Source organism: Hemicordylus capensis, chromosome 1 (assembly GCF_027244095.1).
Source record: "Hemicordylus capensis ecotype Gifberg chromosome 1, rHemCap1.1.pri, whole genome shotgun sequence".
Lineage (NCBI taxonomy): Eukaryota > Metazoa > Chordata > Lepidosauria > Squamata > Cordylidae > Hemicordylus > Hemicordylus capensis.
Window position 1 is genome coordinate 456,303,008 of NC_069657.1, and position 269,082 is coordinate 456,572,089.

General features: G+C 50.0%; 3 protein-coding genes and 2 long non-coding RNA genes across 8 annotated transcripts; 2 read left to right on the top strand and 3 right to left on the bottom strand.

Annotated features, from left to right (window-relative positions):
* The first annotated feature begins 1,310 nt into the window (after positions 1 to 1,310).
* Positions 1,311 to 25,964, top strand: FAM166C (family with sequence similarity 166 member C). Of its 3 annotated transcripts, none has more exons than XM_053249995.1 (4): positions 1,311 to 1,563; positions 11,318 to 11,591; positions 14,120 to 14,232; positions 25,709 to 25,964. In XM_053249995.1, exons 1-4 carry the CDS (start codon positions 1,556 to 1,558, stop codon positions 25,851 to 25,853), a joined length of 540 nt encoding a protein of 179 aa, XP_053105970.1. In that variant the 5' UTR covers positions 1,311 to 1,555; the 3' UTR covers positions 25,854 to 25,964. The 3 variants fall into 3 exon arrangements, with proteins under 3 accessions (XP_053105970.1, XP_053105961.1, XP_053105979.1); XM_053249986.1 differs by lacking the exon at positions 1,311 to 1,563 and adding an exon at positions 9,517 to 9,763; XM_053250004.1 differs by lacking the exons at positions 1,311 to 1,563; positions 25,709 to 25,964 and adding exons at positions 9,517 to 9,763; positions 14,932 to 20,576.
* Positions 7,611 to 9,822, bottom strand: LOC128324881 (uncharacterized). The gene is made up of 2 exons (XR_008307145.1): positions 8,265 to 9,822; positions 7,611 to 7,758 (listed from the first exon to the last, which is right to left on the bottom strand). It is a non-coding gene; the product is annotated as an uncharacterized LOC128324881 (long non-coding RNA).
* A 5,783-nt stretch (positions 25,965 to 31,747) lies between the features above and the next one.
* CIB4 (calcium and integrin binding family member 4) lies at positions 31,748 to 75,261 on the bottom strand. The gene is made up of 7 exons (XM_053250035.1): positions 75,182 to 75,261; positions 74,123 to 74,157; positions 66,617 to 66,713; positions 40,086 to 40,227; positions 34,108 to 34,217; positions 33,063 to 33,151; positions 31,748 to 31,943 (listed from the first exon to the last, which is right to left on the bottom strand). Exons 1-7 carry the CDS (start codon positions 75,233 to 75,235, stop codon positions 31,922 to 31,924), a joined length of 549 nt encoding a protein of 182 aa, XP_053106010.1. The 5' UTR covers positions 75,236 to 75,261; the 3' UTR covers positions 31,748 to 31,921.
* On the top strand, positions 75,182 to 91,385 carry LOC128324896 (uncharacterized). Of its 2 annotated transcripts, none has more exons than XR_008307156.1 (4): positions 75,182 to 75,563; positions 87,200 to 87,354; positions 88,491 to 89,776; positions 91,107 to 91,385. It is a non-coding gene; the product is annotated as an uncharacterized LOC128324896 (long non-coding RNA). The 2 variants fall into 2 exon arrangements; XR_008307157.1 differs by having other exon boundaries at positions 75,184 to 75,563; positions 89,430 to 89,776.
* A 6,809-nt stretch (positions 91,386 to 98,194) lies between these two features.
* Positions 98,195 to 195,286, bottom strand: KCNK3 (potassium two pore domain channel subfamily K member 3). Its single transcript, XM_053250020.1, has 2 exons — positions 195,004 to 195,286; positions 98,195 to 99,581 (listed from the first exon to the last, which is right to left on the bottom strand). The coding sequence occupies exons 1-2, from the start codon at positions 195,284 to 195,286 to the stop codon at positions 98,674 to 98,676; spliced, it is 1,191 nt and encodes a 396-aa protein (XP_053105995.1). The 3' UTR covers positions 98,195 to 98,673.
* Between the last annotated feature and the right edge of the window lie 73,796 nt (positions 195,287 to 269,082).

Genomic DNA, 269,082 nt, shown 5'->3' on the forward strand with positions numbered 1-269,082 from the left:
TTGTACTTTAGTAACATCTGGAGTACCACCGGTTGGGGACCCTGGCTGTAGCAGATTCCTGAACTGAGCAGGGGTGAGACTATTTGATCTCTAAGCTCCTTTCCAGCTCTGGAATTCTTGGACCATACTAGAATGCTGATGCCATTGCCATCCATCCATTCTGTTTATTATTTTATTCATTCCTTCATTCAATTCCACAATCCAGGGGCGACAACTGAGAAGGCCCAATCTCAGATTCCGGGCCTCACCCCCATGGTGGCCATTTTAGAGGCTACTGCTCATGCCCAATGGTCCTCTGCGTGGACCGGGTGCCACACAGAGGCCAATTGGGCATGCGGGGTGGCCTCCAAAATGGCCACCGCCACGGGGATGAGACCCGGGTGAAAGACCTCCCAAACAGGGCAATTTACAACATAATGGAGGCTGGCATGGAGAGAGGGGGCCTCCAGAGACATCCCCCCAAGGCCTTGGAGAAACCCCCCAGAGGGGATAAGCACAAAACAAACAACAAATTAAAAAATCATGGAAACCACCACCCCGCAGACCGTACTGAATCAGGGTGGTTCAGGGGGCAGGGTACCAAACCGAACTGGCCCAGTCCAATTAGGGTCCAGTTCAGACCTGAACCGAACTGAGCCAGCCAGATTTGTGCACAGCTTTTGACCCCAGCAGTGGGCACAATGGTCAAAGCAGCAGCCCCAGTGCAAAACCATGGAGGCCTTCTCTTCCTTGTGCTGCACCAGGGCTGCTTTGACAGGCTGAATGCCGCCCTCCTACCTCACCGACTGCCAATAAGTCCTTCACAGCCTGGGAACATCTCTCCCCAAATCTGTGTTCTGCTGCTGCCTGCCATTTGTAGCTTGGAATGGTGGGCAGGATGGGAAACTGCGGTTTCTCCCTCCCTCTCCTTCTCAGTGGTCAGCTTTCTTTTCCTATCAAAAAGGAAAGTGGGGAACGCCATGCTGTCCCCTGCCTGGGCTTTGGAATATCCTTGCAAGACCTGCAGCACCCTTGAGGATGCTGTGAGCCTTGCTAGGAATGCTTGCAAAATTCCAGTTGCTGAGGGCTGAGTAAAAGGTCGCTTGTGCCAGGTGCCCCATATCTGGGACTTGTGCAGCTCCCCACAGCAGAGAAGCAGGAGCCCCCATGTCACAAACCATGCAGGAAGCACAAAATGAGGAAGACGGCACATCCATCGCAATGATGTCACAACTGGAGCACAAGACTATGATGGAATTTTCAGATTAGCCAACGAAGAAGCAGCTCAGAATGAGAGAATTCTGGAAGGAGACAGCATTTGGAGGGAGCGCGAGAGGGGGGGGAATGGTGAGGAGATGGACAGGGCTTGAAGACAGATGCCAGGGATTTATGAGCGGAGAGCCAAGAAGACAGCAGGAAGAACCACTCATCCACAAGTGTGGCTTGATGGCGAATTTGAGCACCAGCCTTTCCATCATGTCATGTGTGAAGACAAACTGCCCTTGTGGAAGCAGTACAGAGAGAGCAATGCCAGGGTTGATACAGGCAGTGGACAAGTGGGAACCCACCCACCCCCATGTCAAAGTAAGGAGAGCAATACTTTTCCCCATTTTTCAATACCCTGCCCTTTCCCCAAAGAGCTCAGTCAGAGCAACTGTGAAGGGATGGCTCCCAGGAGTGTCGGCTCAGGCAGCGTATAAGGTTGGGCCCATCCATGAGAAGAACTGTGTCTTGCACCTGCAGAGAATTATCTGGGCCAATGGTCACCTGCAAGTATACATGCAGATGTAATTTGTAGAGCATATCTGAGAGAAAGTAATGGTCTCTGAGTGTTTTTTCAGTTACTGATCTAGTTAGTCATAGATTGTTGTTGCTATTACTACCCGGACATTCTTCCGAGATTGGCTTACAAAATGGCTCACACAACTGGAAACTCACAAAACGACAACATATATGGGGGAAGTGACAGGAGTCTGTCTGTCTGTCTCTCTCTCTCTCTCCTGTTCCCTTCAGTTGTTAATATAGTCCAAATGGAGTTTGGACTCTCCAAAGGGAGTGGGGAAAGGGGCTTCCAATGAAGTCAAGGGATGCTTCCAGTCCAGACCCCTTTTGTGTTGCCAAGGCATTGAGGTTGCTGATGGCAAAAAAAGATGCCAGCCAATGAGCCTGCTCCCCATCACGGGATGTTGATGCTCTTGGGGCAGGACTGGGATGCAGAAGAACACAACTGTTATTTCTCTTTCTACACCCGTGCAACATATAGCAGAGGTTCTCAACCCTGGTTCCCCATATGTTGCTGAACTCCAACTTCCATCATCCCAGGCCTTTGGCCATTGTGTTTGGGAGTGAATGGGAATTGTAGTCCAACAGCACCTGGGGACCCAAGGTTAGGAATCCCTCTTCTAGCTATTGCATACAGATTTTTTAAAAGGAGGCCTGCAGCTTTAAAATCTAATAGAAAAGAGGAAAAACAGGTCACAGGTAAGTCCTATTAGAAATTACAGAGATTTCCTGGCCTTTCTGTTTCATGGGATGACCCAAAGTTCTAATGTTGTAAGAGAAGGAGAAAAATCTCTCTCTATCCACTTTCTTCACACCACGCATAATTTTATAGACTTCTATAATGTCTCCCCACAGTCGTCCTTTTTCTAAAGTAAAAAGCCCCAGATGCTATAGCCTTGTCTCCTAAGGTAGGTGCTCCAGGCCCCTGATCATCATGGTTGCCCTCTTCTGCATCTTTTCTAGTTCTACAATGTCCTTCTTAAGATACAGTGACCAGAACTGCACACAGTACCCCAAAGGTGGCCGCACCATAGTTTTGTATATTAGCATTTTTATTTTCCATCCCTTTCCTAATGATCCCTAGCATGGAATTTGTCTTCTTCACAGCTGGCGCACACCTAGTCAACACTTTCAATGAGTTGTCCATCATGACCCCAAGATCTTTCTCCTTGGTCAGTCACTGAGAGCTCAGACTGCTTCAATGTATACGTTAAGTTGGGGTTTTATGCCCCAATATACATAAATATTACATTGAACCACATATGCCATTTTGCTGCCCAGTTTGGAGAGATCCTTTTGGAGCTCCTCACAATCTGTTTTGAATTTCACTACTCTAAATAGTTTAGTGTTGTTTGCAAATCTGGCCACTTCATTGCTTACCCCAACTTCTAGATTGTTTATGAACCAGCTAAAGAGCATCAGTACCGATCGCTTAATAATCCCTTCCATCAGGCAAGGCAAGTCACATTGGAAATGTAAACTGCAGGGGGAGCAGTCTTGTGGAAACCGCCCCAAACAGCAACTTCCTTACACCAGAAACATGACATCCTAGCTCTATATTGCAGTGATTAAATTTGAAACAAGGCACTGGAAATGTGACTGGCCCCCTGCTGTCAGCGTAGAGCCTGCAGTGTCACGCCGCAGGAAGTGTGGAAGCACACTTCCAAGATCCGACGTGACCCCATTGCAGGGTCTAATCTGGAAAGTGCCCTGATGTCTTTAAAGGAATTTTTGTTATTCCGCTTGACACTTCTAGCTATATATTCCTCAAACTCTCTTTTGGCATCACTTATTGGGGCTATTCTGACGATCAGCAAAAATCAGGCTAGCCTCCGCTAGCCTGATTTTTGCTGATTGTCAGAGAACCACCGGGCTCAACCATCTCTAACCCACTCAAGTAGCCCACCCCTTAGCCCGGGTTTGCGGAGCAAGCGCTCCGCAAACCCGGGCTATCTGGTTTTGAGTAGTCGTGCTGTGGCTACTTGTGAGTAGACCCCCGGAGGGGAGGCGAAAAGCCAGCTCCCAGCTCCAGGGGTGTCCCCAGTATGCCCTGCGTGCTCGTGCAGGGCATACTGGGGCTTCCGGGGGCCGCGCGGCCCCCGCTCCTCCCAGCCCCCACCGGCTCCATCACGGAGCTGGTGATTGTGTGGGCGGCCGATCCGGCCGTCCAGGGCTCCATCCCGATCGTGAGTGGGGAGAGTGGGCTTAGCCCACTCTCCCCGCTCACTGCCCCAAACCAGGTCTCATGGATCGTGAGACCCGGCTCAGAGTCTCCTTGCATTTCTTTTGCATAAATTTATGTTCCTTCCTGTTCGCTTCATTTGGGCAGGACTTCCATTTTCTGAAGGAAGGCTTCTTCCTTTTTCTAGCTCCCCTGACTCTACTTGTTAGCCATACTAGCCTCCTCCTGAACTTGGCGGTACCTTTCCTCCTTCTTGGTATACATCCAACTGAGCTTCTGTTAATGTGGTTTTAAGTAAGTTTCATGCTTTCTGGAGCGTTTTGACCTCCTGACTTTCCCTTTCATCTTCCTTTTAACCAGTCCCCTCATTTTCAAGAAGATTCCTCTTCTGAAATCCAATACATGCAACTCGCCATGCAATACAGTGGGAAGCACAGGAAAGCACAGAGTAAGCCCGGCTCCATCGCCCACCCCTCCCCTGCTGTCATTCTCCCTTCCTAACTGGTTGAGTCAGCCTCTGCCCTCCCTGCCTGCCTTGCCTCTCTGGCTGATCTGACCCAGTGAGTGTCACGGTGAGCCTGTATTAACAGGGGCATCCTGGCATCTGTGGCTGGCACCTGGGGCTGCCATGAGCTCAGCCTTTCTTGGCCTGTGGGGCCAGGTACAGTAGCTGAGTGTGTAGGGGGAGAGAGCCATATGAGACTTCACTCAGAGTATGAATTCCAAGGTCCCCTGGCAGTAGGGTTGCCATAGCCAAGCTCCCTAAAGCTGGGTGGCCTATTTTGCATATCATGCAAATTATGTGGCAGCTAATTTGGATTTTATTTATTTGACAGATCTGTATACTTTCCCCTCCTTCTCTGCCCTCCCATGTGATCGGATCTAGAGTAAAATCCAAGCAATCCGGGCAGCCGGGTGGAGGAGCCAAAGTCTCGGAAGCTACCCTAAATTCTGGGGGACATGGCAACCCTATCTGGCAATCCTATGCTCAGTTAATCCCCCTCCTCTGTGGCCATAGCCTATGGGTTTGGGGCAATGCTCAAATTATGAAGAAAGCTGGCCCACAGTTGCACCCCTTGAATCACTCAGTTCCAGCCAAAATCATGCCCCCAGTAGACTTCTGAAAACTAGCTAAGGGAGGCAGGGAATTGCGAAAGCTTGCAACTGCAGAGGGATTCAGTGAGAGATCTGAATCAAAAGGCCCCTCTTGCTGCTCCAGCTTAGGGACCCCAAAAGGCAGACACACACACCCCATTGCTTCCCAGAGTAGCAAGAACAACCTTACTCCACTGCTGTCCCTGCCATTGCAGTGAGGAGCATCCCGCAGACTCCTGATCAAAAGCATCCCTGTGGTGATATGTCACTTTGTCTCCATGCCTTGCCTTGCCTTCCACCGAATGCTGCCTCCTGCTTCCCCGAAGCGAGCGCGGAAAGACTTGAGTCTGCCTGACAAAGAAATCAGGTGCTGATATGTGTAGCACTCTTGCAAAAGGGCTCAGAGCGATTTCGTCAATGGCCTGGGAAGCTCTGACAAGGTGATTTGCTAGAAATCCCTAGAAAATTGCTCGGGCTAGGTAATAGGATATTTTTTAGGGATGCTGGGATTTTTATTATTTTAAAAAAGTAATAATGACACACAGAAGAGAGACAATACATTGTGAGGCTCCTGAAAACTTATGACATTTATTTATTTATTTGATTGATTGATTGATTGATTATGCTTATTCTGGCGTGAATTTGGTAAGGCAGAGTTTCCCAATCTTGGGCCCCCTGAAGTTGTTGGGGATGATGGGAGTTGTAGTCAAACAACATATGGAGAACTGCCACATACTGCAGACCTCTTCGAACACCTCAAGCATTTATGGTTTACAACTCACTGGGAAAGTCGAATCCATAAAACTTAGACTGGGGGTAAAAGCAACCAAAAACCCCTCCACAAAGCATCACTTCTCTTCAGGTGGTCTCTAGTTTTACTTTCAAGTCTATCTGTGTCTCAGACTGTTCAGGCCCTTAGGGAGATCATACCGGCAAAACCACTTACACAGTTTCTGCAGCAAAACTGAAAATGCCCCCCCCGTTCTCTCACATGGCCCTTCTCATCCTGAAGCCTCCTGGGCTTAGAATAGTATCCAGCATTGTTCTGCATCCTTGTTGTCCTCATGGTCTTGGTCAGCCCTCAAAAAATGTGGGTTACCTTACCTGTTCCCCATAAGGCAACACTCAGTGCGTCTGTCATCCTTCATTCTTCAAGCGCCAGGCAGAACAGTGTGCACGATTGAGTGCCCAGTGGTTCAAGACTCACATACTTTCCCCAAGCAGCAAGTTTCCCTAGGGGCCAACTCACACAACCATGGAGTATGGCAGAGATGAGGGTTTTGAGTGCACCTGGTGCCACCCTAGCCCATATGATTGCTTTATTGAGTTCAGATTTGGATTGCAGTTCAGCCCACTTCTCCCATGCCACCCCACTTCCAATTTTGGAAACTTTGTAGCAATGCAAGAAATATATGTTGAGTTGTAAGTCAGGTGTGCAGTGACGGGATCACGCAAGAAGTTCATCCTCCCAGCTTGGAGAAAGAGAATTGGGCATCTCAAGAAGACTTCTGTTGTGGTACAGTGAATTGTTTACATCAGGATTTCTCAACCTCGGATCCCCAGATGTTGTTGAACTGCAACTCCCATTGTTCTCCATCAAAAAGCTGAAGGCCATTTTGGCTGGGGATGATGGGAGTTGTAGTTCAACAACATCTGGAGACCCGAGGCTGAGAACCCTGTATCTACATGTTTCAACAATCAAGACTGGGTCAAAAAAACCCAACAAAAACAGGCTCTCAAAAATGTTTCCACAGCAAAAGAAATGAGAAGGCGGTTCCCTTTTCCCCAAGGCCTCCCAGTCTCAAAGGAAACACAAGCGAGGAGGTCCCAGCAACAGCCACTGAAGGGGAAGAGGAACCCTTGCTCTCCCCCTGCAAAATAGGAGAGGAGAGGTGCCACTTGAAAGGGTGCCTCTGTCCAACTAGCAGGGGTTGCCAAGCGGTAATTAATCTCTGGGCACAGTGATGCTGTTAAACTAATAAAGCGAAGCAATTAAAAGAGAAGAAATGCATAGAAAATAGAAGTTGCTCAGTTAGTTGAAAAGGGTTACAGAGTCACGGAGTCACGTCCCTGCACCTGTCTTCCAGAGATAATCCTTGTCAGCCAGGCGAAGGGGGCCCTCTGGAGGCATGAGAGACTCTTGTGGCAAAACTAATGAAGAGCTGGGTGGCACTCTTGCCATGTCTTCCAAGGATGATGGAACAGGAGTGGAACCCAGTGCCCTGAAAGCAAAAGGTCCCAGGTCCAATGGGCAAAGCCTGTCTGAAACCCGGGAGAGCATACAATTAGTAAAGACCTGGGATTCCTTGGAGTCCCCAGATATCATTGGACCACAACTCCCATAATCCCCAGCCACCATGGGGTGATGGGCATTGTAGTCCAACATCAGAGAATTTAATGTGGGGAACCTGTGATGTAGAAGGTTGCTTCATTTGTTCAAATACAAGAAACTACAAAGTACATCTGACTTTCCTGGGACAACTTGGCCATTATTTCACTGGTCCCAAGCTGCTAGGCATAGCTTTTTTGCAGGTAATATTCAGTCTCTGAGAAGATGGGTTTTTCCCCAAAAGATTTTTATTTTATTTTATTCATTTGATTTATAATGAATTTATTCCAAACATTGGGCCTCAAGTCAGTGATCCTTCCATGAAGTGGTTGGTTCAGGCTTTCCGGCAAGCAGTCTGAGGGTGGATTTAGGCTCCAGTGGCCAAACCAAACTGTGGTGAAAAGAAAAGGGGGTTACCACACTCTCCGGGGGTTGTGCAAATACACCCCCTGGCACAAATCTATATCACCTTTATTCCCACCATTTGTTCACGGCCCTTTTCTTACTTTTTTATTTTAAAAATAAAATAAAATACCATGCCACATTTCCAAACTGAAGGCATCTTGCAAATGGATATAATTACATCATTAAGCTGCCAACCCCTGCATTAATCAAAACACATTAAACCATTATTTTACCACTGATACGGTTAACATAGCCACCTAATGGTGCGACGAGGAAGGAACTTGCCTAGGGAGAAAGAGGTTGCCGGTTCGAATCCCCGCTGGTATGTTTCCCAGACTATATCGGGCAGCAGCGATCTAAGAGGATGCTGAAAGGCATCATCTCATGCTGCATGGGAGGAGACAATGGGAAACCCCTCCTGTATTCCACCAAAGAAAACTACAGGGCTCTGTGGGCACCAGGAGTTGACACCGACTCGACGGCACACTTTACCTTTATGGGTAACCTATGAAGCTGCCTGTCAAAACCATGGATCCTTCCTCCTTGTTGTGTCCATTGACTGGCAACAGCTGTCTGGCATTTTTGATGGGTGGTTCTTTCTCAGCCCTTCTTGGAGATGCCGCTGCCAGAGACAGGGCCTGAGATCTTCTGCAGGCCCAGCAGGGACTCTCTCACTTATCTGCAGAATATCTTCACTTGATGAAAGTTGCATTATCCATTAAAGCGGCTGTCTGTGTTTCTGTTTGACCACACAGTGTTGTATTTCACTTTTATACATTTATATATTGCACATGAATATTTCACAGTATGCATTGGTGAGTAATGTTGTTTATTTGTCCGTTTGAATTATAAGTTCAGCTTTTAGCGAGAATGCCAAAGTAGCTTACGAGTCCTCTATAAATTAAAACCCTCTAAAAGGCAGGGCTGCCACTTCCTCCTAAGTTTACTAGCCTGGACAGGTGTTTGTTGGGGGCTAGTTGCCAGAGAGGAGAACCAGAAGCAACACCTGTTTGGGCACGAAGGCACCATCATATGGAGTAAGGTGGCTCCGTTCATACTTGGTTGCACATGGAGGAATGGATGTCTTGTGAAGGCTCTGCATTAGGACTGCCAGCACAGGTGCAAAATGAAGCAGGGGTGGAGAGTCCTCCTTAGCTGCTTAAACAAACATATTGGGGCAGGAGCTTGTGGAGCACACAGCCCATTTAATACATATTTTGTGCACCCCAGGGGGCTCTTCCCAGACCTTTGCAAGAATGTGTAGAGCCCAGGCATGCACAACTCAATTCCCTCTCTTTCCTGTGTTCATCTGAACGTCCAAGAGTTTGCTTCCCACCCTCCATCTCTAGGAGACTCTTGAATGCAAGCCTGGAGATGTTCACTGGGGCGGGGGGGCGGGGCGGGATACTGCACAGAAAAATCTCCAGAGAGCATTCCCAGTTAGCAGGGGTGTTCACCACACACAGGCCCCCAGATGTTGCCGTGGGGACCCAAATTTGACAGGCGTAAGACTCTGAAACCCTAGTGCTGCCACCTTAGGCTTGGGATAACAACTCAGCGAGACTGGGGTCCCCAGCTGTTTGTTGGACTACAGCTCCCACGCCGATCATAAATAATAATTGATGCTAGCTGGCGGGCGGGCGGGCGCAACGATGCTGGGAGTTGTAGTCCGACATCAGCTGGGCAGCCTCGCTTTGCTGGGTACCCCCCCCCCCGCCCGCCACCGCGCCTGCGCAACAGAGAGAGCGCGCGCGAGAGAGACGGGGCATCCTCCCCTCGCTGCCTCCCGTCCCGGCCTCGTTGTCATGGCGACGGGTTTGTGACCGTCGCGGCCTACTCAGACTCCGGCCATCTTCAGGCCTCGGCCTCGCGTGCCCAGCAGCTTCGCCCTCTCTCGCCTTCCTGCTCGTCGGAGCCATGGCCTCGCGCAGTGCCGGGACTCTCCTGACCCAGAACAACGCGGTCTATGTGCCGCCGGGACTCATGCCTGGGTGGGTGGTGGAGGCATCGTCGCGGGAGGAGGAGGCGGCGGCTGCTGCTGCTGGGAACGAAGCCGGGAGCGAGCGGGGGGGGGAGGGGCGCACGTGGCCCCGAGGCGTGTGTGTGTGTTTGTGTGCACACGTTGGTGTCAGAATTATTTTTATAATTATAATAATATATATTTAACACACACAAACACTAGTAATAATATTACATCATGATATATTATTATTATTATTATTTATTTGTATTGCTAATGTGTGTGTGAAAAATGTTTATTCTATTTATAAATAGAAGATTCTGTTCCACTTAAAAAACAACAACTCAGATTAAGCGTTTGTTTTGACAACTTGCATCATGTATTTATTTTTACACTTCTATCCCGCTCTTCCTCCTAGAGCTCAGAGTGGTGTACACGCTTACTTTTATCCTCACAACAACCCTGTGAGGTAGGTTAGGCTGAGAAATACATGACTGCCCCAGAGTCACCCAGTGAGTTTCATGGCTGAATGGGGATTCGAACTCGGGTCTTCCCTGACCTAGTCCACTTTAACCACTATGCTATGCTGATTGCACTTACTGTGTTTTGTGGGTTTTACATCTGTTTTTACTTCTTTTTATTGTTTTAAATTTTGTGCACCGCCTAGAGCTGGACTTATCAGGCAGTATAAAAATATGATAAATAAATAAATTACTAACAATAATTAACAATGCTTTACTAGGGACTGGCATGCAAAATCTAGATAGCCTCTTTGCCACAAGCAGAGGAAGAAAGCACACCCCTTGCACAGCACATTAAAGGACATCTGGAGGCCGGGCTGCATTCCCCTGGCCTCCAGATGGCAGCTCTGAGCGGCACATATGTGTGTGTGAGCCACATGTAAAGTGTGTCGTCAAGTCAGTGTCGACTCCTGGCACCCACAGAGCCCTGTTGTTGTCTTTGGTAGAATGCAGGAGGGGTTGACCACTGCCTCCTCCCACGCAGTATGTGATGATGCCTTTCAGCATCTTCCTATATCGCTGCTGCCCGATATAGGTGTTTCCCATGGTCTGGGAAACATACCAGTGGGGATTCAAACCAGCAACCTGAAGCTTGTTAGTCAAGCATTTCCTTACTTAAGGTGGCTACAGTGAGCCGCATGAGGACAACCTTACTGTTTTTCATAGGGATTACACAGGTGCGCAAAATGGGAATAAAAATCATATAATATATTGGCAATGATTCAATTAATGTCAATTTATATCATGCTGCCTTGTCCAGAGGCTTTTTGTCTCCCCAGTGCTGTTCCTGGGGAGACTGGTGCTTGCCCCAACAGTGGGAATGTCTAGTTACAGCACTGATTAAAAGTAAGATCACAGACACAGGCAGCCCTTAGTTTCAATTCTGTATCCAGAATATTGGAATAACAATCATTTAGCTCATGCGAGTGTTGTGGAGATAAATAAGAGAACGACTGCAAAGCACTGAGCACATTAGGAGTGCTATAGAGGCAATTAAGAGATAATGAAACTCATTAGGCCTCCTCCTTTCAGATTTCATGGGTCTTTCTCTTTCCTTCCTCTAGGTACCGTGGGCATGTCCCCAACGTGACGTTTACTTTTGGCGATACCTATGGAAATACTACCATGAAATCTTTCCAAGATTTCCGCAGTCGTGCCATGGAAACCAGCTGTAGTCCATACAGCAAAGGGGGACAGTTCCCCACCCTCTTCTCCCCTGACCCAGGCTTGGTGCTTGGGGCGAGGGCAAGGGGCTGGGACAGGTGGCTGCACACCCCAAACTACTCTCGCTTCAATTTGGATTTCAACCGCTCAGAAGAACTGAAAGAGTTCTACAAGGTTAGGCAGCCTTTCTTGGCACTACAGCTGACCAGATTATACAGTTGGCAGGATAAGGTGGGAAAGCTTTTCCTGGATGATACCACACCTCATTCAGATTGATTGATTGATTGCATTTGTATACCCCCACTCAGTGAATCTCATGGTGGTTTACAACAAAACAATGCAAACAGTTCAAATAATTAAAAACTTCAACTAAGAACTTGCAAATATCAATCAATCTCTTTATTCTGGTCAGCGACCAGCATGGTTAAAACAAATGTAAAAGAGAAGACAATCAAACTTCTGTTGCAAATAACACCAAATTGCAAATATATATACACACAACACACATATATATATATAATATATATACACAACACACACACCCTGTTTCCCTGAAAGTAAGACCTACCCCGAAAGTAAGACCTAGCAGTAATTTCTGATGTACTGCTAATTGCCCTAGTGCATTTTTGGGGGCTAAAATTAATATAAGACACTGTCTTATTTTCGGGGAAACACGGTATGTTTTCAAGGCCTTCTTGAAGGCCATCAATGATGTTGAACTTTGTATCTTGCAAGTAGATGTGAAAGTTGCATGTTTGAATGCCCCCACATATAAAAATCTCCCCATCAATGTAATTGCCTTACATTTATATTCTGCCTTTTGTCCACAACAACAGCCTTGTGAGGTAGGCTAGGCTAAAGCTTGTCCAGGTTGGTTCACCCTGCTAGTTTCATGGCTGAGTCAGGATTGAACTTGATTATCTCTGGTCCTCGTCCAACACTATTTAATACATCACTCTGGGCATCCTCAAACTTACTTGTTAGAGAGAAGGCAAGGCGAACACTTCTCCCTGACAAGCAAGTTTTCTACATGCAGGGACAGGTTTGCTTGTTTTTTAAATGAAGGGGTATTCAGACATGTATACACAGACACCCTTTGTAGCATGAAATGGTAAAACCCAGGGAAAGCTTTACATTGGATCCTGCAGATTGTATGAAGTGGTCCTAATGCCAAGAAGTGAAAAGGGTTTGATAAAGGTGCCTCAGGCAGGCTGATAACAGCAGGAATGGGCAAAAGGGAGTCCAGTGGTTCTGAGGGCAAGGGTTGGCTTGGCAGATGGAGTTGGGGAGGAGGCTGCTCAAAACTTCCAGCCAGCTTATAGAGCCGTGGACCTTCCAAATCCAATCCATTATGTTGGTGCTTGGGAATAATCAGAAACAGCCACAGAAGGGATGCATCTTGAGCAGAGCTGTGAACACAGGGTGCGTGGGTTGCTGCACAAATGGCCATGTCTGATGGTGGGTCAGGCTGTCTTCCAGAATCCACAAACAGGCTCTTGGCCAAATCCTGCTGTGCTGAGCTCAGTCATGAGTGTGTGTGTGTGTTTGATCATTCTCCTTTTCCAACATGCAATGAGTCTGCAGCAGTTAAACGAGCTATAAATAATTAAGAGTGGGTTGCCAAAGTAATGAGTTGAGAACAGGCGCTGTTTATTCAGGTCTTTCTTTTATTTGTCAGGGCTGATGAAGCTGGGGAAGTGGCCACCAAACCAATTCTGAAAGCAATTTTAAAGCACCCCAACCCACCCAAGGGTGCTTATAGCAGAGCCTGATGATGGGAGTTGACGCCACCAACATCTGGGGGCCCAAGTCTGAGAACTCCCGGCTAGTAGATAATCATATACAGCAAGCTGTTGTGAATGGCATTCCTTACCACAGTTTACAAGTTAGATGCCAGACTGAGGCTTGGCAGTTGTAAGACATACACATTACAGGCACATGAGTGCAATGAGCCCCTAATTCTTCTTTTTTTAAAAAGTCTCTTCCAGCCCTACCTGAAGTTGGGTTGCCACCACCTGCTCTTGGACCTTGCCAAGAACTTGTAAGTTTGAGACAGGAAATGATGGCTTAACTCAATGTTTTCAGGAGGAACGAATCTCTGCCTCCTTCAATAGTGATGGAAACATCCCCTCTCTGAGGAAGGTGCTTGGCTTGCCCCGTTTGATACTCAAATGGCCAGCCCAGCCCTGGCCAATTTATTTGTCCAAAATGAGCAGAGATGGCATGAACAAGGGGTGGCCAATTTATTTGTCCAAAATGAGCAGAGATGGCATGAACAAGGGGTGGACTCTGACCTTCCACATAGCCTGTCCACATCTGCAGGCAACACAAGCTGAAATGAATCCATGCACACTGAGCAGACAGAACACTAAGTGCATCCATCTCTGACTGTTACCTAGTGGCAGCACCACCAGACATGGCAATAGGAAAATGCACCAGCATCCATACATCTCCGGGGTTGACCATTTCAGCAGGTCCTCGCCAGCAGTCCAGACAGGATCAAGTGGGGATGTGTCCATGAAAAGGCAGTGATCTCAGGCTCCCCTAGCCATTGATTCCCTTCTTTGCCACACAAGAGGAGCAAAGCCGCCTTTCCAAATGTGAAGGATTATAGTGCGTGCAACCCAAGGTTCCAAAAACATCGCAGAGCTCACTCCCATGTTAGCATGCTGACCCCTGACCAGTTTGTGTTTAACCCGTAGCTTTCCCAGATGCATCGCGAGCATTACAGGGACAAGACCGGGAGGGTGCAGCAGGTTCCCTATTTCGTGCTGCCTGTGAAGGAGAAGGACAAGTACCCTCACCCTCTTGATCTGTGAGTCTAGTGGGCAAATTCAGGATGGGGTGGGGGGGAGATCTCAGTTGGCTTTCTGACTATGTTACAGGAACTTTTCTGACACTCGGTGATAGGGATGTGCAGAACTGTCTGCGATGGAACTGGTCCGCCGTGAACCAGGCTGGTTTGAGCAGTTTGATTGTGAACCACTCCAAACTGGTTCAAGCTGGTTTGTCAGTTCAACCAGCCCAGCTGGTGGGTTCAACCAAACTGGTTCATGGAGCGGCAGTTCAGTCTGAATTTGGTTTGAATTCAAACCGAACCACCCCTACCAGTCCGTGCACACCCCTACTCATTGAAAAGGGGGTGTGGGCTCAGGATAACAGACCCCTCTTCCATGGCTACAACCCAGGGGTGTGTCCCAGGTCTTGTAAACAGACCTTCCTTAAGACACTTGGGGCCAGCCAGAAGCCAAAAGTCTTGAGACACACAAACAGACTGATCAGCCAGCAGGCTTATAGAAAGTAGGCAGGCACTTCTGACACCCTGGATCTGTTATCCTCCCCATTTATCATGGGAGAAAACATCTCACAGAGGAGCTTTCAAATATGGAGAGGACCTGGCTGGTGTACCTAAAGAAGTGGCTACTTTTAATCTGGAAGAGGGCTGTGGGAGGATTTTGTTTGTTTTGATGTTGTCCTTGTTTGGAATTTAATGTTGTTCTTTATTTTACCATAGGTCTGACAGCATTTAGCTCTTTCTTTAAAAACAAATTCCCAACACAGCAAACACATTGGCCTGAAAATGCCACCCTGTTCTTCAGGAAGAACCTTCTCTTTCCTCCTGTAGTGCCCTTCAGATGCTCCTGGATGGCAGGAGATGTTTACAGCTTAATTGTGATCTGTATCCCTTCAGAGGAGGAATGGGGCTTATTGGCAGTGATGAATGAAGGATCTGGGGCTTGGGGAGAGCTTTCTGTTTGGAAAATGTGGCAGGGCAATTTTGGTTGTGTGTGTGTGTGTGAGAGAAAGAGAGAGAGAGAGACAGACAGACTGCTTATAGGAGTTGACAGAATGGCATTAATATGCTCACAGAAGGCAGGGAGGATGGCAATGCATCTAAGTTGAACATATTAGGAAGCTGTCTTCTTCCATGGACACTGGTCCATCTAGCCCAGTATAGTCTACTCTGACCGGCAGCAGCTCTCCGAAGTTCCAGGCTGAGGGAAGCCTTCTCCAGCTCTGCTACTTACCTAGCAGGGAGACACCATGATCACAAAGGTGGTTTTCTCAGGGTGAAGCTCATCCATTGCATCCCTGCGATTTCCCCAAATGCAGGAAACTCGACTGCATTCGACTGTGGTAGTTTCAAAGAGTTTCTTGGAACTGGAGATTGAACCTGGGGCCTTCTGCATGCAAAACAGTAGGGCCTCCCCGCCCTGAACTGTGGCTCTTTCCTTTGGTATCTTGACAGCACATACCCAAACATGCATTCTTGACATTTGGGCAAACAGTTCCTGGAATGCCTTGACTGCCCACTCCAGCTTCTGTTCTCATGATCACTGAAGCAGAAGAGAATTCCCATTTCACAACAATAATGAACTGAAAAGAGTGGGGGAGAAATCCTGCCTTTTTCCAGATGGTTAAATAGTATTAAAGGATAAGAACTTCTTTGCTGCTGCCTCCGAGGACATCTCTGTGTGGGTTATCCTCTCCACGTGGCTCATAGGCAGGACTATGCAAATTAGTGTTTGAAGACGCCTTAAGACCCTGGGGAGAATAGCCCCACCCAGTTCTTTTATTCCTGCATTGGCTTCAGGCAGATTTCAGTCCCTCTGAGAATATTCCCTCCTACTCTTCATTCGGTCCTCCATTATTATTTTTCTGCCTTTCCATTCTATTTCACCTACTAAAAAAGATGAAGAAAGCCATTTTTTCCTTCCCGCTTCCCCCTGCCCCCCTCCCCACCTTTCGATCCATTTGTGCCTGTCTCCCTATCTGGTCTGCCATGGAGCACAGGCAGCGGATTTGCAACATTCTTCTCCCAAAGGGGAAAATCCAGGAAGGGCTTCCCAAGCCCATTCAGGCCACCGGAACACCCCAGGACATGCTGCCCCCAGCCGGGCCTTTGCCGTGAGAAGAAAGTACCCTGAAAAACGCTGAGCTCTGTCTCTTGCTTTCGGGTCATGAGACCAGGAGCAGAGCAGCACAGTGAGGAGGAACGTGCTCGGGCGGCATGGGCCAGGCTATGGACTTAATCCCTCCCCCGAACAACACCATAGTTCCCTCAGTGCTTTCAGAAGATGCTGAAGTGCCTCCATCCACCCTGCTGGGCCGCACTGAGCCTGCGATTCCACAAAACAATCAAAATCCCCCTCCACCAGTCATCCCAGGCCTGAGTGGAGTGGCGAGGAATGGAAATAACACGTGCCGGACTGCTACAGCAACACAGTTTTTGGTGGGGCCGCAACCTAGGCAGCTTCTCTACCACCATTGTGCTTTCCATGGGGCAGACTCGAGCAGCGACAACCAGCTATTCAGACCCCAAGAGCACAAGCAGTGAGCTCTGCACGTATCAGTTCTTCTTCTTTTTCCTTGGGGTTACCCCATACCCAAAACAACCTCCCATCAGGCAAACTTAAGGGATTTTCCAGGGAAAATGCTGGCACTTCTGGTTCCAGGAGATACTGGCATGCTTCTTTGAGCATTATGATCAAGTAAAAACAAAAAAGCAAAAAGGTCCAGAAGGGAGCCATCCTCCTCTTCCACCCCGCTCTGGATTCCTCTGAATCCAAGAGCCCCTCTCCTAAAAAAGCTAAGAAAAAACCAAAAGCATACCAAAAAGTCCAAAAATGGGAAGTCTAAGTCTCCCCCCCGCCCAAGGTCCAAAATAGGCAGAAGTATGCATTCACTCTTCAGAGCTCTCTAGCCCCAACTCACCTGATCCAAAATGTCCACAGCTAAGGGTTCCTAATGATCCTCCCAGTTGGGCATCCCCTGCAGGCCCCAGCAACCCTCCCACCTATACAGCGCCCCACCAACCCTGGAGAGGTTGGAGTGGAAATAATTCCCGTTGGGGATGGAGTTCCAGTGCATCGATCTTTTGCACCAACTATCCTAATGACCACTAGATTCATTGGGAGGAGAGGTAGCTAGTGAGGGTCTCCTTACCTGTCCCTGCTTTCCTCTGCCCTATAACCCCTGCTTTGGCTCCTCCAGGGTTTCCTGTAGTGAGTCAGTCCTCTTCCTTTCCTCCTAGAGAGAAGATTGAAACATCTTCCCCCCCCCCCGCCTATTCATTATGTAGCTGATAGATAGGATAGATCTTTCCTGTCCCAAATGTATTTCACTAATAAACCCATTTCGTTTACAGTGATCTCCATGAATGTTACTTAAATAGCTGCAACAACTAAACTACACTCTGTAACTGGAGTGGTAGCTTCCTTGATGCTTTGCTTAATAATCACAAACCCCAACAGAAGACCCTATGGGACAACCAATCTTGCCATGCACTATGGGACAACCAGACGCAAATCCGGCAGGAGATCCCGGGGCAAAACCACCCGATAAAGAAGGGAAGTGGTCTGATGGACAAGAACCAGAGAGTATGGAGGCTCCTCAGAGACTTTTCCAATCTTCAGACTTTGGGCCCCTCATGAACAAGACCTTTCATACCGTGCATCTCAATCCATCCCCTCCCTTGGAGGTTCATCCACTCTCTAAGAGTACAAAACACACACCCTGCAAAGAAATAGAAATTCTAACGCAGTCTGACTAAACAAACTTCCCTAGACTAAACTTCCCTTTTTCTTAAACTCACCAAACTCCAGATGAGAATTCAAGCTTCTTGCCCTCCTATCTTTCAAGGATACACAGAGTTATTTTTCCTGCAGCCATCCTCCATGGCCACATGTCTTTCTCTCTTCTAACAAAGACCTCTCCTTCTTGTTCCCAGAATTCCCTGCAACTGCTCTCTAGGTCCCACCCACCTGGTGTACTAACATAAGAACAGCGCTGCTGGATCAGGCCCAAGGCCCATCCAGTCCAGCATCCTGTTTCACACAATGGCCCGCCAGATGCCACTGAAAACCTACAGGCCGGAGTTGAGGGCATGCCCCCTCTCCTGCTGTTACTCCCCTGCAACTGGTACTCAGAGGCATCCTGTCTTTGAGGCTGGAGGTGGCCCTCCGACTAGTAGCTGTACTGATTGGCTGCCCTGGAGTTCACCAGCGTGTCAGTCAAGACAAGGGTTCACTCCCTATTATCTCTTTAGGGGCAGGGGTGGCTGATCACTACAGCCTACATAAAATGCACAGAACATATCAGAACCATGGAGTCACTATTCGTAATCTTGCCATGCACTATGGGACAACCAGTTACTCCATCCTCTATTGGCAGGTAGATAAAGGCCTGCATATCACTTGCTTACCAATCCCCAAATCTTTGGGCGTCTATGCACATCTTCGCTCACTCCACCAGAGCTACAGCGGCATCAGTGGCGTATTCCACAAATGCCCCAGTACACGGGATTTGTAGGGCAGCTACATGGAAAGCACCCTCTACATTTACCAGACATTATAATTATAAATTGGAGTATTTCACCTCTGCCCATGCAGAGTATTTCGCCTCTGCCCAGGAAAACAAACAAATGGATCGTAGAAGAAATCAATCCAGAATTTTCACTCAAGGCACAAATGACCAGCCTCAAATTATCATACTTCAGACACATTATGCGAAGACCCAGCTCCCTTGAGAAGTCCATATTGCTGCGGAAAGTTGAAGGAAAGAGAAGAAGAGGACAACCAGCAGCAAAGTGGATGGACTTGGTGACAACAGCAAGGAATGCACCACTGAGAGACCTTAAAGGCCAAGTTGACGACAGATCATCCTGGAGAGAATCTATCTATGTGGTTGCTAAGAGTCGGCACCGACTTGACGGCACTTAACCAACCAACCAGCCAACCAGTAAATGGACTGTCTATGGCAAATGGAACTCCTTCTCTGGGTTTTTGACCTTAAAGGCCAAGTTGGACAGATCATCCTGGAGAGAATCTATCTATGTGGTCGCTAAGAGTCGATACCGACTTGATGGCATTTAATCAAGCAAGCAAGCAAGCAAGCAAGCAAGCAGCTTTTGGTAGGTGTGTACTTGAGCAGATGCTTCTTCCTGAGTAGGCAGGATGCCCCTTCCTAAGGTGTTGCAGGGCTGCAGTATGTTCCACACAGAGATGTCCTTGGGAGCTGCAGCAGAGAACAGAGCATTGGTTCACTTACTGTGAAGGCTTCTTCTTGCTGCTGCATCTGACGACATCTCGCCCCGCCCATGAGGCACCCATGCACCTATAGCCTATACCTACCAGGTTATCATTGATTTGTCTCATCTTTGTTTCAAGCGAGGTTCTAATTGTGTTAGTTGGATCGAGGTGCTGTTCTGCCTCTTGGCCTAAAAGAACTGGGTGGGGCTATGCTCCCCAGGCTCTTAAGGTGTCTTCAAAAACTAATTTGTATAGTCCTGCCTATGAGCCATTTGGAGAGGATAACCCACCCAGAGATGTCCTCAGATGCAGCAGCAAGAAAATGCCTTCACGGTAAGTAAACCAATGCTCCGATTTGGGTTGGATCACCTTAGGTATCTAGCACAAAAGTCTGACATAGCAGACACTTTGGCCTCTGAAAAGTCCTCCGCATTCTTCAAGAAGGAATTTTCTTTCTCATATCTCCCTGCTCCTGTGAAATCTTTTCTGTTGAGGAAGAGATTTTTTATTTTTCTTGAGGCACTCCTGTCTGTGGCTATCTATCCCCCACTGCCGGGTGGGATAGAGGACCTGTTGGGATGGGATATCAGGGAGGTGGAGGAAGAGATAAGCAGCCTCTCCATGCTTGCTTCCTTTCTGCCGAGATGCACCTATCAAGCAACTTGGGAATTCTGTTTGGCTTCATGGATTATGAGTACAGAACTGGGAGGGGAAAGTTATTCCTGGCCTCTTCGCTTATATTTCCAGAATGTGCTTGCTTCTTAGCTTCTTGGTCTAGGTTATGGGGATGGCTGTTCCCTGTAAACCAACATGCTCTCTTCTAGCTGTTCCAAACCATTGCATCCTTTTGCTGGCTGCCTTTTAGCAGGGGTTGATGATGGAGAGGAGCTACGAGTTAATTTGGAAACTGTGTAGTAGCAAACTCCCCTGGCTGAAGGAACCCACATGTGTGAGTGGGGCATTCCCTCCAAGCTCATGTCTGTAATGTTGTCTTATGTAACCTGAAAGCTGGTGCATGTCATTCTAAAAGACTAGGGAAGCGTCTGTGGAATGCTTTTTGTTCATGACCCATTCTCTTTTTCTCTTTGGATGGATTGCTTTGAATAAATCCTACTAGTTGTACCTTTAACACTTGCAGTCCCTGCGTGTCTTTTCATCAGGAGGGCAGCCTGAGAACCCTGGACCCTGAAAATGTGTCACATTTAAGACCACCCTGAGTGATGTGTGCACACACACCCTGCCCCCACCCCTGAATGTGTGAATGGTTGAAGCCCTCAGTAGTGGAACCCTTTGAACTTGGTGCTCACCATCCCACCTTGTTTCTCATTCAGTTAACTAGTCGGTGGCCTGGCCTTTCCATGCACCTTATGCTGCCATGGTCCTCCTGGCATGGTGTGTCTCTCGGTGTGTTGATAGGAGTGGCTGAAGCCTGCATTCCCAGAGCAGATAGTGGGTGATGCAGAATGCCATGTGGATATTTGTATTCTTGGTGTGGCGTCAACTCTGAGGCAATCTCATCTCCTCCTGCTCATCTGGCCCCGATGGTCTGTGAGGGCCTGACCCGGCCCCGAAAGGGCCACGTTTCCTGACCCCTTCCTCAGGGGAACCAGGCAGCAGGCCACAGCCTGGAGGGGAGAGAGATGCCCTGAAAGAGAACTAGCAGCTTGGCTGTGTTCCGCTAGGCGGCAGGGGTGGATGAATGTGTGCTGAGAAGAGGAGTAGACACATCTGGAGCTTTGTTTGTGCATCCAGAGCCTTTTGCGAATGCGCCAGAGGGTGAGCCACCCTTTCCCGACACACAGCCCTGGGGAGCAGGGAGCCCCTCTCTTGCCACGGGGCCCACGCTGAGTGGCTCTTCTCCTCTAGGGGCATTTTCAGTCCCCAGCAAGGAGCAGCTGCATCCTTTTGCCTAATCCATTTATGAAAAGCGCAGCAGGATGCCGTCGGGTTGTCGGCTTGATGAGTCTTGAGTATTTGTTCCGTTGCCAGTCAGACACGGGGCTGTTCACATAACCACTGCCCCGAGGCTAGGAGAAGCCTCTGGCCCTGGTTCAGGAGCTGAGCGCATGGGTGTGAGTGAAAAACAAGCTCAGAGGCACCTGTGTGTATCAGGTGTGCCAAATAGCTGCTGGGACAACCGGAGGGCTTTTCCTCCTCCCCATCAGTTCCATGAGGTGGGAGGGAAAGCCGCCTGACCCGGCTGCTGCTGCAGAGCACACACTCAACTGCTGGTGCCTCCGGCCTTGATTCAAACTCACACATGGGCAGGAAACGGGAGCGTGCCCAGCTCCCGGACTTGGGGAGAGGCTGTGCCTCGGCTGTGCTTCTCCTCTCGGCCAGTCCTGCCGTGGTTTCGCACATCAGCTGGTGGCTGGTGGAGCCCTGTATGGGGGTGTCCTCCTCTTTGTTCAAGCTGAGGTGCCTTTGCGGGACCCGGATCCCAAAGGGGTGGCTTGGCCCTTCTGTGAGTTGCCACAACTGGGATTGGGTGTGCAGAGCCGAGGGCCAGGAGGACTCCTGGGGCGGTCTGGTCTGGCAGGGGGCTGCTGATCCAGCCGAGGACTGCCAAGGTGGTGGTTTCTTTTCTGTGCTGGAGCAGGAGGAAATGGAGCCCGAGGCGCTGCCCCCCGCCCCGCCCGACCCCCTGGCCCTCTGCATGCTCTGCCCCTCACTTGTCCAAGGGACAGTCGCCCCGCCAGATGAAGCCGTGCAGGTGATGACCCCAAGCCAGAGAGTTCTGCCAGGACAGCCAGCTGGCTCTGGGGGGGCCATTTCTGCTTGTCCAAAGCCCACGTCTCCGGGCAGTTCAGTCATGCATGGCGGAGCGTTCTTGCCACTCCGCCGCCGGCCATGCCAGCGCTGCTTTTCCCGGTGGCGTCTCCAGGGCCCGCTGGCATTGATCACGGATGATCGGCTGCTCTCGGAAGCGTTTTCTAGGTCACGCTGCTCTGCCACAGACATGGGCTGGCAGCAAGCGAGCGCCGTGCTCTCTGTGCGCCTCGGGGCTGGGCCAAGGGCAGGGTCCTCCTCGCTGCCGCTGGGCTGTCCCTCCCTCCTCCTCCTTGTGCTGCTGCAGACTGGAGGGGCAGCCAGAGCCAGCAGCTTGGAGCCGAGGCTGCAGGATGCCTCCAAATGCCAGCTGCAGGGGAGCAACAGCAAGGGGTGGGGGGGTGGGGGGCAGGCCCTCACCTCTTGCCTGTGGACGTCTCAGAGGCATCTGGGGGGCCCCTGGGGGACACAGGAGTCTGGCCTCGCTGGGCCTTGGCCCTCGTCCTGCAGTAGGGCTCTTCTGATGTTCTTCGGTCCCTTCTGAGAGGCAACAGCCCTGATCGCACACAAGTGGATTTACTTCCACCTGGGGACAGTCCTGATCTGTCCAGCCACTTGCAGCTAGCCCTAGATCGGGTCTATACATGCAGCAGGATGAGGAGGTCGATGGTTGAGTCCCCAGAAGGGACTATACCGCTTCAGGCTACGGGGGGGGGGGCGGCAGCAGGAGCAGCTTGTCCTAACGAACTGGGGGCGGGGGGTGCCAAAGCAGGCATGGGAGCTGCCTCTCCTTCCCAGAGCTGCCTTTGCTCCTCCCTCGCCCGCCTCGTGCTCCCTGCAGCCTGGCCATTCACCAGGCAAAGCTGCAGGAAGGGGAGGCAGCTGTTCCTCCTTTACTGCCCACCCGGACCCGTTAAGACGGGCCACTCCTGGGCAGTAGTATCTATCTAGGTGGAAATAGAAAAGCCGCCCCCGAGGAAGAAAGGCTTCTGCCGGTTTCCCCCCTCTGCTGGTTTTGGATTTGCAGGCCGTTGTTTGCACAGGCAGACTCGGAGAGCTGTGATCAGCCCCTGCCCTGTGCTCCGAAGTGGTGCTGTGTTTTTGAGCAGGGCGGGATGTTGCCGCCTCCTCCTCCTCCTCCTGCTGCTGCATGTCCAGAGCAGGCCAGTGTTGCTGCTGAGAAAGGATCCAGCCATCAGCAGTTTGCATGGCGGCCCTTTGCCTAGTAGCCCCAATTACAGGAATCCTTCCTGCGTATCTGAGATCAAAACCATCGCGTGAGTCACGGCTGTCCTCTGGTGGTATGAAGTGGCAGTTCCCCACAGCTCTACCCCCACTTATTGGGGGAAACTGGAACCCCTTGGAAGAAGGCGCAGGGCAAGTGAGGAGCATTGATCCACGCACACTTCTCCATGTCTAGGTCCATGCACCAGCCTCGGTAGGTGCAGCACCAGAACAGCAGTGGGGCTTTGCTTCAGGCGATAGTGTGTTGCCGTAACTTGGAGGCACTGGCCCATGGGTCAAGAACCTTTTAACTACAGGGGTCCCAACCTGAGGCCCTCCAGATGTTGCCAGACTACACCTCCCATCATTCCCAGCCACAATAAATTGTAGCTGGGGGTGATGGGAGCTGTAGTCCACCAACATCTGGAGGGCCCAGGGTTGGGAACCCCTGTTTTGACACAGTGCTGGGGCACCAAGAATCCTGCATGGATAAAACTATCTGGACACTCAGACTTCCCTCTAAATGGGCTCATCACTTTTTAATTTGGGGCTTGCGTTCCTGGGCTCCCTCTTAACTTTTATGGGTCATCGCCCCCACCCCCGTCCTTCTGGAGCAGTGGGATGTTCCATTGTGGGGCAAAGGAGCCCACAGGCAGGCAGGGATGCAGACGGTTCAGTCCGCAGTCCCGGGGCGGATTAGGAGAGCAAGATGAGGCAAAGAGGATGGGCCCAGACTCCGGAGGGCAAGAGCAATGGCAGGCACAGCACACACACACACACACACACACACACACCCGGGCAGAATGCAGTCTGAGAACGAGCCGGGAGAGCCAGCACAGCTGGAGAAGCTGGTGTGGACTTCCCAGACCCTCAAAGGAAGTGGCCTGACTCCAGCCTCCATGGCCACCTCAGGACAGAGAGAGAGCCACTAGACAGGCCTTTCCTGGTGGTGGCCCCTTCTCTTTGGAACTCAGCCTCTTTGGGGCTGGGAACAATCAGATGAGTGTGTGTGTGTGTGTGTGTGTGTGTGTGTGTGTGTGTGCGTGCGCGTGTGTGTTTTGCGGGGGGATTGCAATATCTTTAGGTTGGATTACAATTCAAAAATCATTTTCAGTGCTTGTTCTCTGTTCAGCATTTTAAGATTGTTTACACAACTCGTCTGTGTGTCTCTGTGTGTGTGTGTATACATTCCAAAACAATTTATTAGTTTGCTTAGCTGCCTCGAAGGCCCAATATGGGGTGAGAAGTTTGACTATTTTGGCTAGATATCCAAATATTTAGTTTGTTGTAATGTTTTAACTTTTGGCTGTCATTTATTTTAACCAATGTTTTAATGTCTTTGTTGTCCTTTATCTGTTTTAACTAATGTTTTAACTTTTCTGTTTTTGCTGTAAACTGCCCAGAGATGTAAGATTTGGGTGGTATACAAATATGTTAAATAAATTGAATAAATAAATAAATAAGCATTTCAAAGCAATAAATGCAATGTTTGAAAACAAAACCAGGCTCTGAAGAGGCCCCCAATGCAGCCATCTTGGTGGAGCTAAGCAGGCGTAGGCTGCCTGGGCAGGCTTACTCAGAAGCAAGCCCTTATGGACAGAAAGGCTTGGCTGGTGTGCTCTGAGCAGACAGGCAGCTGTCAAACTGGTGGCTCCCTTATATTTCACAGAGGGAGAGCGACCAGCCCTCTTCATCCCCAGAACAGCATCCCTCTCAGGGCCATCTTCTCCCTTTTGCTATGTAAGACACTTTCAGAACTTTGGGTGTTGCAACACTGTGTATAAATAATTGTCGTCATCGCTTTTGCATTTTAACTCCCTTTCATTTGCCACCTTAGGCTTTTTTCGGTGGATAAGTGGGTTGTAAATAATTGAATATGTGAATATGGATGACCAGTCCTGACCCTTGGAGACCAAGTGAGCTGGAAACTGGGATCGTGACCACAGGAAACTGCCTTATATGGGGCCAGACTATCGGTCAGTCTAGCCCAGGGTCGTCTACTGGACAGGCAGAGCCACTCCAGGGTCTCAGCTGGAGACAGAGGCCCTTCCTAGCTCTGCTCCCTGAGATGCCGAGACTGAAGCCTGCGAGACTTCTCAGCATGCAGATCTGCTGCTGAGTCGTGGGCCCTCCCACAGGAGCTCCTTGCCTTCGGGTACTCCAAGGACATTGGTCTCCATCTCCTCCGCATTGCTGCATGAGTGTCTCCAGAATCAGCCAGCAACCATGTAACCTGCTTCTCCGTTCTTTCTTTGCTTCTCCCTTTAGTCCACCTCTCAGCGCCAAAACCAGGTGGCACCTCTATCGGGTGTCTCCGGAGAACTTACGGACATACCAGACGTTCCCCTCGGGGAAGAGAGTGACCTCACAAGAGAGAGAAGTCCGGGACAGCTATTTCGAGTTCAGAGCCTGAGCAAAGGCCTCCATGACCCCCCAACCCACCCCGGGGCCCTCTGCTGTGAAAGCCGGAGCTGGGGAAGAAGGAAGATTGGGGAGTGGAGTGTCATAAAAGTCCTTTCCTCTTTGCGGTGCCATGGCCATCTCTTGCTGCCCGGGAAGAGCTTGGCAAAGCTGCCGTGCAGTTCACAGCCATGAAAGCCCTGGGGTTAGGACTGGATCCTCCCCCTGCCTGCTCTCTCTGAGCTCCTCCTGGCTGGCTTCCATTTTGCACCCTGTCTCCATTCCACTGCATCAACCAGGGAAGTCCTCAACAAACCTCGGCCCTCCGGAGAGGGCCCTGCCAAGCTCAGGTGGGCTCCTGGCAGCCACCAGGGCCGGCTTAGCTGAAGATTTACCTGGTGGGGCTTGTGGGGAGCATTGCCTCATCTGGCTCCCTGGTGAGCCAAGCTAGTGAATGGGTCAACTGTGCATGTGCTGAAGCTTAAGAACATCAGGACAGCCCTGCTGGATCAGGCCCAAGGGGGCCCCTCTAGTCCAGCATCCTGTTTCGCACAGTGGTCCACCAGATGCCGCTGGAAGCCACAGGCAGGAGTTGAAAGGGGCATGCCCTCTCTCCTGCTATTACTCCCCTGCAACTGGTACCCAGAGGCACCCCGCCCCCGAGGCTGGAGGTGGCTTACAGCCCTCCGACTAGTAGCCGTCAATAGACCTCTCCTCCATGAAATTATCCAAACCCCTCTTAAAGCCATCCAGGTTGTTGGCTGTCACCACGTCTGGTGGCAGAGAATTCCACAAGTTGATTATGCGTTGTGTGAAAAAGGACTTCTGTTTGCTGGTCCTAGATTTCCTGGCAATCAATTTCATGGGATGACCCCTGGTTCTAGTGTTATAGGAGAGGGAGAAGAATTTCCCTCTATCTACTTTCTCCACTCCATCCATGATTTTATAGACCTCTATCATGATAGAGCTTCCATGATAGCGAGCTCAGGGGTTCCCAGCCTTGGGTCCCCAGATGTTGTTGGACTACAACTCCCATCACCCTGACCCCAACCACAATGGCCCACCACAGCAAGGTTGGGAACCCCTGAGCTAGATCACCAGTAGGCAGGTGAAGTCTTGGCCAGGAAAGTTTGTCTTAAGGTTGCTGGTAAGAACCAGCGGGATTCTGTGGGTGGGAAGAGGAGTGAGAGGCACCATCGGCAGAACAGATTTCAACATGACCAGGCGCTTGCGCAGACGTGCGCTAGCTAGCTCTGCCACATCGGCAGCTTGCATTCCAGACTAGTATTGCACTAGTGCAAACATCCCAGCAGTTGTGCAACAAGGTGGGCATCCTGTGGTGTGCCCCCACTGCTGGGAAGAAAGTGGGGGGACCACTTCCTCTGTCTTACGTTGCAGGCATAGTTGGCACAGCCATGCAACTTCGGATTGTATGCAGTGATGCAGTTGTCCTGCGGGTGTGTACAATGAACTTTGTTCATTGTGTGATGAGTGCTTCATTAGTCTGGATGTGTCGGGAATTGTGGGTGACATGGCTGATATGGGGACCAGCCAAGGGATGCTGAGGAGGAGCAGCCAGTTGTGGCAGTGGGGGGCAGCCGTGTGTGCTCTGTGTGATATGGAGTTGTACCTCCCCGTTTCCAGGCTAACGTTCTGAAGCACTCCGTGGCTGGGATGGGCTCGTGTTGACGGGGCTGCCAGATTCCCCTCCCCTTGCCAGGCAGATTATCGTCCAAGCCTGACCTGAAGGGCTTGTGGGGGCAGGGCATCCCCACGGCTTTTGATCGTCACTCCCTGCTTTTTGTATTTAAAATAACTCCAAGAGAAAAATAGCCACGGCACAGCACCCTTCGTTCCGTATCCTGGAAGGCACCGGTCTTCATATGCCGACTGGTGGGAGTCCAGGTAGCATCGAGGCTAAGGGCCAAACGTTTCCACTAGTGTGCATCAGGCCTAGTAAGGGATGGACTCCAGGCAGGTGGGTCCCAGGACCCAGGGTGGCGGGGAGAGAGAACTGACCAGCAGGCCAAGCGTGCCAGAGGCAGGTGGAGTGTCCAACAGGTAGAAGTTGGCCCCTGGCAGTCTCGTGCCTGAAGGAGGACCCCAGATGACTAGGGGTGTGCAATTCGGGATTTCGGGTGATTCGGCTCGGACCCGAACCGAATCACCCCTATTCTGTTTTGTGCCCGAATATGGGTCACCCGAATCACCCTTGATTCGGTTCGGATTCGGATTTAATCCGAATCCAAATCCGAATCGATTCGGGGGGTAAAAGGGGGCCCAGGGGCAAAATTTTGGGGTGGGTGGTAGTGCCCAATGGGTAGAGTCAACCACCCCAATTTCAGGGGGATTGGGCAAAATCCTGATTTTTGGTGAATTTTTAAAGTTTTAGTGACTTTGGGGCAGTTTGGGGGCATAGCATGGGATCTGGGCAAAAGGAGTGGGGTGGGGTGGTAGTGCCTAATGGGTGCAGGCTACCACCCCAATTTCAGGGGGATTGGGCAAAGGGCTGATTTTTGGTAAATTTCTGAAAATTTCATGTCTTTGGGGCAGATTGGGGCATATTGGGGCAGAAAGTGGGGCCTGGGGCAGAATAGTGGGGTGGGGTGGTAGTGCCTAATGGGTGGAGGCTACCACCCCAATTTCAGGGGGTTTGGACAAAGGGCTGATTTTTTGAGAATTTTTTAAGTTTTAGTGACTTTGGGGCAGTTTGGGGGCAGAAAGTGGATCTGCCCCAAAATAGTGGGGTGGCGTGGTAGTGCCTAATGGGTGGAGGCTACCACACCAATTTCAGGGGGATTGGGCAGAGGGCTGATTTTTTGAGAATTTTTGAAGTTTGGGTGTCTTTGGGGCAGATTGGGGGCAGAAAGTGGATCTGCCCCAAAGGAGTGGGGTGGGCTGGTAGATAGTGCCTAATGGGTGGAGGCTACCACCCACCCCCAATTTAAGAGTGATTGGGCAGAGGGGTGAATTATGGTGAATTTATTTGTATGAGGTTTGTCTTCATAAGGTGAAGTGTGCTAAATTGATTACTTCCTCATAGTAAAGGAAAGTGTGAAAAAGTGAAAGTGGGGTCATGAGAGTTGTTTAATTGAAAAAAATCTCATTTGCTATGATAGAATGAGAATTCACACCTCAGAAAAAACTTCTGAGGTGTGAATTCTCATTCTATCATAGCAAATGAGATTTTTTTCAATTAAACAACTCTGACCCCACTTTCACTTTTTCACACTTTCCTTTACTATGAATAATATGAGGAAGTAATCAATTTGGCACACTTCACCTTATGAAGACAAACCTCATACAAATAAATTCACCATAATTCACCCCTCTGCCCAATCACTCTTAAATTGGGGATGGGTGGTAGCCTCCACCCATTAGGCACTATCTACCAGCCCACCCCACTCCTTTGGGGCAGATCCACTTTCTGCCCCCAATCTGCCCCAAAGACACCCAAACTTCAAAAATTCTCAAAAAATCAGCCCTCTGCCCAATCCCCCTGAAATTGGTGTGGTAGCCTCCACCCATTAGGCACTACCACGCCACCCCACTATTTTGGGGCAGATCCACTTTCTGCCCCCAAACTGCCCCAAAGTCACTAAAACTTAAAAAAATCTCAAAAAATCAGCCCTTTGTCCAAACCCCCTGAAATTGGGGTGGTAGCCTCCACCCATTAGGCACTACCACCCCACCCCACTATTCTGCCCCAGGCCCCACTTTCTGCCCCAATATGCCCCAATCTGCCCCAAAGACATGAAATTTTCAGAAATTTACCAAAAATCAGCCCTTTGCCCAATCCCCCTGAAATTGGGGTGGTAGCCTGCACCCATTAGGCACTACCACCCCACCCCACTCCTTTTGCCCAGATCCCATGCTATGCCCCCAAACTGCCCCAAAGTCACTAAAACTTTAAAAATTCACCAAAAATCAACCGTGAACCGAATCACCTGAATTTTTCGTGCCCGAAATTCGGGTGATTCGGCTCGTGCCCGAAAAATATCGGGGGACATCGGGGGTGATTCGGTTCGGCCCCGAATCACCCGAAAATGTTCATTTCGGGCACAGATCGTTCTGTGCCCAAAATTTTTTGCACATCCCTACAGATGACACCAACCACACCCCGCTCCTGGCTTTCCCTGCCACACCACCTCCATTCTCTGCTGCTGGCTGGGAGGTGAGTTAGAATGCTGCTGTACTCAGCAGAGTTGGAAGCTGGTGGAGAAGGGAGAGGGGGGTAGCAAGGAGAAGAGGAGGCTTTCTGCCCATAGAGCTGGGCTAGAGTGGTGCCGTCCATAGAGCTGAGCTGGCTAGAGGGCTTTTCAGCGTCAAACCACATGTTGCACCTATAGTTTGAAATCTTTCATGCTTGTGTGTTGTGTGCCTGTGCATAGGGCCCCTGCGAGAGAAGCGAGGCTTTCACTCTTCCCTGCCATGGTCCTTCTGATCTGCACTGGGCCCTCTGCATGTTCTGCTTACCCCGGGAAGAGACCTCCATTGATGCCAGTAAAAGCCTCCTCCTGGATAAGCCGCACACACCAGGGGCTAATCTGGATTGATATCGTGGCAGGGGAAAGAGTTCCCTTGCACTGTGGTCCTGATTTGATCAGGGTCCCCCAAAGATGTTATTTCCATTGGAAAACAACAACCCAGAGTGTGCCAAAGTAACACGTACTGTGACCTTAGGAGTCTAGACTGGGAGTCCAGAATTCCTGGTTGAACCTCTTGCACTGCTGCCACCTGGGCTGGAAGCAGAGGCTGGAGCCAAGCAGTGCCAGGCTCGGCCCGAGAGGGGCCTGTGACACACTCTGTCCTCCACCCGGGGGCTAGGATGACAAAGCACCTCCTGTTTTCTGCATGTGGCCTGCCCCCACCTCAAAGATCCAATTGCATCTGTCAGTCAAGTTTCCACAAGCAGGCCACAAGATGCTGAGCGCGCGCGACTCTGTTTTGGAAGGGAATGGCTCCACTGCCCAGGACTTTCCCCAAGGAGCCATACCTCATTGACCGGTCCAGCACGGAGGTTCCTGGCGTTTGCTAGGAGGAGAGAAGGGATCGATGCAGCGCATGCCCACTGCAGGCATTCTCTTGTCTCCCTCCAGGGAAGTTAGGAAGCCCTCCCACAGGGCCTTGCTGGTCTGCTTGCCACAGCAGCAGCCCTGTCCATCGCAGAGGCTTCTGGGGAGGGCTCTAGGGCCCAGACAGTCACCCCACATGTGTTGGAAGTTAAAGGACTTTGTGCTGTCTCTTTGTCTCAGACAGTGGAGGACAGACTAGTGAGTCAGAGGGCTAGAAAATCAAGACATTGGTCATCACTTCTCCACTGCTCTGATACTATCCCTTTGATATGTAGATTGCTACTCTTAGGGATCAACTTCCTTCCTCTCTCTCTCTCTTCCCTACCTGCCCTTCTACCTTGCAACATGGCAAGCCTCTATCCCTGCACCATGTGTGCAGAGAAGATGCAGAATCCATCTGCATCCAGCTAGATAGATAGATTAGAGATCCTAACTCCTCACTTTCCTATCTAGAAAGGAGTTCCTTAATAAATGCCTTTTATATTGATTTGAAACTATGAATTGGCTCCAAGTTACTTTACTCTCAGCATACACGCATGCCTAACTAAATTTCCGCTGTGTTGTGCCTCTGTGCACTCTGCTATAATGAGAAAGGGATTCTCTCACCACAGAGAATTTCCAACAACATGAGCTGAGCATGTGCCCCAAGCCATTTCCATGGCCCGCAGCAGCAAGGGACGGTGGCACAGATGGGCAGGTAGCCCCACACTGACCTTGGCTCGCCCTCCGGACCTTGCGCTTAAGGAATCGCTGTCGGCCTTGCAAGGGAGATGCCCAGCAGCTCTCCAAGACTACAGCAAGTGGGCACTTGGAGGGGGGACTGACTCGCTCGTGCTCTCCTTCCCCTTTCCTTTTTATTCCCACTTCTGCTGAAAAATACATAGGCTGTGTGGTTTCCCTCCCTCAACATCCATGCTGGAGGCTGCTGGAGGAGGGGGTCTCGGGAAGGACCTCTTTGCTCACAAGCTGCCCGCATCTTGTGTCCGGCTGTCGTCCTGCCCCTTCCTCAGAAGCAGATCCTAAAGGAGCTGAGAGACGAGGAGGTCCATTAGATTCCTGGGTAGGTCCCCCACTTGCCTTTCGGCCATGTGTCCCCCCCCCTCACCTTCTCTCCTTCTCCTAGGGTGTCGCTATGTCCACGTATCGCAAGGGCCCCCTTCAACCGCCCTGCCACTCTCTGCCCCCATCATTCTGAATTCTGCAGATGTGTCTGGGCCCCGGCGGCTGTTGGGCCACACCAAGCAGGAACTCCCACGCTGGGACTTCGGGCTGCACACCTGAAATTCTGCTCGTCTGAATTTCTTCCTGGATGTTGACGTTCCAAATCGCCTGCTTTTGATTCCAAGGTGGAGCCAGTTGCTGACGTCCTGACTTAAATTCCTTGACAGAATTCCCATAGGAATGAGTAGGGCCAGTTAGTCGTGACTAAATTCCCCTCTTCGTTTCAGAGGGATTTCTGCCAAGTCATTTAGTCAGGATGGAAGCCAGGCTGTGAAGGGTTCTCCATTCCTAAAGGCCGTGCAGGTCACCACGCGGGGGCCCCACTGTGGCTGCAGCTCCCTGTTGGTCCAGCCACCATGGCTGAAGAAGACCCAAGGCTTGGAACCCTTGGCTGCATGAAATGCATTGTTAACCACGCAGCTCTACCTGAGGAATGGCCAGCCTGCAGGCAGCGTGGCTCTCATGAACGCTGGAGCTGGATGGGAAAGTGAGGAGCAGAGGGAGCTCTGGGAAAGAGAGGCAGCGGTGCCCCCTTTGGCGCGCAGGCACACACACACACACACACACACAGCCCTACCTCATTAGGATGAGAGCTGCTGAGTCCTGCTTCATCCCCAGGCTGTGCAACCAGACTTCTCTGCTGCCCCATGGGCCCCCCAGAGCCAGTCTCAGACCCCACTCCACCCTGCCCTGCCTTCTCTTCCCCTCCTCCCAAGCACCTTCTGCCAGGGTGTTTGGCGCACCTGGGGTGTGTGTGTGTGTGTGTGTCCCTTTTCCAGAGCCAGAGCTGAGAACACACACCTATCGGCTCAGGCTCACAAAGGGAGCTGTGAGGAGCAAACAGAGTTCTGGGATGGAGAGGCGGCTGTGCCACACACACACACACACACACACACACACACACGGCCCTGAAGACGAGCTCTTACTGTAGGAAGTCCGGAGACTTGGCCATGGCGTGTTCAAACTCTGCCAGGGACAGCATCCCGTCGTTATCCAGGTCGGCCTCCTCCAGAATCTGCTTGGAGGGGCACAGAAGTGCGTGTTACAGAGGATGGCACCCATTCCCAACCAAGGACATCTGAAGTGGATTTCAGCTTCACATCTGAGAAGTTCTGAAAGAAGTGAGTTTCTCTAAGGCAAGTGAAAAGTCTCGGGCGGGGGGATCTGCAAATCCTTAATGGGGTGATATTCTCTCTCTCTCTCTCTCTCTGGGCAGAAGTGGGAGGCCTGTATACTGAATATAAGCAAAATGAAGACCATTCTGGATTCAAGAAGACCCCCTTAAGAAGCAGGGGTTAAATACAGGTTCTACCTGCATTTACTCTGAAGGAACAGAGCTCTGAATTTAAGATGACCTCCTGATTTCTAATATCAAAAGATTTGGAGGAAACCTCATCTTGGATTCAGATAAATACATTAGGAAGCCCATTTGGCCCTGGACCTGGCCTGTAACTTGTGGCCAGTGTACATTCCTGATCGGTGGCCATAGAAACCTAAACATCAAGGTAAGGGGAGGGCTCAAGAGTGCTCAGACCTCAAGAGGAGGAGAGAGGGGTCGCGTGGGAGCTGGGCCGGAGAGGCATGCCCGACCCACATTTTGTCCCCAGTATTTCATCAAGGATGGACGGATCCTTGACAGAAGGATACAAGAATAAAAGCTCCCGCCTCCCACACAATCATCCTGCCTTGATGTTTGAATTTCTGACCACCGATTGGGAGCCTACTCAGCTCTCCTATCCTGGCTGGCCAAGGATCCTCCCAATTGATGAGGGTCGTGTGAACAGCACTAGTATCTCATGCTAGTTCAACCAAGTATTACACGAGCCTTTTCTGCTGCAGCATGACATTGGGAGCTTGTGTTTAGCTGACCCCACTTTGTGCTTTTTGGCCTTCTCAGAACAAGCCACTGCAAGATGCCTCAAGGTCTCAGGAGGGACCATAAAAGAAAGGGGTTGCTCTAAGGATACGCACATGGCTGGCCAGGGACACAGTCTCTTCTTCGCTGAGACTTTTTCCGTTGAGCATTCTGCGGATAACACTTTGGAGGTCATCTTCATCGATAAAGCCATCGTCGTTGAAATCTGGTGAAGTGAAGGGAGGCAAAACATGAGCAACAGGTAGGGGGGTTAGGGAGGGTTGTGTGCAGAAGGCAACCGGGTCACTAGAAGTATACTGCTGCATCTTAAGTGGGGTGCAGATAGAGATGCTTCTGAAACTGGACTCTTCCAAACTGATCTTGGCATTTCATACTCCTAATGTACTCCTAATGTAGGAGAGCTGGTCTGGTGGTAGCAAGCATGACTTGTCCCCTTAGCTAAGCAGGGTCTGCCCTGAATGCATATGAATGGGAGACTTGATGTGTGAGCACTGGAAGATATTCCCCTCAGGGCATGGAGTCGCTCTGGGAAGAGCAGAAGGTTTCAAGTTCCCTCCCTGGCAGCATCTCCAAGATAGGGCTGAGAGAGATTCCTGCCTGCAACCTTGGAGAAGCCGCTGCCAGTCTGTGAAGACAATACTGAGCTAGGTGGACCAAGGGTCTGACTCAGTATATGGCAGCTTCTTATGTCCCTATGTCCTGCCTGGTTTTGTTCCTGAAGGATGCATTAGAAATTCCTGGCAGTTGTTTTGCATTTGGAGTTTGGTGCAAGGCATAGGCACAGCTTCATCTGTGTGGTTTTATATATATATATATAACAAATGAATGTGCAATGATAAAACATTGCAAAAGGGAACCCTCTTGTGTGAAGGTGCATCAAATGATTGCAGGGAGGTCTAGATGCCCATGGATCTGCATTCATAAAGCACCTTGTGGAAGCCTCAGCACCTGGGGCTGTCGATATTCTCTTCAAGAACAGAAGGGCACTCTGCCCAGGTGTGTGTGTGTATTCACACGGCGATACCTATAACAAGAATAATATTGATAACAAAATTCTGGCATCCCAGGTCCTTGGGAAGGACTTGATGTCTGGATAAAACAAACCAGTCAATAACACCTGTTTGTGCAGACAAGAAATAATAATGACAATAACAATGGGAAAACTCATCTCATCATGAAAGACCCAGCAAAAGGTGCAGTCCCAAGTAATTATAGACCGATAACCTGCCTGCCAACCATGTTCAAATTATTAACTGGAATAATAGCAGATGAAGTCATGCAACACTTATTAACTAACAAACAGCTTCCAGTTGAACAGAAAGGAAATTGCCCGAACACCAGAGGCACAAAAGACCAGCTGCTGATTGACAAAATGATTTTAGAAAATGGCAAGAGAAGAAAAACCAATCTAATTATTGCATGGATTGACTACAAGAAAGCCTTTGATTCATTGCCTCACACATGGATACTAAAATGTTTAGAAACAACTGGTGTCAGCAAAAACATTCAGATACTTATTAAAAAAGCAATGAGCATGTGGAGTACACAGTTAACAATCAAGGGCGTGACACTTGGACAGGTTAGCATTAGAAGAGGCATTTTCCAAGGGGACTCACTATCCCCTCTGTTGTTTGTAATCGCCATGACCCCACTTTCACAAATACTAAACAAAACAGGCTTCAGATACCAAACATCTAAAACATCAAGTAAAATCAGCCATCTGCTGTACATGGACGATCTGAAGTTGTATGGAAAGTCCCAGTCAGAAATCGAATCACTGCTAAACACCGTCCGTATATTCAGTAGCGATATAGCAATGGAGTTTGGACTAGACAAGTGTGCTGCATTAATAATGAACAGAGGGAAAATAACAAAAACAGAAGGAATAGAACTGCCCAATGGAAGCAAGATCAAGAACCTGGAAGACAAAGAACATTACAAATACTTGGGCATTCTCCAGGCTGATAACATCGCACACACTGAAGTTAAAAGAAAAATTGGAAGTGAATACATCAGGAGAGTTAGAAAAATCCTAAAGTCCAAACTCAATGGCGGGAACACCATACAAGCCATAAACTCCTGGGCGGGCGATACCTATTATCAGATACACTGCAGGAATAATAGACTGGACCCAGGCAGAGCTAGAGACGCTGGATCGCAAGACCAGGAAAATCATGACCACCCCTGCCGTGATGTCGATAGGCTATACCACCCTCGCAGCTCAGGTGGAAGAGGAATGCTGCAAGTCCATCAAACAGTAGAGGAGGAGAAAAGAGGCCTTGAAGAATATATCAAGGACAGTGAAGAAGATGCACTTCAAATGGTCAATAATGCGAAACTATTCAACACCAATGAAACAAAGCAGGCCTACAAGAAAGAACAAGTCAAGAACCGAGCAGAAAAATGGAAAAATAAGCCCCTGCATGGTCAATATTTGCACAATATAAGTGGAAAATCAGACATCACCAAGACCTGGCAATGGCTTAAGAATGGCAACTTGAAGAAAGAAACAGAGGGTTTAATACTGGCTGCGCAAGAACAGGCACTAAGAACAAATGCAATAAGAGCAAAAGTAGAAAAGTCAACAACAAACAGCAAGTGCCGCCTTTGTAAAGAAGCAGATGAAACTGTGGACCACCTAATCAGCTGTTGTAAGAAGATCGCACAGACTGACTACAAACAAAGGCATGACATAGTAGCAGGGATGATACACTGGAACTTCTGCAAAAAAATACAAGCTACCTGTAGCCAAAAACTGGTGGGACCATAAAATTGAAAAAGTGGTAGAAAATGAAGATGTAAAAATATTATGGGACTTCCGACTACAAACAGACAAACATCTGCCACACAATACACCAGATATCACTGTAGTCGAGAAGAAAGAAAAACAAGTCAAAATAATCAGCATAGCCATACCAGGGGATAGCAGAATAGAAGAAAAAGAAATAGAAAAAATCATCAAATACAAAGATCTACAAATTGAAATTGAAAGTCTGTGGCAGAAAAAGACCAAAATCATCCCAGTGGTAATTGGCGCCCTGGGTGCAGTTCCAAAAGACTTTGAAGAGCACCTCAACACCATCGGGGCCACAGAAATCACCATCAGCACAATCACCTTGAGAAGGACTCGATGTCTGGATAAAACAAACCAGTAAATAACACCTGTCGGACTGTGTAAATAAATAATAAATATAAATATAGAATAAAGAATTAATACAGTCAGAATTTAAAAGACCAGGCTAAAACCCCAGTTAAAATAGCCGGTTAAAAAAACTGAAATTAAAAGTTGTCAATGAAAAGCTCAACACTAAGAAATGTACTAGATAAAAGCAGAGGATACCATGTTTAAAAGCCTCTCGAAAAAGATGTGTCTTCCCTTGTTTCCTGGAAACCCTAGCCTAAAGATCTGCGTGCTCCCCCTAGACTAGAATCTCACGAAAAGGCCTCCCGGCCTCCCGGCCTCCCAAGAACACCCGTTCGCCCGATGGTCACACCCCTGCCTCCCCCCCCCGCCTCTGCCACCCATTGCTGCAGCCCCTTGTCCCCGAGCAGCTGCTGGAGCGTCTCCCCTCCCTTCTTCTCCTGCCTCTCTCTGCCTTGGCTCAGCCCTGCCTGCCCGCCTTGTGAAGCTGCCTGTGCTGCCAGGTGGATCCGAGTCTGAACACACTGCGGGAAAGCAAACTGGATGGGATGGCATGGATAGGCCTGTCAGGATTCTTGTGTGTGGCCTTTCCCCAGTGACGAAAGGGGCAGGAAGCCAAATGCACAGGGCCAGTCTCCCACTGCGGTTTCCTACTACCATGTTTTCCAGCAGTAGTGTGCTGACCCCCTCTTCAGCAGCCCCCAGTAAAGGCAGAACATCTCCAAAGCCAAGGGGCAGCAGAGTGTTTCCCTCAGGGCATAGGAACACAGGAAGCTGCCTTCTACTGAGTCAGACCCTTGGCCCAGCTAGCTGAGTCTTGTCTACACAGACTGGCAGAGGCTTATCCAAGGTTGCAGGCAGGAGTCTCTCCCAGCCCTATCCTGGAGATGCTGCCAGGGAAGGAACTGGGAACCTTCTGCACGCAAGCAGGCAGGTACTCTTTCCAGAGCAGAGACCCCATACCCTCAGGGGAATATGTGCTGCTTACACATGTAGTCTCCCATTCAAATGCATACCAGGGTGGGCCCTGCTTAGCAAGGGGGACCATTCCTGCTTGCAACCACAAGGCCAGCTCTCCTCCCCTCTTTGCTTCTTTGGCCCATATTAAAGGACAAGGAAAAGATTGTGGCTGACGGGCTGCACAACGTTTCATCTGCCTTGGAACAAAAGGTGTGCACAGCTGCACACAAAAGGCACAATGAGCAGGCATGGTTCCCAATGGCTGTCCATCGCACAACTGCATTTGCATCATCCTTGCATTTTGCACAAGCACGCCTGTGGGCAGCTGTGGTGTGTGGGCATGTTCTCTTCCGTGGCAGCTAGAACCCTGGGCAGGATGTCAGCCAGAGTGTCTTCTACGCCAGGGCTTCTCCAATTGGGTACTCAGGTGTTGTGGGACTACAACTCCCATCATCCCCAGTCTTTGGCCATTGTGACTTGGGATGATGAATGGAGCTGCGGTCCGGCAACAGCTGGGCGCCTATGGTTGAGAACCCCTGGACTAGCCTCAAAGGAAGGTGGGCACTCCCACATGCCCTTCCCACGATTCCTCTGGCTCAGACTAAAAGCTGAGCTGGAGAAGCATTCCGGGCTCATCTCCAGCCCCACCCAGCCCCGACCTTCCCACTCCCCTGCTGTATGGAAAGGAGGACAGGTCTCTGGTGCCTTTAAGAGCTGCACAGAAGAGGGCATCTCAGCAGGGGCAGCTTGGCGTGCAGCGGGGAGAAAAGCAACCCCTGGAAACTTTACAGACAGAGCTTCTACCCCAAAGCTACTTCAGAGGAGAGAGTATGTGTTCACACACCAGCCAAACCTACCCCCAAGTCCCTTCGAGATCCTTGCACCCACTTCACACAAGTTGGGCTTTGTCTTGCGAAATCTAGCTTATCTCGGTGTATTTCCTGGTTTTTAAAATGCTGGTTTTAAGCTACTTTTCTGAAAACGCTGGAGCAAATAGAGAGAGGCACTGAGGTAGAATCATTCGCATGATAAGAGGGAAGCTCTCTTCAGAAATGCAGATATAGCTCTTTAGAAAGCTCTCCCCCCCCCAAAAAAAAATTGGCTAGAAGGAAACCACGGAAGCATGCCATATGAACTTGTTTCAAAAGAAAACCAAGAGCAGAGGGGAGGGGCTGCTTCCCTCAATGCCGCGAGTGTCCTTCGAAGTGGCTTCGCTCAACATTTACCCCGCAGCACGAAGCCATGTGTGGATAACTCCCTGCTGAAACTCCTTCTTCAAGCCACAGGAGACTTGCCCTCATTCCAGATGGCATCCCTGCACTGACTGGGCCAGACCACAGCCTCAGTGGTCTGGTGCAGGAGCTGAGCTCTTGGGACGTGTAGTCTTTCCTAGGGCTACTGATATTTCCCAGGGCCCACCCAAGCAGAGGGCTTTCTGGGTTTTCTTCAAGAGAGTCCGGCTCCCTTCTGAGCCAAATGGCTGCAGGGGGTGGGGGAGCTGACCCATCTCTGTGCCCCAGTTCCTTTTGGGCTCTCTCTCTTACACCCAACTCCGCACTGAAGATTCAGACTCCCAGAGAGAAAGATGGTCCGAGCTCTGCTGACTGAGAGGTTTCAGTAGAGCTACCAAGAGATGAACCCGGGGCTTCTTGCTGCAAATACCCCTAAGCAATAGCCTCTCTCCCACCGGGCTGGACTTTTGACCCTAGAATCTGGTCCACTCCTGCCTACCTTCGCCCCTCCATGGAGACATTTTGGACGCAACCTTTGCTTGCACTTGGATGTGGGGATGGACTCCTCCCCCTTGGGGTGTGCCTCTGGGGCCCCGGTCCTTACAAAAATGAGGCCCCGGTCTTGTCAAGGTTGCTGGCCCATCCTCGGCTCCCCGGCTGGGCCTGAGGTGGTGGCTCTCCCCTGGTGCTTGGGAAGCCAACGGGCCTGCCATGGGCAGCACAGAGAGGCCCCTCATACCGTAGATCCGGAAAGCATACTCGATCTTCAGGCTGGGACAGGCCAGGTCGCTGAAGACAGACGCCATCCCCAGGATGTCCTCAAAGGTGAAGTAGCCATCCGTGGAGAACACCTTGCAGATCCTGTCCTTGAAGGGATTGACCTGTGCAGAAGGAGGCAAGGTGGTCGTCATCATCATCATCGTTAATAATAATCAATGAATACTTCTCTTCAACAAAAAAAAGGTCTCAAAGCCGTTTACATTGCAAAGGTTTTAAGAAAATGGTCCCCTTATTTATTTTATTTATTTGATTTCCCTTTCCTAGAAGGAATCTCTCTCTCTCTCTCTCTCTCTCTCTCACACACACACACACACACACACACACTGCAACAGTCACTGGAGCAGTAGCATCAGGTTCTAATGAGCTGGGGGGGAGGGCAAAAGAGGCAGCTTGGGTTGCTCCTTTCTGTCCCACTCATGCCGCCTGCAGGATGTCCATTTGTCAGATAAAGCTGTGCTGTTAACCGCACAGCTCTACCTGATGAACGGCCAGCCTGCAGGCTGCGTAACTCTTGGGTGGGGCAGGCGAGAGAGGAGCCACCTGAGCTGCTTCCAGGAAGCAGAGGCAGCTGCGCCTCCTTGGATGCCCCCCAGCAACTTAGGACCCGCCGCAGCGACTCCCCCTCCTCCCACTCTTCAACCCAAGTTCTCAAAGTGGTTTACAAAGAAAAATAAATAATGCACCCAGAAGATGGCTGTCCCCAAAGGGCTAACAATCTAAAGAGAAATAAGGCAGTTGCCAGCCACAGCCCCTGGAGGGATGCTGTGCTGGGGTTGGAGAGGGCCAGCTGCTCTCCCCCTGTGCTAAATATAAGAGAATCTCCACCACTTGAAAAGCTGCCGCTTGGCTCAGTTAGCAGGGGTCAGTGAGCGACTGCCCTGGAGAGACCCGAGGCTAGTTTGCAGCCGGTCAGTTGCTCTCCGCCTGCTCAATATGAGAACCCCCACTTGAACCAGGACAATGCCCAGTGAGTGGCAGGGTTGGGCGGGGTCAATCGCCGGCTGCCTCCAAATGCCAGGGGACCCTTTGGGCTTCCGTTAGGAAAAGAGGTCATGAGAGTCCCTAGATTCTCCCACAAGCAAGGGGGCACAACAGCTGCCTCACCCAAACTCCTCTCCCTTGAGATGATTACGGACAGTAGGCTGACTTGGCTCCGGAGCATCAACAAGAACCGGCAGTGAGTTTGATCATGGTGAATTTTCAGTTGAGATTCGTCCCCACCGCCAGTTCTCGTTGCCTGCAGCCACTCGCTGCTGCCCCTGGGTGGCAGTGCAGCACCAATTCTGCCTTCCTTGTCCATATTTTGCCCAATGCCTTTCAGGTTTCCACTCCTGGGTATTTTCCCGATTACACTCTGCCACAGTTTCGCAATGTGTCCGTTAAGTGCCCCTCCACATTTCTCATGCTGTGACATCGCAGTCACTGTGCTGTCACCAGGGTGCTGTCCATATTTCCAATGCCATGATTCGGATTTTATTGATGCGTTTTGTAAAACTGTTGAAGAAAAGTGCTGTGTTTTTTCTGTTGTATGGAGGCTTGCCTCGTGTTTGATGCATTGCAGTGCGATGTGGTCTGGACAGTTCACTTGGATTTGCCAATTTGTACAGCCGCTTTCCACCCATTCCTGAAATAATGTTGCTACTCATGTTAAAAAAAAATTTTTTTCAGTGTGAAAGGGTGCAACCCGAAATGGTGCAAGGGTGCAACTCATTTGTCATCTGCTTTCAGCTTTTGATTTTGATCACTTACGGTTTTTATCAAGATTTTTTAATATATACATTCATGCTTTGGATTTGCTGGCTCACTCGGCAGATCGAGCATCCGTTGATATGTAAAGCCACAAAATATATTTTTCTTAATATATTATTGTCACCTCTCAGTTTTTCATTTCTGCGTTTGGCCCTAGGTTTCGGTCATATTTATCTCTGGAATTTGATATGTGAAGCCAACTTCTTTCTTTTAAAAAGTATATCTAATGTATTTCCGTTTCATTTCCACTTTCGCCCTTGGCTTTTGATCCCATTGGTCTCACACCCCATGTGTTCAGTGCTTCTGCCTGCACAAAGGAGAAAGTTGTTGCACCTTTGTACAAAAGCACAGAGAAATGGTTTTGTTTTTTAAAAAAAGAGTTCATTGTGTCCGCGGTTCCCCCCTCCCCCCTCCACGACCCTATTGGCTGGAAATGGAGAGGGGGAGGGGGCAATGATTGAGATCCAGGTGGAATATGGACACTTCCTGCCTGGAAAATCCGTTGCAGTGGCAGGCAATACGGACGGCCAAAATCTTGTCATACTTCACAGAAAACTGCATCAAAGCACCTGCACTCGCGGTTTCAAACCGCTGCCTAATTCCACTGCACTTTGCAACACTTTAACCATTGCAAATCTCATAGTAAATGCCCTGGCAATTAGATTATCTTCAGTGCAGCAGCAGACTACCTCTCTCTGTCTGTAAAACACCCTTTTGAACACAGCATTTGATCAGTGCATTAAAAAAAAAAAAGAAAAGATAAATAATGGAGTCAGGATAAATGTTAATAAGCAATTGGAGAGTTGAGCAATAGGCCGGGTCAGCTCTGGACACTGCAGGCAGAACATTCAAATGCCACCCGCCTGGGCGCACACACACACTCCTTCCCATGGGGCTTGTGCAAGAGAACTTCCCACAGGGTTGCGCCCTGTGTTTCTGTTTCCCACTCAGCTGCCCTTTGGATGCCCAGAATCCACCCTCTGGGGGCCAGACGATGTGAGAGCTCCCTGCTCCCCAGTCCTACAGGAGCCGAGATCACACATACCACCTGCTTCCCATTGAGGAACTGGAACCCCCTTGGTCCTCCAGGGAGCTTTTGTTCTCCCCCACTGATCCTGGGGGTGGGGGCTGCATTCCCTGACTTCTCCCAGGGCAGTTTGCTTCCTTGGGTCCCCGGAGGCTGTTGGCTTGCCAGTTCAGGGCTGCGAAGGGCAAAGGGTGAGATGTCCCCAGATCCCACGGTTGCAAATCTTGGCTCCCCCGATGTGGGTGGATCCCAGCTCCCATCATCCTTGCCATAATGGCCACATGCCATGCCACAGTCCCAACCTGCTCTTCCCGGGAAAGGGAGGAGGAAAGCTGTGCAGGACCAAACAGCATCCCAGCAGGCCTTGTGCCCCAGCAGCTTCTGCAATATTATCCCCACTCTTGCCCCCTCCCCGCTTGTCTGTTGTAGACTGTAGGCTCCTTGGGAGCAGGGGCCCTGTCTGTGTTGCTGACACAGCTCTGCAAGGCACCCCTGTGGCCACCAATGCTGTAGCACAACTAAATCCACCCGCCGAGGCATCCGGTGAGCTTCTCCCGCTGCCTCACTGCAACTGTTCTGGGGAGCCCAATGCCGCAGGAAACCCCCCACTCTGGGCTCCAGCCACTGGCTGCAGGACTTGCAGGGGTCGGAGCAGGCATTCTGCTTCTCTTTCTAAAATAGACTCCACTGCTTGGCCAGGAACAATCAGAACTGTCCCATGAGAAGCAAGTCAGGCGGGGGTGCGGAGGGGGGGGGGCAGAAAAATCTCCATTTCTATTGTTCCTTCTGAAAAGAAAATAAGTGCTTTCTGCAGCAGTCCCGATAATGTGCATTACGAAGCGTCCTTTCCCTGAAAGCCATTATTGTGCCTTAAATAACAGAGATGCTTATTTATTCCACGGCTGAGGAGAAAAGAGTCATAGACTCCAAGGAGAATCAAAGGCCACCCAGAGCAACCCCCCAGCACAGCCATGTTTCTTGCCCCTCCTGAAAAGACTCCCTGCATCCCTCGGACAAATGAGCAGGCTGTCTGTACTTCCGGACATCCATAAGTTTTAAACTGCTTGTTTAATTGTTTTTATCCCGTTAAATTCTCTTAACTTTTTAATTCTGTGAAATTGTTTTAATTATCTTTACTCTGTTTTATATTGGTTGTGTTTTAAATTGTGCACACTGCCTAGAGGTACATGTAACAGGGAGTGTATAAATATGAGAGAGAGAGGGAGGGAGGGAGGGAGAGAAATTGCATCTCAGTGAAACAGATTTTCCAGGTGGAGCCTTGGTTGTGCCACCCCAACGCTGGACTTCTCTTTCAAGGGAAGCCAGCCAAAGCCTGTCTCAAGACTCTTTTAGGTGAGAGTCAGTGGAAATATTGGCCTTCAGGGTGGTGTTTATGGCATAATCCTAGGAAAGGGTTTTTACAAACTTGTTTTAATTCATTGAATTAGTCTTCAGTCCACATCAGCACAGGCACATAAATGGCTCAGGCTGGAATTGTTGACCTTCAGGTGATGTTTGGTCTTGTCTGTGTGTCCTTGTCTGAGTGTTTCCATGGGTTCAGTAGCAGCTAACAGGCTGGGGCAGGGGTGGACCAAAGGAGGCAGTATGGGTTCGCCTCTCTTTCCTGTGCTGCCTGCAGGCTGGCCATTTGTCAGGTAGAGCTGCACTCTTAACAACAACTACAACAACAACTACTACTACTACTACTACTACAAATATTTCTATACCGTTTTTCAACAACGTTTCCAAAGTGGTTTACATAGAGAAATAACAGACAGGTTAACGGAATGACCAGCCTGCAGGCAACACAATGGGAGAGAGAGGAGCAGCCTGAGTAGCCTCCTTGGGAACCACCCCACCACCACCACGCAGGCTTGTTAGGATGAGCCACAACCGCTTGTAGCTTGCCATGGGTCTCCTCTTGAGAAAGAGAGGGAGAAATAAAATCTCAGGAACTTGACCAAAGAAAGGGACTCCTTTCTCCTGCTACTCCTCTAGAACAAAATCCAGGCACACAGGTCTGGGCAGGTTTTTGGAAGATCATGAAATTCTGCACGGATTCCAGAGAGTCAGTAAAGAGTCACAGTTAGGCCAGGGCGAGGGAGCTCTGAGTTCAAATCACCCCTGAAGTTCATGGGATAACCTTGGACCAGCCACTCTCTCTCAGCCTAGCCTACCGCACAGGGCTCCTGTGAAGATAAAGCAAGGGGACGGGGCGGGCGGGCTCTCTGTGCCATCCAGAGCTCCTTGAGGAATGGTGGGGTACATGGGTCAGAAACAAATAATCAAGTTCTCTCTGGCATTACACACGACACATTTCACACACACACACACACACACACACACACACCCTGGCATAGCTGTAGCATGAGCTGCAGCCCTTTGGAAGACAGCTTGGCTGGCCCCTGCGTCCCTGCAAAGGGCAACCCTCCCTCAGGGAAAAGTCCTTCTCTGAGCAGCCGGCTCTCAAGCCCCAGCAGAGCCAGAGGCCAAGTGGTTAAAGAATCCAAGTCTGGCCGGAGAGGGCCCCCCCGCCCCCCCCCCCCATGCTGTGCTACTCACGGAGGGCTTTCTCCTCCCCCTGCTGATGTTATTTTCAAAAGGGGGGAGGAAGATAGCAAAGACAAGAGCACAGGACGTCCCTGCCAGCGTGAATGGAAAGAGCTTCGCTTTCCTGAGCCGTTGGTTGGTCTAGCTGATAGCGGACATTGGTGGCCGCTGTCCAGAGAACTGTGAGAGTGGGGTCCATGCTGTGCAGGGGGTCAGTTGCTCCCCCCCCCAACAACACTCCCCCGCATGTACACACACAGCACCAGCATCAGTTTAATGAGCAATTGGTGATGTGGGAAGGAGGGCAGAGGGGTGGTGCTTTGAAAACAAAGCAGAACAGAAGTTGCTGACCATGTAAGCAAATCTCTGCCTTCACACAGAACTGGAGAAGGTGCAGAAGAAGAAGGTGACTGAGATGACCAGGGGCCCGAAGCACCTTCCTTACAAGGCAAGACTACAGTACCTGGGGATCTTTAGTTTAGAAAAAATGAGAGAGGTCTATAAAATTAGGCATGGTGTGGAGAAAGTGGAGAGAGAGAAATTCTTCTCCCTCTCACACAACACTAGAACCATGGGTCACTCAGTGAAATTGATTGCTGGGAAATCGAGGACCAACAAACGGAAGTACTTTTTCACACAATGCACAATCCACTTGTGGAATTCTCTGCCACGAGATGTGATGACAGCCAACAACCTGGATGGCTTTAAGAGGGGTTTGGATGACTTCATGGAGGAGAGGTCTATCAAGGGCTACTAGTTGGAGGGCTATAGGCCACCTCCCGCCTCAGAGGCAAGAAGATGCCTCCAAATACCAGTTGCAGGGGAGCAACAGCAGGAGGGAGGGCATATCCTCACCTCTTGCCTGTGGGCTTCTCAGAGGTTTCTGGTGGGCCACTGGGTGAGACAGGAGGCTGGACTAGATGGGCCTTCTTGGGCCTGATCCAGCAGGGCTGTTCTTAGTTTTTTTGGTAAAAGCGCTTGCTGCATCATGGCTTTGGGAATGGCCTGTGCACTAAGCACACCCCTGACAGTTGCCTAGGGCACTGATCCTTGGGGGGCACCTAAACAGTGCCAGAATATAGCTCTGCCCATTATTCTTTCTCACCCTCCGGGACTGCACCCTTGAAGTACTGCACAGTGACGTAAGAATGCAATAGGTAACCCTGCACCCTGCACTTTCCACACTCCCAAAGACACAGTGCTCCTTGCCCCTCAGCCCCCCACCAGTCCATCGGCTGGTCTTCTCAGCTGCACCCCCTCTCCTGAATATGAGTTGCCGGCCTCGGCAGCCATTTCCAAGAAGACATGTTCTCCGACGGGACTTCCAAATCAACTGCAGCATCTTTCCATCTCTCCAGTGTTGGAGTTTGGCCCCCATAACAGACTGGCCACTCCCTCCCACCACTGTCGCTTCAGACCAGCGTGGGCTGGTCATTCTCTGCTCATCCCCACGGGCTGGTCGTCCGACCTCGAGAAAGAGAAGCTGCCATGGGCTCCAGCTGAAACCGGGGCTCCACACTCCTCGGCCGTGGGCACACCCAAACCAAACTGTGCCGAGGGTGCCAACAAGCCCAGGGCTGGCCCTTCCTGGCCACCATGTGGAACCACTCACTGCCCAAGCCACTGACCAAGGAGGGCCTGTCAGTCCAGCCAGGCCAGGAGGCGTTGGGTGGCTGTACAAGTGACCGAGCCACTCGCGCTGGCATCCAAGGCTGGGTACTCCTGCTTAAGTGGACCCCCTTGCTCACACAGGGTGCTAGGAAGCTGCCGTCTATGGAGACAGACCATTGGGCAATTGAGCTCAGTATTGTCTAACCGGACTGGTAGCAGTTCTGCCAGAGGTGGAGGGAGGCCAGTGGTGGCCTAGGTTCTGCTGCTGCCATGGCCCCCTAGCCTCGCCCCCTGCATCTGAAGTCACAGGGAGCATTTAGCCATCCCCCCCCCACGCGTGTCTGACATCAGGTGCAGGGGCGTGATTCATCTCCCAAACGGGGCCACGCAGCCCATTGGGTGTTAAAAGGCAGTTCATTTTTGAGCTAAATCACACACCCCGCATCTGATGTCAGAGGCGGGGTGTGTGTCTGAGGCGCCAGGCGTGGCCCTTGAGAAGCGGCGGCCTGGGTTCTTTGAACCCATCTGCTCAATGGTGGCTCGGCCTCTGCGTTCTATGGGGGTTCAGGCAGGGGGCTTTTCCCTGGGGGAAAGCTGCTGCCTTCTTTGTGCCCTCCTTCTGGGCTTCCTGAAAGCCCCTCTTGGAGGAAAGTAGGATGCTTTCCCACCTTGGAGCAAGGCTCTTCCGAGGTCCTTCATTAGGGTCCCACCTCCCTGTTTATGGGTGGAAACTCCTGCCTGCCACCACTGGTCAAAGCTGCCTCCAGTTTTGATCTGGCAACTGCTGCTGGATGAAGCAAAAATGGTGTGTGAGGGGGACGGTATATCCAAAGCTGGCCATCCCGGCCCCCCACCCTCTCCCCCTCCTGCTGCATTTTCCCCTTCTGCTATTTGTGGGGTGCTAAAGGGGTTGGCCTGAACTGCCCCCTCCCACATGATCTTGCCTGTGGGCTTGTCAGGGGCACCATCTGGTAGGCCACTGTGGGAAACAGGGTGCTAGGCTGGATGGGCCTCCTTGGGCCTGATCCTGCAGCAGGGCTCTTCTTCTGGTCTCATTTAGATGGTGCGTGTATGGGGGTGGTTTGGATGAATCATGCTATGAGGAGAAGGGGAAAGGCACACTGGGCGGGAGGGGGGATGCTCATGCACATCCCTGCCATGTGCTGGGCACAGCCAGCTTGGCTACAGCCCCCTGCTCCTCCCCAGAGGCCACCCAACTGCCTAGACTGGTGTGGAGCCATATAGACCAGGGCAGGGTGCCCGATGGTCGCAGCAGGGGGGAGGGATCGTTGCCCCTCTTTGAGGACAAGCAGAGCATCCGCTCTTCACCACCAGCACCTTTCCAGGAAAGCAAAGCTGATGGAGTGAAGTTTGCAGTGCAAACAACCAAATGGGGCTGCTCCCCAAATGCAGAGAGGAGCCTGCAGGCAGGGCTAGCAAAAGGATCTTCCCACCCAGGGGAAGGATTGGTTGCTCCCGGGCAGCTGAGGTGGGTTTGGCTCCAAGTGGGTTGCACAAGGAGGAGCACAGTGGGAGGTGCACCAAAGCTGTGTATATCTCACAGCTGTAGAGTCACATGGCAACATTGTGTTTGTGCAGTTGTGTGAGAGTGCAATTTGCACAATCGCAAACATTGTGCAATGATATGTTCATTATTTCCAGTCCTGGTTGCGTGCTTTCACAAATTTGCACTCTTGCGCAATGGCACAAATGCAGAGTTACAATGTGAATGCACAGTTGGGAGATATGTCAGCCAGGGATGGAGCTACTAAGAATATTTCACAATTTCTGGCACAGATATGCTGGTTGCCCAGTCTGCTTCTGGGCTTAATTCAAAGTGCTTAGCAATGAACCCCCAAATGGCTTTGAGATGTGGGTGTTGCAATGTAATGTGCATACTATTACACAAGTGTGCTCTTGCGCAAATGCAAAACACACAAATGGAGTTGTATGATAGTATGGTCATGGGAAATAATGCTCCTACTATTGCACAACTGCATTTGCACAATTTTTGCATTTGCACAAAGCAGACTTGCACAACTGTATGCACATTACATTGCAATGTGCAAGGAACTTTGCGCTGTCTGTCAGCCACTAAGTACTGAAGCTTCAGCAATGGTGCTACGATTTTTTCTCTTTGCTGTTCTGTTTTATTTGGGGACCATTTTGTGTTTGTTGTTTTAAGTTTCTATTGCACACCATTCTGGTAGATTGTTGGAAGGGTGGCTTAGAAGGAGATTTAAATAAACCCATTCACCCCAAGCCTTCTCAATCCATCCTCCGCACGACTGACGGGCAGGAAAAGGCCAGCAAGAGACAGCAGCAGTGGCTGGCATTCACTCTTGTTTTAATCTGCAGCTCCAGCCCGGCTTTGCTAAGTGATTTGTGATGGAGAAGGGCTCCTAACCATCCCTCCTAGAGCGATGGAGATTGTTCAGACACAACTCATGATGGGAGAAAGAGAAAAGCTATTTTTCCAGAGCACACGCTGCATTCCAAATGCCAGCACAGAAGCTCACAACCTATTTGATCAGCATAAAGTTTTGCATTTTGCATTCTGGGGAAATGTCTTTGCCTGCAGGGAAATTCTTCATTTAAGTACCAACAGAGAGACTGTATGAGAGAGTGTCAAAAAGGACCTTGGACTCACAGTGGTCTGTGCTTGGTGGTGGGAAGGGGAGGACAAAGGGGCACTCTTTAGGAATCACTGAAAAGCAGGCCTGGGTTGGAGAGGAGATGTCTGTGCACCTGGTTTGTGGGGGAAGAGGGGGAGGCTCCAATTTCAAGCAACCTTTTCCAAGTCATGCCTGCAGCGGGCTTAGGAGGAGCTGCTTACAATTCTATACACGTAAATATGTTAGTCGAGGGGCTTCTCAAACTTGGGTCCCCATCAATCCCTGCCAAAATGGCCAAAAGACATTGACACAATGCTGTGACACCGACACACTTTTCAGGACATTGGAAAGCTCCCAGTGAAGATAGATGTTGCTCCAACAGCCATCAGAACTCAACTGAGTGTCTGAGGAGAGGTGCCAGCCTGCAGAGCATTCAAGCCCCACCCTTCAGTGGGGAGCTGATGAGAGGAGTTTCCCAAGGGCTTGGAGCTCTGCATTCTGGCACCAGTTATGGGGGGGGGGCTGGGGGCCCCACCAGGTTCCCCTTCTCCTTTGGGAGCTTGCAGGGGAATAAGGTGACGCGACAGAGCTGCCGGCTCTCATTCTTCCTCCAAGGAGTCTCCTTGGTCTCCTCTGGTCTCAGGAGCAGAATCTGGGGTCAGCTGATCTCCCTCAGGGCAGCCCATGCAGCGCTCTGCTCCGCACTAGGCCTCAGCCAGCCATGGGGAATGTGATGTCCCTGGGGGTGTGGCTATAGCGCCATGGCAGAGCATGGAGAGACGTAGGTTTTGGGCAGTATACAAATATGTAAAATAAATAAAATATGTTAAATAAATAAAATAAATCTGCTTTGCATGTAGAAGGCCCCAGGTTCATGCCCTGGCAGCCTCTCCAGGTACAGCTGGGAGAGTCTCCTGCCTGAAACTGACTGCTGCCAGTCAGTGCAAACACGACTAAGCTAGATGGACTGATGGTCTGACTCAGTAGAAGGCAACTTCTTCCTTCCTCAACTGATTCCTGTTGATTGATCTATCTATCTATCTTCTATCTGTCTATCTATCTAAACCATCCCCTCTCTGCTTCAAATCCACTTTCTAAGAAGTCTGTGGACTAGGAGGTGGCCGGAGGTGCACCTAGGTAATTTTGGAGCCTCAACCCAAAGGCTTTTGGACACACACACACACACATGCTGGAGCCCCCCCGCACCCCCCCCCATGTTAAGCATCATCCCCCTGCGTGTGCACACATGCACACATCCCATGACACATGCAGTATTTTTAACTCATGGCTTCTTGAGGGTACAAACAGCAACTGAACTCACAAGAATGTAAGACTATAAAGCAGGTATATTTATGCAAATGTGCATTAGCAGAAACATTTCAACAGCAACTTAACATATTCTCATCCCACATAATTCTTTCCCCACTGCCCCCTGCTGTCTCTAAAGCACCGGGCGCAGGTCACAATCACACTCGGCCACCCGGCACTGTGTGGGTCTGTGACACGGCCTGGCGGCCACACCACCCAGGACAGACTCAAGAGGATTTGGAGGCCCCCAGGGGGTGTGGAGGCAGCCCTGGACTTCGGCCCTGAAGAGTGCCTCTGGACGTGGCGTGCAATGTTGACAAGGGCATGTGGCTGCTGGCCATGGGGTGTCCTGCCCGGCCCAGCCCTGAAACCTCCAGATTATTCAAGATGTAGTTTCACCAACGGGGCTGACCCCAAATGCTCTGCAATTTGGCCATCTAATGTGCAAGCCCTGGGGGAGAATGGGGGCGGGGGACATTTTGGCAGTTTGAGGGGGCCTGGGATGGAGACAGAGGAGCAGAAAGGGTGCCCCAGTGCGGGTGCTCCGCTCTCTGTTTCCGACAGAACCCCAGCAGGGTGAGCCGTCCTCAGGCTGGCATCACTCCCAGGGGGCTTACGGGGGCCACCCAGAGGAGCAGCGAATCCAGGTGGGCTGGGGGGCGGCTTCCGCTCCCTCGCTGCTCCCACCCGGATTGGGAGCCCCAAACATCTCCGCAGGCTAGCTGTGGGCTCAGCCGCTTTGGGAAAGGCCACCTGGATGCTCTCCGTTCTGACTCCGGCTCACCCAGAGCGGCGGCTCCCGAGGCGGCTGGCTTTCACATGCCTCATGTCGAGGCAGCGTTTTGCAGATGACTTTTTCATAAAAGCCCCAAGCGAGGCGTCTATTTGTGTTTGTTGACACGACCCGCGGATGTCGAGAGGCGAGGCCGAAAATAGCCGGCTTCTGCAACCCCGGCTAATTAGAGAGGGCGTCTGCGGAGCCAGAGCAGCACAGCCAGGCCTGGCCACGTTTTCGGCAAGCTAGAGGAGGGCCCCCCCCCACATGCACCTCCTGCCGGCACTCTTGAGGAGGCTGCTTTTTTGCAGCCGACTTCTGGCAGGGGGACAGGGTGGGGAGAGGAGCCTGCTTAGGAAGGGAGCTGGGGGGGGGGGGCGCCCGATGGGGGGGTGGCCATTTGGAATCCTTGGTCTAAATGTGGGCTGTCATCCAATGCGAGAGGTTTGGTGTTGCTTTTAAATCTAGTAACTGGCTTTTATTAGGCAATTAATTAATAAATAGATTAAATTTAGCATGGGAGGAAATGCCATGTTGAATATTTCATTTGCGTTACATTTGGGAAATGGCCCGTTCCCGGCCGTAGCAGTGCACCAGACAGAACATGGCAGGGGCGGGGGGGGTGCAGGAATGCGCACAGTCAGGGATCATCTCTTGGCTGCGTCCTCACAAGGATGATGAACTCAGGATTGCTGAGCCCCCCTGGAGCTGGTTGTGAGAATGCAGATTTCCCAGGCAGTTCTGGTCAAGCCACTGTGATGAATCTGCCTCTAACCAGGATCGATAATCAGGTTCCAGTTCTGATTATCTGTCCTAGCTAAACACTGCCATTTGAGCAGAATTTCTCAGGAAATCTGCATTCTCACAACTAGCTCTGTGGGACTCAGCAATCCTGGATAACATTTTAACCAGGATTGTCCTGATTGTGAGAATGCAGTCCTCATATTGCACAAGGCCCAGGTTCAAAAGGTGCTTTGATACTGATGCTGTGAGCCAGCATTGGTCTGACTCCTGCCTGTAACCTTGGAAAAGCTGCTGCCAGTCTGTGTAGACAACGCTGAGCGACATGGACCAATGGTCTGACTCAGTCTAAGGCCACCTCCTATGTATGGTGGGGTGGGGTGGAAAGGATGCTTGTTGGGTTGCCATTGCTTGTGCCAATCTTGGTCAGCTGGACCACGAGGTGATCTTTAGTAGAATCCAGCAGGATGCTCTTGTGCACAAAACCGGCTGGAATGAATGAGCTACGTATGAGCACCACACAGTCATTTCAGTGTCAATGGCCCCGTGGGCTGTGCCTCCTGTCTGTGCAGTGCCTGCCATTCATTTATTTATTTCACTGGCCAGATTCAGACCTCCTTAGCTGGAGCAAGGTGGCTGCATCATATACCTACAGACCATGCCTTGAGGAGGGAAAGGCTGCTCTCAAGGGCAATACCAGCACGAGTCTCAATGCTGCCAGGACCTTCTCACTTTTCTCAGCTTTGTCTCCCTCCCTGAGCCAAGAAATGCCTTCAGCATGTTTAAAAAAGAGCACCTTGACCTTTAATCAGCTTAATTGGTTGAGTAATTTACTAAAGCTGAGGCAGGCCTGTGAGCTGGAGCTGTCCAGCAGCAGAGAGCAGGTTCCCAGAAGTTGGACCTTCAGTACCTTGGAGAGCTCTCAAGACAAACAGGTGTTGTTTTACTTGATTAATGGAGGCAGGTTTTAAAAAAAACACCATGTTATATCCTGCTCTTCCTCTAAGGAGCCCAAAGTGGTGTACTACATACTTAAGTTCCTTTCACAACAACCCTGTGAAGTTGGTTAGGCTCAGAGAGAAGTGATTGGCCGAGAGTCAACCAGCAAGTATCATGGCTGAATGGAGATTGGAACTCGGGTCTCTCCGGTCCTAGTTCAGCACTCTAACCACTATACCACGCTGGGGTGAACATCAGTGGGGTGAACATTATGCTCCCCCTTGTATTTCTTTTGATACTATTTTGATTTGGGTATATTATTGTAATAGGGAACCCACCAACAAACTCCAAACCCTTAAGCTGTCCTTTTCTTCTAATAATGGAGAATAGCTTTAAAAAAATTTCAGTTGGAAGTTATCTTATGCTTCCCCCAGTATCACAGAAATGTGGGTCTATGGAGGACATCACAGGGATATCAGAAATTCAAAAAGCAGTTGAAGCACCCAGAAGAGACTGTTGGATGAAATAGCACCTTATTGAGAGTGGGGGTCAGAATAGCAGCTCAGCTTTCACAGGGAGAGAAGTGTCACCATGCATTGGTAAAAGCAATGGAGGGAACGCCTACCCTTTTCCACTCGATCTAGAATCCTTTAAGCTCACCCTTTCTTATCTCTGCACTTGCTGAGTGCCTAAATAAGGATCATTTGGATGTTTCTGGCCACTGCTAAGAGAGGATGCTGTCAAGGAGAGAAAATAATGTTGCACGAGGATGTCAAGCTTGGCCCGGATGATTAATTCCCCTCCACAGAGGCTGCCTTGCAAACAGCTTGGAGCAAGATCTGGGAGGGGATGCCCAACACGGGGCTATTTGGCACAGAACTCCCTTGTGAGCTCCCTGGATGGCCTTATCAGGAATGCCGCCTTGCGGGACAACGTGCACAGAATTCCAGGCGACAACGAGGAAATGGAAGCTTGTGCAGGATTTCACAAATGTGCCACTGCTGCCTGCTAGGCCAGACCACGGGCCCTTCTAGCTCCAGATCGTCTCTGCTGGAACTGGCACACCTGGGGGGGGGGGTCAGTGAAGGCAGGTAGTGGATCTGGGAACTTCTGCATGCAAAGCAGACACTCCATCACTGAGCTACTATGGCCCCAAATTTACCCACCCACCCCCAACAGCCAGCTTAAGCCTTAGTACTTATGGTGCTCTCCAGTTGCCTGGAGATGGGAAGGCATTTAATAAAACATATGCATGCTTAATATTGGAGAGCTGGTCTGGTGGTAGCAAGCATGACTTGTCCCCTTAGCTAAGCAGGGTCTGCCCTGGTTGCATTTCAATGGGAGACTAGAAGTGTGAGCACTGGAAAATATTCCCCTCAGGGGATGGAGCCGCTCTGGGAAGAGCATCTAGGTTCCAAGTTCCCTCTCTGGCAGCATCTCCAAGATAGGACAAGATTTTTTTTACAGGACAAGATTTTTTATTGAACCAACAAACTACCAAAGCACAGGGCTGAGAGAGATTCCTGCCTGCAACCTTGGAGAAGCCGCTGCCAGTCTGTGAAGACAATACTGAGCTAGATGGACCAATGGTCTGACTCGGTATAAGGCAGCTGCCTATATTCCTATCTAGAGCAATCTAGTCTTCCAAATGCTGCCCACTCCAGATAATTTCTATGACTACTATGAATATTTATATGCTGCTGTTCAACTCAGCATATAAACTCAGCTGCTGTTCAACTAATCTGAAGAGCCCCTTTACATCTTGCAGAAGAGAGGCACAATCCACCAAGATGGTTGTGTGCAGAAGCCCCACTGGAGTGAGGGAGCAGGGGATGATGGGAGAGACGTCTGAGAGGTGCTGCCATTCTGAGTAGGCAATTCTTGCTGGGCCAGATGGCCAGACTCAGCACAAGGCAGCCTCATTTGTTCAAGGGGAGAGGATTCGAATCCACCCCCTCCCCCATGCCTTTTACAGTGACTCAGCATGCAGGTTGTTTTTTTTTTAATTATGCCCCTTTTCGATATATGTACCCAAAGTGTATGCAAAGATATGATGAAAATGTACAGTCATAAAACAGCCAATAATCTACCTGCCCAAGGCTTTGTCACAACTTGGTGCCTGAATGTGCCCTCAAGGGGGCACCCCTTGGATCTGTTCGAAAGGAGGAACGTGGCAAGGGAAGCTTCTCTGTCCAAAAGGATGAAAGCAGCCAGGAAAGCGGCCCGTCTCTGTGTCTCTGGACCGCACTAGAGGAGAGGCGCGTCAGCCATGCTCTCACGGGCCCTTGCGCGACCAGTTGGTCAGGGCCCTTTCCAGACTAGCTGCTCAGCAGCAGCAAAATGCCTCCATACAGGCAAGTCACATTTGGGACGTAAACAGCAGGGGGAGGAGCCTCACAGCAACTCACAACGCGGAAAAACAGCAACTTTTCCACGCCGGATGTACGATGCGCTTGCTCTATATTGCAGCGATTAAATTCGCAACAAGGCACTGGCAATGTGAACGGCCCCCTGCTGTCCGCATAGGGACTGCGGTGTCACGACCCAGGCAGTGTGGAAGCACACTCCCGAGATCCACTGTGACCCCGTTGCAGGGTCTAGTCTGGAAAGCGCCCAGGAGGGGGTCAGGATCCGGACTGTGATGCAGAGGGGCTCTTTACAGCACTCTTCATTGCACTGCCAACCCCAGCCCCTCCCTCCACACAGCTCCTTGCCAGGGAAGGGGGGCTGCCATTGGCTGCCTTCGACACTACGGGCCTCTGGCCTCCCAAGAAGAAGAGCAGCTGGTGGGGTGGGGGGGGTGCATTACTTTGTTGGCTCCATGGTGCAGGGGTCAAAGATTTAAGCCCTCCCCCCCCCCACATTGTCCCACTCCCTCACCACGACTGCTCTTTACAATTCGAAAGCAAACATGGAAGAGGCAACGATCTGCTTCACTTTGCAGGCTGCAGCCACAAGCGGGGGTGGGGGGGAGCATCGGTCCTCAAAAAGAGGAGGAGGGGGAGGGCACGGGCTGGAAGGCATGGCCAGCAGAAGGCACGGCATGCATTCCAAGCCCTTCAGGTGCACTTCGAGGATCGGCAGCAGAACCTCAGCAACAGGCCAAGGGAAGTACTTCTTCACACAGCCATTTGTTAATGAACAACCCATGGACTCTCCCTCTCTCTCCCCCTCTCTCTTTCTCGAACTCCTAATTGGAAGGGAGAACAATCTCTTCATTTCTCTTCTATGTAAACCAGTTTCTGTTGAAAAGCGGCACACAATATTCAAATAAAAAGCCCTCCAGGTTCGAAGCAACAATGGGGAGCGGGGGGGGGCCTTCATGGCCCGCTTGCAGGCTTGCCGGCTTCCCAGAGGCGTCCATCTGGCCTCACCTGGAAAGAGGACCCTCCTGAGTGCCGCCCTTCTTGCTCCAACCCAGCAGCTCTTCTCCTGGCTTCCTCTATTTGCTTATAAGAATATCTATAGCCCACCTTGCCATGTGAATAAAATGGCCAAGGAAGCTGACAGTAGTTGCTGCTAAACATAATGAAAATGTTTTTCAAAGCAGCTAAGCCAGAGGTGCTCAAACCTGGGTCCCCAGGTGTCCTTGGACTCCCACTCCCACCATCCTCAGCCTGTCACTGAGGATGATGGGAGTTGTAGTCCAACATCACCTGGGGACCCAGGTTTGAGAGCCCTTGAACTCAGCACAATGATGCCTGGCATTTCCTGGTTGCAGAGTTGCCAAGTTGCCAGAGGGACACAGCAGGGGCTGGTGGGGTTGCAACTGGGCTTGGAATAAACTCAGCTATTGTTCAGGTTTAGTCACCTTAAGTGGCGCAGCGGGGAAATGCTTGACTAACAAACAGAAGGTTCCTGGTTCGAATCCCTGCTGGTGCTACATCAGGCAGCAGCAATATATAGGAAGATGCCGAAAGGCATCATCATGCTGCACGGGAGATGGCCATGGTCAACCCCTCCTGTATTCTACCAAAGAGAACCACAGGGCTCTGTGGGCACCAGGAGTCGGCACTGACTCGAACTGCCACTTGCAGGAATCATAATTCACAGTGTAAGAAACTATACTTCAAATAAGAAAAAGCTTATCTGAGATAGACCCTGCCAAGTGAGCAAAGAGGCACCTTTCTCAAGTGACGATTCCTTTACAGTTAGCAAAGGGAGATCAACTGGGCCTATCCCGCCCCAGCTCAGCATCCCTCTAGGAGCATTTTCAGACAGCAGGCTTTACTGTGTGTTTACTGCAAATTTGAATTTGCCCCCCCAAACTGATGCAAAAAGTGGGGTGATTTTTTAACCTCGGACATAAATTGGGCTACATTCCAATGCCGAATGAAAAACCTGAATCATGTGTGAAGTGTTCCCCAATAGCTCACAGGGACTTTGGGGTCAGTCTGGCAGAAATGAGAATGTACACCCTCCGTTCCGGAGGAGAAGCGAGTTGGATGCTCCATCTGGAAATGCTCCAAGGGCTGTTGCTGGTGTCTAGCTCATGTTTCTTTTTTAGAATGTGAGCCCTTGGGGGACAGGGAGACATTTCATTGATGTTTATTTTTCTGTGTAAACCACTTTGAAAACTGTGGTTGAAAAGTGGTATATAAATGTATGCAGTAGTAGTAGTAGTGGCAGTAGCAGTAGCAGCAGCAGCAGCAGTAGCAGTAGTAGTAGTAGTAGTTACATGTCTGTTTGAATGGAGAGAGGTGTCTGTATCTTGGTGCCTAGCTGACACAAAAGCAGGTATGCAGAGAATCCATTTACTTAGGAAATTCCCCTCATCCCTTCACCTCTAGAGGTGAGATTAACCCTTTCCTTTCTGGATGGGAATAATCCCGCCACCACTGCAACTTCCATCAAATTGTCTGGTTTGTTCAAGCCCAGTACTAGTCCTGATCAGGGGAACATAAAGACATAAGAATGTAAGAAGGAGCCAGCGTGGTGTAGTGATTAGAGTGCTGGACTAGGACCGGGGAGACCCGAGTTCAAATCCCCATTCAGCCTTGATACTTGCTGGGTGACTCTGGGCCAGTCACTTCTCTCTCTTAGCTAACCCACTTCACAGGGTTGTGGTGAGGAGAAACCTATGTAGTCTGTGCTCCTTGGAGGAAGAGTAGGATATAAAATGTGAATAATAATAATAATAATAATTATTATTATTATTATTATTATTAATTCAATTTCTATACTGCCCTTCAAAAAATGGCTCAGGGCGGTTAACACAGAGAAATAATAAATAAATAAGATGGATCCCTGTCCCCAAAGAGCTCACAATCTAAAAAGAAACATAAGATAGACACCAGCAACAGTCACTGGAGGTACTGTGCTGGATTGGATAGGGCGAATTACTCTCCCCCTACTAAATAAAGAGAATCACCACATGAAAAGGTGCTTCTTTGCCAAGTTAGCTTGGGGATTAATAATAATGTAAGAAGAGCCCTGCTGGATCAGGCTCAAGGCCCATCTAGTCCAGCATCCTGTTTCACACAGTGGCCCACCAGATGCCTCTGAGAAGCCGACAGGCAGGGGATGAGGGCTTGTCCACTCTCCTGCTGTTGCTCTGCAAATGGTATTTAGCAGAAGCATGCCACTGAGGTTGGTGGTGGCCTATAGCCACTAGACTAGTAGCCATTGATAGACCTGTCCTCCATCAATTTGTCTAAGCCTGTTTTAAAGCCAGCCAAGCAAGTGGTCACCACCACATCCGGTGACAGAGAATTCCATAAGTCAATTATGTGCTGTGTGAAGAAGTACTTCATTTTGTCTGTCCTAAATTCCCCAGCCTTCAGTTTCATGGGATGACCCCTGGTTCTAGTGTTGTGAGAGAGGAGGAAAAATTTCTCTCTGTCCATTCTCTCTGCTCCATGCATAATTTTATACACCTCTATCATGTCTCCCCATAATTGCCTCTTTTCCAAACTAGAAAGCCCCAGATGCTGTAGCCTTGTCTCCTAAGGAAGGTGTTCCAGGCCCCTGAGCATCTTGGTTCAGGTTGCCCTCTTCTGCACCTTTTCCAGTTCTACAATGTCCTTTTTAAGATATGATGACCAGAACTTAACACAGTACTCCAAATGTGGCCACACCATGGATTTGTATAAAAGTATCATAACATTAGCATTTTATTTTCAATCCCCTTCCTAATGATTCCTAGCATGGAATTGGCCTTTTTCACAGCTCCCACACACTGAGTTGACACTTTCAACGAGCTGTCCACCATGACTCCAAGATGTCTCTCCTGGTCAGTCACTGACAGCTCAGATCCCATCATTGTGTATATGAAGCTGGGATTTTTTGCCCCAATATGCATCTCTTTACACTTGCTTACATTGAACCACATCTGCCATTTTTTTGCCCACGCCCTCAGTTTGGAGAGATCCTTTTGGAGTGCTTCACAATCTGTCGTGGATTTCACTACCCTAAATAGTTGAATGTCATCTGCAAAGTTGGTCACTTCGCTGGTCACCCCAACTTCTAGATCATTTATGAACAAGTTAAAGAGCACTGGTCCCAGCACCGATCCCTGGGGGACCCCACTTCTTACTTACTTCCATTGTGAAAACTGTCCAATTATTCCTACTCTCTGTTTCCTGTCCTTTAACCAGTTACCAATCTGCACATGTCCCCTTATCCCATGACTGCTAAACTTACTCAAGAGCCTTTTGTGGGGAATGTCACCCAACTATACTATGCCAACCGGATCACCTTTATTCACATGCTTGTTGACACTCTCAAAGAACTCCAAAAGGTTTGTGAGGCAAGACCTGCCCTTGCAGAAGCCATGCTGCTTCTCCTTCAGCAAGGCCTGTTCTTCTATGTGTTTAACAATTTTGTCCTTAAGTATGATTTCCATCAATTTACTGGGCACCAAAGTTATGCTGACATGTGTGTAATTTCCTGGATCCACCCTGGATCTCTTCTTGAAAATCAGAGTTACAGTTCAGGTACAGAGCCTGAATGTAGGGATAGGTTACATATTTTTGCTAGGAGATTAGCAATTTCACATTTGAGTTTTTTTCTGAACTCTTGGGTTGATTCCATCTGGCCCTGGCAATTTGTCCTCTTTTCGTTTTTCAAGACTGTTTAGAACATCTTCCCTTGTCACCTCAAATTGGCCCAGTTCTTCAGTCTCCAAACCTGAAAAGCTAGTTCTGGAGAGGGTATTCTCCTCTGTGAAGACAGAGGCAAAGAACTCATTCAGCTTCTCTGCAGTCTCCTTATCCTCCTTAATAATCCCTTTCACACCCTCATCATCTAAAGGTCCAACCGCCTCCCAGGCAGGTATTCTACTTCTGATATGTTTAAATAAGTTTTTGTTATTCGCCTTGACACTTCTAGCTATAGGCTCCTCAAACTCTCTCTTTGTATCCCTTATTGTGTCCTTGCATTTCTTTTGCCAGAGTTTCCTCTTCTGAAATCCAATGCATTAGTGTTGGACTTCCTTGGCAATGCTACACTTGCATATAAGCTGAACTGGATCACACTATGGATCCAATTCAGTACTGTTGCCCAGTGGTTCTATAACTCTGACATCTCACACCAGGTCCTGGGCACCACTCAAGCTGAAGTCCAATGTTGCCTTCTCTCTGGCTGGTTCTGTGATCAACTGTTCATTTAGTATGTCTAGAAATTTGGCCTCTTTCATTACCTAACTGTGAATTTACCCAGTCTATGTGTGGGCGATAGAAGTCACCCATTATTATTGCCCTGTCTCTCTTCGATGCCTCTCTGGTTTGCTTCTCAAAACTCTTGTCACTCTCAGCATTTTGATCCAGAAGCCAATAGCACATCCCTAGTAACACATTTCCTTTCAGTCCCAGTATTGTCACCCATAATGATTTTGTGGGGGACTCCGATCAGCCAGTTTTCTAGTTTGTTTGCTCACTCACTGCTTATAGCCTCCAAGCTGATTTCAATGGTGTCAAAGTACTCCTGGTTATCAAGTTGTCCTCCCAAATCCTGATAGGTATGTGTGTGTGCGCTCATGCCTGTTGGAACAAGAATCTTTAAAATGTGCTTCCTCCCTCACCCCCTTTCTGGTGGATGTTTCTGATGGAGTAAATCATATTTGCTTGCTGCCACCATGAATGTAGCAGGCTGCTTTGATCTCCAAGGAATACTGTCCCATACACCCTCCTATGCAAATAGTATTAATTAAATGTGTTTTTAAAAATGTAAATACACGCACTGTAATCTAAATTGACAGTGCAGCTAAATGCATGTATTTTCTTGGATTTTAATTAAAGCCTCCAGTGCTGGAATCTTTAAACATGAGTTGCATGAGCTCATGCTGGCTTCTCACGGACATTTCTTGTGTAGTGGTTGGATCAATGTGTGTGATTAACACTCACTGCCTATGGGTCATGTGCTGTCTTCTGCGCTGCAGGAAATAACATTACCAGGCTCGCTACATAATTTGAGACATTACTGGAGGTGGTATCCTAACAGCAGCTGAAGTGCATTTTCTGATGGAAGAGGAATGTTCTTAAACTTGGGCTTGGTCTGGGCCAGCCCCGAACATTTGAAACCACAAGATGGGGTGGGACCCAGGAATGGGCACCACCCCCATATTTCCCCATGGACAGATCTACTCTGCAGTGACCTCCCTGTGAGCCTCGCCCAATCTTTGGGTAGGGCAGTCTATCATGTGTATGGGATGTAGAGCCTCTTCTATAAGCTAGAGCACGGGCTCCCAACCTTCACCCCCCAGATGTTGTTGGACTATAAATACCATCAAAGGCCATTGTGGCTGGCGGTGATGGAGTTGTTGTCCAGCAACATCTGGGGGCCCACGGCTGGAAACATCTGGGACAGAGGGAGTATATTGGGGTTGCCTAACAAGTACAAGAAAGCACAGAGAAGCTCAAATGGGCCCTGGACAAACCCTGGCGGTGGATAGAGCAGTGGAGAAGGGGTTTGTTGCATCAGAGAGGAACATCTGCTCCCCTCCACCCGCCCGGCTGCCCTCTGGGGCACTCTGTCTGTGAACCAAGGAGAAGGTAATTAAATGAGACTTGTTACAAAGAGAGCACAGGCTTTTTTCTTATGTTTGTACAGTTGCCCCAGGATGCCTGGATGCTTTGTGTTAATTAAAAGTGTGGAATTTCAGATGGATAATGTGTGTGTGTGTGTGTGTGTGTGTGTGTGTGTGTGTGCGCGCGCATTTATGTGGGCATGCATTTGCAGTGGGCGGGAGGGGGAGGCAGAAAGTGAAAGAGGACTTTGGGAGAAAATATGGATATTCCACAAGGTGGGTCTCTATTGAGACGAAAACCTGCATGTGCTTTTGTTCCTTCCTCTTCTCATCCTGTCCATTCATTTTATTCTCCAGGTGGGTTTTTTATGAGTCGAGAATGGGGAACAGCCCCACATCCCCCAGAACATGAGCCCTTCACTGCACATCCAGAGTTTTCCTAGTTAGAAGTTACCATCAACCTCAACTTTAAAAAAGCAAGGGTCAAAATGGCCTTGATGTACAAGGCATGTTTGCCTTTCCATCTTTTAAAAAATAATATTGCAGTTGCAGCAGACCCTGCATCAAGACCGCAACACAGTTGAAGGGGGGTTAACCCTTTCTCCCCACACCATTTTCCTGACAAAGAAAACCCTCCCTGAAGCTGCTTCTCCCCCAAGAAGGGAAGATATTAGTGGTCCTTTCCTCCCAGAGCAAGTAACAGAAGAGAATCCTTCCCCTGTGTTGAAGCAGAGGGCTGCCCACACAACCACCAGGGTGGTGGCTAATTTCCATTTTTTAGAAGATGGAAATGGAAGCATCCATTCCACATCACCTTTAGGCTGACCCTAAGGACGTGAGGACAAAAGCACATTTTTGGCTGTGACGGTGATGGAGGATCACCCTTGTACAGTTGGGAGGATAAAATAGGCCTGAACCATTTTCCTTCCTTGGGACTGCATCTGAAGAATTGTGCCAAATAAAGAATAAAGAAGAAATAAAGACACTGACAGGGACTGAATCTAGGACTTCCTGCATGCAAAGCAAATGCTCTTCCATGGAGCTAATGATCTTCCAGAGCTCACCTGTAGTCTCCCCTCCAATTTCAAACCAAGGCAGACCCTGTTTAGCAAAAAGGATGATTCATGCATGCGGCCACAAGACCAGCTCCCCTCCCCTCCCAACTGGCTCCAAATGAGCCAGTGTCGTTTGTGGTCCATGTGCTGAGCTTTGATCTGGGTTCAAACCCCAGTTCAGATGCAGAGCTCAGAGGGTGCTCTTGGACCAGGCACCCTCTCTCAGCCGGACCACCTCACAGGGTTGCTGTTAGCATAAAAAGGGGACCATCTATATGAGCTTGTCCTTTCTGGAGCAAGGGCAGCATAAAAATGGAGTAAATTAAAGGACACATCCCCCAAGGCCAAATGGTATTTGTTCGCACATCCTCAAGGGAGAAACATTCACCTTTTCTACAAAATGTTGGAACTCATAATTAAAACCCAGTTTCCTTGCTGGAGAAAGCTTGTCATTGTAACATCAATGGTGACATTTTGGGGGAAGTTCTCTGAAAGACCGTCCAAGGTAAATTGGTGGAAAGCATTATTTCAGCCAGTGGGGGAAGAGCTTTTCCGAGGAAGAATTGATCCTTGCTTCATGGTCGTCCTCTCAGAATTCTTTGAGGCTGCCCACAAGCATGTTTCCTGGGAGTGCGCATAAGCCACGTCTATGCCCTTGTGTTTCCAAGAAATGCCTTATGGCTATGGCTGCCCTCTCCAGTCATGACTGCCTCCAAGTACAGGGAGGGGAGGAGGTAGTTCTACCCCCCCCCCCGGCACTAGGGGCCCCCCATAGCCCCACCCCTGGGTGTCTGGGACTACAGCATTCATCTGTAGAGGCACATGCTGGAGCCAGGGAGAATTTCTCCCCAGGATTTGGGGCGAAAAACTCTTCCCAGGCCCACCAGGAATGATTATGGAATCTATATTTCCTCATTTCTTCCCTCCTCAGTTTAGGGTCCATTTGCAAAATCCATTCCGACATTCTGAAAGCCAGAAGCCTTTTCTGAATTGAACCTGAGCAGAGCCAGAGGGATGCCAGGGCAACCCAGAACAATTCAGGAATGGAACTGAGGAATGGGATCTGCTCACCCCTAATTCTATGAAAGTGTGGGAGACACTCAGACAAGATGCACCGACACCCCTTTCAGAGATTCATGCTCTTAAAAAACCTGCAAGGGAGCTGACCCCACCCCCCAAATAACCACACTAACCTTTCACTATGCAAGTGTTCTCCGCCTCGGGTCCCCAGATGTTGTTGGACTACAACTCGGTTCACTATTTGTTTGTGGATTGGGGTGATTACCAGTAGTTAAATCAGTAGGGCATATATGGAGAATCCTTCCTGGGTTGTAGACATGGCTTTGATCCTTTTCAGCATGAAAAGCTTACATTGTGGGTGAATCCCAATCTGAGGATTGCTGGTAAATCTTTTTATTGGGCTAACTGGGCCTCTTGCAATGCCATCACATTAGATCAATTGATATCTTCCGAAGCTGATTTTAAATCCTTTGACACTTGGAGAGCTGAATATGATATGCCATCAAATGCTAGCTGGCAGTTTATCCAGCTAAAACATTTATTGTCATGACTCTTTGGCCCTGATGTGATTGCAGCTTCTGAAATTCCATCTTTATTATTAGATTTGGAACATTTATTAAATCCACCTAAGCCTGTAACCTCGCTCTATCAGAAACTTAAAGACTGATAAGATCAATATTGATTATATCCAAGATTTTTGGAATAATTATCTTGAATACCCTATTTTATTAAATCAATGGCGAGTCGCATTGAAGGCAATGAAACATGCCTTTTTAGATCTTAAAATGCATCCAATACAGCAGAAACTTTTATTCCGTTTCTATTGGACACCTCAGAGAATGTTGGTTTCAGACTGCTTCTTGTTGGAGGTGTAATTTGTGTGATGGTACACTTACACACATGGTTTGGTCCAATTATTGCGCCATTTTGGTCTGAAATTCACAAGGTAGTCAATATGACATTGCAGTTATCACTGTCCATTAAGGACATTTATGTTTTGTTGGGGTACATCCCCAGCATATGGAATTTAGCACTACATCAAGAACTGTGGATTCTTCGTGCTTGGGTTGTTGCCAAAAGGATTATAATACGACACTGGAAGGACAAATTTACTCCTGAACTACAACTTTGGATTAGTGATAGGTGTTCCTTGTCTGAATCTGAACTCTTTTTTGTTGTTGTCAAGGTAAAGAAGAATTCTTAGCAATTTGGTTGAACTTCAATGAACTGTTTGAAACATAAGCCAAATATCCTGAAATAGGGTGGGTTTTTTTAAAAAAATATTTTCTCCTTCTCCTTCTCCTTCTCCTTCTCCTCCTTCTCTTCCTTCTCCATCTTCTCCTCCTGCATTGGTTGTATCCTATCTTTACCTGTATTATCATCATCCTTGATATGTTCATATATTGTAATTGTTCTTATTGCAACAAAGAACAAGAAATCCTTAGCCCCAGTGGCCTATTACAGTCCAACGACATCTGGGGACCCAAGGCTGAGCATCTCTGCTCTAACAGAAGGCACCCCCAAGAGGCAAAAACTGGAGGCTGACCAAGCTTGATCAGGGACAGGTAACTTGAACCCCAGGGAACCAAGGAGCATCTCTGGTAAGCAGGGGCAGCCACAGATGCTGAGATCATGATGTGGCCAAGAGAGAATGCTCTTGTGTGTGGTGTCAGGTGAGGAGATACTCAGCTCTCTCACCTGTTCTTTAGCTCATGGCCGGGTGGTGTTTCCTTCGTGGGCAGGTGGCACACTGCCTCAGGGAGGGTGAGAGCAAAGAAGAGAGCCAGCACATGGGAGGGGGACACTGAGAATGCTGGCAGGGCTGCTTTCCTGCAGCTTGTTTGGAAGCTGCCGCCTGGTCTTGGGTGTGTGTCGGGGGGGGGGCGGGCGGGGGCTTCAAAGAGGTGTCGTTTGCTTTGTGGAAGTGGTGGCTTCACACGCTCACCTGTCTGTCTGGGTGACTGACTCCTCCATGCTTTGCATGCATATTTGCCATTTTTAAAAAAATACCCGATGCAGCACAATAAACCTCCAGAGACCTTGCTTGCATGCAGAGGCCATGAAGCTCCCAGCTGCTGGGGAAACGGAGAGTGCCTCCTTAGTGCGGTCCTGTCTCTGGCGGCTGTGAGGCTTACCTTCAGCTGCGGCCAGGTGCACAACTGCTCCGTGGTGAGTTTCGCTTGTCTGTAATCCTTTCCTTGGGGACACGAGTTACAGAAAGCATCGTGGATACTGAAGGGGGAGAGAACAGCAGGCTGTCGGTGGGAATGCTAAGCACAGTATTCAGATATTATGCCCTATGTGCATAAAAGTATCTGTACACATGCACATATTTTTGTGTGAATGATTGTGTGGAGAATTCACTTTAGTTGGTTACTAGAATGGTCCCACCCCCACCCCCAAGTCTGTGTGAGGTATGGAAGCCTTAAGGGAGCTGGAAGTTAATAATGGGATTATTCTAGGGTGGGGTTTTTTTGTTTTGTTTTTTTGTTGTGGTGGGTTGGGATCAGTGGGCCTGATCTGCCACAGACTGAACATGCATCCCTTTAAAAAGAGAACCCAGGTACAGGCCCCATCAAATGCAGGGGGCAGGTAGATGACTGTTTCCCAGACCATGTGATTCAAAGGGGAGCTGCCGGGAGTGGGCCCCATCCTGAACTTTTCTTGTTACATAAGCACTAGCAGGAGTTCAGGACATTAGCGGAAGATGGCAGGACAGGAGTGCTCTTGTTTTTGCCCAAAGTGAAGCAACGAGGCCTTTACCTCTGCTTCGTGTTTTCCAGATTTTTGTAGATGTACTGGATCCCGATGTTCTGTGTTAAGGAGCTGTGCAGGGGCCAAAAGCTCACAGCCAGGGGTGGAGGACCCAGGCCACCAAGGAAAAAGGCTGTGGGGGGGGGCGTGGCTCGGGCTTTGGAGGAGCCCAGAGTGACTCCCCACTCTCACACCCGGGCTGCCGAGAAACCGGGGCGGAACTCTCTGTTTGTTATTTCAGGCAGCGCTGGCTGTCCGATAGGACGTTTCCCCCTTCCTCTTAGAACCAGCCAGCGCTGCCTGAAATAAGAAACAGGGAGTTCGCTCGGGCTCTCGGCAGCCCAGGCAGGAGAGGGGAGTTTGCTCTGGGCTCCTCTGGAGCCAGAGCCACGCCCCCGTGCACATGACATCATACGCATGGGACGTAACTGGAGGGGGCCGCCGAGTTGGGAAGAGAGTTGGTCTTGGGGTAGCAAGCCTGACTTGTCCCCTTAAGCTAAGCAGGATCTGCCCAGGTTGCATTTGATTGGGAGACTAGAAGTGTGAGCTATTTGTAAGATCTTCCCCGCAGGGGATGGAGCCGCTATGGGAGGAGCATCTAGGCTCCAAGTTCCTTCCCTGGCAGCATCTCCAAGGCAGGGCTGAGAGAGATTCCTGCCTGCCACCTTGGAGAAGCCGCTGCCAGTCTGTGAAGACAATACTAAGCGAGATGGACCAAGGCTCTGACTTGGTGTATGGCAGCTGCCTATGTTCCTTCCTATGACCCAGGCCACTGTTCGACAGGCTTCGCAGCTGGTCACAGCTCCTGTTCTGCACTTTGCTCTGGGAGTTTGGGAGGGGAAAGAGTTCTGCTGGTTAATTTCTGGAGGGAAGAAAGGGTTTGATTTGATTGGCTATATTTTTTTTAAATGGAGGGAACGTGTATTTATTTTGATTGGTTTGTTTAGGAAAATTGGAGGTGGGGAAGGGAAGGGAAGGGAATAAAAGGAGGCTTGCCTGCAGCAGAGAGTAGTTAGAGCTGGTGATAGAGCTGGAATTAGAGCTGCATAGGACTAAGAACCAGAGAGACAGAGCTGGAACACTGAAGAGGCAAGCAAGACTGCAGGAGAAAGCTGGCTGGGGCCGTTAATGGCAGATTGCTTGAAATCACTGAAGCAAAGCAGAGGCAGAGATTACTAGGTGGTGGTAGTGAAGGAGCCCACCCGACTGCAGGGGAAAGAGGGGTGCTTTGAGAGAAGCTATCCTTTGCCGTCCTTCTGAGACTCTTGCTGAGCCTAGTTTGTGTAGGCTGCTGGTCTTGGCTATTCTTTGCTTTTCTCGTGCTTTTGCTCCAGCTGACCCCACCCCACCCCTTTTTACTTAATGTTACGGAACTGTTTTGGAACTAAGATTTTGCACCAAGTAACCCTTTTCTTGCTTTTTTGAACTTCCAATTGTGTCTCTGTTGCTTATTTTCCCCACTCCACACCTACTTCCCTCAACAAGGGAGCCAGCGTGGTGTAGTGGTTAGAGTGCTGGAGTAGGACCGGGGAGACCCGAGTTCAAATCCCCATTCAGGCATGAAACTAGCTGGGTGACTCTGGGCCAGTCACTTCTCCCTCAGCCTCACCTACTTCACAGGGTTGTTGTGAGGAGAAACTTAAGTATGTAGTACACCACTCTGGGCTCCTTGGAGGAAGAGCGGGATATAAAATGAAAATAATAATAATAATAATAATAATAATAATAAATCCACAACAAACAGCAAATGCCGCCTTTGTAAAGAAGCAGATGAAACAGTGGACCACCTCATCAGCTGTTGTAAAAAGATCGCACAGACTGACTACAAACAAAGGCATGACAAGGTAGCAGGGATGATACACTGGGACATCTACAAAAAATACAAGCTACCTGTAGCCAAAAATTGGTGGGACCATAACATTGAAAAAGTTGAAGAAAATGAAGATGTGAAAATATTATGGGACTTCCAACTACAAACAGACAAACATCTGCCACACAATACACCAGATATAACTGTAGTCGAGAAGAAAGAAAAACAAGTCAAAATAATCGACATAGCCATACCAGGGGATAGCAAACTAGAAGAAAAAGAAATAGAAAAAAAATCACCAAATACAAAGATCTACAAATTGAAATTGAAAGGCTGTGGCAGAAAAAGACCCAAATCATCCCAGTGGTCATTGGCGCCCTGGGTGCAGTTCCAAAAGACCTTGAAGAGCACCTCAACACCATCGGGGCCACAGAAATCAGCATCAGCCAGTTACAAAAAGCAACTGTACTGGGAACAGCCTATATTCTGCGACAATATCTATAATAACCAACAGTATTGATGATAAAATTCAGCAGGCAGGAATCTCTCTCAACCCTATCTTGGAGATGCCAGGGATGAGAGAACTTGGAATCTTCTTGCTCTTCTCAGAGTGGCTCCATCCCCTGAGGGGAATCTCTTCCAGTGCTCACACTTCTAGTCTCCCATTCATATGCAACCAGGGCAGACCCTGCTTAGCTAAGGGGACAAGTTATGCTTGCTACCACAAGACCAGCTCTCCTCTCTAATGTGCACTGAACATAACATGAATACCTCTATGTGTGCATACGGATCTGTTGTGTGCCTATGCTGCACACAGCTTGTACATGCACAGAACATAACACGTGAAAAACATACTTCCAATGTGTCCCTATTTTCCCATTCACCTGAATGGGAAAATGGGGATATGTTGGCAGGTATGGAAACAGGCTATAGATTCAGGTGTTTCCTGGATGCTTTGCTGCAGCCATTTATAAGAACCTAAGAACAGCCCAGCTGGATCAGGCCCAAGGAGGCCCATCTAGTACAGCCTCCTGTTTCCCATAGTGGCCCACCAGATGCCTCTGGGGAGCCCACAGGTAAGAGGTGTGTGCATGCCCTCTCTCCTGCTGTGGCTCCCCTGCAACTAGTATCTGGCACACTGCATTTGTTAAAGCGCAAACAGAGACGTGGAAAGTTGACCTGGGTCCTGCTTTATGCTTTACATAAGAGGCTTGTTTCCCAGCCATTCCCCTGGCTTAGGGTGGCTCTAGACCAGGCCTGCTCAACTTTGGCCCCCCAGCTGTTTTTGGATTACAACTCCCATAATCTAAAAAGAAACACAAAACAGATACCAGCAAGAGTCACTGGAGGTACTGTCCACCCCCAGGACCGTACCTCCAGTGACTGTTGCTGGTGTCTATCTTATGTTTCTTTTTAGATTGTGAGTACTTTGGGGAGATCCATCTTATTTATTTGTTATTTCTCTGTGTAAATCACCCTGAGCCATTTTTTGAAGGGCGGTATAGAAATTGAAATAATAATAATAATAATCTGCAGACACAGTGGCCAATAGCCAGGGATTATGGGAGCTGTAGGCCAACATCTGCAGGAGGGCCGAAGTTGAGGAGGCCTGCTCTAGACCCAACATGAGAATGTCCTTTTAAAAAACATTAAAATAGCAGCCACCAGGGAGCAATTAGGATTGGGACAATTACAGACTCATTAGCAATTAATGGGAGGAGGGGGAGGCCCTGGAGAGCTGCAGGAAGAAGACGAGAGAACCGGTCAGAGTGCGGTACTGCTGGGCTTGGGGGAGTTTCCTGGGACAGCAGGAGTTGGGTCAACCAAGTCCCGTAACTTCCAGAGACTTGTCCCTTGAATGTGCTGCAAGTGATTTAAAATGGGACGCTGCTGCTCCCACTTTGCCTGGCCTCCACTGGTGCTGTGTGCCTTCACCACCAGGGGCTTTTATGATGGAGGGTGGCCGGAGGGGCTGTTGGTTTGATGCTGACTCCTCTCCTCAAAGGTCGTCACTACCACCCTCAGGGTTGACATTCCAGAGGCTTCCACCTCAGGGCGGCCCTTTCAGAAGGCAAAGGGAGGCAGTCACCTCAGATGGCAGACTACTGGGGTGCCAGCAGGGTGGTGGGATGCCCCCAAACATGGCCATCAGAGCAGCTCTTCGGAGCAATCTGACCTTGGCGACCCTTGCAAAATGTGCCTCTCCTCACACTTCTTGCAAAGCTTGCAAGAAACACAAGGAGACACGAGGACAAGTCTATGGTGCAGCCCCATCTGGAGTACTGCGTACAGCTCTGGTCACTGTATCTTAAGAAGGATATTGTGTAACTGGAAAAGGTGCTGAAGAGGGCAACCAAGATGATCAGGGGCCTGGGGCACCTTCCTTATGAGGCTAGGCTACAACACCTGGGGCTCTTTACCTTGGAAAAGAGGCAACTAAAGGGAGGCATGATCGAGGTGTATAAAATTATGCAGGGAATGGAGAGGGTGGACAGAGAGAAATTTTTCTCCCTCTCACACATTCTTTGCCATGGGATGTGGTGATGGTCACCAGCTTGGATGGCTTTAAAAGGAGCTTAGACAAATTCATGGTGGACAGGTCTATCAATGGCTACTAGTCCGATGACTGCAGGTCACCTCCAGCCTCAGAGGAACAATGCCTCTCAATACCAGCTGCAGGGAAGCTGCAGCAGGAGAGAGAACATGCACATACCTCTGCCTGTGGGCTCCCCAGAGGCATCTGGTGGGCCACTGTGTGAAACAGGATGCTGGACTAGATGGGCCTTGTGCCTGACCCAGCAGGGCTGTTCTTATGAATATGCTGGCAACCAACCTCCCCTCCTGCACCCCCCTCTCAAACCTTTCAAAGGCCATCTTGAAAAGGGGGCTGGCCTCCAACAGGGTTTGGGGGCAAGGCAGCATTTGATGCCTCACCTCAGGTGCCACAATTCCTTGAGCCACCCCTCCTCCTCCTCCTCGAGGAGTACACAAGTGCCCCAGGCAATTGCCTGAATTGCCTCTTTATCAATCCCTCACCCACTGCAGTCAGGAGGCAGTGAGCCTCCCAGAGCAGATGAGCCCTAGGGCCTTCAAACCTGCCACACATATGGGGAAGTCAGTTAGGGCCCCCTGTAGTGAATGTGAAGAGAATTGGTCAATCGACTGATGTTTGGTGTTTTAAAATTTTTAATGTAAAAATGGCTAAAAATGGTGAAATCTGGCTTGTTTCAAGCCAGAACATTACAAATACGTCTGAAACTGAAGACCTTCCTTGGAATATCACTCCACCAGCATGTGGAGGGATCTTCCATTTGCCTTCATGATAAGGGGTAACAGCATGCCCCTTTTGCCCTCCCCTTTATATCTCCTGAATGGATGGGCATACAGTTATGAATTCTGGCACAATGAAGTCCACATCGGCAGGACATTGGCATAACATTGGCAGTGTTATGTTTTTCAAGGCTATGGGTAACTCCTTTTATTGGGGGGGGGATTTGGGGGGGAACTAAAAATAGGGGGGGGAGGTTAAAACTGGCTTGTTTCAAGCCAGAATTGTATTATTATTTCTTGTTTACACAGTCAGACAGGTGTTATTGACTGGTTTGTTTTATCCAAACATCGAGTCCTTCCCAAGGACCTGGGATGGCTGAATTTTATTGTCAGTTATAGATATCATCGCAGAATATAGGCTGTTCCCAGTAAAGCTGCTTTTTGTAATTGGCTTCTTCTTCTTATTATTATTATTATTATTATTATTAAATATTTATACCTTGCCCCTCCAGTGCACTACTGCTCGGGGCGGCTCACAACAATAAGATAGACACAGATGCAATAAAAGTAATAAAATTAACTAAAAAAAAATTAAAGTCAGATTAAAAACCACGATTATTAGGTTCAAATTAAAACTGAAAATTATAAAAGGCTAAAGAACCTGCCAGAATTTTACAAAAAGTTCTGGATCTGCAGCCCTCCCTAGAACCATTATGCCATCCCCATATAGAGGAACAAAGACATTCCTTTGATTTTATTTGATTGCAGAAGTACACAGTCAATAAAAGTGAAAATACTTTGAATGTTTCTCTTTTTGTGGTTAGGAAGAATTTCTCACTTTCCCTTCTAGCCATTAAGGGATTAAAATGTGTGAAGTCCTTTTAACCCCCTTTAAAAAGTCTGATTGTTCCTGCAATGGAAAAGAAAAAAAGTTAATATAAATTCAAAGGAATGTCCTTTTCCCTGCACATGGTGGCGTGTGTGTGGAATGATGGTCCAAGGAGGGGCTTCAGAACCAGAACATTTGGTAAAGGCTTGAAACAAGCCAGATTTCACCATTTTAAGCTATTTTTAGATTTAAAAAATCAGGGCAATGACCCATAGCTTTGAAACAAATTACACACAGTCCTGCAAATGCAGACTTCATATGTGCCAGATTTCATAACTGTATGTTCATTCATTCCAGAAATATAAAAGCAGCTGAAAGGGACATGTTGTTGCCCCCTTTCATGAAATCAAAGGGCAGATTCCTCCACATTTGCATGGAATGGTGGTCCAAGGAGGATCTTCAGTTTAGAAGTTTTTGATTTCACCAATTTTTAGCCATTTTATTTATATATATATATATATATATATATATATATATATATATATATAACCAAACATCAAGAGGTTCACCAGTTTTTTTCAACTTCACTACAGGGGGCCCTGATCTCCTTCCTCACATGTGTGGGAAGTTTCAAGGCTCTAGGGCTAATCAGTGATTTTTGGTAATTTTTAAATTTTCCCCATTGACCACTATGGGGGAAAAAATCCAAATTTATGTCAGAATTTGCATTTGGATTCCAAATCCGATCCAATATCCAATATTGTCAGAGCCCATGGAATCCAAATCAGATATTGTCAAATTCAGATCGGGTCAAATCTGAATCTAAATCTGAATTTTCTGAACACAAATGGGCCTAGTGGAGACATAACACCAGGTAGAAGGAGTCACATTTGCATGGGGAGCTCATAAAAGGCCCGTCAGCACTGCCCTGAAGCACCAGGACCAGAGCCTGGGTGAAAGAAGGAGAGATGGACTTACCGTAGGATTTCTCCCTTGGTGAGAAACATCAGAACCTGCGGGGGATGACAGAGATATCATGCTGCAATGCAGTTCAGCACCTTGTCACGTATATCTTGGATACTTGTCTCTAGTTATGTGCTCACCTGTTTCCACATGTGTACATCAGATGCAAAAGGAGAATCAACATCTGCATGGTGTCAGCTAAGCAATTACAGGCTGATTGTGAAAGCCTGTGCTGGGAGAACTGGGAATCTGTGGCGTGGTCCGCCATTGCTGCACCAAGGTTGAACAGGAAGGGCCTGTTGGCCAGTTTTAATTGGTGCGACTGAGCGATATGGGCACCCTCATTCGTGTTTCAACATGACTGTGATTCTGCTGTAACAAGGAGGGTAAAAGGAAATCTTCCTGCTGACCCTTGGCCCCTTGCTGCCTTTCCAACGGCAACTTTGGGATAATGAGCAGCCTGTCCTCTCAAGCTTCCTTTAATGCCACCCAACTGCTGACATTTCCAAACATGCAATCGCTTAATCACTTAGTCCATTAAAACGCAGACAATGGATCAACTTGGAAGTGCTGAATCGGTGGAAACTGCCTCATTTTGCCCCCAAAGAAACTCCAGACACATTTGGAGACTTTTGCTCAGGCAGCCCATCTGCAAGATTCTCAAGGGACGTGAAAAGAATTTTGTTGTAAGATCTGTGAAGTTTCTCAGCTTTCGGGGAGCTCTCATTAAGAGGGGGAGAGAGGTCAGGTGACCTTCTATGAGGTGCCAGAAGAAAGCATCTGCAGTGTGGTTGCCATGGAGACGGCAAATGGGCTCTGTCTTTGGCAGGATCTCCAGGTGTCTGGAGAGAGCAGCCCGCCAGGATGGGCGGGGCCTTTGGCTCCAGCCTAGTCCAGTCACAGGTTATCTCCACGATATCAGTTCAAGGTGGGGCTAATGAGCCTACAAGGCTTCTGGCAGGCTTGTAGGTGCCATTACATGGGCTGCCTGGATGGATGCCAGGGACTACCTTGTTATGAGGACCACACCAGATGAGAGGCAATGGCCAGTGGGGACGGAATGACGCTCCTTACCTGATATTCTTCAAGCTCGTCTTTCTTCATAGAATGACTTGTACACTGGCCCATATTCTCCTGCCTGGAATGTCGATGGCCAGAAGAAGAATAGAACAAAGGTGCTGGTCACCCATGGCAACCAGATACACAGCATCTCTCTGGCCACCTCCCAGTATCATGGGTGCAGAATAGCCTCTTCCCATAAAACCTGCATGGACCCTTTCACCGGGGATCATATAGCTGTGTGGAAAAGCCAACATTGTTGAGTACTGGAAGGCCCTGGGTTCTTGCTCCTGTTTTGCTCCACATCTCTCACAGCCAGCCATGCGCCCAAGTCCATGCTTCTAGCAATTCCACTCCGTTCCTTTCTTACAGTCACAGACCAGTCCACAGGCAAGAGGTATGTGCATGCCCTCTCTCCAGCGGTTGCTCCTCTGCAACTGGTATTGAGAGGCTCCATCTTGCCTCTGAGGCTGGAGGTGACCTATAGCCGCCTGACTAGTAGCCATTGATAGACATGTCCTCCATGACTTTGTCCAAGCCCCTTTTCAAGCCACCCAAGCTCGTGGCCATCACCACATCCCATGGAAGAGAAGTCTATGCACACAAGCAGCCTTACCCAGGTTAGAACCCTACCAGGGTAGGGCTACTTGTGTGCAGTGCCAGGTTCGATCCCAATCCTGGTGCTGCCTCCCCTGCAAGCCTGGGTTTTGTACCCAGACTTTTACCTGGGATAAAGGGTGAGAGCGCACTCTTTATCCCAGCTATGGAGTCGTGTGTATGCTTGGGCTGCACACAGCCCGAGCATACACTGAGTCAGTTGCCAAGAGTGCCTGACATGCCACATAATACTCTCTCGCCGCTTCCGCATCAGCGCCCGCCTTGCTCTCCTGCCCGTTGCCCTTCCCATGGGTGGTTGTTCCGAGGGTGATGGCCAAGGGCCTCTCGGAGGGAGAGAGGAGGAGCAGGAGGAGGGGTGGGAGGGAGGGTTCTGGAGCCGGCGGTGAGCCACCCAGGAAGCTGCAGCCTTCTACCGAGTCAGAGCCTTGGCCCATCAAGCTCCGTCTTGTCTGCTCTGACTGGCAGTGGCTCTGCAGGGTTTCCGGGAGGAGTCTCTCCGAGCCTTGCCTGGAGATGCTGCTGCCGGGGATTGAACCGAGGAGGACCTTCTGCTTGCAGACCAGACGCTCTGCTGCTGAGCTCCGGCCCTGTCCTTCCCTGACGGTGGGCTCCCCAGGGTAGCCAGTGGGGGAAGCCAGAGCTGGGACTCAAGGGACCCTCCGTCTGCTGTTCCCTCCGCAGGGGTGCCCTTGTGGGCTCACACCAAGTCAGGTCATTGGCCCGTCTGGGCTGGTGGCGTCAACAGCTGCCCAAGGCCTCCAGGCTCAAGCTCAGGGCTGGGGTGTGTGTGTGTGGGGGGGGGGGTCCTTTCCAGGGATGCCCTCCCTGAGATCCTTCCAACAGGGGGTCTGGACTTGAGGCCATGGGGGGGGTTTAGAGGGGGTGATCATGCAAAGACGTTGGGGGCTTTAGCATCACCCCCTCAGACTTTCAAGTAGGGATCCACTCATGTGTAGACAACCCCCTGGGAGCCTAAATGAGGCACAGCCAGAGTAGGAGAAGGTTGCTGCTGACGGTACAGTCACCTGATTCCTGCAAAAATAGATTTGACCCTCCCCATCTCCCCAAACTCAAAGAAATTGGTGCTCCTGGAGAGTCTGCACATGCACCGTGTTGTCCTGCTGCCAGCGGGCCCGCGGAGCAGAGAGCAGCATCAGGCGCAAACCCCTCAGTCACTCAGTCGGGAGGTCAACAGGATGAAGGGCAGGAAAGCGGAAGGCTGGCCTCAGCTTCCCTTCCTTCTCCTTCAGCCCCAGGCAGGGCAAAGCAGCCCACTCTGGGCAGCAGATCTGGCAGAGGCGGCTTCCTTAACCAGATGTGTAACCACAGGCGTGTAGTATCCTGGCATGTAGTATCCTGGCTCAAGGTTGACTCAGCCTTCCACCCTTCCGAGGTCGGTAAAATGAGTGCCCAGAATTTTGGGGGCAATATGCTACATCATTGTAAACCGCTTAGAGAGCTCCGGCTATAGAGCGGTATATAAATGTAAGTGCTAGTAAGTGCTATGTGTCCATCGAGAGAACCAGATGGAAGTCCTTCATTTCCCATTTGCTGCTCTAAGCAGATACAGAGGAGAGGAGAGGAGAGGAGAGGAGAGGAGGAGAGAGGAGAGGAGAGGAGAGGGTAATATAACAGGAGAACCCAGGGTATGGGAGAGCTTTGCAAGGAGGCAGGAAGCGGCCTAGAATGGGTGTAGGGGCTGCATTATTTATTTATTTATTTAAAAATGCTTCTGTACTGCCCAAAACTTGCATCTCTGCTTTCTGGGTAGTTTATTATTTATTTATTCATTCATTCATTCATTCATTCATTCTGTTTTTATACCACCCTTCCAAAATGGCTCAGGGCGGTTTACAATGAAAACCAGAAACCATTAAAAACCAATAACAATTAAAATTGTTTAAAATTTTACAATTAAAATCATTTAAAACATCAAATCAATTAACAATTAAAATCATTTAAAACATTTTAAACCCATTATTATTATTTTTTTAAAAAAACAACTAAATGTAGTTAATGTATTAGCCTCACATACTCTGTGGCCAGAGTTGGAGGAACGAAAGAAAAGGTGACTAGGGATTTAGAAGAATGTCTAATGTATGAGAAAGAGAAAAGGAGCAGGTCTGTGCAAGCTACCTGTACAAAGCTCTCACTATACACATGGAGTTGTGTTACCTGGTTTTCCCAAATGGAGAATTTTGTGGCACTCAGAAGCTTGCAGACGGCTGCTTCACAGTAGGTAGGTTGGTCCCTTAAAAGGAATCCTTCCAACAGAGGTTACACACTGGCAGGTGAAAGCCATTTATGTATTATACTGCATGCAAGTTGCTCAGGGCAGTGAACCCAGCTCTCCCCCCCCCCTTTATCCTCTCAACAACCCTGAGGGGCAGGCTAGGCTGAGAAAGCATGACAGACCCAAGGTCACCGACACCCAGTGAGCATCATCGCTGAGCACAAATATGAACACAGATCTTCCTGGGCTTAGTCCATCGCTCTAGCCACTGCACTACCCCGGTTCTGCTCATGTGTCAAGGGATCCGTATACAGAAAATATAAGCCCTGCTAACTGAGCGAAGAGACACCTTTCAAAGTGGTGATTCTCTTATATGTAGCCGGGGGAGAGCAACCGGCCCTCTCCAGCCCCAGCACAGCATCCCTTCAGTGGTTGTGGCTGGTACCTGCCTTGTGTTTCCTGTTAGATTGTGAGCCCTTTGGGGACAGGCAGCCATCCTATTTATGTATTATTTATTTTTCTATGAAAACCGCTTTGAGAACTTTGGTTGAAGAGCGGTCTATAAATATTTGTTGTAGTAGCAGCAGGGGCGTAGCGAGACCCCCCTGGGCCTGGGGCCAAAATCTGGGCAGGCCCCCGCCCCATCACATGCACGCAGTGTGCCTGCAACCTAGCACCCTGGAGGGTGCTGGGACGTCGCATGCCCGTGATGTCATATGGATGTCGCATGCCCATGACGTCATGCGGACCTGCATATGGACATCACATGCCCTTGACGTCACAGGTATGCAACGTCCATAGTCAAACGGTTCAGCCGGAGAGGCCCGCCAGCCACAGTGCCTGCCGCTGCCACAGGGGGTGTCCTGCCCTGCTTGGCTCAACCCCACCCCCAGAGGCCAAGATAAGAGGCAGGGGAGGTGGGGCCGGGGCGGCATTGGGGGGGTGGGGCAGGGCGTCTGCAGAGCGGCCTGCTTGGGGGCCCCTTGGGGGCCACCTCGACCCTCTGGGCCTAGGGACCTGTGTCCCTGCTTGTCTAATGCATACTACGCCCATGATGAATAGTAGAAGTAGTAGTAGTAGAAAATGGGCTCCTGGTGGCTGCTTTGAGATTTCTGTGCAACAACTTTGGAACACCTTTGGAGCCGGATTAGGACAAGCTGCGCCCATCTTAAAAAGCCCCAGTTTATTACACAAAGGGGTCAGAAGCCCCGCTCTGGCCCATCGCCCATTCTGGCCCATCACACCCTCTCCATGCAGCGCCAGAGTGGGTCTGAAGTGGTGGGCGCTGCTTGGAGCCATGATGGCGAGTGTTGGCCTAAACTGTGCCCTGGTCTAATAACCTTAATCACCCCTGCACAGATGTATTAACTCAATATGATAGATGTGTGCGTAGCCCTCAAAGTATATTTTTGTCTTCTAATGTGGGACCCTAAGCGGTTGCTTGCTTAATGCTTAGCTTGGGCCTAAATCCAGCACTGACTGCTCGTTTCCCCCAAAGCCATCACAAGCTTTCCTCTTGGGGCCCTGGCAACTCAGGAGCACACAGGACCCAACTGCCTGGCAGCCTCAAAGGGGCTTGGCTTCCCACTTTCGCTCCCGCTCACAGTGATTTCTGTGAGAAGAAGATCTATTTAAGTCCTTTCTTAAGGAAGCAGATAGGGACGGTGTGGTCCTTAGAGTCGTGGCCTGGCACTGTCTTTCTAGCTGAGCAAGCATATGGCCTTCGTAGATAATTCAGAGTTTAACCACATTAGAGAGGCTAAAAATAGACCCTGCTGGCCTGGCCCTTTGGAAGGAGGAACATAGGAAGCTGCCTTCTGCCGGGTCAGACCAGTGGTCCATCTACTCAGCATTGTCTACAGAGACTGTTGGAGACTTATCCACGGTTGCAGACAGGAGTTTCTCTCCCAGCCCTACCTGGAGACACCCGGGGTCAAACCTGAGACCTTCTGCATGCCAAGCAGATGCTCTTCCACTTTGCTATAGCCCATCATATCTTACCTAGCACTCATATGTAGCCTCACACCCAAATGCAAACCAAGGCAGACTCTATTTAGCATAGGGGACAATTCATGCAGTGGGGAAATGGCTTGACTGCCGAGCTTCAGGTTGCCAGTTCGAATCCCCGCTGATCTGTTTCCCAGACTATGGGAAACTCCTATATTGGGCAGCAGCGATACAGGAAGATGCTGAAAGGCATCATCTCGTAGTACACAGGAGGAAGCCATGGTAAACCCCTCCTGTATTCTACCAAAAGAAAACCACAAGGTTCTTTGGTTGCCAGGAGTCGAAATCGACTTGACAGCACACTTTACCACAGGACCAGCTCTCCTCCCCATTGATCTTTGCTGTCTTGTTTGCTGCTTTGCAAAAGAAAGGATCATGAGCTGGTCTTGTGACAGCAAACATGAATTGTCCCCTTTGCTAAGCAGGGTCTGCCGTGGTTTGTATTTGAATCAGAGACATGTGTGAGCACTGGAAGATGTTCCCCTTTGGGGATGAGGCTGCTCTGGGACGAGCACCTGAATGCAAAAGGTTCCAAGTTCCCTTCCTGGCAGCATCTCCAAGATTGGGCTGAGAGAGAGACTCCTGCCTGCAACCTTGGAGAAGCCACTGCTAGTCTGTGTGGACAATACTGAGCTAGATGGACCAAAGGTCAGACTCAGTATATGTCATCTTCCTATGTTCCTAAGTTTGCGCTGACCCAGAAAACATTCTTATATTTTTCTCCCCCGCTCACATCACTAGAACCAGGAGGCATCCCATGAAACTGAAGGCCAGGAAATTTAGGAGTGACAGAAGGAGGTACTTTTTCACAGAGAGCATAATTAACCTATGGAATCACCTACCATGGGATGTGGCAATGGCCACTAGTATGGATGGCTTTAAAAGGAGCTTAAAGGAGGACAGGTCTGTATCAATGGCTGGATAGGCCTTGGGCCTGCTTCTGCAGCGCTGTTGTTACATCTTTATGCTGCTCTCAGCAGTATGGCCTGAGAATGCTGAACACCGACCAGTAGGTGGGTGCTCCCCATCTGCTGTTCCCTAGTGTCCCAGGTTGAGGCAGTGGCCAGAGGTGCCTTTTATTGGCTTTGGCTGATACACCAGCTGCGCCCATTTCTTGAGACAAATGACCTCAGAATAGTAGTACATCTGCTGGTCACCTCCAGACTTGACTGCTGCAATGTGCTCTATGTGGGGCTGCCTTTGTATGTAGTCCGTAAACTTCAGTTGGTCCAGAATGTGGCATCCAGGTTGGTCTCTGGGTCATCTTAGAGAGACGATATCATGCCTATTCTAAAAGTTCTACACTGGTTACCGATAAGTTTCTGTGCAAAATACAAGGTTTATTACCTGTCAAGCCCTAAACAGCTTGGGCCCTGGGTATTTAAGAGAACGTCTTCTTTGCTATGCACCACACCGCCAATTGAGATCATCTGGAGAGGTTAGTCTGCAGTTGCCACCGGCTCGTCTGGTGGCTACTCAGGGACGGGCCTTCTCTGCTGCCGCCCCAAAGCTTTGGAACGCTCTCCCTGATGAAATAAGAGCCTCTGACAACTTTTACAAAGGAGTCAAGACACATTTGTTCACCCAGGCTTTTAATTAGATACTGTTTTAACTGTGCTTTTAATAGTTTTAACATTTTACATTTTAAATTGTTGTAAAGTTTTAAACCGCTCAGAGCCTTGTGTTTTGAGCAGTATAAAAATGTGATAGATAGAAAGAAAGAAAGAAAGAAAGAAAGAAAGAAAGAAAGAAAGAAAGAAAGAAAGAAAGAAAGAAAGAGAGAGAGAGAGAGAGAGAGGGGCAGGCAGTCATCTTGTCCTTCAGGTAGAAAAATGGCTTGCAAAGCCTCAGCTCCAGAACATCTTCATCTTCAACATGGATAAAATGCAAAGGACATCACAGAGCTTACAGCAGCCCTTTAAGGTAGGCCAGTGCAATTATTCCCAGACTGCAAAGGTGGGGAGTGAGACTGAAAGCAAGCAGCCGGCCTCTTCTGTCCATGGCATTGGAGATGCTTGATGGGTCTCTTCGCCACGATGTTCCACCACCAGCTCTCTCAGAAGGCCAGCGGCGTCTGTGCCGCACCTGAGCAAGGCCAGGCCTGCCAATGCTCCATCCCTCTGCAGGCAGTGAGTGGTGTGCATGATATCGCTTGCCCTCTCCTGCCCCTTTCAGTCAGGCCGCTGCAAATGAGCAGCAATCTGGAGCCTGAAACCTCCCTGCATCGATAATTGAATTAAGCTCCTTAAGAAAGCGACTTGCTATTTCCCTAATGCCTCTCCAGACACTCTAATGCTATTACCCCCAAACAGAGCCTCATTTAAACAGCTTAGTTTTGATTGCTTTGCAAATGGAACCTGCAGTGATGCCTCTGCAGCAGCCCTGCAGGATGTGAGCGCCAGCCCGGCTGCACACAATGGGAAACCAGGAGGGGCTGGAGGAGAGGAGGAGGAAAGAGCCCCGCAAGCAACCGCCTTCTTCTTGGCTGGATGTGGTGAGTGCAGGGCGAAGGTGGGGTGGGAGAAGCGTTCCTGCAGATCATGTGTCCCTTGGTAATGTGCGAGAAGACCTTGGCAACTGGGTTAAGGAAGCTGGGCCAGGGAGGTGCCAATTCCATGTGTCAGATTTTGCAACCATCCGCACAATCAGAAACTGTGTTCTACCCCAGTTTGTCATCTGTGTGTGCTTCCAATTTTTGGTTGTGTGGAAGCAAGGTAGGAGGGAAACCTGGGTAGAAGTGACGGTGCAACCTTGGAGAAGCTGCTGCCAGTCTGTGTAGACAATCAGGGGCGTAGCAAGGTTGGAGTTGGCCCAGAGACAAGATTTTAAAATGGGCCCCCCGAAGCAAGTCATGCAATGGTACTAGAGAAAGATGTGCTGTTCTGGTAGCTCCTGGTCTTAACACTCACATCAATTTTGGAGGATGAATACAACTGAAGGCAGCCCAGGCGGGTGCGCGGCTGGGGGGGTCAGTCATGTGACTTGCCTCTGGGGGGGGCCCCAAGGCAGTGGGCCCCCAGACAACTGTCTCCCCTTGCCCTATTAGAGTTATGCCCCTCTCTGAGCTAGCTGGGCCAGTGGCCTGGCATGGGAGAAGGCAGCTTCCGATGTGCCTTTGTTCCTCAGCCTCCTGACTGGCGTCCCCACACAGTGTGATGCTCTCGTCCTCGTGGCTGCACAGCTTGGAAACACAGGCCCCTGCTCCTAGTGTGAGAGGGCATTCTGCTCCATGAGAGCACGGCACAGTCACATGGCATGATGTTTCTTCCTGTTGGAGTAATGGGAAGAAGTGTCACGTTGTGCGATTGCACGGAGCTCCAAAGGAGCCCAACGCCCCACCGTGCAGCCGCAAGGACTGGGGCTCCCACCAGCAGTGTCGCATGGTGCCCAATGCCCGTCTCCACCTTTCTGCTTCTGTTTGTCTTTGCTTGTGGCATGTGCTGTGGTCTGGATCACGTGGGCTGAGGGGAGGTGTGGGATCTCGTCCTTCCTTTAGGGCAGACAGAGGAAGTCCTGGGGGGACGTTGGGTTCTAAGCACTGGGCTTCCCAGTTCTGAGTCTTCTTAATAAGCTGGAAGGTCAACCCTCTCTCCAGACTGTGATCCCTTTTCCTTCTGATTAACATGTGCTTCTCCGGCTCTGGTGACTTTGTGATGCCATAGAAGCTCATCACAGCCCCTGCTCAGGGCTGGATTAACATAGTAGCCAATGTAGCATTTGCTACGGGCCCCGCGTTTTCTAGGGCCCCGCACGCCTGGCTTGAATGCCCCTTCTTTTGCTCTCTATTTGGTGCTCTCTGCTGACTCTCCTCATTGCCTGCTGCAGTCCATTCTCATCTCTGGCAACGCTCGCCTCCCTCGAGGGCGTTTAAGCAAGGTCTTCCTGGCACCATGGTGTTGATTGGGTTAGCTATTATGTTAAGCAGCACAGGAGGGAGTACTAAGAACAACAATAGGAACAGACAGCTTGCAAAGGGGTCTCAAAGATAACTTAATCGCCAGGGAGTTGGTCCTTATTTGTTTAAACTGTAAAAGTTTTTAAAAACATACACAAAGAGAGTAAAAGAAATAAAAGCAGTTTAGATTAAAAAACAAACAACTATTAATGCTGGGCGGAGAAAGGAAGCTAAAGAAGATGCTAGTTGAATGTTGCCAGCGTTTTCCGACTGACTGGGAGAGGGTAAAGATAAACAATGAGAATGTGTACCTTTAAGAAGAAAAAGAAAGCCGGAAGTAACTCAGATGCACAGCAAGAGGAGTCTCAAAGTTTAGTGGATCAATTGAGGGGAGCTTGGAGGGAGATTATATTATGGTCTTGTTGGGTAAGGTCACTTATATCCTCCTTTAGTATCTTGACAGATACTAAAGGAGGATATAACTGACCTTACCCAACAAGACCAGCAGCAACAGTATCTAGTGCTGTTGGGAGGGAATTTGTGATCATTGCTTTTCAAGGAACTGCCACATTTAAGGTGAGCTCCTTTCCTCTCCTCTACAACTGAAATAACTACTGCTGCGTTGCCAACTTCATTAGCTTTACATTGGGATGCCTGCTGAAATTGTCCAAAGATAAACGGAGGCTGCAAACCTAAACACACTTACTAGAGAGTAAGGCTCATTGAGTTCAGTGGGACTTACTTCTGAGTAAACATGCTTAGGGTTGCACTGAATGATTTGTGCCATTTCCTCCTTTTAATATTAAACATGTTAGTGTAATTTAGATTGAAAATGTGCCTCCTGCTAAAAGATTGTCTTTTGGATACTTCTGTTTTCATGGAAGTTGCTAATGCACCTCATCATAATCACATTCATTTGCAATGCATCAACTATTTTAAATATACATCTGCCTTCCTGTCAGGCTTGCACAAGAGGTTAAACATAGATTCTTAATATTGTCAAATGGCCCTTTTAATGTGATGGCTGCTGGGATCCAATATGTTCTGCACACATTGGAATCAAACATCCACTGTTGTGTGCCAAAATTGCTAATAGGTTCAGATTTCTCAAAGTACAGAATTCCTGAGAACCTTTTCATTTAAACATTCAGAGTTTTGTTCCCCACCCCCTTTCTCTTTGTGAAAATAACTCCAAAGGAGAACCCATGGTCAGGCGTCACAAAAGTGTGTGTTTGGGGTATGTGTGTGTGTTTTGCAAAGTTTGTTGACTGGCTGGCTCAGCTGAGTGGAGGCATGGGGTGGTTAGTGGGGGAGGGGAACTAGGCAAATGAAAAAATTTAATTACTTTCCTATGCAAGTAAATAACTTATGTTTCAATATTTATGTGCAATTTTTAGTTTGGGGCTCCTTCATAACATATGCTACAGGCCCCACACTAGCTTAATCCGGCCCTGCCCCTGCCCCGGCTTTCTCAGTCCCAAACATATGTAGTCACCTTGTTCGGCAAGACATCCAGCATGGACCATCTCTGAAGATTGCTCCAACCAGTGGATCACCTGGAGGATGGTGGGTTGATTGCACTATGCAGCTCTGGGACCTGTTGCTAACTGGACTTGAGGAAAAGACTTTTTTAAAAAACAAAACCCTTCTTAGCTCTCTTCCCGTCACCTTTTCCTGGGGAGGATGAGGATGGGAAGAGCCTTGATCCTGCCTCCCACCAGGAAATAGCTGGGCCAACTACTGAGGAATCCTAGTCTGGAGAGAAGTGCCTCACTCACGGGTGCTGCATATTCCTCTTTGCAAAGTACAGGCGCATATCAATGAAAGGGCAAGGCTGATCAAGGCTCCCATTCAGAATGTGGCGGATAAATCCAAGACTGGCCTTTGAGATCTGTTTCTGGTGCTAGGGCTCATGCATGGAACAAGAGAAACAAGAGTGCAGAGTGTCTCTGAGCTTGTGCAGAATAACCACACTGAGTTACACATTGATTGATTGATTGATTGATTGATTGAGTGTCGTCAAGTCGGTGTCGACTCTTAGTGACCACACACAGAGAGATTCTCTCCAGGGTGCTCTGTCTTCCGCTTGGCCTTGAAGGTGCATTCAGCACCACCATTCTGTGGTGCATTCCGTAGTTATACACTACTACTATGAATATTTCTATACTGCTCTTCAACCAAAGTCCTCAAAGCGGTTTACATAGGAAAAAAAATAATACATAATTAATTAAAATGGCCCCCTGTCCCCAAAGGGCTCACCATCTAAAAAAGAAACATAAGCTAGACACCAGCCACAGCCACTGGAGGGATGCTGTGCTGGGGCTGGATTGGGCCAGTTACTCTCCCCCTGCTCAATAAAGAGAATCACCACTTTAAAAAGGTGCCTCTTGGCTCAGTTGGCAGGGGTCAAGACTGAACGACTTCACACATCTAGCATTCTGGACGCCTGGGGTCTCAGGTGGGGGCAGGGAGCCATCTTCCTGACAGAAGTGGCTCCAGGTGCTCGTCGTCCTTAAATTTTATTTTTAGAAGCTATGCATTAGTTGACTCCAAGCACCATACAAACAATACCCACAAAACAAAACAATAAATGCATACACATCAGATTGGCTCAGAAATAAGTCAAGCTACTTCCCCCAAACTCAGGAAATAGCTCAGGATCCGGTGCAGAGCTACAACTGAGCAGGACTGGGGGTGGGGTGAGTGCCTGGGGCTCCCCCCACACCCCCTGCCTGCGCTGGGCACTCTGCTGGCCACTCCCCATGCCTCCAGGCAGTTCTAACGCAGAGCTCCCCCAAGCCCAGTGAGAACAGGGCAGCAGCCCCTTAAGGCAAGCCTGGTCTCACTGGCCTCTGGGCAGCTGGCCCCAGCAAGCCTGCAAGGCCTTGGCTGACATCACCAGGGTGCTTTCCAGAGTAGACCCTGCAACGGGATCATGATGAATCTCTGCAGTGTTTTTACAGTATGGATGTGTGTGATCCTGGAGTGGAGGTCCTTCTGGGAGGAGAAAGTGGTTTATATTTTACAAAGTTAGTTGGGGGGTGGTGGTGCTATCCCCACTCCAATAGGAAAGGCCCACCTGGGTGCTTTCCAGATTAGACCCTGCAGTGGGGTCATGGCGGATCTCTGAAGTGAGCTTCCACACTTCCTGCGTTGTGACACCGCATGGACAGCAGGGTGCCGTTCACATTTCCAGTGCCTTGTTTTGAATTTAATCGCTGCAATATAGAGCTAGGACGTCGTATATCTGGCATTAAAAAGTTACAACCTATTTTTTCAGGTTGTTAGTTTTAGCGAAACTGCTCCTCCTGCTGGGTGCTTTGCTGTTTATGTTTTGAATGCAATTTGCCTGAGCGGAAGCCTTTTGCTGCTGTTGAGCGGCGAATCTGGAAAGCGCCCTGGACAAGGACATCCAGGAGCTGCAACAGAAGACAGGTAAGCTCATCATGTTCTGACAAGGCATTCCAAGGAGAACTGAAATGATATTGCAATTTATTTTCCCAAATATTTCAATTTGAACACTGATTTCAAAATCTGAAAACAAAATTGGATGCTCGAAAAATGAAATGCTATTGTATGGGTTTTTGGGGTTTTTTAACATGCTCAAGGGGTTAATTACATATTTACCCTGGTGTAGGGCTGGGGAGACCAGATTCCTACCAGTGAGTCAACCTACCCTTTCTCGGCCTGGCCTGCCTCACAGGGTTGCTGTGGGGATACGCAGGGAGGGCAGAGCCAGTGGTATTGCCCAGAGCTCCTTGGAGTTCAAACAGGATAAAAGCATAAGCGGCAGCAGCAGCAGCAGCAGCAACAGCAACATATTAAAGGAATTATGAACAGTTTTAAAGCAGATGTTCCCCAAAGCCAGATTAAAATACAGATTAATAAGTAATGAAAGATGACGAAGCGGGGGTGGGGGTGGGAATTACCTCCCCCTGGAAGGAGTCTGTCTTCACCTGCTTGCAGAACAACAAGAGCGGAGAGGGAGACAAGTGAATGGGCTGATGCAGCCAAGGGCACGCTCCTCTTATCTGGAGAGCTACTCCTGGATTCTGCCAAAGAAAACCAACAGGGCTCTGTGGGTACCAGGAGTTGAAATTGACTCGACGGCACACTTTACTTACTTTACTCCTCTCATGGCTTGTGGCAACTGCCACTTTCTCCCCCAACAAGCGCTCTCAGGATGTCTTCACATGTTGCAATTCACAAGTCGAAGAATTGTGGTGGGGGCGGGGGGTGGAAATGGCAGGCATCAGCTCCCCAAAAGAATGTCAGCCCTGGGGGAAGCAGCAGCACTGCCATGAAACGGGAGCTGCGGGGGGTGGGGGTGAGCGAAGGTGTGCTGGGGGGCAGTCTGGCTCCCCTGCTCCTTCTCCCAAATAGGATCTGGATGCGTAATGCTTGTTGCACACAGGCACATTTAAAATAAGGATCATTGACAGACCATGGATGCACATCTGTAGCACCATCTCATTTCCATTCTCAGCCGGTATCGGCTCTAGGAAGGATTTTGCACCCTTCTTGTGCTTGTGCTCCAGAAGAATTAAATGCCTACTCACTTTGATTTGCAGCCAAACAAGCATGTTTGTTTCTTGCTGGGACAGCATACCCACACTCGCTTAGAAACTGAAAGGGACAAGAAAGAGAGATCCAGAGGTGGAGTCCCCCTCCAGTCCACAATAAAAGGTTGTAATTGCTCTTTAATGGTCATTATACAACAGAGGACATTTATAAGCAATTGCTTAGGTGTATTATACATCAATAAGACTCTAACATGTTTGGCACTGAATGTGACGGAGATGTTAAAAATAACACAAGTGCTTTAGGTGATATTTCGTGGGAATGTGTTTCCAGTGGTACTATTGGAAACATATATCAGAGACATTATTGGCTACAAGTTTTGATAGCTGTTTTGTTAGGCTATTTAAACTTGGAGGTCAAGAGTATTTTGGACAAATAAAGGATCTCGTTGGCAAAATCTTGGAAATAGCATTAATGGATATTTGGAAACGCAGAATCTGAAACTTTATGTTGATGAACAAACTTGTTGCTTACTTATTTCAAACATCTTTGGGAAGGGAAAATTGGAAAGGGGAAACTCAGTCAGATCAGAGATTCAGTATTTCCAGACACGGTCCTTGAACAGTCGCTTATTTTTCTCTGAATGGTACAAACTTATGTGAGTTGTTTCCTTTCCACGCTGTGCATGGAACATTTGCTCTTCAGTTGTTTAGAAATGTGAGATGTTTTTTCTTTTACATTTTAAATTCTATTTGTACAACATTAATATTTATGTTTTTAAAATGGACTGTTGCTGTGGATACAAATGGTCAAATGTTGATGGCTGCTGAACAATAATGAGATGTTGAATATTGATGCTGAATATCAAATATTTGCTGAATATCTGTACACTGAGAGACTGTTTGCCAGCAACATTTGCAGAGGAGGAGCAAACCCCTTTCCAGTCGAATTCCAAGGTTCCAGAGTCCTTTTCTCCTCCTGGTTTGCAGCACAACAGAATGCCCGTGACAGGAGGAGACCCAAGTTGACCTCATCACAGACCCCTGGAAAGGAAACGTGTTGGAAGAAAAGAGAAGCGGCCAAGCTGAGCTTGAAATCGGATTTATTTCATTTCTAAAATGAAAGTAGAAGAGCAGTACAAATATGCTTTGGCATGAGAAAGAGAGAATATTTGCCCAGGAGCCTTTGCTTCCATTCTTCCCCCACCCCGCTCGCTGCCCTCCAATTCTTCTGTGCATGGGAGGCTGAAACCACCCAAGGAGGCCGACTCAACCTACCAGTCAATCCAAATCCCGTCCCAGCAACCCTGCAATGCCCGACTTCCTAGCGATATGTGGTGAGTACATAGCATCACTGATCATAAATACCTCTTTTTCGAAAACCCCACCTCTAACATTATGTACATGTTGTCAAGTATTCGAAATTGGTGGGTTTCGCTTGGTAAAAAGTAGCAAAATCTGAGCATCATCGCTTTCTAAACCAAACACACAGTCCTTTTTGTTTTCTCTTCATTCACGCAGTGCCCCTCGCACTCACCCCAAACAAATGCTGTCTATAAAAGAAGCAGGGAGAGAAAATCGGCAGGGGGGAGGGGGCCCAACCTGTGCATAGGGCAGCCTGCCCTCCCCCCTCGAGGCTCTCCGCAAGTCCATAGCCTGCTGCTTTCATCATGGAGTTGCTACATCTTACAGTCAGATAGGAAGTCAAGGAGGTTTCTTTGAGAGCTGAGCTGAAGATTCTCCATGGAGAAATTCTGGCTCAAATGTTTGGGGAGGGGGCAACCCCGCTGGAAGTATTCAGGGGCAGAGGAGGAACCGTTGAGGGGCAAAATCCTTTGTGGGAGAAAGTCCTGTCGATGTCAGTTTCCCCCCAAGCCCACTGGAGTGATGCACCATGATGTTGTGGCCCTGCTCTGATGGGAGCTTCGGGGCTGGGGTGTGTGTGGATGGAGGCCACCACTGTCAGCTCACCCTGAAATCGACCCACTGCCCTCCAGACAGTCCCCAAACACCCCTCCGCTTGTGCGGTCTGCAAATGGGGCCACACTGTTGGGGACCGACTTGATTGGTTTCTTTATTTTCGCACTGGACCCCCTGCCTTTTGTGCACAGCACTGACCACCCAAAAAGGGGAAACAGGAAAATCTCTTTGGCCAAGGAGAGGCAGAGCAGGGGTTGTGGTGGCAGGCCCAAAACACGGGGCTGTGAGCGGATGCTGCTTTTTCATCATCGTCGTCATCATCAGGTATGCTGTGTCCTTTTCCAGTGGAGACTTGCTTGTTTACACTGACAACAATCCAATCTCTCGGGGGGGGGGCAGTTACCTTTATCAGTATTTCTAGGGCCACGTCCACTGGACTTGAGCATCTCTGCAGGGCGGTGGGCCTGGGAGGCTGACGCAACGTTGCTCCGACCCTCTGCCCCCCTTTGTGTGTGCTGGTTGTCCCAGGAGCTGCCCCACCCCTCATGTATTAATCCCACCCACCATCACCCAATGTGTCCACAGAGGGAGAAAGTAGCAACATTGCAGTGGTTAAACCTGGGAGTGGCAGAGGAACCCTTCACACAATTGCACCCAGGTTCCACGCCTCACTTCTAAAATGCCACTCTGTGTTTTTTCCATGCTCTCGCATTTCCTTCTTTCTGGTTGTGCCTTGATTCTCGGCAGCGATGGATGAATCCCTGAGCGACTTCCCTGCAGTCGAGGGCCCCAGTCCAAGGGCAGAACATTTGAAAGCAACCACTGCATTTCCTCCCGAGATGGCCTCCCTCTCGGCTCAGTCCTGACGACTTCTGCTGGCTGGGGGCAGGGTCTGGCCTCAGGCTGGTGCCCATGTTCTGTTATTCTAGAGCAACGCAGCCTGCCTCTGATTTGTTGACATGGTCAAGTGATTCATCCAAGGCCAAAATGAATTGAACTGAGTCGCTTCTTGAATTAAAAGAGCCACTGGAGAACTAGGGTGTCTTGAGTAGCTTTTGTTTCATCTTGTGGTATGTGACAAAAGTATGTCCATAATCTTGGATGCTCAAAAGCTGGTGGGTCAGAGGCTTTGCTGGAAACAAACGGGGCCTTGAGAGGGACCACAAGGAGCTGCAACAAAAACACCCCAAGAGTCTCTGTCCCAAAGTTGCCAATGGGGACTCCTGTCTGAGCATCCCTTAAGCCCTGCATTATGGCCCTGATTCAGACCATGATTGTTACACCAATGGAAGTGAATGGGTCTCCATTAGTTGTGACAATTTGGGCCCATGGGTTTCAACACAGCTTAGGTCAGGGATTCTCAATACTTGGGTCCCCAGATGTTGGACTACAACACCCATCATCCCCAGTCACAATCACCATTATGGCTGGGGATGATGGGAGTTGCAGTCCAACAACATCTGGAGGTCCCAAGCTTGAAAGCCCTTGGCTTAGGTGTAACTAACATCCTCTGGATCGGGGCCTACTGCTTTGCAGTAAAGATGATCAGAAGGGTCTTCCGCTACAGTTCATGATTTTGCGGTAGTGTTCCTATAATCCACTGGCAGGGTCATCAGTAGCAGCGCTCATGTGGGCCTACGAAGAGCCTGGCTGGGTCAGATCAAGGGGTCAGCAGATTTAACATCACTTCAGTCAGGCTCCTCCAGGACACCCCAAAGCATAACCCACCATTCATCTGCTAGTGAGGAGAGACGACGGGCTTTTGCAACCTGCAGAACTGGGTTGCGAAGGGATTGGGTCCGGTGTGGTGCGCGCTGAGTCGAAGCTTAGTACAGACGGGAATGCGAAGCTGCTACAAGCCATAAGAGAGCTCAGACTCCTGCAGGTCTGTGCGGGATGAAGGAGGGGGGACCTCCACAGCAAACAGGCGCATGGCCATCAAGACTGCCTTCTCATGGCAAAAAGGGGGTGTCCGGCGTGAGGGGGCCGCACCAACCAGCCTCTCCGGCTGGCATGGCATGAAACGTTGCATATTTGAAAAGCTGACCCAAAGCCAAGGCACAAAGTGAGGGGAGGCAGCCGCAGGTGGGAGAGCTGGGCCCGGAGGAGGGGGACAGGAAGGAGCCGCCCACCTTCTGGGCGTCCTGAGTGAGTGCCTGTGAGGGACCATTCCGCTGACAGCTGGCCAGGCCATGAGTGGACTCATAGCCAGAGCTCTGTGGCCCAAGCATCTACCACAGGGTCCCCAGATGCTGTTGGGCTACAACTCCCATCACCCCCCTGGATGATGGGAGTTGTAGCCCAGCAACATCTGGGGGCCCAAGGTGGAGAACCCCCCTCCTACCAACTGCAGGGAAGGGGGCAAGAAAAGGCGGGGAGCCAGCGTGGCCAGGTGGCCCACGTTCCCTTGGATCTACACAGGGCTTTTCGCCCAGGGGGAGGGTTTCCAGCCTGGGGCAAAGTGTAGGCACTTCGCCCTGACCTCCTGCCCTGCAGCAAATGTCCGCATGATGCCAACTAGGTTGTGTGAACTGGCCTCTCTGGAGAGGTTTCGGATGCTCCATATTTCAGGGAGATGGTTCCAAAGAACTAAACTAGCATGACCACAACCACAACGCTGTTGGATTGTGCCATGGAACGGTGGGGTATACACCTGGACAGCAAACACAGAGATTGATGTCCAGATTGGGAAGAAGGTTGTGAAATGATGAGGTGGGGTATGACGGCAAAGCCGCCGACTGCAGCAGGGGCATCTCCAGCTCTGTTCTGGAGGGACCACCAAGGTGCTTGCCAGACTAGACCCTGCAACGGGACCAGGACGTATCTTTTCAGGTTGCCAGTTTCTGCGAGACTGCTCCCCCTGCGGTTTCCATTTTCAATGAGACTTGCCCGGACGGAGGCGTTTTGCTGCTGACGAGCAGCTAGCCTGGGAAGCGCCCAGGAGAGAACCACAGGGTTCCTTCTGGCCTCATGCTGCTATGCCCAAGGCTACTGTGCTGTTTGTCTGGGCTCCCTTGCAGTGACTTCCATTGGCCAGATGTGGCTGGTGGTTCCCCAGACTGGGAAACAGGCGGAGCCTAACGCTGAGTCAAAGATGCTTTCGTCTTTTTCATCCCCAGAGATGTATATATCAATCCATTTCATTTCATTTCAGCACCAACAGGTACAGAAAGGGGGACTGCACCAGAAGTGGGTGGTGCTGTGAAGAGGAGCAGGAATGCTGAGAGAGCTCTCCCCGAGGTAGAAAAGCACAGGGCTGGCTCCCTCCCCTGCAATCACAGCAGCAAAAGCATCTGCCTACAGGATCTGTCCTTGGGTCCCGCAGACCAGCTCAACCCGGTGAGCCCACCAGCTACCTGTTGTATAAAAGGTAAAGTGTGCCGTCAAGTCAATTCCGACTCCTGGCGCCCACAGAGCCCTGTGGCTGTAAAAGAAAAGCTCTCCATGGATGTGACTATGCCCCTTTCAAAGCCATCTAGACCAGTGGCAATCACCACATCTTGTGGCAGGGAATTCCATAGACTAATTACAGCTTGTGTGAAGAAGCAGTTTCACCTTTCTGAACACATTTAAATACATTGGAAGGGAAGACCTGAACAAATGTAATGTGTGAAAAGGTCACGAAAATCAGCTTTGAGGTGGCCAGCAAACAAACCCTTCACCCATGAGGAGAGAGAAGAAAACCACGGTGGCCAGGCATGGGATAAACGTGGGCTTCTCAACCTTGGTTCCCCAGATGTTGATGGACTACAGCCACAACAGCACCTGAGGAACCAAGGTTGGGAAGCCCTTGGATGAACCATGCGGTGTTCAACACACGGGGCTGGCTTCTCACTCAGGAGGCATGAGGAGGAGGCCAAAAGGCCAAAGGCACAAGGCCAGTTCCTCACACCAGAGGTGCTTTAACTGCAGTAAGCACAGGCCTTTCTTTGAGGAAGGATTCCATGGGCCCAGGGTTGCTCAAGCTTGGTCCCCCAGAAATTGTTGGACTATAACTCCCATCATCCCCACTGTCGGCCTTTGGCCATTGTGGCTGAGGAGGATGGAACTGTAGTCCAACACCACCATCTGAGGAAGCATGGGTGAGAGCCGCTGGCTAGCCTCAGCCTTGAGCTCTCAAAGGATGCTTCTAGTGCTAGCCACCCAGGGAGCAAGGAAGAGCCATTTGGCACACTTCCTCTGGCTAGGAGGAAGAGGAGGAGGAGGAGGCGGCCCAGGCACGCGTGGGCCCTGGCTCTGAGCTGTCCTTGGAGGAATTAAGCCCTGGCTAAGCTGTACTAAGAGTCGACACGGACTTGACGGCACTTAAGCAAGCAAGCAAGCAAGCAAGCAAGCAAGCTGCAGAGATTACTCCCCCCGCTTACTTACAGGTAGCAAATATGCAGCAGCAGCAGCAGCGGCGGCAACACTCCTCCCCGCCCCCGCCCCCCACCACTCCGCAGTCCATGAGGATTGCTTGCTGACTGGGAGGGGGCTGATGGGCAGCAGAGAGAACCCAGCCGCGGCCCTCTGAAAGAGCAAGATGCTTGTTTCATGCTTCCTGGCACAATTGCGCTCCCAAAGAGACCTGGACACTCAGCTCTGCAAAGATGGATGGAGCAGGGCTGTGGCTTTCGCGCATGCCTTCCCCTGCCCCTTGCCTTGCCTGGCCAGGAGCTCTGGCCCAGTTTGCCTCCTCCTCCACCACCACCACCACCACCTCCTCCTCCTCCTCCTCTCTGCTGTGCCACTCCAGAAGCACCTCCGTGGCCCAGGGAGGGGCATGCTGGAGACCCTGCCTCCAGCCCAGCCAGCCTTGGGTGGCGTCTCCTTTGCCTACGTGACGCCAGGCGGGTTGCTTCTGCCGCCGCAGCTGGGGTCACGTGGGCAGGACTAGAAAAAGCTTTCGCCTAAGACCGTCTTAGCCTGATTTGCTTGCTGATGCGTGAGCTTGTTTCAGCCAGGAAGCGCGGCTGTCCTGTCAGCCTCTCTCTCTCTTGCTCCCGCTTTGCTGGCTTTCTGCTCCCAGCCCCTCAGCCATTCTCCTCTCTGTGCCGATGTGAGGCAGAGATGGGAGAGCAACGGACGGACGGCACGGAGAAGGTCGATGTGCTGAGCTCCAGAGCAAGAGGTCATCATCAGTGGGAGGGAGGGAGGGAGGAGGTCGTCCATGGAACTTGCCCAAGGAGCAGCAAGGGAGAACCACACACGGCCACCTTCCGTTGCCCACTGGAGTCGGACCTCACTTGTCTTTCCAACTGCTGCTCACTGGCCCACCCCTTGTGCATATGACTCAGGGTTGGTTTTCAGGGTTCCTTTCTGATAAAATGGCATGTGAGGAGGGGATTCTCTGCCTGGGCTGGGTGATAGTGTCCTGGGGTCAGCTTTCTCTCTCTTTCGCATCCCACTCCCTTCTAGGGATGCGCAAAACAGTTCAGAACCAAACCCGTTTGACATCGAACCGGTTCGGTTTGACGGTTCGATATCAAGCCGAACCCACCCAACCTGGTTCGAATCAATATCGAGGCAACCCCCCTGACCTGTTCTATGTTTTTTTTAAAGTTAAAAATTACCGGTCATGCAGTGGCCAATTGGGCATGCATGGTGGCCTCTAAAATGGCTGCTGCGACAGAGAACAGCCCCGGAACGGGCCAAAGGCCACTCGAACTGGATGATTTGGGGCTGTAATGGAGGCTGGGGCGGGAGGGGGAGTCTCTGGAGACACATACCCAGATGGCTGTGGCAGCACCCCCTGGAGGGGGTAAGTTAATTTAATTTTCTTTTTAAATTCATGAACTCCCCGAATTGAACCGAAATGCGGGGTTTGAGGAGATGCAAAACTGAACTGGCCTAGTCTGGTTTGGGTCCACTTTGGACTTGAACCAAACTGGGCCAACCGGTTTTTTGCACACTCCTACTACCTTCGACAGCAACCAAATCCACCCCAAGGCTAGTTTTGGTGGGTCCAAAGCTGGTACCTTCCAATCATATGGCGTGAAGTTGCCCCAAGAGCTTAGTTGTGTCTGCTGTCTGTTCTGTTCTCTTTGAGTGCCTTTAAACAGAAAAGTGGGTCCAAGTGTCTTAAAATAAACAGAAGACATTGTCATGAGGGAAGGTATCTTTCCCTTCTGGGTCTTTGACCCAGGTTGGAGAGGCCAGTTCACACAACCATCTCAGTCTGCAATGCATTGAGTCAGGCGCTGAATCTTTTGACGTCCCTCAAATCATGAGTCACCGTGGTCTTTTAGCCCATCTTTTAAAGTTCAGCTGGCATTTGTGGAGATGCTGATGCAATCACATAGGCTACAGCTTCCGTTGTGCCCAACCACAGAACCATTAGTCGGGCACTATGGCAGTTGTAGGCCAACTTCTTCAGGAGGGTTGAAGCTGAGAAGCCGAGAGTAGGCCAAGAGGTCTTGAACCTGGGTTCCCACCGAATGGGTTCCCATCCAACCCATGTGGAAACACTGCAGAGAGCATGAAAAAGGAGAGAGGGGCTGAGAAAGGAAAGAAATAGGGGACAACCTCGAGATCCATTCAGTGGAGTGTGTGGGCATTAGGAGGGTCATGGCCCCATGTGAAGATGTCAGGAATGGACTTGCATGCAGGAAGGCGGCCAGGCAGGACGTTTGTGCACTCTGTTGTTCTGCATACACCCACCCTAAGCAATCAGGGCTGCTTTGAGCACTTTTGTACTCTGGGCTGCTTTCCTGAGTGCGGACGAAGGAAAAGTTGTCCTTAGGGAAAGGAGCACGATGGAGAAGCGATGGCTTTTGCAGAGCAGTGGCCCACTCCGAGCAGCAAAATGCACCGGACCACATCCTGAGTAAATACGGCGATTTCCATGAGCAGCCCTATGGGGCCAGAGCTGCACATGGGAGGTGCCTGGATTGAGGCTGATTCCTGCACTGCCCCACGAGGTTTTCCCTCGAACTATTCCCTGGGGTGCAAGTGTGCTCTTCTACCCAGCGCACAGTCTGCAGGCAGCCCAAGGACACGCCGAGCAGGGGCAGGGCATTGCCGTTGAGGGAGACGGGATGGCTTCCTCCTCCAGCTCCCTGCTCTGCTCAGCCGTAAAACGAATCTCCATCAGGGAGGAGCCTCCCTCCCTGCCAGCCCCCTCCCCCTGCCAACGTTTTTGGCCATGTGGACGGCCTCAGTGTTTCCCTTGCACCACTCAGGGAGTCGTCTAAAGGACGACTGCCTTTCAACAGGCCTTCCTCTCATCCATTGAGTCGGGATGTTGCTACTCACGGGCACAACTCACAACTGACCCCCTTGGCCCACACTCTGCACGCAGAAGCCGACGCCTCGCCCTCTGCCACAGGGGCCCGTGAGAGGCCTCCACAGCTGGGATTTCCATTGGGCATCGCAGGAGTGGCTGGTCTGAACGAGATGGCAGGAGGGGGGAGGCAAAGGAGGGACCGCTGCTGCCTCTCCCTCCCGGAGTGCCATGGGCTCCGCTCTCCCCCTCATCCCACCCGGCCCCAGAAGCATTAAGGAGAGCCACACTGGTCGTTCCTCAGCCTGATGAGTGGGGCAGTCTGCGGACAGTGCAGCCTGGGAAAGGGAGGGGCCTGTGGAGGCTGGGAAGGAGAGGCAGCTGTGCCTCCTTTGACCCGCTCCTGGCACATGACACAAAAGGGGTGGTGAAGGGAGGAGGAGGAGGAGGAAGTGCTTCATACAGGCATGTGTGGGCCCCAAAGAGTGGGGCAGTGCTGCTGTGCTCAGCCCTCCCCCCGTAGGGCTGGAGGGGAAGAACTGCTGTCTCCTCCCCCCGTCCGCAGAAGAACAAATTCACACACGCACACACACAGAGCCCCCACCCACCCCCACTCACCCCGGTGATCCTGTAAGGGTGTAGAAAGTTATTTTCAAGTTTCACATTTTGTGGAGTTGCTGCAAAATGAACATTTAAACCCTTCACCAACCAAAGGAGCATCATCTGAGACTCCTTTCCTAGGGAGAACAGGCTGCACAATGTGTGCCCCACTGGAGGAGTGACCTCTATTTCCCTCCCTCCCTGACTTACAGGGGAGCCTGGCCAAAGCTATTCCTTGCTCCACCTGTACGGAATCGGGGGGTTCCGTTCCCCAGGACATTGGCCGAGACAGCCAGCCCAGCCCTGGATCCATCTGTCGATGGGCTTTGCTCTCATTGCACATGCCCAAGACACCCAGTGCTCTTCCTCTCGTGCATCTATAGATATGCTCTGTATAAACCCTAGGTGTGGTTGCTGTCCTGTTTCTCCCCCTGCTGGGTTTCTGTGCCTGTCTCCCTTAGTTCCCTCCCTGGCTCTGAAGCCAAGGATTGTTTCCAGAAGGGCTCCTGGAGTTCACACAGAGCTCCGGCGTTTCATGAGTCCTTGGAAGGCCGAGAGGCTGTGGAGTCCTGTGGAGACAGAGCTGATGGCCGAACGTTGGGCATTGCAGAAGCATCTGTTGGACGGAGTCTCGGGGTAGTGGCCAGGCGAGGAATGGCTCTGCTCCATGCACGTGTCCGAGGTGGAAAGGTCTCTGGGGATGATCATAGGGATAGAGTACTGTAGCTTCTCCCGGCTCTTGTACCAGAGGCAGGAGCACATGGACTGGAAGTGCAGGACCTCGGCGTAGACGTTCCGGAGCCCCCCCCTGCCAGTGCCGCTCCCCCCGCCCACCACACCCCCCAGCGCAGCCGCCGTTGAGGAAGTGGTGGTGTCGGTGGTGTGCACGCTGCTGGCCTGCCCGTTGCGGGTCAGCAGGGCCCGGTGCTCAGCATCCCGCTTCTCGTCCTCAGCATTCATGGTCATGAACCGCAGCACCACCAGGTTGAGGAAGGCCCCGATGACGGTCAGCCCGGTTAAGATGTAGATGAAACTGAAGGCCACATACTGGGGCTTGTTCTGGAGGGCCTGCTCCTTCTGAAGGGCCACGTAGTCCCCAAAGCCGATGGTGGTGAGGGTGATAAAGCAGTAGTAGTAGGCCTGGAAGAAGGTCCAGTTCTCGTAGTAGGAGAATGCTGCGGCCCCGATGCAAAGGGTGCTGATGCAAGAGAAGAACCCAATGGTGACCATGTTGGCCATGGAGACTTCTGGCCGTCTCATGCCAAGGCACTTCTTGATGCGGTGGAGGAGGTACCTCACAAAAGTGTTGATCCTCTCGCCCAGGCTCTGGAACATGACCAGGGTGAGGGGTATCCCCAGCAGGGCATAGAACATACAGAAGACTTTCCCGCCATCGGTGCTAGGGGCTGCATGGCCGTACCCTGTGGAACAAAGACACAAAGCACAGGCAAGCTGGTCAATACCACTTCGGAGACGGCAGGGACCATCTTTTGCATGGGAAGGAAGAGTTTCCCCTCCTTGTCCTGGCTTCATGGGTGGTGATGGGCGCCACTTCCTCCTCATCCAAAATGGTGGCCGGAAAGAAGAGAGAGGAGTCACAGCCGGATCGGGAGCCACTCTAGCTTGCAAACTCAGTGGTGTGGCAATGTGAGCCAAGGTCCTCCTCTTCCGGTCCACGTGCTCCTGCTTCTGGTACAAGAGCCAGGAGAAAGTACAATACTCGGTCACCATGATGCCACCCACACAACCCTAGCTGCACACCTTGGGCACATACAGAGCCACACCACCGAGTTTGCAGGCTAGAGCTGCCTCCGCCTCAAGCACGGTGAGGAGCCAAGGATGGATGGCCAAGGGGGAAAGGGCTGACCAGGGCGGTGGGGGGGGGGGGAGACAGCAGGGGAGCCATGGAATCACAGTAGGGTCAACCACATGGAGTGCTGGGGGTTGAACAGGATGCTGGAGGGTTAATAGGGGCAAGGCTAGGGGAGAAGAGGAGGAAAACCGGGGAAGACAAGGGGGAGAAAATCTGGGTCATTGTGTGTGTGGTGTGGCTGTGCTAAGCACCCCAGGTATGGATCCTCCTTTCCCCATATCCAGACCCAATCAACCTCCTTCCAACCGGCCTGGTCTTCTGATCAAAGCATTGTTGGTTTGGTAGCTGGGATGTTCATGAGAGACTTGGAGGCTGAGACCCTTGTTGAATTCTGGGTTCAGACGTCCCAGGGGCCTTTCCTGCCAGGCTATTGCTCTGGGGCAGAGCCTTCTTCTGGGTTGACACTGGAGGCATTCTTCCACTCAACAAGACACAGATGAGGGCTCCTGGTCTGCTCCATCAAATAACACACACACAAAAACACACCCCTGAGCAGCTGTCAGGTGACCCAGTTAATCCTGCCTCCCAGCACCCTGCCCTCCCTCTCGGCCAGTTGCTCAGGCCCCAGGGACAGGACTGTGCTTTCTGGGCAACAGTGATCCTTCTGGGATCCTCCCCCTTCTCCCAGATGTCAACTGCACCTTTGATTGCATGCGGGAATTCCACTAGGTCTCAGCTCCTTCCCTCAGGATCAAGTCATGGCTCCTATATTGGCAGGGGATCAGTGCCACATGGGCTTCCTCTGCTGTTGAACACCGAGTGAAGAATGCACTCAGCATCCAACAGGGCAGGTCATTCATGCATGTTTTAGCCCCACACATGGCACCCACATTGGGAATCTCTAGCATATGCTCACCCCTGACTATTTTATACCCACAGGTTGCTCACAGGTTTACTGAGCCCAAAGGTTTTCTGAGAAAACACCTGAAATCTCAAAGATTGAGGCCAAACCACACACTAGGCTAAGCACCTTCCGACTTGCTCTTATTTTTTCATCTAAATAAGTAGCAGCTGTGGAGAAGGGCTGTGGATTGTGGCAGTCCAGAGATGATCTGGAGCCCTGAGAAGCAGAGCAGAGTCTGACTGAGGAGGGGAGAGAAGTCAGTCCGGAGCAGTCAGCCCCAGGCCCCAGAACCAGAGCCCCTGCACGCTGAGACTCTAGAACTGACTCTCACTGAGCCAAGCCCAAGCCCAAGAGCCCCAATGAACTGGCCTCTTCCACATCAAATATCTCAAGTTCCCCCAAGCTTGCACACCAGCCACAGGCCAGGGAGGACGTACTGATGGAGCAGCAGAAGAGTGCTAGACTCCTGGTCAGACGATCACCCAGTTAAATATCTCAGCTCTCCAGGCAGGGAGGTGGAGCCTGGGAGAGGTAGTCTGAGCCTCAGTTTACCTCCGGCATTTGCTGGAGCCAGGTACAAGGCGGGAGCTCTCCAGGGTGCTGAAACCCCAGCAGCTTTGCCTTGACTTCTCTTGTCTTGTCTTCCCTCATTAGTTCCTGATTTCTAGATGGGCAGTCACTTTATTTGTATGTTGACCTTATGAAGATATTGTACTCCAGGCAGTTTACAACAAGCTAAACAACAGATTTCTATATCAGGCAATATAGAAATACAATAATAAACAAGCAAATAAAAGCAGCTACATTATATCAATGCAAAACATACATCTGCAGATCAGGGCTGTGGTTCGGATGGGAGTTTTACTCCTTTGCCCCAACACAGTCCCGATCTTAACCAGGCCCTAGTCCCTGTGGCTATCATTTGCCCTGGAAGGGAAACTCTAATTGGTGGCAACTGAACTGTTAAACTGGTTGCATGTATATTATAACTGATAAACCCAGTTCTTCCTAGCTGGCTGAAGTCTTTCCCAGAGTCGAGGAAACTCTCTGGAATCACTCAGAAGACCCTGAAGCTCATGGATGAGGGTGGAATCAATGGCAAAGGAAATCCTTCAAGGTAGTTGATTTCAAACCTCCCATGAAAGCTACTACTATATACCCTGTTTCCCCGAAAGTAAGACCTAGCAGTAATTTCTGATGTACCGCTAATTGCCCTAGTGCATTTTTTGTAGTAAGTAGCTGTGTATGTACCAAAAAAATTGGATAGGATCTGGATCTGATCTGATCTGATTTTGAAAATATTGGAATCCAAGTCTTGGGCCCCTGGAGATGTCAGATGCCCTATCTGAGTCAGATTTCCAGTCGGAAATCCAATTTAACACTGGATTGTTCCCCATAGAGGTCAATGGGGAAATGTAAAAAAAAAATAATAATAATCAGGAAAAATAAAGGGATGGGCCTAGGACATCAACATTCAGCACAGGTGAACCACAGGATGGAAGAACCCTGTGGTACTGAATTTAAAATGAATGGGACAGTCCTGAAATTTTAATATTTTTTGGTGAGGTGTTCTTGTGCAAGAATACCTGTTTAGTTCAGGAAAGTGCTGTTCTTGCACAAGAGCACCATTCTACCATTGCCAAAATGGGGCTCTTGCACAATAACACTTCATAAAACAATAGATAGATAGATAGATAGATAGATAGATAGATAGATAGATAGATAGATAGATAGATAGATAGATAGATAGATATTTTCCATTGTGCAGCTGGAGAACCATACCCATGGGGCCACAATCAGGACATCAAACCAGACACACTTTCAAATCCCAGTCAAATGCACCACCACAGGAGGACCGGAGTCCTTCTCAAGATGATCTTGTTTCACCTCCCTTCCAGTTGGTTTACTAACAAGAGGAACCATCAGGTCATCCCATTTCTGGGTCAGCTACCTGCTCTCTGCATAAATCTGTTTACACATTTGCAGGAGATCATAAAGAGAAATGATTAACTCAACATTCAAATGCTCATTAAACATCATCCTCTAATTAATTTGACAGGCAATGGACCTGAAACAGTAGATAAACAGGATTATTTGGGTTATTTAAATACATAAATAAAAATCCACTATTTTAACCTCTTGGGGACCAGGGCTACTCACATTTATGGGGGCGGGGGATGCTGTTAAGCTGCTCAGAGCTCATGGGATAAAAATTAAATAAATGAGACAATATTGTCTCCCCCGCTTTAGTCTCCCACTCTCATGAGAGAGTGGCCTGTGGGGTGAAAGGGCACTGTGCATGTGCAGCATACATCGAGAGTACCACCTTGTGCGACTAGAGTACCATCTGGTTGCATTAGTGCCCACAGTTGGTTCTTCTCATGAGCAAGACTTAGGGAGCAAATATCCCCACTCGGGGAAGGGGCTGTCAGCCCCCCCACCCGCTTTCTGTGTAGAAAAAAATAGATCTTGGCTGCTCCAGCTTCCCTGCTTGGGTCTGCCTTTTATACTCCCCCCCGCCAGCCACTGCCCCCCTCCTGGCCCCGTGATGGGGTGCCCTGCTTGTGCTGACGCTTGGAGTGTTGCTGTTGTTTGTGAACATACATGGCTGTTGTCCCTTTCTCAGGGAGCAAAGCACTGAGTGGCCAACCTGCCATCCCATGTCCTCGCCCTAACGCTTGCCCCATGGGGGGAGCAAGGGACCGAGTGGGGATCGGGGGTGCCCCGAGTGCCTGTGCAGCTTGACAGGCTGGCCAGTCTGGGATGGGGCATGGCTGCATCTCTATAGCCTGGCAACTCCCTGGCTGCACGGCTGAGAGGAGGGTCATGGCCGGTTTTCTGAGAAGCTGCCAGTGAGAAGTGCTGAAAGCATGGAGCAGCCACACTCTCAGGTGGGTCTGTGCTGCCTCCTCTATGATTGCAGTTGGAAATGGGCGTGAAACCGCAGATATCGCTGAGACAGCAGTCAGGAGTATTGCTTTGGTGGCAAAACTGCAGTTGTCAGTGACAAAGCCAACCAAAACCAAAGTTTCCAACTGCAGTTTGGAAAGGCAAAACGGGGTTAGTTTTGAGCCCTTAACCACGGTTTTGGACATTCGGGTGTACTGCGGTTACAACCTCGACCAGCTATAACTGCAGTTATCCTGTACCTCTGAACCCGGACAGTGTGTGGAAAAGGTTAGAAAGAGCACTGGAAACATCAACAAATTACTATTATGTTGTGAGTTTTTTTAGATCCACACATTCAAAACATGGTCCAGGTTTGGATTAAATGAGGAAGTGAACTTTCTCTCCACATGCTGATTTATCTTTCTGGCCACTGTTATTAGTACTGGGTTGATTCCTTTTTGTACATGTCTGTACAATTCATCCATGCATATTTAGTTCAGATATTTCATGGTGAATTGAGAGCTATGGGATCTACCCATATTTTCCCCATATAATATTGATTGGGTATATTCTACCTCTACGTTAAAAGATATTGGGAAAGATTGGGGGGCATTATATGATATGGGCGGGTCTATGTTTTCTGGATTCTACAATGGAGACACATTCTCCTTTAAGATATAGGCATGACAAGAAAGTGAGGCATCTATAGCTTGAAATTCAAGGTAAGTAGTTTCAGGATTACTAGACTCTACTCTATGGCTTGTAGCTGCTTAATGAATAGAACCTGGTATAAAGGTAAGTATAAGTTGGGAGCAGTTATTATACTTTAACAGTAGGCAGAACAGTAGGTGAAGGATTGCTCTAAAGTAAAGTGTGTCATCAAGTTGGTGTTGACTCCTGGCACCTACAGAGTCCCGTGGTTGTCTTTGGTAGAGTACAGGAAGGGCTTCCCATTGCCTCCTCCCACGCAGTATGAAATAATGCCTTTCAGCATCTTCCTAAATCCCTGCTGCCTGATATAGGTGTTTCCACCAGCAGGGATTCGAACCGGCAACCTCTGGCTTGCTAGTCAAGTCATTTCCCCACTGCGCCATTAGGTGACTGAAGGATTTCTCTACTTGGCACTATATAGAAATAGATTATCTGTACTGATTAGTATGATAACATGAGAACCAGGGGTCATCCCATGAAATTGATTGCCAGGGAATCTAGGACCAACAAACGGAAGGACTTTTTCACACAACGCACCATCAACTTGTGGAATTCTCTGCCACAAGATATGGTGACAGCCAACAACCAGGATGGCTTTAAGAGGGGTTTGGATGACTTCCTGGAGGAGAGGTCTATCAATGGCTACTAGTTAGAGGGCTATAGGCCACCTCCAGCTTCCAAGGCAGGATGCCTCTGAGTACCAGTTGTAGGGGAGCAACAGCGGAAGAGAGGGCATGCCTTCAACTCCTGCTGTAGACTTCCAGTGGCATCTGGTGGGCCACTTGCAAAACAGGATGCTGGACTAGATGGGCTTCCTTGGGCCTGATCCAACAGGGCTCTTCTTATGAACTAGATGCCTGTACTTTTGGGAAATGCTTTGCACATACCTATAATTGAGGTTTATATCTTTGATTTATGTTAGATATATTTGGGGAGGGATTTAGTTGACTTTGGAACTACAGTTTTCATCTCTAAAGTTATTAATATTTTGTATGTGGAATCTTGGCTACATTTTGTACACTATTTTTATATTGACTTTATATGAGTTAGGCCTATTCTTGTGTTTTATATTTCTATGCATGTGTGTATTTTATAGTATGTCTTGGTGACTAGTAAGGCGTCTCCGTTTTCTGTCATTGCCACTGAAGTAGGCTGATTGATTGCTGAAATGCATATGGCTTGTGGGACACTTCTTTGGACCAGACTGCATCCAGCTAGAGCTCCACAGGAAGCTTATAAAAGTGGCTCATAATATATTCTGTATGTTCGATTAGATAAGGATTTGTACTTGAGGCTTTAGAGTCCATCTGGGCTTGCCTTCTTAGAACCTGTATAAGGTTTTGGTTTATGTACAGCTTGCCAGATGCAGAACTGCCTCCACCCCAGTCTTTTACAAGGCTGTCCATGTGTCATGCCAGTGCCCTTAGCAACTGCCAGCTCCATGGAGCGTGCCTTTGCTGAGCAATATTTGGACAAATGAATAAAATCCCCTTCTTGCTGATGTCACAGCAGCAGAGCAGCCAGGCATGTGAAAGTTTGATCTTCTGACTTTATGGACACATCATCCAGCTCCAGAGTTGCTTCATCAAACAGAAGCCCATAATTAAATTCAAACGGGGTTTTTATAGAACAAAGCCTGGGAAACTGTGGCGTATGGCACCTGTCTCAGTTTTATTAAACAAATAATGGATATTAAATGTTGGAGAAGTTGTTGTTCATGTGTGTGCACATGGAGAGGAGCTGGAGTCCCCATCGGCAGAGAGCAAGAAGCCAGGCCTGAAATCTCTTCCGCCTCCCTGCCTCAACTCCACCCGGGTGTCACTTGCCCGCTGCTCACACTCACACAACTCCCCGGTGTGTGTATGCAGGAGGGGGAAGAATGTGGGTCATGCCCATTTCTTTAAGCCTGATCATGTCCAGGGCAACCTGGAGCCAAAGGTGGCAAGCTCATGCGTACCTGTTCTTCTCTATGCACAATTATGCAAAACTAGCCAATATGCAAAACTAGCCAATTATGCAAAACTAGCCAAGAGGACCTCCAGAGGGTACCTTTGGGAGAGGATGCAGAGGGTACCTTTGGGATGCTTGTGTGTTGGGAAATGCCAGCAGGAACTAAGGAATGGTGGGACTTGTCGTTTTTAGAAGAGCATACCACATGGGCTGGCACACTTCTCAAAGCGGTCCACCCTCTTATAATTAGGGTAGGACACTTCGTTGGGGAAGGTGTGTGAGGAAAACAGTGAGGTCAGAGGGAGGGGGAAGTGATCTTCTGGGAGAGAGGAGCTGGGTCAGATGGTTGTCGTAGCAGCTCTCATAGCCAGCACTTTACTGAGGTAGAAGAAATAGCCAACTGAACCAGCTGCTCTCTCCCAGACCATCACTTCCCTTCTGGCCTTGCTGTTTCCCTCACACCGAGATGGTTTTCAGCCTCCTGGTTGGGGGTCTCCTTGTGAGTGGCCGTGGTGCAGAGCTGCAGCACAGCAGCACACGATTTTAAAAAACAGGTTTGCGGAGCACTTGCTCCGCAAACCTGGTTTAAGGGCAGGGGTAGTTTAGCGGGTTACCCACAAATTACCATCGGGTCCACAGTCGACCCTGGTGGTTCTCACGATGCGAGAAAATTGGGCTAGCCTAGGTGGTGGCAGGGGGTCTGCAGTGGTTCCCCCTCCCCCCTCTGACCTTTCCTCCTTCAAAAGGCCCTGTCCGGCTCATTGCGCACGTATGGTGGCCTCCAAAATGGCCACTACGCCAGGGAAAAGGCCTGAATGGGCCAAAAAAACCTGGGGATGATGGGAGTTGTAATCCAAGCATATCTGGGGATGCAAGCTTTGGAGCCTCCTATGCCCTAGAGAAATTGAATGGAACATATGACATCCTGGAAGTGTGCCAGCACCAATTCTGCTAGAGGAGGAAGAGGTTGGCCCTCCCAGCAATGACAGCAGGAGAGGGTGGCACAAATACACATGCGAAGAGTATTTATATACCACTTTTCAACAAAAGTTCCCATAGATATAAACCAACCAACCAACAAAATGGCTCCCTGTCCCCAAAGTGCTCACCATCTAAAAAAGAAACATAAGAGAGACCCTACCAGCAACAGCCACTGGAGGGATGCTGTGCTGGGGTTGGAGAGGGCCCCGCCATGTTCTGTGCATGAGCGCAGGAGGGCAGCAGATCAAGGGAACCACGGCACTGGGCTGAAACCACAGCTGGCGGCTCTTTTGAGGTCAGCGGTGATAGGAGTTGCACAGAAGGTTAAGCCATCTGTTCTCCAGCGGTATCATTGTGTTAAACTGGGCAGTAGCAAATATCCTGGATTATGTGCAAATTATGAGGGGCCATGCACAAGTACTATCCTGGGCCACACACTGGTGGAGAGTGCATGGAGAGAAGGGAGAGCTCCCATCCCACACTGCCCTGTGGTGGGGACCGTGGGGTCAGCCAGGAACATGCTCCAAGCACTGGCATCTTTGCAAAGGTCTTTGTCATGAAACGGGCAGGTGCGTAAGAGACTCATGCTGTCATGCCAGCCCTGACATGAGCAACCAAGCAAGGCCCCCACCAAAACACCCACGCCGCTCCTCTGAGCTGCCATCTTGGCGGGTCTAAGCCATGTAATGGCCCCGCTTTCCACTAGGGGGCTCCCAAGGAGCTGGATGGATTCCCCCAGGCTGGGCTGTCTGCTGACCCTCTTGCAACTTCCTGGGTGGATGATTAGAAATTTGCTTGTTGACTGATCTCAGCAGCGATTAAAATGAAAACCAGGGGGGGGGGTCAAATCAGCTTTAAACCTGCCCGGCAGTTACAAGGCATAATTACAGATGGTTTTAAAGCCTAAGAGGATAATATGACCTCAGAGGGAGAGAAAGAGAAAAAGCAGAAAGCGACTGGGTGGGGGTGGAGCATCTGCAGAGAAGGTGGGTGGCAGGGGTGGTGGTGGGTGGGATGGAAGGCCAAGGCAGGCTGACCTGGCGGGGAACACGGCTGCTCTCAAGAGTCACGGAGTGAGGGAGGACCTCCAGAGGGAGCCTAGGCCAGCCGGAGGGTGGGCTGATCCACAATCCACAGCCCTGGGCAGACATTCCAGCTGCTACTTATCAACGGTGTTCCAGAGCATAGCAACCACCCCCTTTTATTTGTTCTTCTTAATAGTATGGGTATCATCATCATCATTGTCGTCATAAACTGATTTAGAATGGATTCACCATGCGTGCATTTCCTTTAGGAACACGAGACCCTCCTGGAAAAGATGCTTTTCTGCTAACTGAGCCAAGAGGCACCTTTTTAAAGTGGCGATTCAGGGGGGGGGGGGAGCCACTGGCCCTCTCCACCCCCAGCACAGCATCCCTCCAGGGGCTGTTGCTGGTGTCTATCTTATGCTTCTTTTTAAAGATTGTGAGCCCTTTGGGGACAGGGAGCCATTTCATTCATTCATTCATTCATTCATTCATTCATTTCTCTATAAACCGCTTTGGGAACATTTGTTGAAAAACGGTATATAAGTATTGGTCATATTTGGCGTGAAGCTGAATAACCTCATTTCACCTTGCCTTGCTCTTCCTACTATGGAGTGGGCCCCTGCCCCTCTTAAGCAAAAGTCTGCCCTTTTTTTCCTTGGACTTACTGCCTTCCCTTCCCCTCCACAAACCAGCAGATTTTTTGTAATTTTTTCAGCTTCTCTCTGAATTCTTTCTATTGTTTCACCCAAGTAGCTCCCTCCAAATCCGTCCCAGCATTTCGGCAAAACTCAGTGGTAACCCTTATTAGATTTATTTCCGGCTTGCCCCATCTCAAGGTGGGTGGCAATTTTTAAAAGGGCAAACAATATGTTGACCCAACTTTTCAAAGAAGTCAGCCGTAATTCAGATTGCCTCTAAAGTGAATGCTGAGCATCAGAATTTGGAACATGGAGTCTTAATATGCTTGCACGGCACTTTTGCCGCACAGTCATGACACAGTCGTGTGTGTTTTTAAGGGGTAGTTTTGCCTTCCCCTTTTCAATACCGGTTTAAAAGAGGGTTTTATTCTCTTGTGCCCTGAAATGTTTCAAGTCAAACCATCTCATCCTACTGGAAGCCCATATCCTCCCACAACCCCCACACATTTTTTGAAGGGACTAAATGTGTGAATGAATAAATTACTTTGCATTGTGCCATTATTGCTGTTATGCTGTTGTTGCCATTGGGAGGTGGTGCTTGTAGTAGTAGTAGTAGTAGTAGTAGTAGTAGTAGTAGTAGCAGCAGCAGCAGCAGCAGCAGCAGCAGTAGTAATTATCAGCTTACATAGTGCTTTACAGAATAATGCAAACAGAAAAGAGAGGGGGTCCCTGCCCTAAAAAGTTTACAAACTAAATGCAGTATGTCGGGAAGACAGCAGAGTACAGGGAAAGATTGTTGGAACTGCAATTCCAGGAGAGCTGGTCTTGTGGTAGCAAGCAAGCATGTCTTGTCCCCTTAGCTAAGCAGGGTCTGCCCTGGTTGCAGATGAATGGGAGACTAGAAGTGTGAGCACTGGAAGAGATTCCCCTCTTAGGGGATGGAGCCGCTCTGGGAAGAGCACCTAGGTTCCAAGTTTCCTCCCTGGCAGCATCTCCAGGATAGGGCTGAGAGAGATTCCTGCCTGCAACCTTGGAGAAGCCGCTGCCAGTCCGTGAAGACAATACTGAGCAAGTTGGACCAAGGGTCTGACTCAGTATATGGCAGCATCCTATGTTCCTATATAATTGCATGGATTATTCTGGTTGAGAGAGTTTAGGGTTGACTTTACATTTTGCATGTAATTAACTCTTGAGGGAGGGGGAAAATTGATACATTAATCAAATTCTTGCATTCCAGTGTTGAGAGGCTTCTTCTCAGCCCTCACATATGCAGCTCAGCTTCCTATTTTCTAGCGTGTTTTGATTTAATACATTTTTGTTTTTCTATGTAAGCGGAAAAGCCAAGTCTTAGTTCCAGTTGCGGGATTTGTAGTGGAGAATTGGCAAAGGGGCTAAACCCCTCCCTCGCCACAGGTTCTTTCCTGCAAAGGTGCCTCCCAGAGTTCTTTTTTATCCTATTCCTCCCTAAACAGATCTTGAGATTGCAAATTAGTCTTGTGTGTGTCTGTGCATGCATGTGATGCAGGAAGCATCAATGGGGTGTGTGTCTGTGCATGCGCGCATTTGCCGGGCAGAATCAGCAGCAGGTGCAGGAAGACCCCAAACCTCTCCCCTGAACATGCCCCATTTGGGCACTTTCAGGTTTGAGGGTCTGCATGTGCCAGGACCGGAGAACCCAGCGTCCCGCTGCCTTAAAGAATTACGTCAAGGGCTTACTGGAAGAAGTGAGCGGACACCAGGTCTGCGTGACGTTTCACACAATCCAAATCCATCCTACTGATTTCTTCTGTGCAGCGTTCAGTTTGTGTGGGGTTCCTCGACCCTCCCTGTCCCATCCCAGCAGGCTGAGATTTGCTTCGCTGAAGCAACGGGGCAGACTCAAAGCCCCGTCATGGTCGGGGGCACACGGCAGGGAATGGCCGAGAGCCCCTCTCCGCCCCAGGCGGGACTTGGGGCCTGCCGCTGGATTGCAATTAATCTCCATCTGGCCTGGCACGGACCACATGTTAAATTATGGTAAAAGGGCTTATTCCTTATGTTTGCCCTGGATTATCTGCATCTGTGTCTAATGGAGTCTGCCGGCTCTGCGAAGCATTTCTGGAAAATCACCATCCCCAGAAAGGGGTTATTCCTGACTTAGAGATTTAGCGACACAAGCTGAGATGGCCCCTGCACTGAGGTGCCCAGATGAGGATTCCGCTGGCTACCCCTGCAGCACATCTGCCTGCATCGTTGGGAGACTTGGGCTCTGCAGCTGCCTTTCTGCAAGCCAGGCACATCTCCGAGGGGCCCAGTGTAGGGATGTGCAAAAAATTTCGGGCACAGAACAATCTGTGCCCGAAACGAGCAATTTCGGGTGATTTGGGGCCGAACCGAATCACCCCCGATGTCCTCCGATATTTTTCAGGCCCGAGCCGAATCACCCGAATTTCAGGCATGAAAAATCCGGGTGATTCGGTTCATGGTTGATTTGGGGGGATTTTTTGAAGTTTTAGTGACTTTGGGGCAGTTCGGGGGCATAGCATGGGATCTGGGCAAAAAGAGTGGGGTGGGGTGGTAGTGCCTAATGGGTGCAGGCTACCACCCCAATTTCAGGGGGATTGGGCAAAGGGCTGATTTTTGGGGAATTTCTGAAGTTTTCATGTCTTTGGGGCAGATTGGGGCAGAAAGTGAGGACTGGGGCAGAATAGTGGGGTGGGGTGGTAGTGACTAATGGGTGGAGGCTACCACCCCAATTTCAGGGGGATTGGACAAAGGGCTGATATTTTGAGAATTTTTGAAGTTTTAGTGACTTTGGGGCAGTTTGGGGGCAGAAAGTGGATCTGCCCCAAAAGAGTGGGGTGGGGTGGTAGTGCCTAATTGGTGGAGGCTACCACCCCAATTTCAGGAGGATTGGGCAGAGGGATGATTTTTTTGGAATATTTGAAGTTTGGGTGTCTTTGGGGCAGATTGGGGGCAGAAAGTGGATCTGCCCCAAAGGAGTGGGGTGGGCTGGTAGATAGTGCCTAATGGGTGGAGGCTACCACCCGTCCCCAATTTCAGAGTGATTGGGCAGAGGGGTGAATTTTGGTGAATTCTGAGGTTTGTCTTCATAAGGTAGTGTGCTAAATTGATTACTTCCTCATATTCATAGTAAGTGTGAAAAAGTGAAAGTGGGGTTATGAGAGTTGTCTAATTGAAAAAAATCTCATTTGCTATGATAGAATGAGAATTCACACCTCAGAAGTTTTTTCTGAGGTGTGAATTCTCATTCTATCATAGCAAATGAGATTTTTTTCAATTAGACAACTCTCATGACCCCACTTTCACTTTTTCACACTCTCAATTACTATGAATATGAGGAAGTAATCAATTTAGCACACTTCACCTTATGAAGACAAACCTCAGAATTCACCAAAATTCACCCCTCTGCCCAATCACTCTGAAATTGGGGACGGGTGGTAGCCTCCACCCATTAGGCACTATCTACCAGCCCAGCCCGCTCCTTTGGGGCAGATCCACTTTCTGCCCCCAATCTGCCCCAAAGACACCAAAACTTCAAATATTCCCCAAAAATCAGGCCTCTGCTCAATCCCCCTGAAATTGGGGTGGTAGCCTCCACCCATTAGGCACTACCACCCCACCCCACTCTTTTGGGGCAGATCCACTTTCTGCCCCCAAACTGCCCCAAAGTCACTAAAACTTCAAAAATTCTCAAAAAATCATCCCTTTGTCCAATCCCCCTGAAATTGGGGTGGTAGCCTACACCCATTAGGCGCTACCACCCCACCCCACTATTTTGCCCCAGTCCCCACTTTTTGCCCCAATCTGCCCCAATCTGCCCCAAAGACATGAAAACTTCAGAAATTCCCCCAAAATCAGCCCTTTGCCCAATCCCCCTGAAATTGGGGTGGTAGCCTGCACCCATTAGGCAATACCACCCCACCCCACTCTTTTTGCCCAGATCCCATGCTATGCCCCCAAACTGCCCCAAAGTCACTAAAATTTCAAAAATTTCCCAAAAATCAGCCCTTTGCCCAATTCCCCTGAAATTGGGGTGGTAGACTCCACCCATTAGGAACTACAACCCCACCCCAAAATTTTGCCCCTGGGCCCCTTTTTTACCCCCCAAATCAATTCGGATTCAGATTCAGGTTAAATCCAAATCCGAACCAAATCAAGGGTGATTCGGGTGGCCCATATTCGGGCACAAAACAGAACAGGGGTGATTCGGTTCGGGTCCCGAACTGAATCACCAAATTCCCGAATTGCACACCCCTAGCCCAGTGACTGCAGGGAAGCTGGGCCTTTTCCAGGAAAGGGAAAGTCCAGAAGCTCAGGAAGTCCCAATCCAAGGGACCAATCCAGAGGACTGGGCAGGGATTTCTGGCTCAGCCCCCAGCAGAAGCTTTGGCTTGTTAGTTAGTCTGTCCCAGGAGGGCCCTGAGGAAGCAGCGGGCTGAGAGCTGCTGGGCAGATGGAGGGGCTGCAGCCTGTGAGTCATAAGTTAGGACCAAGTCAGTTAGGGAAGTTATTTCCCTTTACTGATTGCCTGGAATCTGAGTTGCCAGGTTCAGGAAAACACCCTTTTACAATCTGTATTATGAAGAGACCATTATTCTTAATGCACATACCTTTTCCTTTTAATCTGATAATAAGAGCTTGTTGCTGAAGGGCGCTACTCTTCATTTGGGGTCTTTGGGGGCCTAGTACTGCTCAGCCCCTTCTAGGGAGGGTTTTGCCACTTGAACCCTGCCCCCACTCCGGAAGCTTAGATGGAGAGTGGCTTTCCCCACATCAAAATAAAGTGGACGGTGGCAGCCTACCGCAAATCCCTTACAGGCAGGGATTCAACCCCAGTGAATCCCGCCGCCCCACCTCTGGCTCTGGTAGGAGTCATGGCAGATTCATTTTGAAGATGTTACAAGAAGCTACAAGCCCTGCACTAGCGACCTCATGGTGGGAGGCAGACGCAAGAAGAACAGAGGAGGACCAAGAAGAGGGGACTGTCCTCAGCATACGAGTCTGCTACTCAGGACAGACTCGGAGTAGAGACTGAAGAGTAGAGAACAAGGGGGCAGCAGATGCCCCCAATGCTAAGCGCCGATCCTTAGGGAGTCTTCTCTCCCACAGGCCCTGCCTGGCTTGCCATCATTTGAGCTCTCTGCCCGCTCTCTTCTTTCACTTCTCTTCTTTCTCTGCCACCTCTGCTCTGCAATGAACCGCCTTCGAGCATTTCATTTTCCTTCTGGTCCAGTGGTCCCTCTCACAGGGATTCCCAGATGCTGTTGACTACAACTCCCATAATCCCCAAGCAAAGGCTAGTGCAGCTGGGGATGCTGGGAGTTGTAGTCAACAACATCTGGGAATCCTTGTTCGAGGGGACACTGTTCTGGCCAGTTTACTCTCCCAAGGGCTACCAAGGAGATCTTCACGGAGGTTTCTGAAACCATTGCTTTCGGGGCAGCTTTAGAACAACGTGTTTGAGGGAGCAGAGGTGTGGCTGGCAAAGGATATTATGAGGGGAGAAGGGTTTTGCCACAGGTAAGTCAATTAAGGTTGTTGGTCTATTTACCTTATGAATGAAGCTTGACTGGCATGAGAGACTACTGGCTCATTCTCACCAGTATCAATAGGGCCAGAGGAGGCCCATCCACCCTGGTCCAGGATTTCCAGGTATTTCCGCTTTCTGCTCATGTGCGGGTTAAAAACGAGGCCAACGAGGCCAGGAGTGACTGTGTGCGAGGCAGCAGCTGGGCGAGAGGGCTTTGCCTCCCACCTCACAAGAGGCCGGGCTGCAGCTGCCGGCTAAAAGGAAAAGCCCTCCGACCCAGCTGCTGCTGCTGCTGTTGCTGAGCTCACCATCCGTGTCAGCACCTCCAACCTTGTTTTTAACTCGCACACAAGCAGAAAACGAGAGGCTAGGCAGGAGGATTCCTGATTGTGTGAACCAACGTTCCTGCTGGGAGTTCTGAGTCTCCAAGTGGTCTTGTGCAAGAGCATAAGCACTGAAAAGTAACGCGCCTGCTCTTTGAGAGTGCGACGTGTGCGATTTCCCATACAAGCAATGCTCCCAAAGGGCGGACACATCGCTTTAAGCATTTGCACTCTGGCATAAGACCACCACCAGCAGTTCCTTGGGAGCCTGAAGCAGTGCAGGAGGCACAGAGCTGCCAGCGTCACGTTCATGCAGGTTGCAGGATTTGCTGGGCACCGGATCTGAACGGCCTGGATGTGGCATTCCTGGGGCCACATCTGAATGGCCTGAACTGAAGCTTCAGCTTAACGTCAAAAGTCCCCCTGCCAATCCATGAGGCCAAGGAGATGGAGGACGGAGCTGGGGAAAGAGCAACCTGCAGCCCAGACTTAGAAAGGGCCATTTTCTCCTGCGGCCAATGTGTTGATGGCATCCGAATGAGGGGCGGTGTTTCTGGGCAGCTGCAGGTGGCCCATCATCTCCCAGGCAGGCCCCTTTCTTTCTGCAGACATCCAGGGCTCAAGCCAACCCCCTCTGGCTCTTTCCTAGATTCCCTTCCTGTCCTCTCTTGAACTCGACAGAGACGGCACAGATGCAGGCAGTCGGGGGGGGGGGTAGTGGGTGAGGCCTGCCTGTTTGCATCGCCTCAGAGAAACCAGCAGGATTGTGGCTGCCCTGAGGGGGGTGGGGTTTTCCGGCTGGGGTGCTCTAGGCAAGCACAGAACCCCCCTCCGGCAACTGGCAGGATGGCAGAGGGGCCAGGGAAGGGTTGAGGAGGCAGCGGCAGCCCCCCCACCCCCGGCCCTCTGGGCAGCCTGTCCACACGAGGCCCCTTTCTCCAGGGCATCCCATCAAGTTTGCTTAAATGCAAGGAGGGAGATGGCAAAGGTTGTGCCCAGCAAGAAAGAGAGGAGGCTCTAAAAAGGACAAGAGGCCAGTTTTATTTTCAGTTCTCAGAAGGCTAGCCTCTTCCGGGTTTTGTACGTAGGCATGTTTTGGGATTGTCCGACTGTGCAAGGCTTCTGGGGGGAAGTTAATACTAGTATTAATCCAGTGATGGCTTCATCTCTCAACTTAAGAGCAGTACTGGGGTGCATCCTGGCTGACTGGGGACTAAATCCAAGTTCCAAACAATGGTTATGGAGAGGTCTACTGGTTGCCAAGCAATTAATATTGCCGCAATGGAAAACACCCCATCCCCCAAGGACTGAGGACTGGGTGCCCACAGCCTGCTTGAGTTAGCAGCACATGAAAAACTGGCCCTTATCAAGGCAAAGAAACCAGATAAATGGTCAGAACTTTGGGACAACCTCCTTGAACCCATTTGACTTACCCATATTTATTGTTGCAAAGGTGTGTTTGCCTCCTCTCCTCTCCTCTCTTTACCTCTGCTTTACTTCTCCCTCTTTCTCTTTCCCTCTATCTCTCCTTTCTGTTCTCACTTCCTCCCCCAACTGTTTCCGAAATTCCCATCCAGTGTTCCCTGTAACAGGGATTCCCAGATGTTGTTGACTACAGGTTCCATAATCCCCAAATTCAATGGCCAAAGGCAATCACAGCTGGGTATATGGGAGTTGTAGTCAACAACAGCTGGGAATCCCTGTTACAGGGAACCCTGTTCTCATCCACCTCACTAGCTCCACCACCAATGGTTATTGCCACTTGCCGCCACTCCTGGTCAGATGTGCAGAGGCCATGCACACCCAGACCCTGCTGCTCACCTGCCTTTCTTCCGGCCTCTGAGAGGGGCCAGAAAAGGCATTACCAGAGGGCAGGAAAGTGATCTGTCTCCCCATCTCTCTCGTCTGCCACTTCCCAATGTCCAGCACAACCAAGAGACAGACTCCCCAGCCCTTTAGAGGTGCCCTTTAGAGAGAGAGAGAAAATAAAGGAGTCTACCTTTACAGGCACTCGGTGCACAACACAAGAAAAACAGAATAAAATAAAAGGCAAAAGGTGTCTGAAGAGAAACCAGAGTATAAATCTTCCCCCTTTTATTTTATAAGATTTTATTACATGACCATAAAAACAAGCCAACCTGAAACCAAAACAAATCAGCAGCTTCCAGGAGCATCACGCAGGCCTGCTGAACCAGAGTGGTTTCCACAGTCCTCTGTCACCATTTTGTGAGGAGGTCAGGTGGGCCTCATGGGGGAGGGAGTTCCACAGCCTGAGTGGGACCACAGAGGAGGCTGTGTTCTGGGTCCCAACCACCTTACCCTCACTGTTGATGGAACACAGTGGAACCTGCAGCCATGGCCCCCCATTCAACCTGGATGAGACCCCAAATGAAAGGAAAGATGGAGTGCAGGACCTCAAACCACAGCCCTACCTGGAGGACCCAGGACCCTCGGGGACCCCAAGGACCCCGCACACAAGACACTGCCTAGCCCTTATTTGTAAGGCCAGCAGACTTAATTTCAGAAGGATCTACAAATGAAACAGAGGCCTCATAGCCCTGGCAGTGCCAGAGATGAAGCCCCTTAAGATTATCCAAGCCTTGCTCATGTGGGGGAGTTCCCTTCCTTCAACCCTGGGCTACACTGAACTAGGGTTGCACATTTTGTATTTTTTCTGTTTCAATTTGTACCATATCCGAATCAAACCCATTTTGTATTTTGTCCAAAATTAAGCCTTCCGAATCACCTGTTTTGTTTTGTATCCAAATTAATCCAAATCTGAATCCGAATTAATTCAGATTTAAAAATGGGTCATGTGGTCAAAAGAGTGGGTGGGGGTTATAGTGTCCAATGAGTGGAAGCGACCACAAAAATTTCAAAGGAATTGGGCAAACTGCTGATTTTTGGTGAATTTTTGAAATTTGCCCGTCTTTCAGATTTCCCCCATAGGGTATGATGGAGGTTTCAGGAAAAGTATAGCTTCACGTGGGGCGGGGGGAGAAGGGGTGGCCCAGAGTGGAGTGTGGTTGGTAGTAGTGCCCAGTTGGTACAAGGAAGATACCAAAAAATTTTCAGAGGAATTTGGCCAAAGGCTGATTTTTAAAGAATTAATGAAGTTAGCACCTTTCAGATTTTCCTCGTAGGGTATAATGGAGGTTTCTGCAGTCCCATAACTCCACTTGAGGGGCACTGGGGTGGCCCAGAGCAAGTGGTGGTGTAGTGCACATAGGATGCCAACCACCCACATGGGTTGCCAACCCATAAAGTACAGGGTTTTGTTGTTCTAGAAGTGTTCTGAGAGTAGATTCTCTAGTAGCATATGAGAGTGAATTCATGGTTTTTCATTAAAAATCTCATTTGCTACCAGAGAATCTAAATTCAACTCCTCAGCAACAACAAAGCCCAGTACCCCAATGGGTTAGAAATCCAGGGGGGTGGTTGGCACCCTCTGTGAACTACACCACGACTTGCTTCGGGCCATCCCAGTGCCCCCCAGGTGGAGTTATGGGGCTGCTGAAACCTCCATTATTCCCTATGGGGAAAATCTTAAAGATGCCTAAACCTCAAAAATTCCTAAGAAATCAGCCCTTTGCCCTACTTGTAATCTGGGTGCACCACCCTTGGGGCACTGCCACCCAACCCACTGTTTTGCCCCGAAGCCCCACATAAACAAGTGGAAAAAGTGAAGAGTATGATGAACAACAACGGCACTTAATTTTTTGGCACAGTTATTTGAGAATTTTGCAGCGGGTGTGAGCCTGTCCCTGTGGCACTAGCACAGCAGCACAACCCATTTGTGGATTCAAGCAATCTTTCAATAAAAAAAACTCCCTCCCCATGGAACAGTGACCACAGGTCACTTGAGATAGCAAGATAGACCAATGAACTGCCTTGATACTATGGAACAGCTTCAAATGTTCATTTAACTGAAGTGGAGTGAGCCGTAGCCCAAACAAATCAGCCTACTGTTCAGAATTGTTGAGATTTATCATCTCTGCATTTAAGAAAGTGCAAAACCATGGATCATGGTTACAAGAAAGAGAGAAGCAACTAAGATTCCTGGGGATGTCAATAGATTGACAGGGGTATTCCCCACCCCCCTCCTTTTGTCTCCTGTAGTCCCATGTGGATGACCTCTCCCTGCAATGGCAAAAGTTGTGAACCACTGGCTTAGACATCATGTCTCACCAAATTACATTGTGGCCTAAATTACATTAGACTGCTCAACTTGGACAACAAAACTTAGACACCACTATAACTAATAAAAATCAGAAGAAAAACCAGATAGCTCTTCAAAAGACCCCTGAACAAGTCAAGAGATTCTTTCTAAACCTTTGGAAAGAAACACATCTGTAATTTCAGAACTTTCCTAACCAGCTTCTTGAAAAGCTTCTCCACACAATTTATACCATGGCTTTCAGCAAGAGCTTTGGAATTGCATTGAGCTCCCAAAGATATTTGGGTATTTCTGTCTCAAAATGCTGTCTTCCAAATCCCTTTGCAAGGTCAGTTTGCATTTCAGTCACACTGAATACAAAACATACTTAACTAAACCATTCAACAGCTTTTTGCATATCTTATCTTCTGCTAATCACTCAGTGCCTCAGCTGGAGTGGAGAGAGTCAGAGAAGTCAATTTCAATTGCAATGCTTTTCCAAAGAACAAAGCATTCTGCCCGAAACACAGTCATTTTGATTTGGAAACAAAAAGCTCTGTTTTTTAATTTTTGATTTTGTTTTGGTTACAAAACCTCCGAAATTGCCATTTTCGGGCACAAAACGTTTTGTACCTGAATCAAAATGCACAAGCCTACACTGAACCACAGCCTGCAGTCTGCTCCAGGCTCTGTTGGAGCAGCAGTTGATGGCGAGATCTCCTTCTCAAGAATGTCCTCAGGTTTCCAGCCCTGACCAGCTTGTCCTTGGCCTGCCCACATGTGCTCTACCTAGCCGTCTTGTGGCTGTGGACTGTTTGCCTGGCTTCCACTCCTCAGCTTTCCTCCAAGCCCTTCAGAGCAGAATTTGCCCTCCTCACACTGGCCCCCATGAAGCAGGCTATCCGGAGTGAAGCTGACCTTGCCCCTGGTCACACCACGAAAAGCTTCCTTGTGGACACAGCTGAGCTGGGTTTGAATCAGGCTACTCCTCTTCCCAACTCGACCCCCCAGCCTCTGCACCAAGCAGTGTCTCTTCAGAGCCTGAACTGACATGCTGCATGTGGGATTGTGTGCCCCCTATGGAAGGGAGAAGCTCAAGGAGTCACACAGGCCTCCAAGTGCCAGCAAGGGTTCCAAGCAAGAGACGGGCTGGCTGCCTCCATTTGCTTCTTGTGTTGGCCAACTCTGCAGGGGCCATTGTTAAGTTCTGGACAGAGGGAGGGAGAAAGGGAGGGACAGAGGGAGGTGGGGAAAAGGCCAATAATGAAAAGGCTTACATGAATGCGATATCTCGCAAGAGCCTCATTCCGCAGGGCCCACTCCAGCTTCTGGGAAGCGATTAAGAACAGGAGAAAGTGCCTCGGCCTGCCAAGAGCAACACGAAGCTCCATTCCCACCCTGCAGCCATCTCAAGACATATGATTTATTCAGAGCGGGAATGTCCTCTGCAGGGACCCTCACATGGTCTTAAAGCCACAAGCTTCTTGCACCCCCTGTGTGTGATGTCATACGCAAGGGGAATGGCCCCGGTGGCACGACAGGCACACTGCCCTTCTTTGGCCTGCTGCACTCAGCCCTCCGTTGGGGTTGGGTTGGCTGTATTCTTTCTTTGCCTCACTCTGAGCAGAGAAAGAATGCACCTGACCCGACCCAATGGCGTGCAAAGAAAGTGCCGAGCACAACAGGCAGAAGGGCAGTGTGCCCGTCTTGCCACTAGTGGCAAGGAGATACAAAAGGGGTGGTGGTGGTGGTGGTGGTACTCACAATGAAGTAGAGAGGAAAGAAGAAGACAGAGTACTAATGTAGGAAGATCAAAATATTTTCATAACAATTTCAGAATCGGTAACCATATACTGAATAATTCAATATTAAATAAAGATCAAAACAAGACCCTTTTCTTCATACATTAGTACTCTGTTTTCTTCTTTCTTCTCTTCTTGCCATTAGCGGCTGCAGTCACGGGGCGGGTGGGGGCCGGCGAGTGTCTGGCAGCCCTCCAAAGGGGTGGGAGAAAGCAGGGGGCGAGCCTCTGGCAGCCCAGAAGTGCTCAGGGGGGCAGAAGCCAGAGGACACTCAATGGTGCTGTTCAGTGGTAGCCATGCACTTGAGTACACTGCCTCTGAACACTTTGTTTGTTTGTTTGTTTGTTTGTTTGTTTGTTTGTTTGTTTAATAGATTTGTACACTGCCCACTACCGAAGTCTCTAGGCGGTTGACAGCATAAAACAAACCAAGAAGAAAACAAACATATCAGAACCAGATCAAAATATCCATAAAGCACCAAGGAACGAAAAGGCTTGGCTGAAGAGAAGCATCTTTAGTTGTTTCCTAAAAGCCAACAGGGAAGCAGAAGCTCAAATCTCAGCAGGAGTTGCATTCCACAGTCCTGGGGCAACTACAGAGAAGGGGCGCCTTTGAGGCATCAGCAGACAAGCCAGCGGAACCTTCAGATGAACCTCCCCTGAGAATCTTAATAGGCGGCGGGGTTCATAATGAAGAAGGCGTTCTCTTAAACGCCATAGGCCCAGGCCATTAAGGGCTTTATAGGTAATAACCAGCCGTTTGTATTTTGCCCCCAAACCTATTTGGAAACATGGAGGTTCCACATAACTATCATGACTAATAGCCACTAATAGCCTTCCTTCTCCTCCAAGCATTTGTTTGATTCTCATTTAAAGCCATCTAACTATCCCCCACTCTTATAGCAGTGAATTCTATAAGTTAACTCAAATGTGAAATTGCCGACCTCCTTGCAAAGATATATAACTTATCCCTGCAATCAGGCTCTGTACCGGAGGACTAGAAAGTAGCCAATGAAACACTGATTTTCAAAAAGGGATCCAGGGGTGATCTGGGAAATTACAGGCCACTGAACTTAATGTCCGTTGCAGGCAAATTGATGGAACGCATCCTCAAGGATAAAATTGTAAAGCACATAGAAGAACAGGCCCTGCTGGGAGAGAACCAGCATGGCTTCTGCAAAGGGAAATCTTGCGTCATGAACCTTTTGCAGTTCTTTGAGAGTGTCAACAGGTGTGTGGATAAAGGTGATTCGGCTGACATAGTCTACCTGGACTTCCAAAAAGCTTTCAGCAAAGTTCCTCACCAAAGACTCCTGAAAAAACTTAGCAGTCATGGGATAAGGGGACAAGTACATGTGTGGATTGCTAACTGGTTGAAGGACAGGAAACAGAGGGTAGGTATAAATGGAGTAAAGTTGAATAAATGAAGTTTTCTCTGTTTATTCTTTGTAATCTCACCTGCCTCTGAGTGGATTTCTAACTCAGGAAAAAGTGGTTTTACTCTGGTGCAGACACGTCTCAAGGTTAACTGTTCAGCAACATACCAAGTTTGCTCTTCATGTGAAGACGCATGTGGGAGGTTTTTGTATTTTTTCATTGGTAAATGAGAAGGAGAGAGTTCCCTAGACATTCACCCAAATCCAGGGAGAAGTTAACACTCTGTAATTAAGGTGTGGTGGCAGCATATTTTCTACCAATTTAAGTTTTAAAGGAGCAGCCTTTGTTGAGCAAACATGGAGGGAATGAATCAGCATTTTTCTTTCCCCCACGTGGACTTGCTCTAAGACAAAAGCTGGGCTTAAATCCGCCATTCGCTAGTCTCTATTTGCTACAAAGGAAGTAATGAAGTGGGATCCCCCAGGGATATGTACTCAGACCAGTGCTTTTTAATTTATTCATAAATGATCTAGAAGTTGGGGTAAGCAGCGAGGTGGCCAAATTTGCAGATGACACCAAACTATTTAGGGTAGTAAAATCCCAAACAGATTGTGAGGATATCTCCAAACTGGGTGAGTGGGTGACAAAATGGCAAATGTGGTTCAATTTCAGCAAGTGTAAAGTGATGCACATTGGGATGGAAAACCCCAACTTCAAGTATTTGCTGATGGGATCTGAGCTGTCAGTGACTGACCAGGAGAGCGATCTTGGGGTTGCGGTGGACAGCTCGTTGAAAGTGTCACCTCTGTGCGCAGCAGAGGTGAAAAAGGCCAATTCCATGCTAGGGATCATTAGGAAGGGGATTGAAAATAAAAGTGCTAATATTATAATGCCCTTATACAAAACTATGTTGTGGCCACACTTGGAGTACTGTGTAAATTCTGGTCATCACATCTAAAGAAGGACATTGTAGAAGTGGAAAAGGTGCTGAAGAGGTCAACCAAGGTGATCAGGGGCCTAGAGCACCTTTCTTATGAGGCAAGGCTTCAACACCTGGGGCTTTTTAGTTTAAAAAAAAGACAACTGCGGGGAGACATGACAGAGGTCTATGAAATCATGCATGGTGATTTCCTCCATGGACCAATAAACATACCAATAAACATGGACCAATAAACATTTCATCTAGGACCAATAAACAGAAGTACTTTTTTACACAAAGTATAACCAACTTGTGGAATTCTCTGCCACAAGATGTGGTGACAGCCAACAACCTGGATAGTGTTAAGAGGGGTTTGGACGACTTCATGGAGGAGAAGTCTATCAATGGCTACTAGTCAGAGGGCAATAGGCCACCTCCAGCCTCAAAGGCAGGATGCCTCTGAGTACCACCTGCGGGGGAGTAACAACAGGAGGGAGGGCATGCCCTCAACTCCTGCCTGTAGGCTTCCAGTGGCCTGGTAGGCTTCCAGTGGCCTGGTGGCGCAGTGGTAAAACTGCCGCCCTGTAACCAGAAGGTTACAAGTTCGATCCTGACCAGGGGCTCAAGGTTGACTCAGCCTTCCATCCTTCCGAGGTCGGTAAAATGAGTACCCAGAATGTTGGGGGCAATATGCTAAATCATTGTAAACCGCTTAGAGAGCTCTGGCTATAGAGCGGTATATAAATGTAAGTGCTATTGCTATTGCTATTGCTACTGTGTGAGACAGGATGCCGGACTAGATGGGCTTCCTTGGGCCTGATCCAGCAGGGGATGGAGCCATTCTGGGAAGAGCAGAAGGTTTCAAGTTCCCTTCCTGGCTTCTCCAAGATAGGGCTGAGAGAGATTCTTGCCTGCAACTTGGAAACGTGACTGCCAGCCTGTAAAGACAATAATGAGCTAGACAGACCAAGGGTCTGACTCAGTCTATGGCAGCTTCCTAGGTTCCTATGTTCTTAATGTTGTGTGAAGAAGGATGTTCTGTGGCCCAAATTAAATTGCTCTCCATCGATATATCTTGCCCTACATATCTTTCACATACCTTATCCTCGCTTTGTTTCTCTCCCCACCCCCCACCCCCAGTGCCTCGCAAATAAAAATATTTCCTTCTTCCTGCAATTCTTCCTTTTCCACACACCTACGCTGGCTTTATAATACAACTGAACATTATTTTTCAAGGCTTTTACAAAAATTATCTCAAATGTGGTGCGACTTTACTCTCAAAAATTGCTAATGTTTAAAGTATACAACTTTGGCATTTAATTAATTAATTAACTAAGTGCACTATCCTGGCTGGTTGGTTTCAATTGCTTAATTGCTAAATGCTTTCCTCTGCTGTCTTGCTCTCCTGCTTCAGATATGGTGCAATGTTCCTTCAGTATTTTATGTTTTTATGATGTGAGCCACTTTGGACATCCTTAGTGGGAAGGGGTCATAAATACCTTAAACGAATGGATAAATAATTCATACTACTAACAGTAAAAAGAAAGTGAATAAATATATTAAAAGCTACAATCCCGACAGTACAGACGGATCTTGTCTCTGATTATTACTCCCTCTTGAATTTTATGTGCTGCACTTGCATGTGCTTTTCTGTCTGTTGTCAATTGTTTAGAATTCAAAGATTAGAATTCTGTTTGGCTGGAACAGCTTTATACAACTCTCAGGAGACTACAGGAAACCCTGGAGGTTACTGAGAAGTTCAGCTGGTCAAAGATCCCCGCCAGGGTTAAATGCAAGGTCCGAGGTTCAGCAAAATCCTTTTTTTCCAAATGATGAGCTGACCCTAGCAGGACTTCTGCCCCCGAAGGCTTTCATGAGCTCAGGATGGAAGGTGCCCTTTGCTGAACCAGATGCTTGGTCTCTATGGACCACTATAGGCTAGTATAGACCAGAATTGTCTACTCCAGGGACTCCCAGTCTTGGGTCCCTACATATTGTTGGACTACAACTCCCATCATCCCCAGACACAATGGCCAAAGGCTATTGGGAACTCCTGGTCTCTCCAACTGCTCTCCAATGCCTCCGGCAGAGAGAGGCCTTTTTCATCACCTGCTATATATAACCTGTAGCAGCTAGAAATGGCAAGAACTAAACTAAGGACCTTCTGCATGCAAAGCAGGCGTTTGCCGACTGGATTGTGCCCCCTCTCTGTAATGCAGAGTAGACCCACTGCACCCTGCCCAACTCCACCAAGAGGCTATCAGGAGCATCAGGGATGGATTCTGCAATCCCCTGCTCTGGACCTTGATTCTAGGCAGAGGCGCTCTTACTCTTGGACTTTGGGGCTGAAGTCCAGGGTCTCCACAGCCCCCCAAATCTTCTTAAGTCTGACCTGGGTGGTGTGGTTGCCTGGCCGAACAAGATGATGCTTAATTTGCAGGGGAAGCGGGGGGGGGCGGCTCTGAGAGCCTCTAGGTCCAGGCTCCAAAATTAACTAGCTGCACATCTGATTCTAGGTATAGACTGCGGGCCTTTACTTGGACTACATACATAACATTCCAACTGACCACTTGCAGGCCTGACTCTCCAGGACAAAATGCATTCATGCAAACAGACAGAGAGGCCAGAGGCCCCAGGGAGAAGCATATCTGCAGCTCCTCGGTTATTGGCTTTGCTCTGCTTTGCGTCTCATTGTATCTCATGGCTTTTAATTCTTTCTTGGGCTGCTTTGGGGGCAAGAAAAGCAGGATATAAGTGGTTTTTCAAAACAAAAACAAAAACAAAGCACCCTGTTTTTGAAAGGAATCCTCATCCTCTCTCCAAAGTGAAAATGGAACAGTGTGATTTAGCAGGGTCAGGCACCAGACACTAGAAACAGACATTGCACCTGGCTGGACCACAGGGGGCAGCACAGCATGTGGCGCTAAGCACCACCATCTCCAGGGAAGGGTGAGCTGGACAAGGATCGATTTCACTTCACAGCACAAAAGTTGCCGTGGCCAAGTGCCCTTCTGCAGGACATACATGGAGCGTGACGGCTGCTAATCCAAGGGGCTCAGCCACCAGCTGAGAGGAAGCCCTCCCTGCCAGCAGGGCTTGCCTCCCCCCCCCGGCTGTTGCCACCCAAGATAAGAGCATAACCAGGGAATCCAGATGGATGGAATAAGCCCCTGGCACACAACGAGGTCAAATCTCAGCTGCCCTGTTTTTAAAAGCACAAGCGTCTAACCCTCAGCGTTTGGGAGGAAACCATGAAAGCTCCTGTTAGGGGTTCAGAAATATAGGTCACAGTGTGATAGCAGGGATCAGAAGGGGGAAGCAGAATCACTAAGAAAGAGAAGGCTGGACTCAATGGACCTCTGGTCCGATCCTGCCCACCTCTCCAGAGACTCTTATATCTGATTATATTTTAAAATGCTGAGTGGAAATCAGCTTGAGGGTAGCAAAAGGTGCTTTTATGTATGGCATTTGTCTCCTCCCCTCCTCTGAGGAGCTCCGAGCAGCACAACTGGTCCTCCCCGCTCTTTTTATCCTCCTCTCATAACAGCACAATCCTGCAAAGTAGGCAAGGCCAGGAGAAAGCAACCAACCATCCCACAGTTACCTCGCAAGCTTTACAGATGAAGCGGGACTTAGCTGTGAGGCGAGCTGGTCTTGTGGTAGCAGAGTGGGAGACTCCATGTGTGAGCACTGTAAGATATTCCCCTGCGGGGATGGGGCCAGAGCTCAGTGGAAGAACACCTGCCTGCTTGCGGATTTCACTCAAATGTGAAATTGCTGATCTCTTAGCAAAAATATGGAACTTGTCCCTACAGTAAGACTCCATACTAGAGGACGGGAAAGTAGCTGATGTAACTCTAATTTTCAAAAAGGGATCCAGGGGGATCCCGGAAACTACAGGCTGGTTAACCTAAATCTTGTGCCAGATAAACTCATGGGAAACATACTTAAGGACAAAATTCATAAACATAGAGAAGAACAGGCCTTGCTGAAGGAGAACCGGCATGGCTTCTGCAAGGGCAAGTCTTGCCTCACTCATCTTTTGGAGTTCTTGAGAGTGTCAAAGGCATGTGGATAAAGTTGTTCCAGTTGATATAGTATACTTGGGCTTCCAAAAAGCTTGTGACAAAGTTCTTCACCAAAGGCTCTTGAGAAAACTTAGCAGTCATGGGATAAAGGGAAAGCAGAGATGTGCCAATTGATTCTGTCTTGAATTGGGCTGATTTGTGTGAGCTAAACTTAAATCAAATCAGAATAAAGGACCTGATTTGAGCTTAGATCTAATCAACCCTGATTCGATTCAAATTGATTTGAGTGATTCATATGCCTTTTTTTTTAAGGGTAAGCTGGTCTACCAATTGGGGTCAGCGGGTAGACCAGCCCTCCACTCCAGATTACCAGGAGGACCAGTTCTCCAAGCCAGGCTGATGCACCAAGTTTGGGGCAGAGGGCTGGTCTACCCACTGACTCCAATTGGTAGAACAGTTATCTCTAGAAAAAGTGGTGCTCAAATCACTTAAACTGATTCGAGTGATTCAAGGTCAATTCGTCAAAACAGCCGGTCAAGCTCTCGAATCACTCAATTCAATGCAAGTCAAATCAGTGTCAATTCAATTCGAACTCAAATCAGACCCTTTATTCTAAAGGTGATTCAATTTGAGTGATTCAAGGCCAATTCATCCAAAGAGCCAGCCAAGCCAGCTGTTTTGATAAATTAATACAAGGATGTCGCAATTCAATTCAAGCTCGAATCACATCACAAAATCTGATTCATGCACATCTTTAGGGGATGGGTTCAACTGTGGATTGGTAACTGGTTGGACAGGAAACAGGGTAGGAATAAGTGGACAGTTTCACAATGGAGGGAAATAAGAAGTGGAGTCCTGGAGGGATCTGCCCTGGGACCAGTGCTTTTTCATGCCTTCATAAATGCTTTAGAGGTTTGGATAAGCAGTGAAGTGCCCAAATTTGCAGATGACGCCAAACTATTTAGGGTAGTGAAATCCAAAACAGATTGTTTGGCTTTTTAAATTGGCTCTCAGCTTTTTAAAATTTGTTTTTAAATTGTTCTGATTGTTTAATTGTTGTTTTATGACATTTTTAATTGTTAATTATTGTTTTATGCTTATAATTTTTGTTTTAATTATTAACTGATTCTAATGGTGTTTTAATGTAAACCGCCCTGAGCCTCTTGGAAGGGCAGTATAAAAGTTTTAATAATAAATAATAAAATACAATTGTGAGGAGCACCAAAAGGATCTCTCCAAACTGGGTGAGTGGGTGACGAAATGGCAAATGCGGTTCAATGTCAGCAAGTCTAAAGTGACACATATGGGGGCAAAAAGATCCCAACTTCACGTATACACTGATGCGATCTGAGCTGTCAGTGCCTGACCAGGAAAGGGATCTTGGGGTTGTGGTGGACAGCTCGTTGAAAGTGTCGACTCAATGTGCGGCAGCTGTGAAAAAGGCCAATTCCATGCTAGGAATCATTAGGAAGGGGGTTGAAAATAAAATGGATAATATTATAATGCCTGTATACAAATCTATGGTGTGACCACATCTGGAGTACTGCAAACAGTTTTGGTCACCATACTTCAGCTGCGCAGGCGCAGTAGGGAAGTAGCTTGCCTAGGGAGCAAGAGGCTATTAGTTCAAATCCCCACCAGTGTGCTTCCCAGACTGTGCCTACTAAATATATATTTGTAGTCATCTATATTGGGCAGCAGCGCTATAGGAAGGTACTAGAGGCGGATGCTCACTTCAGTGATAATGGCAAAGGCATCATCTCATACTAAGCGGGAGGAAGGCAATGGTAAACCCTTCCTGTATTCTACCAAGAAAACCACATGGCTCTGTGGTTGCCAGAAGCTGACACCGACTCAACGGCACAATCTTTGCTTCCCCTCCCCACACACACACCTTAAGAAGGACATTGCAGAACTGGAAAAGGTGAAGAAGAGGGCAACCAAGATGATCAGGGTCTTGGAGCACCTTCCTTATGAGGCAAGGCTACAGCATCTGGAGCTTCTTAGTTTGGAAAAGAGGCAATTATGGGGAGACATGGTAGAGGTGTATAAAATTATGCATGGAGTAGAGAGAGCGGACAGAGAGAAACTTTTCTCCCTCTCTCACAACACTAGAACTAGTGGTCATCCCATGAAACTGAAGTCCAGGAAATTTAGGACTGACAAAAGGAAATACTATTTCACACAGCACGTAATTAATCTATGGAATTCTCTGCCATGGGATGTGGTGATGGCCAGTAGCTTGGATGGCTTTAAAAGGAATTTAGACAAATTAATGGAAGACAGATCTATCAATGGCTATTAGTCTAGAAGCTATAGGCCAGCTCCAGCCTCAGAGGCAAGATGCCTCTAAATACCAGCTGCAGGGGAGCAACAGCAGCAGGAGAGAGGGCAGGCCTTCATCTCTTGCCTGTGGGCTCCCCAGTGGCATCTGGTGGGCCGCTGTGGGAACAGGATGCTGGCCTTGGGCTTGAACCAGGAGGAATTTTCTTATGTTCTTAGGTAGGGTTTCAAGTTCCCTCCCTCAGATCTCCAAGATAGGATAAGATTTTTTTAATTGAACCAACAAACTACCAAAGCATACAGTATGTTGCCAAAGCACAATTATATACAAAGTGGTTGTTTGTACATGATATCTCTACAAAGATAGGGCTGAGAGAAATTCCTGCCTGCAACCTTGGAGAAGCCAGTCTGTGTAGACAATACTGTGCTAGAGAGACCAATGGTCTGACTCAGTATATGGCAGCTTCCTATGTTCCTATGACTTTGATGCCAAGTTCCCCCAGTTGTAGCCTGACCCTCTGACTGCTTCCCCATGTAGAGGGGCTCTTACCCCGGACTTGGGGGCTGAAGTCCAGCCCCTCCACACACCCTGGGCTGGGGGCCTCCCAACCCTGTTTAGTGTGTCCTGGGTGGTGCAGTTTGTACCCTCAAGAACCTACGTGTTAAAAAATCATGCTTAATTTGCAGCAGGGTGGCCTCCAAAGGCCTTTAGGTCCAGGCTCCAAAATCACAGAAGTGCACCTCTGTCCCCATGCTGGGGGGGGGGGGGGCTGATCCCTAAACAACGACAAGGTGAACAGTCCCTTCTTTGTAGGTGGCATGTAAGCCTCCCGGGTTTGCCACTGGCCAGCCAAGCCATTGCTGCCATTTGCACGGAAGGCAGAGCTGACTGTTTAGCGGTGTTTATTTCAGAGGCCAGCAGCCCAACTTGGGTGCCACTATTCATGTGCAGAGCAGTCTGGCCAAGCCAAAGAAGACTCCGTGGCTGCAGGCAACTCCCCCTGCCTCTGCTAAGCACTCTGGAGCTGGAATCCGCCCGGCTGTGCCTGCTACACATGGCCGGCTTCCTCCGCCAATTCCTTATTAATAGCATATGCTCTATTTTCCTGCTCTTGAGTTGTGAGGTTTCGGTGCCACTTGGAGGGTAAACAGCTCTTGGCAACAAACGTTAATAAAGGGCGACAGTTGGGGACGAGAACCAGGGAGGGAGGGAGAGAGAGAGAGAGAGAGAGAGAGACCGCTCCGCTTAATCGGGGGAAATAACAGGAATGTCAAACATGTAAGGTCAGCGGACCCATCCAGAACCAACTGATCTCACCCAGGCCTCCACCATGGAATGTATCCCTCCTGGGTGAAGAATGCCGAAAACAAAACGAAAAGCACTCTGCAGCGCTGGAGGAAAGGCATCGTGCCAGCCAGATGTCCAGCCAGGGGCTTCCGTTCAGAAAGGCCAGGAGCCCGGTTCTCGGCTGCATCTCAGGCCAGACATGGTGACGACTCCAGGCATTTCAGGGAAAAGGGAACTGCAGGAGCCTCTCTGTGTCTTGCCGGCTGCTTGTCATACAGAACGACATGGGGCCTGCCAAAGCCACAGTCTCTTTCCCAGAGTCCACCAGGCTCTCTGCAGCCCTCCCCAGCTGGCCGGCCTGCCTGCAGTCCGACAACTCCTATTCAGAAGTGCTCTGCTCTTGTCCACAGAGGGGAGGGCCACCCTTGCAGTCGGGGCCAGTGAACTCAAGTCCTAGCCGTATGAAAGAGAAAACCTTCTTTCTGTTTTCTCCACACCGTCCTTCATTTTATAAATGGCAACCATGGGTCTGTCTCAATTGGTATCGGGCCCTACCCACATGGCGGGACATACTCTGGATCTGGTTTTTGCCGACCGGGGAATAAATGATCTGGAGGTGGGGGAGTTTGAGATAACTCCCTTGTCATGGACAGATCATCTTCTGGTGGGGTTTAGTCTGTCTTCTCCGTCTCCCCCTCTGCAGGGGTGGTGGACCGATTAGAATGGTCCGCCCCTGGAGGCTTATGGATCCGCTTGGATCCATTTTAGGGACTACTCCGTGGTGGTGGGGGCGGCAAAGAAATGCTTTTTCTCCGCCTCCATTGCATCTGCTCAGTGCGGACCGGCGGAGCTGTTTCGTGTAGCTAAGACATTGCTGCACACATCCCCCCAGGTAATGGGGGAGGAACCATCCACAGCCCTCTATGATCAGTTCGCGTGTCACTTTGCGGATAAAGTCACACACATCCGTGCTGATTTGGACTCCAGAGTTTTGGTAGTTCCGGCAGACGTGCCTCTGGTACCATCTGATCCTATTGTGTTGGATTCTTTTCAGTTGGTGCAGCCTGAGGATGTGGACAAGATCCTGGGCAGTGTGCGGGCGACATCGTGTGCTCTTGACCCTTGCCCTTCATGGCTAATAAAAGCTGCCAGGGAGGGGGCAGGTAGATGGTTGGAGGTGATTATTAATGCCTCATTAAGGGAGGGCAAGATGCCATCATGCCTCAAGGAGGCAATGGTAAGACCATTATTTAAAAAGCCCTCCCTTGATTCCTCCAACCTGGACAACTATAGACCTGTATCTAACCTTCCCTTTTGGGGCAGGGTGATATAGCGTGTGGTTCTGCAGAGGGTCTTGGATGATACATATTATCTGGACCCATTTCAATCTGGCTTCTGCCCCAGATATGGGACTGAGACTGCCTTGGTCGCTCTAGTGGATGACCTATGCCGGGAACTAGACGGGGGAGTGCGTCCCTGTTGGTTCTGCTGGAACTCTTGGCGGCGTTCGATACCATCGACCATGGTATCCTTCTGGGCTGCCTCTCGAGTATGGGAATCGGAGGTACTGCGTTGCAGTGGTTCCAGTACTTTCTTGGAGGGAGGGGCCAGAAGGTGGTGCTGGGGGACTACTGCTCAACTCCTTGGCCACTGGCCTGTGGGTCCTGCAGAGTTTGGTCTTGTCCCCCATGCTGTTTAACATCTACATGAAACCGCTGGGAGAGGTCATCTGGGGACTTGGACTGAGTTGTCAGCAATATGCGGATGGCACTCAGCTCTATCTCTCCTTGTCATCTGATCCTAGGGAGGTGGTGGATGTCCTGAATCGGGGACTGGAGGCCGTGATGGTTTGGATTTGGGCTAATAAACTGAAATTGAATCCGGACAAGATGGAGGTAATGTTGGTCAATAGGAGAGCCAATCAGGATGAGGTGATTTTGCCGGTTCTGGATGGGGCTGCATTCCCCTTGAAGAAGCAATTACGCAGCTTGGGGGTATTACTGGACCCAGCTCTGCTTTTGGAAGCTCAGGTGGAGGCGGTGGCCAGAGGTACCTTTGCATGGCTTTGGCTAGTGCGCCAGCTGCGTCCCTTTCTCAAGAAGGCAGATCTGGCCAAGGTTACCCATGCCTTAGTCACGTCAAGGCTGGACTACTGTAACGTGCTCTATGTGGGGCTGCCCTTGTAGAATATCTGGAAATTGCAGCTAATGCAAAATGGGTGTGATGTGCTCCCACTGGGCAGCTCCAGATAAAACCCAGTGGGAGCACATCACACCCATTTTGAAAGAGCTGCACTGGCTACCATCATCATCATCATCATCATCATCATCATCATCATCAAATATTTCTATCTACCACTTTTCAACAACCAAGTAGTTTACACAGAGAAGAGACGTAAGACGGTGCCTTTCCCAGCTCATCCTTTTGGAACAAGCCGAAGGGGACACAGCCTGGTCCCTTCACAGCAAAGAGGCAGGGAAGGGCCCGCTGGCTGGGATGAGGAGGGCGGGTGGGCAGTGGACAAGGCCCTCAGCCTCCTGCGCTGGACACTGATGTTGGGCTCCTGAATGCTGGGGCAGCACATCATTAACTTGCTGTGAGTTTTAATTCCCTGGGGCAATTGATCTCTCCTCCCAGCGTTCTGCCTCATCCTAACCCCATTGCAAGACTGAATATAAGGGAGAAAGGGAGAAGCAGAGAAAGGGAGACGCTTGCTTTCTCTGAACCGAGTCGCAGCCATTCCGCGGGCAAGGAACTCGCCTTGATTGACTCTCCTCCTGGGAAAGGTCACCCAGTCTAGGGACTTTTCCTTTCCTTATGACCTCCAACACAGAAAGAGGCTATTCACACACACAAAGAAAACCGGGCGAAGGGAGCCCAGTCCAGATCCCTCTGCACGTGTGAAATGCCAGCAGCCATGTGGCTGACTCCCAGTGGCTAACTCACCTAATTGCACCCCCCCCACCCGCCGCCAATTAAATGGGGTTAGTGGAGCGAGCACTCCGCTAATCCCCTTTTTAGGATCGTGAGTCATGACGGTGCAGCTCCGACGTTGGGGGGCTCCCCAGGATGCCCATGCTCTCGTGTGTGGGACATTCTGGGGCTTCTGGGGGCCAGGAAGCCCCCGATCCCCACCAGCTCGACTGGCTCCATGACGGAACCGGCAATTGTGGGGGCAGCTGATCCGGCCGCCCAGGGAGGGCTAAATGCTTGTGTGTCAAGCCTGCTCTCTCCACAAAACCCCACCTGGCTCTCCACAATGCTCTTGTGGACTGGAGAGCCTCGAGGAGTCCGAGGAAGGGAGGAGCTGGAAGCCGCGGCCCCCTTCGTTTTCATGTACTCCTGAGTGTGTTGTATCCAGCCACAGGATCGCTGCCGAGGTGGAGACCAATTGGCTTGAAATCTGGGGGTTGTGGGGGGAGCACAAGAAGCAAATGGTGCTAACTACAATTCCTCAAAACCAGCCGGCCAGCTATTGCCCCCCTGCCCCCAGCATTGTGGTCGCTGTACTCGTCTGGACTGCTGGCAGCCATGCTTTTGACTCCCCCCAAGTTCCTTGGTAATGACTCCATGTCCACACAGAGCCTCATGCCCAGGGGGTGCGGGGAACCAAAAGGGCAGCCCTCAGCCATCCATTTGGGTGAGTCTCCCACGCCCACCCCGTGTTATGCTCCCCCTGAACATTGCTGAAATGCACTCTCCTTTTCACCACCTGCAACGAGGAAGCAAAATGTGCGCTGTGCCCAGGGGCCGGACTCCCCCTTCCTCTTCCCCTGGCACTCGGAGGAACCCTGCTGCAGGCCTGAATCCAGAGACCTGTAAGGCAGCGAAATAGATCGCCCCAGGAATAAAGCGATTACATTCCCAGCTTCTGTGAGGAGCCTGGATCAGTAGACAAGGATCAACAGACAAGCCAAAGGGGTAGAAGATCCGAGTTCAGGTCCCACGGCGTGCCACATACTCCCCATGTGAACTTTCTTGGGCATCTCCCTGGCAGGCCAGCCAAGCAGAGGCACTCTTAGCCCTGGGCTTCGGGGCTGAAGTCCAGCCCCTCCACACACCCTGGGGGGCCCCAATCCTATTTAGCCTGTCCTGGGTGGTATGGTTTGTGCCCTCAAGAACCTATGTGTTAAAAAAATGATGCTTAACTTGCAGTGGGGGCCCTCCAAAGGCCTTTAGGTCCAGGCTCCAAAATTACCTAGGTGCACCTCTGTAGCCAAGCTGCAAAACTCTAGAGTTCAAGAGGGGTACAGATGATTCGGGACACCTGAGCAAATGGTACCAGGAGAAAGAAAGGAGGTATGATGCCATGACCACCAAGGTAAATGGGAAGGATCGGGGTTGGGGTGGGGTCCTTGCACATGGGGGAGGGGTCAGCAGGCAGACCTCGTAATCCACTCTGTGGAACACCTGATTCCTGACTAATCCCTCATTCCGGAGAGATGGAGGCAGGATGCCAAGGCCTCGAGCAGGAGGGATTTAGGGCTCGCCATCCTGCCACCCAGCTGTTCTCCCGGAGCTCAGGATAAGACCAAGCAGCCTTTGGCCTCCACAGTCACTCACACTGCATTTCTGAAAGCCCCACCAAACACACCAGAGGAAGGATTTCTAAGCAGAGAAGGACTGGAGCTCCCACTTCCCTGGAAGATGCGCTTTCTGGCTCCGAGGCCACTGAAGCCGGGAGCTGCATTTTGGAACAGTACTGATGCCAACAATCCAGCATCCTGCCCCTGGAGAAACCGGCTCCAGGATCTGCTGCCAGTCTAGAACCAAGGAATGGGTTTTTCGCTGGAGCTCTTGGATTCATACGGGATTCCAGCAGATCTGTAGGCACATTCCGGCATCATCAGATCAGTAGAGTTCGCAACATGCTGCCCATTAACACCCCTGCAGAGTATACATATCCCCATGGGGTGAGACAGCGTGAGGCATGGGAAGGTGAAGAAACATGGTGCAAATGCAGACTGCTAGTTAAGATGGATTGGGAGGAGAGCTGGTCTGGGAAGGAGTGCTGGTCTTGTGGCAGCAAGCATGCATGATCCCCTTTGCTAAGCAGAGTCTGCCCTGGTTTGCATTTGAATGGGAGACCACGTGTGTGAGCACTGTAAGACATTCCCCCCTCTTAGGGGATGGGGCCGCTCTGGTAAGAGCACCTGCATGCTTGTGTGCAGAAGGCTCCAAGTTCCCTCCCCGGCAGCATCTCCAAGATAGGGCTGAGAGATTCCTGCCTGCACTGTTGGAGAAGCTGCTGCCAGTCTGTGAAGACAACACTGAGCTAGATAGACCAAGGGTCTGACCCAGTCAAAGGCAGCTTCTGATGTTCCTCCTTCCAAAGGGCCATAGGAATGCATGGAATTTCCTAATGGCTGTTGACCATGATCATCTGGAAAGAACCAGGGCTTTTCAGGGGGCATTCCCTGCCATTCATTTTAGTACATTCCCTAGAGCATCTACATGGCACGAAGAAGGTTCCATCTTCCCTCCCTGGCAGCATCTCCAGCTAGGGTTGAGAGAGACTCCCACACCTGCAACCTTGGAAAAGCCGCTGCCAGCCTATGTACATAAGAAGAGCCCTGCTGGATCAGGCCCAAGGCAGCCCATCTAGTACAGCATCCCGTTTTGCACAGTGGCCCACCAGATGCCACTGGAAGCCACAGGCAGGGCATGCCCTCTCTCCTGCTGCTGCTGCTCCCCTGCAACTGGTACTCAGAGGCATCCTGCCTCTGGGGCTGGAGGTGGCCTGTAGCCCTCCGACTAGTAGCTGTGGAGAGACCTCTCCTCCACGAAGTCATCCAAACCCCTCTCCAAGCCATCCAGGTGTAGGCCTTACTGAGCCAGGCGGGCCAACGGTCTGGGTCTGACTGGGTAGAAGGCACCTTCCCCGGTGGGTATGATCGGCCTGCCACAAGCCTCAGAGTCCCCCCAGAGCTTTTCAATCTCGCAGCTCAGTCCTGGCAAAGAAGGTCAAGCTCAGCCTCCAGCGCCACCCAGGGGCTCCAGTTCAGGAGGCGCAGACGAGGAGCTCCGCACAAGAGCAGCCTGGGCCCCAGCACCTCTTCTCCAGCCCGCGGAGCTCCATGCGGCTGCCCTCGATGCCTGCCTCCTTCCCCCCAGAGTCGCAGCCGCAGCCGCAGCAGCTCCTCCATCCCGGCATCCAGGCCTGTCAGGTCAGATCTGTCGCCTGCTCCTCCCCTGCCCCAGGATCTCCAGGGTGCGCTCGGGAGGACCTCCTCCCTCCCCTCCCCTCCCCTCCCTCCGCTGGAGCTGATGGTGTCATGGAAAATGCTGCAGCCAGCCAAAAGGAGTGCTTGTGCAGACGGGGTCGGGAGGAGGAGGAGGGCCGGAGATTTCTCTCCCTTTCGGACTGGGCCCGAGGCCAGACCCCTTCCGCCTCCCCCCTTCCCTCACCCCCACAGAGTCATTCCAAGTCCTTTGCTTTGGAGGAGCGGAGGCAGGCAGTTGTGACGCCCTCCCCCTCCCCTGACACCCAAGCCAAGAGGAGGAGGCGCCTCTCCCCCACCCTGCCCATGGCTCATCCCCCCCCTCGCACGCCCAAGCAGCTTGATTTTGTCACCCTCCATCAGAAAAAGCGGGGGGGTGGGGGACACACAGACCTGGGCAGAGGGGAATTCTGCCTCCTTTCCCCCTGCTCAAGAGGAGGCCCGGTCTGGTCCGGGCAAGCTGCCAGGAAACCAAACCCTTGCCCTGGACATCTTTCTTCATGAACTGGACGTGGAGAGGCTGCCAGTGGCAAAAAGGCCCCCTGTGTGTGTGCGCAAAGACACCTGCTGTGTTTTTCATTTGTAGCATCAGCACAGCGGCTCCTACAGCTGCTCCTACAGCTTTTGCTCTTTGGGACTGAGGCAGTCCCAACATCCTGCTGGTGCCTTTCCCAAACACTGCCAAGCATTCTCCCGACTTGACTTTGCCTCTCGGGGAGACGCCAGTGGTGCCCTTAAACCCATAAGTGCCTTCAAGGTCCAGCTCCTCCTCCAGGGTTCTAGCACCTCAGTCTCTATGGGGAACACAGGGACAGCACAGGGGAAGCATCTCTGGCTCCTGGTCTACACATGTGTAAATGCATGCACGGGAGCCCAGCACGCCAGGGCCGTTTATCCCTGCTAGTCTCCCATCCCCCACGGCGGCTATCCAAATTGTAAATGTTGCTGGACGTAGATTGCATACAACCAGATCCATGCTGAGATGAAACATTTAGTAAGGTTGAAAAAGAAAAAGGAAAGATGAACTTGCTCCGGTCCGGTTGCCAACACAGCTGCTGCTGCTACTGCTGCGGCTTTGTGCAAGACCAGCTGATGGAGTGGATGTGGAGAATGTGGCACCTACAGCAGATGGAGAAGGAGAACTTCAAGCAATGCATCCTTAATGGCAGCCAGAGGGGAGGCGGAGAAATCAGCCTAGACAGTGGAGGCAGAAGATGCTGGCACTTTACCATGGTGGGGGCGGGGTGTGTGTCTGTGTCTGTGGCACCCAGCAAAGCTTGCAGGCTGAGTTGCCGTAGTTTAGCAAGCCATGCTGCCTCCCTCTCTTCCCTTGCAGCCAGTTCTGATTGGCTGGTTAATTGGGGTGGGGGGTGTCCATGCCATTTTCAATCTTGCTCTCTTTGGGTGCTCAGGATTCCTCCCTCACCCCGCCCTGTCCTGCAATTTCCTTCCTTCTCCCCAATGTCTTCAACTAACCCCTTCAACATCCTCCTTTTGGAATCAAGGAGGCACCCTCTGCCGCCCTCATCTGAGCCAAGCCATTTCTTCATTCCCCACTCGTAGATATGGTCAAGAGCAAGAAGGCTTGCTTTGCAAATTAGATGGAGGGGAAAGCAGATATGGCATCTGCATGGTGTGTGGAACAACTGTGGGTTTTAACTCTGGGACTGGAAATGAATTCTTGAGCAGAGCACATATTCAGAGGCATACTCCTGGACCCAAAGCTCTCCCTGGTTTCTCAGGCTGAGGCGATGGACAGGAGCTCTTTTTATCAGCTTCAGCTGATACGTCCGCTACGTCTATTTCTAGAGACGAATGACTTAAAAACAGTGGTCCATATGCTGGCAACCTCCAGGCTTGACTACTATAATGCACTCTGCGTGGGGCTGCCTTTGCAGGTAGTACAACTGGTACAGAATGTGGCAGCCAGATTGGTCCCTGGGACAACACGAAGGGACCACATAACACCGGTTTTGAAAGAACTGCACTGGCTGCCGATATCCTTCTGGGTGGAATTCAAAGCGCTGGTTCTTGCCTATAAAGCCCTTAATGGCTTGGGTCCAGGCTATTTAAGAGAGCACCTCCTTGTCATAAACCTTGCCAGCCATTAGGATCTTCTGGAGAGGTCCAGTTACGGATGCCACTGGCTCATTTGATGGCGACCCATGACTGGGCTTTCTCTGTGATTGCCCCATAGATAGTCACCCTACTGAAATAAGAGTATCTCCTTCTCTGTTTCTTTTCATGAAAAACCTCAAGACTTTCCTGTTTTTGCAGGCTTCTAATTAGAATTAATTAATTTATTTATATATATATATATATATATATATATATATATATATATATACACACACACACACACACACACACACTATTTTATTCTATTCTTTTTATTGTCATGCATTTTAATTTGTGACATGTATTTTAATTTGTGACTTTTAAATATTTTAAATTTTGTACACTGCCTGGAGATGTAAATATCAGGTGGTATAGAAACATGATTGGTAAATAAATAAATGAATGAATGAATGAATGAATGAATGAATGAATGAATAAATAAATAAATAAATAAATAAATGCTAAGAATAAATGCGAAGAAATACGCCACAGACTAGCACTTGGTAGGGTTGCAATGAAGGCTTTGGAAAGAATATTTAGATACTGTGACATGTCTACACCTACAAAGATTAGAATCGTTCGGACCATGGTTTTTCTGGTGGCACTCTATGGATGCGAAAGCTGGACTTCGAAGAAACAAGATAGAAAAAGAATTGACGCTTTCGAACTTAGGTGCGGGAGAAGGCTTTTGAGGATACCATGCACAGCCAGGAAAACAAACAAATGGATCCTAGAACAAATCAATCCAGCTACCTTGAGAAGTCTATAATGCTAGGAAACGTTGAAGAAAAGAGAAAAAGAGGATGACCAGCAGCAAGGTGGATGGACTCGTTGACGACAGCCACGAAGGCACCACCGAGAGAGCTTCAAGGCCAAGCTGAAGACAGATCATCCTGGAGAGAATCTATCTATGTGGTCGCTAAGAGTCGACACCCACTTGATGGCATTTAATCAATCAATCAATCGATCGATCAATCACAGAATGTCTCCCTCTTCCGACAGTATTGGGAGGGGCAGTGTCCTTGCATGGAGCATCTCAAAGCGGGTCTGGATGAGGATGTCCCACCCGCCTGCCAATCAACCCCAGCAGCCTGCTGCTCACAGGTAGAGAGTTGTTTGTCTGCACGCTGTAACCACGATGTCACGCTGCTGGGGTTGACCGACAAGTGTCCCTTCTAATAGCATCTTAGGAAGGCTTGTGTCTCACTTATGACAAGAAAAGGGAGGAAAATGTTTTCTGAAGATTCAAATACAAGGACTGGTTTTTATATGGAGGAGAGCAGAATGTGTAGTCTGGTTTTACAATTCAAGGGTGAAGAGGCCACTTTTCATTTTTGGCAGAGTGAACAGGTTGCCATGGATTTAACAGATTTAAAATGTACAGGTGGCTTTTCTTAACGAAGAGAATGTGTACATATGCAGCCCTATGCACACTTAGGTACATAGGAAGCTGCCATATACTGAGTCAGACCATCGGTCTATGTCGCTCAGTATCGTCTTCACAGACTGGCAGCGGCTTCTCCAAGGTTGCAGGCAGGAATCCCTCGGCCCTATTTTGGAGAAGCTGCCAGGGAAGGAACTTGGAACCTTCTGCTCTTCCCAGAGCGTCTCCATCCCCTGAGGAGAATACCTTACAGTGCTCACACATCAAGCCTCCCATTCACATGCAACCAGGGCAGACCCTGCTTAGCTAAGGGGACAAGTCATGCTTGCTACCACAAGACCAGTTCTCTCCTCCTTGTCCAGAAACGCTGTATATCTCTTAGCCTCAATGTACCTTGTCTAAAAGGAACTTGTTTATTAGGAGCTGCCACAGCTTGCTGTCTCTTAAACATTGTATTTTTTAAAAAAAATCTCTGCCACAGATTTATGGGCTGGCCTTGGGCTTATCTTACATCCTCAGATGCCCTCACCTGTAAAATATTAGCACAGATTGTCTGCTTTTGATCAGGGCTTCATCCAGCCGGGAATGGGTTTGGGGTGAGAATGTTTTATTCTATAGTAACTCAGATTACATCCCAAAGCTCTTTGCTTCGAAACAAGGCCTTGGACAGGTTTGCCAGGATCTGTCCTGGGACGCCTGGGGGCGCTATCTTACTAGGGGCCCTGTCTTCATCAGAGGCCATCCTCTGATTCTCACGGCCATCTGAGGTTAGGCATGGGGTGATCAAACAGAGGGGCTTTCTATGCCAGATCCGAAATAGTCACCCAAATGAAGACTGGCTAAATTCAGGGTTCCGGGGTGCAAGAAATTTAATAAATTTCAGGAAAGATGTTTTTTTAAAAGTTGTTGGTGGTTAATTAGTGATAGCCGCTTATTAGTGATGGCAGCGGCGGCCATGGAGACCAGGATGTTGCTCCTCTTCCTGCAGCCCGCTCTTGCCTTGTTTGTGGGGATGCTGTGCCTGTGGAACTCCCTGTCCAGGAAGATGAGGCTGGCTGCTTCCATTTCTGTCTTCAGAAGGATAGTCAAGACCTTCCTTTCTGCAAGACTTTCCCCAAGGAGACAGAGAAGCAATTCACACGTGCAGGCAAAACCAGGCTAAGGAAGCCCAGCCTGGTTTTACTTGCTTGTATGTACCGCCGGGATCGGGCCCAATCCCAGCAGCACCTTGGTGGCCAACCCGCCTCTGGAGCCACCCTCGAAAATGAGGTTAGGAGAGTGAGCGCTCTCCTCACCCTGTTTCTGTGATCGTCTGCCAGATGTGGCTGATTACAGGGAGCAGAGGGGAGCTCCTCAGAATGGGCAAGGCGATGGAGCGTGTGGTGGCGTCCCAGCTGCAGAGGGTCTTGGATGATACGGATTATCTGGACGCTTTTCAATCTGGCTTCCGCCCCGGATATGGGACTGAGACTGCCTTGGTCGCTCTAGTGGATGACCTATGCCGGGAACTAGACAGGGGGAGTGCATCCTTGTTGGTTCTGCTGGACCTCTCGGCGGCGTTACCAGTTCTGGATGGGGTTGCACTCCCCTTGAAGGAGCAAGTACACAGCTTGGGGGTATTACTGGACCCAGCTCTGCTTTTGGAAGCTCAGGTGGAGGCGGTTGCCAGAGGTACCTTTGCAAGGCTTTGGCTAGAGCGCCAGCTGCATCCCTTTCTCGAGAAGGCAGATCTGGCCACGGTTATCCATGCCTTAGTCACGTCATGGCTGGATTATCTTAATGTAATCTACGTGGGGCTGCCCTTGAAGAATATCCAGAAATTGCAGCTAGTGCAAAATGCAGCTGCTAGGGTTTTATCTGGAGCTGCCCGGTGGGAGCACATCACACCCATTTTGAAAGAGCTGCACTGGCTACCAGTTTGTTTCCGGGTCCAATTCAAGGTGCTGGTTTTGACCTTTAAAGCCCTTAACAGTTTGGGCCCAGGATACCTGAGGGACCGCCTGCTCCCAAGGGTTGCTGCCTGCTTGACGAGGTCATCTGAGGGGGCTCTGCTCCAGGCGCCGACAATGAGGGAGGCTCGGTTGTCATGCACACAGGACAGGGCCTTCTCTGTTGCTGCCCCCAGACTCTGGAATGCTCTCCCAGTGGCCATTCACTCCTCAGTATCCATCACAGCTTTTAGAAAGAGTGTAAAATCTTGGCTTTTTGCCCAGGCATTTATTTGATTCTCTGCTGCGGCTCTTTGTACACTATATTGCTTTTATGCTTTTGTTTTAAATTCCTAATCAGATTTGTTTAGTATTTTCCACTTAATATTTTAATTGTGTCTTTTTTACCATCTTGTGTTTAATTTTTTGCTGTAAACCGCCTTGGGATTTTTAATGAAAGGCAGTAGATAAATTTAACAATAAATACATTTATTATCATCATCATCATCATCATCATCATCATTATTATTATTAAATAAATTATTTATTAAATAAATAATGCACTGTGCTCTATGAGGGCCCCGGGGGATGGGGGGGGGACATGGGGCAATGCATCCCGGCACCCCAACCCCCCAAGCTACCAGCAGCAGCTGGTTATCGTCTGGGTGGCTGCTCTGCCCGCTGAAGAGGGAGCCCTCAATCATCTGTGGGGAGGCATGCTTTTTAAGGCTCCCTCCCCACTAACCCTCCTTCTAATTTCACACCAACAGCTTTTCCAGTATGGCTGCTATTTGAATTTCATTTTCAATTTGGACTGCAGCAGTTTTAATCATTTTTTTAGGTTGATTGCAAGCTGCTTTGTTATTTTATACTGATAAAGCTTTGTTATATATATGTATGTATATGGAACATAGGAACATAGGAAGCTGCCATATACTGAGTCAGACCATTGGTCCCTCTAGCTCAGTGTTGCCTTCACAGACTGGCAGCGGCTTCTCCAAGGTTGCAGGCAGGAATCTCTCTTGGAGATGCTGCCAGGGAGGGAACTTAGAACATTCTGCTCTTCCCAGAGCAGCTCCATCCCCTAAGGGGAAAAACTTACAGTGCTCACACTTCTAGTCTCCCTTTCATATGCAACCAGGTTGGACCCTGCTTCACTAAGGGGACAAGTCATGCTTGCTACCACAAGACCAACTCTCCTGTGTGTGTGTATGTGTGTGTATAAAATCATTTTCTCTCATAACTGCCTTCGCTTCCCTTCCCAGCACAGGGGCATCTCAACTGGCTTGCTTTGTCACTCTGTGTACACATACTACTGGAGTTTGCCAGACGTGAAACTGGAAAAGAGCATTGGGGACTTCATCATCCTTGCTGCAAAGGAGAGGAGAGTATTAGAAGCCCCCCAAATTCTTCTCAAGCTCAGATTAAATCTTCCTATTGAATTAAGCAGAGACAACAAGCCGGTTCAGATATTATGGCTGTGCGTGTGTACAGATGTCTGTACATGTATACAAGTGTTTGTGTGAATGATTGCACCTGTGTTCAATTCCAACGTGAACTGGGATGCAGGCCCTTCAAATGCATGGTACAGATAGAAACTGGACTTCTCTACCTGCATCCAGCATAACATGTGAATGACTGGACCAGTCCCTGTGTACACTGTATACTCATTGTACAAAAGTTGAACCTAGCTGCTAGGCATGATGTTCTGCCTTCCAGGGATGGAAGAACGCTTGCAGGTCTGCAGAAAGCCTTTGGCTTCCCTGTGCGGGATGCTTCTTGCACACAACAGACTGGGCATGGAAGGGGAAGGTGAGCAGTTTTTGCATTCCCCCTCTAAAAGCCCCTTTCCACTTGCAAAAATAGGTTCCTGCATTTGTAGCTGAGGATAATAAAGTCTCACAAATGACAGCTTAAGGGTATGGAGTCTGGGGGCTGAATCTGCACAGCCTTGAAAACAAGCGAAGCTATTTCCTGATTTGCGGGCAGGGGAAGGAGCTGAGTTTATTTCCATGCTGATCTGATGCAAGCAGTGGCGAGCTCACCCATCACTAGTTCAATGCTCATTTCCAAAAAAGTTCAAAAGCCAGAGTTATATAAGAAGCAGAGACTTGTTTTTAAAGGGGGGGGATGTGCTGCTTTGTCAGCAACACGACTATAGATATGATGAGGTGTAAAAAAGGAAAGTAATCACAACTAATGGTCTTAAAATACACAGCTGTTTTGCAACCTAGAATAGGGTAACCACATGCAAGGAAGGAGGATGGGTCCAGCAGTTGTGCGACAGAGGGAATTTCAACAGGTGCAGCTTCTTGTCATGCCGGGGACAGCAAGCACCAGCTCACACACCCCATTTCTGCAGAAGCAACTGCCAGTGCCCCTCCCTCAAAGGCTGAGTTTCTGTTATCCCAGAAAAAGATTCCGTTACCAAATCAAATATTTGGGAAGGACTGCTGTAGAGAGACTGGGTTCTCTTGCCTCCTCTTGATAACCAACCTTTCATTTAGGTTTTTCTCACAAGTCCTTTCCTCCTCTCAATAGCGATCCCATTTCTTGGCTGAATTTCCTGATTTTTCTGTTTTCCTCACTGTTTTGACTTTGTAACCCATACACTTCCCTCAGACTTCCCCTTCAAACTTTCACTGAATGATCAATATCATTTGCTTAAGTGTCTGGCATGAGGCCTGGCTGAGACTGTTCAACATCGCTCCAGCCGAGAAATATCTATCTTGAAGTAGAGGTTGTGACATCCCCTCCCTCCTCCAAATGAGCCCCATTTAACTGAAGGCAACATAAGGCTGACACTACTCTGACATTAGGCTGTGCATGCCTTCAAGTACATGGATGCTAAATGGAAAGAACCTCCAGCTTCAGAAGCAGTATACCTCTGGTGCTGCTGGGTGCAAACCACAAAAGAAGGCTGCTATCCCCATAACCGGCTTCTAGGAGCATCTGGCTTGCTACTTTTTCAACCAGGAAACTGGACTAGAAGGACCCTGGCTTGGTCTGATACAACCGACAGGCTCTTCTTAAGAATTCCTTATGGTCCCCATGTCAACTAGTGGGAAGGGGATCACATTTACCCACCTTGGGAGACCCTATGGGCCAAACACAGTAAAAGATTTTTAGATCACTCCCCTTAGGTATCAAAAGGTCTCGAGCTAATTCAGGCTCCGGCCACTATAACTGTCCAGCGCTCTGTGCTTTTAATTTTTGTTTTTATTTGCTCCCTGCAGTGTGTAGCCTCCATTCTTGCCACACTTCAGCCCTGATTTAGATTTCCGCTCACAACATGCAACACTTCATTTGTCCTTACCGAATTTCATTGTGTTGCTCTGAGGCCCCCATGCCAAGGTCAGCACACATTCCCCCGCTCTCAGCTATGTAGTCCCAGCCTTCCCATCTGGGTGTTTGCCATGTCATCGGCACGTCCTACTGGGCAGCCTGTGAAAATCAAACTCCAAGTCCCGGATTGCAGGCAGCCAGGGCAAGGACGTGTGTGTGTGTGCGTGCGTGTGCATGCGTGATTCAGAGTTGATTGAGCCAAGTCAAGGCCAGAGAGAAATATTAATAACCCACTCACTGGCAGAGCAGCTTTGGCCAAAGCAGAAAACGGACTCACCTGGGTAGGGTACAACTAAACTACAAATGCAAAACAGTTAGAAAGGGGCTGAGTGCAGAGAGTGCCTCCTCCCGTAAGAGGTCACGGGGCAAGGCTCCACTGCTCCACGTCTTGTTTTCTCCTATTTGTGCATAAAGATCTGCCATGCCACCAAGGGAGCAGAGTCTTCTCAGTGATGGCCTCTCTGGCCTTAAACTGCCTCCCCAGAGAAGCTCACCAAATAACTTCTGCCTCTCAGTAGCTGACATCCAGACTAACCCTACCCAAACCTGCCAGGACTTTTTATCCTGTGTGGGGCATGACTATCAGCGATTCCCCTTTCCCAACTATGCGGGATTGGGGGACTCTCGGGGACATAGTCTGGGGGGAGATAAGCAGCTACAGAAGGAAGTGGAGCATCGCCTGAAGTCACACACACACACCCCACAATGGAAAACTCCACCATGTCAGCACAGGGTTTGTCCGGATGCTGGCCACTGTTGAGTCAAATTTTTAAAAAAGATCACAAAGGTTTTTAAAATGTTTTAACTAGCTATTGCTCTTTTAATAACTATTTTATCAGCTATTTTATTTATGTATTCAATGTATATACCACCCTTCCTAAAGCGTCTCAGATATTACACTGTACTTGTGTAAGGTGTGTACATATGTACATGCTTGTCTATAAATGACTGTACATGCATACTTTTAAAAAGTGAACCTGGGTATAAGCCCCCTGAAGTGCATGGTGCAAATGCATGTTAGGAAATGTACTACTGAATTGTGCATGTACTGTACATGCATTGAAGATAGTGTGTGAACTGTACCTGCATACGAATCTGTCCATGTGCATGGTACAGATTGTACTCATACCGTACATAATGTATTCATAGGACTTTGTAGGACTCTTACTAAGCTTAGCATTAACCTTGTAATGCTAAGGCTGCAATCATATGTTTATTTACTTGCGAGTAAGTCACACTGTAAGTAAGTGTGAGTAAGTGGCGCAGCAGGGAAATGCCTGGCTAACAAGCAGAAGGTTGCCAGTTCGAATCCCCACTGGTATGTTTCCCAGACCATGGGAAACACCTATATCGGGCAGCAGTGATATCAGAAGATGCTGAAAGGCATCATCTCATACTGCGCGGGAGGAGGGGATGGTAAACCCCTCCTGTATTCTACCAAAAGAAAACCAAAGGGCTCTGTGGATGCCAGGAGTCGAAATTGACTTGACAGCACACTTTACCTTTATTTATGTAAAACTGGGCTTTTTCCATTTATGATATACTTTTAAAGTTAATTCTATATGCTACCTTGAAGAGTTTCCCTCTGGAAATCCAGACTATTACAGCAGTCCCAGGAAAACATATCCGGGCCACATCCAGTTTCCAGCAGCAGTGCCAGTTTCCAGACCGATACCACCAGGGAGCCCAGGAGCAGAACATGCTGACCACAGCTGCCCCCTTGCAGTGTCTGTTCCCAGCACCCAGGATGCAGAGGTAGGCTGCCTCCAAGAACACAAGGACATACAAAAACCTGGGGTTGACTATTCAATCCCCATCTCCTTGTAAAGCCATCTAAGCCAGTCAGAAGCATATCTAGGGGAGGGCAATTGCGCCCCCTGCCCAAACATCTGACACCGATCTTTCAGATAACTTTACCATAATATCAGCTGAAAAATACAAGTCAAGCTCATTAATCTTTCAATATTTCAAAAACTATTTAGCAGTGGACGTAGCCAGACCAAAAAACGCTGGAAAACTATGAATTTCAGTATGCTGGGGCTCATGAAATACCCAAATACTATCTGGAGGTGTTCTTGGAAAAGTAAACAGAAGTGCCTGTCTAATTCTCTACTATGCATTGTAGCATCACTATTACATAAGTTTTAAAAATAAATGGAGAATTTGGCTTTTCCCAGATACTCTGAAAATAACTAAAGGATATGCAGAGTAAACTGTGTCACTGCTTGGAATATATTCTAGTACTTCAGAAAGACCGTTAAAATGAGAGAAAGAGAGCAAGAAACTTCCAGTGGGCCTTAATACTACAGATTTCACACTGATTCAAAGACAAACTCACCATTCAGCTCAATATTCACAAGCCCTGATTCTCTGTACATAGTGCCAAACTGAGTATGTGTACAGTGACTTATATTATATTAAATTAATTTTTTAAAACCTGTAGCCCCTTCAGTGGGCTTCCTAAAGGCCATGGGGGGGGGGGTCTGCAAAGGTTCTCCCTCCCACCGCTGGCTTCTTAATTCACCGCCGCAGCCCATCCCGGGCTGATTTTGGGGCCTGTTCGGGCCTGCAGAGATCGGCGTGGTGGCCATTTTGGAGGCTGCCACACATGCTCAAGTGGCCTCTGTGAGGCCTGGCATGGTCTAGGGCCTCGCAGAGGTCATTTGAGCATGCACGGTGGCCATTTAAATTTTTTTTAAAAAATTTAAAAGTAGCACCCCCCCTTCAAGTGGTGCCCGGGGCACGTGCCCTGCCTGCCCCACCCAAGATATGCCCCTGAAGCCACTGACCATCACCACACCTTGTGGCAGTGAATCCCATACACAAAGGATGTGTGTTGTGTGATGAGTGCTGCACAACTCCTGCCCCAGTGAGCAAATGCCCGGCGCGCGTTCTCTGTATGGAACCTGCTAGTCAGAATCCATGGAGCACCTGCACATCCTCCAAGTCAGGTTTGCTCAGGAGTATCTCATGCATGCCTCATTAGAGTCACTGATCTCATTAGCCCTTAGAAAAACTACATTTTCCAGGGAGCACTGGAGCCTTTCATCCTGACATACAGTTACAAAAATGCAATGCACCAGATGCTGGAGAGGAAGGGGAGGCAATCTCCACTTCCTTCTTCCCCATGGCTAGCACATGGCCATGGCTGTCATTGTCACCAGTCTGGAAAGTCAGTGGGATTTCCAGGGGAAAGTGGGGAAAGGAAAGAGAGTTGGGAGATCAAGGGGTTGTGTGGGCATGAGGCAGGGGGTCTCAATTGTGGTCCCCAGGTGTTGCTGAAATACAGCTCCCCTGATCCCCAGCCACAATGCTCTTTAGCCATTGTGGCTGGGGATGACGGGAGTTGTAGTCCAAACCCTGCCATAAGTAATAGGGCTTTGAGCCTCCCAGGCAGGGAAATTTGGCTTTGACTTGGAAAAAAAGCTGGCAAATTTTCAAAACAAAGCTGAAGTGAGAAATGGGGGCTGGGGGCTGGGACACAATATTGAAGATGCCCCCCTGCCACCCCCCCACCCCGCTTTCTTTTTCAGCAAGGTGGGGAGAGGAGAGCAAAGGGCAAGCTGTCACCCTCTCGGTTTCTTCCCGTTCCTTTCCAGAGGATGCAGAACCGACCCGAGAGCCCTTCTGCTGCAGCCGCCTGGCTCCGAGGCCCCGCTGCCAGCCTGGGCACTGTTTTTAGCAACTGCTGTTTAGGTTGTTTTCAATGGCGACGGGACATTTGCTGGCAGCCAGCTCCAGCCTTGGGGAGGGGAGAGACGACACACTTCAACGAAATATGCAAGTCAGTCAGTTAAGCACCCCGTGTGTCCCCATCGGCTTTAGCCACTGTGTGGATCAGTATTGCTATCCGTCCCAGGGGGGGTCACACAGGTTGTAAATCCAGCAGACACACAATACAGAGACTGGGCTGATTACATCCGGGGACGTTCCCCCCTCGTGGGCTCAGTTTAAATGCCCAAAGAACGGGAGGAGACATTTACGGCCTCCTCCTGACTTCCCCTCTCGCTTGGCAGGACAGAGAAGCTGTCAACACACAGGCGCTTGCACCTGTTGAGGCCGGTTCTGTTTCCAACCAAGCAGGCCCAGGAGGGGATTCCACGCATGGCCTTTCCGAGTGCTCTGGGGAGCACGTGCAAGAGCCCCCTGGGATGCAGGCACTTTCCCAACCAGCAACCTTTCCCTGCTGTTCCAGCGTAAATCAACTAAGTGCTGTTGAGCACCAGTCATCAGGACCCCCAGGGCAGCTTCTGCTGGGACTCAAAGGAACCGGGGACCCTGCCTGCTGCCGAGCCAGACCCTCCGTGGTCCCTCTGGCTCAGCACGATCTTGGGCCGCCAGACATGGCTGGGCTACAGCTCCCCTCATCCCCAGCCCCAGCGGCCCAAGGTGAAGGAACTGTAGTCCGAAAACACCAGCCACTGTGGCAGAGGATGATGGGCGCTGGAGTCCAACACCATCTCGGCCTCCAAGGTTCAGAAGCCTGGACGCGCAAGTCTTTGATCAGATGGCGACGCTCCGTCTGCAGCCCTGCCGAAGCTGCTTGCTAGATCCGTTTGCAACTTGGGCTGGCAGCGCCATTCTAAGCTCATCAAAGCAAGAGCCGGGAATGCGGGCTTCTTTTAATTAACCTGAACAGCCTTCCACGATAATCTGCTTTGATCTAATAAGTGTCTCGTCTCTGGGAAACCACGGCATTAATGGTGGGAAACGGTGTTCAGCTAATGTTATTGAAGATAAAACCATGCGACGACGTAAAGAACCGGTGACCAGTTTCCAAAATGGGAGGAAGTCGGGTTTGGCTTTATAATCTGCAGGCAGAGATTGGCACAGGATGCCCAGACCGGGCTTGTGGCCGGGAGAGTGGAGGGTTCCCTTTGCTAAGCAGGGTCCACCTTGGCTTGCATTTGCATGTGAGTTCTGCTTGCTGTAAGGTGTGCCCTCCAGGGTGGGGCCATCGGTCCGTGGAAGGGCAGAAGGTCCTGGGAGTGGCAGAATCGGCAGGGGTGGGCGGGCTGGGGAAGACGCCTGTCCGAAACCTTGAAGAGCCACAGCCAGTCCAGAGAGACAATCCTGAGCTAGATGGACCATGGCAGGGTCTGACGCGATCTAATAAGGCAACTTCCAAGGTTCCGATGCAGGTGATGCTTCGATCCTGCACACCCATGAATGAGGCTCCACACACCATCTGTGTGTGGCGCCTAACCAGGCTTTGCAGGGAGAGCGGCCCGCTCTCCCCGCAGATGAGCAGGGAGCTTGGCCAGGCAGCTGGCTCAGCTCCCCCACATGATTACTGGCTTCGTCACGGAGCCGGTAGGCGCGGTGGGGATGAGGGGCCGCCTGGCCCCCGGAAGTCCCGGGATGCCCTGCGTGAGTGCGTGGGGCATTCTGGGGAGACCCCCCAAGGCCGGGAAGCTTAGTGTAGCCTCCTGGCCGGAGGTCTCCTTGTGAGTCGCTGCACTGTGGATTCGCACTGCAGCGTCTCACAATCGGAAAAACGGGGTCCGTGGAGCACTTGCTCCGCTAACCTCGTTTAACAGGAGGGGTATTTAGCGGGGTTTGCTGCCGGGAGCCAGGTGGCTCCATTGCAGCACGGGACTGCAGGATCATGTGCCGGGCTCCCTTAGCCCGCTTTCCTGCGGTCGTGAGAATGGCCTCAAGGTCTGTCAATTACTGGGGTTTTGTGGGCTGACAGAAGGAGAGGGCTGGACCTCATTCAACAGATATGCCAAGTTGCCACGTTTCTGCTCATTCATAATGAGTGCAATCGAAGTCCAGGATTCATGACTCAGCTGGTCCAGTGTTCATGAGGCAAAGAAGCCTCCGCGTTTCAACAATGCAGGGTCTTTGATTGGCTCAAACAGAAACGGAAACTTAATTCTGGGTCCAGCAATTCCTCTTCTTCATTTGTTTGTTAAACTTGCATTGCTTCAACCATCTACGGAACTCACTGCCACAGGATGTGGCAATAGCCACCAGCTTAGATGGCTTTAGAGGGGACTAGACGAATTCATGGAAAGGTTCGCCATTTTTGTTAGCCGTGACGACTATACTGGCTGACAGTCAGAGCAAGGAAGCAGCGGTGTGGTGAGAGGAGCAGCCTAATAGCACTTCTCAACTAACTGCACCCAGAAAGGGGCCATTGTTGACGTGCTCCCTTTTCCCAGCAAGGCCTCTGTGCCATCCAAGGGCTGTGCAACCCTCAGGGACATATTTTGGGTCGCACAGATGGCTTCTTCGGGAAGGGGAGGGTGTTAAAAATGGCCCCTTCCCCAGTGCTCTGGTGCAGTTATCGGGCGGGGGGGGGAGTCCTGCCAGGCTGCTCTCTCACCACACCGCTGCTTCCTTACTTTGCATGCCAGCCATTATTGTTATTACTATTATTGGCTGACGTACAGACTATTGCTGAGATACAAGCTCCAAACTACCAGCATCTTTCCCCCTTTCCCCCTCTTAACTCCCTCCCACCTTCTGTTTCTTTCTCTCTCAAGCTTCTGCCTTCTCTGCTTAGGATTGCCATATTCCGGCTTTCCAAATCCAGGCCCCTAATCCACATATTATGTAAATTGGCTTGAAAATAATTTTGCATATGCAAATTAGCAGGTGACCTTTCCAGTTGGCTTGTATTTGCTTTGGATATCTACCAATAGTTGAGGAAGATCTCTTTGCCGGACCATTTTCCTTGATATATTAACAGCAGCAACAGAACAACAACAACAAAGCACAGCTTTCTAAATAAGGCTACAATTCTGCACACACTTATTTGAGAGAAGATCTGATTGAAACCAATGGTGCTTACTTCTAAGTAGGCATGCATTAAATGTAAAGCCAAGAAAGTCCTTAAACTTTACAATACACAGCCTGGTAGGCAAGTTGTGATTTACATCAAAAACCAAACTATTTTCTCAACTGCCCAACAGAGATCCCCTGCTGATAACAAACAAGGCAACATTCCTCAGGGGATGACTGTACTTGTGAAAGTGAAACCCTCCCAGTGAACCCCCCATGCTCTTCCTCTCTTAATCCAAGTCCAGCACTTGAGCAGAACAGCGACTGCACGTTTTGCTCCATAACTGCGCTTCTACAAGGGCTAGAGCTTAGCTTGCGCACTCTTTTTTAAAAAAATGAAAGCTGAAATCCAGGCCAACCTGGCTGGGTGGGCTAAGCAATCTGGGTGAGATGCTTAAAATCCAGGTGAAACCTGGAATTCCGGGGGGGGGGTGCATGGCAACTCTACCTCTGCTGGCTCAGCTCCTCGACCCACTACCAATTCCTCTTTCATCCAGCCTGCCTCTGGATTCGCTCCCCTACTTTCTGATCCTCCCCTCCGCTCACCTCCACCCCCCCCCCCGGTCTCTTTGAACACTAGAGACAGAAGCTGCACGATTCATCCACATTCGTTGAGGCTTCTCCCATGAGCAGCCCTACCCAGGCCTGGGCAGCCTGACCTGGGCAGAGCTGCATGCAAGCAGCCCGAACAGACACAGAGCCAGCTTGAGGGGAAATCTAGACCTAGAGCGCCCAGCTTGAGGGGAAACCCACACTGCCCTCCTCATGCAGTACATTTAGGGATATTGGGAGGCCGGGCTACATTTTCCCCGGCCTCCAGAACTCCGTGCTGCCCAGAGCAGCACAGATCATGTGGGCGCACGAGCCATGCATCCCAAACGTGGCTCGAGATCGTCTGGGGGGAAGGGAAGCGTGATTCCTGCCCAAGGTGGTTGTGAGAAGGACCTTTATTTCTGACACCGTCACTCCGAGCAGCTAAGGCAGCTTCGTCCAAGCCTCCTTTTTCTCCCCCTCGACTCAGTGCTTGTGATGAAATGAAGACTCATGATCATCAGAGGTGCACCTAGGTAGTTTGGGAGCCTGGACCTAAAGACCACCCCCTCTCCCCGCCCACTGCAAGTTAAACCACCTTTTTTTAACATGTAGGTTCTTGAGGGTACAAACCACACCACCCAGGGCAGACTAAAGAGGATTTGGGGGCCCCTGGGGGGTGTGGAGGCCCTGGATTTCACCCCAAAGTTCAGGGGTAAGAGCGCCTCTGAGATAATTCTGATTGTTTTTGAAGAACAATTAAAGACACAACTTTTTAGAGAGCCTTTATCTGCTACTTATATTTTGTAGATTTTTTGGTTGTTACTTAGTTCTTAGGTTTGGGCTTTTTATACTAAAAATTTTAATTTGAAACTTTAAAAAATTTTATATGGTTTTAGCTTGGTCTTTTGACATCTTCAATCATCATCATCATTATTATTACTACTACTATTATTAACTTTATATTGTATCTATTTTATTAAAGTTGTGAGCCAGCCTGAGCAGTAGTGTACTGGGGAGGCAGGGTATAAATATTTTAAATATATAGATAGATTTCACCCAAGATATACACAGAGAGTCCTTCTCTCTCTCACTAAACACACACACACACACACACACACACACAGAGCTCATCTCTCTGTTGTCTTTCTTACTTAATTCAATTATTTATATACCACTTTTCAACAAAAAGCAGTTCTCAAAGTGGAAGGAGGAGGAGGAGGAGAAGTGTCCCTTGGACTCCTTCTGGATAGGAGAAGGTCACCTCCAGTCCTGTTTTCTCAGGAGTGTCCAGATGGTCTCATGAATAGCCAGAATTTCAAACACACGTACACATTTCAAGACTACAAAGATATCTCAACTCTTTAACATTGATACAGAAAATAAGGCACAAAAATCACAGAGTAAAATTGCCATTTGCCAGCTAATGGCTGGGAGTTATCCGCACCTGGCTTCACGCTGCAGGGTAAATGTTGAGCGAAGCCACTTTGAATCACACTCGCGGCATTGAGGGAAGCAGCCCCTCCCCTCTGCTCTCCAGTTTTGTTTTGATGCAAGTTCACATGGCAGGCCTCCATGTTTTCCTTCCAGCCAATGTGGGGGGGCGGGGAGTTTTCTAAAGAGCTAGATCTTTATTTCTAAAGAGAGTCTCCCTCTTATCATGCTAATGATTCTAGTCTCCTCTCCCTATTTGCTGCAGCGTTTTCAGAAAAAGTAGCTTAAAACCAGCATTTAAAAAACCCAGAAATACACCAAGATAAACTAGAATTCGCAAGACAAAACCCGATTTGTGTGTGGAGTGGGTCCAAGGATCTCGAAGGGACTTCGGGGTAAGTTTGACTGGTGTGTGAACACACACACTCTTTCCCAAAGGAGATTCAGGGTAACAGTCTTGTCTGTAAAGCCTCCTGGTGACCAGAGTGTGCTGCAGATCGGAAAGAAGAACTTGGGTTGCTCCCCTGACAAGGGCTTGGATGAGTCACCATACCTGGGCTCACCTGAAGTGCAACACATGCAGCTGACTGGAGGAAATCATTATTTTTGGCTAGCAAAAATGGAACTGGGATTTCCATTTCCATCTCCTCCGCATGCATAACCCTGGTGCGTTGGCAAGGTAGACTGTGAACTAGATAAATACAAGCTACCTGGAATTCAACCAAACACAAATACAACCCACAGAATACCATAAAATACAGATGTGGGCCATATTCAGATTTACGAAAGCCACAATTATAGGCATTCTTTGGTTTACACTTTATTCTGCAGCCATTCAGAATGAGCTGTGCAGAATACAGTGATGCTTGCCCTACTGAAAACCTAACACTTGAATCAGGGGTATAGCTAGGGGAGAGGGGGCCTCTGTTTGCCCCCCTCCCTGGTGGCCCCTCGGAGTGAGGGAGATAATGAAGAAAATAGGGAGGGGTGGAGCTCGGGGGCCGCAGGAGTTGGGGGCCCAGGTTCTTTGAACCCATCCGCTCAATTATAGCTACACCGCTGACTTGAATCTGTCCTCTCTCTTAGTGTTGGGTCAGATACTGGACTCTTTACAGACCACCAGTTAGGAAGGAAGCAGATTTACTGTATTACTGTGGAACAGCCTGCCTCATCCAGTGGCGTGGTGGGCTCTCCTCGGCTGGAGTTTTCCAAAGAGAGGCTGGCTGGCCCTTTGGATGGCCAGGGATGCTGGAGCAGTTGGGTTGGACCAGAAGTCCTCTAAGATCCCCTCATCCAGCTCTATGATTCTACAAGTCTACGGTAATCTCTTCCAAATTCCCCTCTGAGGAAACACAGTCCACATATTTCATTGGGGCAAACAGCCCAAGAAAGCAGAAGACAGATAAAATCAGGAGGAGGTCAGCCCCTGAGCAAAGAGGCACCTTTTCAAAGTGGCGATTCTCTTTGTTTTAGCAGAGGGCGAGCAAATGGCCCCATCCATCCCCAGCACAGCATCCTTCCAGTGGCTGTTCCTGGTGTCTATCTTACGTTTCTTTTTGTAGATTGTGGCCCCTTTGGGGACAGGGAGCCATTTTGTTTGTTTGTTGATATCTATGTAAACCACTTTGGGGACTTTTTGTTGAAAAGCAGTCTATAAATATTTGCCTTTGTCGTCGTCGGTGGGAAAGCCCAGGAGTTTGGGTTTTAAAGCAGCTCTGCTGGGGGAGACCGCTCTCCTTCCCCACAAGGCTGTCTTTCAGGAACCAACCCGGCAACTCAGCCACCCATCATGTGATATCCAACGGTGAAACTCCCCCCCCACCCCCCGCCCCTTTCACTTAAAGGACCATATGCCACTGTTACCCTTGAGGACCGCTCAGAAACACACACTCCCAAGAGAGCTGACTTGCTGCTCTCTTCTTCCACCGGCTCCGCAGAGCTGCTCACACAGCCACACGCTCTGCTCCACAAAGCCAGTTGCTTAGATCTTTGCACGGAAACCGGCAAGCTCTCTGCAGAGGCAGGCAGCAGCCGCTTCTCAAGATGGGAAGCCTCCTTTGCCGTCTGTATCTTAGCATCTTCATGGCCTGCAACTAGGGTGCCAGCATGATGTAGTGGTTAGAGTTCTAGACTAGGACCGGGGAGACCTGAGTTCAAATCCCCATTCAGCCATGATACTAGCTGGGTGACTCTGGGCAGTCACTTCTCTCTCAGCCTAACCTACTTCACAGGGTTGTTGTGAAAGAGAAACCTAAGTATGTAGTACACCACTCTGGGCTCCTTGGAGGAAGAGCGGGATATAAATGTAATAATAATAATAATAATAATAATAATAATAATAATAATAATAATGCCATATACAAGCTTGCCAAATCTGGATGGCCGAATTTGCATATTGTGCAAATTGTGGCAACTAATTTGCATTTTCATTCATACATTCATTCATTTGACAGGTTAGTATACTTTCCCCTCCTTCTCTGCCCTCCCATGTGATCAGATCCAGAGTAAAATCCGGGCAATCCGGGCAGTGCCTTTGAAATCCATGTGCTTCTGGGCACAAAATTCTTCCTGGTGTCCCAGGTTGAGGCAGTGGCCAGAGGTGCCTTTTATCAGCTTCGGCAGATACGCCAGCTGCATCCGTTTCTTGAGATAAATGACCTCAGAACAGTAGTACATTTGAAGGTCACCTCCAGACTTGACTACTGCAATGCACTCTATGTGGGGCTGCCTTTGTACGCAGTTAGTCCAGAATGCGGCAGCCAGGTTGGTCTCTGGGTCATCTCAGAGAGACCCTATCACTCCTGTCTTAAAAGATCTACATTGGCTGCCGATAAGTTTCCGGGCAGAGTACAAGCTTTTGGTTATAACCTATAAAGCCCTAAACAGCTTGGGCCCTGGGTATTTAAGAGAACGCCTTCTTTTCTATGAACCACACCGCCCATTGAGATCATCTGGAGAGGTTTGTCTGCAGTTGTCATTGGCTCGTCTGGTGGCTATTCAGGGATGGGCCTTCTCCATTGCTGCCCCGAGGCTTTGGAACACACTTCCTGCTGAAATCAGAGCCTCCCCATCTCTTACAACTTTTAAAATGGCAGCCAAGATGCATTTGTTCACTCAGGCTTTTAATTAGAAATTGTTTTAGTGTTTTAATTGTGTTTTAATAGTTTTAACTTTTTAATTTTAACTGTTGAAATGTTTTAATCTTTTTATTGGCTGTTTTTATTGTAAACTGCCCAGACAACCTGTGTTTTGGGCAGTATAGAAATGTATTAAATAAATAAATAAATAAATAAATATCCAGGTGGGATTTAGCAGCTGGGGGGAGGAGCCAAAATCCGGGGGCTGCCCTAAATTCTGGGGGACATGGCAACCCTACCTGCAACCTGCTGTTCCTAGCAGTAGGCTCCAGCCCATGAAAACCCAGGCCACAAAACGTCCCTTGAGCTTTAAGGTGCCAAACCCAGGCACAGCAAAAGGGACCGGAGCGTCTGCTCTTTGTGCAAGGAGGCGTTTGGGTTCCGAAAATAGGAGACTAACAGGGGTGCACGAAGGAGGTTAGTAAAAGAAGGCATCGTGTGGAGGAAGTGGAGTGAGAGGTTCTTCTCTTTCTCGCATATTGCTAGGGAAGTTCATCCAGTGCCACTAACTGGTGGCAAAAGGCCATGGTGGCTGGGGATGGTGGGAGTTGTAGTCCAACCACATCTGGGGACCCAAGTTTGAAGATCCTTGTCTTAGGTTTTCATGGACCCTTACAGAAATGGGCCTTGGTGCAGAGCCCTTCCTGCTTTTGCTTGTTTCTAATCAGGACCAGGTACCCGAAGAGGAGGAGCGGGTCTGTCTGTGATGATGAAAAGGTGCTGATGGGAGCAGATGAGACGGTAGCCTTCTTAGCAATCACGGAGCCTTTTCTCTCAGGGCTGCTGGCCCACGCCCTCTCCCAAGGCACTGCACCTGGCCACGCCAACACCCTCTGCAGCTGTGCAGAAAGCGTCTGTGCCTCTCTCCAGTCCCAACCACCTTCCTTCATCCCTTTCTGAAAATCCCATCCTCGCCACCGCGCAAACCTGTCCGTTTCTAAGCACAGTTCCCTTTCAGACAGTGTGTTTAGCAAACATTAATCACCATATTCCTCTAGGGAGGTCAATTGGCAAATATTTTCTCTCTCGTGTGCAGATATAATCAAATCAAAATAGGACGGGGTGTTTAGAAAGGACTTAGCAACCAGTCTACAGTTTTCTGAGCAAAACACCACCACCACCACCACAAACCACAGGTGTGTATGTGTGTGTGTGTGTTTTGTTTTGTTTTTAAGTGTCTGAATACTGCGATAGAGTAAATTATTTTTGGTTGAATGTTTTGGCTTCCAAAATGTTCACTTAAAAACAATGCACTCTTATCTCTTCATTCATTTTTTGGTAAAATATATATACATACTAGCTGGGTCGGGCGCAGAGCATCTGCACCTCTAGTTCTCCCCCCTCCTTCCCCCCTCCCTCTCACTTTTCTCTCTGTTCTCTGCCCCCGCCCCTGCCCCCACCATTTTCATTCCCCGCCCACCCGTCCACCGTTGCTATAGTAATGGCAGGAGAGAGGGCACGCCCTCAACTCCTGCCTGTGGCTTCCAGTGGCATCTGGTGGGCCACTTTGAGAAACAGGATGTTGGACTAGATGGGCTTCTTTGGGCCTGATCCAGCAGGGCTGTTCTTATGTGCTTATGCTTTCTTCCCCCCAACCACTGGCACCGTTTTTGTTTCCTGCCCACCCACCGCCGCTGTTTTCTTCCTCCCCACCACCATTTTCTTTTTCCCCTTGCCCACAAGCCTGTCTGCTGGTGCCGGTGCTTTCCTCTCCCCCTGCCAGCAGCTCGCTCACGACTCTCACGAGAGCTGCCATGCATGGGATTAGTGACAGGTACGCTTAGAGAAAGATGATAGATAGATAGATAGATAGATAGATAGATAGATAGATAGATAGATAGATAGATACATAGAAAGCCTCCTTAAGTGGCACAGCAGGGAAATGCCTGACTAACAAGCAGAAGGTTGCCGGTTTGAATCCCCACTGCTACTATATCAGGCAGCAGCGATCTAGGGAGATGCTGAAAGGCTTCAGTTCATACTGTGCGGGAGGAGAGAAGGGCCATATAGAAATCAAATTAATAATAATAATATATTATTATAATAATAATAATGGTAAACTCCGCCTACCAAAGATAACCACAGGCTGTGCATGCTTATTACACTGTGTATAAAAATACGTATATACAGTAAACAGAGGCAGATGAAGAAATGGCGCAGAGAAGTTTGGGCTGCCTCATCTCCCAGTTCAACAGCAGACTGAAAGGTAAAGGGGGAGTCTCTGGGTTGCACCCAGCAGCCCTAAACCATAATCTGCCGGCATGTTTAAGGCGTAAGAATGCCACCATGTGCCCCCCCATAAGTTAATAGCCATATAGCAGAGAGAAACTCAACAGGTGAAGCTGTTCTCAGCACCACATCTCCATGCAGGGAAGAGCTTTGCCTTCTGAATGTCTGCCTGCCACCCCTGAAGACAGAGGAGCCCCACAAAAAGAAAACATGGCAGCCCGAAGGAGAGCAGGCAGGCCCCACTGCCTCCTGCGCAGGAAGGACTGGCACAGCTGGGGTGACCTTCACCACGACCCGGGCGAGCAGCCCAGACTTGCCGCTCCTTCCCTGCCCGCCAACCTCACTCATCTGCCAGCCTCGGTTGGCCAGTTGCTTCTTCCACTCCCCACGAGGAACGAGTCCGTGAATGATTCATGGGCAGTGTCAGCGCCTTCCTGCCATCCAGACAACTGCAGCTACTCCAGCACGAAAGCCATCTGATAAATATTTCATCCGGCTCGTAAACACACCGCGGTGTGAGTGCCAGGCTGCAAAGAAGGCTCCCTTTGCCCATTAAACTCCAGCAGAAAAGGGGGGGGGAATCGTGCCTCTGAGCACGAAGGGAGGGGGTCAGCTACTCCCCTCCGCAAGCAGGAGCTGGATGGCCTCAGGCTTCCCAGTAATCTTTTGCAGGCAATGAGGGGGTGGGGGGAAGAGGGATGCAGTGGCAAGATGCAGGGGCTTCCCACCCTGGGCTGGGTTGCTAGAAGCACCCCCAGTTTACCTTTTGGGACTCCAGGCAGCTGCAGCAGCGACTTGTCCTAATGAACTGGGGGTGTGTGTGCCCGAGGAGCCAAAGGAGGCACAGCTGCCCCTGCTTCCCTGCAGGTCTAGTTGCTCCTCTCCCTCCCTCCCTCCACCCCAGCATTCAGGAGAGCCTTAATGGCTGCCTGCAGGCTGGCCATTTGTCAGAGAGAGCGGCACGATTCAATGTGCAGCTCTACCTGCTGAATGGCCAGCCTGCAGGCCGCGTGGCTCTCAGGCAGGGCAGGAGAGAGAGGAGCAATCCGATCTGCCTCCTTTGGTATATCCCCGGGCTCAATAGGGCAAGCCACTATTGGACAATTGTTGTCTATGCTTGAGAAGCACTCGAGTAGCATGTGTGAACTACATTGGATGCATAGCAAGCTGCCTCATAAGAACAGAAGAAGAGCCCTGCTAGATCAGGCCCAAGGAAGCCCATCTAGTCCAGCATCCTGTTCCACACAGTGGCCCACCAGATGCCTCTGGGGAGCCCACAGGCAAGAGGCAAGAGCAGGCCCTCTCTCCTGCTGCTGTGGCTCCCCTGCAACGGGTATTGAGAGGCATCTTGCCTCTGAGGCTGGAGATGGCCCACAGCCACCAGACTAGTAGCCACTGACAGACCTGTCCACCATGAATCTGTCTAAGCCCCTTTTAAAGCCATCCAAGCTGGTGGCCGTCACCACATCCCATGGCAGAGAATTCCACAGATTAATTATGTGCTGTGTGGAAAAGTACTTCCTCTTGTCGGTCCTAAATTTCCCAACCTTCCGTTTCATTGGGTGACCCCTGATTCTAAGGTTGTGAGGGAGGGAGAAAAATTTATCTCTGTCCACCCACTCCACTGCATGCATAATTTTATACACCTCGATCAGGTCTCCACCTTAGTTGCCTTTTCCAAGGTAAAGAGCCCCAGATGCTGTAGTCTAGCCTCATAAGGAAGGTGCTCTAGGCCCCTGGTCATCTTGGTTGCCCTCTTCAGCCCCCTTTTCAGTTCTACAATAGCCTTCTTAAGATACGGTGCCCAAAGCTGTACGCAGTACTCCAGGTGTGGCCGCACCACAGATTTGTATATGGGCGTTATAATACTAGCATTTTTATTTCAATCCCCTTCCCCTAATGATCCCTAGCATGGAATTGGCCTTTTTCACAGCTGCTGCACATTGAGTCGACCCTTTCAACGAGCTGTCCACCACAACACCAAGATCCCTCTCCTGGTCCGTCACCGACAGCTCGGATCCCATCAGCATATACTTGAAGTTGGGGTTTTTTGTCCCAATGTGCATCACTTTACACTTGCCAACATTGAACCGCATTTGCCACTTTGTCGTCCACTCACCCAGTTTAGAGAGATCCTTTTGGAGCTCCTCACAATCCGTTTTGAATTTCACTACCCGAAAGAGTTTGGTATCATTGGCAAATCTGGCCACCTTGCTGCTTACCCCTGCTTCTAGATCATTGATGAATAAATTAAAAAGCACTGGTCCCAGTACAGATCCCTGGGGGACTGCACTTCTTACCTCCCTCCACTGTGAAAACTCTCCCTTTATACCTACCCTCTGTTTCTTGTCTTTCAACCAGTTAGCAATCCTCACATGGACTTGTCCCCTTATCCCATGACCGCTAAGTATACTATGTCAACTGGATCACCTTTAACATATTTCCTCCAACTGAGTCAGACCCTTGGTCCATCCTGCTCCATACTGGAGATGCTGCCAGGAATTGAACCTAGGACTTTCTGCATGCAGAGCAGACGCTCTGCCACTGAGCTACAGCCCCTCTCCAAAGGGAAGTCCTTTCCCCACTGCCAGGGCTGTCCAGAAATGCAAGAAGCTTTGGCTGGGGAGAAGCTTATGGAATTCACTGCCACAAGATGTGGCGATGGTCACTAGTTCAACTGACTTTTAAGAAGGATTGGATAAAATTATAGAGGTGGATTGGTCAATGCCTATTATTTAGCAATGGAACCTCCATGTTCAAAGGCAGCATACCTCTGACCACCAGATGAAGAAGGCAAATGGGAAGCTGTCACCTTCATGCTCTATATGCTGGGAAGAGAGTGTCTAGAGAAGTGGTGGGTTAGAACTAGGAAAACAAATTGGAACCATATTGGGTTAGTTTCATTTGCCATCAGAAACACTAGAAGGAACCATCTGCATGCAATGGGATGTTTACATGCATGCAAGCAACTGCCTGCTTACTACCATGTGATGAGAGCCACCAAAAGAGGACCCAAGAACATAAGAAGAGCCCTGCTGGATCAGGCCCAAGGAGGCCCATCTAGTCCAGCATCCTGTGTCACACAGTGGCCCACCAGATGCCTCTGGGGAGCCCATAGGCAAGAGATATGTGCATGTTCTCTCTCCTGCTGTGGCTCTCCTGCAGCTGGTATTGAGAGGCATCCTGCCTCTGAGCCTGGAGGTGGCCTATATCACTCACAACTAGTAGCCATTGATAGACCTGTCTGTCTTGTGGTAGTCAGCATGAATTGTCCCCTTTGCTAAGCAGGATCCACCCTGGTTTGCATTTCAATGGGAGACCAGGGGAGTATCTATGTTGGGGCAGGCAGGGCACGTGCCCTGGGCATGACTCTAATGGGGGCGCCATTTTTTAAAATTAATTTTTTTTAAAAATGGCTGCTGAAAACAAAGTGGCCACCTCGCATGCTCAAATGGCCTCTGTGAGACCCTAGGCCCTGCCAGGCCTTGCAGAGGCCATTTGAGCATGCTTAGCAGCCATTTTGTTTTTAGCGGCCATTTTTAAAAAATATATATATTTAAAAATGGCCACAGCACATGCTGAAATGGTCCCTGCAAGGCCCTAGAGGTCAGCGGTGGGAGGGGGAACCCCACAGCCTTTTGGAAGCTCCCTGAAGGTGCTACAGGTAATTTCTTCTTTCAAAAAAATTAATATAATATAAGTCAGTGTACACATATTTAGTTTGGCACTATGTACAGAGAATCAGGGCTGATGAATACTGAGCTGAAGCTTATGAGCTAGGATTGTATTCATTTGCTCTTACTTTGCTTCTTGTGATAAGTGAGTTAAATGTGATTTCTTAATAATATGGCTATTAATGATGAGTTTGTCCTTGAATCAGTGTGAAATCCTTAGTATTAAGGCCCACTGGGAGTTTCTTGCTCTCTTTCTCTCATTTTAACGGTCTTTCTGAAAAACTAGAATATATTCCAAGCAGTGACACAGTTTACTCTGCATATCCTTTAATTATTTTCAGAGTATCTGGGAAAAGTCAAATTCTCCATTTATTTTTAAAACTTATATAATAGTGATGCTACAACACATAGTAGAGAATTAGACAGGCACTTCTGTTTAGTTTTCCAAGTACACCTCCACATAGTATTTGGGTATTTCATGAACCCCAGCATACTGAAATTTGTAGTTTTCCAGCATTTTTTGGTCTGGCTACATCCACTGCTAAATAGTTTTTGAAATATTAAAAGATTAATGACATTGACTTGTATTTTTCAGCTGATATTATGGTAAAGTTATCTGAAAGATGGGTGTCGGATATTTGGACAGGGGGCGCAATTTCAGTGCTTGCCCTAGGCGCTATTTTCCCTAGATACGCCTCTGGGGGAGACTAGATGTGAGCACTCTAAGATTTTCCCCTTAAGGGATAGAGACGCTCTGGGGAGAGCATCTGAATGCTTAAGAACATCAGAACAGCCCTGCTGGATCAGGCTGAAGGAGACCCATCTAGTCCAGCGTCCTGTTTCACACAGTGGCCCACCAGATGCCTCTGGGGAGCCCACAGGCCAGACATGAGGGCATGCCCTCTTTCTCCTGCTGTTGCTCCCCTGCAAATGATATTCAGCAGCATCCTGCCTCTAAGGTTGGAGGTAGCCTATAGCCCTCAGACTAGTAGCCATTGATAGACCTCTCCTCCATAAAGTTATCCAAACCCCTACTAATAAGATTGTTGCCTGTGGAAGGTTGCAAGGACCATCCCCCTGCTCCGGCATCTCCAAGCAGGGCTGGGAGAGACTCCTGCCTGCAACCTTGGAGAAGCTGCTGCCAGTCTGTGCAGACAGTACTGAGCTAGGTGGACCAAGGGTCTGACTCAGTATAAGGCAGCTTCCTATGTTCCTGTGTTCCTGTATCCCTAATCTGTCCAAGCCCCTTTTAAAACCATCCAAGCTGGTGGCCATCACCACATCCCATAGTGGAGAATTCCAGACTGATGATACACTCTAGTGCTTCCTTTGTCTTAAATTTCCTGCTAATCATATCCACGACACACATGTGGAAAAGAGCGACAAGGCTGCTAACAGTCAGTTAGGAGGATGGGGAGGAATCCTGGTGCAGCTGTTCTTCCTGGTCCCAGCCTGGCAGTTGGGGAGAAGGTCACCCAGCAGATAATTTTCCATTTGGGCAGACCCAGAAGGTGATACACACAGATTGTTGCAGACTGTTCCAGTCCTTCACGCTGCCTTCCTCCCCACTAATTGATTCCGCTCATCACTAATTATTCTTCATGTATTAATAAATACAGCCATTATGATTACAGCAATAGAATCTGTGTCCTTTTGTACATCCCAGGCCTGGAATTTGCCTTCTGCCCCTTTCTGCCCAGTGCTTTAAATCATTTGGAATAATGACTCCCCCTTGGTGAGAAATGCACCCTCATTCACCGGGATTAGAATCTGAAGCGGAAACAATGGTCATCAACATTCATTGAATGGATAGAATACAAATTCTCCCTCATAACACACTTTCATCACCTGGGCGCTTTCCAGGTAGCCACTCAACAGTGGCAAAATGCTTCCGTTCCGGCAAATTGCACTGAAAACGTAAATAGCAAAGTTTCCAGCAGGGGGAGCAGTCTCCCGAAAACTAACAACCCCCAAAAACAGCAACATCTTTACGTCAGATATAGAAACATAGGAACATAGGAAACTGCCATATATTGAGTCAGACCATTGGTCTATCTAGCTCAGTATTGTCTTCACAGACTGGCAGTAGCTTCTCCAAGGTTGCAGGCAGGAATCTCTCTCAGCCCTGTCTTGGAGATGCTGCCAGGGAGGGAACTTGGAGCCTAGATGCTCTTCCCAGAGCAGCTCCATCCCCTGAGGGGAATATCTTGCAGTGCTCACACATCATCAAGTCTCCCATTCATATGCAAGCAGGGTGGGCCCTGCTTAGCTAAGGGGCCAAGTCCTGCTTGCTACCACAAGACCAGCTCTCCTCTCCAGATACAACATCATACCACTATATCACAGCAATTAAATTCGAAACAAGGCATTGGAAATGTGAATGGCACCCGGTTGTCAGCGTAGGGACTGTGGTGTCACAACACAGGAAGTGTGGAAGCACACTGCAGAGATTCGTCATGAGGCCCTTTTCGGGGTCTAATCTGGAAAGTGCCCAGGATTGTGAGTGCAAAAAAGCATTTGCAAAGGCCTCCTGTGAGTGTGAATATGTGTGCACCCTTCATCTGTGTGTGAGAATGAAAACTTGTGCATTCTCATGGTGACAGGCTGCAAGCACAAGCCCCACTGAAATGAAGGGGATCTGTGCAAGATTTCAGCTCTCAGGAGACCTTCCTCCAGATTTAGCCTTTATAGCCACCTGGAAGCCTGACACGAGTTGGTTCTTTTTAGAGCCAGCTTTGTTCATTCACATAGATCATTATAATTATATACAGCAGTCATCATTTAATGAGAGATGAACCTGAAATGTTTCAGAGTAATGTAAATTGCTGGACTTCAGCCACTGACATTCTGCACGGAGCTCGTTTCCTGTAAAGTCTCTCTGCAGCCATGCTAGGGGGCTGGCACTCTCCTCTTCCTTCTGCTCATTCGAAATTCCCACCGAATGGCAATGTAACCTGTGGCCACACAAAAGGGGCCTGCTTTCACATGGCTCTGTGCCTCCACAAAAAGACGGTGTCTGACAACTCAATTAATCCTGAGTAATTTCGTCCTGCCTGAAATTAAATAGTCCTTTGCAGGAACTCCTGAGTAGTACTACTGAGTAAATTAATATCGATGTCAGCTAATACGTTTTTTAAGGAAAAGCGTAGAACACGTCGTAATGTTGCAATGAGAATCCTGAGATTTCGTTCACGTTCTCACATATACCCCCATGATCCAGCTCCCTTTCCCCCAGAGTCTGTTTGATTTTGGTGGCTGGGCCAACCTACCAAACCCTTGTCTGTCAGAGAAAAAAGATACCCCCAATGCAGGCTCCACCTGGCTGCACACAGAATGGCCAACCCCTCCTGCATGTGGTGGTTCAGCTGGAGGTCCCCATTGACGTCAGCTGCATTTGCAGCTACAGCTGGGCGAGAAAATCTCCTTAGAAATGGGCACACGGGAAAGAACGTGCACACCTGGGGTGGCAGGAAAGCGAGAGGGCTGGGGAGCCCTGCCCTCCCCCCACCCCCGCATCCCAAGCACAGAGAGATGGGATGGGAGGGGCTGTGAAATGGAGACCGGTGCAAAGAAGGGTGGACTCTGCTGTGTTCTCTCTTTTCTGCTGCTCTGTTGGTCCTGTGTTGATGATTTCAGTTCTCTCCTTGAGCTTGATTTTTGTTTTAATTAGTGGCACATGCTATTTATAAACCCGATTTTTGCACACACCCTTGTGCACTTTTAAACTGAAAGGTGGTATACAATAAACAAAATAAACTTATTTTACACACATATCTGCAATTGCACTCATTTTTCGGAAGGCAGTCTCTGGCATTTTTCGGAAGGCAGTCTCTGGCATTTTTCGGAAGGCAGTCTCTAAATTAGACACAACTCAGACACACAAGGGAAGGGGGGGGCGCAAGGGAAGGCAGTCTCTGGAAAAGATGAGAATTTCCTTTGCCACAGTGCAAATATGAAACTGCAGAATTTAAGTGAAAGTTCTCCCCAATTCTCTGTCTCTCTCCGCCCCCCCCCACCCCAAATCATTTATATTTGCTCCTTGTCACAATATTGAGATCCATGATGGGGAGAAAGGCAGGAAAGAAATCTTGATCATTCATAAAGTAAAGCTGCTACTTTTGGCAAAAGTTGCCTAAGAGGTACACAACACCATCTATTTATTTATTTATACCTAGAGCACCTACAAAGTCTAGGTACTTGCTTTGATAGAAAATGGAAGTTAGACCCAGGCAATGCCCTCAGGCTTGGAGGCTAAATTAGACACAACTCAGACACACAAGGGAAGAGGAAGGTGCACAGTTAGAAGACTCCAGAGTGAAGAAGAGGCAAGATTTTATCAGACATTTAAATCCCCCGTGTAAGGAGCCAGATGGCTGTCAGAAGGTAAAAACTCCCCACGGTAGGGGCAGCAAATCAGATCGAGTTGGGCAATGGAGGATATAATCCAGGACTCAAAGAGGACAAGCCAAAGAGAGAGTATGAAGAAGCTTGAATGGATGGCGAGAACAAGAAGAGCCAAAGGATATGTGGGAGCAAGAGGGGAAAGTCACCGTTATTTAAATGGGGCGAGAATAAGAAGGGAGCCAATGAAGAGGCCAGGAAAAAAGGGGTGCAAAGTGGCCACAGAAGGGGGAGGAACAGCAGAGGAAGGCCAAGCAAAAGAGCATCTCAAGAGATCGTGAGAGCATGGATAGAATTGTGGTTGCATCAAAAGAGGGAAACAGTCTCCTTCCATAAACATTGCCAAGTTGCCGATTTCCTGACTCAGTCCCAACAAGAGTTAGCAGCGGAGTGAATATGTGGGGAGAAAGAAAGAAACGAATCAAAGGAACACTGAGGTTATACCTTCAAGGTGCAGGGGAGACGGTAGAATTCCCAAGTAAAAGAGAAGGTGCCATTTAAGGAGAAGTCGAGTTATTTGGGAAGAAACGTTGAGATCAGCAGAATCAGAATTCATCAGCAGAGAAATTCCAGAGGGATATGTGATGAATATGAATATGATGAATATTTATATGCCACTTTTCAACCAAAATTCTCAAAGCAGTTTTTACACAGATAACATAAATGAATGAATAAAATGGCTCCCCTGTCGCCAAATGGCTCACAATCTATAAAGAAACATAAGAGAGACACTAGCAACAGCCACTGGAGGGATGCTGTGCTGGGGATGGATAGGGCCAGTTGCTCTCCCCTTGCTAAAAAAAGGGAATCACCACTTTTAAAAGGTGCCTCTTTGCTCAGTTAGCAGGGTTAATCAGCCACAGCAAGCATCACTTAAAGAAAAGTCTCATGCCATTTTAAAAACTACGAGATGTATTCCAGAGGAGTAGCTATATTGTTTTGTGCAGGAATAATGAAATAAGGGAATCAGAGAAATGTAGAAAAGAAAGGAGTGCAAAGAAGGCAACAGAAGATCCATGCTGTCCAATGAAGAAGCGAGATCCAAGAGGAGGTGAAGAAAGGAGATCGTTTGAGATCATCATTTGCACATTCAGCTGTATGCAGATCTGGCGTGGTGCATCGTTTCAAAAGCCAGAGAGCTGAGGTAGCAGACTGGCTGAAAGAGTGAGACAGGAACTAGACAGCATCTGGTTAAAATCTTGCTCTCAATGATACCGGCCTACCTTTCAGGCTGCTGCTGCTGCTTGTCAGGATCCCACCACAGTAGCACACGTGACATTCTGCGAATACTAGAAAGCACTTTATCCATTCTGCTGGGTAATATCAGAAAGAGATGTTTTGTTCTCCCAGAATTCCAGGAACTGCCCAGCATTTGGAGGAGGAGAAGTGGTCAGTGAACGTGTGTGTTTCATAAGAGGTACAGGGTGACGATGCAGGAACACAGCAGGAAGCATGTTCAAGGTGACAATGGAGAGGCAAAGGAACATGGGGACAGAGGAAGCTGCCTTATGCCGAGTCAGACCCTTGGCCCATCTAGCTCAGCATTGTCTTCACAGACTGGCAGCAGCTTCTCCAAGGTTGCAGGCCAGAGTTTCTCTCAGCCCCATCTGGAGATGCTGCCAGGGAGGGAACTGACTTGGGACCTCCTGCATGCAAGCATGCAGGTGCCTTTCCCAGAACAGCCCCACCCCCTAATAACGGGAAATTTCCTACAGCAATTCAATCCACTGGCCAATTCCAGATGGGGGTCAGACTACATGCTCCCAGTAGATCCCACACCCTGTTTTGCTGGCGGTGAGGAACTGAATCCCTTCACAGCTCTGGAGATCATGACAGCTTCTCCACCTCCCTTGTAACTCAGCAAAGAGCACAGGATTTGCACTCTGCTAAAGCCGAGGAATCTGGCCGGTGACAGGCGGCCGCAGCTGCCGGCCACACCACGCCAGCTGGGCTAGCAGCACCGCGGATGTTGGCCTGCATGCCGGGGCTGGAGGTAAAGCTAAAATTAGGCTGGAGGGCATGCCACTGTTGGCACAGGCCTCTGCAGCTGTGAGCAAGGGATGTGCTCCTCTCTGCTGTAGCCACCCTCAGAGCTACATTTCTGAAATAAAGTGCAAATAAAGTGCCTCTGAAACAGCCTGCTCTGACCCTGAGCTATGCTGATGGAGATGGCCCTGCTTGAGGATCCTCAGTGGAGAGGGAAATGCACTCTGTGCATGTTTGGGAGACTCCTATTGCATGCTCCAGGCACCCCAGATATGTTCCTGGGCGAAGGCTTGAGAAGCCCTGCTTCAAGTTAAGTCCTGCCTCTTCCCCTGAAAGCCATTCCCCAGAAAAACGTCCGAGATTGGGGGATGACAGCAATGACTCCATGGGGTTCTCCTTTGCCCACATTCCATCCTGTGCCTGAAACCAGTTCCTGAGGCTTGGCCTTGGGAAGGCCGAGCTCAAATTAAACCCCTTTCCTGCACCTTCTTTTTTTCTAGCTGCCTTCGTTCTTCTAAGAGCTCCCCGGAAAGATTCCTCTGCCTTTCGCTACTGGATGAAAGGCAGAAATTTCCTATTTGTTGCAATTTTTTTTAAGGAGTCAGTCCACCATTTATGAACTTGTGGGGCTGGTTTGGATGCCCCCTTACTGGCCCATGTGAACAGAAAGGGAAGGCACTAAGAGCCTTCTATAAAACACATGAAATTTCTGAGGAGGGTTCTGCACATTCCTAAACTGGGAATACACCGCACAAAAGCAAACTTGATATGATTGTCTATATTAGGGATTCTCAACGTTGGGTCCCCAGATGTTTTTGGACTTCAGCTCCCATAATCCCCCAACCAAAGGCCACTGGGACTGGGGATTATGGGAGTTGAAGTCCAAAAACATCTGGGGACCCAACGTTGAGAATCCCTGGTATATATGATGACATATTTTTGTGTAGTGCGTGCGCACATCATGAAACGCCACTCCAAAAGGATCCTGATGCCACCATATACACAATCACACCAAGACTGCTTTTGTGCAGTGTCTTCCCATTATGCACTCTGTATCAGGAATAAAGAGGATGAGAAGAAGAAACACATGAACGGAAGGGTCGGAAACACTGTTCCCTCTAACAGGGATTCCCAGATGCCGTTCACTACAACTCCCAGCATCCCCATCTGCAATGGCCTTTGGCTGGGTATGATGGAAGTTGTAGTCAATAACATCTGGGAATCCCTGTTAGAGGAAACACTGGCTGGAAAGCGGCAGTGAAGGGTGCATGCTTCAATTCCAGACTCGATTTCTTAAATTCTCCAAGTTAAACTTGAATTCAGCAGGGAGCAGATTTCAGAAAAGAGCCAAACAGAGAATCGGGAATGGGAAAGAGGGGAATGGGGGGGGGGGAATTCCCTCCCCACTGCTTTGGAGACTGTGGAGACTTTGGAGCTGCCACGTAGGGTAGCAAAAAGGGCTGGAAGCCGCCCCGCGAACCCTTGCTGTCTTCTCTCAGCAGGGTTAGCTGGGGTGATTGCTCAGACAAGCTCTACGGAGTGATGCAGAGTTGAGTTCCTTGGAGGTCTTTTAGAAGTCATCAAAGCGATGCTTCCTGATAAGCGTGGAGGAGGGAGGGCAACCATCCATCTGGAGAGTCCGGGGGGCCTTCAGGCTCATCTTAATCTGCCTTTCTTGACAAACATCTGGAGAAGCTGGTTTATTTTTGGATACTTTCCCAGCGACGTAGGCACTCTTCCAGAGGCTAGGCTGGCTTGCCAAATAGATGCATGCTTTACTTGGACCCATCCTGGCCAGCACATGGCTCATTCCACTGCTTCTGCAAAGGCACCCGGACTTCACAAAGTGTGCTCCATCCTGAAACTTCTTATGGCAGCAAGGAGATCTCACTCACTCAACAAGCAGCATCCAGGTTCCCCTTCCCCGTCTCAAGTGCTATCTCCAGTTAAAGGAGCCCAAGCGAAAGATGATTCCTTGTTTATTTTCAAAAAAGATAAGCTTCTTTTAACATGTGACTATAGAGCAATGGTTTCATGATGGTCTATGATATTATATTCAATGAGTAAACATAGGCCCTGCTGGATCAGGCCCAAGGAAGCCCCTCCACTCCAGCATCCTGTTTCACACACTGGCCCACCAGATGCCTCTGGGGAGCCCCTAGGCAAGAGGTAGGTGCATGCCCTCTCTCCTGCTGTGGTTGCTCCCTTGCAACTGCCTCTGAGCCTAGAGGCAACTTATAGCCATAAGACTAGTAGCCATTGATAGACCCATACATATTGAGGCTGTTCTCACGAGCGGCCAAGATTGGGCTAGGCTGCTCGTGAGGAGTGCCGAGGTCTGCAAGGATTCTGCCACTCCTGCCCGGCCTAACCCTGCTGCTCCTGAGTCCAGCTCCTAGCCAAGGCTGAGGGAGCAAATGCTTCCTTCACTGGCTGCCGGGCTCATGTGTCTCCTCACCTCCATGGCGCTGAGGAGACACAGAGATGGGTGCCCAGAGAGCCCGTCCCCCAAGGCACTTGTGGGGTATGCGGAGGCCAGGATCATGAGTCCCAGGCCTCTATTTACCCGCACTGCTTCCTGCAGTGAAGGTCATATGGGTCTGCATCTTGCAAAAAGCAGGGGCTGCACATGATCATTTGGGGGGACCTAAGAACAGCCCTGCTGGATCAGGCCCAAGGAGGCCCATCTAGTCCAGCCTCCTGTTTCACACAGTGGCCCACCAGATGCCTCCGAGAATCCCACAGGCAGGAGCTGAGGGCATGTCCTCCCTCCTGCTGTGACTCCCCTGCAAAGTAGGTTGAACCCTGGCTCCCCCCCCCCCCACACACACACCTGCCCGCAAGCGCAGTCATGTGAACAGCCCCCTTGTTTAGTAATACTGTCATTCCATATATTTGGTAAGAGGTTTCTTGAGTGAGTGCAGGATGGTTTTAGCTGCAGTCCAATAATGTCTGGGGACCCTTGCTTGGGAACCCCCAGCCTCGTTCAGTGGCTGCCTTTAACCCCCTTCCAGCCCAAATCCAATGCCTCATTGCAAGCAGAAGCCGCATGCGGCATTGGATTCCATGCAAATACGTTGCCTTTTTACATGTCTAGGCACTAAAAATAATTACATTTTTAGCAAAGAAATAAGTTAGAAAGCGTTTCAGCAACTGCCTGCGCTTCTACCTTTTGTTTGTGTGGGAGGAGATCGGCAGATTCTATGGATCTTTTATTTGGAATAGGAGAAGAAAACTAGCCTGTTCCCAAACCTGCCTCCTTTTCCATCAGAGCTCTGATTCGGCCCTCCCGAGAACTTCAGCTGAGGGAAATTAGCAAAAGGACAGTTTGTGCTAACCGGTGTGCTTTGCCTTAATTTGCTGTTTCCTAGACTTTATCTGGCTTCTAAAAATATGTTATTGTAAAGGGGAAATATACCTTACAGCCTCTCAGGAATTTCCATGCTAGTTCAGTCTTCCAGTGATTCAGAAGTGGGGAGAGCTGGTCTTTTTGTAGCAAGCATGAATTTTCCCCCTCTGCTAAGCAGGGTCTGCCATGGTTTGCATTTGAATGGGAGACTACATATGTGAGTGCTGTAAGAGATTCCCCTTTGGGGATGGGGCCACTCTGAGAAGAGCATCTGCATGCAGAAGGTTCCACATTCCCTCCCTGGCATTTCCAGATAGGGCTGAGAGAGCCTCCTGCCTGCAACCTTGGAAAAGCCACTGCCAGTCTGGGTTGACAATACTGAGCTAGATGGAGCAATGGTCTGACTCGGTAGAAGGCTACTTCCTATGTTCCAGTGCTCGAGGTAAGCCTGTGGATACCAACCCCTGACTTTCTCCCTTCCTTCTCTCCAGATATCTCATTCCCTCCCATTAGCCAATCAAGACCCCCAGCCTCAAAAGAGCAGTCCACGAGGGGAAAAACATAGAACATAGGAAGCTGCCATATACTGAGTCAGACCATTGGTCCATCCAGCTCAGTATTGTCTACACAGACTGGCAGCAGCTTCTTCAAGGTTGCAGGCAGGAGTCTCTCCCAACACTATCTAGAGATGCCAGGGAGGCAACATGGAGTCTTCTGCATGCAAGCAGGCAGGGGCTCTTTCCACAGCAGCTCCATCCCCTAAGGGGATTATCTCACAGTGTTCACAAGTAGTCTCCCATTCAAATGCAAATCAGCGTGGACCCTGCTGAGCAAAGGGGACAATTCATGCTTGCTACCGCAAGACCTGCTCTCCTCCAAGAGCGGAACAAATCTTGCATGTTCTAAAAGGGACTATGGAGACTTTTGCTTGATATTTAGTAACGTAATTCGGCATTAGGGTTGCTTCCGGTACTCTGAGAGTCTGCACTCACTTGCTGATATCCTGACTCCGTTGTTCAAAGGATTTGGCCCCTTGGAAATTAAGTGGCCCTTGAGAGTAACTCCTGAGTCGTCCCACTGAGGAACTTTATCTGGATATGATCAGGCAGCCCCTTTGTGCTGGTCTTTGAGAAATTAGAAGCAAAAAACCCCAAGGGTGGGTTGCTAGGCTTTTCTTGCTTGAGGGCTCAGCTCTTGATTCCAGACCTCGAGGAGACTCTGAGTGGGGGTGGTGCACATCTAGGTAAATGCACGACCACACTGTGCACCACGGCTACTGCCTACATGGCCACTGGAGAGCTGCACACATTAATTAAGAGCTGCACACCTTAATTAAGAGCTCACCTTAAGGAGAGCTGGTCTTGTGGTAGCAAGCATGACTTGTCCCCATACCTGTAGCTAAGCAGGGTCTGCCCTGGTTGCATCTGAATGGGAGACTTGATGTGTGAGCACTGCAAGATCTTCCCCTCAGGGGATGAAGCCGCTCTGGGAAGAGCAGAAGGTTCCAAGTTCCCTCCCTGGTGGCATCTCCAAGAGTGGGCTGAGAGAGATTCCTGCCTGCAATCTTGGAGAAGCCGCTGCCAGTCTGTGAAGACAACACTGAGCTAGATAGACCAATGGTCTGACTCAGTATATGGCAGTTTCCTGTGTTCCTATGTACCTGATAACAGCATCGCCTGACATACAGAGCAACGGTAGAGGCTGCCGGGAGAGGGCAGCCTAACAGAGCTTTGCAACTAACTGCTCCACTGCCCGGGTAAGGGGCAGTTTTTGACACGCTCCCCTTTCCCCAGGAATCCCTCTGAGCCACCCCCCCAAATGTCCTTGAGGGTTATGCACGGAGGACTTCCTGAGGAAGGGGAGGACGCCCCAAATGGCCCCTTTCCCCGTGCACTGCTGCAGTGAGTTGGGGCATTCTGTTAGGCTGTATCCTTGCTCTCTCTGTCAGCCATTGTTTGTAGGACAAGGGACACATTGACAGAATTCCTTTCACCCAAAGAATCAAAGTGGTTGCCCTTCTCTCACGCAGTAGGAGATGAGGCCTTTCAGCACCTTCCTATATCGCTGCTGCCCGATATCGGAGTTTCCCATAGTTTGGGAAACACACCAGCAGGGATTCGGACCGACAACCTCCTGCTCTCCAGGCAAGTTGCTTTCCCGCTGTTAGGCTGATGTTTATTCAGCATTCTTGCCCACTCAGCAGAGGTCAAAAGCAACCCTGGAAGCAACCTAAACCTTGGAGTATGTGGGGGGGGGAGGAAATATGCCACCCCTCAAGCCAGATGAGGCCTCCCCAGAGAGAACCACCACCCAGACCCCCACTGCCAACTTCCCCTCCCTTCAAGGCTTCCTGAAACTTCTTAAAGGGGGAGGAAGACGTGAAGGACAGAGAGAGGAAGGGCACAGGGGCGCCCAAGCTAGAGGAGAGCTAATCTCTCTCCCTTATGCAATGTGGGGTGGTTGCTAGGCATGCAAATAGGTCTGAGAGAGGGGATTTGAGTACTGGCGGCTGCTGTCTCCCTACAGAAGAGGAAGACCAGGGGTGTAACTATAACAGGGCAAGGGGAGACAGTTGTCTGGGGGCCCACTGCCTTGGGGGGGGCCCAGAGGCAAGTCACATGACTGACTCCCCCAGCCACGCACCCACCCGGGCTTCCGTCAGTTGTATTCATCCTCCAAAACTGATGTGAGCATTAAGACCGGGAGCTACCAGAACAGCAGGTCTTGCTCTAGTCCCATTAAATGACTTGCATCATCCACAATTCACAAAACCCTTTTAAAAATAATTTAGGATGATGTCCCTTTCTTCCTCCCACAGCCTTCAAATGGAACCACGTCTCCACACTAGCAAAGTGATCTGAGAGGGGATAGCAAACAGAACACAGACTCATAGAAGTATGGGGCCTTCAACTGGGACTGGGGAGAGAGTCAGTGTGGTGTCATAGTTCGAGTATTGGATTAGGACTGTAGAACATAAGATCAGCCCTGCTGGATCAGGCCCAAGGAAGTCCATCTAGTCCATCCTCCTGTTTCATACAGTGGCCCACCAGATGCCGCTGGAAGCCACAGGCACAGGAGTTGAGGGCATGCCCTCTCTCCTGCTGTTACTCCCCTGCAACTAGTACTCAGAGGCATCCTGCCTTGGAGGCTGGAGGTGGCCTGTAGCCCTCTGACTAGTAGCCGTTGATAGACCTCTCCTCCATGGAGTTATCCAAACCCCTCTTCAAGCCATCCAGGTTGTTGGCTGTCACCACATCTCGTGGCAGAGACTGAGGAGACTTTGGGGCCAGTCCCTTAACTCTCAGCCTAACCTACCTCACAGAGTTGTTGTGAGCATAAACATAACCATGGTACACCACTTTGGCTCCTGAGAGTAAGAGTGAGATATATATGTATGTATGTATGTATGTATGTATGTATGTATGTATGTATGTATAGATAGATAGATAGATAGATAGATAGATAGATAGATAGATAGATAGATGAATAAGATAGATGAAGTAAGTAAGTAAGTAAGTAAATAATCAATCTTACGAACTGTTGATCCACAAAAATTGTTGTAGTCTTAACTTTTGTGTGAACCACCTTGAGATTGTTTTAATGAAAGGCAGAAATCAAACAATAAATCAAACAATAAATCAAACAATAAATAAATTCCTTATAACCAGAAGTAGAATTGTATTAACAATTGTAACCAGATTTACTCGGGATTTCAAGGAAGAATTTTAATTTTTAATTTACGTTTGCATGTGCCCCATAATAAACTTTGCTCTATAACATTGTAATGTGCAGCAGGAGCATGCAAGGCTTTCACCCCAGACCCCCTCTGCAAGACACAAGTACAACAGCTGCACCTTCAGCATAACCCTCGCGACCACTTAGCCCTAAACAGCATGCACGTGCAGAAGCAATGGACTGTTTCGTAAGACTACCGAGCCTATGATGCAGTACGAGCACTTGTATACATAAACATTGCCAGGGCCTTTAAGAGAGCTATTGACAACATTGAAAGAAAGAAGTGGCTGTGCAAACCAGGCTGGCTGAACTTCAAATAGGCAGCCAGGTTGTCTGTGGAAGCAAATCCACTGCTCAGGGTTGGCAAAACACAGACGCTGAACACGAAGTGCACCCAGCAGCCTTTGCCGATGCCTGATTTCCCGGATGTCTGTGGTCCAGCAGAGGAAGTGGAAGCCGCCCCCTCCCACCAAAGCCAGGATTCTCTTCAACACGGCTAAGGCCACACCTGTCCTGGCTCCCAGGTATAGTCCAAACAGACCTCAAGCTCAGCTCCGCCCTTATTTTGGTGGGCCTATGGCACCGTGCGGGAGGATGAGGAAGCAGTTATATCCTCCGGCTCCAATCAAGCAGGCCATGTGCCCGCCTGCCCGCCAGCTCCCGACTCCTTTGCCCAATGGCCTGCTCACACTCCATCAGAACCCCCTCCCCCCCACTGGAACATGGCCGCTCTGCAAACAGCCGACGCCACAGCACTGCCCTTCCTCCCTTTCTGAGCAGGCAACCATAGAGTGAAAAGCCCCATCTGGAAGCCCAAGTGAAGAGCCATCTTGCTGGGGTGGGAAGCAAAGCCAATCAGGGCAGAAGCCAGCAGCACAGGACTACCATGACTGGGAGAGCAAGAGCAGGAGAGGTCTTGGGGACGGCTGACTGCCTGGCCCCAGCCCTGCGCAAGCCGTTCTGAACTTCCCAAAGGCAAGCAGAGGGAACTCCTCACCAGTCCAGGAATCCTACGTCAGTGTTACTTGATGGCAAAGGGGGCAGCCAACCTTTCCTTCTCTTCCGTCTTCTTTATTGATGTATTATTCATTTATCTAACAGATCTTTATACCACCTAAAACGTATCTCGTCTCTTCCTGCTGGCTCCCCCAGTCCCATCCACCATGGTTCTTTCCGACAGGGGACCTGCAGCCAGGACTGGGGTGTGGGCAGCCATCCCAAGAGGTGGCAGAGCGGTCATGGCGGGGTGGGGGAGAGACAGACAACCTGCATGAGGAGGCAAACAACATCACTCCCGGCCTCACCCATGGGTCTCCAGAGGCTTTGCAAGGAGGAGAGCGAAGGGAGGCATCCATCCCTTGCAAAGTGGCCAGGGTCAGACCAGTCCCAAAGAGCTGCTCTCTGGCGGCGGCAGCAGTCGGGGAGATCTTGCTGCTGCCCGGCTGATGCCTCGGTAATCCATTGCCGGGTGGGGTCACTCCCCTGGCCGCATGCAACAGGAAATGCCATGAATAGCAATAGCAATAGCACTTACATTTATATACCGCTCTATAGCCGGAGCTCTCTAAGCGGTTTACAATGATTTAGCATATTGCCCCCAACATTCTGGGTACTCATTTTACCGACCTCGGAAGGATGGAAGGCTGAGTCAACCTTGAGCCCCTGGTCAGGAGCGAACTTGTAACCTTCTGGTTACAGGGCGGCAGTTTTACCACTGCGCCACCAAGGATCCCGCCGGGACCCCATGCATGCCAAGAAGGCACTGTGCCACAGGAAGAGGGATGGGCCTCCTCCACAGCAGCCTGTGGCTCACCGTGACCCACGGCTCTGAGCCTTGGGGTCAAGCTGGCTGCAATGCGTCACTTGCGCTTGTGTTTCTTCTTCATTCAAACAGCAGCCGCTGGGTCCTGATCAGGGCCCTTGGGTGCGGGGCACTGAACCCTTTCCTCTTGAACCACCATCCTGAGGGAAAGGCCCCCTCTGAAGCTGCTGTAGACCTCAGGAGGGACGCTTCCATAGGCTCCAGTACAAACCCGTCTCCCAGGACTAATAGCAATGGCGGGGGGGTCATTTTCACTGGGATCACAACACAGCAGAAAAGCGTAGAATGCCCCCTCCCCATATGTCATTGCACAAATCCTGATTTCCCAGGCACTTTCTATTTTCAGCACAATTTCAGCACAGTGTAAGTGTAAATGATGCATTCAACATCATCTCTGGTTTGCCCCTTAAACACAGACTTTCCATTCCTCCTCTCTTGCACCCTCTATCCACTTCCCAAGAGCAAGCAGCCATATGGGTGTCTACGTCAAAGTGAGCGTCCTCAGTGGGACATCATTTCCCCTCTCAGGCAAAAGCAGAAACACGTTGCATCTTGCCGGGAGAGCAGAGGCTGGCCAAGAAAGGCACCGACGCAATCCTGGTGACGACAAGCATCAGAACTGGCCCAGCAGTAGCACTGCAGCAGAGAAGCAGCTGTCAGCTTTTGCCAAGGGGGGGAGAGACTGGAGAAAATAAAAGGAGACCCAGCTTTGGACAAATGAAGTCCCGGTTCTGTGCTCAGACACAAACACGCCTGCATGGCTGCGTATGTGCAGAACTGGGTGTCCTCCATGCTGAAACCACTAAATTGCGACCAGGCCATTAAAAATTCTGCACCCAGAAAAGCTGGATTCTGTAACCTCCATCATTTACAAAAACAGTCATTGACATACAGAGCAAGGATGCAGAGGTGCAGCAAGGGAGCAGCCAGGCAACACATCCCAACTAATTGCCCTGGTGCTGAGGGGAAGCGGCAATTTCCAATCCCTCCCCCAGGAAGCCCTCTGCGTGGAACCTCCTGGGCCACCCTCTCTGCTGCTGAATGCTCAGGGACACCTTTTCAGGCGGCACAGAGGTATATAAATATTTGTTGTAGCAGCAGCAGCAGCAGCCCTGTCAACCCATCAAGAAACTTTGTTCATGTTTTAAAGGCCAGACTAAGCCAAACACACCTTAAGAACAACTCCTGCTTAACTAGAACCTATAGTGAGAAAGGTAAGGGCAGAGCGGATGTGAAACCCTCATCTACCGATGATCTCCAACTCCTCCAATTAATTGGCTAGGTTTCCTTTCAGCAGATAACACTGGATTGGCACTGGACATGCTTTCTCACCGCCAGGACCCTTTGGGTGGTATTTCTCCACCAGCCTACACCAGTTGGAGAGGAGAGCTGGTCTTGAGGTAGCAAGCATGTCTTGTCCCCTTAGCTAAGCAGGGTCTGCCCTGGTTGCATATGAATGGGAGACTTGATGTGTGAGCACTGTAAGATATTCCCCTCTTAGGGGATGGAGCCGCTCTGGGAAGAACATCTAGGTTCCAAGTTCCTTCCCTGGCAGCATCTCCAAGATAGGGCTGAGAGAGAGTCCTGCCTGCAACCTTGGAGAAGCCACTGCCAGTCTGTGAAGACAATACTGAGCTAGATAAACCAATGGTCTGACTCAGTATATGGCAGCTTCCTATGTTCCCAGTTGTGCACAGTTCGAGCATCAGATTCAACTCTGATGGGCACCAGTCTCTGGCATGTAGAACTGCAGTTCTGGGCCAACTGCCTCGAAAACAGGCATTGAGGCTTTGTTAGAAGTTTGTCCTCTCATGGAGATTTCCTCCACTCTCCAAGAACTAGACCAGGGAAGAGTCGGGGAGATCAGTGCAGCCCCAGGAGCACAGCCAAGGCCAATTTCCAGCCAGCAGCGGAGTGGAGCTGCACAGCCAAGGTGAGGGCAAGGATGCCAGAGATTGCGTACATTCTGTGCAGTACAGCGGAGCAGGGAGGCGTTCTGTGGGCAACAAAGCCCACGGGGCTTATTCCATCATGCCCCTCTTCAGAGCTGCAAGTGCCATGGGGGAGAGCTGGTCTTAGTGGTAGCAAGCATGAACTGTCCCCTTTGCTAAGCAGGGTCCACCCTGGTTTGCCCTGGAATGAGAGATGACATCTATCTATCTATCTATCTATCTATCTATCTATCTATCTATCTATCTATATCTATCTAATAAATTTGTATACTGCCCACTACCGAAGTCTCCACTGCTACTACTGCTGCTGCTGCTATGAATATTTATATACTATTCTTCAACCAAAGGTCTCAAAGCGATTTACATAGAAAAATAAATAATGCATAAATAAGAATGTCCCCTTTTGACAAAGGGCTCACTGTCTAAACATAAACACAAGGCAGATGCCAGCCACAGCCACTGGAGGGATGCTGTGCTGGGGTTGGATAGGGCCAGTTGCTCTCCCCCTGCCAGACATAAGAGAACCTTTAAAAGGTGTCTCTTTGCTCAATTAGCTCTAGGCGGTTTACAGTTTCCTGGGGCAACTACAGAGAAGGCCCGCCTTTGAGTCGCCAGCCACCAGACGAGCTGATGGCACCTTCAGATGAACCTCCCCTGAGAATCCTAATAGGTGGCGGGGTTCATAACGAAGAAGGCATTCTCTTAAACACCGTGGGCCCAAACCATTAAGGGTTTTATAGGTAATAACCAGCACTTTGTATTTTGCCCAGAAACCTATTGGTAGCCAGTGTAGATCTTTTAGAATCCAAGTAATATGGTCTCTACAGGACATCTTGGAGGCCAATCTGGCAGCAGCATTCTGCACCAATTACAGCTTCTGGACACATACAAAGGCAGCCCCACATAGAGTGCATTGCAGTAGTCAAGCCTGGAGGTCACCAGCATGTGAATGACTGTCTTAAGGTCACTCACTTCAAGGAAAGGGTGCAGTAGGCGAACTAGCCGGAGTGGATAGAAAGCACTCCTGGCCACTGCCTCCACCTGAGGTATCGGAGAGAGGGTTGGGTCCAGAAGTACTCCCAAAACTGTGAAACTGTTCCTTCTGGGGGACTGTGACCCCCTCCAGAACAGGCAGATCTATCCCATTTCCTGAACTGCGGCTTCCTACAGTGAGCACTTCCGTCTTGTTTGGATCCAGTCACCGTTCGTTATGCCTCATCATGTGAGCACTGCAAGAGATTCCCCTTAGGGGGGTGGAGGCCGTTCTGGGAAGAGCACTTTGCCTGCGGAAGATTCCAAGTTCCCTCCCTGGCTTGATCTCCAACCCGGGCGGAGATTCCTGCCTGCAACCTTCGAGACGCCGCTGCCAGTCTGTGTAGACAATACTGAACTGGATGGACCAAGGGTCTGACTCGGTAGGAGGCAGCTCCCTCTGTCTTGATGCCATGGCCTTGTAGCCTCTCAGAGAAGTCACAGAGTGAAACTGAGCACATGTGCTTGGGTCTCAGCTTCTGCAAGACATCTGCTGGCCTCCCACCTCTTTAAGAGACCTTCTGCAAGAATGTGGGTCTGCTGGGTGGGGGCAGCCCATCTGCACCAGTAGTCAAGCTGTGCCTAAGGAGGCACAGCTGCCTCTGCTTCCCGGAGCTCGGTTTGCTCCTCTTTCTCCCACCCTGGCGTTCATGAGAGCTGCGCTGCCTACAGGCTGGCCATTCATCAGGTACAGCTGCAGCTCTGCCTGATGAATGGCCAGCTGACAGACAGTGCAGCCTTTGTTAATGCTGGGGCGAGGTGGGAGAGAGAAGCAGACAGAGCTGCTGTGCCTCCTTTGCTCCCCCTGCCTTGGGAGGATAAGCCCCTCGTGGAGCCCACATCGCTTGCAGGGGCACTGAGGGGTTAAGCCAGACGGAAAGCTGAGAGGTGACCCCCAAGATAATACACAACGACACTTGGCTCGGCTCATTGAGCCCGACACCGTCAACTCTGATGCTCGGCTTCTCTCCCAGACCCCTCATGCATGGCATGGTGATGATCATGGACAGTCAGAAGAAATGTTTCCTCTTTGCTTGCAGCCCTGGATCTCTTGGGCTGCTTGACACACACACTTGATGGGCAGGAGATTCAGGAACAAACAGTCCTTCTTCACAGCATGCACAATCAGTCTAAGGAACTCACTGCCACAGTGCATCCCATAGACTAATTATGCATGAGGTGATGGCCACTAGCTTCGGTGACTTTAAATTTTTTTAGATGAGTTTTTAAAAAAAAAATCAATACTGGGGTTTAAATGTTTTTAATGTTTTTAATGGTTTTAATTGATGATTGATTTGATGTTTTAACTGATTTTAATTGTAAACTGCCCAGAGATGTAAGTTTTGAGCGGTATACTGCAGAAATATTTCAATTAAATAAATAAATAAAGATTAGGCAAACTCCTGGAGGTCAGGTCTGCCAATGCCTGAGAGTGTTGGTGGCCAGATGGACTATTCAGATCCAGGCAGTCGACCTCTGAACAGGGAGTCGCTGGGGAGCAGAAGCAGGAGAAGGCGTGTGGCCTCCATTTCCTGCTTGTGGGCTCCTTGGAGTCAGCTGGCCGGCCACTGCTGGAAACAGGATGCTGGAATAGTTCGGGTCCAGCCCAGCAGGGCTCTTCTGGGTCTTCTGATCCTTTTCACAGGGGATGCTACTGGGGATGAACTCTGGGACCTTCTGCATGCAGAGTCACTAGACTCTAGAAGAGTGAGGACTATAAAGTGTGAGCACTATAAGATATTCCCTATCTTAGAGGCACTAGAAGTGTGAGCACTGGAAGAGTTTCCCCTCAGGGGATAATGGGGCCGCTCTGGGAAGAGCAGAAGGTCCCCAGTTCCCTCCCTGGCAGCCTCTCCAATGAGATAGTGCTGGGAGAGAGATTCCTGCCTGCAGCCTTGGAGAAGCCGCTGCCAGTCTGTGAAGACAATACTGAGCTAGATAGACCAATGTCTGACTCAGTATGTGGCAGCTTCCTACGCTCCCTAGGCTACAGTCCCAGCCCTGCAAGATGGTGTCTGAGGCCACTGAGGACGCTGGGAGGCAGCTCTCAATGCCAGGGCTTGACCCAAGTAGCCCAAAGGCTATGAGAAAGAGAAGAGGCTGGCTGCTCCTGAATCAGTGCCTTTCCCTGCTTGGTTCCCCCCTGTGTACGTTTCATGCAGGACAAATGCCCAACATCTGGCATGGGGAAATGGGGGTGGGGGCAGGGCAGAGTTCGGCAGCAGAGTGCAGAGAGCACCTGCTTAGCACGCAGAATCCCCTGGGAAGCTGCTGCCAGTCAGAGCAGAGAACAGTTGGGCCAGCGGCCGGACTCAGGAGTTGGCAGCAGCTTCTGTCCCTGTGAGAACAAGCCCTTGCTATAGAGGCAGCACTGCGGGCAGAACGTCCCCACTGGGAGCGGGGCGGGGGAGTGGGGGGAGGCAGCACGCCAGCTCAGTTCACTCATTCAGGTGCCAGGCGTCAGGCGGCATCGAGCACAGAGGGTCCCATGATGGAAGCGCACGTGAGGACCTGTACCCCAAAGCTCATTCCCACTCATCCCACCAGACTCTCTAGTGAGAGCCATTTCCCCACTGGGTGCTTTCAATGCCAGTACAAATCGCGAGCCTGACTTGAAGTGGCCAAGCACACGTGTGGTGCCCACAGTCCAGAGCGGCCTGTGTGTAGGCAAGGAAATGGCTGGCGTTTCCTGCACACGCTTCTGGGTTTGCTGCTCTCCTTGCAATCAGCACCGGAACAGCATTACCCGGATCCTTTCCTGTTTGCCACATTCGTTCATGCTGGATCAGGCCCATCTAGCCCAGCATCCCGCTAGCCATTGATAGACCGGTCCTCCATGAATTTGTCTAAGCCTCTTTTAAAGCCATCTAAGCTGGTGGCCTTCCCCACATCCCATGGCAGAGAGTTCCAAAGATGAATTCTGCGCTGCGTGAAAAAGTACTTCCTCCACATGCATCATTCACAACTGGTGGTGACACACATGTGGCTTGCTGGTGCATTTTTGACCTTTGCAGACTAAGTCTGCTCTTGAAGGTCCCAGCCTCCACTCCAGTCTGAGCCCCGGGTGGCACTTTGTGGCTGAACCATTCCGCTCTGAGCTGGACCCCAGGCCCGTTTCCCTGCGCATTCTTTGCCAGCCCTTGACCTCTTCCTCCACTCTTTCCTGCTCTCTCCATAATTCCACCTAATCTCTCTTCACATTTTGTTTCAAACCCAGCCGCCTTCAGCTTTCCTGGATTAACTGGCTTGACCAATTTAGCATCAGCAATGGGGCTTGAACCAGCAGCCTCTGGAACTGCAAGGGAGGGAGGGAAAGAGGGAGGGGCTGGTGAGGCAGAGGGGCTGGCCCAGGGGCCAAAGCTGCTGCACCCCATGGCCAAAATCCGAAGTAATGCTGCAGGCATGCAGCTAAGAAAACCACGCCTGCAGTGTGAGCATCCCTAGCTCTGATGCACGGGGCTCCCACGTGGGGAGCAGATTTTGCCAACCTCTCCATCCCCTGGAAGCCCTCCGTGCCGCTTGCAAGGAACCCTCCTCTGAAAAGCTCACACACATGAGCCACAAAACATCAGAAGTGAGGGCACCACCACTGCACACACAGTTGTTTTAGCTGCACATGCAGAGTGTGAATCGCTGCACTCTGGGGGTGAACACCGTGACATCCATGTCACTGAACAGCAGAGGCTGACGTACTGTGCAGGAATTTGGCAGCAGCAGCACAGTGCCTACGCTACTGAGCGGGTCAGAACACAACACTGGCGCAGTGGCACCGGAGTGTTCTTGCACAGCACACCTCCCCAAAATTGCACCCACACAGCGGTGCCACTGTGCGGCCACTGGAAATCAGGGCTGCACAGTCACACAACGGTGTTCATGACCTCTCAGGGGACTGTGCAGGAGTGCTCTTTCACAACGGTGTCGGCATTGTTGTGTTTCCAAACCGCACAGCAGCACAGGCTGTGCGCTAACCCTGCGTGGTACGTCAGCCAGAGATTCTAATGCAACACTTTCAACTGCCCGGCAAGGCTGCCCAAAGACCTGACCAAAGGCAGCCAGTTCAGTGGCTTGCTAATTTAATATCTATCAATTAATTAATTGATTGATTAATACATCACATTATTACATTTATATACTGCCCTATCCAAAGACCCTTTGACAGGGAGGAGTGCCTAGGCTGGGAGAGAAGCCATCCGCACAAGGCCAGCCATGGCAGAGACCTTGGGTTTACCTTGCAGTTGGGCTATTGCTAAGCCACTGCGAGCCAGAAACTCTCGCCAACCCACTGCAAGCCACCCAGAGATCTACCAGTAGATCCCCGCCTACTGATCCCTGCCCACCCTTTGCTTGACAGGGTAAGAACGCGGTGCCAGGTCCCCGTCCCAAGGAGCATGCCTTCTAGATGGCTGGCACAGGGCAGGTAACAGAGGGAGGCCCAGAAGGAAGAGGTGGGCCTCCGCTGGGGAAAGAAGGCCGTGCATCTGCGAGCAGCGGCAGGTGCCTGGCTTGAGCTTCAGGAGGTGAGGAGGAGGTGATGCCAGAGGTGGGCTGGGGGGAAGGGTGGTGTCCCGCCAAACAGGTCTTTCTGTCTCCTGCTCGGCGGCCGCCTACAAGGGGGCAAGCCTGTTGGGGGCCGGGCAGGGGACGGAAGCAAGTGGCATGCCACTACTGGCTCAGACCAGGGCGGCAGCTGCCCCCTACCACCCCCACCACCCCCGCCCCCCACGCTCTGCTCTCATCCCATTCTGACCAAAGGGTGGTCTTTGCTCATCTGCCAAGTGGGCCAAGGGAGAGAACCGGAAGCTGGCGTGCAGGAGGAAGCCTGGCCCTGCCTGCACGCCCAGCCACTGCCCTGCAGACAGAGGAGGAGGAGGGGCCTGCAGCAGCAGCAGCAGCAGCCGCCGCCTCCCCAGCTGATGGCAGAGAGGCCCTTGTGCTCTTGGGTGGCTCCCTTTCCTCCCACCGGATGGACGCCCTCTGGACCGCCAATCCCTCCCTTCTCTCGGCTTGCTCCTGCCCAGCTCCCGGGGTGGCTCTCCTCACCTCGCCTGTGCTCACTCCCAAGCAGCCTGTGCCCGTTAAGAGCACCAGCCAGGCTCCCTCCCCTCCCCTCCCCTCCCCTCGCGCTACAATGGCAAGAACATGCCTGAGGCATGCCAGCCACATCCAGAAGGCCTGATGCAGTGCCTGGGTCCTCTGCCACGTCTCTGCTGGCTCCAACGCCGCCTTGGAGATGCCATCCTTCGCCTGCAGAGAGGAAGCCCTGTGCACATCACACGACCCCAGAGCCGTTGCTCTGCTAAGAATGCACAACACACTTTGTACATTCAATGCGCGATGGGAATGATACTATTGGTGCTTACAAAAAAACCCACACACCCATATGGCTGCACCCCACTGATCAGGGCTCTCTTTTACAAAACGAAAGAGACCATCCAGTTCTTGTAGCAAGAAAACTCCTATTCTGTACTGACAATGCGACTAATAATTACAGCACACCTATTAGCATGCCAAATGCTCAAGTGTGGGTCCAATGTGGAAGTTGCTGGAGGGCAACCCCCTGTCATCATCACCAGCCCTGGCCAGATCCAAACTGGCTCCCTCCCTCTATGGGGCGCTCCAGCAGTCACAGAGCCATTTGATGCTGACCCCAGCAAGCCCCACCCCATCTCTTCTGGCTGGAGCTGGCTGCTCTCGGGGTCTTCTTGCCCAGCCCTCCCACTCAGACCCTTTGAGCTGAAGCAGGTGAGGAGGGCTGTGCCCACCTGGGCCCTTTGGCATGCACAGCCTCTGCCTTCATGCAGACCTCCCAGGCTCGGCCGTCCATCTCAGCAACCAGCCGCTCCAACAAGCAGCCCCCCCCCCCCCGATTCCATGCCCTGGCGCTGAATTGTGGCTTCTCCTCTCAGAGGTGCTCCTTTGGGGCAAGGGTTGCCCTCATTAGGCAGGACATCCCTCATTTCAGGGATGAGATGCTGGTCCCTCTAGGGACAGCATTTGTCCCTCATTTTGGTGGTGGGGCGAGCCGCTTCTGATTTTGAGAAGTTTGGGGTTGAAAAGTGGTATAACTTGAATCTGCTCCAAATAATAACCCTGCTGGCACTATTCAAGAGCAGATCATTCCATGACATAGACGTCAGTGATACTCAGGCTCTTGATGACCGTTGCAAACACTTCCTGCCCCCCAGCCAGCCCCAAACTTGTGTCCCTCATTCTGGCAATGAAATATTTGCATTTTGCAACCCGACTTTGGGCCCAGCAGAGAAATCATATCTCCTTTCCCAGCCAACACAAGCTTTACGTCCAACATTACAGTCTGGGGAAAGAAAAAACCACTTTAAGCCTCCATTTGGAAACATCTTAAGGACAGCCCTGCATATCACAGTTCTGGCCTGCGGGGAATATCACAGGGGGCTGAGGAGCGGCCGGATTCTTCACTCGTCATGCACAAGCAGCTCACTCCAGCCCACCGGTGGCTTATCCCGCCTTTATTGGAAGCGACCCCCGGGTGGGCTACCCCCAGCACCATTTCAACTCGTCCACCCTCCTTCTCTTGGAGTCTACGGAAGGAGGCTGGTGTTACACCAGGCCCCGCTCAAGGCCTCCTGGAGTGCTGAAGGACTGCTTCCTTCCCTCCGAATCCTTTCAAGTGCTTCAGTCTCCACCAAAGGCCCAGCCCCATATCTCGCTGCCAGTGGGGATACAGTGGAGGGGGAGACCTTCTGGGTGGCACTATTCTCTCTGTGCAACTTGTTGCCCCATTTGCTGCTGCAGGGATGCCCACCAACAGCCTCGGGCCAGCTGCTAGGCACCTGCCCCAGACCCGTTCCTTCATGCGCTGGTCCTCCCTGCAACCCAGTGTGGATGGGTGCATTGGTGACCAAGGGCTTTGACAACTGGAAGAGAGCACTGGGTTCCTTGAGAGAGCATGAACAGGCTTAAGTGTCAAATGGGCCGGGGTAGGGGCAGGGCTGTGAGCCTGAGCCAGGCCCTATCCGCCCAGGCACAAGAACGTTTAAAGACCTCGCAGTGCCCTGGTGGGCAGTTACCTTAAAGCCCGAAACCGCCTCAGACCAGGCCTGTATCTGGGAATCCAGCTTCTCCTACATGAGCCTGATTGCTCCTTGAGATCATCTGAAGTTTGGCTGGCAGGAAACTTCACGGCTTTAGAATTCTCTGGGGTGGGTGGGTGTGTGTGTGTGTGTGTGTGTGTGTGTGTGTGTGTGTGTGTGTGTTGGGGGGGCACGTTCTGCATGGCCCCTTCCCTACTGACGATAGAGAATAAAGTGGCTCCTTTTTTTGTCAAAGGCCTGCTGGGGTTGTTTTGGGGGGTTATTCTCTGCTGTCTCCTATGCCAGGGGTTTCCAGCAGGGGGTACTAATATCCCTAGGGGCACTTGAAGGGCTCCCAGGGGGGTTCCCAGAGCCTCCCCACCTCCCTACACTGCTGCAGCCACGCCATTCATTCCCCATCTGAGGGTCGCTGGCTTGAAGCCGACGCGTCCTCAGCTATGTGTCCACTACAGAAGGGGAGGGAGGAAGTTGAAGACCCTCCTCCTCTGTTCCTGATTGGCTGGCTGCATGCTGAAGCTCAGCATACCCCTCCCCTTAGCTAGAATGACAGGCTTCAGAAAATTAGCACTGACTGCTCCCTTTGAAGTTAATGGGACGAGAGAACTTCTCCCATTAATTTCAACAAGACTGCTTATGAGTAACTTTGTCCGAATGTAAGTCGCTGGCCGCAGTAGCCTGTCTCAGAATGGTTCCTTTTAAATTTGTGTATATATGTACAAGTGCGCACGCACGCACACACGCACACACACACACACACACACACACACAATCTCTACGGGGTACCTGAGCTGAAAGTTTGTGACAAAAGGGGTACATCGGTTAGAAAAGTTTGGGAAACCCTATCCTGTGCTATTCAGGTGAAAGGGTGGGATATGCATCTTTTAAATAAGAGTGGTTGACGTACTAACGAAGGGTGCAGCCATGTACCAGCCAGAAGCATCCCCGCAGCAAAGAGTCTCCACAGCTCAACAGCGTCTGTCATGCAAGGGAGTGATTTTTGCCGCTCTCTCCTCCCAGAAGTGCCCTATGCCACTTGAAAACAAGTCCCTGAGGGTTGCACAGCCCTCAGGGACATATTTCCAGGTAGTGCAAGGCACATCCAAGGGAAGAAGGGGTCAGTGAGAATCCCCACCTTGCACGATAGAAACTGCTGAGCTAAGGGAGCTCTCTGCAATGGAAATGCTTCTTTTCCCTGGCACACAGCAGCACACTGTGTCAGCATGTCAGATATTCGAAACTGGGACAACGATGGAAAATTTCTCACGGCTTTCAATGAGGTTCGGCCATTGAGCTGAGGTGGAAGAAGACAGAAAGTGCCGGCCACTGGGCCGAAGGCAGGATTTCCACTTCGGCCACTGGGCCGAAGGCAGGATTTCCACCCCAAGGGCAGACCTGTTCAGCAGCCTGGAGCAGATCACTGTCCCTCGAGGGCAAGCCCTCCCCCAAGTCATTCCAGCAACCAATGTTATGGAGGAAGCCCTGTCGGTGCTCGGGGTGCTGTTGCATGAGCCGAAGCAGCTGGGGGGCCTGCAGGGCTGAGGGCTTCCTGGGTGGCCACCTGCCGGGAGGCCAAAAGGAACTGGCCCTCAGGCTCAGTTCCCCACACCGCACCTGTGCTTCTGCAACGTCAGTGGACTCCAGCCAAGCCCCCTGCATGGGCCTGCCCTTGAAGACGGCCGGGAGTTTCAGCGAGTGGCGAATGCTCTTGCCCGTCTCGGGGCAGAAGCTGGGAGACAGGAGCATAGTCAGCCGACTCTGAACTAGCCACCGAGTTGCTGCTTCTTGCCTTAAAGGCCCTTGATGGCCCGGCGCCATCATTGCGGGTATCATAGCTCAGGGGTAGGACATCTGCTTGGATGCAGAAGAAGGTCCCAGGTTCAATCTCCAGCAGCATCTCCAAGATCGGGCTGGGAGAGACTCCTGCCGAGAAGCTTGGAGAAGCTGCTGCCAGTCAGTGCAGACAATGCTGAGCCCGATGGGCCAAGGGTCTGACTCAGTAGAAGGCAGCTTCCTAAGTTGCTCCTTCCAAATGGCCAGAGGAATATGTTGACCATCTGGAAATCCGATGCATTCCATGGCCATCTGGGAGGAACCAGGGCTTTTCAGTGGGCATTCCCTGTCATTCATTTTAGTACGTTATTTACATCACATCACTTGCCTGCTTGCATGCAGAAGGTCCCAGGTTCCCTCCCTGGCAGCTTCTCCAGATAGGGCTGAGGGAGACTCCTGCCTGCAACCTCGGAAAAGCTGCTGCCAGTCTGTGAAGACAATGCTGAGCTAGAAGGACCAAGGGTCTGACCCCGTAGAAGGCTGCTCCCTATGTTCCTAACTCATACCTCAGGAGCCCTCACTGCCCCAGCTGCTCTTTTACGTTCTTGGCATGATCCTTCCTCCATGGGAGCTGAGGGCATCTGTGGCCAAGGAGAAAGGCCCTGACCACAAACGGCTCTGAGGCTGTGGAATGGCCTCACTGGGGAGTACGGCTCTGTTCTTGCTCATTTCAGAGAGGAAGCCAAACTGACCCCTTCCAGAAGACCGAAGAGCTACAGAGGGAGCTTTCTGGCCCTGCCTTGCTAGTCCTGCTGTGGCTCTGGTGTGTTCGCTGGTGTGTGTTTCTTTGTGACTAGGTATGTGTGTGTGTGTGGTGTTGTGCGGGAAACTGCCTCAAACTTTGGAAAGATGGGTTACACACAGTAGTGGCCAACCCTAACAAGCCAGGGGGGCACCAAAAGAGGCAGCTCAGGCAGTTCCTCTCTCTCTCTCTTGCCCTGTGAAAGAGCCAAACTGCCTGCAGGCTGGCCATTCATCAGGTAGAGCTGCACCTGATGAATCGCCAGCCTGCAGGCAGTGTGGCTCTCGGGTGGGACAGGAGAGAGAGGAGCAACCTGCTTCCGTTGGCACACACACATACCCCCGGCTTGTTGGGGTGAGCCACGATTGGTTTACAAATATTTTAAGACAGCAACAGTGGCCTCCCTCACAAAGGTGATTTGAGCATGAAGAACAGCAAATGGGGAAAGAAAAGGAAAAGTCATGGAAAGCCTTGCGAGGGTTCAGAAGTGAAATGTTCTCAAGCAAACAGAATATTCTAAAAATAAAGCAAGCCCAGGGTGAGCAAATGCTGTATTAAAGAGAGACTGTGTGCAAAAGAGCTTTTAAGAGCCGGAGATTTGGGAAATCATCTGGAAGCCAGGCAGGCAGCTTCAAGGCTGTCTGGCCGCTGAGAGGTCTTTGGCCAGAATTCCACTCTTGCTGTGGAGCAGCCGCGGCATAAATCAGGAATTAATCTGATTGCAAGCAAGAGAGGAGCTTAAACTGATCTCTTCCTCCACGCGTCAAACGGCACCAAATTGCATTTGTTTGTCCTTTAAAAACGCTCTATTTGTATCTGGCTTAATGTGTTGAAAATCGAAATGTATAACTTCTGTTTTTTAAGAGCATTTAAAAAATAAAAAAAAAAGCTTTTTGTCCCTATTAACAACAGAAATGTCAGAGGAAAAAAAGTGAAATGTTTATAATATTTACTCATCATGCAAAATTATTCTATTTATATTTACCTAGAAGTAAATCCCACTGAGTTCAGCACGACATAGTCCCTAGCAGGCATGCATACAATTGCAGCTTAGCTATGTCAAACAGCTATATATTTTAGGCTCAAAAATTGCATGTATAATTTATTTTCTTTGACAGTTATATGGCTATGCGAAATTGCTGACATGTAATTTGGAAATTAACATATTCCTCTCTCTTTCCGATGAAAGCCTTCTACCACAGAATATCTAAGTTTTACTTAATGAGATTTGGAGGCGTGCAAAGTTTTCCCATTTTTCTGCCTGCCCCCATGCTCAGATCACATGGTGTGACCCATCCTGGGTTTTTTGAATAAGGTGGGCTAACACCAACACCAACACATAAACTAATAAGTAAACTTCATGGAACTCAAATATGGTAGTGCAGAGGGGTTCTCTGATGTTTGTCCCCAGAGGAGAAGAGCTGGTCTGGTGGCAGCAAGCATGACTTGTCCCCTTAGCTAAGCAGGGTCCACCCTGGTTGCACATGAATGGGAGCCTAGAAGTGTGAGCACTGTCAGATATTCCCCTCAGGGGATGGAGCCACTCTGAGAAGAGCAGAAGGTTCCAAGTTCCCTCCCTGGCAGCAGCATCTCCAAGAGAGGGCTGAGAGAGACTCCTGCCTGCAGCCTTGGAGAAGCCGCTGCCAGTCTGTGTAGACAATATTGAGCTTGATGGACCAAGGGTCTGACTCAGTATATGGCAGCTTCCTCTGTTCCTAGAGGTTGATGGTCTACAACTCTTTGGCCATTGCAGATGTGGGTGATGGGAGTTGTAGTCCGACAACATCTGGGGACCGTAGTTGGAGAACATCGATGGTAGTATGTTTGCTCTGGACCAAACTGTCCCTGTCCACCATCTCAGCTATCCCTCTGCAAAAAAACAGAGACAGCCCCCCCACCACCACTACCTGACATCTTTGTTGCATAAAACAGTTAAGGCAACATTATCCCTTGCCTGGATCTTGGGGGGTGGGGGCTATGGTGGACTAGAAACCTAACTAGAGTTTCATCGGAGACAGTGCCTTCTTCTTGGGAGGGCCGAGATGGGCAAAGGAGCCTGTTGCTACCTACCTGGATTATCTGGATTTACCATGCTGGGGTGCCCCTGCCACCCTCCATCTCCAGCACGATGCTCCCCACCCCCCCAGGAATCCTACGCATTGCAGACACCGTGAGGACCCCCCCCGCCCGCCAACATGTTTGGAAACTGGTGAACTGACAGTCGGGCTCTCCACATAAACAAGCCCTGAATCACGGTCTCCTGCTCTCCTCCTTTGGGGCAGGCGAAGGGAAAAGGCTGGCCACACCTGAGCAGTTTCCGGCCTGTGGGTTGGGGGCCTTCCACTTGCCTCCCCCTCCCCACACTCTTCTCAGGGCACGCAGGCAAAATGCCGTTTGTGCCAGATTATTCATCCGTGATCCGGACTGTCCCTCACCCCGATCGGCTCTCGCTCGCTCTCCAGTCACGAAGGTGGATTAGGAGGTGGCCACTTATCGACTGGGGGGAGGCGGAAGCAGAACCGCCCCCCCCCACGACGGGGTTTTACCCAACAGAGACGTAAGGTGTGATAACAGAGAATGGCCGGCTAGTTGGTCTCGAAGGGGCGCCCTTTGGCGAGGGGAAGGCACATTCCCCCCCCCCCGGCACTCGGAGCCTTGCTAATCCTCCGCGTGCCCCCCCCCCATAATTCCCCCCACGAGGGATTTTCCCAACGAGGCTCCTTCGGAAGCAGCTAGTGGGAATGCGCCCCGGGGAGCCCGGCCAGCCCTTCCGACCCCAGCAGCCAACTCGGGCGGCTCTTCTGGGATGGGGGGCGCGGAGGGGTCTGTCTGCTGCCGCCGCTTGCCAGGGAAGACCCTTTGTCTCCATTGTTCCGGCGGCGGCGGCGCCTTGGTATGCATCCCACGCTCCCCCTCGCTTCCCGCGGTCCGGCTGGGGAAGCAAGAAGGCTCGAGTCCAGCCTGCCCGCACCGGACAGGTGGCGGCGGCCCAAGGGCGGTTCCTTCCAGGCACTGCTGGGAAGCCGCCGCCACCGCCGCCGCACGCCCCCCTCCTCCGGGGCGCGTTCAAGGGGGAGGCAGGGCAGGAGCCAAGCGAGGGGGGCAGCCAGGCGGGCCGGGGCCGCTGGGCTGCAGTCAGCGCTGGGGTGAAGGGAAGGCAGCAAGGGTGGGCCCCATGTGCCAGGCGACGACACCCCCAGCCCTCCCGCCCCGAAGTCTGGAGCCCCCTCCTCTGCACAGCCACTCTCTGCCCCGCCGGCCTCCAAACCCGGGGCGCTGCCGCTTCCCCGCGGAGCCTCCCAGCGCGTCGGGCAGAGAGCAGAACTGCAGGTGGACGGGAGGCGGCGGTGAGCTGGAGGCAGAGAGCCACTCGTCAGGTACAGCTGGCGGGCTAAGCTCTCAGTGCAGCTCGACCGGACGAGTGGCCAGCCTGCAGCAGTGAGTGCGAGAGGGAGGGAGAGAAAGAGGAGCCCCCCCACACACACACAAGCTGACCCCGCGGGGCTACTTACCGATGGTGGTGATGACGGTGATGGCGAAGTAGAAGGAGCCGGCGAAGCGCCACTGGACGCCGGCCTTGTGGGGCTTGAGCTTGAGCACCACCCCCTCCAGCTCCACGTAGTTGGCCTCGGAGAGGTTGTACTTGCTCATCAGCTCGTGCTGCCTCTTCTCCAGCCGGGCGCAGTCGGCCGTCTCGGCCTCCGACTCCAGAGCATCGAAGACGGCGGCGCCCACCAGCAGGTAGGTGAAGGTGCACAGGATCAGCGCCAGCGTGCGCACGTTCTGCCGCTTCATGGTCCCGCCGGGCTGGGGGCGCGGGCGGCGGCGGCGGAGGGCTCCGGCTCCTGCTGCGGCTCCTGCTGCTGCTGCTGCTGCTGCTGGCGGCGCTGGGGGCGGAGGCGCTGCGGGGCCCCGCGGGGGCCGGGGGCGCGGGCTGGGGCGGGCGCGGCGGCAGCGGCTGGAGAAGGAGGAGGCGAGGCGGCTGCCTGGCTCATGGCTGCTGCTGCTGCCGCCGCCGCTGCTGCTGCTGCTGAGGCTCCCGCGGCAGCAGCTGTGTCGGGCCGTCTGGCGGGAGGGAGGGAGGGAGGGAGGCGCCGCCGGCCGAGAGCTGTCCCTTCAGCACCACCTCCGGCAGCGCCCCGCGCCGCCGCGGCCACCGCCGCCCTGCGCGCCTCCTGCTGCTGCTGCTGCTGCTGCTGCTGCCTTATAAGGGGCGGCCACCCGCCGGCCGCTGCTGCTGCTGCTGCTGCCCCCTCCCTGGCTGGGCCGCGCGCTGAAGTTGCTTCGCCCGGAGCGCCTTCCTCCTCCTCCTCCTCCTCCTCCTCCTCGCCTTCCCCGCTTGAAAAGTCTCAGAGGCGTGCGGGCCCGCCGTCGGGGATGTGCCGGGAACCCAGCCGGCCAACGTCCCTCCGGGCAGAAGGTCCCAGCAGGGGTCGGGGAGAAGACCGTGCGGGAGCTCCTCTTGGTAGCTGCCTGGGCTCTGGAGGGGAGCCGAAGAAGAGCCTCCAGCAGCACCACCACCAGCAGCAGCAGCAGCAGCAGAGGTGCTCTCCAGGCAGGGCAGAAGCAGCAGGCAGGGGGGCCAGGCTCGGGAGGGTCGAGGCAGCAGTCGGGGTGGGGCGGGCTGGTGGCAGGGCGAGGTGGGGCAGCGGCGGCGGCGGCCCCTCTTGCTCCTGGGTCGGACCCGGCTGCTCAGCTGAGGCGCCAAGCCCGCAGCAAGTGCGAGCCTCCAGCCAGCCTGGCCCCTATTGGTCCTTCTGGTCAGGTGGGATGAAGGGTCGCAGTACCAGCTCTGGCCACGGTGGGGGTGGCGCTGTCCCGCAGCAGAGCGGAGGCCAACCACTCCGGCCTGTGAGAAGCTGCCGTCCTGGCGCACGGAGGCACAGGCCCGAGTTGGCAGGCAGAGTCTGGCCCTTCTTGGGGCCAGGAGGCCATGCTGGACCCATGGCATCACTGGGGGCAGAGCACCTGCTTTGCATGGCGGCGGTCCCAGGCGCCATCCCTGCCATGGAGACAAGGGAAGCTGCCGTGTACTGAGTGGTCTATCTAGCCCAGTATTGTCTTCACGGGCTGGCAGCGGCTTCTCCAAGGCTGCAGGCAGGAGTCTCTCTCAGTCCTCTCTTGGAGATGCTGCCAAGGGGAGGGGAGTTTCTTCCAGTGCTCACGCTTCTAGTCTCCCATTCAAATTCAACCAGGGCAGACCCTGCTTAGCTAAGGGCACAAGTCCTGCTTGCTGCCACCAGCCCAGCTCTCCTGAACTGATGCTCCAGTTGCTGCTTGCTCCCTCTTTGCCTGCCTTCTCTCTGGTCATCGGGCTGAGAGAGGCCTTGGAAAGGTGCAGCCAGTCAGACTCCTGGGCTAGATGCACCAACAGCCTGAACTCGGGATACAGCCAGGGATGTGCCGCACAGGTGGTTATCTTGTGGGCTACCCTGTGATTCCAGGCACAAGATGACATTCTTCTATGCTACAGTTCTTTCCCCAGCACTGCCTCAGGAGTAATCGCCTTCAGTTCTGTCCCACTCAGAGGAATTAGGTGGCATTTCCCCCCCCCCCATGGATGTTTGCAGGGCTCCCTCCCTCCACACAGGGGCAAGAGCAGTCATGCCTCAGTGGGATCCTGGGTGCAGTGCCGTTATGATGAAAAATTGGCTCTGTGTGGGGCTGCGCATGGCAGCTGTGGGCTCTTTCCATGCACAGGGAGGCACAAAAATGATCACAGGTGCCAAATAAGGAACATTGTGGAGTTATGGGTTTGTCCTTCCCCCTTGTCTAATATAACGTGATTGCTGTCCTGTTGCAAGTTACCTCTCTTTTATTGAATTCTGTACAGGGTGGAGGCAGAAATCCCGGTCTCTTGTTCCAGGCGGGAAGGACTTCAGGACCAAGGACAGGTCTCAGGGGTCCAGAAGAAGGCAGCCTTGGGATCTGCTCCAGCACTGGTCAGGATGGACCAAAGGGCCACAGGGCAGCATGTGGCAGACTGGCCCTGGGCCCCTGCAGAAAAGCCCTTCACGCAGCTTCAGAGGGGCACGCTCACTGCCAAATGCTGGGGAGATCTAGGCAAGATGGCAGGAGAGCTGTGGCTGGACCCCGGCGGTTAAAAAGTTCCAAGTAGCTGCCAGGGGAAGAGGAAAAGGAGTGGCTGTGGTACTGGGGAGCAGGGCCTTCATCTTTTTCTCTGCAGTGTTGTCCTGATCCCTCCGCAATGCTGCTCGTGACTTTCAGAAATGGAAAGGTGCTCATACATCACCTGTGGTTTATTCCATGGGGCAAACAGCAGCTTTGGAGGGGGTGACTTGGACTGGGGAAATAGTGCAGGAGAACGGGCAGCCCTTCCCACAACACACGTCCTCAGCCCTCCCTTGTTTTAGAAAGGAACACCTGAAGCCGTTCAGAGGAACTCACACACATACCAGTGATAAGAAGACATGCCAGGAGGGCATTGGCATGTAAGTGAGAGACTTCACAACAAGCACACCCCTGGCACATCCCCCCTTTCTAACCATTTGAGCAGGGGATGTCTTGGAGGACAGATCTGCTTTGCAGGAGAACTGTGAATGGATCCCTGTTGAAGAGGAGATGGCAGAACTCTCATTGCTCGTGAGAAACACACAAAAGCCCATTTTATTATTATTTATTGGATTTTTATACCGCCCTTCCTAATTTGGCTCAGAACAGTTTACAAACTAAACAAAAACAGTTAAAATCAGTCAACAATAAAAACAAACATTTTAAAATACCATAAAACAATCAGTTAAAAAACAATTTAAAGACCCTAAAAAACCTAGTACATTAAAAACCCCTCATAACGATTTAAAAACTCTGGAAGGCCAGGCCAAACCTTCATAAATTTTAAGTTCAGTTTGTGGTCCTGGGTCATTCTGGCTCTGTAAGTTGTTTCCAAGCTTTAAATGAAACCCTAGAAAAGCTGAATCAAGCCCACAGAACCATGGCCAACTCTGCAGCAATCACACATTTTGGGGGCTGCTTGACTGGTCTGTCACAGTGGCAGAGAGACAGATTTCCCGGTTTCAAGTTAGGAGAAGCTGCCATTGGGGTTAGGAAACAGAATGGGAAAGGCTTCCACTTTCTCACAGAAGGACCTCTCTCTTTGGCCAGGCAGTATGAAGAGTTATCAAGCAGCTACTGGAGTTTGGTCAGAGTTAGGGCCATGTTTGTCTGCCAGAGGGAAAACTTGAAAAAGCATGTCACACCTGGAAGACCACTGAACATGAGCTTTTGCAGTCTGCTCCATCACATGCGTGAAGTGCCAAGAGGTGGATGAAGTGTGTGACGTCCCTCTCCGTGCACCTGGTCACCTGTCCACCACGGAAATGACCCCAAACCCTGCCAGTGCTGCCTTTGCTCTCTTGACCAGTGTGCAGAAGGTCCTGACTTCACAGAGAACCACCAGTCAGGAGGACTCCACTAATGAGACCAGGATGACTCCACTAAGAGCAGTCCCAGAATTCTTATCGTCTGGGCTGGCCACACTTAGCTGAGAAGATGGCCGGGGCTAACACTAGGAAGTGCTACTACTAGACACTGCTGGAGGTCACTGTGAATTTGTTTAGCTCTCAAAATCTAGATCCCACCATGTTGATCTTGGGCAGGGGAAGGAACCATGCACATTCTAGAGGCTCCCCCGCAAAGCAGAGCTTAGACCTTGAGCATTGCCAATATCCATGGGAAAATCTGGACCCCAGTGAGGAAGCTGGGTATTTTATTTTATTTTTTAAAAAAGCTGCCTCTTAAGTAACCATCCTTGAGATAAATTGTGGTTGTCTGACCACCCCTGCATAAGACCTCCCCAATGACCCCATAAGCTTGCAACAAAAGACCAGGCAGGATATGCAAGAGGGTGGCTGTCCATGGGGGAGGAGAGCTGGTCATGTGGTAACAAGCACAAATTGCCCCCTTTGCTGAGCAGGGTCCACCCTGGTTTGCATTTGAATGGGAGACTACATGTTTGAGTATTCCTGGAAAATATTCTAACCCTTAGGGGATGGGGCCACTCTGGGAAGAGCACCTGCATGCTTGGAAGCAGAAAGTTCCCAGTTCGCTCCCTGGCACCATCTCCAAGATAGGGTTGAGAGAGACTCCTGGCTGCGGCCTTGGAGAAGCCGCTGCCAGTCTGTGAAGACAAAACTGAGCTAGATTGACCAAGGGTCAGACTCAGTATATGTCATCTTCCTGTGTTCCTATGGTCCCTGTGGAGCCAGGTTCAAACTACAGAGCTCCAGCACTGTGTGGACATGAATGCACGCCCCAGTCAATGTCAAATACCCCTACTATTGCCCAGTCAATGTCAAATACCCCTACTAATTAGCAAGGAAACAGTCGTCTGGCCACTAGCTGGCCTCCAGACCAATACTGAACTAGTGCAAGGATGTTGAACTAGCTGGTTCTGCTAAGGGGGAGCTTGTGTTCCAGACTCGTGTTGTGCTGGTGCAACAGGCTGTGATAGTGATTGCACAACTTGTGACCTCTAAACCTTTCTCCTGCTGGGAGGCAAGCTCTCCCTCAGTCCATACAGAATGATGCAAAGCTCTCCTCTCTCCTTGTTGCACAAATGCAACACTCCTGCAAGGGGCCGAAGCCTCCAGAGTTTGTGCTCCTCCAAGCACCTGCTCAGCTACACAACCTTCTTGCATGTGTAGGTGCATCTTGGTCTGTGGCACTAGCAGAGCATTAGTCTGGGTGCCAGCAGCCACTGAAAAGTGAGGATGTGCTGGTGTAGCAAGAAAGCAACCAGGCCATAGAGCCGTTCTGCGTGGCACGGGGCGGGGGGGGCAGGCGGGGCTTCCTGGGGAAGGAGGGAGGCATCAGAAACTGCCCTGCCCCAGTGCACTGGTGCAGTTCGTTGCCCAGTCCTGTTGAGCTGTTTGCACGCTCTCTCTCGCTCTCTCTCGCTCTCTCTTTTTCTCATGGCACTGGCACTCCCTTGCTCTGTATGTTAGCCAGTTTCTTCAGAAAATAACGGAGCAAAGATCAGAGTTAATGATGGAGAAAACTAATCTATTAAACAGTGGTCCAATCAATGTTAATAAGGGGAGGGGAGAGAAATAATCCTCCACAGCATTAACAATCAATAAGCAATTTCCTTTGTGTATTTGGTTGCTTATTTTAGAAACCTCTAATCAAAACTTGGAAATCTCTAATAAATATAAAATGCTACAAAGAAGAAAAAGAAGACTGTGCTTCTGCAGTCCTAAAACTCTTGCCAGAACCAAAGGATCATCCATTACTTCTGGAGGAAGAGAATTCCAAAGCAAAGAGCAACCAAAACTTTGTGCATGCCCTTGCTGCTGTTTGGCCTTCATGCAGGTCTGTCAGTGCCCGTAAGTCAGGGTAGCTGCACCCATTGCTCAACCATTGATTGATTAAGTGCCGTCAAGTCAGTGTCTACTCTTAGCGACCACATAGATAGATTCTCTCCAGGGTGATCTGTCTTCAACTTAGCCTTGAAGGTCTCTCAGTGGTGCCTTCATTGTTGTCATCATCAAGTCCATCCACCTGGCTGATGGTCGTCCTCTTCTTCTCTTTCCTTCTACTTTCCCCAGCATTATGGACTTCTCAAGGAAGCCAGGTCTTCACATGATGTGTCCAAAGTATGATAGTTTGAGCCTGGTCATTTGTGCCTCAAGTGAAAATTCTGGATGGATTTGTTCTATGATCCATTTGTTTGTTTTCCTGGCTGTCCATGGTATCCTCAAAAGTCTTCTCCAGCACCAAAGTTCAAAAGCATCAATGCTTTTTCTATCTTGCTTCTTCAAAGTCCAGCTTTCGCATCCATAGATTGCTCATCTATCGCTGACTCTAAAGATCATGATGGGATGCAGGGACGGAGGGAGTGGAGCGGACTTGGGAGGTTTGTAGGGGCCAAACTCTGTCTGCATTTCTGGATGGATGGATGGAACACAGATAGATCTAGGGGGGAGAGAATTAGTGTTCATGTTTATCAGTAACAATAAGTCTTAACCATTAAAAAGGATGGGACAAGGCAAATGCTCTTTGCCGATGTCCCATGTGGCTGATTTGTGCCATTACCCTGTCTAAATCCTTTCAACGAATGACTTGGGCTGCAAAGTAGGTTCACTCGGTCGGTGTGTGTGTGTGTGTGTGTGTAAAAAGGATGATTTCAGGGGCTGTGAAATATTTCCACCAATACCCTATCAACGAGAGTGCTCTTTTTTGTACCTGTTGGTTCTCATTGTTCTCCGTGTACTACTACAAATATTTACATAACACTTTTCAACAAGAGTTCTCAAATAAACTTAAATAGGGATAAATAAAATAAAATAGCACCCTGTCCCCCAAAGGCTCACAATCTATAAAGAAACACAAGACCGATGCCAGTAACAGCCACTAGAGAGATGCTGTGCTGGGGCTGGATAGGGCCAGCTGCTCCCCTGCTGCTAAATGTAAGAGAATCGCCACTTTTAAAAGGTGCCTCTTTGCTCAGTTAGCAGGGTGGTCTGCTTCTGCTTCAGCACCATTTTCTTGTAAATTGCCAGACTCCTTTCTCAGTCATAATGTGATCCCAGACAATCAGGGTTCACAGAAGGGTCTTATGTGATGCTATATAAGCAAACGAAGTTGCACTGATGTCAGTGTCTGTGCAAACCAAGCTAATTAAGAAAAAAGGCAATGCTTCCTGAACTGATTCCACGGTTGAAATTAATCCATCGGGACTGTGAGGAAAATAACACTAATAATATTTATTTGTATTGTTAGCCAACATTCAGAGGAAAGTTAGGTGTCTAGAATCATAGGTGTCTGGTTAGTTCCAGGGAGTAATAGCAGGAGAGAGGGCATGTCCTCAACTCCTGTCTGTGGGCTTCTCAGAGGCATCTGGTGGGCCAGTGTGTGAAACAAGATGCTGGACTAGATGGGCTTCCTTGAGCCTGATCCAGCAGGGCTGCTCAGATGTTCTTATGCCCTGTGGGGCTGTTGTGCCCCTCCAAGGCAGCATCAGGGCTGCATGAAATGGCTGGTTGTGCCTGCAGTTGCTTCTGCCCATTTCCTAATTCAGGACAGAGGGGAAATCTGTGAACGCTCTGCTTGCACCGTATACCCATCTTACAGACACAGAATGCTGCGCTGGATGTCAGCCATTATTATGGTTACAAGGAAGCAGATTTAGGCTAGACGGTCAGAAGACTTCCCTAACTGAAAGAGCAGCATGGAGGAATCTGCCTCAAGCATTGGTGGGAGGTTTTCACACAGAGGCTGGGTGGTCCCCTGTCAGAGGAGCCTGTCCTAGCAGTTTCCTGCCCTGAGCAGGCTAGGGGGCTGGATTGGAAGACCGCCCCCCTCTAACATTATTCTATGATGTTGATTTATATACTGCTTTTCAAAGGAAACCTTCTCAGACTGGTTTATATAGAAAAAGAATAAGGAGGTGGTTCTCTGTCCCCAAAGAGCTTGCCGTCTAAAATTAAACAAAAGGTGGGCATCAGCAGTGCCACTAGTGTTTGGGGTTGAATGATTTGCTTCCCTGTCATGCACAAGAAAACCTCGCAGGAGGGACCCTTTGAATCAGAGGCATCACCCACCCGGAAATTCTCTCCTGCATGGAATGACCAGGCGATGCTCCAAAGCAAGAATGAGGCTTGCCCAGGAACCGCTCCCACTGGTCGGTACCCTCTGCAAGCAAGGGAGTCATGTGTGAGCAGCCACACGCTCTGGACGCAAGGCAGCTGTTGTTGCCTTCTAGCCTAGCAGCCCTCAGAAATCGGGCCATAATTTATAACATAGTTAAAAGCAGCAGAATGGAGATTTGATTAAGGCAACATCTGGTGCCTGTGTGTTTAAATGTGCAGGAGTCATTTATCACATTGAGGCTTGCTGCTGCTGCTGCTGCTGCTGCTGCTACTGCCCAGGGGAGAGGCCCAGAGAGGGCCAGGGACAAAGGAAGTCCGCAACATGGGAAAGAGCTGGCTGGCCTTTGCATCCGCTCTCTCCAAAACAAACAGGCTCATTTTCCAGGTCATGCTGGGTAACTGCACACCTACACAACTCCGAGTCATTTAAATAAGGCTAGTGCAGGTCTCTGTCAAGTCCTTCAGTTCTGAACCCAGCCATGAACTTAGAAAGTAGTGGATTTTTGAAGATGCATTTCTCAAAATTATATTGTGTTTTTTAAATGGAGGCCTTTAGGTCCAGGCTCCAAAGTAACCTAAGTACACCTCTGTCCAGACCTGAACTTTAAGCACTGCACCCCTGAAATTGGAGGGTGGGGGCAAGGTAACCCTCCAGGAAACACTCATGAGGCCAGTGGATGTTCCCTGGGTCGGTAACCTCAGCTCCTTGCCCAGGGATTCTCAACGTGTGGGTCCCCAGATGTAATTGGACTTCAATTCCCATAATTCCCAACCAAAGGCCACTGGGGCTGGGGATTATGGGAGTTGAAGTCCAATAACATCTGGGGACCCACACGTTGAGGAAGCCTGTGACCTTGCTCCTGATTTTTGTAGGTGCAGTGCTTAAAGCCTGGCCTGCAGTTGGCTTGGAAAACCTTTCTCTCCAAGCCAGCTCAGGGCTGGTTTTTAAGCACTGCAAGCCTGAAATGGCGGGAGTGGCAAATAACCCCCAGGATGGAAGCTCCCAATTACCTTGTCTTCTACCCACCCCCATTTGGGGGGTGCAGTGCTTAGAAACCAGCCCTGAGCTGGCTTGGAGAGAAAATATCTCCAGGTCACAGGGCTGGTTTTGTTCTAATATGACTATTGGATGTAGAAGGATTTCAGATAGGACAGCAGGGATTTTAGTCAGAATTCTTTCCGGAATACTTCTGAGAATGCCTGAGAATGGGCATCTCGGTCAGATATTCCTATCAGATCAATACAATTGCACAGCCCTAATGTTTTCCATAACTGGGACTTTTGTAAGAAATCTTCAGACTGGCACTTTCAGGAGCTTTGGCTAGAAATGTGGAATTAAGATATAATAAAATGTGAGTTTGGAGCATATGAATTTGCAGTTCAGCAAGCAAATTTCAGGAGAGAGGATTTTCCTATAATTTTTCCTCCAAGATTAATATTACTTTCTGTTATGTTTTGTCATTGTTGTCATTGTTTATGGCATTGACACGGGATATGGTGATCCAGCCAGGCTGTTGTTGTTGTTGTGATCCAGAGATGCCTAGCTGTCATCTCTGCCACCACATGCAGCTCTGCTGTGCCTCACACCGATCCTGCTGCTTGGCAGAAAGCAGCCTCCTTTGGCTTACCTGGATAGCGTCCCACCACCAGCTGGTCTCTGCAGCTGCCACTTGGCCCATGGCTCTCCTCTGGCGGCCCCTCTCCAGATGAGCTCTTTATCTCATGCCAAGCCTAGATACTCTTTCTGGGGCAAAGCACCCCATGGCATCTGCCTCCAAAGACTATTCGGAGGGCTGAATGTTTCTTCCATACTGCATTGGTTCTGTTGGGTGGAGAACTTGGACAAGCATTACTGGAAGAGGTCTCAGCTTTGATGCCCAGTGCCTGGATATCCCATGTGGAGAGGGAAGCTCCCCACTTTGGGTAATCCTGCCGTGCATGCTGGGAAAATGAGCACAGAGCTGCTGCAACAACAATATGTTTGCTGGGAATATTTCGACCCCACCCTTCCAGCACACTGCTTCTCAAAGCAGCTTACAATACAGACAGGAATATAAAAATAAAAATCAGCAATTAAAAAAACAGCAAGAAAAATTAAAAGCAACACTACAAAGGCTAAAATTGATTAAAACTGGGAAAAAGATTGTGTAATCTTTTTTCCACATTGTGTGCCAGGTGTAAACATGTCTCTAGGAAGAGGAGAGTTTTCAAGCTCTTTTTAGAACGAGAGAGAGAGAGAGACAGAGAGAGACAGAGAGAGCGAGCTTGGCAGCAAAGCTGCTCTGGGATGGTATTCCAAACACAGGGGGCTAGTACCAAAAAGGCCCCTCTTCTGGATTAAAACAAAAACAAAAACCAGCGGCTGGTATACTGCGCAATGGTTCATCAGCCTAGTAACACATCATGCACACAAGTTGTGCAAGTTCTGTACTTTCGGCAAATGCCAAATGTGCAAACTTGGCATTAAGCAAGAGTAAGTGCAATAATGGGCTTTGATTGCTTGCTTGCTTGCTTGCTTGCTTGCTTGCTTGCTTGCTTGCTTGCTTAAGTGCCGTCAAGTCAGTGTCAGCTCTTAGCGACCACATTGATAGATTGTCTCCAGGATGATCTGTCTTCAACTTGGCCTTGAAGGTCTCTCAGTGGTGCTTTCTTTGCTGTCATGATCGAATCCATCCACCTTGCTGCTGGTCGTCCTCTTCTCTTTCCTTCAACATTTCCCAGCATGATGGACTTCTCAAGGGAGCTGGATCTTCACATAATATGTCCAAAGTATGATAGTTTGAGCTTGGTCATTTGTGGCTTGAGTGAAAATTCTGGATTGATTTGTTCTAGGATCCCTTTGTTGGTTTTCCTGACTGTCCATGGTATCCTCAAAAGTCTCTAGCACCAATGTTCAAAAGCATCAATACTTTTGCTATCTTGCTTCTTCAAATTCCAGCTTTTGCATCCATAGAGTCACGGGAAAAACCATGGTCCAAACAACTCTAATCTTTGTAGGTATAGACATGTCATGGCATCTAAATATCCTTTCCAAACCTTCATTGCAGCCCTACCAAGTGCTAGTCTGTGGCGTATTTCTTGACTGCTGGATCCTTTACTGTTGATGGTCGATCCTAAAAGGCAGAAGCTATCCACCACTTCAATGTCTTCATCATCAGTTGGATAATGGATGCTGTACCCATTGTCATTAGTTTAATTTAATGGTCTTACTCTCGTAAAAACTGTTTGTGCTGCTTGTGCAACTTGCAACTTGCCCTGCTAACTGAGCAAAGAGGCACCTTTTAGAGGTGGTGATTCCCTTTATTGAGCAGGGGGAGAGCAACTGGCCCTATTCATCCCCATCACAGCATCCCTACAGTGGCTGTTGCTGGGGTCTCGCTTACATTTCTTTTTTAGATTGAGAGCACTTTGGGGACAGGGAGCCTTTTTTCTTTACTTGGAGAAGCCTTTCCATATCACTCAGGAATTCCCTGCATGCAGAATCCCCCAGGATTCTGGGACATGTCCTAAGGTGCACTCTGAGCTGGTGGCTTGACTGCATGGCTGTCTCTACAGGTGCCCATGTTCTCCATCAAGGCAAGCCAGGTTCCATTGCCACAATAGCTTTATGCTAAGCAGCTCTTATTAGTGGACCGTGTAAAGTTATCTTGAGATCTTTTTCTCCCTTCACAAGCAGTGGTTCTGGGAGTTGCATGAAGCTGTCCCACACTTACCTTTCCACAACCACTTTTCATAGTCAGTCCTGTCGATGCCCTGGGTCACTCGGAATCGTGAACTAACTAGGGCGATAGACACAATTGCTCCTAAGCGCCCCCCCCTTCACACACTTCTAAATTAGCTCCTTGGTATATGAAAGAACTACGAGGGCTGAAGTGGCAAGGCAGGCAGTTAGCGCAGCAGTGGAGAAAGTAAGCTCACATCCAGCAGAGTTGTCCAGGGTTGTGAGGTGACTGGTATGTGCCCCTCCTCCCTTGAAATAGAATTTAGAGCCAGCAGTGACTCATGGTGACACCTTTGAGGTTTTTTGCAGATAAAGCCTCTTGGATTCGAGCTGAACTGGATTCCACAGTGGTTGCAGAGTCTATTATGGAGGTGTCCAGCAACTCCTTTTGTATGGTTAGATTGGATCAGTTTCAGTTTGTGCCTCCCTAGGACATGGATAAGCTGCTTGGGGAGGTTTGCCTTGCCACCTGTTCTCTTGATCCCTGCCCTACATGGCTTATGCAATCAAGCAGGGAAATTATTGAAGAGGGTCTTGTTAGTATCATCAATGACTCTCTGAGGGAGGGCAGGATGCCTCCTTGTCTCAAGGAGTCAATTAGACCACTTTTGAAGACACCTGCACTGGATCTCTCAGAGCTAGGCAATTATAGGCCTTCCAATCTCCCATGGTTGGACAAGATGATTAAGCAGGTGGTAGCTTCTCAACTCCACAGAGTTATGGAAGAAACAGATTATCTGGGCCCAATTCAAACTGGTTTTCAGAGGGGGTATGGGGTGAATACTGCCTTGGTCAATCTGATGGATGATCTCCAATTAGGAATCAACAAGAGGAGTGTGACCCTATTGGTCCTCTTGGATGACTCGGAGGCTTTAGATACCATTGACTATGGCATCCTTCTTGGCTGCCAGAGGGAGTTGGCAGTGGGAGAAATAGATCTGCAAATAGATTTGCAGTGGTTCTGCTCCTACCTCTCAGGTAGCTTCCGGATGGTTTCACTTGGAGATTGTTGTTCTTTTAAGCGAGAGCTACTGTATGGAGTCTTGCAGTATTTTAACTACATGAAACCAATGTGCGAGATCATCAGGAGATTTGGTGCTGGGTGTTATCAATATGCTGATGACACCCAGATCTATTTCTGCATATCAATGTCTTCAGGAGATGGCTTAACCTCTTTAAATGCCTGCTTGGAATCGGTAATGGGTTGGATGAGGAAGAACAAACTGAAGTTGAATCCAAACAAGATGGAAGTACTCATTGTGAGAAGCCGGAACATAGGAAGTGGTTTAGATCTGCCCGTTCTGGATGGGGTTACACTCCCCCTGAAAGATCAGGTATGTAGCTTGGGAGTACTTCTGGACCCAAACCTCTCCCTGATATCTCAGGTTGAGTGACAAGGAGTGCTGTATATCAGCTTTGGCTGATATGCCAGCTACATCCATTTCTTTTTCCTTTTTTAAAATTAACAAATCTTTATTTATTAAAGGCAGAACATAACATAATAAAATATCACATATCACAGAATGCATAATAACTCATATACTTTAGCTTCCTAGATGTTAAAGTAAAGTTGCACAGTCGAGTCGGTGCTGACTTGTGGTTTTGGGGTTTTTTTTTGTAGGATACAGGAGGATTTTACCATTGCCATCTCCCATGCAGTATGAGATGATGCCTTTCAGCATCTTCCTATATAACTGCTGCCCGATATAGGTGTTTCTCACAGTCTGGGAAACATACTGGTGGGGATTCAAACTATCAACCTCTTGCTCGCTAGGCAAGTTATTTCCCCACTGGTGTCTATTATTATAGGTATTACCATTCCAAAGCCAGGTAGAATGTACACCAAAAATGAGGAAAGGTACCACCAAGTCCAGGAGGATGCCAGCATGGCTAACAGGTAAAGTCAAGGAAGCCAGAAAGGAGAAGACTTCCATCCAAAATTGGAAGGTCTGCCCAAATGAAAAAAACAGAAAAGAGCACAAACTCTGGCAAAAGAAATGCAAGGTGACATTAAGGCAGGCTAAAAGAAAGTTTGAGGAACATTTAGCTAAAAACATCAAGGGGAATAACAAAAATGTCTTTAAATACATCAGAAGCAGGAAACCTGCCAAGGAGGTGGTTGGTCCATTAGATGACAAGGGAGTGAAAGGTATTATTAAGGAGGATGTGGAGACTGTCAGAGAAACTAAATAAGTTCTTTGCATCTGTCTTCACGGCAGAGGATACCGAGCGTATACCTGTTCCTGATCCGGGCTTCTCGGAGACAGAGGCTAAACAAAAGAGTCAGATAGAGATGATGAGAGATAACAATCGAAACTGTCTAGAAAAAAATAAAAGTTAACAAATCACCAGGGCCAAATAGAATCCACCCAAGAATCCTTAAAGAACTCAGATGTGAAGACTGCCAGCATTCTTGCAAAAATATATAACTTATCCCTACAATCTGGCTCTGTACCTGAGGACTGGAAAGTAGCCAAAGTAACACCGATTTTCAAGAAGGGATCCAGGGAGGATCTGGGACAGTACAGGCCAGTTAGCTTAACATCTGCTCCAGGCAAATTGATGGAAAGCATTCTCAAGGATAAAATGGTTTAGCATATAGGAGAATCAGCATGGCTTCTGCAAAAATAAATCTTGCCTCACCAGCCTCTTGGAGTTCTCTGAGAGTGTCAACAAAAGAGTCAGATAGAGATGATGAGAGATAACAATCGAAACTGTCTAGAAAAAAATAAAAGTTAACAAATCACCAGGGCCAAATAGAATCCACCCAAGAATCCTTAAAGAACTCAGATGTGAAGACTGCCAGCATTCTTGCAAAAATATATAACTTATCCCTACAATCTGGCTCTGTACCTGAGGACTGGAAAGTAGCCAAAGTAACACCGATTTTCAAGAAGGGATCCAGGGAGGATCTGGGACAGTACAGGCCAGTTAGCTTAACATCTGCTCCAGGCAAATTGATGGAAAGCATTCTCAAGGATAAAATGGTTTAGCATATAGGAGAATCAGCATGGCTTCTGCAAAAATAAATCTTGCCTCACCAGCCTCTTGGAGTTCTCTGAGAGTGTCAACAAAAGAGTCAGATAGAGATGATGAGAGATAACAATCGAAACTGTCTAGAAAAAAATAAAAGTTAACAAATCACCAGGGCCAAATAGAATCCACCCAAGAATCCTTAAAGAACTCAGATGTGAAAACTGCCAGCTCAGTTTCAACTCAGACGTGAAAACTGTGAATAAAAGTGATCCAGTTGACATAATACACCTGGACTTTCAAAAAGCTTTTGACAAAGTTCCCCACCAAAGGCTCTTGAGTAAACTTAGCAGTCATGGGATAAGGGGACCGGCTAAGGTGTGGATTGCTAACTGGTTGAAGGACAGGAAACAGAGGGCTGGAATAAATGGAGAGTTTTCACGATGGAGGGAAGTAAGAAGTGGGGTGCCCCAGGGATCTGTACTGGGACCGGTGCTTTTTAATTTATTCATAAATGATCTAGAAGTAGGGGAAAGCACTGAGGTGGCCAAATTTGCCAATGAAACCAAACTATTTAGGGTAGTGAAATCCAAAAGATATTATGAGGAGCTCCAAAAGGAGCTCTCCAAACTGGGGGAGTGGGCGACAAAATGGCAAATGCAGTTCAATGTGAGCAAGTATAAAGTCAGTGATGCATATTGGGGTAACCCCACACACACACACAACTTTGCATATATGCTTATGGGGTCTGATTGACCAAGGATGTTGGGGTTGTGGTGGACATGATAGAGCTCTACAAAGTCATGCATGCAGTGAAGAAAGTTGATGTTTTTAGGACCCACAGAAGGAAGTACTTTTTAACGCATAGCATAATCAACCTAGAGAATTCTCTGCCACAAGATGTGGTGACAACCAACAGCCTGGATGGTTTTAAGAGGGGTTTAGATAAATTCATGGAGGACAGGTCTATCAATGGCTACCAGTCTATAGGCCACCTCTAGCCTCAGCGGCAAGATGCCTCTAAATACCAGTTGCATGGGAGTAGCAGCAGGAAAGTGGGCATGCCCTCAGCTCTTGCCTGTGGGCTTCCCAGAGGCATCTGGTGGGCCACTGTGCAAAACAGAATGCTGGACTAGATGGGCCTCCTTGGGCCTGATCCAGCAGGGCTGCTCTTCTGTTCAAAATGTTAATCCAAAGAAATCGGAGCATTTTATAACACACATCTTTCCATTTCTGAATATAACAAGCAGACAATATTTTACCATACTTTCTTTATACTTTAAAAATATTAAATCTTGCCAAATCGCAAAGAATATGGTTTTGATTGTTCTGTTTGAAGATGTAACAAGTGGGTTGATAGCTCCACCATATCTATCTATAAACAAAAGCTTATTGTACCATTCACCTAAAGATAATATTCCATGCTTCCAATTTTTAGTTATCATCATTCAGGCCACTATCAATATATAAATCACTAGCTCTTTAGATTAGATTAGCTGGCTCTGTCCATTTGGAGTACGATTTCATCAATATGCTGATGATACTCAGCTTTATATCTCTACCCCTGGCCAAAAAGGTGATACCGTCCATGTGCTGTCTCAGCGCCTAGAGGCTGTCAGGACCTGGATGGGCCAAAACAAGCTCTGGCTTAACCCCTCGAAGACCAAGTTGCTCTTGTTCAGTTTGCGATCTGGCCGATTGCGATGTGTGAGTTTAGCTCTTGACGGGATTGCGCTTCCCTTGAGAGAGGCGGTTCGTGATCTGGAGGTCCTTCTGGACTCATGGCTCCTGCTTGAACAGCAGATGGAGGCCATGGCCAGGGGTGCCTTTGGCCCCCTTCGGCTGGTTTGCCAGTTACAGCCTTTTCTCAACTGGCAGGCCCTGCCAACGGTAACTCATGCCTTTTTTACCTCTCGTTTGGATTACTGTAATGCGCTCTTCCTAGGGTTGCCTTTGAAAATGATTTGGAAGCTTGAGCTAGTCCAGAATGGAGCGGATCACCTCCTCATCGGTGGCCATAGATTTGATAGTGTCACCCTTCTTTTATGGTCGCTGCACTGGTTACCTGTTCACTTCCGGGTCCAGTTCAAAGTGCTGGTTCTCACCTACCAAACCCTTATGAGCTTAGCACCTGTATGTCTCTGGGATCGCCTCTCTCGGACCGTTGTATCCCATCCGGTAAGGTCTTCTCAGATGGCCCTGCTTAGTGTCCCAGGCCCTGGTGTAGTGCATGGTGCCTGGGCCTTCTCTGTGGCTACCCCTCTTCTTTGGCAAAAACTTTCCACCCCCACCCCGATTCATTCAGCCCCCTCCTTAAAAGTAGCTTTTAAGACCATTCTTAAGACCTACCAGTTTCACCAGGCATTTGCCCTTTATTTTATTTTATTTTAGTTTATTTTTAATTGTTATTGGCATTGTTGTTGTCCACTGCCTAAAGTCTTGGAGGAGGCGGTATATAAGAAAAATAATAATAAATAATAAATTAATGCATTAATAATAAGCGTATCACATAAGAACAGCCCTGCTGGATCAGGCCCCTCTAGCACAGCATCCTGTTTCATACAGTGGCCCACAGATGCCTCTGAGAAGCCCACAGGCAAGAGGGGAGGTAAAGGGAAAGCGTGCCATCAAGTCGATTTTGACTCCTGTCGCCCACAGAGCCCTGTGGTTTTCTTTGGAAGAATACAGGAGGGGTTCACCATTGCCTCCTCTCACACAGTATGAGTTGATGCCTTTGGCATGCCATTAAAATGACATTCATTTCTAATTGAGCCATATATAAGTTTGCAATACTAGGAGCAACTGGGCTGCCCAAGGCAACTCCCCCTGGATGTGTAAGAAATATTCATCTTCAAAGCAAAAATAGTTCTTTCCTAAAATACTATCTAGCATATCCAACAAGAAATTATGTAGGAAGGTCCAACAGAGGTCTAGAACCAAGACAAGATGTTATGACCATTCTGGCACCTTCATGTGGAATTGGTGCATATAGAGACTGAGCATCCAAAGAAACAAGAATGATGTGTGGATAGATAAGGGTTCTATAACATGAATGAAATGCTTCATATCTTTAATATAAGATGAAGCTTCAGATACTATAGATTGTAAAAATGAATCCAAAAACTGGCCAATGGCTTCAGAATCAAACCAGTACCTGATACTATTGGTCGATCCACAGGAGGGAAACCAGGTTTATGGATTTTGGTCAAAAAACGTGGATTCTGGCATATTCTGTACACAAAAACTGACCAGTGTTCTCAGGTGTATAACCTAAAGTAATGGCTTCCTGTGCCACATTTTTAAATGATAAATTGAATGTCCTTTTTTGGATCAGATCCAGTGTTTGTAACCATTTCTATCATTGAGTTGCCGATATACCTCAGATAAATACCTTTTTAAAGAAAATAACAATAGCTCCCCCTTTGTCAGCGGATTTTATAATTATGTTAGAATTATAAAGATGAGAAGGCTGATTTTTCTCTTTTCTTAGAAGCTCTTTTCTTCTAATTTGACTACATTTCTTGGGACCACTTTCTCAAAAGTACTAATCTGTGGATTTTGTGAATATGGTACAAATGTAGATTTCAGTCTAAATCTGTGATGTGATAAAGCTGTCAGACTTCCAAAATATTCCTTAAGCTTGGTTAATCTGACAGGTTTGAAAATACCAATTCTTGTGTGAAACGCATTATACTGTGGAATAGATTTTGGAGCAGGTGGGGACAGTGCTGTCAAATTTATGACATTTTCTAAGATTATTCTCCACTTGACAAAGACCAAGATCGAAATGGAGGTCACTGGGTCACCACTGCGGATTTGTGGACTTGTTTGAAATAGACTACATTACTTTGCAGAACTGGGTGTCATCAACATATTGATGACACTGCAGTCCAAACCTTTCCCAGTGGTTTCATGTAGATGTTAGGTAGCTTAGGGGCAGGATAGAACCCTGTGACACAGTCAAGGGGTAGAACAGGCATCCCTCAGCACCTCTTCCTGTTGCCTTCTCTCCCACCCACCCACCGCGCCCCGCCACCCCTCTCCACTCATAAGCAAAGGTAAAGACTGCTGGGTGCTTTTTATTAAACTTTCCTTGCAGGGGGAACAATTGAGGATTGGGCCAAACAACCCTCCTGAGTCCTACCAAAGTCCGTGAGCTTTGCAGTTCCTCCAAGGGGTCGCTCCTCTCGCAAAGGCCCATTTTTGAGGGGAAGAGGTTTGTGTGGGGCTGCATGGAACTCCGCCCTCCTGGTGCTGCTCTGCAACTCAGCACCGGCACACACAGCTAGCCCTTGGCAGGGTTCCCGAGTAGTCCCATCCTTTCTGTAACCCTGGATCCCCCAGGTTCTCTGCTTTCCAACATCCAGTCCCCAGGCCGCTCAGGCCTCTGGCCATACACACCTGCACCCCCACTCAGAGCACTTGGTGGCTTTTCCTAACCCTGGGTTCGATGCCTTCACCCCCCCCCCACCCCCACCACTCAGCAATATTTGGTACTGCCACAACAGCTCAGCAGCTCAGCAGTTGATGTGGGACCCACAGACAGGTGGCAGGGTGGCTATCTCTGGCCCCTCCTCCTCCTCCTCCTCTGCCCCCCTCCCCTTCTTCCCCACTGCCCCATTCCCCAGCTCCCTGCCCCCATCTGCTGCTTCTCCCATGCCCTCCCTTCCGCCTCTTGCATGTTGGCATCTGGATGACTCTGACCCCTTTTACCACCTTCTTTCACATGCTGCAGCGTCCTGGCTCTGCCCCGTGATACAGCTGCCGCTGAGTCAGAAACACAGACTCTTACATGCTCGAGGGCTCTCTCTCTCTCTCTCTCTCTCTCTCTCTCACCTGCAAATAGAATAGGCTCTATCAAGCAAACAACAATAGTCATTTTAAATCGATGGACACAGACTGCAGCAGCAAGAGAGAGATGAATGGGAGAGGTGTTCACTTTCTGCCAGCGTCTCGGCGTCTCTCTTAGGGCCATGCTCAGACTTGTCTGCTCTGGGGGTGCTCCCTGGTTTCTTCTGCTGGAAGGATCAAGCCGCCCCGGCATCGAAGGCGGTCAAAGGGCTGGCCTTCCCGCATGGGGCCGACACCCTCTGTTTTTCCATGTCACTGGGTGGTGGCAGAGGCGTTGCCCTGAGGGGGTCGGTTTCTGCCTTGCCAAACAGCTTTTGCCTTGTTCCCTGGCTTGCCACCTGTTCCAGGTCTAAATATAGGCCCCGGCTGGCAATTATTGCTTTTTATTGGCAGGCTCTGACCTGCCCAGCTCAGATTTCCTTTGGAAAATGGGAACACAAACAGGCTGTGAATTGTCTCCCCCGTGCCAGCATCCTGGCCACAAGAGAAGCAGCTGGCCAGGGAGGAGAGAGCAAAAATACCCACCCGGACTTGGGGCTTTCAGAGTCCTGGTCAGCTCCCAAAAGCTGACTTGAACGAGTCTGGGCTGGTTCCAGGCACCCCGGTGGGAGAGCCGGAGACCACCTGTCACAGGAAGAGGCACTTGGTCTCCTGGGCAGCTGCCAAGTAATGTGCTAGAAGATCGAGGGGGGGTGTGACTGAGGAACATAGGGAGCTGCCTTCTACTGAGCCCGACTCTTGGTCCATCTAGCTCAGTTTTGTCTACACCAACTGGCAGTGGCTTCTCCAAGGTTGCAGGCAGGGGTCTCTCTTGTCCCGATTTGGGAGATGCTGCCAGGGAAGGAACTTGGAACCTAGAGGCTCTTCCCAGAGCAACTCCGTCCATCCCCTAAGGGGAAGATCTTCCAGTGCTCACACATCTAGTCTCCCATCCAAATGTACACCAGGGTGGACCCAGCTTAGCAAAGGGGACAATTCATGCTTGCTACAAGAAGACCAGCTCTCCTCCACATTACAATTAGCCCTTTCTCATGATCAGTGAGAAAGGGCGTGGGGTGTGTGGGGAGGACGGCAGTAGAAACTTCCCTTGCCCACAGATGATTGCACCGTCCATGCTGGGCTTGTGGATTGTGCGCCCACACGGACAACAGTTTTCCCCAGCAGCACAGAGAGTTAGGGACTTGGGGACTGGGACACATCACTCCAGCCCTTGCAAATCCCATAATGCACTGTGCGAGTGCATGGTGCATTGTGGGTATCCCCCACACCCTACCCAGCACCAGCCAGGAGCCCCGCAAGCAGCCAGATCTGGCAGACAATCTAAAAACCGGGGCTAAGGGAGCACTTGCTGCCTTAATCCTGTTTAAGAGGCTGGCCTCTTTGGCAGGTTTGCCACCACGCCACCACCGGGAACTGCTCGGCTCCCAGCGGTTCTTACAATCGACCAAGACCAGACGTGGCTTTCTTAGCCCAGTTTAGGCTTGTGATGGCAACAGCCTCGCTAGTTTTTAAATGCCCCCACTGTGTTCTCAAGGCTTCTCCGAGGTCTGTTGGTGCCACTGCAGAGAGTCCACCTGGCACACGCACACACACACACACACACCCTTCCCTCCGATGAATGGCCAAGGGGACCACTGGCAACATCCGACTGCTGACTGTTTCCAAGACCACCTATCCACTTCATCCGTGTGTGTCTCTCCCCTGCTCTGCCTTTCTGTCTTCAAGACTTAGCAGAAAAGCCTCCTGCTTCCAGGTACCTGAACCTGCTGCCTGAAGTTGGAAAAACAGAACCAACAAGCAAACACCAAGAGTATTATTTATTGTAGCCGAAGCTCAAGAAAGCAGTGTTTTAATAAGACATTTGTGGGCTGCCAGCTCCCCTGCCTGCTAACATATCACCTTTTTGCTTGATAGAAAATATGGGCTTCAACTCTTCTGCAAAGAAAACCACCAGTATTGTGGATTTTTGCAGGTGTTGGGATGAACTCTGCATTAGAATGAGACCATATGAGGCCCAGCAAAGGTCCAAATCAGCAGACCACCTAGACTTGAATCAACACATGTCGATTCACTGTGCCCACTATGGCAGGAAGATATGCAGAACAACAGAGCTGGGGGAACCAGGAAGGCCATCTAGTCTAACCCTACCCCATACACTGAGCAACAAAGTCACCCCATCCCCCAACAACTGGGAGATGCCTACAGAGCACATATGGCACACTGCATGGAGCACTGAATGCAGACTGGCCTTGTTTTTCAATGCATTCTCTGCTTCTTGTTTGAAGCCGGGCAAATACAACATGAAAGAAGAAGAAAAGACTTGGGAAAGGGGCACCTTTTTAACATGGTGATTCTCTTTATTTAGCAGGGGGAGAGTAACTGGCCCTATCCACCCCCAGCACAGGACCTCCAGTGACAGTTCCTGGTGTCTGTCTTATGTTTCTTTTTAGATTGTGAGCCCTTCGTGGACAGGGATCCATCTTATTTATTTATTATTTCTCTGTGTAAACTGCCCTGAGCCATTTTTGGAAGGATGGTATAGAAATTGAATTATTATTATCTTGTTTACACAGTCAGACAGGTGTTATTGACTGGTTTGTTTTATCCAGACATCGAGTCCTTCCCGAGGACCTGGGATGGCTGAATTTTATTGTCAATGGTTATAGATATCATCGCAGAATATAGGCTGTTCCCAGTAAAGCTGCTTTTTGTAACTGGCTGATGGTGATTTCTGTGGCCCCTATGGTGTTGAGGTGCTCTTCAAGGTCTTTTGGAACTGCACCCAGGGCGCCAATTACCACCGGGATTATTTTGGTCTTTTTCTGCCACAGCCTTTCAATTTCAATTTGTAGAGCTTTGTATTTTGTGATTTTTTTCTATTTCTTTTTCTTCTGTTCTGCTATCCTCTGGTATGGCTATGTTGATTATTTTAACTTGTTTTTCTTTCTTCTTGACTACAGTGATATCTGGTGTATTGTGTGGCAGATGTTTGTCTGTTTGTGGTTGGAAGTCCCATAATATTTTTACATCTTCATTTTCTACCACTTTTTCAATTTTATGGTCCCACCAATGTTTGGCTACAGGTAGCTTGTATTTTTTGCAGATGTTCCAGTGTATCATCCCTGCTACCTTGTCATGCCTTTGTTTGTAGTCAGTCTGTGCGATCTTCTTACAACAGCTGATTAGGTGGTCCACGGTTTCATCTGCTTCTTTACAAGGGCGGCACTTGCTGTTTGTTGTTGACTTTTCTACTTTTGCTCTTATTGCATTTGTTCTTAGTGCCTGTTCTTGCACAGCCAGTATTAAACCCTCTGTTTCTTTCTTCAAGTTGCCATTCTTAAGCCATTGCCAGGTCTTGGTGATGTCTGATTTTCCACTTATATTGTGCAAATATTGACCATGCAGGGGCTTATTTTTCCATTTTTCTGCTCGGTTCTTGACTTGTTCTTTCTTGTAGGCCTGTTTTGTTTCATTGGTGTTGAATAGTTTCGCATTATTGACCATCTGAAGTGCATCTTCTTCACTGTCCTTGATATATTCTTCCAGGCCTCTTTTCTCCTCCTCTACTGTTTGATGGACTTACAGCATTCCTCTTCCACCTGAGCTGCGAGGGTGGTATAGCCTATCGACATCACGGCAGGGGTGCAGAGCATGATTGATGGTCATGATTTTCCTGGTCTTACGATCTAGCGTCTCTAGCTCTGCCTGGGTCCAGTCTATTATTCCTGCAGTGTATCTGATAACAGGTATAGCCCAGGTGTTTATGGCTTGTATGGTGTTCCCGCCATTGAGTTTGGACGTGAGGATTTTTCTAACTCTCCTGATGTATTCACTTCCAATTTTTCTTTTAACTTCAGTGTGTGCAATGTTATCAGCCTGGAGAATGCCCACGTATTTGTAAGGTTCTTTCTCTTCCAGGTTCTTGATCTTGCTTCCATTGGGCAGTTCTATTCCTTCTTTTTTTCTTATTCTTATCCTCTGTTCATTATTAATGCATCACACTTGTCTAGTCCAAACTCCATTGCTATATCGCTACTGAATATACGGACAGTGTTTAGCAGTGATTCGATTTCTGACTGGGACTTTCCATACAATTTCATATCGTCCATGTACAGCAGATGTTGATTTTACTGGATGTTTTAGATGTTTGGTATCCGAGGCCTGTTTTGTTTAGTATTTGTGAAAGTGGGGTCATGGCGATTACAAACAACAGAGGGGATAGTGAGTCCCCTTCAAAAATGCCACTTCTAATGCTAACCTGTCCAAGTGTCTCGCCATTGATTGTTAACTGTGTACTCCACATGCTCATGGCTTTTTTTTATAAATATCTGAATGTTTTTGCTGACACCAGTTGTTTCTAAACATTTTAGTATCCATGTGTGAGGCAATGAATCGAAGGCTTTCTTGCAGTCAATCCATGCAACACTTAGATTGGTTTTTCTTCTCTTGCAGTTTTCTAAAATCATTTTGTCAATCAGCAGCTGGTCTTTTGTGCCTCGATGTTTGGGCAATTTCCTTTCTGTTCAACTGGAAGCTGTTTGTTAGTTAATAAGTGTTGCATCACTTCATCTGCTATTATTCCAGTTAATAATTTGAACATGGTTGGCAGGCAGGTTATCGGTCTATAATTACTTGGAACTGCACCTTTTGCTGGGTCTTTCAGGATGAGATGAGTTTTCCCAGTTGTTAGCCATTGTTCAATATCACCTCCTTGCAAAATGTGATTGAACTGTTTTGATAGTTGTTTATGAAGGCATGTTAAGTGTTTAAGCCAAAAACCATGCAGTTCATTGTCGCCTGGCGCAGTCCAATTTTTAATTTTCTTTGCTCTTTCACTTATTAATTCTGGTGTTATTATTAGATCTTGCATTTGTTGGTTACATTTTTTGACCTCTTTCATCCAGCCTGCTTTTATATTATATTCTATTGGATTGTCCCATAATTTCCGCCAGAATTGCACTGTTTCTTCTTTATTTGGTGTTTCTACGTTTCTTGCAGTTTCTCCTTCTATGCTTTGGTAGAAACGTCTCTGATTCGACTGGAATTGGAGATTCTGCCTGTGTTGTGTGATTCTGGCTTCGTATCTGCTAATATTCTTTGACACTGCTGTAGTTTGCTGCTTTATTATTTCCAGGACTTCTCTAATTTTCCTTGAATCTAGGTGGTATTTTTGGATCAGATACTGTTTGGTGTTTTCATTCTTCAGCTTCTTGTCTTTCATATCTTTCAGTTTACAAGCATCTGATCTGAGCCTGTAGATTTTATTTTCTAATCTAATCTTCCATTTAGGTGATTTACTGCTTTCTTTTTTTACAGGTCCACTGATCTTATATCTGAGCTCTTGTGTTGTTATTGTTGCTGCATTGTACATTAGTTGGTTTGTTTCTTGCAAATTCTTGGTTGTTATTTCTGCAAGTGCAGCATTGACATCTTTTAATGCCTGAGCAAGTTTTTTTTTGGCAACTGTTTTTAGAGCTGGAAGTCGAACCCTGTTGGTTGTTTGGTTCATGTGCTCAGTAATTTTTTGCTTTAGTTCTTGTTTTTCTGTTAAACAGCATTTGGGTTTTTGAGGTGAAGGCAAAGGGGAGGTTGCCTGGTTTTGATTTTGAAACAGTTCAGCAACAGTGGCATCCTCTATTTCCAACAGCTCCTCCACCTGCGCCTGAGCAACTTCTTCCGTTGGTGGTAATTCTTCTTCCATATCTTGAGCCTGTGTTGCTCTTTGCAGTTCTTCCAGCTGAACACCTGTGAATACTTTATTTCTTATTATGAATCTTCTCTGGTCTGCTAGCCTTTGTTCTGTTATTTCTGTATTTGGATGCTTCTCTTTCCAAATTTGGTACATTCTTTTTAAATTACCTCTTCTAGTTGGACTTGACTTGTAATAGCAGATCATTATTTCCTTGTTGGCATTTTTCGTATATTTTTTTTCGGTTAAGCGACGTTTCTTCCAGTAACTTTGCTGTCTCCAGCCCTGGTTGCTCAACTGAAGATCCTGAGTCCTGTTGCCCACTTGCCACCAGATGTCCAGGGACTATTGCACCTGGCGCGGTCCTTGTTGACCCGGGCGATGACCGATCCGGTATAGATTTATTAAAGTTACGTCTCACCATATTGTTGATGGGAGAGGCACTCTTTGTCTGGCTTCTCTGGTGAGACCTGTCCAGTATGGTTGGACCTCTGGCATAGCTCTCACCTTCCTCAGAGCACACAAGCCCCACAACCATGCCAAGGTAGTGCCTCACTGGGGGAATTAGTAGTAGTAGTAGTAGTAGTAGTAGTAGTAGTAGTAGTAGAAAGAACAGCTGCTGGATCTAGCATATCTTTTTAATTGATGTTCCTAGTGTGTTTCAAGGGAATCTTTATCAAGGGAATATTCCATTTTTGTCCAGCCCAATGTACTGATAAGACCCTGACAAAGTGAAACATCAGAACATGTGGGGATCATCCATTCAAGAGACAGACCAGGCCTAGCAGCTGTCCACTCCCCTCTTGCCCCTCTCTCTTATATATGTCGTAGTCTGCAGCAGCCTTGATCTCTCTTTTTTTCATTGGCTGAGGAAACATCATTATCTACCAGGTTCAATGAAAGGGCTGCCACCATCAGCCTCTGAAATGTCTTAGACCCCACACACTGAAGAGACCATTTCCTGTCCTGAGTCCCCCAGGAAGAACCCCAAGACCCTCTTGAAGTTGCCTTCACGGACTGACTGGGTGAGGCCAGAAAGATCACAGCGAGAGGTCGCCATCGTCTTCTCCATCGTCTTCCTCCTCCTCCTCAGTGCCTGTCTCACAACTGATCACAGAATTCCCTCCCTTTAGAAACTTGCCAGAGGGTGAGGTCATGCTCCTGTATGCGAGTGAAATAAGTTTGTGTTTCAGTCCTGCAAATACAAGAGGTATGTTGTTGAAGATTTGTCTTCCGCATTCCGCCCTGCATGAGCAATGTATGGAACAAGCAGAGAGAGAGAGAGAGAGAGAGAGAGAGAGAGAGTCTCAAAAGCATTTTAAATCTTGCTTACTTGTGCTGTTCAGTATCTCCTAGATAGCTGGAGCCCCTCTTACCTGGGATAAAGCCCTGAAGCCCTGGGTGGTCTCCCTTCCTGAGTCTTTCCCAGTCCTGCTGCTAAGACCCTTTCAATGGGAGATTCAGGGGATTAAACTTCCCATGCCCAAAGCATATGCTCTGCCACTAAGCTGTAGCCCTTCTTCACCTGAAAGATGCATGGCCTGTGTGCTTCACCCTTCCTCCAAGAAACTCAGGGCTGTTGCAACAGGGCACTTGTGTTATCCTCAGTACCCCCTGTCATGGCAGTGAGGCTTAGAGGCAGGGACTGGCCCCCGGTCGCTTGGCATTAGGACCAATAGCTCAGCCAGCAGAGCACATGCTTGATACACTTAAGGTCCCAGGTTCATAGAACATAGGATAGGAACATAGGAGGAAGCTGCCATATACCGAGACAGACCCTTGGACCATCGAGCTCAGTATTGTCTTCACAGACTGGCAGCATCTTCTCCAAGGCTGCAGGCGGGAGTCTCTCTCAGCCCTATCTTGGAGATGCTGCCAGGGAGGGAACTTGGAACCTAGATGCTCCTCCCAGAGTGACTCCATCCCCTGAGGGGAATATCTTACCGTGCTCACACATCAAGTCTCCCATTCAGATGCAACCAGGGCAGACCCTGCTTAGCTATGGGGACAAGTCATGTTTGCTGCCACAAGACCAGGTCTCCTCCCAATGCCTCATCTTTCCTGTCTGCAGGATCTCAGGTAGCAGAGCTACGTGGGACCCTGGAGAATGACTGGACTGCCAGTCAAAGTTAGATGGGCCAATGATCTAATTCAGTCTCAGGCAGTTTCATATGCTCAGTTAAGAGCCTTGAATGAGAAGATGGACCTGCTGGATCCTGAAACAGCTGGCCTTGCATTCCCTGGACAGATAGCCCAGTCTGCCTACCTGGGTCACTTTAGCCAACTGCATCTTCAGGGACAGACAATGGCCCGGTTCATGGATAACATGAAAACAGAGGTTGGCGAAGCTGAGGTTTCGGTTTGGAACTGTGAATCGCGCCGCAGATGTTCATCAAACTGCAGCCCGCCAAAATCCAGTTTCAAGAGAGAGGAGCCCCTCCCTGCTGCTCAGACACTGAAGCTGATCCCAGCAAGCTCCACAGCCAGACTGTGGGCAAAGCTTCGACACGTCAGCGGTGGCCATGATTGGTCATGATCTCAAAGGGGCCGTGCTGAGCACCATCATGCATTTTCAGAGCACATCGCCCACCCCCCACAGGGAAAGGGCATTTAAATCCCTTTAAATGCCCCGCCCTGCCATGCCATGGCCTCACTTCTTCCAGCAGTGATGGCACTGGCACCCCCCAAAGAGCCCTGCACCCTGATAGTCCCACACAAGCACAAAATCAGGGTGGGAGTGAGGGGGCCGTGGGTTCGGGGGGGGGATGTTTCCCTATTACTCTGGGAGGGCAGGGGAACATTGAGACTTCCTAGGAGGGAAAATGTAGATGAGAGAGGGCAAAGGATGCTCAGGGGTCTGCCCCACCATAACCTGGGATGATGTTGTGAGGGGTAACCCCGGCAAAGCAGTCCATGGAGACCCAAATGAAATCTTACTGGCAGCTTTCTGCCGAGCGGGTTCACCCTCTCCAATCCACTGGGGAGAGCACTGCAGCTGTCAGAGTGCTGGTCAACCCATGGACTGCAAGCTCATGGTTTGAGCCAGCCCACTCCCCACTCACTCAAGCCCCACCCCCTTATATGGAGCCCCCAACTCTCCATGGTAAAAAATAGAATAGATTCTCCACAACCTCTCCACCTCCATTCCCTGTGAAGATTGCCTGCACCCTAGGGAGATCTAGATGCTCCATGTGCCATAGCCTGGCCAGATGCGTGGAGGGGAGAGAGGAGACACTGGGACAGACCTTGAAACCCATTCAGAATTCCCAGTCTGGCATCACGCCATGTGCAGGTCTGCTGGCATGGGGGATCACCAAATCTTGGTGCTGGAGAAGACTTTTGAGGAGACCATGGACAACCAGGAAAACAAATGCATAATAGAAGAAATCATTCCAGATTTTTCACTCAAGACACAAATGACCAGGCTCAAACTGTCATTCTTCGGACACATTATGCGGAGATCCAGCTCCCTTGAGAAGTCTATAATGCTGGAGAAAGTGGAAGGCAAGAGAAGAAGAGGATCAGTAGCAAGGTGGATGGACTCGATGATGACAACAATGAAGGCACCACTGAGAGACCTTCAAGGCCAAGTGGAAGACAGATCATCCTGGAGAGAATCTATCAATGTGGTTGCTAAGAGTCGACACCGACTTGACGGCACTTAATTAATCAATCATCAATCAATCAATTTTCCCTAGTAACCAGATTTTAACTATGGGTTTATTGGGTCCTGACCAGCTGTTCACCCACTTCCTAGAAAATGAAGCACACACTCCAGAATTCAAATTAACATTTTATTTGAGTCACAAATGAAATAAGGTAGTTTAAAAAACCTTCAAAAGTTTAAACACATTAAAGAATTCAGTAGGTATACTACCACTCCAGGTAAATCAGCAAACCAGTCTTGGCAACACAAATGAGAAAACTCAAAATAGAAGATTCAAGGAGAATGAAAAGAAAAACTCAACAAAATGATAGAGCTTAAGGCATAGAGGTAGAGAAAAATTAAAAGAAGAAATCCATGACTATAGCTAGGGAGTAAAGCCCAAAGCTATGGACAAGATTTTTTTTAAAAGGGGTAGACAAGTTGAGAAATCATAAAGGGTCAAATAGGGAAAGATCTAAACCTTAATCCAAGATCCAAACTTTTATCATCCCTAATCACAGAGAAGTGCATTATTTCCTTTCCAAGAGAGGGGCTTGGAGTGATTGCTAAGTTTTGATAGGTGACTTCTAATGACCACCCATCTTGATTAGAAAGTTGTCATTTTAAAATAATTAGGTATTGATCAATATTGCCTTGTGTGCAAAAATCATGAATTGCTGACTTACATAGCTTGTATATTTGGATTATATGATCTTACTGTCATCTGACCATTACCTAATAGCCAACGCTCAGCAGAAAGAGCCCCTTCCGTGTGCCTGCAGGTTGTTTGTTAGAAAACAAGGCATTTACTGGTATCTGATTTGCATAAATGTCCAATGTATCTGACCATGTATCTGACCTAAAGCCCGCGCCAACTTCCACTCTTCTGTTAAGAATTGGTACCACGATTGGTACCACAATTGGTACCACGATTTTCAAAAGAACAGCTGTATAAAGTTCAAACAGACCTGAACCAAAGTGATATACATTAATCATAGGAACATAGGAAGCTGCCATATACCAAGTCAGACCGTTGGTCCATCTAGCTCAGTACTGTTGGCAGGGACTAGAGACAGGGCCTTTTCGGTTGTGGCCCCTCGGCTTTGGAACACCCTCCCTGAAGAGTTTCACCATGTTCCCTCCTTCAGTGTTTTTAAAAAACAACTAAAAACACATCTTTTTAAAGAGAGTTTTGAATGTTTCACCTGTTGCTTATATCTGATAGGCTCTTTAGTCTTTAGTTTTTATAATTCTTAGTTTTAAGCTTTTCAAAGAATTTAATTTGAAATTTTAAAAGCTAATTCTGATTGTGGTTTTAGCTTGGATTTTTAACTTGTTTAATGTGGATAATTTTATTAGTCTGGTTTTATATTGTAACTGTTTTATAAATGTTGTGAGCCGCCCCGAGCAGACATGTACTGGAGGGGCAGGGTATAAATATTTTAAACAACCAAAGTTCTTAAAGCGGTTTACATAGAAAAATAAGTAATAAATACATAAAATGGCTCCCTGTCCCCAAAGGGCTCACAATCTAATAAAAAGACAGAAGAAAGACACCAGCCACAGTCACTGGAGGTCCTGTGCTGGGGGTGGAGAGGGCCAGTTGCTCTCCCCCTGCTAAATAAAGAGAATCACCACTTTAAAAGGGTACCTCTTGGCTCAGTTATCAGGGGAGAAAGAAAGAAAGAAAGAAAGAAAGAAAGAAAGAAAGAAAGAAAGAAAGAAAGAAAGAAAGAAAGAAAGAAAGAAAGAAAGAAAACCTTTTAACGTGGCAATTCTCTTTATTTAGCAGGGGGGGGAGTAACTGGCCCTCTCCACCCCCAGCACAGCATCCCTCCAGTGACTGTTGCTGGTGTCTGTCTTATGTTTCTTTTTAAATTGTGAGCCCTTTGGGGACGGGGATCCAGCTTATTTATTTATTATTTCTCTGTGTAAGCTGCCCTGAGCCATATTTGGAAGGGCGGTATAGAAATCGAATGAATATATATATATATCTTACAGCGCTCACACATGTTGTCTCCCATTCAAATGCAAACCATGGTGGACCCTGCTTAGCAAAGAAGACAAGTCATGCTTCCTACCACAAGACCAGCTCTCCTCCCCAGACCATGATCAAAAAGCATAGAAGCCGCTTGGGTGATATAAATGGGATTATATAACAGAATGAAACATAACCATATAGCAAATAATATATGTAGATATAGACTATTGCAGGCCCCATTTTCCTTCTGCATGGGCGTCTGCATGGGCACCGTTGCTGTCCTGGGCTTGCATGTCTCTGCAGCTGCCTTCAGCTTGAACAGACTTGCAGCAAAGAGCCCACCAAGCAGGTGGCTGCTCCCTCTTCAAGCTAGAGATGGATTCAACCGGCACTTGCAGTTCCTGGCTCAGAAATATGACTCCCCTCCGGTGCTCACAAGTGACTGCAAATACATGGAGATTCCATTGAAAACTGGAGAAGAATTCCACAGCTTCCTCCATCCCAGCTAGCTAGCACCAACGATCTTCCATCCCGGTCCCTTCCCCAGCTCCCTCCCCAGGACCTGTTCACCGGTGGCAAGTGGGAGGGCGGGCGGGTGGTCTTCCCACCCCTCCACCCTCGGCTCCTGGCATGTTGCAGTGCCAGGCACAATCCCCCCCCCCCGCCCAGCCCCGCCCCAGGAAGGTAGTTTTCCCAGAGGCTCCTGTGAGACTGTGTTTCCCAGGGCTGCTTGTACCCTGAGTGGGCGCTGCATAGGGGAGGGGGCTCCTCTGTCTGCTCCCTCCAGCTGGCCACCCCCCCAACCTTAAAGGCATTCTCTGCCAGCTAAAAACACCTCTGTTCTGCAGGCTTTTGACTTGACTAGCACATGGAGTTTTCTACTGCCTCAACCCCTCACATTTGGGGACTGTTTTATCAGCTGCTTTGGCCTGTGTGCTGGTTTTAAGGCTGGGTTGTTGCTGTCGGCTGCCTGGGGCACTCCTTGTGAGGTAGAAGGGCCTTGTCCCTGGCAGCCCCCAGAATGTGGAACTCTCTGCCCCATGAGGAGCCTCTTCTTGCCCCCTCTTTGGGGGTCCTTCACTGCCTCTTAAAAGAACTTTTGCTTAGGGCAGCGTTTGGTTTGTCTTCTCTTTGGTTATTTGCTCCCAGCAGTTGATTGCTTGTGTCTCGGCTGTAATTCTGCCAATTTCTTTTTTCTTGCATTGATTTGATGCAGTATTTATTACTTGTGTTCTTGGATGGGTTGTTTACCCCGCACAGGAAGGGGCCTTGAGCATTCTCTGCAATGGAAAGGTGAGGCACAAATGATGAAAAGTAAAGCTGAGCTGTAAATATTTGAATGACTGAATGAATATGAATGAATGAATATGAATGAACAAAGGCTTCATCTGTGATGCCAACTCCTGAGTGATTTGATGGAGCACAAACATTCCATTCCACTGCAGCAGGGGAGAACGGGAGCAGGATTCCCAAATGCAAACCCTGCGCTTGTTTGCCTCACCTCGAAAGGGCCAAGGTTACTCATGCTTTCCTTATGCACACGGACTACTGTCAGGCCATCTGGGTGAGGCTGCCCTTGAAGAGGATCTGGACCTTGCAACTAGTGCTGAATGTGTCAGCCAGAAACTAGCAGGGCCACCAGCTGGGACCATCCACCTTTCTTGCTGAGAGAATTGCGTGAGTGGCCATTTGGCTTCTGGTTCGGTGCAAGCTGTCGCTCATGACCTTTAAATCGCTGAATGACTTGGGACTTAAATACCTGAAGGACCGCCTGCTGCCACTGAGTCCCACCCTCTTTGTGAGACCTTCAGGGGTGCAAATGCCAGCCTGGACCCAGCTGCCATGCATGTGGAACAGGGCCTCCTCAGTGGTTGCCCCAAAGCTGTAGAAATGGGTTCCTCCCCTCCAACCTTTCGTAAGCTACCCTTTTGGCCCAGGTTTGGGGGCAGTGATGCAGGCCTCCTGTGACCTTTGTGGCTGCTGCCTGAGATGTGGACTCTGTGTTTTGATTCTCTTGCTCTGTTTAAACTGTGCATTTCTTGCTGTCTTTCTCTTCTTGGGAGCTGCCTTGGGACTTGTGGGTGAAGAGCAGTTGAGCAGCTGAAATGGAAACAAGCACATAACTAAATAAGTACCTCCGGGGGCTAGGAGTTACTGCTCTACAGAAGCAGAATATGACGAGTTCTGGCAATGCAGTAACCAGAATAGCTGTCACATGTGAGCATGTAGAGGAGGGCATGTATGATCACTCCCTACTCGGGTTACTGTGCATCGTGCGTGTTATGCTATGCACTAGGTACCAGCACATTACTCTTGTTAAGCACAGGCCCATAGGCACCAACCCAACCCATCGCGCTATATGCACATGCAAAATGTTACCCTCCTATATATGAGCCTTGTACATAGGCTGACAGGATGAGCAGCGTTCCATAGGCTGTTCTGTGCCACCCGGACTGATGCAGGTGTCTCAAACTGGGGTTGTTGCCCGAGAGCTTTCTTGTGCGAATATGTGCAATTGCACAATCGTGCTTGGGAGATGTGATGGTGGCCATTCTTGCCAAGGGCTCTGGCTATCAGCCACTGTGGTGCCAGCTGCTTGAAAGGGGCTCCAGGAACCCAGCCCCCCTGGCTCCTAGATCAGAAAGCAGAGCTATGTCTGAAGTACTGAGGGCACACACCTGTTCCTCTATCCATCACAGAGAGAGAGAGAGAGCTGAATATATCTGCAAATGCAGCAGCAGCAGCTCCTTAGTAGAAACAACCATTTCCACCTTTGGAAACATAAAATGTTTGACTTCAAGGGCAATTTGATCCATGACCTTCCTCTTCATCAGTCACCTCAAGTTTGCAAGAGGCAGTGGGCTACAAGCCCCAGCCCCAGCAGCAGCTCTCCCCCCACACAGAGCACCCCTCCTTGCTGTTTTGTACTGGAATGTCATTTGAAACCCCAGGAGCTGACAATTTGCATTTTTAACAAACGTACCTCCCTTAAATGGCGCAAGCCAGAGGTTGCTGGTTCGAATCCTCACTGGTATGTTTCCCAGACTGTGGGAAGCACCTATATCGGACATAGCAGTGATATAGGAAGGTGCTGAAAGGCATAATCTCATTCTGTGCAGGAGGAGGCGATGGTAAATCCCTCCTTTATTCCAGCAAAGACAACCACAGGGCTCTGCAGGCACCAGGAGTCGAAATCGACTTGACAGCACACTTTACCTTTACCTTGCCTTCCTACACCATGCTGCAGGACAACAAGATATAATATAGTTATGTTACATGCATACGTATAATCACGAGGTGGATCGTCTTCTGTAAAGCATGTACTGTGCAGGTGAGGTACCCAGAGGCCGGATTTCTTTTTCTGCTATTTGCACAGCAGACACTGCACATATTGTTGGTTCTGTAGAAAACAATGCGTGAGAATGCAGCTAAGTAACCCACCTGATCTAACCAACCAGCAAGGAGCACAGCACTACATAGCAGCAGCAGGTAAAGCACAAGCAGCACAGCCAATCAACTCCAGTTGCAGAAATGTACAGAAATGTTTCTCAAAAGGGCGGACTGTATGAGAGAGTTTACAGAGCTGCCCCTATCATGCCACAGAATGCAACTAGCCACTTCAGATGGTGAATGGGGGGAGCTGATTTGGAGCCACCCTCCCTCCACATTCACCTCTTCTGCCAGCAGCAGTGCCACAGAGCAGCACTACTCTAGCCAAACCAACTCTATGGGTGGCACCCCTCTAGCCAAACTCTATGGGCAAAAATCCCCCCTCTTCTTCTTCTTCTTCTTCTTCTTCTTCTTCTTCTTCTTCTTCTTCTTCTTCTTCTTCTTCTGGACTGCCACTGCTGCCGGGCACAGAGGCATTCTGCCTCATCAGAAGCAAAGAGCAGAGGTGACACAGCATGATCAGATAGACAAGGGGTCAGGGGCTGAGTGTGCATGTGTGGGGGCTTTTAGCGGGGAGACGCTGGGGCCCACTTCAGGCATTAATATGCCTTGAGCCAGCCTTGAAAGTTCAGCACATTCTGCTGTGACCCGAGCAAATTGCTGTTGCGGGGGTGGGGACTATGTGAAGTTTGTGCATCTTATAAATATTACACGTTGATGTTAATTTGTGGACAAAAATTTCTGTTAAGTTTTTGCATAATTCTTGCAATTGTTGATTGGCGGTTTATGATTGAGAACCATTGTGAAGTAATTGGAAAGGCAGCCACTTTGAAGAGGCAGGCACAGGGATGCTGCCGTTGGGTTGATGGGTTTCTGTTGCTGTCGGACAAAATGAGAGGAATCCATTCAGGGATGAGCTGAAATGGCAGGAGTGGGTGTGATTTCATGGACCAGTTCTCCCTCTGGGGCACTTTTTCAGGACAACCCTTGCATGTAGGGGGGGATGCAAGGTGTTTCCCCCCTCCCTATATGAGGCATGACCCTCCCTCCCTCCCTCTGCAAACTTCATCATTCCGCCTCTGTGTGTTCCAACTGTTTTATTTCAGCTTCTTCTCTTACCCCTTTAAGCCTCTTTGTGATCTTGCTCGTCTTTTCATTTCTGTTCTCCTCCTCAGTCTCTCCATCAGACCTTAACTTCTTAAAGTAAACCTTCACTCTCTGGTGTGATTTCTTGTCTCTGTGCTTCCTCTCTTGCTGCCTCTTATAGGTGGGATTCTCTTCCTGTAAATATTCGGTTGGACTCTTTTCTCTGTTGAAGAAATTATTAAAAACTAATATGGGGGGGGGCTTGCCCACCTCCCAGCTTGCATTCACCTGGTTTTTTGGTTTCTTTCCTGTTCCTATTTTGGTCTTGAATTCCCCAGTTGTTTATTTCTCTCAATCTCTCCTGGGTTGCATGAATTCTCTCCCTTTCTCACTCACTGTAAGCCTATGGGCAGGGACTTTCATTTTTTATTCTGCACAGCACCTTGCACATATTAAGTGTTTTGTAAATAACACATGATGGAAATGATTATGAACAGAAGAACATAAGAACAGCCCTGGATCAGGCCCACCGAGTACAGCATCCTCTTTCCAGCCACAGTGGCCCACCAGATGCCTCCGGGGAGCCCACAGGCAAGAGGCAAGAGCAGGCCCTCCCTCCCTCCTGCTGCTGCGGTTGCTCCCCTGCCACTGGGATTGAGAGGCATCTTGCCTCTGAGGCTGGAGGTGACTTGAACTCCTTCATGACATAATTGACAATCACAGGACGTGGGACAAAAGTGGAGTGACCCATAGAGAAAGGTCTGCTTCCATTCTCAGAAAGTTTTACTGCATTTCTCTGAGTGTGACCTAACCTCACCAGTGTCTATTTTTATAGTTCTTCTAGTTGCTGTACTAGCTCCTAAAAGATATTTAAATCAAATATAATTAGATTTAAACAGCTTAATGGGATTATTAGTCATAACTGGGAGCCATTCTCAGTCTTCTGCACTCTTTTAGGGACAGGCTAGGGCAGAAGCGGGGACCTTGCATTGCCTGGTGACCTTAAATGCTATAAATGAATACGCTGTGCCCCTGGAGGGGATCTATTTATATGATCTGCCACAATCACAGTTGATTTGCATGAGTGTACCAAAGGATGTGACTGGAAGGCACCCGCTCTTTCACCCATACCCAACTGGCTGGATGTCTTGCTTCAGACTTTGGATTTTCACTGGCTTTCCCAGTAGTTACGGAAAAGGGTGTTGGGCTGACCACATTTCCCCAAGTGGTAGGAGGTTCCAAGGATACATCCCCTTTGCAGGGGTTGCTTTCCTTAGGGAGGGAGGGAGGGAGGGAGGGAGAGAAAGTGCCTTCTTGAGCTGTATGCTGCCTTCAGAAGATTTGCTGATTGACAGGTACACAGTTGGAGTGCATTAGAAGCAAGCAGATGCCCAAAGCAGACCGCACAACCCCAAATCCTGCTGCAGCTCCTCTCCCAAGAGCAACAGTTTTCACGGTCTCCTTGCTTTGCTTGGGCTGTAAAAAGCACCCAGCATGGGAGGGAGAGAAAGAGGAGTTGATGCCCCGGGTCATCTGAAGTTGGGTCCTCCTCCAGACCGCTGCAGGAAGTCCCACATTGAGGATTTCTCCAGTTGTCTCCAAACTGGCCTAAAGTCCTAATTCTACACCAGCTCCTAACTTCTTACCTCTTATGCATCTCATCTTGTCTCTCTGAACGGAAGGAGTTGCAGCTGGTCGCCTAGCCAAGGTCGCCTGCAATCATCCCCTGCACGCTTATTGGGGAGGAAGCTCCACTGAACATGGCGAGACTTACTTCTGAGGAAGTCGCTGCAGTTAAATTCATTCAGAGGAGTACAAACCAAATGTAAAACTGCAAAGAATTCTGCCCACAGGCTTACAGTCTAGAGCCCGAGCATGTAAGGGGCGGGGTTTGTGTCTCATCTCTGGCTCCTTGCCTCCATCCTCCACATGCCCCAAGGGCAGACATTGAAAAACCCAGTAAACACTCTAATGAACCAGCCTCCCCTGCCCTCCTCCCCACCCCGCCTACATAGGAACATAGGAAGCTGCCTTCCACTGAGTCACCATCTAGCTCAGCATTGCCTACACAGAGTGGCAGCAGCTTCTCCCAGGTTGCCACAAGAGGAGGAGTCTCTCCCAGCCCGACCTGGAAGTTTTTCACTCCATCGGAATGGAGGGGGTGTGTTCACATAGCCAGATTTACCCCGAAGTCCCTGCGAGTTCTCGGGGAGCAGTTCACACACAATTGGGGGTTTTCACTGTGCATTAGAGTGTAGCCCGATTTATATCTGGGGTAAAAAAAAAATACACTATTTTTGTTGTGGGGGGCTGTTGAGACAAGTTCAAGTTTGCAGTAAAGCCTCCCAGTAAACTTGCGGTCAAAATCCCTGGAGATGCTGCCAGAGTGGGAACTTGGGACCTTCTGCATGCAAAGCAGATGCTCTAGGAAATGCACTAAAATGAATTGGGAATGCCCACTGAAAAGCCCTAACGATGGCATCTAATGATCTACTAGACTAATCTACTAGAGCAATCTACTATACTACTGTATATTTGTAAAGTTATTGTTGCTATATTATTGTATGGACCTGATTTTGTGCTCCCCCCTGTCACGCCTTCTTGCTTCTGTACTGGTCAAAGACTATCTATCTATCTATCTATCTATCTATCTATCTATCTATCTATCTATCTATCTATCTATCGATAAGCCCTGCTTCCTTCCAAAGGGCCATAGGAATGCATCAAATTTCCATATGGCCATTCACCTTTTGGAAATTCCATGCATTTGGCCCTTTGGGAGGAGGAACATAGGGAGCTTAGCTGCCTTCTGCCGAGTCAGACCCTTGGTCCATCTAGCTCAATATTGTCTACACAGACTGGCAGCGGCTTCTCCAAGGTTGGAGGCAGGAGTCTCTCTCAGCCCTATCTGGAGACACTACTAACTTAACTGTGTAAAATTAATTCAATCAATGAACCAAACTAGCTTTCAGTCAAGTAATCCAGACTATTTTGTTGTATGCTTATTCTCATCAGGAATGTAGTAAAGCATGTGCAGAGGGTGGGAGGGAAGAAGTCCATTGTGTGCTTCACAATTCAAGGCATGTACAGTACTCTTGGGGTGGGGGTTGCCTAGGGGTAGCACTCTGGAGGGATCCTAAGACCCCCAGACTTATGATCTGCTGCAGAGACTGGACCAGAGTCCAGGCTCTGAAATTTCCTAGGAGATGCCATGGAGGGAACTTGGGATCTTCTGCATGCAAGCAGGCAGGCGTTCTTCCCATCCCCTACGGGGCTCACATAGAGTTTCCCATTCAAAACCAGGGCGGACCCTGCTTAGCAAAGGAGACAACTCATGCTTCCTCCCAGAAGACTCTCCCTCTTGAACATCTAGGAGAGGAGAGCTGGTCTCAAGGTAGCAAGCAAGACTTGTCCCCTTAGCTAAGCAGGGTCTGCCCTGGTTGCATATGAATGGGAGACTTGATGATGTGTGAGCACTGCAAGATATTCCCCTCTTAGGGGATGGAGCCGCTCTGGGAAGAGCCTCTAGATTCCAAGTTCCCTCCCTGGCAGCATCTCCGAGATAGGGCTGAGAGAGACTGCTGCCCGCAACCTTGGAGAAGCCGCTGCCAGGCTGTGAAGTCAATACTGAGCCAGATAGACCAAGGGTCTGACTCAGTATATGGCAGCTTCCTATGTTCCTATGTTCCAGTCTGAGAAAGTTCTGCAAGAGTGGCCAAGTTTGCATTCTGCATCTTGAAACACTTGGCGTTCCAAAGAGCCCTGTTGTGCCCTGCTGTGCCTGCTGCATGGTGCTCATTCTGTGGGACTGTCCCAGCCACAACACCTCTGGCAGAGTTCCTCTTGCTCACAGGGTGTGCTAGCGGAAAAACAAGCCGGGGCTCCTCCGTCTCAGGAGGGAACATCTGAGGAGCAGGTACCAAAGTGCTCGCCCAGTGCTGCCTCCTCAATCCAATCTAAGAAATCAGATTCCATTAAAGACAGCAGCAGTCTGTGCCCGAAAGCGGTTGTGGGGGAGGCATTTCTGATTCCATTAGGCCAGCTGGGAAGCAAGCCGTAGGATACAGTGTGCCTTTGGATGCAGTGCCGAGCATGAACTGACCCAGAGCTGGCTAACCAGGCATCTAGCTTTTAGGAAAATGAATATATGATCCGCGGTATGGGAGCCAGCAAACGGGGAGGAACTGCAATGTCCCACCTCCCACATTCCCATTGCCTCGGTAAACAAGAGGTTGGGACCACATGCTTTGCCAAGATAATGGCCGCATTCACACATAACGTGGAACCATGGGTCCAATGGACCTGTGGTTCTGCTCCCCTGCTCCCCCCACCACCCCACTCTCCCATCCAAATTTGGACATAACAGAGAGACTGCAGATAAGAGGGGGGACTGTCTGTGTGAGCTACCTTCTTGCTTGAAGGGCAGCCATCACAGCCAGAGTTGAGGGAGGAGTTTCCTCCCTCAACTCTGGTTGAAGGAGACGCAGCCTGTGGTTCCGAATCTGGATGCAACGCAGGCTGCGTCTAACCCTGGGTTGCAGCAACGAAACTCACTACAACCTGAGGGTTCAGATTGGAGTCAGAAAAATGAAAACTCGGGTATGTTACCACGCAGTACCTCAGTTGCACACACCCACAAGTAATGCTTGGAGAACCTCTGGCCCATTCAACTCCGGTTCTGCATAATGTGTGGACATGGCCAGTGTCTGGTTCTGGGTTTGTTAGTGAGAATCATGCTGGCTTATCTCCCTGTTGGGCAGTGATGGATCCCTGTGAGAAGTTCTTTACCTACTGGGAATGTGGCAGATACAACCATAACACCTCTTAGCCGGGGGTGGGGTGGGGTGCCGCAACCTTGGCTCCCCAGAGGCTAGGAACGTACAAAGCTGCCTTATACTGAGTCAGACCCTTGGTCCATGCAGCTCAGGATTGCCTATACCAGGGGTCCGCAAGCTATGGCATTCCAGAAGTGTGTTTGTTTGTTTGTTTGTTTGTTTGTTTGTTTGTTTGTTTGTTTGTTTGTTTGATAGACCACCCCATCCAAAGGCTGTGGGAAGTGTTGTCAAATTACAACTCCTATCACCGCCAGCTACAATTTATTGTGGCTGGGGATGATGAGTTGTGGTTCAGCAACATCTGGAATGTCATAGGATAGGAAGCCCTGGTCAACACTGACAGGCAGCAGCGTCTCCAAGTTTTCAGGCAGGAATCTCTCCCAGCCCTACCTGGAGATGCTGCCAGGAAGTGTGTCTGGGGCTTTCCACATGAAAGCAGATGCTCTACCACTGAGCTTAGGCCCCATCTTCAAACTATACTAGAGACCAATGGTGGGGGGCTGACTAGTGTAGGCAGTGGTACACTAGCCTGGAATGCAAATTCCCCACTTAGTAGAATCAGCTCGTGCAACATCCTTGCACTGTCTGGATGAGAACCACAGATGTCATAAGAACATCAGAACAGCCCTGCTGGATCAGGCCCAAGGAGGCCCATCTAGTCCAGCCTCCTGTTTCACACAGTGGCCCACCAGATGCCGCTGGAAGCCTACAGGCAGGAATTGAAAGGGGCATGCCCTCTCTCCAGCTGTTACTCCCCTGCAACTGGTACTCAGAGGCATCCTGCCTTTGAGGCTGGAGGTGGCCTGTAGCCCTCCGACTAGTAGCCGTTGACAGACCTCTCCTCCATGAAGTTATCCAAACCCCTCTTAAAGCCATCCAGGTTGTTGGCTGTCACCACATCTTGTGGCAGAGAATTCCACAAGCTGATTATGCGTTGTGTGAAAAAATACTTCCGTTTGTTGGTCCTAGATTTCCCAACCTTCAGTTTCTTGGGGTGACCCCTGGTTCTAGTTTTGTGAGAGAAGGAGAAAAATTTCTCTCTGTTTACCCTCTCCACTCCATGCATAATTTTATACACTTCAATCATGTCAAAAGTATCATTACATACAGATTCTCAAGCACGGATAGAACATGAAGAGACATGAGGCCCTTTCACATGTTATGTTCAACACTCATACCATGAGGTACAGATCCGTACAAAGGCATTCACATGTTATGCTGAATGCAGGTACAGAGAAGTACACTACCTCTCTGTCCCATGCATTGGAAGGGCCTGTATTCAGGCTCACTTTGGAAATGAATACAGGCACAGCCATTCACACAAACACATGTACAGAGATCTGTACACTCATACAGCATAATGTCTGAATCGGGCTATGGGTGAGAACAAAAGAAGTAAAACTCGTGCTTAAAATAAAACAGTCACAACGAATGATGGCCCTGTCAGCTCTGAAAAGGAAGCACGTTTCTGAGCAGAGATCATAAGATGCTGCCCGGTGAGCAGCCTAGATGCCAAGAGCGGGCCTCCAAATCAGTCCTGAGGCCACTGACACACGGCATGAACAGATGGAAATAGATCTGCCTTTTTCGGGCTGTGAAGCTGACCTAAGCCGATCCCACATCCTTGGTGAAGGGGGCCCATCTATGTCCATAAGAAAGGAGCCCAGTTTGGCTCTGCCAACAGAGCTGCCTGCTCTTGATGCGATGTGTGTGGTTTTCTCGGCCCTGAGAAAAGCCCACCCTTTGCCGGAGCTTTGCATGCTGACGACTGAGCCTCGAGACTGAGCGCCTGGGCAGCGTCACGGGCAGGCAGCCCTCCACAAAGAGGGGCTATAAATAGCAGCAAGCTGGCCTGCCGTGGGGTCCTGATGGCTGGCTGCTTGGACGTGGCGTGTGGGCAGCCGGGGAATGTCAACCCCCCGTGGCCTTCTCAGGAATGAAGCGCCCAGGCCCTGACCCTGAGGTGAAGGGAGAGGGGTGAGGAATGAAGGCCACTGGAGCTGGGGATGATAGGAACTGTAGTCCAACGACACCTGGGGAGCCAAGGCTGGAACTTTGCCTTCGATGGTCTGAAAGCAGGTTCAAGCATAAATATTGCACAATATTACAGCCACGGGATTCATGGAGGAGAGGAGGCCTCAACAGTGGTGGAGGCCTACTTGCTGACACATCCCACTTCTGGGCTTCCCCAGAGCAACCGGCAGTCCCCTGTTGGGAACAGGATGCTGGGCTCGGTTGGGCTTTGCGCTGGTCCAGCAACCAGGCTCTTCCGGTGTTCTTGATAAGCCCATTAGGCCAGCCCCAGCATGGAGCTTAGGAGGAAGCCTGTGCCCCCAAGGCACCCTGATGCAGAGAAGTCCCTGGAGGGCAGAGCTGCATTGAGGCAGTGCCCCACAGCAAGCCCTTTCCGTAAAAGAACTCCCCACACCGTTGGGAGTGAGGCACCACACAGGCAGTGTGTCGCCTGAAGACGTCTGCCTTGCCACCAAGGGGGCAACTGCTCTAAACTGATTGAGGTGGGGTACCCCAAACCCTACCAAATGTTAGAGCGCTTGGAGGGGAGATTTCTTTACCTGCCCCAGAAACTGCAGCAGAAGTGCACAGCTCAGGAGAGCACTGCTGCTAATTAATACTGTCCAGAGACACGGAGTGACCGTTCTAAACCACGCAGTTTATTTAGGGAGACAGATCGGGCCTACATGCCTTGCTGCTAGCTACAGACAGGAAGGAAGAGGGGAAGGGAGGAGGCGGAGGAAATCAATCAATCTCCCCACCACCACCCGTGAGAGAACAAAACCTGAGACGATCAGGCTAACAGAGGGGAATCAAAGTAGAGAAAGTGTGGGTCAGAGAGGGGATGTCCTTGCCCACTACCCCACCCCTCATGCCCCTCGTGGCCAACAGGGCTGCAGGTGCTAGGAGTCAGTGTCATCAGCAGCTGCATCTCCAACACCAAAGGGCAGGGGACGTTATTATTTACATTTCATATCCCGCTCTTCCTCCAAGGAGCCCAGCCTACATACTGTGTTTCCCTGAAAATAAGACAGTGTCTTATATTAATTTTAGCCCCCCCAAAATGCACCAGGGCAATTAGCAGTACATCAGAAATTACTGCTAGGTCTTACTTTCGGGGAAACAGGGTAGTTACGTTTCTCCTCACGACAACCCTGTGAAGTAGGTTAGGCTGAGAGAGAAGGGACTGGCCCAGAGTCACCCAGCAAGTATCATGGCTTGAATGGGGATTTGAACTCGGGTCTCCCCGGTCCTAGTCCAGCACTCTAACCACTACTAGCCATGCTGGCTCCATTGTTTGGCCCCTCCTGGTCCCTGTCCCCTTCCCACTCTGATCTGCTGATTGTCCTCCTTCTCGTAGCCTCATCTGTGCTGCCCACTAGCCCCGCTCCACAGGGTACTGCTGAGGGGTTTGCTGTGCAGGGCCAGCAGAGAGGATGAGTTGCCTGGGCCCCTGCTCAAAGGCCACTGAGGGTCAGTGGGCAGGACCTGAACCCAGCCCCACCCTGCTGCCTCTCTTAAGAAGTCAAAGAGTCTCCACCACAGGTGGGGAGGATGAAGTAGGAAGAGGCAGGACAGGTGACCCCGGATATCAGCTGCCCCAGGAGATCATTGCCAGACGCCTGAGAGGGGCCAAGGGGGGCGGGGGGGGGCTGCTGGCTGGGGTGCAGTCGCCTCCAAACCGAAATGGACAGCACTCCAGCTGGGGGGGGGGATCTGCTTGTTCAGCTAGACTTGCTAGGCACTCTCCAGGCTCCTTTGCGGCGATACGACACCCCTGCAGAGAGGGGTGGGATGAAGGGACCCTCGTCCCCTTGCCTAGGAAGACCCCCCAATGAAGCACTGGCCGCCAAGTGTGTGTACCGCTCCCTCCCTCTCCCTCCCTCTCCCTCCCTGCCTCGCTACCTCCAGCCATTTGGGAAAGAGCCGCTTGAAGCGTTCCCCTCCCTCTCAGCCTCCGTGGGCTTCAGCCACCCCAGCAGCCCCGCCAAGCCGGCCACGCGTTTGTTGGGTCTCTCGTCCCTTCTGCAGCAGCATGTCCTGCTCCACACCCGGGCGGCTCTCTCTCTCTCGGGGGGGGGGGGGACTTCTGCAGTTTGGAGAGATCCCGAGAGAAGAGCAGCTCGCTCGCTCCGTCCGCGCCCTCCCTGGCTTGATCCCCCAACTCAGGGTAGGGCAGAGATGGTGTTTCGGGGAAGAAGTTGCTAAAGTTGCCTCTTCACTGATGGGGGGGGCAGGGGGCCCTTAATGGAGGGGGAGGAGGAGGAAGCCCCTCCGAGTGGCCCAGGCTGCAGGCAGGAGCCCCCCGCCCCGCCCCGCCCCGCGCCCAGCCAGTGCTGCGAACAAGTAGCGCGTGGTGCCTTTGCACCGAAGACGAGCCCTCCGGCACGCGCAGCATCTGGACTGGCGCAGCTTGTCCTTTCCCCGCCTTGTTCTCCACCCCCAGAAGAGAAACGGCCCCGTCTGTCTCGGGAGGATCGCCACGGAGCTGGCCACGCTCCCCACTCTTCAGGCGAGGGCGCTGGATGAGCTCCTCCTCGCCACCCCTTCATTAGCCCCCGTCAGACATTAGCCAGAGAGGTGGCGGGAGGGAGGGAGGCGAGGCGGGCTGGGCTTTCGGTGGACGAACGGCCTCCTCCGCCCGCCCTCCCACCCCATGCCAGCAGGGGAAATGGATGGGGACCTGCTGCCGGCTGCCTTTCCCGGCAGAGCAGCTCCTCCTCCTCCTCCTCTTCTTCTTCTTCTTCTTCTTCTTCCCAGAGGCGTATCTAGGGAAAATAGCGCCCAGGGCAAGCACTGAAATTGCACCCCTTGTCCAAACATCCAACACCCATCTTTCAGATAACTTTACCATACTATCAACTCAAAAATACAAGTCAAGCTCGTTAATCTTTTAATTTTTCAAAAACAATTTAGAAAACTACAAATTTCAGTATGCTGGGGCTCATGAAATACCCAAATACTATGTGGAGGTATACTTGGAAAACTAATGTCTAATTCTCTACTATGCATTGTAGCATCACTATTACATAAGTTCTTAAAAGAAATGGAGAATTTGACTTTTCACTATTTACTCTGAAAATAATTAAAAGATATGCAAAGTAAACTGTGTCACTGCTTGGAATATATTCTAGTATTTCAGAAAGACAGTTAAAATGAGAGAAAGCGAGCAAGAAACTCCCCGTGGGCCTTCATACTAAGACTAATTAATACTAATTTCACACTGATTGAAAGACAAACTCACCATTAATAGCCATATTATTAAGACATCACATTTAACTCACTCATAACAAGAAGCAAAGAGCAAATGAATACAATCCTAGCTCATAAGCTTCAGCTCATTATTCACAAGCCCTGATTATTTGTACATAGTCCCAAACTGAATATGTGTACAGTGACTTATATTATATTAATTTAAAAAAAATAAATACCTGTAGCCCCCAAAGGCTGTGGGGTGGGTCTGCAAAGGTTCCCGCTCCCCTTGCTGGCCTCTAGGGCTTTGCAGGGACCATTTGAGCATGTGTGGTGGCTATTTATATATAGCCGCTGAAAACAAAATGGCTGCCACACATGCTCAAATGGCCTCTGCGAGGCCTGGCATGGGGGCCTCACAGAGGCCATTTGAGCATGCACAGTGACCATTTTGTTTTCAGTGGCCATTAAAAAAAAAATTCTAAAAATGGTGCCCCCCTTCAAGTGGCGCCCGGGGCACGTGCCCTGCCTGCCCTACCCCTAGATACGCCCCTGCTTCTTCCCCCCGCCAGGCTCATCAGAGTGGGGGAGGAAAGGCTCCAACTGCAGCCTGCCTGCCCCAGTCGGCTTGGCTGGCTGCCTTTATGAAAGGCTCCCCCAGGCTGCTGCCCGGGTGGGGAGAAAGGCCTGTTGTTGCAGCTGCTGCCGCCGCCGCTGCCCCTCTCCCTGCCAAGGTCCCTTGCACCATCTTTGCCGGAATCTGGCTGGCAGCAGAGACATGGCAGCAGGGCCACCGCCGGAGAGCACGGCGGCGCCACCGAGACCCCTGCTGCAGCCGGACAGGCAGCGGCCCGCCAGGCCCCTTTCCTTTTCTCCGCCCACCAGCCGGCAGCAGGGAGAGGGGCTGGGCTGGAGGGAGGGGGGCACCTGGGTCCCCACCCAGCTCTGGCCGGAAGGAGGGCACTGTGTGTGTGTATGCCTGGGGGGAAAGGAAGGGGAGCTGCTTCCTCGGCAAGGCTCCGGCAGCACTGAACAATACCGGCAACCTTTTCTGAAGCAGCCAGTTAAAAGGAGTAAAGGAGACACGTTTAAATCCCCCCCCCCGAGGCATAACTAGGGAAAACGGCACCCAGGGCAAACACTGAAATTGCGCCCCCCCCTCCGCCCCCCCACAAGCGCCCAGAGCCTTTGGATGGATAGGGCGGTAGTATTTTATAGTAATAAAATAGTAGTAGTATAAAATAAAATAGTAGTAATAATAATGTAATAAAAATAATAATAAATACCACAAATGTGTGTCCTCCCAGGCGAGGGGATGGCTGTGGGTGGTGGGGGAGCCAGTGGAGTCCGGACCCATCCCCATAGCGGTAGCCGCCACCAGAGCAAGTCCGAGATCTGCCGTGTGGCCCGGCGTCGCTAACCAATTGAGATGGGGCAGGAGCGGGGGTGAGCAAGCGGCAAGCAAGGTCCTTGACTTGCCGCGGCAGATGTAACCCAGACGCTGAAGCCTGCCGTTCGGCCCGGCGTCGCTTCTGAACTGCAAGGCGCGCCTGCGCAGTTTCAAGCTTTGGCGTGCAGGCGCACCTTGCAGTTCAGAATCGACGCCGGGCCAAACGGCAGGCCTCGGCGTCGGGCTCTGTGTTACATCCGCCGCAGCACCGCCGCGGGCGCCTAATTCTTTTTGTCCCTCTGCCTGCTGCCTCCAACTTCTCCGAGGCGAGGGATGGCTGTGGGCGGCGCAGGGCCAAACGGCAGGCTTCGGTGTCTGTGTTACATCCGCCGCGGCAAGTCAAGGACCCTGCGGTGCCAAGCAGCCAGCCGGAGCCAGGCAATGGGGGGGGGGCGCTGGGACCGCTCATGGGGGAGGGGGCGCCACGCGCTCCTTTGCACAAAGGGCGGACTGCTGCTGCGCTGGCACTGCCATTAAATAATTTTTTAAAAAAATTAATGGCACTTTTTGGCACCCTCTACCAAGTGGCGCCCAGGGCACGTGCCCTGCCTGCCCTACCATTAGTTACTCCCCCCCAGACCCCACAAATCCAGCCCTGGTTTTTATGTAGTAGTACGGTGGGGAAGGCCCTCTGTAATAGGGACATAGGAAGCTGCCTTATACTGAGTCAGACCATTGGTCTATCTAGCTCAGTATTGTCTTCACAGACTGGCAGCGGCTTCTCCAAGGTTGCAGGCAGGAATCTCTCTCAGCCCTAGCTTGGAGAAGCCCGGGAGGGAACTTGGAACCTTCTGCTCTTCCCAGAGTGGCTCCATCCCCTGAGGGAAATATCTGACAGTGCTCACACATCAAGTCTCCCATTCAAATGCAACCAGGGCAGACCCTGCTTAGCTATGGGGACAAGTCATGCTGGCTACCACCAGACCAGCTCTCCTCCCAATACGTAATACGTGTTCCTAGACATGATTATTCCTTCCATTTCCCCAAGAATGAACCGCCTGCTGTTTTGGAAACAGTATCTGATACTAAGAGACTGCTGAGCTGACCCCTGGTCCCAATTATAGCAACACTGGTAAGGTAGGGAAATCCCGACATTGCTAACGGATATCATGGATGCACAGAAAAGCACATTAGAGAGTGGATTAGTCGCCCTGCAGCTTTTCCTGAAAGAGTCCCACGATCAGGACCCAAACAGAAATGATGATCCCAAGGGCCCCCTCCTGAGAAAAGGTCTGTGAATTGTGCCCAAGCCATGCGAAATGGTGTTGAGATCTACAGGCATGAACACCATTCTAATAAATGCAAAACAAATACATACTGTACATCCCACAATGAAAACGTAACACGGGCTTAGTAGGGCTGGGTTCTTCAGACACAGTGCAGAACCTCGGCTGAAGCTGAGCTCTTTTATTTCTTGTTCAGTTTTTATACCACTTTTCATAAGGCACCCCGAGGTGGTTGAATCCTTCAGCCCCGGGGGAGCACCTCCTCCCTCCTCCCACCCCACAGAAGTGTTGACTCCCTTACTAGGTTGGCGTAAGAGTCAAGATTCATCTCAACATCCAGACCAGAGTCCTCTCTAATGTTTTTCTTATGTGTGGCCTTCTTGATTCATAAGAACAGCCCTGCTGAATCAGGCCTGATGCCCATCTAGTCCAGCATCCTGTTTCACACAGTGGCCCACCAGGTGCCTCTGGGGAGCCCACAGGCAAGAGGTGTGTGCATGCCCTCTCTCCTGCTGCTGTGGCTCTCCTGCAACGGGTATTGAAAGGCATTGTGCCTCTGAGGCTGGAGATGGCCCACAGCCACCAGACTAGTAGCCATTGATAGGCCTGTCCTACCGGAATCTGTCTAAGCCCCTTTTAAAGCCACCCAAGCAGGTGACCATCACCACATCCCATGGCAGAGAATTCCACAGATTAATTATGTGCTGTGTGGAAAAGTACTTCCTCTTGTCGGTCCTACATTTCCCAACCTTCCATTTCATTGGGTGACCCCTGGTTCTAAGGTTGTGAGAGAGGGAGAAAAATTTATCTCTGTCCACCCACACCACTGCATGCATAATTTTATACACCTCGAACAGGTCTCCCCCTTAGTTGCCTCTTTTCCAAGGTAAAGAGCCCCAGATGCTATAGTCTAGCCTCCTAAGGAAGGTGCTCCAGGCCCCTGGTCATCTTGGTTGCCCTCTTCTGCACCTTTTCCAGTTCTACAATGTCCTTCTTAAGATGTGGTGACCACAACTGTATGCAGTACTCCAAATGTGGCCACACCACCGATTTGTATAAGAGCATTATAATACTAGCATTTTTATTTTCAATCCCCTTCCTAATGATCCCTTGCATGGAATTGGCCTTTTTCGCAGCTGCCATGCACTGAGTCGACCCTTTCAACAAGCTGTCCACCACGACCCCAAGTTCCCTCTCCTGGTCAGTCACCAACAGCTCAGATCCCATCAGCGTATATGTGAAGTTGATGGGTTTTGCCCCAATTTGCATCACTTTACACTCGCTTACATTGAACTTCATTTGCCATTTCAACCTGAGCAAGATCTAAAATTAACTGAGCAGACATCAAAAAACTTGTGAGTGTGCACATGTGCGCACACTTTTGAGGGAACACTGATCCAGACCCATCAATCTTGGCTTATTGAGGTGCTTTCTTTTGAAGCCTCAAGTTCTGCAACTAACTTCACCCCTTGGGTTGAACATAAGAAGAAGTCGAGATCGGTGGCTTCAGACATTGTGACTAACTTTGGCCTCTCCTACCTTAGAAAGAAAGTAGAGGCTTGGGCAGAGATGGGAGGGCGGAATGTGCACCCTTGGGGCTGAGTGAGGGGTTCTGTGTGGGGCTCGATGTCAAACAAGTCCAAACCTACCCATACTGACCCTGTCGTATATTCCGGATGTCCTTTGTAACAGATTTGTTTTGCACTTTAAAAACAGTGCTAAGGTCTGTTGATCTTAACACTCGGCTCCAGCTGAGGTTCTGCACTGCAGCTGAACCCACCATATGACAAAGCTTGGTGACAGGTGACCTGCTTGCACCCAGAAGGTGCCCACTTCAAGACCTGACAGCGTCTGTAATGAAAAGACTCTCAGGTAGTGCAGGGGATCTCAGTGGCACTCTTGCCCCTGGACTTCAGGTTCAAATTCCAGGGCCTCCTCAACCCTTGGGAGGCCCCCAAATAACATTAAAAACACACACACCCTGAGCCCCCCCCCCAAATCCACTTTAGTCTGTCCTGGGTGGTGTGCTTTGTGCCCTCAAGAACCTATGTGTTAAAAAAAATGATGCTTAACTTGCAGCAGGGCAGAGTGTGGTGGTGGTGATGGGGAGCCTCCAAAGACTTTTAGGTCCAGGCTCCAAAATCACTTAGGTGCATCTCTGCAGAGGTTAGGGGAGACTCTTCTCTGCCTGAGCTGCTGGAGAACGGCTGCAGCCCATCAGGACCAGCAAACCCTCCTCGCTTGTGTCTACATCCCCTCCTTGCCATGGCACTTAGCAAGGTTTGCTTCTGAGTAGACATGCCAAGCCTTAGACTGCAGGTGTTGCAATTTCATTCATTACATTCATAAACTGTGTGTGCTTGATATATGAATCTCAGCACCCAGCAGTTTAAAATACAGCAAAAATAAAACACAATTCAAGCACTTTAAAATAGTTTTTAAAAACATAGTCTTAACAAAAAGCCTGAGAAAACAGGTGCATCTTAAGGGATTCTTGAAGGCAGCCAGACAGAGATGGAGACACTCCTATTTTGAAAGGGAACACATTCTAGAGCCCTGCCTGGGGCAGCCACAGAGAAGGCCCAGTTCCACACGTTGCCACCAAACAAGCTAGTGTAGCCGTAACAGGACCTCTCCACATGATCTCCTCAGGAGAGGAGAGCTGGTCTTGTGGTGGTAAGCATGACTTGTCACCTTAGCTAAGCAGGGTCCACCCTGGTTGCACATGAATGGGAGACTAGAAGTGTGAGCAGAGCAAGATATTCCCCTCAGGGGATGGAGCTGATCTGGGAAAACCAGAAGGTTTAAAGTTCCCTCTCTGGCTTCTCCAAGATAGGGCTGAGAGTGATTCCAGCCTGCAACCTTGGAGAAGCCACTGCCAGTCTGTAAACGCAATACTGAGCTAGATGGACCAATGGTCTGACTCAGTATATGGCAGCTTCCTATGTTCCTGTGATCTCACTAGGCCGCGGAGTTCATGACATTCTGCTTGCAATGCATTTGGTGTTGCTAGTTGCAGGATTGGGCTTTCTGGCTTGCAATGGGTTTCCATCTCTTGGTGGAAGAATAACTAAGCTGGAACTTTTTCGCAAAGCAGGTTTTACCGTGAGTTTATGAACTCGAAGTGGTCTTCCCCAAATGAGGAGAATAGTGGATTTTTCCTACAAGTCACCTAATGGAACAGCAGGAAATGACTTGCCTAGCAAGCATGAGGTTGCCGGTTTGAATCTCTGCTGGTATGTTTCCCAGACAATGGGCAACACCTAGATCGGGCAGCAGCGATATAGGAAAATGGTGAAAGGCATCATCTCATACTGCATGGGAGATGGCAATGGTCAACCCCTCCTGTATTCTACCAAAGAAAACCACAGGGCTCTGTGGGCGCCAGGAGTCGACATTGACTCAACAGCAAACTTTACCTTTAGACTCTAACACGCAGTGAAAAACCTGAATTGTGTGTGAACTGCTCCCTGATAACTTGCAGGGACTTCGGGGTAAATCTAGCCGATATGTGAATGCACCCCCTCCATTCTGGAGGAGATGTGAGTTAAAGGGCTTCAAAAGCCCCATGTGCAAAGCTTCCTGGAAGGCTCCGCAGTGGAGAGGAAGGGGTTAGGGAGCTGCATCAGAGTAGTCGTGCTCTCCATTCGGTGCCTTAAGAAGCCCAATAAAGTCCCCCTCGCAGCTGCCATCTGTTGAAATGGGCACCCAATAAACCGTTCTTTTCCAGACAAGAAAAGCGTGGCTGCATCTCCACAGCTGCTGTCAGCCTGCAGTGTGAGGTAATGACGTTTGAAGGCCTCGTCCACCTCCGCCGCTTGGTAAATACTACACTGGCGCACAAGGCATCATCCACGGCTGTTTGCTTCCAATAAAATGTGACCTCTGTCACCACCCGTGGCTGCACTGCCCTGTCACGGTGGTGGAGGCTGCTGGGAGTGCCGGAGGCATCGTAAGAGGGCTGGGCAGCGATGCCAGTAGACGCCTCCTCGTGGGCAGTAAATCAGCCAAGCCAAGCTTTGGAAATCCAAGCCCAGAATCCTCTGTTCCGACTGGAAATGCAGCGCTGGTGAACCTCGCCAGGGTTTTGTGGGGCTTGGACAGGGAGTCCTGGGGCCTTCTGGCCTGAGAACTGCAGGTAGCAGTCCAACGCTCAGTCCACAGACCTGGCCTGGGAAGGCAGGTGGCACCAGAAAGCCAATCCATTCCACACTGGAGTGCATTCCTATGGCCACCTGGGCTGCTCCTCATGCATTTCAAAGGGCCATCCTCCCATTTGCATTCCAGTGTGTCCACTAGAGCCCATCAAAGGCAAGCAGTGTAACCCTCAGCTGGCCGCAGAGCTTTGTGGATGCCCATGATGGGCCTCCATGGAGCCCAATGGCCATGAAAGGAAGAGCTCTTGTCATAGGAACATAGGAAGCTGCCATATACTGAATCAGGCCATAGGTCCATCAAGCTCAGTATTGTCTACTACACAGACTGGCAGCGGCTTCTCCAAGGTTGCAGGCAGGAATCTCTCTCAGCCCTGTCTTGGAGATGCTGCCAGGGAGGGAACGTGGGACCTTCTCCCTCTTCCCAGAGCAGCTCCATCTCCAGAGGGGAATCTCTTCTAGGACTCACACTTCCAGTCTCTCATTCAAATGCAACCGGGGCAGACCCTGCTTAGCTAAGGGCACAAGTCCTGCTTGCTACCACCAGACCAGCTCTCCTCTCATTACAGGATGCAGTTGCTTAATGAGAAAGGTTTAACTGTGTGGATTTGTATTTGTTTTAAGATATAAAAACACTCTGCTTAAGGAAAACAGCTTGCTGCTTTAACGAGGTGAACGCTTATTGAATTTATTAAAGACATTGATTTAGAGTTGCAGGCTCTGTAGACTTTTGCAGGACTTTAATTAGGTTCCCCAGGCTGCAAAATGTCTTTAAAGGTCCAGAGAAGCTGCTGGCCCAGCCCGCACCCCCACCCCCCACCCCCGCCACCCGCCAGCTTCTGTGGGGGCCCCAACTGAACTCTTAGGCTGGCTATGGGGCTCCCCAGCCCAGTGCAGGGTCCACAGCAGGGACTACTGCCAGGTCAGTGCGCCATCCCGTGTCGTTTCTCCCCAGTTCATGAGGAACCGGAGTTCCGGCCCCGACCCTGCCTCCCACTTCTTGCAGACGGAGCCGGAGGTGCGGCTAATTGGGCCCGTCCTTTGGCTGCCAGGCTCACCATGGGAGAGCGAATGGTCTTTGACTGGCAACAGTGAAGAATTTCTCTGGAAAGAGCGTGAGCCAGAAATCAATACAAACACTGAAAAAGACGTGTCATGGTGCTATTTCCTGGTGCGCCTGCCTGTTTCAGCCCAGGGGTATGGATTTCGCAAAGAAATTAGTCAGCCCTTCAAGGTAAGATGAGCCAGTCTCTGGATCTCGGAGGGATTTTCCGCAGCCACACAGGCTGGCCTCATTCCCTCTGCTGCCAGCATGTGAGATTCAAGTGCGAAGTGTGGAATCGCAGCGGGCTTTACCTTGCTCCTGGTGAGTAAGCAAAATGGGTGGGGTGCTTGCTCTTGGTTTAGGGCTGGTTCTGCTGACTCTCTGGCAAGGCAGAGATTTCGGCAAGCAAGCTGGACTGTGGGCTCTGAGCTGCCCTGGGCGATCAGCCCTCCAGCCATCCCAGAGATCGGCCAACTGAGATGACTGGAGGGCTGATCTCTCAGGGCACTTCCAGTCAAAGTCCCACTCTGCAATATTGTACTGGGGTCAATGGAGATTCAGTGCTCCCCCTCACTTTGGTTGACATAGGATGTCCCCTGTCGTCGTCATCATCATCATCATCATCATCATCATTGTCATCGTCTTGGTTTGCCCTGTGCACAAATGTCTCCTGAGAATGGAGTCTGTGCTTGAATCTAGGTTTCATGTGGGTTACCAACACCAGTGTGATTGTGTGAACCCATGCCAAGGTGGGAATCTCAGGCCATAAACCACCTTGGCATGAGTTCGCACAATCACTTCAACCCACATGAAACCTAGATTCCAACAACTGGGCGAAGCAGCCGGCTGAATGGCTTCCAGACGAACACAGCCATGCACAAAGTGATGCGAGGGCCAGAAGATGGCAGAGCTGTGTGAGGGATCCCAAATGGTGCTGTTGTGCAGAAGCTCCCTGCAAAAGATGCAAGGCATGCCACGGGTGGTTGTGTAAGCCGTGTGTGAGTGCAGCACATCATGTCTGCAAGTGCTTCATCTGGACGCGGGGCATTGTGTGTCCAAGACGAGAGGAAGTGTTGGGTCTATGAGGGCTTATTCACACATCCAAATCATTGCTTGAGCTGCATAATCCTAAGAACATAAGATGGGTATGCCATGCAAGCAGTGCTTTCACAGATTTCCCTTTTGTCCTGAATGGGGAAATTGGTGGAAGTGACTACATGCACAACCAGCCATTTCATGCAGCCCTGATGCTGCCTTGGAGGGGCACAACAACCCCACAGGGCATAAGAAAAGAAGAACAGCCCCTCTGGGTCAGGCCCAAGGAGGCCCATCTAGTCCAGCATCCTGTTTCACACAGTGGCCCACCACCACTTTTCTGCACCTTTTCCCGTTCTAAAGTCTCTCTTTTTGAGATGGGGTGGCCGGACCTGCACACGATATGCCAGAAAAGAGATTGCATACAGGGATTGCCATATCACGGGCCGTTTTGTTTTCAGTCCCTTGGTGTTGCCCTCTGCCTTGGACAGGTCTGAAATCGCCACCATCAGTGATGAGATGAGACTCTTTCTGCTCTGGTGACTCAAGCATGCAGCCTGGCAGGATTCCTGGCGTGGAAGGAACTGCCGGTTTACAAATGAACAGGCTGCGTAGTTGTGAAGCAAGCAGGCAGGGCAGCAGGCAGCACAAATCTCACGGTGACAGCATCTCCATGTCCTGCAAGCCAGCCCGCACCCCTTTGGGCAGCCTTTGGCAGCAAACTCCAAACTCCTCAGACCGCTTCTCCCTCTTCTGCCCAGGTGCAAGATACAAACACTTTTTTTGCCACAGCTTGTGACCCCAGTGCCAGGGGCCGGGACGGAGTAGCCACCAGCTGAGTTGCCTGTCAGGAGACAATTGGCCACCAGCCAGTTCTAGGCTACATGAAAGCCAGTCTAGCGTAAAAGGGCTGCTTGGCATAATTGTAGAGCATGTTCCTAACCCTCCGATTCTTTGCAGCACCTGGAGTAAAAGCACGTGCTGGTTTTCCTCCTCCTGTCTCTTTCCTTCTGTGCATTGTGTACTAGATTGTAAACCATTCTGGCAGGCACTTGTCTATTCTGTATGATGCTTAGTGGGATTTTCAGTACAGTAATTCTTAAATTGGATGGCTGGACAGACAGACAGACCTTCCGCAAGTAATTCCAATAGCGGCTCATCCTTACAAACTGGGGGAGGCACCAAAGGAGGCACAGTGGACCAGGTTGCTCCTCTCTCTCCCACCCCATACAAAAGCTGCACTGCCTGCAAGGCTGACCATTCATTAGGTAGAGCTGCATAACTGCTCAGCTCTACCTGCGGAATGGCTAGTTTTCAGGCAGCACGGCTCTTGTGTGGGATGGGAGAGAGAGGAGCAACCTGAGCTGCCTCCCTGGGCACCACTGCCCCGCTCCACCCGGCTTGTTAGGATGAGCCACTACTGAGTAATTTTACTGTTGTCACCCAATACAGTCGTGACCCACAGTGACCCCAAGTTGTATGGTACCTTAACCTGCTCTGCTGGACAATTAGATTCCAGCACTGTAGCTGCCAACTGTTGATATTTCCAAAATTAAGGCACCTCCTTCTTGATGAAGTCTGTCTGACCCGTGATGAAAAGAATGCCAGGGGAAAAAATTAAGATTTAATATTTAGTATTTGCATCTTCAAAGATAACAAAGGGCTTCATGTCACCATGCACAATAACACAGCACCTAAGGATTGGAACGTCTCCTTGCAAAGCCCAGGCGTACTGAATCAGAGAGAAAAGGAGAAGCCTTCAAAGCCTAGTTGTACATTTTTTTAAAAAAGGGACAGTTTCTACACCAGGAAGGATAAGGCCCACCACCACTAGCTTTTGCCTGTCATGAGTAGCTCGGCCATTCATGCTGACCGGAGATGACATGGGTTGTTGTTTTTTTAATCAAAAGTATCTAAATCTCTCTTAAATCCTGAGTGCAAGCAAGGGCCATCAGCCTGGAGTCTGACGCACACAGATCTTGTCACACCGCCTCTGCCTTCACTAGCACGTTGCCTGTTGGGGAGCACAGGCAAGGTGACCAAGGCAGGGTTTTCCTTCTGGGGTCATGTCTGGCAAATGACCACCCCCATCCCCCTTCCTGTTGACCACAAGATGGACACCGGAGCAGACAGCTTTGGGAAATCCAAGAGACAGAGATGCAAGATGCTTCCAAACTTCTTCTTCTTCTTCTTCTTCTTCTTCTTCTTCTTCTTCTTCTTCTTCTTCTTCTTCTTCTTCTTCTTCTTCTTCTTCTTCTTCAGACGGAATCTGAAAGCACAATCGGAGGGATCTTGGCATCTCTGCTCTTGTCCAAGGTGCTGCTGTGCCACCCAGGCTCTTCCTGATGGTGTGTTTGGTCTGGCAGCAGTCAGCAAAGGCCTCTGGCCAGCAGGAGCGCAACATGCTGGTCACCCACCTAAGCTCTACAACTGCTGGAGAAACCCACTAGCTGGAAGTGCCAGCAGGCCTGTGATGGAAAAGCCAGAGAGGGGGAACGGCCTGGATATTTACATGCATGCATCCATTTAGGGGTCCGCAGGTGTTGTTGGAGTACAACTCCCATCAAAGACAGGAGAGCTGGTCTGGTGGTAGCAAGCCTGACGTCCCCTTAGCTAAGCAGGGTCTGCCCTGGTTGCATTTGGATGGGAGACTAGAGGTGTGAGCACTGGAAGAGATTCCCCTCAGGGGATAGAGCTGCTCTGGGAAAGGCAAGAAGGTTCCACGTCCTCTCCCTGGCAGCATCTCCAAGATAGGGCTGAGAGAGACTCCTGCCTGCAACCTTGGAGAAGCCGCTGCCAGTCTGTGTAGACAATACTGAGCTAGATGGACCAATGGTCTGACTCAGTATAGGGCAGCTTCCTATATTACTAAAGGCCATCATGTCTGGGAATGATGGGTGTTGTAGTCCAACAACATCCGGGGACCCAAGCTTGAGAACCCCCAATTTAGGGCATATTCTTAAACCTGAGCTGCATCCCGTTGTGCCAGGAGACAGAACCGCAGATTGGAGTCCCTCACTCTCTCGGTAATCTCTGAACTTGAACCTTCCTGCATAACTGGTGGGCAAAGGAGCAAAGGTCCTGCAAAAGGGCTTGCATGTGGGGCCCTAGGCCAGAGCGCTCACAGGTCCCCATCGCCTCCCTCCTGTGCAAAGGAGCTGAGCTCTTTCCAGGAGCCGAGGTCCTCCACTGCGGAGGGCAGAGAGTCGGCTCCCAAGGAGCATCACAAGGGGATAGCGACCAGGACTGGGTTGATTGCCTCCGATTCCCCACCCACTCACCCCAAGCAGGGTGCCTGTTATCGCTGAGATCTGGTGTTTGTTTTTCTGAAAGGGAAATGATTCCTGTCCGCCACAGATCCCCGGGTGATGGGAAGCAGGGCTGTTTCTCCTGCACACCTGTTTGCACTTGAGAATTAGCGTTAAAAGCTTCGCTGCAGCCTTGATGTCTGGGGGGGGGGGAGGCAGTTCCGCTGCCCTGTCCTAATTAATCAGCACATGTGTCCTCTGCCCCTTCATTAACGGAACATCCCCTTCTTTTTATCTCTGCACCTCTCCCTGGTCCAGGAAACAGGCTTCCCAAGTAATTCAATTGGCCAGTTCAGAGCCGCAGAGATGAACAGATACCTGGAGATTTTCCATGACACCCTGTTTTGGGCCACTGGCGGCTCTTTTTGTTTAGATCTAGGCAGCCTCTTCCTTTTGTGGTGGAGTGGGGGGAGGGAGTAGTGTGTGTGTGTGTGTGTGTGTGTGTGTGTGTGTGTGTGTGTGTGTGTGTAGGGGGGGAGGAATGACTCAAGGTGGAAGTTTTGAAAGGCAAGATATTGATGTGCAGCTGAAAAACAGTGGTAGACACCAAGTAAAGAACCATCTGCCATCTCATCAGCCTCCTCTGTTCCGGCCGGTGTGTCCATCAACGTCATTAAAAATAATAACCATGAGGCAGCGGAAGGAGAGGAAAGACAGTTTACAGAAGACGCCAGCAGAAGAGACACCTCTGGCAAATACAGGAGGGGGAGCAGCAGCGGAGGCCCCTTGATGGAGCACATCCTTTGCACAGAGGAAGGAGGCCCAGCCCTCCACAGGATCTCTGCCTAAGGGATCTCTGATGGCAGGGCTTGCTGGAGACCCCAGGGCTGGGGGTGGGGGGCTGCTGCCAGTCAGAGCTGCCAGTCCTGACTCAGAGGGGGACAGAGCTCAGATTGGCTGCAACGGCTGCAGCTCAGAGGCAGAGCCATGCCTGCTTGGCATGTCAAAAGGACCACGCTCAGTCCAGCTGAAGGGAGCTCTGGGTGGCTTTCAAAGGGGCTTAGACAGATGCATGGTGGACAGGTCTATCAGTGGCTACTAGTCTGGTGGCTGCTGTGGGCCACCTCCCGCCTCAGAGGCAAGATGCCTCTCAATACCAGGTGCAAGGGAGCAACTGAATTGATTGCTGGGAAATTTAGGACCAGCAAACAGAAGTATTTTTTCACACAAGGCATAATCAACTTGTGGAATTCTCTGCCACAAGATGTGGTGACAGCCGACAACCTGGATGGCTTGAAGAAGAGGAGAAGAGGATACCATCTCCCCCAGGGTGTGAGACTGGGGTGCCTGCCTCTTCTCTTCTGCTCTCCCTGGTTGCCATCTGCCTCCCCCAGGACTGCTTGTGGAGAAGCTTTGCAGGACTGGGGCTATAAGGGTGCCTGGGCAGTTTTTCCTGGTTCCACCTGCTGAGCTTATTGCTCAGCCTATATAGGAAGACTGCTGGTGGCGGCGGGCCTGCCACCGGTGGGGTCGCCACCAAAGGGGTGACACCAAAGGGGGTTGCCCCTTTGGGGGAGCCACTTCGGGGGAGAAACGAGGGCGAGGGCTGGACACTTTGTCCAACCATTTGTATAGAGGGAGGCATTCAATAGTGGGGCTTCTGTTCAATCAGTTTTAGGTTGTGCTGAGGTTGGGTTGAAGTTGTAATGTGTGTGGGTTTGTCTGGAGATGGGGAGCCAGGGAGTGCCTTCGTTGAAGGTGGGGCAGCTATTCCTGTGGTGGTGGGGAATAGAAGAAGAAACGCTGGCAGGTCAGCAGGCTGTTCTAGGGGAAGGGTGGTCAGAAATCTAGTAGCTGTCCCCCTTTCCGGCTGTCCTGCCAGCTCTTTGACCTCGGGGAGCACTGCCAACATCCCACATAACCTTACCTTGCTCCTCTGCAATGCCAGGTCAGTCCAAAATAAATCAGAACTCATCCATGATTTGATCACGGATGAAGGGGCCGACCTGATGTGTATTACTGAGACTAGGTTGGGGGAGGCTAGTGGTCCAGTTTGGTCCCAGCTTCTCCCACCAGGATATTCTGTAGAGGAGCAGGTGAGGGGAGGTGGGCGGGGAGGTGGGCGGGGAGGTGGAGTGGCTGTGGTCTATAAGGATAACATCTCCCTTACCAGGGTCCCTGTTAGGGTATCGGACCATATCGAATGTGTGTACTTGAGTTTGGGGACCAGGGATAGATTGGGACTTCCGTTGGTGTACCAATCGCCCCGCTGCCCAACGGAATCCCTTACTGAGCTCACAGACTTGGTCGCGGAACTTGCGTTGGAGTCTCACAGACTTTTGGTGCTGGGGGACTTCAATGTTCATTTTGGGACCAATTTGTCCGGGGCAGCTCAGGAGTTCATAGCGGCCATGACGACTATGGGCCTATCCCAAGCAGTCTCTGGATCAACGCATATTGCAGGTCACACGCTTGAGTTGGTCTTTTATTCTGATCAGGGTGTTGTTCCGTGGGTGGGGACTCCTACGATTTCCCCATTGTCATGGACAGACCACCATCTCGTTAAGGTTGGACTTACAACCGCTTTCCACTTTCGCAGGGGCAAGGGGCCTATTAGAATGGTCCGCCCAAAGAGGTTACTGGATCCGGTAGGATTCCAAGAAGCCTTGGAGGGATTTAATGTTGGCTCTGCTGGTGATCCTGTTGATGCTCTGGTTGAGAACTGCAACAACTTGCTCACCAGGGCAGTAGACACGATTGCTCCTAAGCGTCCCCTCCAACCTGCTTCAAAATTGGCCCCTTGGTATATGGAAGATCTACGGGGGCTGAAGAGGCAAAGTAGGTGACTGGAGCGCAAGTGGAGAAAAACTCGACTCGAATCCGACAGATTACGACATGGAGCACATTTAAAGATCTATGCTCAGGCGATACGTGTGGCAAAGAAGCGGTTCTTTTCTGCCCGTATTGCCTCTGCGAGTTCACGTCTGGCGGAGTTGTTCAGGGTTGTGAGGGGACTAGTATCTGCTCCCTCTCCCTTGAACCAGAATTTGGAGGCATCAGTTACCCGCTGTGGTGTGTTTAATGAATTTTTTGCAGACAAAATCTCTCGTATTCGGGCTGACCTAGATGGGGACTCCACAATTAATTTGATGTCTGAACTGGAGGTGTCCGACAACTCCTCTTATACGATTTGACTGGATCAATTTCAGTTTGTGACTCCTGATGATGTGGACAAGCTGCTTGGAGCGGTGAGGCCTACCACTTGTCCTCTTGATCCTTGTCCAACATGGCTTGTTCTATCTAGCAGGGAGGCTGTTGTAGGCGGCCTGGTAGAAATCATAAATGCTTCTCTGAGGGAGGGCAGGATGCCTCCTTTTCTTAAGGAGGCAATTATTAGACCTCTTCTAAAGAAGCCTGCATTAGATCCCTCAGAGTTGAGCAATTATAGGCCTGTTTCCAACCTCCCATGGCTGGGCAAGGTAATTGAGAGGGTGGTGGCCTCTCAGCTCCAGGCGGTCTTGGAGGAAACTGATTATCTAGACCCATTTCAAACTGGTTTTTGGGCGGGCTATGGGGTGGAGACTGCCTTGGTCAGCCTGATGGATGATCTCCAATTGGCAATGGACAGAGGAAGTGTGACTCTGTTGGTCCTCTTGGATCTCTCGGCGGCTTTCGATACTATCGACCATAGTATCCTTCTGGAACGTCTGAAGGGGTTGGGGGTGGGAGGCACTGTTTCCGCTCCTACCTCTCGGACAGATTCCAGATGGTGTCGATTGGAGATTGTTGCTCTTCAAAATCTGAGCTTAAGTATGGTGTTCCTCAAGGCTCCATACTCTCTCCAATGCTTTTTAACATCTACATGAAATCGCTGGGAGAGATCATCAGGGGATTTGGAGCTAGGTGTTACCAGTACGCTGATGACACCCAGATCTACTTCTCCATGTCAACTTCTTCAGGTGACGGCATATCCTCCCTAAATGCCTGCCTGGAAGCAGTAATGGGCTGGATAAGGGAGAATAAACTGAAGCTGAATCCAGATAAGACGGAGGTACTTATTGTGCAGGGTCGGAACTCTAGAGACGATTTTGATCTGCCTGTTCTAGACGGGGCCACACTTCCCAAAAAGGAACAGGTTTGCAGTCTGGGAGTACTTCTGGATCAACGTCTCTCCCTGGTTTCTCAGGTTGAGGCGGTGGCCAGGGGTGCTTTCTATCAGCTCTGGCTGATACGCCAGCTGCGCCCGTTTCTTGAGATCAATGACCTCAAAACAGTGGTACATTTGTTGGTAACCTCCAGACTGGACTTCTGTAATGCGCTCTACGTGGGGCTGCCTTTGTACGTAGTCCGGAAACTTCAGTTGGTTCAGAACACGGCAGCCAGGTTGGTCTCTGGGTCATCTCAGAGAGACTACATTACTCCCTTGTTGATGGAGTTACACTGGCTACCAATAGGTTTCTGGGCAAAATACAAAGTGCTAGTTATTACTTATAAAGCCCTAAACGGCTTAGGCCCCGGGTATCTAAGAGAGCGTCTTCTTCGCTATGAGCCCCACCGGCCGCTGAGGTCACTTGAGGAGGTCTGTCTCCAGTTGCCACCAACTCATTTGGTGGCTACACAGAGACGGGCCTCCTCGCTGCTGCCCCGAGATTGTGGAATGCGCTCCCTGCTGAGATACGATCCTCCCCATCTCTGGCATTTTTCAAAAAAACCCTGAAAACACATCTTTTCAACCAGGCTTTCTCAGCTTTTCAAAACTTGTTTTTAAATTGTTTTGATTATTTAATTGTTGTTTTATGATGTTTTTAATTGTTAATCATTGTTTTATGTTTTATAATTTTTGTTTAATGATTAATTGATTTTAATGGTGTTTTAATGTAAACCGCCCTGAGCCTTTTGGAAGGGCGGTATAAAAGTTTTAATAATAAATAATAAATAAATAAGAGGGGTTTGGATAACTTCATGGAGGAGAAATCTATCAAGGGCTACTAGTCGGAGGGCTATAGGCCATCTCCAGCCTCAGAGGCAGGATGGCTCTGAGAACCAGTTGCAAGGGAGTAACAGCAGGAGGGAGGGCATGCCCCTTTCAATTCCTGCCTGTAGGCTTCCAGCGGCATCTGGTGGGCCACTGTGTGAAACAGGAGGATGGACTAGATGGGCTTCCTTGGGCCTGATCCAGCAGGGCTCTTCTTATGTTCTCATGTTCATACACACAAAAGTGTGTGTGTGTGTGTGTCTCTGTCTGTGTCTGTGTGTGTACAGACACCTTAACACCTACAGTGTACTAATGACTGAATAGGGTTTATGTGTAGCAAAATTGCCCATCATTCTTTGGGTTCTTTGTGGCAAAGCACTTGTGCTTTTTTCTGTGGACTCAAGTACTGTGTGAATTCATCTTTCGCAGGACTATCCCAGGACGAGTCCCCAACCTCAGCGCTGCACAACTTAGAGGAACTAGCAAGGAACAGATATTTCCTGACCGCAGCTGGAAGTCCTGGCACTCTGTCTCTTTAAAGCATCCACAAAGGTGACCAGCACACTGTGCATTCAGCTCTCTTTCTCTAATTCTTTGCTAAGTGGGTTTTAATTAAGGAGAGACCTTTATGAAGCTCACAGTAAGCAAACATACAGTCTGCTGCACTCGCCAGGCAAGCTACCCCCCCCGCCGCTCGACGGGTGGCAAATGCTGCTGCTTCTTCCCCACCCACTCAGCCACCCCACCCCACCCCCCACCCCCACCCCACTCCGCCACACAGCTGTATCCCGCTGGCTGGCTGGGCCTGGAGCTGATCTTATCATCTTGTTATTTTCCACTGGTTATAAATCTCTGGTCTGCGTGTGTTTGCCTTTGAATCTCTGATGACGGGTGATGAGAAATGAATGCATTCTGCATGTCACCAAAGAAGGAGAAAGTCAAGATCATTATTACGGATATTTATTATTACAAATATTTATGCACCACTTCCCAACAGAACAGTTCACAAAGTGGCTTGCATGCAAAAAGAAGGAAGAAGAAGAAGAAGAAGAAGATTACTCTCTGTCCCAGAAGGGCTCGTCACAACCCACCAGCAGCCGCCTCTGGAGTCGGAGAGGCCATGGGGGAAGCAAGCAGCAGGGGCAGAAACACCAAGCACATGGGGGCGGGGGCAGGAGAGACAGCCCGGGTGGGCCCAGTGGCTTCGCCCAGCCTGAATTGTGCCTGTTTGTTTCAGAAGCACAGAATGAGGTAGGGGCCTCGTGAGAGCAGAAACCTGCCCAGCAGCAGGGAACCAAATGAACCTTCTGTAGCCAAGGCCATGCAGAACCTATTTTCAATGCTAGGGTTCTGCACCAGAGCTGCAGAAATGGAGACTGCCTCAGGGCATGTGCAAAGTGCATTCTTCATCACAGAGCCAACCCTTGCCCATCTGGGTAATAACCATATGAAAGAGAGAGGCTTTCAGGCAAGTTAAAACCCCGGCACCACTTCTCAGCTGAGCAACTGACCACTAGTGACCCTAACTGCCCCTCCATGTATGTACCTGTTATTATGTCTGCAGAGCAGGGCTTCCCAACCTGGGGTCCTCCAGGTGTGGCTGAACTACAACTCCCATCATCCCCAGCTACAATTTATTGTAGTTCAGCCACATCTGGAGGACCCCAGGTGGGGAGCTCCTGGTGCAGAGAGCTTGAACACCCCTCCCAGTCCTAGTTACTTCGCTGACCGAGCAGAATCCTGGCATTCCAGCTTCGTTCGCCAGGACAGACTCCCCCAACGCCACTGAGATGAGGAGGGGAGCTTTGCGGGGGTGTGTGTGATTTTCAGGTGGCTTTCAAACCCCTCTTCACCAAATTTAAGCACAGACTTGGGAGCTCCCAGTGAAAACACTGAGATTAGTGGTAACCTCCAAACGGGCAAATCTGTGCCTCCCGGGGCCTTTTCTTAGTCATGCAAAGCTAAAAGGCACCTGGCACGTTAATCTGCATGTTCCTCCCGCTAGCTGAAGCATCAAGGGCTGCCTGCTTTGCATGTGTGGAAGGTGGGGGCAGGGGGGCTTCATCACAAGCCAAACACCCCCAGGAGAACTTGGGAGACCCAGTTTCTCCATCTCAAAGGCAGGGCCTTTCAGGGGGGCCCACTGTGAGGTGCCAGCGTCTCACAAACAAAGAAGTTGGTGGGCATGTCCTACTACTACTACTACTATTATTATTATTATTATTATTATTATTATTACATTTTATATCCCGCTCTGCCTCCAAGGAGCCCAGAGTGGTGTACTACATACTTGAGTTTCTCCTCACAACAACCCTGTGAAGTAGGTTAGGCTGAGAGAGAAGTGATTGGCCCAGAGTCACCCAGCTAGTTTCATGGCTGAATGGGGATTTGAACTTGGGTCTCCCTGGTCCTATTCCAGCACTCTAACCACTACACCGCACTGGCCTATGAAGAGAGGCTCAAGTGTTTTAACACTTTCGGTTATTTTTAAGGCCAGTGAGGAAGGCACAATAGTGGTTTATACCTTTATAAATGGCATGGATTTCTCTTTCCGTCCCCCACCTCCTTTCCATTCATAACTTTATGAATCTTGTATAATTTTATAACAACTTTAGAACTGTGCATTCTCTTATAGGTTTGTACATTTTCCTGTGCTTTTTAAATAAACTTTTCTACTGTCCTCTAACAGTGCCAGAATTCAGAGTCACCCAGTAAAAATGACAGGTGGCAAATCCAGGGCAGAGAAGGGAAACCCAACGCACAGCATTTGCTGCCGCAAGGTGTGCTGATGATGGGGATGGCTTGAGAAGCTTTTGGGGAAAGGTTTGGCCAATGAATGGGGTGACCTGGCCAGGGGGCCACTGAACATGCCCCCCCCCCAGGAGGAGTCTCTGGGCCCAGCCCCAGCCTCCCAGCTTGCCGGCCACTGATCCAAACGCCGCCTTGCCCTTCAGTCTGAACTTGCCCTGGAAATTCCGAATGCAAAAGGTATGTCAAGGTTCCTCCTCTCTAGGAGAAATTTCAGAGCTTTTTCTCAGAGCGTTTTTCCGCGGGACCAGCGTTGGAGAAAACCGCTCAAAAACCTCTCTCGAGCATAGGCGTGACGTGTATACTTTGGGAATAAAGGGATTGATTGGAAAGTGGCATGGGGGGGGGTTCTTGGCTGTCCTCCAGAGCAGCCTTCTGGTCGTGGAGCTGCAAGACAGACAGAGGCCATCCCGAGGGAGAGCTTTCCTCCCTGCCCTGGGGCACATGCAGCCTCAAATGCACAGGGGAGGGGAGGGGCATTTTGACAAGTGAGGACATGGCCATGAGACAGGCGCATGGCCACTGAGATGGGCCCCACAGCGCTGGGCCCTGGGAAACCCTCCCTGACAGCTCAGTGGAAACGTCCATGTTCAGAGGCCGTGTGCAAAGTGGAAGGGCTTCTGCTGGCTCCTCCGTGCCCGGCTTGAGGGCTTCCTGGGAACACCTGGCTGACCATGGCTGGAGATGGGCAGAAAGCTTCATGAGATGGACTGTCGGCCTCATCCTGCGGGGTTCTTCTGGTGTTTCTGGCCATTCGGAAGTCCAGTGCATTCCTATGGCCATTCTCGCCATAGGATCTCGCCATCCATCTTACTATGTCCACTAGCTCTAATCCACAAAAGCATTTGCTACAATAAATGTGTTAGCTTCTTCGGGGGCCCACAAGACGCTTCATTGTGTGTGCCTCTGAAATGCCACCGTTAACTCCTAAAGCAGGCGGAGCAAGTGCCGTCTGCCTTCAGCACTAGACGCCCTAAATCCGGGAGGGTGAGGCAAGGCTGTGGTTAAACAGTGGTGAGGGAAAGGCACTCTGCACATGGTCAGAGGCATGGTCTGCCTGGCCATCAACCGACTTGTTCTGCAGCCCAGTTCCGGCATTCAGAACAGACTCTGCTTGGGCGATCGTTGAGCACTCCGGCCATGTCTTCCCCGTGGCTGTGTCCGCCAAGGCCCCTGTTTCTCAGCCTCAGTGCAGCTGTTTCTCCCAAGAGCTGCCCACTGTCCGTCGTGCAGCAGAAAGAGTTAATATGGACAAGCCCCCCACCCCACGGAACGCCAGCCCTCACTCGCCAAGCCGCTGATGGAAGACAGGTTTGCAAATAACCTTGGCAGAGGCCTTTTAGTGTTTTTCCATCTCCCCCCCCCTCCTCTCTCCCGGCCTCCCACGGGTCACGGCCCAGGGAGGCTGACGTGGGATGGAAAAACCATTTATCTCCAGGCCGGGCCCTGGGCGGCGGGGCGGGGGGGAGTGTAAGACAGCAGCCGCCGCCTGCGGCTTGGCTGAGGAAGCCCACTCCAGGTGCAGAGGCAGCCACACTGCCCCAGGATGCGTCCTGCCCTGGAGCTGGGTCCGTCCCCACAGCCAGGGGGGGTCCTCCTGGCAGCAGGCGTGGAACTGAGCAGGGAGGCGGGAGGCTGCTCGGACAGAGAGGCAGGCAAGAGTTCTCGGGCAGTGGAAAGGAGCAGGCAGGGGTGTAGGGCCTATGGAGCAAGGGGGGGATGACTACCTCCAGCCGCCAGGGTCTGAGGGGCGCCGAGGCGCCCCCTTGCCCTCAGCCAGGGCTTCCTCTTGCCCCCTCCACACCCAGCTGGTGTAGCTGGGTGTGGGAGGCACTCCCCAGCTGGGAGCAGAAGCTGACGGTGTGCCCCTCTTCTCTTCACTGAAACCCTGGCTGTGCTGGCGGGGAGGGGAGGGTTGCCATATTCTAGCTTCCCAAATCCAGGTGGCCTCATTTGCATATTATGCAAATTATGCTGCAACTAATTTGCATCTTATTTATCTATTTATTTGCCAGATTTGTCTACTTTCCCCTCCTTCTCTGCCCTCCCGTGTGATCGGATCCAGAGTAAAATCCGGGCAATCCGGGCAGTGCATTTGAAATCCATGTAAATCCGGGTGGAATTTAGCAGCTGGGTGGAGGAGACAAAAATCTGGGGGCTCCCCTAAATTCCAGGGGACATGGCAACCTGGGGGTGGGGGGAGAGCCCAGGCTGCCAGTGTTTCAATGAAACGCTGACTAGGGAGGATGGAAGCGGGTCCAAACTGACCCTCTCCGGGGCAGTGGACCTGCCCCCAGCACCAGACGTTCTCGAGAAGCAGTTCCCAGTCAAGGATTCCCTGATCCACTGACTGGGGAAACTCTGCTGGGGCTGATGGGCCTGTCCTGAGCATTGGCCCCGCCCACTCGCATCTGACATCAGACATGGGGGCGTGGCTTGGGGGCGTGCACACTTGGTGTGCGTGATTGTGAAGGCCAGGGGGCAAGGGAGCTGCGGGAGGACTGTGTCCTCTGGCCACGGCCCAGCTCCCTACGCCCCTGGGTAGAGGGTAGCCCTGCCAGCCCCACAGGCCCCAGGCTGTATGCAGCCGCACACTTTGTCTGTGGCCCCTGTCCAGTCTCCCTCGGCACAGGGGTGTCCCAAGTAGGCCAGCGGGACTGGCCCAGGGCCACCAGGCACGGCAGGATCGAAGCTTGGATCTGGGGCGGGGGGAGTTGCCCCCAAAGCAGCAAGCGGGCCCACTCAAGGCAGGAGTTTCCAGCCTCGGGTCCCCAGATGTGGCTGGACTGCAACTCCCATCACCCCCTTTGGCCATGGAGACTGGAGGTGATGGGAGTTGTAGTCCAATGACATCTGGGGACCCGAGGCTGGGAACTCCTGCCTTCCAGGCAGGGCAGCCGGACTGCCGCCTCCTCTTTTCACCTTTGACAGGCTCCCGTCATGCCAAGATGCTGCTTGGACCTTCCAGAGTCTACAGGCACCACCAGGCAGGAAGTGGCCCTCCTCCCTCAGTCCCCTCCTTCTCCCCCTCAGCTGTGAGGGGAGCTGGCAAAGAGACCCGGGCAGGGGCTGTGGGGGCTACACAGCCGCTGAGCCTCTCTCAGGGTCCGCCAGCATCTGAAGGCCGATGGTGCTGAGCCTCAGGATTGTAGCCGCCGCTGCCTAGTGGCGGGAAGCAGAATTGACCGCTTGGAGGCTTAAACTGCAGGGCGGGCTGGCAAGCTCAGAATGTGGGGTGCAGTCCTTCCGACTGTGCCTCGGCTAAGTGAGAAACTGTGCCTTGTCCTGCTTGTATATAATTCAGCCTGGCTTGAATGGCCAGATCGGCTGAGAGGTCCTGCAGCAGCATTACTGGCCCAAGGGGTGCTGATCTCAGGATGGTTGCGAGTGAGCTGGGGTTCCCAACCTGGGCTCCCCAAATGTTGCTGGACTACAAATCCCATCACTCCCAGCCACAATGACTGAAGACTATTGTGGCTACGGATGATGGGAGTTCGTTGGGTTTATAAACAGCCTGATATAAAACATCTCCAGTGGTTTACATTTAAAAAAAACCCATCACCTGGGGACCCAAGATAGGTTCCCCCCAAGTTGAAGGAAGATTCTTGTAGTGTTTCTTGAGTATTTGGGCTGCGTACTGAGAAGGGGAAGCCACCGAATGGTTTCAACCTCGTTTTAAAATGTCGTTTTGAAGTTTAAATTGTTGTAATGTTTTAACTTTTACTGTATCATTTGTTTTGTTTTAACTAATGTTTTAACTTTTTCTGCTTGTTTTCTTTGTTGTAAACCACCCAGAGACATGAGTTTTGGGTGGTATAAAAATATGTTAGACAAACAAACAAAACAAAACAAAACAATAAATAAATGATGGCACAGTAGGGAAGTAACTTGCCTAGGGAGCAAGAGGTTGCTGATTTGAATCCCTGCTGGTGTGTTTCCCAGACGATGGGAGACACCTATATCGGGCAGCAGCGTTACAGGAAAGTGCTGAAAGGCACCATCTCATACTGCGCGGGAGGAGGCAATGGTCAACCCCTCCTGTATTCTACCGAAGACAACCACAGGGCTCTGTGGGTGCCAGGAGTCGACACTGACTCGAGGGCACGACTTTACTGAAAAGGAATGAGAAGCTTCTCATAAACATAACAAGCCCGAAGCTCAGACCCCCGTCGTCCTCCTCCCGTCCCAGCACCTCTGCTGAGATCCTGTGCTGGGAAGCATCCAGTCATGACTGAGGAGCAAGTTCAGAGGGCCGGGCCAGTGGCAACCTGCCAGGGACACCCTTCCCCGCACTGTGAAAGTTGCCCCAGATTGAAGCAGGTAGCAGGTAGCCGGCAGTAACTGAATCCCCAGAGAACCGAGCAGACTTTGAGGGCAGCTTCCTTGGGCTTGTGGGGTGTCATTCTTGGGCAGTTGTTCATCTTGCCACTCTGCAGGCATCTTATTTTAGATACACCTCAGGCATGTGAGTGGGGATGCATTTGCCCAGACATGCAACCTGGGGTCCAGTGAGCTGAGCAGAAACGGCACTGATGCTCCACATCTGAATCTGGCCCTTGGTTCTGCTACAAGGTGCACACAGCCCTGCATGGAGTTAGGCACTGCATTGAGCCCATTCAATTCCGCTCAAGCCTCGGGCCATCAGAGGCAGTGGACCTAGCAACGCTATCCCTGCAGAATTGTATACAAGGTATGGGATATTCTGTTCCTTTAAATCTCACTATTCTTCCCAATTTATTTCCTGTTTGACTCGGAGGAACAAAAAATGATGCTTACGGCAGCTGTTGAGTTCCTATGAGTTTCTTGCTCATGAACTGCATATCGTGCAGCAGGGTCACTGTATGGGGAAGATGGTCTCCTGTACTTTTAAGAGGTGCCCAAAAGAGTCTTTCCCATGCAGGACAAGCTGCAACTGCTGAAATTCCCTCTTCGGTGCATGTCTTAAAGGTACAGGAGGAGACCTGTCCCCTCTGCCATGTTGCAACTACTGTCCTTGGGTCCCCAGGTGTCTTGGCCTTTGGCTATTGTGGCCTGGGGGTGAAGGCTGGGGGTGTCGTCCAACAATATCTGAGGATAAGCAGGGTTGCCAACAGTCCCAGATTACCTGGGGCATCCCATACCTCTTGGGGGGTGGGATGTCCGTCCTGTCTGGGATGCCATTTCCCCCATATTTTGGCTCTGCCGTGCGGAGATTGCACCCTGGGAGGAGGAGTGGTGTGCGTGGACGGGCAGGCAGGCAAGGAGGCGAGCCGAGGGGAGGCAGGAATGGCGGGTGGGGTGAGGGCGGTCCCCCTCTGCCGCCACCATCTTCCCCCAGCAGCCACCACAGCCTTTCTTCCCACCATGGAGCCCCAGGATTATTGAGCTGATCTGCCCTCCTCCTCCTCCTCCTCCTCCTCCTCCTCCCCAGGCCAGCCTAAAGTTCTCCTTGCTCTTCTACATGGCAGAGGCAAAACTCCTCTACACAGGGCCCCCACATGGGGCCAAGCCCCGCCTCGGAGATGGCTCCTCCCCCAAGATGGCCCTACACCCACCAGGCTCCCACCACCACTTGTGTCCTGTATTGGGGCAATATAATGTTGGCAACCTGAGGCCCGAGCTGGAGAACCCCGCGTTAGAGGAAGTAAGGGAAATGCATACATGGGACTTGGTGGGAGTGGGGTGGTGGCTCTTTCCCCAGCAGCCCTGCTCTTCTGCACCTTTCTGGGTCCTTGCCCTGCTTTGCCGAGGGAGGTAGTGGGAGAAACGCACGACACAGGGCTGGCTCCCACAGGACGGGGCTCTTTCCCTGGTTCGCAGGCTGTTGGCAACTGTGCTCCAACCTCGCCATCTGCCGGCCAGTTGAAGGGAGCAGTCTCAGAAGGGTGTGGGTTGGGCTCCAGGGAGTCCGATGCAAGGGAAGTCTGTGCCGTTTCAAAGGCAGCCCCGCTTCTGTCCTCTGCCCCGGCCGGCTGCTTGTGCTGACTGGGTCGCCTGACTCCATCTCAGTAGCCGCTTAAGGCAAACGTCTGTGTTGCTTTTTCCAGGGACCTTCTTTAATGCGTAATTGGAAGTTAAAAGTTTAAAACATTTGAAGTTTAAAACTTAAAAACGAAACCACAGATGTGACAAAATAGCAAACGTCTCGACGTAAGACGCCATCCTCAGTGCTATACAAAAGCGGCTGAGTCTTGTATTTAAATACAACCCCACACCATGATTCAGCTGAAGGCAATCAACCAATCCTGTGCAGCGTGTCAGCTCCCAGTATCACGTACAGGGGTGTGGGGGGGACAGTGGTAGAAGGGAAAAGAACACAAAAGCATGACGATGAAGTTCATACACTCAGTAACCATGAATTTCATTGCTTCCCTCATTTCCTCTTTAACATTTACAGTCGGGTGCAACTGTTCCATATATACGGCTTCTCTGATTTTTCATTTCCTCACATCTGTCTCCTCTCCACAGCGAAGTTCAGTTCTTTAGCTAAATCATGGTGTGTGGAGTTGTATCTAAGAAGAAGACCTCAGACACCTTTGTGTAGCACTGAGGATGACGTCTTACATCGAGATGTTTGCTATTTTGTTACATCTGTGGTTTAGTTCTTAAGTTTTAGACTTTTAAATGTTTTAAACTTTTAAACTTTTAACTTTCAATTGCGCATTAAAGAAGGTCACTGAAAAAAGCTGTGAAGTGTGGAAATGTGTGTTTCATCACCCTTATACCGTCTTATTCGTCTGTGTTGCTGTAAGGATCAGCACTCAGACTAAGGGCAGCTACTTTTCATTCGGGATGTGCAAACAGGTTTGATGTTGAATAAGTTCAACCGAAACCTACCCTCCAGTTTGGTTCATCATTGGACCTAACACCCCTGGCCGTTCAGGGAGTTAGCGATTTATTTTAAAAAATGTTTTACTCACCCCCTGCAGGAGGCTTCTCCGAGGCTGTGGGGGTCTCTGGAGGTTCCCCCTCTGGCTGCCAGCCTCCATTATGTGTCAAATCAACCAGTTCAGGCAGTCTTTGGCCCTTTCTGGGCTTCACCCCCGTGGTGGTGGCCATTTAGGAGGCCGCCACACATGCCCAATGACCCAGCCAATGGAGAGACCCATTGGGCATGCACAGTGGCCTCCAAAATGGCCACCACCACAGGGGTGAGGCCTGGAATGGGCCGAAGACTGCCCGAACCAGGCAATTTGGCACATAATGGAGGCCGGCGGGGGGAGGGGAGCCTCCAGAGACGCCGCTGTGGCCTTGGAGAAGCTTCCTGGTGGGAGTGAGTTAAATTAAAAAGAAAAAAAAACACCAAACCCCCTGGACCTAACCAAACAAGGTGGATTCGGGGGAGGGAGGGGGACCGAACATGCCCAGTCCAGTTCGACTTGAACCAAACCGGGCAACCCAGTTTTGTGCACACCCCTAGTTTTCATGTGTGCTGAAGTGATCCTGAGTAAGCACAGGGGAAAGTCAGCTGGCTGCAGCAGCCCATGGCCAGCGGGGTGTGTTTGCATCTGCTCTCCCACACGGGACTCTTAGCCGGCTGTGGCGACCGTGATCAATAATCCTGAAGGGCAGGTTTTCACCTTCATTGAGGGCAGGAAGTTCTTGACTGAGGACGCCCCGAGCTGAGGAGGATGGCAATGAAAATGACAGCATTGCCCCACCATGGGACAGCCTTTCAGTGCTCGCTGTGGGAAGGGAGGCGTCTCAGCTTGATGGCTGAGGAGGAGGAGGAGGAGACACGATGGCCGCTCAGGCTCAGTTGTCATCGAGAGGGGCAGCAGTCCTGGAGACAGCTGCTGCCGCCGCCTCCATGGGGGCTGTGGAGGGACTGGCTGACTTGCCCGCCCAAGAGGCTCCCCCCCAGCCCCCCCCAAGGCTGCTTTGGCTGCTCCTCCTCCAGGCTCAGCTGCTGGTCTGTGATGGTGAGAGAGAGCCCGGCCCATTCCAGCCCACACGCCATGTCCTGCCCAGCGTCCCTCCTAGTGGTGTGGCCACCATTGGTCAAGGGGGAGAAGTGTCCCTGGGCTGCGGTGGGCTGGGAATCCACCCGCCCTCCCCCCACACCCAGCCAGCGCACGAAGCGCTTGCCAGCTAGCAAGACCAAGACGGGGTCTCTCTCCTGGAGCCTTCGCAGACAGCAGCTTTACTGTGAGGCTTGACTGCGAGTTTGGATTTGCTCAAACAAACCAACACAAAAAGTGGGGTGTTGTTTTTTTAACCCCAGACATAGATCAGGCCAAGCCCCAATGCACAAGGAAAAACCTGAACCGTGTGTGGAATGTCCCTGGGTAACCCGCAGGGACTTCCACTTCCATCTGGATGATATGTGAATGCACACCTGCCCTTCCAAAGTAATATGACCACCTGGGAACAGTCCTGCTCATCGCCAGCAGGTGGACGAAGCATCTGACATTGACAGAGGGGGCCTGGCTGGCATGCGGGCAGTGGGGAGGGGAGGGGCAACTGGCGGGATCCTGACCCCAGCATGCCATCAAGCTCCCTACGCCTCTTCTCCTTCCTTCCTTGTCTTGGCCAGGAGGAGGAGGAGGAGGAGGAGGAGGAGGTGGTGGTGAGCCAGCCACCCAATTGCCTTTAAAGCCCTGAACAGCTTGAGTCCAGGTTACCTTAGAGAGCGCCTTCTTCTGCATGATCCCCACCGCACATTAAGGTCATCTGAGGAGGTCC

Bases quoted from the DNA above. Each gene is read 5' to 3' on its own strand.
- CIB4 (XM_053250035.1), bottom strand. From the start codon at position 75,235: ATGGGCCAGTGTACAAGTCATTCTATGAAGAAAGACGAGCTTGAAGAA. The intron at 74,158-75,181 runs GTAAGGAGCGTC...CATCCCCCGCAG, and splicing joins ACGAGCTTGAAGAATATCAG to GTTCTGATGTTTCTCACCAA. The intron at 66,714-74,122 runs GTAAGTCCATCT...CTCCCCCTTCAG, and splicing joins ACCAAGGGAGAAATCCTACG to TATCCACGATGCTTTCTGTA.
- KCNK3 (XM_053250020.1), bottom strand. From the start codon at position 195,286: ATGAAGCGGCAGAACGTGCGCACGCTGGCGCTGATCCTGTGCACCTTC. The intron at 99,582-195,003 runs GTAAGTAGCCCC...TTTGTTCCACAG, and splicing joins CACCGTCATCACCACCATCG to GGTACGGCCATGCAGCCCCT.
- FAM166C (XM_053249986.1), top strand. From the start codon at position 9,690: ATGGCCTCGCGCAGTGCCGGGACTCTCCTGACCCAGAACAACGCGGTC. The intron at 11,592-14,119 runs GTTAGGCAGCCT...TTTAACCCGTAG, and splicing joins AACTGAAAGAGTTCTACAAG to CTTTCCCAGATGCATCGCGA. The intron at 14,233-25,708 runs GTGAGTCTAGTG...TTCTCCCTTTAG, and splicing joins TACCCTCACCCTCTTGATCT to TCCACCTCTCAGCGCCAAAA.